The sequence below is a fragment of the Plecotus auritus genome, assembly GCF_963455305.1.
Source record: "Plecotus auritus genome assembly, chromosome: 3".
Classification (NCBI taxonomy): Eukaryota; Metazoa; Chordata; class Mammalia; order Chiroptera; family Vespertilionidae; genus Plecotus; species Plecotus auritus.
In genome coordinates this window covers 131,236,243-131,467,203 of record NC_137772.1, presented here as the reverse complement: position 1 = coordinate 131,467,203, position 230,961 = coordinate 131,236,243, and the positions used below count along the sequence as shown (strand labels likewise).

General features: G+C 41.4%; 2 protein-coding genes and 2 pseudogenes across 5 annotated transcripts; 2 read left to right on the top strand and 2 right to left on the bottom strand.

Annotated features, from left to right (window-relative positions):
• Window positions 1–34,021: 34,021 nt before the first annotated feature.
• LOC308245124 (small ribosomal subunit protein eS26-like) lies at window positions 34,022–34,369 on the bottom strand (annotated as a pseudogene). The gene has a single exon. The product of its transcript is annotated as a small ribosomal subunit protein eS26-like (transcript).
• Window positions 34,370–42,530: 8,161 nt separating this feature from the next.
• LOC308245115 (large ribosomal subunit protein eL42-like) lies at window positions 42,531–42,847 on the top strand (annotated as a pseudogene). Its single transcript has one exon. The product of its transcript is annotated as a large ribosomal subunit protein eL42-like (transcript).
• An 8,235-nt stretch (window positions 42,848–51,082) lies between these two features.
• Window positions 51,083–160,321, bottom strand: KDM5A (lysine demethylase 5A). 2 transcript variants are annotated; one of them, XM_080661401.1, is made up of 28 exons: window positions 159,704–160,321; window positions 157,024–157,101; window positions 155,794–155,916; window positions 135,419–135,589; window positions 132,870–133,004; window positions 123,528–123,633; window positions 122,308–122,399; window positions 121,553–121,711; window positions 119,303–119,422; window positions 118,232–118,390; window positions 112,632–112,813; window positions 110,148–110,310; window positions 108,944–109,063; window positions 107,245–107,439; window positions 99,359–99,540; window positions 98,878–99,002; window positions 98,278–98,428; window positions 96,840–96,954; window positions 93,593–93,948; window positions 89,464–89,602; window positions 86,377–86,556; window positions 79,057–79,224; window positions 75,557–76,108; window positions 75,041–75,184; window positions 69,670–69,829; window positions 67,854–68,074; window positions 61,941–62,351; window positions 51,083–52,373 (listed from the first exon to the last, which is right to left on the bottom strand). In XM_080661401.1, exons 1-28 carry the CDS (start codon window positions 159,866–159,868, stop codon window positions 52,167–52,169), a joined length of 5,079 nt encoding a protein of 1,692 aa, XP_080517527.1. In that variant the 5' UTR covers window positions 159,869–160,321; the 3' UTR covers window positions 51,083–52,166. The 2 variants fall into 2 exon arrangements, with proteins under 2 accessions (XP_080517527.1, XP_080517528.1); XM_080661402.1 differs by lacking the exon at window positions 51,083–52,373 and adding an exon at window positions 59,220–59,353.
• Window positions 160,322–178,781: 18,460 nt separating this feature from the next.
• CCDC77 (coiled-coil domain containing 77) lies at window positions 178,782–230,153 on the top strand. The gene is made up of 13 exons (XM_080661400.1): window positions 178,782–178,875; window positions 181,938–181,989; window positions 186,934–186,987; window positions 188,971–189,214; window positions 194,732–194,874; window positions 207,037–207,133; window positions 208,452–208,524; window positions 212,988–213,079; window positions 214,569–214,717; window positions 221,696–221,915; window positions 227,538–227,663; window positions 227,762–227,914; window positions 229,053–230,153. Exons 3-13 carry the CDS (start codon window positions 186,950–186,952, stop codon window positions 229,197–229,199), a joined length of 1,482 nt encoding a protein of 493 aa, XP_080517526.1. The 5' UTR covers window positions 178,782–178,875; window positions 181,938–181,989; window positions 186,934–186,949; the 3' UTR covers window positions 229,200–230,153.
• Window positions 230,154–230,961: the final 808 nt, after the last annotated feature.

The window sequence follows — 230,961 nt, the reverse complement described above, 5'->3', positions numbered from 1 at the left end:
GAGGCCGGGCGGGGGGAGGGGCTGCGGGTGGTTGGCAGGCCAGCCCCACCCTCAATCAGAGTGGGGGGGCCGATCTGCTGGGGGGACTGGCCAGTCGAATTCCCGGTTGAACTCCCAGTTGAACTCCTGGTCAAGGGGACAATTTGCATATTAGCCTTTTATTATATACTAGAGGCCTGGTGCATGAATTCATGCATGGGTGAGGTCCCTTGGCCTGGCCTGCAGGGCCAATTGGGGCCGTCTTGCCCAGTCCCTATCAGGGCCCATCAGGGCCGGCCAGCCAGGGGAAGGGACCGCAGGAGGTTGGCTGGCCACCGGAGGTTGGCTGTGGAAGCACACTGACCACCTGGCCAGCTGCAGGGGAGGGACCATGGAAGGTTGGCTGTGGGAGCACACTGCCCACCAGAGGGCAGCTCCTGCATTGAGTGTCTGCCCTGGTGGTCAGTAAACATCATAGCAACCGGTCGTTCAGCCAACTGGTCATAACGGTCACTTAGGCTTTTATATATAGAGAGGATATACACATAGAAAAGTCTGAAAAAATATTGATCAAATGGCTCATAGTAGCTACATTTGTAGAATAGAACTGGAGCCAGGAGATGATGTAAAGTGATATTTTCACTTCTGCTTTTTGAACTTCAGTATTGTTTGAATTTTTAAATAATGTGGTAGAATTGATTTTTAAATAATTTTAAACCAATCAAGAAAAGAAAGTGTTAATGTTTAAAATAAAGCAAAGCCTTAAACCCATCATAAGTAAGGAGTTGGCTGTGAAGAGGAGGTGGAGGCAGTGAGGGGAGCCCTGCTTTGAGGCAGGCGCAGCCAGGAGGCATCTGTGCTGAGTAGAGGACCATTCCTTTCAGGTGGAGGGAAGAGGCCCCGCTCACCACCGGCCAAAGCGCAGTGCAGTGGAAAGCTGCTTAGGCTTTGGAGCCAGATGGTCCAGGCAGGAGCTGCTGAGTCCTGCTTCTGTCACCTTCCAGTTTTTTGAGCAAAGTGTTCAACTTCTGCAAGTCTTGTAGTCTCATCCACGGAAAGGATAGAATATTCCTTACCTTGCAAGGCTGTGTGAGGTTTCAGGAGATAATGTGTCCTGTATATAAAGGACCATGCATAGCAAGCCCTCAAAAGGTAGCTACATTTTATCCTTAAGAAACTATTCACAATGAGCAGGGAAGTTTTCTTGAAGGGGATGGGAGACCCCAGAGCAAAAATAGAAGGAATGAGTCTTGGGTGGGAGTTAAGGGTGCGGGTGGGGTGGAGGACTAAATGGGATAGTAACAATGTGCCTGAAAGGATCCCAAAGTGTGGAAAGGAAGGTAAAGCAGAGAATCTAAGGGAGTTTCTGTCTTTCTCACCCCTCATCTATCTTTAGCGCATGGAAGCAGGGACAGGGAAGCACATCATAATCCCTAGGGAGCCTGATGGAGATTATTTTTTTAAATAAATCTTTATTGTTCAGATTATTACAGATGTTCCTTCCCCCCCCCCCATAGCTCCCCTCCACCCAATTCCCCCTCTCCCCCGTCCCATGCCCTTACCCCCCGCCACTGTCCTCATCCCTAGGTGTAAGATTTTTATCCAATCTCCTCCCGCACCCCTCACACTCCCTTCCCCCCGAGAATTGTCAGTCCACTCCCTTTCTATGCCCCTGATTCTATTATATTCACCAGTTTATTCTGTTCATCAGATTTTTTATTCACTTGATTTTTAGATTCACTTCTTGATAGATATGTATTTGTTGTAACCAATCTGGGACCCCTCAAGGGATGTCCGACTGCCCGTTTAGGCCTGATCCAGGTAGGATTGGGCCTAAACGGGCAGTCTAATATCCCTCTCATAATCCAGGACTGCTGGATCCCAACTGCTCACCTGCCTGCCTTCCTGATTGCCCCTAACCGCTTCTGCCTGCCAGCCTGATCACCCCCTAACCACTTCCCTGCCAGCCTGATTGATGCCTAACTGCTCCCCTGCCAGCCTGATTGCCCTTAACTGCCTTCCCCTGCAGGCCTGGTCACCCCCAACTGCCCTCCCCTGCAGGCCTGGTCACCCCTAACTGCCCTCCCCTGAAGGCCTGGTCCCCCCAACTGCTCTCCCCTGCAGGCCTGGGTCCCCCCCAACTGCCCTTCCCTGCAGGCCCGGTCACCCCCAACTGCCCTACCTTGCAGGCCTGGTCCCTCCTAACTGCCCTGCCCTGCTAGCCTGATCACCCACAACTGCCCTCCCTTGCAGACCTGGTCCCTCCCAACTTGTGTGTTGGAGTGACGGTCCATCTTTTGGTGGCCACCTTGTGTCTACATGGGGGCAGTCATCTTTGACCACATGGGGGCAGCCATCTTGTGTGTTGGAGGTTGGAGTGACGGTCAATTTACATATTATTCTTTTATTAGATAGGATAGAGGCCTGGTGCATGGGTGGGGGCCGGCTGGTTTGCTCTGAAGGGTGTCCTGGATCAGGGTGGGGGTTCCTATGGAGCGTGGGGTGGCCTGGGCGAAGGGCTTGTGGTGGTTTGCAGGCCGGCCACGCCCCCCGGCGACCCAAGCGGATGCTCTAGTGTCTGGGATTTATTTATCTTCTATAATTGAAACTTTGTAGCTTTGAGCAGAGCCAAGCCTCCTGCTCACTTCATGGCCGCAGCCATTTTTGTTGGGATTTATTTATCTTCTATAATTAAAACTTTGTAGCCTTGAGCAAAGGCCAGGGCTGCAGGAGCTTGGCTTCCTCCATCGCCGGGGGCAACTCAAGCCTTCTGCTCTCTCCAGCTCCATGGCTGCCGCCATTTTTGTTGGGATTTATTTATCTTCTATAATTGAAACTTTGTAGACTTGAGTGGAGGCCTGGGCCGGCCAGGGTGTGCAGGAAGCTTGGCTTCCTCCATTGCCGGGGAAACCCAAGCCTCCTGCTTGCTCCATGGCCGCAGCCTTCTTGGTTGGGTTAATTTGCATACTTGCTCCTGATTGGCTGTTGGGTGTGGCTTGTGGGTGTAGTGGATGTATGGTCAATTTGCATATTACTCTTTTATTAGATAGGATGCTTCAGCTGCCCCTTTTACTTTCTTATAACCATCCATCCATCTGATTTAACTGTGTAAAATAAAGTAATAGACCAAAAGGTCCTCCGAGAGAGGCTGCAAATTCATTCAAAAAGAGTTCATCTTCAAAGGCAATGTTATTAAGCTCCCATTTTTACTTTTCAGTGAGTTGTACTTACTAATGACCTATTCTTTTTCAATTAAATTATTATTGTTGAAAGACTAATGACCTATTAATTGAGCTACTAAGCACTGGAAATTCTGGCACTTATAATCTAAAATTACGAGATAACTGGAGTTTACTGAGGACTCAGATTCGTTCTCTAAGAAGCTGGGACATCATACACCTTTGGCAATGGCATACAGCCCTCCTATGTCATTATACATGTGAACACTTGGAATCTCCAGTTTCCAGGAAAGACACGGGGATCATCAGGCACCATCAGGATCAGCCCGAGTTGGTTTTGAGTGGCTGCTCTTATATTTCGAAGTGTTTGGTTTTACTTGTTGATCTTGTTTTTTATATAACTGCTGCCAAATTGCCATTTTGATTGTTGCTTTATTTCTCTCCAAATCCTTGTTATCCCTAAATTCTTCTTCTCTGTAACATAGGATGTGATGGGTCTTTTGCCCTGCCTAGATTGACTGTAGTTTTTAAAAGTTTGAGAACTATTGGAAGATGAGTATTAGTTCATCACAATTCCCTGTTGGAGGTTTAGCACAATCAGGCATGATTAGCCTTCTGTCTACTTCATGCCACCATCATCCTTCGGTCTCCTGGATGCAGGGTCAGGAAACCTGGAAACAGGTCACAGTAGAGTCAATATTCAAGAGTTCTTATTCAAGAGACTGCATAAGTTTTAAGACTCACTGGAGATTGTTAGCAAGGATAACTGAAGGCTGTGCCCCCCAGCAGCTGTGTGAAACAACGTGAACCATTCAAAGGGCAGGCTATGAAGTCTGGTTCCTATCAAATTAACCCTGAGCATATTTCAGTGATCATATGCCATGATATACTCTCCCAGCAAGTTTTTGTCTCTACTGGGAGTGGAACAAGAGCGAATAAATTGAAGAAAGAGCATGGTTCATTTCAAAAAGAATATTTCTGAGCAACATTATTTTCAGCATTGGAAGGGGTTGGTGTAGGAAGTGGTGGGCTCCTCTCCCCTGAAGACCTTTACATTAAAGGCATAGTTCTGTTTAATCACAGAGGTGAGAGCCCTGTTGACCTTCCTTATCTCTTTTCAAATATCACACTAACAGGAAAGACAGGAGCAAGTGGAATAATAACTAAACAACAAATTATGATTTTCTAAATCTGGAACAATTTCAGCAACAAAATGAATAATGATAGTACTGGATTATAACCCAAAGAATGGAATACACTCATGAGTTTATACTGAAATAAATAAATAAACAAACAAACAAGAAAACTAGAGTTCTGAAAACTAGGATTCAATTAAAAACATATAAGGAAAGAGAAAAATAGAAAATAATCATTAATCAAATACCACTGTAATAATTGTTAAAAACAAGATTCACCAATGAATACTAAAATTAATGGGTGCCTGGCCAGCGTGGCTCAGTAGTTTAGCCAGGAGGTCACAACTTGATTCCCAGTTGTGGGCTTAATCCCCTGTGTGGGGCATGTGGGAGGCAGCCAATCAATGATTCTCTCTCATCATTGATAGTTCTATATTTCTCTCTCTCTTCCTTCCTCTGTGAAATCAACAAAAATATATTTTAAAATAAAAATAAATAAGATTAATAGGTGAAAGTTTGAGGAAGAACAGAGTTCACATAGTCTCAAAGTATTTCTCCCAAAATACTTATTAACTACAGACATGTAGTAACTTCACAGTAGAGAAATTAGGTAAAATCCACCTTAACCAAGTGACCAAAGTCAACATCATCAATATAATAAAAGCCTAAACAACCGTTACGGCGGAACAACCAGAATGACCAGTTGCTATGATGTTCACTGACCACCAGGGGGCAGACACTCAACGCAGGAGCTTCCCCCTGGTGATCAGCACCCCCCAGCCAGAAGCCAGGCTCACGGCTGGCGAGTGCAGCTGCCATGGCAGGAGCCTCTCCCGACTCTGTGGCAGCACTACCAAGTGGTGGCAGCAGGCACAGCGGGCTGGGGTGAGCGCAAGCAGCATGGTGCCCGGCCCCAATTCAGGCTCCTCCCTGGCCGCCTGACACTTGGCACACTGCTACATCCCCTGAGGGGTCCCAGACTGTGAAAGGGATGTCTGATTGCCGGCTTAGGCCTGATCCTGCGGTGATTGGGACTAAGCAGGCAGTCAGACATCCCCTGAGGGGTCCTGGACTGCAAGAGGGATGTCCGACTGCCAGCTTAGGCCTGATCCTGGTGCCATTTCTGTAGAAGGCAGTCAGTCTGAACAATTCAGTGACTCAGGGAAGCACAGGGAACTCGGGGTGAGCCTGCCTCCACGCTTGACTCACCCACTCAATAGTGTTCACAGGACAGACTGTGGTTGCTCAGTCCATGCACATGCAGCAGCTGCTGAAGCTCAAGCAGCAGGCCATGCAGCAGCAGAAGGCCATCCAGCCACAAGCCAGCAGTCAGACATCCCCTAAGGGGTCCCAGAATGTAAGAGGGCACAGGCCAGACTGAGGGACCTCCCCGCAATGAACAAATTCCATGCACTGGGCCTCTAGTCAGTAATAAAATATCAATATCTGTATCACAAACCTCATGAGACAATGTACTAAGGAGGACACAATAAAATGTCTGTGGTGTTCTTGCAAAAAAAATTTTTTTTCAGCACAGTCATGAGAAAACAGGCAAACCCTGAGTGAGGGACATTACACAGAATAACTGATCATACTCTTCAAAATCATCAAAGTCATGAGAGACGAGGAAACTGGGAAACACCTTCAGGCTACAGGGGACTAAGGGAAAATAAAAACTAAATGAACTAATTGGGATTCTGGATAGGATCCTAGATAGGATGCTAGAACAAAAAAGGGACATTAGTGAAAACTAGTAAAATTTGAATAAAGTTTTTAGATTAATAGTACTCAGCCCATGTTAATTTCCTAGTTCTGACAATTGCACTGTGGTTATGTAAGATATTAACATTAGGGGAGCTGAGTGAAGGATATATAGAAGCTCTCTGTATTATTTTTGCAATGTTTCTGTAAGTCTACAATTAATCTATATATATAAAAAGCCAGCATCCATCACGACCAGACGACCAATGACCGGTCGCTATGATGCCCACTGTGGCCAGTGAACTGGCCTGATCAGGGGGTGGAGCCAGCTGGCCAACCTCCTGCGGCCCATCCCCCTGGCACCTGATCGGCCCGCCCCACCACGATAAGACTGCAGCCCCTCCCCCTGGTCGGCCCTGCCCCTGATCTCCCTCCCCACTCAATAGGGGGTGGGGCCAGCCAGCCAACCTCCTGAAGCCCCTCCTCCCGGCTTTCCCCACCCCCAATGGGCTCCCACCACCTGGCCCTACCCCAGATCGGCTCCCTCACCCTGATCAGGGGAAAGACTAGCTGGCCAAACACCCATGGCCCCTCCCCCAGGCTGCTGGCCCCCAGTCAGCACCCTCCACCCCATTCGGGGGCAGGGCCACTGGCCTACTGACCACAGCCCCTCCCCATGACCATCCCCACCTCCAATCAGCCCCCCAACCCCAATCAGGGGCAGGGCCCACCAGCCAATCACCTGCAGTCCCTCCCCGCAGCTGGCCCGGCCCTGATCTGCCCTGATTGGGGCCAGGCTGGCCGGACCCAACCCATGCACAAATTCACGCACTGGGCCTCTAGTTTAAAATAAAAATCTGTTTTTTTAAGAAAAAAAAAAGATATGGTTTGCTCCCTGACTATTGCAGGCCAAGAATTTGACCTTGCTGTGAAAAGTGCAGGATATTACACTCAGGAACCATTGGTGTTACTGAATATTTTGGTAACTTCTCTTGTGCTGTGTTTAATTTCATATAGGATAATTAGCCTAAATTCTATAAGCAAAAGTCTTAAAGAAATAAAACTTACAACAAAGAATATTAATACCATTGTTCATCACCATTACTAATGATTATTAAGCACTTCAACATGCTAGGCACTGTGCCAACTGCTACACATGCACCGTCTTATTGTACCCCCAGAACAAGCCTACGAAGCAGAGGTGGTTATTATGACCTTTTAAAAATGAGAAAACACAGGCTGAGAGAGAATTAAATCACTTGCTTAAGGTCACAAACTAGAAAATGGGAGAGCCAGAACTTGAACTTAGGCATGTAGGATTCTAAAGTCCATTATTTATAATTTCATGCTACACTTTAACTTGGGGGTAAAAAGGGGCGGGGAGACGCTAACAAGCCCAGCTCTAGCACTGTGTTTATTTGGGCTATCACTGGCCCATGAAATTAAATATAACCTTCTTAGACAAGAGGTGAGTAATGAAATGACAAGAAAAATATTACTTTCACTGAAAATTTCATCAGACCTGAAGAATATTTTTTCAAAATCTAATGAGAAGACTCTCTTTCCTATCAGCATGTGTTCTACAGTCCTACCTCATTACTCTGTCCTCCCTGTCAAGGGAGGAAAATTATCTTTTCTCTTTAACTCCAGAAAGTTAATTGTCACTCTTTTCCAGTTGTATCGTTTCCTCTGATCCCTGTTTCCCTGATTTCTTGTCGGATTCCCAGAGTACAGAGAGGAAAGCTTGCAGCATTTATGTAACTTGTCTCAGCAGGAGGGCTTGGCTGATTAACAGTGATCAGGGGCTCTGAGTGAATGGAGAAATTCTCCACAGGGCTCCTACAGCCCGACACTGTAGCCCAGAGCTATTGTGAGGGATTAGAGCAGGGAGACAATATCTAAAAAGAGCAATTTCAATCTTCGAAGAAAAAAAAAAAAAAAGCTCCCTGGGTGACTCTAACGAGCAGCTAAAGTTAAAAGCTCTGAAGCCTAACTGCCCTTGCTGCTGCTCTTATTTTCCATGCCATCCTCAGGGAAGATGTACTGCACTGATCTTGTATTTGACACTCTTTTATTTTTTTTAAAGGATTTTTTAAAGTAATTTTTACAGAGAGGAAGGGAGAGGGAGAGAGAGAGAAGTATCAATGTGACAGCAAAACATCAATGGACTCCTACTGGGGATGGAGCCCACAACCCAGGCATGTGCCCTGTCTGGGAATCGAACCAGCACCCTTCCAGTGCACAGGACAATGCCCAACCAGCCGAGCCACACCAGCCAGACACTCTTTTATTTTTTTTAATATATTTTTATTGATTTGAGAGGGAGAGAGAGGTAGAAACATCAATGATGAGAGAGAATCGTTGATTGGCAGCCTCCTGCACGCCACCTACTGGGGATCGAGCCGGCAACCCAAGCATGTGCCTTGACCAGAATCGACCCTGGGACTCTTCAGTCTGCGCCCATGCTCTATCCACTGAGCCAAATCAGCTAGGGCAGGTTTGACACTCTTTTAAAAGCCACCCTCGGCCTTTCTTCTCCAAGATAAATAATCACAAATCCTTTCATCTTCCTTAAACATTCTTATTTATTACCCCACCCACTGTGTCACTGCTCTGCCTTGGATGCTCTCCAAGTTCTTAACATCCCATCAAGCTGGAGTGTCCAGAACTTCACGGCTCGTCCTTTGATTGGCTAGTCTAGTGTTTGTGTCAACAATAGCTCTGCATTACTGACCGAATTCTTGGTTTCCACCAATCAAGAAATTCAGCAATTGAGGAATTCTACATACTCACTAGCCAACTAAGAAACAAAAGCCTAACGAAGCAACTATTGTAGACATAGAAGCATCGAACAGACCGGCCAACCTGGGGCGGAGGGGTGGTAAGAGATCAACCAAAGGACTTGTATGCGTGCATATAAGCATAGCCCATGGACACAGACAATAGGGGGGTGAGGGCATGTGCTGGGGGGTGGGAACAGCCTGGGAGAGGTCAATGGGAGAAAAAGGAGACATATGTAATTCTTTAAACAATAAAGAATTTAAATTTTAAAAAAAGAAGAAGAAGAAGCAATTATTGTAATAGGATGGTCTGCTAGGTGACCATTGCAGGGGGGAGGGAGGCAAAAAGAGAGGGCATAAAGGGAGAATGAGGCTAGTGCCAAGTTCAATGTGATGGGGAGGAAAATGGATAGCTGGGGAGGGGGAACTCCATAATTCTAGTCCTGGATAGGATCCTAATCAGTACACAGTTCACCTCTCTAGTCCTCAGTGTTTCATATGTAAAATAAGAGGGTAAGACTGGATATCTCTAGGTTTCACTTCAGCTCTGAATCTCCCACAGCTGTTTTCAGGCTCTAATAGCGAAAAACAGTCGGTCTGATCATTCCCCTTCCACTTGATCTGCCCATGATTCTTTCTCCCAGCAGCTGTAGTCATTCCAAGAATTACTATTTCCCAATTTGGATGGTGATTACAGTCCAGACCTAGCCCCACTGGTGTGGACGCTTCTTTAAGACAGTACAGTGTCCTCTCCTGAATAGAGGGAAAAGCCTGGAGAGCTCAGTCCACTCAGCGGATACCTGAAACATTAAAAGGAGTGACAGATATTTTCCTCAGTCTCCAAACACTAGAGCTTGTCAAAAAACAAAATTCAACTGAGTACATTTCAAGATCTAATTGGCTTTATTCAAAAATCCATGAACGAGGCAGCATCTCATCTAGCAAGTAGAAAGGAGCTCCCAGGAGCTATACAAAATGAAAGTTTGTCCCCCTCCCCTCCCTTTCCCTTCCCTTCCCTTCCCTTCCCTTCCCTTCCCTTCCCTTCCCTCCCCTCCCCTCCCCTCCCCTCCCCTCCCCTCCCCTCCCCTCCCCTCCCCTCCGCTCCCCTCCCCTCCCCTCCCCTTCTCTTCCCTCCTTTCTCAGGGGAATGTACCTCGTTCTGCGGAGGGAGCTACCTTCACCCTCCCCAACTGGAGGAAGAACCCTAAGTCCCTGAGAGGGTCCGCCCCCCTGCGTGCAGGGGAGGGTGCGCCCCACGCCACTCTGGAACCCCGGGCCCCGCAGAGGCGTCCTAAAACCCCCGCAGTGGGAACCCAGGGCTACTTTGAATACCCGCGACCCCGGAAGCGGGGCATAAGCCCCCGCGCTTGGGAGAGAAACCACCTCGCTAAGGCTAAGAAGGAAACCCGGAACTCCCAAACGCCGGAGCCCACGCCCGCCTGCCCCCTGGGGGGAGAGCCCGGTGCGCTCTTGGGAGGGTGCTCTGGGAGCTGGCTCTGTCCTGTCCATTTGGTGAGGGGCCTCCCCTTCCGCGCTAAGGAGGCAATCCCAGGCCCCTTAGGAGGTGCCCTTTTCCCTCCCTTCAAACCTGAGGACGTGGGAAGGGGCAGGTGGAAGGCTCAGCCCAGGGGAATAGGCCTGAGAGCTGGGGCAGCAGCTTTTGGGGCACCGGGAGGCCTCCGCCAGCATTTGCCCCCATCCCAGCCTGAACACCACCATCGCCACCCCCATCTCATTGCGGAAGCTAAGCAGGGTAGGGCCCGCTGGGAACTGGCTGGGAGACCGCCTGGGAACACCGTGCTGCAGGCTTTGCCTCCCTCTCTTTTGGTCCAAACACATACAGAAGCACACCCCACAGAACAAGGGTGCCCTGTGTCTTTCTTTCCTTCTGCAGGATTCCTCATGCCCCTCGGGAGTGGTCCCGACTCCCACGCAAAAATAAAGATCCCCTTGCACTTTGGACAATCCAGTTACCACAGGGGGAGCCTTTTCTCCCCAGCGCCAGGGCGAGAGACTCCGGTGCTAAAACTTGGGTTCCCTATGCTGCCGTGGAACCCCCTACCCCAAAAGTAAAGCTCTGCTCCTGCACTGGAGAGGGGGTCATCCGGCTGTGGAGAGAACACCCAGATCCGGAAGAGCTTCTGACTCCAGAAATAGGGGAGGATCCCCCATTTACCCCACTGAAATGGAAATCACAGGCCAGGCATGTACCCTACTCCAGCCTTATTGAAACAAAGGAGTTAGGGTCAAGTGGAAGGCACAGGGTGGTTAGGTTTGATAGAGCAATTGAATCGATATCCCTCCCCCCGGGGAAATGACTTTTCAGGCCATTTCACTATGGACATTCCCTTTTGCTGAGACCACACTTTACTTGCTGAGACCACATTCCATTATCTCTCTCCTCCGGACCTGCACAGAGAATTCTCCGCCCAGAAGAAGCCCGCCTAGAGTCCTTTAAAAACCTCTGGCTCCCGTCTTTGGGAGCTGGCATCATTTGGGGGCTCAGCCCATCTGGTACCCAGATGACCTAATAAGTTCATAATTCTTCACCCCTTTTGGCCTCGTGCATTCCTCCTTCGGCGACCCTAACAGTGGTCCTAGGAAGCCAGAGGGGAGTGCAAAAAGAAAACAGCAAGCCACTCCGTGTTGCTGAGCCTGGGGGCCAGGTGTGGGTTCTTTGGGTACACAAACTGCTGAAAAATGCTAATTATGTTTGGACCTGGCTAGTACTTGGAGGGGAATTTTTTGAGAATACCAGGCACTGAAAGTTTCCTCTCCCTCTCTATTTCCCTAAGTTGCAAAGAGCCTAAATGAAAGGGTTTTCCAGGCAGAAAGGGGTAGAGGAAAAAGGAAGTCTCCAACTAAGAATGGATTATTTCAGGCAAGGTCATCTTTCTGTTTAAGGAATGGGAGGGCTCTGCAGATTACCTGACTAGAGTCGGAAATGGGCTGCTGTGATCCACCTCCAGCATGGTCGGCTTTTGATGGAAACGGTTGCTGAATTTCCCCCGGACAAACAGAATGTAGGGAGGACGGAGGAGGGTGTAAGAGCAAGGAACTGTGGACGTGGGCCAGCATCATGGTGGAAACCCTCAGGCGCATGCCTCAGCTAGACAGAGGGGGGTGCAGGCAACTAAAAAGGGCCTCAGCCCAATTTTTCTGAATGGCCCAATGGGAGACAGCAAGATCTAGGTGACCTATGAGGAAACAGGTGACCATAGTACTCAGCCAATGAGGAACCAGAGGAGGGGCTGAATAAATGGGTTGTGTTCCCTGCTCCAGGTGTGTCTGTACACCCCCTCTGGAGAACGTATTATAAGTCTCATTTTTGCCATATTTCTGTCTCCCAGTCTGTTATTGAGTTCGGACAGGTGAGCATTTCTCACACTAGCACCGTTAATAGGTAGCTAGATATTAATAAAGGAAGGGAGCAAAGGAAATTGGACATTATTAAGCCTAATAAACTGAGAAGCTGAATCCAATATTGGGCCTGCTTCACTAGGAAACTATAGCTTCACACGTGCCCCAGGGAACCACCTGTGCATTCCAGCAGATGACTGCAGGGAGGGACAGAACAATAAAGGGGAAGTTCTGCTCGAAGCATGCCCAGTAGAAGCCAAGATGTTGGTGATAGAGGACTGTCTGTCTAGCCTGGGAAAAGGATGTAGTTGGGTAAGGGACATGGAACACCGGCCCCCGACCCCCATGCCCAGATATAGGAAATAGATTGGTTAGGGGGTGGACCCATCAGAAGTCTGGGAAAGACTGGAAAATCGATTGGTTAGTTTGAAAGGGTGCCTGGTCCTTCCCAAGCCCGAGGTAATATAACTCAAGCTTACCAAAGTGCTTCGGTTCCTGTGTTTTCTCTCCATAGCAACCATGCGGTTCCAGCAGAGGTAGGGACTCCAAGTGCAACTCCAGCACTGGCCGGAGCACAGCTGGGAACAGCGACTATGCTAGCCAGATGGGGACAGACGTGAACTAAGCTTCGACATGGCACAGAACTTTTGGATACTGGCCTTTGTACTGGGCCTGATGAAGACAAGGCTGAGCTTCTTTCACACAAGACAGAGCTAAGACACCAGAGCTGAATTCGGGACAGTCCTTTGTGTTTGCTCCGGCTTCTTTAATAAATCTTACAACTGCAGCACAACTTCCCATTCATGGGACCCTGGAATGCTTTCCTTGCGACTGCCTGAAAGGACACCATTCCCCCGGGATTTGGGGACTGGAACATGCTGTGTTCCCCTGGGCAGGATGGCTTCCCCGGATTCTTTGTTCGTTGGAGTCGAAGAATAAAACCACAGACGGAAGATGGTATAGCAAAGGTGGAAATTTATTGAAGAACAAGCACAGACTCCCACATGGGGAAGGGGAAAGAATCTCACAACACAGACTCCCACGTGGGGAGGGGGAAAGAGTCCCACCGAGTTCTTTTTCCCCCTGTTTATAAAGGCTGCAGTTTTTGTGCCTCAATATCCCCTCTGATTGTCCACTATTCCCCTTTGATTTGGTCACTATAGCAACTCCTGAGCTCAAAGGTCAAACCTCACATGGGACATGTGAGGCCCTCCTTCTTTATTTTGTAAATATAGACCTTTGGTTACTCCCAGTTCCCTTGTCTTATGGAAATGTGACTGCTGCCTCTCCCTTGTCTTATGGAAATGTAGCTTCTGCCTCCCCCAATTCCCTTGTCTTATGGAAATGTAACTTTTTGCAGCTTGGCAACCTGTGCTTTTTTCCATGGACCCCCTTAATTTAAAAAATTCCCTAAACTTGCCTATTTCACCCCTAAAAATTCCTATTTCAACCGACAACAGTGCTGATGCGGTAATTCCAGGTTGACTGCTTAAAGGTCACATTCCTGAAAGAGTCTGAAACTGCAGTTAGGTTAGTTAGTAGGTCTTGGTTTACTGACATGGAGCTTAGCACAAGTGACTCCATTTTAGGTCTGTTGTTTCTTTTTTAATAAGCTCTAAATAATAATGAACAGAATTATTTAATGCTCATCTCTTCATCAACAACCATACCTACCAAAAGTTAGCACAATGTAAAGTCATCAATATTAGCAGGTATGGCATAAGCTAGACACTTTAACATACATTCTCTTATTTAGTCTTCATTGACAAACCAAGAAGATTAACATTATCCCTATTTTACAGGTAAGAAACTAAGCTTCAAAGGGAAGTAAATTGCCCAAGATTCCAAAGCTACTAAGTAACAAACTAGGATTTGAATTTGGGTCTGTAACAGATCCTTCTGCTTCACCCAGCAGAGGTAGGTATGTCATGAAGTTAATAAAGGTTGAGTGTCAGGGCCTGCCAGGGTGATATCCAGCATCTAGAAGGGTTCAGGAATCTGGAGAAGGCGCTGCGGCGTAAATTAATAAAGAGACTAGAAATATAATATAAATTTGTAATCCATGGGGGAGCCAGAGGAGGGCTTAGCTTCAGTAACCAAGTTCCCTGAATCTCTGGACCCCTTGCTCTTTATTAACACAAATTGCCCTAAAGCAAAGCAGGTATACATATCAAAGGTTAAGGTTTAGTATACAGTAGGCATTGTTAGATTGGGGGAACTGCCTTCAGCTGTTCAGATGTTTGGCCAGCAGGAGGCAATAACATGTAGATTAAAATGCCCTCAGCTGTCTGGTAGCAGGTAATAATATATGCAAATCTTTAGGTTTGGGGAAATGCCTTCGGCCATTCCAGTAGGCAATAATATGTATCTTCCGCCCTGCTGAAGCCTCAAGGTTCCATCACCCTTTTGATGAAACTTCCTGCATTTATGACATGCTGGAATTAGCCTCCAGCAAGAGCCCCTCACTTGCATGGGTGCCTTCCAATCCCCTGTGCCTAAGTTTTTCAATACTTATTTTTGCACTATTTTTCATAAAGAAGTCCCCCACTACTGTCTAAACTTCAGGTCCTACAAAACCTAGATCCACCCACTCCTGAACACAACTTCCAAAGTTAACATAAACACTGTCTTGTTTCGTAATTTCAGTCTGCGGACATTTTTAAAACATGAATGCAAAAGGAATCCTTGCTAGCTTTCTGCCCTGGGAACCTCTGCTGCTACTTTCAAGCTATAATGGAGTATGGTTTCACCTTGTCCATGTGAACATGGGTAGCCCACTATTCACTCTTTTCCCACATTTGCTTTGTACCCACCATAACTTCTCCCATGACCCACTGTGGATTTCCTCTCTCCCAGTAGCATGCTGCTCCATTCTGGTTTTCATAGATCTCTATTCTGCACCTAATCTTTGTGGTGAAGTCTGTCCTGTCCCTCCTGCTGCCTCTTGCATGGTCTACTCTTTGGACCAGAACCTGCAGCACTTTGGTAGTGAACTCAGCTGCTTTTTGTGTTACTTTTAGATTACTTTGAGCTAAAGGCAATGTTTGCTTCAGGCTTCAGAGAAACGTCTGTCCCACCCCTCCACCTCCTTAGCTACCTGGAAGAATTTGAATGAAAGGCCTTGCACATAACAAATTATCAGAGGTAACTTCTTTTGACCTATCTATAGAGCAGGGAAAACTTATATTTACTAAAATATCTACTCTTCTTATTATCCTGCAATAACCTTTTGAAGCCCCCATGGCACCTTCCCTTATCCATAGCTCAGGATGTCATATACCTCAATCCCTCTTTCTATCTCTGAATCTCTCATGTATGTGGAGTCTCTGATTCTTTCATGTATGTGTGTTCCCATGTGCATGCTATTAAATTTTATTTCCTCTGGTCAATCTGCCTCCTGTTCATTTGATTATCTAGCCATCTAATAAGAACCAGAGAAGGAAAAGGGGAATTTTCTTCCTTCCCCATAGTAGCCATAAAAGCAATGTTTATTCATTCTTTTATGGAAAAGAATTACTTGAAAAGGGTAGAGGAAGAGAGGGAGCATTATATACCTCAATTTCTGATAGATAGGCCCTAATACCAGAGTTTTTCACATTTCATTCCAGCTTCATCTATAACCCCATCAAAATATTTTAGCACTATCTTTAACCTATTGTTTCTTTTCTTCATCTTCACCTTAGTTTTCAAATTCCTGTTTAAATTCCTGATTAAAATAAATTTCCCTCTTTCTTCTGCTCTCTGCCAATGAGAGAGAGTGCAGGGAAAAAAAATTTTGGAAAAACACAGTTTAGCAGAGAAATACCTTGGAAATGGAAATTTCATGTGACCGCCCTCTGCCTGTCCACTCATCTCCCATAGTCTCAGTACCTCCCACACAATTGCAGCCATCTCACAGATAGAAAAGTCTCTGCTTGGTAAACAAATATGTATTGTACAATGGCAGCTGAATTAGTAATATTAGGAAAAAAACAAGGTAGAACTAGGCTATTTCTATAATATTTCCCATACACATTTTTTTTATGCAAGCATTAGCTGAAACATGGAAAAGATGACATTAGGATGCCTGGAAATCTTAGGGCTATGTAATTCAAAGATATGATTTAGGATATGTCTCTCTCTATATAAACGCCTAAGCGACCAGCTGACTGATCGACCAGCCAACCACTAGCTATGATGTGCACTGACCACCAGGGGGCAGACACTCAACGCAGGAGCTGCCAAGCTGTGGTGACTTGGCAGCTGCGGTTCTCGGGTGATGCACCCAGAACCAGAGAGGAGGGAACTTGATTCCAGGGTGCGTCACCCGAGAACCACCCTCTCGCAATCCAGGACCCCTCAGGGAATGTCAGAGAGCCGGTTTTGGCCCGATCCTGCAGGCCAGGCTGAGGGACCCCACTGGTACACAAATCCATTCACTGGGCCTCTAATATATATATATATATATATATATATATATATATATATATATATATATATGTATATATATATATATATATATATACATATATATATATATATATATATACATATATATATATATATATATATATATATATACACACACACACACACACACACACACACACACACACACACATATATATATGTTATTAAAAGCCTAGGTGGTGCCCTAACCAGTTTGGCTCAGTGGATAGAGCATCGGCCTGCAGACTCAAGGGTCCCAGGTTTGATTCTGGTCAAGGGCATGTACCTTGGTTACAGGCACATCCCCCGTAGGGGGTGTGCAGGAGGCAGCTGATTGATGTTTCTCTCTCATCAATGTTTCTGACTCTCCCTCCCTCTCCCTTCCTCTCTGTAAAAAATCAATAAAAATATATATATTTTTTAAAAAAGCCTAGGTGGTTCTCGCACCCTTGCACGTGATGTCAACACAAGATGGCCTCCACAAGATGGCTGTCACTAGATGGCCACCACAAGATGGCCGTGCGCACAGCGGAGGCAGGGCCCAGCAGCTGCTCCACACAGTGAGGCCTGGGGGTCCTGCAGCTCCGGAGGAGGCGGGTCCCAGCAGAGGAGGTGGGTCGCAGCAGGGGAGGGCAGTTGTGGGCAACCAGGCCGGCAGGGGAGGGCAGTTGGGGGCCATCGGGCTGGCAAGGGAGGGTAGTTGGGGGTGATCAGGCTGGCAGGGGAGCAGTTAGGGGGTGATCAGGCTGGCAGGCAGAAGCGGTTAGGGGCAATCAGGCAGGCAGGCAGGCGAGCAGTTAAGAACCAGTAGTCCCAGATTGTGAGAGGGATGTTCGACTAAACCGGCAGTCGGACACCCCCCTAGGGTTCCCAGATTGGAGAGGGTGCAGCCCAGGCTGAGGGACACTCCCCTCCCCATGCACGAATTTCGTGCACCAGGCCTCTAGTAGATAGATAGATAGATAGATAGATAGATAGATAGATAGATAGAGATATAGATATAGATATGTAAAATCTTCATAGAACCTAAAGCTATAGAATATTAAATATATCTCATAAAAGAACTATAAAACCAACACACAAAGCCACCACTGACTCATGCTCTTGCTGAGGTATGAACAAATCTATAGGCAGTGGATATATAGGAATTGGCTATCAGTAAGAGAGATGGCAGTCTTATTACCTTCGAAAAGAATTATTTGTTTACAAACTTAAGATGAGATACTTTTAAACTCTGAATTCTAGCCCAGCCATACTTCAGGGGCTGAGTATTAACCTATGAACCAGAAGGTCATGGTTTGATTCCTGGTCAGGGCACATGCCCAGGTTGCTGGCTCGATCACCTTGCATGCCAGAGGCAGCCAATCAATTATTCTCTCTCATCATTGATATGTCTATCACTCTCTCCCTCTCCCTTTCTCTCTGAAATATATATATATATATATATATATATATATATATATATATATATATATATATTTTAAACTCTGAATTCTGCTTCCAGTTTTTTCTTTTGTCTTCTATCCTTTTGTATCACATATAAAGAAATCAATTCACTGAACTCCCAATTTAAATTCCTAGGAATAAAATAGAGATTCTCAAGATATTTGGGAAAGATAATTTCAAGGATGAGGAAATCCTCACATTCCATATCTGTGAATGAAAATTGAGACCAGGAAATGTAGCAATTTTGCTGACAGCCCCCAAAAGCATGAGGCTTCAGAGAAAAAAATGTACAGAGAGAAAACAAATTTGCAAAGACTCTTAACTATGTATATTGAAAATCTTATGAATTGAAAAATTCAAGATCTGATCCCTTCATCCAGATTGTAGTTTAAAGATTAAAAAGAATGCTTTGCATAGACATTAAAAAATGTGAACAGGCTTCCAGTCAAAAGAGTGGCATAGGTAAATGCAGTACTCACCTCCTTCCACAACCACATCAAAATTACAACTAAACTACAGAACAGTCGTCATTCAGAACCACCTGAAATCTAACTGAAATGAAGTCCTACCATCCTATATAATTAAAGCCTAATATGCAAATTGTTCCCTTGACCAGGAGTTTGACCGGGAGTTTGACCAGGGAGCAGGGCCGGCCAGCCAACCATGGGAAGAAAGGCCCCAGCTGGCAGCAGGCAGCTTCTGGGAGAAGGGAGGCCCTGGCCAGCAGCCGGCAGCCACTAGGGACCCTACCCATGCATGAATTTCGTGCACTGGGCCTCTAGTTAAATATATAAAGAAGCCACATAGAGACTTGTAGGAGGGGCAGAGATGTGAAACAGGTTAGTCCCAAACCCATGTATGGCTCATAAAAATTGGGATAGATATCTCAACTGCAGAGGTTCCCCCTTAGGAGAGAGGGTTTCCCAACACAGGGTTCCAATGCCAGGAAGAGAAGTCTCCATAACTTATGCCTGTGAAAACCAGTGGGGATTGTGGCTGAGTAAGACTAAAGGCTGCTACAGTCCTAGGCGTTCTTCTTACAGGGCCCATGCATGAATTCACTCCCTCTGAGTTTCTGAGCTGGAACAGTAGCTCAGAAGGCACAAGGGATTTATGGGGAGTATCTGGCATCAGCGTGAGAGTTGGAGGGGCAACTTTCTCCCAGGCTGAAGTGCTGGCAGAAGCCATTGTTCCTTTACTGAGACGCCCAGTCCCCTCACAGAGTCGGCAGGTGGGTGCCATTATCTGAGTCTCCATCAAGCTAACTTACACTGTTCATCTTGCCCTGGTGCCTGAGACCCCCCACCCCACCCAGCTTGTGGGCCCACCCAAGTTGTTTCCAGAGGCTTTTCCAACAAATGCCATCTTGCCTCATGCTTCAGACTTTCCTAAAATCTCTCAAACAAGCAGCATCTGGCCTCTGCATGCCCCTTACCTCTCACTAAGTGGCCTTGTAACTGCGCAGAAACTTTATTTTCTTTAATTTGATTTTTTATTTACTTACTTACTTATTTTTTTTCCTTTGTCTCAAACTGGCCTCACCCAGCATTCTGACTCACCCACCTCTCTCCCCTTGCTTAATCATTAAGCCCTCAGGACAATGAGATTCTGGTCAGCATCCAGTTGTCTTAGAAACAAGATCCTGGGTCTATTGACTATTGAGAAAGAGTTTTCAATCAAACTAAACATAATATCTTGGCCTCACTTGTATTTTAGTTCTGGACCCAGGCAAGTGGAATGATCCCACAGAACAAATCCTTGAGAAATTGGACAAAATAACTTGATGGTTGAATCGGGACCAAATGCCAAGATCAATTACCCTGTATCCTAGCACCAACAAATCAGTGGAGATCATGACCCTAATTCTATCATGACCCTAGATCAGCCGTGGGCAAACTATGGCCCGAGGGCCGGATCTGGCCTGTTCGGCTGTTCTATCCGGCCCGTGGAGCCGAAAAAGCGGAGGGTTCTCTTGCTCTCCCCTCCGCTCCTTTACTTTGAATTTATATTAGTTCACACAAACACTCCATCCATGCTTTTGTTCCGCCCCTCCGGTCCAGTTTAAGAACCCATTGTGGCCCTCGAGTCAAAAAGTTTGCCCACCCCTGCCCTAGATCATGACCGTGATTAATGAATTTTTTTCCCTATATAATCCATCCCCTGGAAGCCATTGGGGAGCCAGGTTTTTAAGCATCAGCTACCTGTGGCTCTGGGTATGGCATCATCTCCTTAACAAATCCTTACTTCCTGGGCTTCAAACACCTATTCGTGTCTTACTGGGCTATTTTTTAAAATAATTCTTTATTGATGAAAGTATTACATATGTCCCTCTTTTTCGCCCCTGCTCCCAGCCCCAGGCCTTCAGCATCATATTGTCTGTGTCCATGGGTTATGCATATATGTATACAAGGTCTTTAATTGATTACCTCCCCCCTTCCCACCGCCTTCCCTCTGAGATTCCACACTCTATTCCATGCTTCCATGTCTCTAGGTCCACTTTGTTTATCAGTTTATTTTGTTACTTACATTCCACATATGAGTGCGATCATGTGATACTTGTCTTTCTCTGACTGACTTATTGCACTTAGCATGATATTCTTCCGGTCCCTCCATGTTGTCTCAAAGGGTAAGAGATTCTTCTTTTTTACTGCTGCATAGTATTCCATGGTATAAATCTGTGGTTGGCAAACTGCGGCTCGCGAGCCACATGCAGCTCTTTGGCCCCTTGAGTGTGGCTCTTCCACAAAATACCACGGCCTGAGCAAGTCTATTTTGAAGAAGTGGCATTAGAAGAAGTTTAAGTTTTAAAAATTTGGCTCTCAAAAGAAATTTCAATCATTGTACTGTTGATATTTGGCTCTGTTGACTAATGAGTTTGCCGACCACTGGTATAAATGTACCATAGCTTTTTTTCCACTCATCTACTGATGGGCACTTGGGCTATTTCCAGATCTTAACTATTGTAAATTGTGCTGCTATGAACATAGGGGTGCATACATTCTTTCTGATTGGTGCTTCAGGTTTCTTAGGATATATTCCTAGAAGTGGGATCACTGGGTCAAATGGCAAGTCCATATTTAATTTTCTGAGGAAATGCCATACTGTTTTCCATAATGGTTGCACCAATCTGCATTCCCACCACCAGTGTACTAGGCTTCCCTTCTTTCCACATCCTCACCAGCACTTGTCATTTGTTGAATTGTTGATGATGGCTATTCTGACAGGTGTGAGGTGATACCTCATTGTCGTTTTAAGTTATGTCTCTATGATGATCAGTGACTGTGAGCATTTTTTTTTAATGTATTTTACATTTTTTCATATGTCTCTTGGCCTTCTGTATGTCCTCTTTGGAGAAGTGCCTATTTAGGTCCTTTGCCCATTTTTAATCGGATTGTTTGTCTTCCTTTTGTTAAGTTATATGAGTTCGTTATATATTTTGGATATCAACCCTTTATCAGATGTATCATTGCCAAATATGTTCTCCCATACAGTGGGTTCTCTTTTCATTTTGTTCATGGTTTCTTTTGCTGTGCAGAAGATTTTTATTTTGATGTAGTCCCATTTGTTTATTTTCTCCTTAGTTTCCTTTGCCTTAGGAGATGTATCTGTAAACATATTGCTACAAGAGATGTCTGAGATTTTGCTGCCTATGGTTTCTTCTAGGATTTTTATGGTTTCACCACTTACATTTTGAGTTTATTCTTGTGTATGGTGTAGGTTGGTGGTCTAGTTTCATTTTTTTGCATGTATCTGTCCAATTTTCCCAACACCATTTATTGAAGAGACTCTCTTGCCTCCTTTGTCAAATATTAATTGAGTGTAATGGCTTGGGTCAATTTCTGGGTTCTCTGTTCTGTTCCATTGATCTATATGCCTGTTCTTGTGCCAGTATCAGGCTGTTTTGGTTAAGGTGGCTTTGTAGTATAATTTGAAATCTATTGTGATTCCTCCAACTTTGTTTTCCTTTCTCAATATTCCTGCAGCTATTCGGGGTCTTCTTTATTATTTATTTGTTTGTTTGTTTATTTATTTATTTATTGTTTAAAGTATTACACATCTCCTTTTTTCCCCAATTAACACCCCCCCGGCCACTCCCACCCCCAAGGGCAAGCCCCCACCATTCCAGTGTCTGTGTCCATTGTTCATGCTAATATGTATGCACAGGGTCTTTTTTGATTCCATATAAATTTTTGGAGTATTTGTTCTAGCTCTGTGAAATATGCCGTTGGTATTTTAATGGGGATTGCATTGAATCTGTAGATTGCCTTTGGTAGTATGGACATTTTAATGATGTTGATTCTACCATTCCATGAATACAGTAAATTCTTCCACTTGTTTATATCTTCTTTTATCTCTTTTTTCAACATCCTGTAGTTTTCTGAGTACAGGTCTTTTGCCGCCTTGGTTAGGTTTATTCCTAAGTATCTTAATTTTTTTGTTGCAATGGTAAATGGGATTGTTTGTTTAGTTTCTCTTTCTGAGAATTCATTATTGGTGTATAAAAAGGCCACCAATTTTTGGGTGTCGATTTTGTAGCCTGCTACATTGCCAATTTTATTTATTAAATCTAGTAGTTTTTTGCTGGAGTCTTTGGGGTTTTCTATGCACAATGTCATGTCATCTGCAAATAATGAGAATTTTGCTTCCTCCTTTCCAATTTGGATGCCTTTTATTTCTTCTTCTTGTCTGATCACTGTGGCTAGGACTTCCAGTACTCTGTTGAATAAGAGTAGTGAAAGCAGACATTCCTGTCTTGTTCCTGTTTAAGGGGAAATGGTTTTAGTTTTTGCCCATTGAGTATGATGTTGGCTGTGGGTTTGTCATATATGGCCTTTATCATGTTGAGATATGCTCCCTCTATTCCCACTTTGCTGAGAGTTTTATCAAAAATGGGTGTTGGGTTTTGTTGAATGCTTTTTTTGCATCTATTGATATAAGCATTGATTTTTGTCTTTCAATTTGTTTATGTGATGTATCACGTTTATTGATTTGAAAATATTGTACCAGCCTTGGATTTTCTGAAATAGTTTGAATAAATCCCATTGGGTCACAGTGTATGATCTTTTTTGATATATTGCCGCTTCTGATTTGCTCATATTTTGTTGAGGATTTTAGCATCTATTTTCATCAGGGATATTGGCCTGTAATTCTCTTTCTTTGTAGTGTCTTTATCTGGTTTTGGAATTAGGATAATGCTGGCCTCATAAAAAGAGTTTGGAAGTGTTCCTTCCTCTTGGATTTTCTGAAATAGTTTGAGGAGCATAGGTATTAGTTCTTTGAATGTTTGGTAAGACTCCCCCATGAAGCCCTCCAGACCAGGGCTTTTGTTTGCTGTGAGTTTGTGTTTTTTTTTTATTACTGCTTCTATTTCATCAGTTGTTATTGGCCTATTTAGGTTTTCTGATTCCTCCTGATTCAGTTTTGGAAGATTGTATTTTTCTAGGAATTTGTCCATTTCATCCACATTGTCCAGCTTGTTTGCATATTGTTGTTCATAGCATTTTCTTACAATCTTTGTATTTCTGTGGTGTCAGTGGTTACTTTTCCACTTTCATTTCTGATTTTATTTATTTGGGTCCTCTCTCTTTGTTGCTTGATGAGTCTGGCTAATGGTTCATCAATTTTATTTAGCCTCTCAAAGAACCACCTCTTGATTTCATTGATTTTTTTGTTTTTTTGTGTGTTTGTTTTTTTTAGTCTCTATGTTATTTATTTCTGCTCTAATCTTTATTATTCCTTCCTTCTACTTACTCTGGGCTTTTCTTGTGTTCTCTTTCTAGTTCTTTATGTTGTAGGGTTACATAGTTTATAATTGATTTTGTTGGTTTGTTTGTTTTTGTTTTTTTGAGGTATGCCTGTAGTGCTATGAACTTTCCTCTCAGGACTGCTTTTGCTACATCCCAGAGATTTTGGGTTGTTGTGTGTTCATTTTCATTTGTTTCCAGGAAGATTTTGATTTCTTTCTTGATCTCTTTGGTAACCCATTCATTTTTTAATAAGATGCTATTTTATCTCCATGTGTTTGAATGTTTGGGGGTGTTTTTACTGTAGTTGACTTCTTATATCATTCCACTGTAGTCTGAGAAGATACTTGATATGATTTCAGTCTTCTTGAAGTTGTAGAGACTTGTTTTGTGTCCTAACATGTGGTCTGTCTTTGTGAATGATCCATGTGCACTTGAGAAGACTGTACCATATTTTTCCATGTATAAGATGCTATTTTCTTCTAAAATTGTTAGACTGAAAATTGAGGGGAGTTTTATACACAGAAGTTAGCGAAGGAGGGAGCTGCACGGGTGCGAAGCTGCCCACACCTTTTCAAAGAGGCTTCCTCCAATCACGAGCCTTATTGTTACTGATGTCAGCTGATGCCATAATTGGAGGTGGATGTGGAGAGTGTGCAGATGCAACAGGGACCTGAGTGTTCTGAGCCCATAAAGATGTCAAAAAATAAAAATAAAAATACCTGTAAGCAATTGTCTTACTTTGCAAAATTCAAACTGAATATAACCAGCTATGCAAAAGAACATTGAAATAGAGCTCCAGAGAGGTAATTTGGACCTCCTCCCACTGAGTATATGATCAGACAGTGGAGAAAACAGGAAGGACAACTCCTTAAGATGCCAAAAAAGCAGGCCCTTAAAAGGTAAACCAGCAAAATGGGCAAAGTTGGAGCAGAGGCTTAAGACTTGGATTATGGAGCAGCACCAGAGTGGCCTATGTGTGTCAACCAAGCTTATTCAATGTCAGGCAAGAATGCTTGCAAGCGAAATGAACATTGTTGATTTTACAGGAAAAGCAAATGGTGCTTCAATTTCATGAGGAGAGAAGGGTTGGCCATGAGAACACGAACAAAGTTAGCTCAGAAAATGCCACCAGTTTATGAGGATGATCTCACATATATAGACAGTGACCCAGAAGACAGCAGTGATACAAGAGAAGTTGAAGAAAATGATATGTCTAGAACTAATAGTGATGAAGAAGAGAGCAGTGATGCAACAGAGGCTGAATAAAGTGATATGCTGCATATTATCATAGTACTGGTATGTAAACATTACCCGTGGTAATTATGAAATAAAAATGTGTTCTGTTTTATGTTTAAAATATTGATTTCTTAATTTGGGGCTGGAAAAGTGGGGGGCGTCTTACACATGGGGGTGTCTTATACATGGAAAAATATGTGTATATTCTGCTGCATTGGGGTGAAATGTTCTAGAAATGTCAATTAAATCCATCTGATTCAGTGTGTCCATTAGAGTCACTGTTTCCTTGTTATGTTTTTGTCTGAAAGATTTATCCAGTAAAGTCAGCGGGGTGTTAAAGTCTCCTACTATGGCTGTATTGTTGTCAATCTCTCCCTTAAAGTCCTCTAGAAGTTTTTAAAATATAGTGAGGTGCTCTTATATTGGGTGCATATATGTTTACCAGGGTTATATCCTCTTGTTGAATAGATCCCTTTAGTATTATGTAGTGACCTTTGTTGTCTCTTGTGATGGCCATCATTTTGAAGTCTATTTTGTCAGATATGAGTATTGCTACTCATTCTTTCATTTGCATGGAAAATTTTTTTTCCATCCCTTCCTCTCATCCTGTGTCTTTTGTTCTGAGGTGTGTTTCTTGTAGACAGCATATAGTTGGGTCACGTTTTTGTATCCATTCAGCTACCCATGCCTTTTAACTGGAGCATTTAACCAGTTAACTGCCACATGTCCAAAATGGAAACCATCCCCACATGCCACGATATTTTGAATTTAATTTAAAAAATCATCTGACTCTGGAGTTGAATAAAGGATGTCATCTTCTTCTTCTTGCGAGGTGCTTGGCTCAATTATTTCTTCATCTGATGGCATTTATGGGGATCTAATTTTATTTGCGCAATATAATATACTAGAGGCCCAGTGCACAAAATTTGTGCACAGGGGTGTATATCCCTCAGCCCAACCTGAACCCTCTCCAATCTGGGACCCCTCAAGGGATGTCTGACTGCCCGTTTAGGCCCGATCCTACCGGTAGGATCTGGCCTAAATGGCCAGTCAGACATCCCTCTCACAATCCAGGACTGCTGGCTCCCAACTGCTCGCCTGCCTGCCTTCCTGATTGCCCCTAACCACTTCTGCCTGCCAGCCTGATCACCCCCTAACCACTCCCCTGCCAGCCTGATTGATGCCTAACTGCTCCCCTACCAGCCTGATTGCCTCTAACTGCCCTCCCTTGCAGGCCTGGTCACCCCTAACTGCCCTCCCCTGCAGGCTTGATCACTCCTAGCTGTCCTCCCCTGCATGCCTGGTCCCTCCCAACTGCCCTCCCCTGCTGGCCATCTTGTGGCAGCCATCTTGTGTCCACATGGGGGCAGCGATCTTTGACCACATGGGGGCAGCCATCTTGTGTGTTGGAGCGATGGTCAATTTGCATATTACTCTTTTATTAGATAGAATAGAGGCCTAGTGCATGGGAGGGGGCCAGCTGGTTTGCCCTGAAGGGTGCCCTGGATCAGTGTGGGGGTTCCCTTGGGGCATGGGGTGGCCTGGGCGAGGGGCCTGTGGTGGTTTGCAGGCTGGCCACGCCCCCCGGCGACCCAAGTGGAGGCCCTGGTATCTGGGATTTATTTATCTTCTATAATTGAAACTTTGTAGCCTTGAGCAGAGGCCAGGACTGACCAGGGCAGGTGGGAAGCTTGGCTTCCTCCATCGCTGGGCGCAACCCAAGCCTCCTGCTCTCTCCAACTCCGTGGCTGCTACTATTTTTGTTGGGATTTATTTATCTTCTATAATTGAAACTTTGTAGCCTTGAGCGGAGGCCAGGGCCAGCCAGGGCGGGTGGGAAGCTTGGCTTCCTCCATCGCTGGAGGCAACCCAAGCCTCCTGCTTGCTCCAGCTCCATGGCCATCGCCATATTTGTTGGGTTAATTTGCATACTCGCTCCTGATTGGCTGGTGGGCATGACTTGTGGGCGTAGCGGAGGTGCAGTCAATTTGCATGTTTCTCTTTTATTAGATAGAATTACAATGATAAATTCAATAATAAAATAATGATAATTTTCAATTCCATGGCAATATCAACAAAAGCGAGCACAAAATAAAAATAAACCATCCACACGAAAAGCCTCAAAAACACTAAATTTTGTTGATGCTCCAAAGACGAAATCTGTAAAAAAATAATGAAGAATGCACACCATGTTTACCATTTTAGGCATGAAATTCATGATAACACAAATAAATTTCAAGTGTCACAGTGTTTATCTCTCACACGTCTGAGTGGCATCCCTATATATCAGTATTGGAATTTCTTCCATATGCACTGGAATATTTACGAATTTAAGTTACCATAATTTTCTTTACAAACCCAGAGATGTCACTAACAAGTCTGATTTTAAAATTAGGTGACCAGAGTTGATATGCGAGGTTTGCGGATAAGACATGCGTGGTGTGTGGGGAAGGTCTGCCACTTGCGTCTATAGATGTTTATGGTGTACAAAGGGTTAATTCATTTACTTTTAGGGTTATTAATAGGTACTGTACTTAATTATTGCAATTTTAATTCTGTATGCCTAGTTTTTTTTCTCTGTTTTTTCTTCTCATTACAACATTCCCTTTAGCATTTCCTGTAATGCCGTCTTGGTGGTGATGTATTCCTTTAGCCTTTTTTGTCTGGGAAGCTCTTTATTTCACTGTCTATTTTGAATGATAGCCTTGCTGGATATAGTAATCTTGGCTTCAGATCATTGCTTTTCATTACCTTGAGTACTTTATGCCATTCCCTTCTGGCCTGTAGAGTTTCTGATGAGAAATCAGGTGTCAGCCTTATGAGAGCTCCTTTGTAGGTAACAGTTTGCTTTTCTCTTGCTGCCTTTAAGATTCTCTCTTTGTCTTTAATTTTTGGCATTTTGATTATGATGTGTCTGGGCATGGGCCTGTTTAAATCCTTCTTGCTTGGGGTTCTCTGTGCCTCCTGAACTTGTGTGACTTTTTCCTTTACCAGGTTAGGGAAGCTTTCTTTCTTTTACTTAAATTCTTCATTGTTTAAAGTATTACATAAGTCTCCTTTTTTCCTCATTGACCTCTCCCTGGCTGCTCCCCACCACCACCCTCTCAGCACATACCCTCACCCCCCTACTGTCTGATTATTTCTTCAAATATGTTTTCTATCCCTTTCTCCTTTCTGCCTCTTCTGGCATACCTGCTATTCTGATATTGTTGAGTTTCATATCGTCCCACAGCTCCCTTAAGCTGTCCTCCTGTTTTTTAATTGTTTTTTTCTTCTTGGTTCTCTGATTGATTTTTTCAACCCTGGCTTCTAATTCGATCCTCAGCTTCCCCTAATCTGCTGTGTATTCCTTCCAATATGTTATATATTTGTGCTATGTCATTCTTTATTTCTGTTTTCATAGTTAACTATATCTTTTATCATACTGTTGAGCATCTTTACCATCATTACTCTGAACTCTGTTTCAGATAAATTTCTTATCTCTGCTTCATTTATCTCTTCTTCTGGTGAATTTTCTTGTTCTTTCATTTGTGGGTTGTTTCTTTGTCTCATTTTGGCTGCCTATTTGGATTTGTGACTATGTATTAGGTAAATCCTCTATGCCTCTCAATCTCTAGTGCAAGACAATGTCAAACGCTGTTTCTGATTAATTAGATTGGGCAAAGACTCAAAGTCTCCAGAGACCACCTCTGCCTACAGAATGATAGGATTCTGACTTGAATTGCCCCCAGGCAATCATCCTCAGATGTGATGGGAGTTTTTTTCAACAGGGTGGGACAATTGCTTCTGCCTGCAGGCTAATTGTTACTTTTAGTCTCTTAAGTGGCCTCAGGGCAAGGTATTTTCTAATAGGGGAGTCAACTGTCTTCTCCCCAGGCAAGGCAAATGTCTGTGTGGGAAAGATGTCCTCCCCTGTGAGAAAGAATAACTCAGCCCAGGAAACTTGGGGCGTGTGCCTTCTGAGTTTTATCCCCCGAGTCCCCAGTCCTGGGTTCTGCTCACGCAGCTCCAGTCCACTCTTCCCTCCCTCTGCTGGAGCATAGGTGAATAGCTCCACAGGGAATTTTGTGCATTGGCCCTTTAAGAGGGTGTCCAAATTTTCAGCTGTTACTCCCAGGCAGACAGCAACCCCGCTGCTTTTCATAGCCAGATGTTTTGTGGGTACCCTTCTCAGTTCTGGTGCTCTCTACTGGGGGGGCGGGAAGCTTGAGGATTAGATCCCAGAGTTCTCAATGGCATCCCCCGACAACTGAGATATCTCTCTGGAACTTTAGTTGCTGTCTGTGGGCACCCGGCCAGCCCTTTCACACCTCTACCCCTCCTACCAGTCTCTATGCAGTCTCCACTTTCCATCCTAGGGTATCAGGGTTCTCTCTAGCGAGTCTCTCTTATTGAGCTTTGATGCACACAGGCAAATAGACCCCTTCAGTCCAGTAACAGACCCTGGCCTGGGACTAGCAACATCAACCTTGGTTCACAGGTGGGCCTTTCTTGGGCAACTCCAAGCCCAGCACAAGTAGCAGCCATCTGCATATCACTTTGTAGCTCATGCTAGGTGGCTCTGGGCAGAACACGGGTTGTGAATAACCTTGGCCTGTACCTTCTGGGAGGCCCCAGAGCCAGTGCACCTGGTGGGCAGTTTCAGACTGTGTGAAAGTACCAAAAAACACCTCCACAAGTGACACACTCAAGGGTTGGATTCAATGAGCACCAGAGCCCTGCTGAAGTAAGTGCTGCTCTGTGGGGTGGGCCCCTGTGCAGTTGATCCTCCATGGTGGTCACAGCCAGTCCTTGCTGCCAATCAGCCTGGGGAGTAAATACATCTTGTGGATGTGCCAACAGCAATCAAGGCTCAATTATTACAGGAGGGTGTACACAGCCCACATAGGTGGTGGGGATGCACCTGGAGTGCCCAGCTCAGGTGAATGGGTAGCTGTGCCACTGGAACCTACAAAACACCTACTACATTAGGCCACTCTACCACGCCCAGGACACACAGCAGCTCCACCTAGTTCATAGAAACATAGAAACATAGGGAGGCTGCCAAAATAAGGAGACAAAGAAACATGTCCCAAATGAAAGAACAGAACAAAACTATATGTAAAAGAACTAAACCAAATGGAGAATCGCAATTTACTAGATGCAGAGTTCAAACACTAGTTATAAGGAAGCTCAATGAACTCAGGAGTAGAGTAGATGAACTTAGTGAGAACTTTAACAGCATAAAAAGGGACATGAAAATCATAAAAAAGAACCAGTCAGAAATGAAGGATACACTAACTGAAATGAAGAATAATTTATAGGGAATTAACAGTAGAGTAGATGAAGCTGAGAATAAAATCAGTGATTCTGATTATAAGGAGGAAAAAACACCCAATCAGAACAGAAAAAGAAAAAAGAATCCCAAAAAAGTGAGGACAGTACAAGAAGTCTCTGGGAAACTTCAAGCATATCAACATTCACATCATGGGGATGATGGAAGAAGAGAGAGAGCAAGAAATTGAAAACCTATTTGAAAAAAATAATGACAGTAAAGTTTCCTAACCTGGTGAAGAAAATAGACATACTAGTCCTGTTACAGAAAACCGAAGAAGAACAAAGCAATACTTAGAGAGATGGAGTTACATTTATTACGCGCGGGTCCAGAGGAGAATGTCTCTCAAATTCTGGGCCCCAACATGCAGGAATTTTCCCTATTTATATGTTTTTACCTTCTTTGTCTCCCAAATATGGGGTGTTTCCGGCCCCTTTTGCAAGTTCTTAAAGAGCCTGTATGTGCTGGGGCCTCGAGACCTCAACCAGAGGCCTGGCCTGGCACCAGCACTGATAACCTTGTCTGGGGAAGGTTTAATGGCCTTTCTGAAGTGGGAGTAGTCTTAGCAAGCAAGAATTTACAGACGTCAAATAGCAGGGCTAAAATTTCAAACAGCAGTATTTATATAAGATGGATGCTTCAGTCCAAGAAGTACAGAGAGTCCCAAACAAGATGCCCCAAAGAGGCTCACACCAAAACACATCACAATTTGCCAAAACCGGTTTGGCTCAGTGGATAGAGCGTCGGCCTGCGGACTGAAGGGTCCCGGGTTCGATTCCGGTCAAGGGCATGTACCTTGGTTGGGGGCAGGAGGCAGCTGATCCGTGTTTCTCTCTCATTGATGTTTCTAACTCTCTATTCCTCTCCCTTCCTCTCTGTAAAAAATCAATAAAATATATATATAAAAAACAACAACAACAACAAAAAAAAACACATCACAATTAAAACGCAGAAGATTAAAGACAAGGAAAACCTTAAAAGCAGCAAGAGAAAAGCAGTTAGTTACCTATAAGGGAGCTCCCCTAACACTTGAGAGTTTCTCAGACAAGAAAAAACTACAGGAGTTTATCACCACCAAATTAATATTATAGGAATTGTTAAAGGGTCTTCTTTAAAAAAAAAGGGGGGGGGGAGACTTAAAATATGAAAAAATGGCAATAAATACATATTTATCAACCATTGAACCTAAAAAACAAAACAAGCAAACCAGCAGAACAGAAACAGACTCAAAAATACAGAGAACATTTTGACAGTTGCCAGGAGGGAGGAAGGTTAGATCTTTATAATAATCGTTTTCATTGTGTTAGATCCTGAAAATATAAAGGCAATGATTATAATACAGTCTAGTGGTTCTCACTCTTTAGTATGCATCCCAATTGCCTAGAGGGCTTGTTAAAATACAGGTTGTTGGCTCTGTCCCAAAGATTCTGATTCAGGATGTCTGGGGTAGGGCACAAGAATTTGCATTTCTAACAAATCCTAGATACTACTGATGCTGCTAATCCAGAGACCATGCTTTAAGAACCATTGTACAATCTAACCGATATCAGAGCTCCATGAAAGAGCATCTAAATAAGATTAGGCATAATCTGAATGTTTTGGGGAAGAGCTTTGGGGATCAGCTGACTTGTGAAGAATGAAGAGATAGTGAGGAAAAAGTAGGTGATGACATGACAATCCAAACAGAGAATAATAAATTGAGAGAGACAACAATGTATAGATGATGTATTATAGAGTTGTATATCTGAAACCTATGTAATTTTATTAACCAGGCCTGCAGACCTGGAAAGGAATAAATCCAAAAATCAGATATGTTCAGGTGAACAAATTTTATTTTTTCTGTTTCAAACCCATGCTTCATAGACCCAGAGCACCCTGTTCTCAGCATCCTGGGTGTGGAGACTCTCTGGACATTCAAAACACCGTTCCCATCTCCCTGTACACGGATGGAGTTATCTAGACTGATTTTACCCGAAAAAGGATCCTAGGGGAAGAGGAAAGAAAGAGGAGCTAGAAATAACCCTTTCCCAGATGCTGTTGACCTGAGGGGATGCAGAAGTTGAATTATCTCAGGAGTGGGAATGCCTACCGGCCATGGGCAAACTACGGCCCACGGGCCGGATCCGGCCCGTTCGGCTGTTCTATTCGGCCCACGGAGCCGAAAGAGCAGAGGGTTCTCTTGCTCTCCCCTCCGCTCCTTTACTTTGAATTTATTAGTTCACACAAACACTCCATCCATGCTTTTGTTCCGGCCCTCCGGTCCAGTTTAAGAACCCATTGTGGCCCTCGAGTCAAAAAGTTTGCCCACCCCTGGCCTAGACCCTGCTCAGAGGGGCTTGGCCAGGGACATGATGTTGCAGAACTACAGGAACCTGCTCCCTCCGGGTGAGGGTAATGTCTTTCCAGAAATCGACATCTCTATTAAATGTATGACCAAGGAATTATCATAAACGGAATATTAACAAAGGAGAAATAGTCCAAACATTGATAATGGAAAGACACAAAATTATGACATCAAGGATTTTTATTTCAGGAAAGTCCAGTAAAATACTCATGAGTTTGAGTCAGTGTGGATATGATGAAACAAGTTACAAAGGTGTGAGTACATTCCATAAGAAAAATCATAATAGAAAAAAGAAAAATCATAATGGAAAAAATAAAAATCATAATGAAAAAAAAAAAAAGAAAAATCATAATGGAAGAAGAGAGCAATAGTGTAACAAATCCTGGAATAATTTTCCTCTAAATTAGAGTGCTTCATTAAGGAAAAATAATTACCAACATTACAAATATAAGTCACATAAAAAGGATTTGTTAAAGCTAAAGAATAATCAATGCAGGAAACAAGTATATAAAATGTTCTGAAAATGGGGCTTGGTTGCTCAGTGGTTAAAGCGTCAACCCATACCCCTTGAAGGGTCACGAGTTTGATTCCCAGCCAAGGGTACATACCTGAGTTACAGGTTCGATCCCCAGCACCAGTTGGGGCATGTGTGGGAGGCAACCAATCGATGTTTCTCTCTCTTCAAACTGAAGAGAAAATTTATGAAAGTAATCAAGTTGAGAAGTTTATTAACAATATTTGTTCTGCTTCACCACTTCAAAAAATTCCTCCTAGTGTCAACATCAACGTTTGTAATAAATCTGGGGAAATTTTTGTGCCGTGCCAGCACAGCCAAGGGTTTGGTGAGCCTGAGGGAGGGCCGGTGAAGGATGAAGAAAAGACAGACAAAGAGAATAAGCTGGGTCTAGGTGGATCTTCTGTGCATGACTGAGACCACAGAACAGATCCAGACTGCAAGCTGATGCTTTATTTTATAGTCAGAGGTAAACAAGGTAATTTACAATGTTCTTGTAAGTTTCACTTGTTTTGGCAGCACTTGCTGCACCTCCCACAGCCCATTAGCTACCCAGGAAAGATCTAGGAAGCAGTCACAAAATCAAGCTTAATTATGTTAAGAGGGCTGTGCCCTCTAAGCTGGGACTTGTTTGTGGCTTTGCCAGCAGGTCAGTCCCAGGCTTAACCCTATAACCACTCCCTACAAATTTTTATACATCCTTATTACTTAGCATCAGAAAATGCATATTAGTGAAAAACCTTACAAATGTAATGTTTATAGGAAGGCTATTTTTTAAAAGTACAATTTCCATTTATTCCTCTCCCCCCCCCCCCCCCCCCACAGAACTTTTCTTCAGTCCCTAAGGACTTAGCTCCTTACACGGGCTTTGGCAGAGGTTGTGGGGCAGCACCCACCAGTCTAAATTGGGGTGGGGGTGTTGGGTCCTTCCAGGCTTCATGAGAATGATTCCTGACTACCTTACTGTGAATGGCACAGCTCACACAGTAACATAGTTCCACATACAGCTTGGGAAGCACATAGGTGTCAAAGACACTGGCTTCAGAAATGTCCCTAAGGGCTGCAGTCTCTACTGTGTTTCAAATGACAAACTTCTTAGTGGCCTTGTCTTTGGGCATGCATTGGGCGCAGTTGGTGCAACAAATAGGCTGCACATGGCCTCAGCCTTTTTTGGCATGACTGTTATTCCTTCTTTTCTTGGTCATCTTGGAAACAAGGACCCACAAGCTATGGGAAAGTTTTTAGAGAAAGCTCAAACCTGATTAGTCATCAGAGAATTTATCCCTGGCAGATATCTTATAAATATAATGAGTGTAGAAAATTTTTCACCCAATTTGCAAACCTAACTAGATATCAGAGCATCCATACCAGAGAGAAACCATATAAATGTAATATATATGGCAAGGGCTGTAGTAAAAATTCAAATATGACAAGTCATCAGAAATTCATATTTACAAGTGTAATGAGTGGACAAAGCCTTTTCTGAGCATTCAGGCCTTGTGGAACATAAGAGAATCCATAGTGAAAAGAAACCTAATAAATGTAATGAGTGTGGGAACATTTTTAGAGGAAGCTGAAATCTCACTAATCATCATAAAATTCATTCTGTGCAGGGACTTTATATATTAACTAGAAGCCTAGTGCACAAAATTTGTGCACTGCAGGGGGGGGGGGTTGTCCCTCAGCCCAGCCTGCACTCTCTCCAATCTGGGACCCCTTGAGGGATGTCTGACTGCCGGTTTAGGCCCGATCCCTGTGGGATCGGGCCTAAACCGGCAGTCAGACATCCCCCTCACAATCTGGGACTGCTGGCTCCTAAGCACTCACCTGCCTGCCTGCCTGCCTGATTGCCCCTAACCACTTCTGCCTGCCAGCCTGATCACCCCTTAACCACTCCCCTGCTGGCCTGATTAACACCTAACTGCCCTCCCCTGCCGGCCTGATCTCACCCTCAATTCCCCACCCCTGCTGGACTGATCTCACCCCCAATTGCTCTCCCCTGCTGGCCTGATGTCCCCCAATTGCCCTCCCTGCCAGCCTGGTCACCCCCAACTGTCCTCCTCTGCCGACCTGGTCACTCCCAACTGCCCTCCCCTGCAGGCCTAGTCCCCACCAACTGCCCTCCCCTGCCAGCCTGAAGGCCCCCAACTGCCCTCCCCTGCAGGTCTGGTCACCCCCAACTGCACTCCCCTGCCAGCCTGATCTCTCCCCCAACTGCCCTTCCCTGCCAGCCTGATCACCCCTAACTGCCCTCCCCTGCCGGCCTGATCTCGCCCCCAGCTGCCCTCCCCTGCAGGCCTGATCTCGTCTCCAAATGCCCTCCTCTGCCAGCCAATTTGGTTCTGATTGGTCGGTTTCTATGCCAGTCAGCGTCAAAAGCTCCGCCTCCTAGGCAGCCATTGGTTCCTCACAGTTCACCCAGATTTGGTTCTGATTGGTAGGTTTCTATGCCAGTCAGCGTCTCTGGGCCTATCAATGAGGCCTGATCAGAAAGACGAGGCTGATCAGCAGCCCCAGTGGAGGCCTGGAGAGAAATGGAGGCACAGCTGCTGGCCAAGCCTGGAAAGAAAGAGGCAAGTGCTGCTCAATAGCTGCCACAGAGGCTACGGATCAGACCCTGCTTCTCTCTTCAGGTCTCTCTCCGGGCCTGATTCGCAGCCCCCTCAGCAGTTAGTGCTGGGTCACTGCGCCTGCTGCCATAGCAGTCATGGCAACCCAGTACTGACTGCAGGACTGACTTCCAGTTGGTTGAGCTTCCGGTCATTGTGGATGTGATGGACCCAGGGTTTTTATATATTAGGATGAGTGTGACAAATCTTCTAACTGCAACTCACACCACACTAGACACTAGAGAATTCATACCAGAGAGAACCCATATAAGTGTAATGTATGTAGCAAGTGGATGGTAGTGGAGAGAAATCTCACAAATGTAATGTGTATGGCAAAGCCTTTCAAGTGTGTTCAATGCTTAGTTGACAACAAATAATCAATACTGAACAGAAACTGTGTAAAATTCCTGTATTTGTCAAAGCCTCTAACCAGGCCCACACTTAACTTGATATCAGAATATACATCTTAGAAAGAAAATACAAACATATAATGGGTACCGCAAGCTTTTGTCCAAAACCGTGCCTAATGTAATGTTAAAATCCCTACTGGAGAGAAAACTTATTAATGTAAGGAATATGTTAAGCTTTTATCAAATGTTGATACCTTTGGGGTCATGAGAGATTTCATATTGGGGAGAAAACATACTAATGTATCAAATGCGGCAAGACCAAGTGATAAATTGTTTCTCACAACCCTTCAAATAATTAGCACTAGAGAAAAATCTAATGCTCTCAGTTCTAAAAGACTATTCAAATTCTGCATTGTCATTAAAATAGAAATCATGAAACATATAATGGCTGTCAGAGTTGCAAGGATACTGTGGAAAGGTCCCATTCCTTTTGTTTTATTAAATTTTCATTTAATAGTTTAAGGTTTCTTTAAATAGCTACATTGCTATTTGATAATTTTCAAATTGAGGTTTTATGACTTTATTAGAATTCTTTCATGTCACCATAAAGACATTTGGGGAGGGTTTACTAAGATGAAAGGACATACTTTATCAGGTGAGGTTCATTGATGCCCCAAATTTTCTGGAAGAATCAAAACACTAAATTTGTGCCCTAGCTAGCTTGGCTCAGTGAATGCAGGGGTGGGCAAACTTTTTGACTCGAGGGCCACAATGGGTTCTTAAACTGGACCGGAGGGCCAGAACAAAAGCATGGATGGAGTGTTTGTGTGAACTAATATAAATTCAAAGTAAAGGAGCGGAGGGGAGAGTAAGAGAACCCTCCGCTCTTTCGGCTCCGCGGGCTGGATAGAACAGCCGAACAGGCCGGATCCGGCCCGCGGGCCGTAGTTTGCCCACGGCTGGAATAGAGCATCGGCCTATGGACTCAAGGACCCTGGGTTCGATTCTGGTTAAGGGCATATGCCTGGGTTGCGGGCTCGATCCCCAGTAGGGAGCGTGCAAGAGGCAGCCAATCAATGATTCACTCTCATCATCGATGTTTCTACCTCGCTCTCCCTCTCCTTTCCTGTCTGAAATCAATATAAAATAAAAAAACCTGAATTTGTGATAGGATACAATATAAATTTGAATGAGAACCTGATAGGAGACTGTTAGTACTCAAATAATAAAAAATTAAGTTCAAATTTTTAATTAAAAATTTTTTATTGATTTCAGAGTGAAGAAGGTACAGGGAGAGAGGAATAGAAACATCAATGATGAGAACCATTGATCAGCTGCCTCCTGCATGCCCTCTACTGTGGTTCAGCCCCACAATCCAGGGATGTGCCCTGACCAGGAATAAAACCACAACCTCCTGGTCTATGGGTTAACATTCAACCACTGAGCCATACCAATCGGGCTAAGTCAGACTTAAAAAAAAAATTTATTAACCAATGTTACCCCAATAAATTCAATGAAAAAATAAAATAAAAAATAAGAAAAAACAATACCAAGGGAGGAACAAAGGAATGAAACATCATTCAAGTTATTTATTGAACGTTTACTATATGCAGGGTATTGTTTTAGTTGCTGGGTATAGAGGGCATCCAAAGAGGGTATATAGAAAAGGGTCTCTGATGACACCATTTTAAAAAGGTAAACAGAAAAGAAGACTGATTAAAGAGCAGTAAAAGGGAAGAAAAATTAGGAATAAGTAGTGGCCAAGAAGCCAATGGAGTTTTTAAAAGGGAGAGAACAATAGTGTCAAATGCTGAAAAGAACTGAATTATCCATTGGATTTAGCAATATGTAGTTAGCTGATGACTTTAGTAAGTAATTTCAATGGAATGTTGAGAGCAGAATCAAGATTACAATGACTAAGGAGTGATTTGAAAGCAGAGAAAACAAATGGGGCTTGACTACCAAGGGAATTAGAAAGAGAGAAGACAGATTCAAGGGAGAATATTAATATAGGAGACTCTAGCATAATTATATGCTAAATGACTTAGAGATGAGACACTGAAGATAAAGAAGAGAGGGATCAGATGATGGAAGAGGTCTCTAAGGAGTTAAGATGGACAAGACTCACTGACTTGCTCATTCATCTACACATTCATAGTGTTGGCCAGAAAACAGATACTTGAGACAGTTGAGGATGCTGATGGTAGAGGTGACTAAGGAAGCTTAGAGCTCTCCTGTAAGCTTCAATTTCTCCAGTGTTAAAAGGCGAGGCATCTGCTGAGGGAAAAGAGGTAGTAGCATAGGGGTTTGACAACAGATGAGTCTTAAATAGCCTTTAAGAATGGAAGAGGTTGTTGGAGCATTAGGGCTGCTAAACTGTTTCTCCAAGTCAATTTGTGGTGCTACCAATCAATGGTGTGAACTCAGTAGATTCAGCAGCCCATGAGAGCAAAGAAAGAAGATGGCTAAAATGATCTAGGGACAAGGTTCTGCAGGGTAGGAAAACAACAGACCATGAGTGAGTCTATGCTAAATGGAGAAGGGGTAAAGCCAGAGTGAACTGACAGATTGGGAGAAAAAAGCAATTAAGTGGAGGTTCCTTGAGGTCAGAGTAAATATACTGAGAAGAAGAGCTCAAAGGACATTAAAAAACCATAGTAGTATGAATGGGATCTTAAAATTTAACATTTCAAAAATAAGGTTTTTTAAAAAATATATTTTATTGATTTTCACAGAGAGGAAGGGAGAGGGATAGAGAGTTAGAAACATCGATGAGAGAGAAACATCGATCAGCTGCCTCCTGCACACCCCCCAATGGGGATATGCCCGCAACCAAGATACATGCCCTTGACCAGAATCGAACCTGGAACCCTTGAGTCCACAGGCCGATGCTCTATCCACTGAGCCAAACTAGTTAGGGCAAAAAAAAAAAAGTTTTTGAGAGTCAATGATATGTCCTTGAAAGTGGTTGGCTAACTGGTCTGAAAATGATTATTGAAAGTGGAGGTCCAGAAACTGTAAGGTCATTCATGACCAATAATATGACCCAGAATGATGGAAGGCCTAGGGGTAGATAGGCCATGAACCATCAAAGTCCTCAGTGAATGCCATGAGATGGCAGTGATGAGGATACATGGTACAGCTGAATAGCAGAGTCCTCAAAGTGTGGCCATGAAAATCAGGAATATAGGGGCAACAGATTCTATAATCCACCTACTCACACCTTGTAGTAGTGAAGTGAGAAAACAAGCACCCTAGACTTGAAAAAATCCTAAGAGAAGTGTGGCTTAGAGCCAGAGATTACAGTTAATGAAAAAAGTAGAAAAGTTTATTTATAGAAGAATAGGGAAGTGAGGTCTTCATAATGCAAAGAATTGGGCGGGGGGAAGGGGCAGCAATGAGAAAATAAAGTGAAGATAGCAGGTTACGACATTAGAATATGAGGGGAGGGCTGGTCAGTAGACAGATTTCTACTTTAGATGGTAGCAATGAATTACAGGGATGAGAAGCAAAGTGAATTAAATCATCCTCATTGCTCCAATTGAAACTCTGGAGTGAATTTCTATTACAAAACATACAGAAGCACTGAGCATTGACCAAGGCTATGGCTTGAATTGTTATTCCAGATTCCAAATAGAACACTAGTGTTAATCTGTTTGTGGGTCTCAACAAACCTTAGCCCCAAGTAGATAGGATGGTACGGTTAGGCCAGGAAGACTAAAGTTGCCCAGGTACAGATGGCCTACCTGTTTCAGTAGGGTGCATCCTAGTATGGAGAGGAAATGGGCCTATGCTTTAAGTAGGGAAAAGGTTACAAAGGTCAGGTCAATTCAGGAGGAAGTGTCTGAAAATGTGTCTGATACCCTCACCTAACCTTCAGAGTTCAGCACAGAATAGAATGACAAGATGCGGGTTCGGGGGCACACACGAAACTGCTTCATGAACTGCACAATTCAGACCCAAGTGAAAGTAAAACTATGGGTAATCTATAATATGAATTTGTTAATCACCAAAACTTAAAATTTTTTCTAAAAAGAGACTAGATGTTCAATTATAGGATGTATGTTCCCTCCTCAGAAGTTCTGAATAGATTTTTCTATCATTAAATGGGAACTTGACTACATGTCTAAAATCCACCTATATATTTTTTTCATTTAATAAATCTTTATTGTTCAGATTACAATTGTTTCTCCTTTTCCCCCCATAGCTCCCCTCCACCCAGTTCCCACCGAACCCTCTGCCCTTACTCCCCCTCAACTGTCCTCATCCATAGGTGTATGATTTTTGTCCACTCTCTTCCTACACCCCCCAAACCTTTTCCCCCTGAGAATTATCAGTCCACTCCCTTTCTATGTCCCTGATCCTATTATATTAACCAGTTTATTTTGTTCCGCAGATTTTTAATTCACTTGATTTTTAGGTTCACTTGTTGATAGATATGTATTTGTTGTTCATAATTTTTATCTTTATTTTCTTCTTCTTCCTCTTCTTAAAGAATACCTTTCAGCATCATATAATACTGGTTTGGTGGTAATTAACTCCTTTAGCTTTTTGTTATCTGTGAAGCTCTTTATCTGACCTTCCATTCTGAATGATAACTTTGCTGGGTAGAGTAATCTTGGTTGTAGGTTCTTGCTTTTCATCACTTTGAATATTTCTTGCCACTCCCGTCTGGCCTGCATAGTTTCTGTTGAGAAATCAGCTGACATCGTATGGGTGCTCCCTTGAAGGTAACTGTTTTTCTCTTGCTGCTTTTAAGATTCTCTCTTTGTCTTTTGCTCTTGGCATTTTAATTATGATGTGTCTTGGTGTGGTCCTCTTTGGATTCCTCTTGTTTGGGGTTCTGTGCGCTTCCTGGACTTGTAAGTCTATTTCTTTCACCAGGTAGGGGAAGTTTTCAGTCATTATTTCTTCAAATAGGTTTTCAGTATCTTGCTCTCTGTCTTCTTCTGGCACCCCTATAATTCTGATGTTGGTACGCTTGAAGTTGTCCCAGAAGGCTCCTTACACTGTCTTCATATTTTTGGATTCTTTTTTCTTTTTGCTTTTCTGGTTGAGTGTTTTTTGCTTCTTTGTATTTCAAATCTTTGACTTCATTCTTGCGTTCCTCTAGTCTGCTGTTGGGTCTCTGTATAATATTTTTTATTTCAGTCAGTGTATGTTTAATTTCTAGTTGGTCCTTTTTCATATCCTTGAGGGTCTCGCTAAATTTATCGGCCTTTTCTAGGATATTCTTGAAAAGCCTTATAACCATGGTTTTGAATTCTATATCCAGTAATTTGTTTTCCTCCATTTCTTTCGTTTGTGGTCTGTTTCTTTGCCTCCGCATTTTCGCTGCTTCCGAGTTGGTAGGGTAGCTTTGTGTGCTAGGTTTCCTATATGGCCCAGTGGGTCGGCCTCCCCAGTTAACCTGAGGTGGACACTCTTGGTGCACCCTTTTGTGGACTGTGTGTACAGCCTTGTTGTAGTTAAGTCTTGATTGTTGTTGGTATCACTGGGATGAACAGACCTCCAGGCCAGTTGGCTATAAGGATCAGCTGTGTCTACGCTGGGAGAAGTTCGGTGCTGGAGATAGCCTTATAGGATTAGACTTGCAAAATTGCAAAAACCTCTGTGCTCAGCTTGGATGGGGCGGAGTCTCAGGGTGGAGCAGACAGTCTTGGCTTCCTGTCAGCCCTGCCCTTGCGCGCGCCTCCAGACCTCTGTCTTCCACGACTCCCCTGAGTTTCCGCCTGACAGTCCAGATTCCCCCTGTAAGAGCGTGGGTTCCCAGGGGCTTGCCCGGAACTGGGGTTCAGTGCAGTCGGAACTAGGGTTCAGTGCAGTCAGGAGCTTCCAACTCCCTTCCGCTAGGGAATGCCTGCGGCAACCTCCGCATTCGGCTTTCTCTGCGAGCACTCGCGTGCGCGCCTCCAGACCCGCCGCGGCTCCCCCGGGTCTCCGAGTCTCCGTGTGCCTTTCTCTCTACCTGACAGACCAGACTCCCCCTGTATGAGCCTGGGTCCACGGGGTTTCGCCCGGAACTGGGTTTCAGTGCAGTCGGAACTGGGGTTCAGTGCAGTTGGGGGCTTCCTTCCCCCTCCCGCCACAGAAAGTCAGCCAGGCATTCAGTCACTCTTCCTCTCTGCGCGCGTCTGTGTACCTCAGCCCTTTGCCACTCCTCTGATTCTCCGTGAGCTTTCCTCTTTCCTTCTAGTTGTAGAATTTCCACTCAGCCAGCCTTCCTGTGGTTCTGAATGATGTCCGTTCTGTCTTTTAGTTGTAGTTTTGAAATTGTGCGAGGCAGCAGTTTAGGTGCTTACCTATGCCGCCATCTTGGTTTCTCCTTCACCTATATCTTACTCTTTAAATTCTACAAAGTTTTATGTAAGAATATCCTTCTTTTCCTGCCAATAGCACTCACAAACATGGTGAACGTTCCTAAAACCCACCGAACTTTCTGTAAGTAGTATGTCAAGCATCAACCCCACGAAGTAACACCATACAAGAAGGGCAGGGATTCTCTGTTGCGCAGGGAAAGTAGCATTATGACAGGAAGCAGAGTGGCTATGGTGGGCAGACTGAGCAGGTTTTCCGAAAAAAGGCTAAAACTACAAAGAAGATTGTGCTGAGGCTTTAATGCATTGAGCCCAACTGCAGATCTAAGAGAATACTGGCTATTAAGAGATGCAAGCATTTTGAACTGGGAGGAGATAAGAGAAAGGGTCAAGTGATCCAGTTCTAAGCTTCCTATTTTTTGTATGACAATAGAATCTTGGTATGTTCACTTCAAATAAAATCCTTAAAATTCATCTATATTTTACCCTCTTTTAAGGAGAGGGGCGGTAATTTAAATGTCTTTGTATCCATGTATAACCCCCAGATGGTAAAAAACAACTCAAAAAAGCTAAGTAATTAATGTAAAGTCAAAGAATTATAAAAACCAGATTACTTGATTCCTAAATCTAGTGTTCTTTACCTGAAGTCCTCATCTGGGCTTCTGAAGTAAGTTTGTTGTTTTATTTTTTTAAATAAATCTTTACTGTTCAGATTATTACAGTTGTTCCTTTTTCCCCCCATAGCTTCCCTCCACCCGGTTCCCACCCCTGTCCACATCCATAGGTGTACGATTTTTATAGTCTCTTCACGCACCCCCACACCCCCTCCCCACTAAGAATTGTCAGTTCACTCCCTTTCTATGCCCTTGATTCTATTATATTCATCAGTTTATTCTGTTCATCAGTTTTAGTAACTTGATTTTTAGATTCACTTGATAGATATGTATTTGTTGTCACTTTGTTGTTCATAATTTTTATCTTTACCTTTTTCTTCTTCCTCTTCTTAAAGAATACCCTTCAGATTATTTGGCTCCAGGGCCCCGCACCACCGCCATTACAATCCCACAGCGTCCGAGGTCGTCCCCCCCTCTTCTCGCCCCCGCCCCACAGCGCCCCGCCGCCTGCTCTGCGCCTGTGTCCCCGCCTCCAGCGGAGACCACGTCCTGACTGAGGGTCACGGAGGCGGTGCGGAGGGAGGCGGAGAGGGGCTGGGCTCGGCTCATCACCGAGGGTTCGGACAGAGAGGAGGAGATGGAGCTGGAGGAGGAGCCGGAGCTGGAGGAGGAGCCGCCACCACCCGCCAGAATGGCTGTGGGGGCCCGGGGACCAGGGAGGTGTTACTTCCTGACCTGGAAATACATGCCTGCTCAACCTGCAAAGCTGGGCTCACTCTGACCTGTGCCCCCACTAAATGCTCTGCATAAAGTCTCCTGCACAACATGAAGGCCTGGAAGACAGTTAAGAGAGAAAGCATTGGGACTTGAAGGAGAGGCTGAGGTACTCCTGGGAGAAACACTGGACTCTGCCAGCTGCCCCGGAGCCCACAGGCCGGGTCCATGGCTGGCACCCAAACCCACCCAGAGGCTGTCGCTGCGAATGTCTGCGAGGACTTGGGAGGCTGCCAGGGCGTCAGGATTTGTGTGACAGACGTGCTTCAGCAAAATCGGAACTCACCTCAGAACACACAGCAGCCTCGCGGCTGCATCACAGACATTTCGCTTCTATTTCCTGGGTCACAAACTTGCTCAGCCACCAAGAGGTCCTATTGGAAACCGGGAGCGATCGCCAACACAGACCACAGCCAACCAAACAGGCAGCCAGCCAGCAAGTTTGGAGAAAAATGGATTAAAAAGTGGTTTCAGCCCCACCGGCGTGCCTCAGTGGCTGAGCGTTGACCTACGAACCAAGAGATCATGGTTCGATTCCCAGTCAGGGCACATGCCCGGGTTGTGGGCTCCATCCCCAGTGGGGGCTGTGCAGGAGGCAGCTGATCCATGATTCTCTCTAATCATCGATGTTTCGAACTCTCTACCCCTCTCCCTTCCTCTCTGTAAAAAATCAATAAAACATACTGTTAAAAAAAAAAATACCCTTCAGCATTTCATAGAGTACTGGTTTGGTGGTGATGAACTCCTTTAGCTTTTTCTTATCTGTGAAGCTCTTCAATTCTAAAGGATAGCTTTGCTGGGTAATCTTAGTTGTAGGTTCTTGCTATTCATCACTTTGAATATTTTTGCCACTCCCGTCTGGCCTGCATAGTTTCTGTTGAGAAATCAGCTGACAGTCATATGGGGGCTCCCTTGAAGGTAACTAACTGTTTTTCTCTTGCTGCTTTTAATATTCTGTCTTTTGCCCTTGGCATTTTAATTATGATGTGTCTTGGTGTGGTCCTCTTTGGATTCCTCATTTGGGGTTCTGTGCGCTTCCTGGACTTGTAAGTCTATTTCTTTCACCAGGTGGGGGATGTTTTCTGTCATTATTTCTTCAAATAGGTTTTCAGTATCTTGCTCGCTCTCTTCTTCTGGCACCCCCATAATTCGGTTGTTGGTATGCTTGTCCCAGAGGCTCCTTACACTATCTTCATATTTTTGGATTTTTTTTTTTTTTTTTTGCTTTTCCAGTTGGGTGTTTTTTGCTTCTTCGTATTTCAAATCTCTGACTTGATTCTTGGTATCCTCTAGTCTGCTGTTGGATCTCTGTATATTATTCTTTATTTCAGTCAGTGTATGCTTAATTTCTAGTTGGTTCTTTTTCATATCCTCCAGGGTCTCACTAAATTTCTCAAAGGTTTCTAGAAGATTCTTGAGTAACCTTACAACCATGGGTTTGAACTCTATATCCAGTAGTTTTCACAATCTTGTTGTAGTTAAGTCTTGACTGCTGTTGGTATCACTGGGAGGAATTGACCTCCAGGCTAATTGGCTGTGAAGATCAGTTGTGTCTACAATGGGAGAACTTCTGTGCTAGAGACACCCTTATGGGGCAAGACTTGCTTCAGTGGGCTTTGGCGCTCACCGAGTCTGCCCCCGAGTGTATCTCTTATGGATGTGAAGAGTCGTAATCTGGATGGTCTCACTCTTACCACTGGGTACACTGGCTCTTGGATCTCCAAGGAGGTGCAAAGTCAGCCACTGCCTGAGGCCACCCAGCAGGAGCTACAGAGAGATCTGCAGATTCCTCCTCTTTGGGGTTTGGAGGTGCCCAGATGAGGCCCAGCTATGAAGCAATGCAAGCTGCTGTCCAGCCTTGGGCCTTCTTTTGGAGGCTCTGGGGCTCTCTGACCCAGCTGCAGTTTGTTATCACAAGAGCGGAGCAAAGAGCAATGGCTGACTGTTAGCCCTGCCCTGAAGAGGTCCCCGGGTCTGTGTCCCACGGCTCCGTGCAGGAACAATGATCGCTCCAAGCACCTCTGAGAGAAAGCCGCCTTCATGTTCCAGCATAATGCCAGATAGTCCAGTTTCTCCCCGTATGAGTCTGGGTCCCCAGAGTCTCGCCTGGGACTGGAGTTCAGAGCAGTCGGGAGCTTGTATCTCCCTCCCGACTGAAAAAGACAACGTACTCAGTTGCCAGCCCTTTTCCGCGCATGCCTCCGTACCTCCGCACCTCCTCCCAGTCTCAGTGTGCTTTTCTCTTTCCTTTTAGTTGTATATATTCCACTCAGCCAGCCTTCCCGTGGTTCTGGATGATATCCGTTTTGTCTTTTAGTTGTTTTGATGTGGTTGTGCGAGGCAGCAAGTTCAGGTGTTTACCTATGCCGCCATCTTGGTTCCTCTCCTGTTGTTTTATTTTTTACTACAGAAAATTCTGACTTCTTTCCTGTGTCCCTTACAACTAACTCATCAGGGTTCCTTAATACAAGCTTTCAGCCAGCATCACAAGCCATCCTTAAAAGCTTCTTGTGGTGGTGCCTTTCTTTCCCATTAACAAGATATACATACTACCTAGCTCCAAAGACAAGGTTAGAGAAAAATCCTTGCCTAGTAATTTCATGGAATTACTATATGGAAATATTAAGCTTTAAAAATCACTCTTAAGTTTATTCACAATATAGTATCTGGCTGTATTCTTTATATTGTTCTCAGTGGTTGAGAGTCGACCCATGAACCAGGAGGTCACTATTTGATTCTCTCAGTCAGGGTACATGCCCAGGGTGCAGGCTTGCTCCTCAGTAGATGTGCAGGAGGCAGCTGATCAGTTTCTCTCTCTCCATCTCCCTCCCTCTCTCTGAAATCAATTAAAAAAGAGTATTAAAAATACAAATCACTTCTCAAACAGTCTTCTGGAACAAATTAAGTTTGAGAACTGAGGTTCCACTTGTACTCTGTGTGATATACAGCATATACTATATTCTTACAATAAAGCAAGCTAGAGGAAAGAAATGATTAAGAAAATGTAAGGAAAATACATGTATAATATGTCTTGAAAAAAATCTGTGTATAAGTGAACCTGTACAGTTCAAACCCATGTTGTTCAGTGGTCAACTGTATTTTATTTTCCAAATTACTGGTTTGTTGCAAATGAATAAACTGCTCAAGAATCAAAGGTAGGGAAATATCTGTTGGACATCACTAGATTCTTGCTGAAAATAGGTGAAATCTTCAGGAATCACTTTTCCAATTTCATACTTTTTGAGAACACTATTCTCAGCAATGCAGTAGGTTAAACACACTACTGATCAAATTATTTTGAGGCCAGTTCTTTATTTTATAGAGAGTAAATACAATATTAGAAACTGCTTTGGCACAGGTTGCTAGTATTCCCCAGGATCACTAATAACTCACTGCCAAAATTTACCTTTACTCAGTTATCAGAGTTGCCACCAATGTAAATGACGAAGTAGGGGGGAACCTGAGCACACATAAAAATGTTCTTTATTTTTTGGATGTAATGCAAATAACCATTATCTAATATTCTTTCAGAAAACAAAAAAATGCAAAACATGCTCAAAAAACAAGAAATCAGGTTATACTTTTCATAAGGCACCACCAAAACCCCTGGCAAATTAGAATCCATATTATATTTAAGTGTCTCACTAGCAAATAAATAAATATGTAAGGGAATAATCAACAGAGGGGTCTTGAGGTTTACAAAACACATTCCTGTTTAGACATCTTTGAGTGCTGCAAAGGTAATAATAAGTAGGATACATCTTTAAAAATCCATCCTAACCTTTCCTAGTGCACATCATTCATTGCATAGTGGTGACTGGATATGATCCAAGCCAAGAGAAGACTGCAATTCCAAAATAGATTAACATTCATCCTTTCCTTCTCATGCTATAAATACCAGTTGGCACATCCATATCAAAAAAGTAAATACTTTAATTAAAAAACATGGAGGGCAGCAAATCATTTACCTACTTTTTAAAATCTATATTTAAGGACTTACTGCAAAAGCAACTTACTACACACCTAAACCCTTTATTGAACCTGTATATACGTGGGACTTTAACAGCTTACTTTTTCCACAATTTACAAATCCCACTCCAAAACTGTCACTTTCTCCTTTAAAAAGTAGATAATCTCACCCTTTAAAATGGAAGGGCTTTCTGAACTTTTCCTTCCATCCTCCTATTTTAAGTACTTACTAATGTCCACACAAATGATTATAGAATCAAAATATTGACAAGCAGGAAGTTTCTTTTATGTGCACTGAATTGTACTCAAACTAAAAAAATAAAAAAATAAAAAACAAATAATTTCTTAGATACTTGCTAAAGACGAAAGCAAAGAACAGAAGTGAAGTACAGGAAAATTTGTTCTAATATTACAAGTCTGTTAGCCTTTGCTAGAGTTTTGATTAAAGTATATTATGGTGAATCAGATTTAATGTTTGTTGCCTTTTCAATTATTCAAAGTATGATATACAGTAATTTGTAATTTTATTGAGGCACAAATTTGACTCATGCAGTGCAAAAGCTGGTTTGCAGCAATTTAGGGAGCCTAGCATCTACAGCTCAACATGGCTTTGTTGCAGTAAGTATCAGTAAAATACACATTTGTGACAGCAAAATGCCCCTTGTTCCCCCAAGAAAGCTACTACCGATTTATTAGTTGTACTTGTAAACTTAGCAGTTTGCATAGTTCTAATTACCCACCCTTTGAGACTGATAGGACCTAGTGCCGGAAGCTAATTCCAGCATGTCATAAATGCAATAAGTATCATCAAAAGGTTGATGGAACCTTGAGACTTCTATATTCAGCAGGGCTGAATACATGTTATTACCTACTGGAATGGCTGAAGAGCATTTCCCCACACCTAAAGATTTGCATATATTATTGCCTGTTACCAGACAGCTGAGAGCATTTTAATCAATGTTATTGCCTCCTGCTGGCCAAACACCTGAACAGCCAAAGGCAGTTCCCCCCAAACTGACAATGCCTCTGTATACTAAACCTTAACCTTTGATATGTATATCTACCTTGCCTTAGGACAATTTGTGTTAATAAAGAGCAAGGGGTACTGAGACAGACAGAACTTGGTTCCTACAGCTAAGCTCCTCTGACTCCCCCATGGATTAAAAATTTATATTATATTTCTAGTCTCTTTATTAATTTACAGCAAACTAGGTTTCTTCATTTTTCGTTCTATAACCTTTCCTAAAATAGTTTATAATGAAGGTAGTAGGAAATATCTTTGAAAGGATTAACATATAAGTTAAAATACCTATGGATGAGGAATTACAATTTTGAGGAGACAGAAGGGGAAACATTTTAAGTTTTAAAATAAAAATGTTTCAATACCACAGAATGGGATAAGTTGTAAGTAGTAATTTCTTCTAACTGAAAACAATGTCTTGTGTTAGAGCAGTGGTCGGCAAACTCATTAGTCAACAGAGCCAAATATCAACAGTACAACGACTGAAATTTCTTTTGAGAGCCAAATTTTTTAAACTTAAACTTCTTCTAACGCCACTTCTTCAAAATAGACTTGCCCAGGCCGTGGTATTTTGTGGAAGAGCCACACTCAAGAGGCCAAAGAGCCGCATGTGGCTCACGAGCCGCGGTTTGCCGACCACTTGTGTTAGAGCATCAGCATTTCTTTAAGTAGATGAATATTAGTCCATTAATTCCGAATTGATTTGTATATGTTCATATCTCCCTCTCTCTCTCAAAAACTAATTTCATCTGTTCTTCTCAGCCTTGGTCTAAATCTATGGTCAAGAGTCAGACCAAATCCTCTGTGATTTTCAAATATAGAAAATCCTACAGAATAGATTAATTGATATATCTAAGTTTCAAAATGTCAGAAGAAAAAGAGGAAGCTATTTATTCATGGTTGGAGACTGCCCTGCATTTTTTCCCCAGGTTTCTAGCAGGCAAATGCCATATTCAGAAAATAAAGCATTCCTTAAACAGCCACCTATATCCATTTATCATACTCCAAGAAGCAAAGCACCTTAGCTATCTTTCTTAGCATCTTCATGCCCCTCCACTGGGCTGAGTAGTTAATGGGTGACTAGGAAGGAGAAAATAAGAGTATTTTAAAATGTGTTCCAAGACCGCCATCATGTAAAATTGCATTCAATTTTTAACCCTCGAGTATCTGATTACTTTTACAAAGACCAAAAAGCAAAAAATACTGTGCTTTCTTCTGTAACATTGACCAAATAAAAAAATTCTTAATATCTTTATATAGTTTGGCAAAATGAAATTGGTTAGTTATCTTGCCATATCTACTGAAATCTTAAATCATTCACACACCTGAGATGAGATTCTCAAGACACATGCACAGCAACACTTATGAACCTCTCAACAGGTCAAAACACTCAACATGTGACTCAAAAATAGGTAGCCTCAAACAGAGAACACATTTATAAAAACTGGATTTTATAGAAAAGCTTTTTGTGTTTCTTTTGTGTGTGTGTTTTAAATAAGATGGCTTTTGAGTTAAATCTCATACCCACTTAAACTGTAACTGGACAGTACATTTTACTTCTAGTTACTAGAAGACATTTCTTTCAAACAAATTGGGGTAAAATGGAAAGGAGACTAGAGCTATTCTTTAGGTCCACCCTGCTCCTGCCCTCTTTAAAAGTAAAACTGATTAAGTCAAACAAGATTTTTAAACCAAATTAAAGGGACACAGGACAGTAAAGACAAAACACTATTTTTAGTTTGCTTGTTTTTTCTTTAAAAAAAAAATTAGTCCCCTTCTAATAAGAGTTTCCATACAGCTTACCTAACACCTTAACAAGAAAAGAGAACACAACAGGAAGGAAGAGGACACAGCACCATAGTTTCAAACATTCACATACAAAAACAAAACAGCCATCACAGATACAGTAAGACCAAGTTTCCCAAAAGACAGGGACAAGTCCCAGTGCACAAAGGAAATATAATTATTTATTTGAACAAAAACAAGATGGAAGATCTGGTTAGGCTAGGATGGACAAGGAAGTGCTAACTCCTCGTACTACAAGGAGGAATGGGACTTCTTTATGAAAAAGCAAAAAAGAGTAAGCAAGCCCCCAAAAGGATTTTTGACACAGGAACTCTGTCATATGCTGCTGGTAACAGTAAATATATATATATTTATATATTCATATATGTATATTAAAAAAGGAAAAATAATCTATTTTTAGAACAGTCAGTAGTCAGAGACATTTAGAAAAAAGTAAAAACAAGTCCTTTTTTCTTTTTAAAAAAATGGATTTACTAAAACAACTTCATCACCCAGAGGTCCTACAATCCCACATCCTCTGATGAAGCCATGGTGTTATTCAACAGCATCTGGTGTGGACCACAATCAGAACTGTCAGTATTGGAAACAGCAGACACTGGCATCGGGGCTGCAAGGCAAAATGTTATTTGCTGGTCTTGTTCATGGCCATGCCTGAAGCCTGGTGGTATCTAGTATACTTGTGAATGAAGGTTTCCCCCAAAAGCATGCATCTCTGTGGCTCAGTAAAACATTAGCTTGTCTTCTTTTCTTTTGCAGAAGCCTGGATCCATGGATCTGCTCTGCTCTAAAATATAGATCCAAGACAGCAAGACTTCTCTAAGGAAAAAAAGGTTCCTTGCCTTGAAATAAGAAAAGCTCTTCTTCCCGGAATACAATCTAGTCAGATTTCTTAACTACAAGACATCCTCCTTGGGAAGATAAGGTGATCTGCCTCTCATTTGGGGTTTTCTTCTTGGTACAAACAAGCACAAGTAGCTGAGGTCTAGACTGTGCTACTATCCCATGACTTCTAACAGGAGTTAACTCTGGCCCTGTTCCTCTCCTAGTTGTATTTGTAGGGCACTAAATGCCAAGTAATAGTGGAGAAAGTGGTACTCTGACTCCTTCGTAACTATCCTAACAAAGGAGAGCCACATAATCAGCACCTCAGATGGTGCTGCCTCTAGGTGATAAACCTCTAACTAATACCAACTGGCCATTAAGACACATCTTGCATTCCCTGATGGCACACCAATGTATTAAACCCAACCAACCACCCAAGAGGTCAATCAAATGTCTGGCCTTAATGTAACAAACCATACTCAACAGACATGAACTGAAACACTGGCTGCTGTACCAAAGAAGACACCCTCTGCACAGACGTGTTGATAGAGAATGTAGATCACACAGTCCATGCAAAGAGGAAGTCAGCTACAAGGACTTTCTCTGAAGGCCATTCGTCTTTGGAAGCAACACTGTGAGTGGATCTAAACCACTCAATTTTATGACTGAGATCTTAAATGTGGTCCATTTTCCCCATGTCCCAAACTAACTTAGTATATGCTAACTGGTCTCCTTAAGATCCTCCATCGGTAGTTTGTAGCTCATTATGAAGGAAGGAGCTGGTGCTTGACCTGGGCTATCTGGCCCCTGCTTCTTTGCACAGTTTATACAGATGTAATCTTCATTTTCAGCCATTTCTGGAGATACTCCCACACAAACTTGATGAAACCACTCATCACAGCCACCATCACATTGTACCCAGTCTACCTGTAGGAGACAAGATTGAGAAATGTTTAGGTTATATAATCATTAAGCCTAAAATAAAAGCAAACCAAAGAGCTTTCTTGTTTAAATGACAGCAACAATTGGGATGTCCAGAGACAGACAATGACTTCTTATGGGGTTCTTTTTTAAAGAAAGGAGGTGGGAAGCTAATACCTCAAAAAGTATATTTTACCATAGTATGTCCACAAAATTAGGCCTGTTAGGTACTCCATTACCTCATAAATACCTGAGACTCCGTGGAAGGCAGAAACATGAGAAAAACTTGACAAAAAAGGAACTAATAGAGCAGCCAAGTAGTTTTAGCTGGTATTAACAATTTCTAGGCAATGCAATTATCAATCAAGAAAGGAAGAGTACAATGTGAAGGCAATCCTGTGTATTAGTTTTATTTCAAAGAGATAAGCCAAAGTACTAAGAGCATTAAATACCTTTTTAGAAAAGCAGTCACATAGGCCACTTTTAAAACTAGTATTTTTTATTCTTCTCTTCTTCTGTTATAAATACAACTCCCTATAAAAAGTTAGCAAATATCAGATAAATACAAATTAACCAATTAAAAAGGTCAAAGACACAGGTCAATAGATCACTCTGGGGTTAAAATTAAAGTCTGGATAACTGTTAGGTCATTGGCAAATGCCAGGCAAACTTTGACCATTCAGAGAATCTATGTATCTATATATATAAAAGGCTAATATGCAAAGGGTCCCCTCAGGAGTTCAACTGGGAGACCAGGAATTCAATTGCTTGCTATGATGTGCGCTGACCACCAGGGCACGGTGTGAAACGAAGCAAGGCCCCAGCAGCTGGCAGCTGGGGAAAGGAGGCCCCAGCCGGAAGGCCCCAATCAGCCCTGATCATTGGCCAGGCCTAGGGACCCCTACCCGTGCACAAATTTCATGCACCGGGCCTCTAGTATTGTGATAATAGTAGGAGGTTAGAAAGGCACTATCATTTGGTGACTTTAATTAAGCCTTGGACCTAGAATTAAAAATAAGGTGATTTTGGCTTTTTATATTTGGAGGGTGATTGTGGTAGTTTTTAAAGCTGATTCCATGGCAGATATAGTACACACTACAAAAGTTGATCATTTCACTTGGCAACATAGGAAGCCACTTAAAACAATGAGCTTTGGCCCTAGCTGGTTTGGCACAGTGGATAGAGCATTGGCCTGGGGACTGAAGGGTCCCGGGTTCGATTCCGGTCAAGGGCACATGCCTGGATTGTGGGCTCGACCCCCAGTAGGGGGTGTGCAGGAGGCAGCCCATCAATGATTCCCTCATCATTTATGTTTCTATCTCTCTCTCCCTCTCCCTTCCTCTCTGAAATCAATAAAGATATATATATATTTTTTAAAATGGGCTTTGCCTGATATCAGAGCAAAGTAAGGCATATGAAGAGATTAAATAAGTACCTCAATACAGCTTATGAAAAAGAACAGAGGAAGGTTTTGGCTAGGTAAAGGAGTTTCAAGTAAAGTGAGCAGTTTTCAAAATTAGTTTCCATGTACTATAAAAAAAATTATCAAAACTATGATAGTCATGTTAGTAGTTTCAGGGTTATAATAAAGGGTGGGAGAAATTATTTGTTAAAATATTTTTTTTTTAGAGAGTGGAGGGAGGGAGTAAGGGGAGAGAGAGAAACATCCATGTGAGAGAGACCCATCGATTGGTTGCCTCCCACATGTGCTCTGACCAGGGCTGGGGATCAAGCCTGCAAACGAGGTATGTGCCCTTGACCAGGAATCGAATTCAAGACCTTTGGTCCACGAGCTGACACTCTAACACTGAGCAAAACCAGCCAGGGCTCAAAATAATCTTTCTGCTTTCATTGTTCCTATTTTAGAGTTTTAGAGCTTAGTAAACTACGCTGTGTAGTGTAAAGATTACTGAATTCAGTCAGAAGTTCTGAGGTGCATAATTTGAGGCAAGTCATTTAATCTCATTAAGGCTCAATTTCCTCATCAGCAAAAATGGAGATTACATCTTTATAGGATATTTTCAAGATCAAATGAAATAACGTATAGCAAAACACCTAGTTACTGCCTGGGATCCTGGAGGCACTTTTTAATATCAGTTTCATGGCTCTACTCATTATATCCTAACTTTCACAAAACTACTGCATCTTGAAATAACTGCCTGCAGCAGCACACCTTAAAATGTGTAGACCACTTGCATCAGAATCACCTGTTGTGTTTTGTTAAAAGTGTAACTGAAACCCATCCCAAACCCAAAAACTCAGAATATCTTGGGGATACAAACCAGAAGACAACATTTTCAATCAGCCCCAAGGGAATTCTTACATAGTCTAAATTTGATGATCACCGGTACTTTGTGACACTGCTTTCTGTAAATTAGAGCAACTTAACAATTTCTTCCTAAAATAAATTCTGGGTTTTTTTCTGTGATTGTTTGTATAATATTAGCTTCAGAAGCTGGAAATAAAGAAAATAATTGATCAAAATGTTCCTATTGTGGCAAAATATATCAGAGATAGAAAAGGGAGATGATGACTTCTGTGCAACAAAATAGAAATAAAGGTCCTGCAAGCAAGTGAAGGTTTATAAAGTGCTAATTTAGTAGTAGGTGAACTTGGGATAAGTGTTTTGGCTATTTGGAGCTGGTATAGGTAATTGGGAAGATAAATTGTGTTTCTTTGGGCTGCCCAGATTTGAGAGATTATGCCACCCTGAGCAAATAGATAACTCTTACTTCTATCTCCAAACCTCTTAATCCAGTCTAGTCCCATTCATGATAATCCATAGGATAAGAAGTTGCCAATTTATCCATATTTTCTAAGAAAAGTGGTCTCATGTCTTTTAAAACCTAGTTCTACACTACACTCACTGGCTTCCAGTTTCCCAAAATTAAATCTATCATCTCTCCCAAATAAGGAAGACAACATTTTCCCTTTGTAATTTTGGCTGGAGGTCCATTCCTAGGCCTACCTCTCGCGCCGAATTCCAAGAGCATATAAGTTTTCTTAAGATATTCATTGGTACACAGATGCTCTCCCAGGCTACACGTTATATTAGCAATTTACCCTGGTAATCTAGCAGGGAAAAAAACAGTCCTTTTTTCACTAATATCTTTTTATCACATTCATCTACTAACAATCAAATTCAATTTGTATGAAAAGGCCCACAGGATCATAAAGCAAACTCAAGTTTGGAATGTCAACAGAATCTACAAATGATTTTGACACATGAGGGATAGACTATGTAGTAGTCTGAAAACTCAAGAACACAAAATTTGGCTAACTATATATTAAGTTCTCATAGTCATTTCCCCTTTCATTATTTCTGGAGAATGCATTTATCAAATTATAAAAATAATTACTTAAAAACTTCATAGCTATAAGCTGTTTAAGTATTAATAGGAGATTTAACATTACAGAACAAATAGGTTATTAGATTTGGATTTTTGAAACTGTGTTTAAAAGAGAAATATATTAAATTGACAAAATAATGTAAGTTTGACACTTCATGTTTTGCTATATGGATACATATTTATACTTATGAAAAAATATTTGGCATATTATATTTTGTTCATTTTTTAGAGCATATTACTCCAATGAGAAAGGGGGGGGGGGGGGCGGTGTGCCTAGTGATTTAGTGATATTCTTAGCTCAGTTACCCAACTGAGCTTTTGCCATTTTGGCATTCAATCTGTTTTGTACCAAAGTTCCTTGCAAAAATCAGATTTGAAAAATTTTTAAATCCTCTTAATTAAGTACAACATAACATATCTTCATCACACTTGTATATGATTTTTTGGTGCTCTGAGCATTAAATGAATGGATTCTCTCAGTCTGCCAAAGATTGATGAGTTTCCCAAGACATAATTTCAGTGCTAAGCTAGGAAAGTTGCAAGTTAAGTTAGAACATGATGGGACAAAGGTTTTTAAATAAATAAACTATTCTGATATTTCCCCTTTCTCTTTCTAAAACATCTTAAAATTGAGGCTAGGTAACCTTTCAGTGTTTCCTCAATCTGCACATTTGGGGGAAAAAGTAATAATTATTGGTTAGAGAAATTGTAAATAGAGAAACCAAGATGGCGGCATCGGTAAACACCTAAACTGCTGCCTCGCACATCAATTTCAAAACTACAACTAAAAGACAAAACCGACATCATCCAGAACCACAGGAAGGCTGGCTGAGTGGAAAATCTACAACTAGGAGGAAAGAGAAAAGCACACTGAGACTCAGAGGAGCTGCAGCAGGCAGAGGTACCGAGGCGCACGCGCGGAGAGGGCTGGCAACTGAGTGCGCGGCTGGCTTTCTCAAGCGGGAGGGAGACAAAAAGCTCCTGACTGCACTGAACTCCAGTTCCGGACGAGACTCTGGGGACCCAGACTCATTCCGGGAGAAACTGGACTGTCTGGCAGTGGGTGGAACTCGAGGGCGGCTTTCTCTCAGAGGTGCTTGCAGCGATTACCACGGGACACTGAGACACAGGGGCCTATTAGGGCAGGGCTGACGGGAAACCAATGCTGTCTGCTCTGCTCTGAGACTCCGCCCAATCCAAGCTGAGCACAGAGGCTTTTGCAAGTCTTGTCTCATAAGGGTGTCTACAGCACATAAATTCTCCCAGCGTAGACACAGCTGATCCTCACAGCCAATTGGCCTGGAGGTCAATTCCTCCCAGTGATACCAACAACAATCAAGGCTTAACTACAACAAGACTGTGTACACAGCCCACAAAGGGGTGCACCAAGAGTGTCCACCTCAGGTAACTGGGGAGGCTGAGCCACTGGGACCTATAGGACACCTAGCAAATAAAGCCACTCTATCAACTCAGGGAAGCAGCCAAAATGAGGAGACAAAGATACAGATCACAAATGAAAGAAATAGAGGAAAGCAAACAACTGGATATAGAGTTCAAAACTACGGTTATAAGGTTTTTCAAGAATTTTCTAGAAGAGGCCGATAAGTTTAGTGAGACCCTCGAGGATATGAAAAAGGACCAACTAGAAATTAAGCATACACTGACTGAAATAAAAAATATTATACAGAGATCTAACAGCAGACTAGAGGATCACAAGAATCAAGTCAAAGATTTGAAATACAAAGAAGCAAAAAACACTCAACCGGAAAAGCAAAAAGAAAAAAGAATCCAAAAATATGAAGACAGTGTAAGGAGCCTCTGGGACAACTTTAATCATACCAACATCAGAATTATGGGGGTGCCAGAAGAAGACAGAGAGCAAGATACTGAAAACCTATTTGAAGAAATAATGACAGAAAACTTCCCCCACCTGGTGAAAGAAATAGACTTACAAGTCCAGGAAGCGCACAGAACCCCAAACAAGAGGAATCCAAAGAGGACCACACCAAGACACATCATAATTAAAATGCCAAGAGCAAAAGACAAAGAGAGAATATTAAAAGCAGAAAAGAATATTAAAAGCAAAGAGAAAAACAGTTAGTTACCTTCAAGGGAGCACCCATACGATGTCAGCTGATTTCTCAACAGAAACTATGCAGGCCAGACGGGAGTGGCAAGAAATATTCAAAGTGATGAACAGCAAGAACCTACAACCAAGATTACTCTACCCAGCAAAGCTATCATTCAGAATTGAAGGTCAGGTAAAGAGCTTCACAGACAAGAAAAAGCTAAAGGAGTTCATCACCACCAAACCAGTATTATATGAAATGCTAAAAGGTATTCTTTAAGAAGAGGAAGAAGAAGAAAAAGGTAAAGATAAAAATTATGAACAACAAAGTGACAACAAATACATATTTATCAACAAGTGAATCTAAAAATCAAGTGAATAAAAAATCTGATGAACAGAATAAACTGATGAATATAATAGAATCGGGCATAGAAAGGGAGCGGACTGACAATTCTCGGGGGGAGAGGGGTGTGGGGGGTGCTGGAAGAGACTGGACAAAAATCGAACACCTATGGATGAGGACAGTGGGGTGGGGGTAAGGTCAGAGGGTGGGGTGGGAACCGGGTGGAGGAGAGCTATGGGGGAAAAAAGAGGAAGAATTGTAATAATCTGAATAAAGATTAAATAATTTTTAAAAATGAGAAAAAAGTAAAAAATAAAATTGTTTTAGCAAAAGAAAAAGAAAAATTATAAATATACACTTACCTAAATATAAACAAACCCTGTTATTTTTTTACTGCATGATATTTTAAAGAAGACAGACTTCCCTAAAAATCGTTCTTTTCTTGTTATCCTTTTGTTCTGAAGATGTGTGCCATACATTAATTTGGTCTTAGAGAAACACTATACTTCAAATTGAGAAAGTTGTAAAATTCTTTTCACAGCTTGTAAAGAAATATAACTTTTATGTATTAAAACAGGTATTAAGCCCTGGTCAGTTTTGCCCAGTTCTTAGATCATTGGCCCACAGACCAAAGGGTTCCGAGTTCGATTCCTCAGCAAGGACATGTACCTTGGTTGCAGGTTTGATCCCTGCTCCGGTCAGGGTGCATGCGGGAGGCCACCAGTCGATGTCTCTCTCACATCATCTATTGTTTTTTCTCTTTCTCTCTCCCACTCCTCCCTCCCTTCCAATCTCTCAAGATCAATGGAAAAAATATCCAAGGGTGAGGATTAATTAAAAAAGACAAAACTGGTATCAGGAACAAACTTGAAGAATCACAAAAATTGCACAACAGCAAGGATAGGCAAAATGTTTAAAATCTGAAATAATGTTTAAAATTAAACACATTACAGAAATACAATATTTACTGTTTCTTTTATGTAAGGCACACACTGCTCACCTTTGTATATGCTTTAACAGTTTAAAATAGATATTTTCATTCAGCGGCGTGGCTCAGTGGTTGAGCGTCGACCTATGGACCAGGAGGTCACGGTTCGATTCCCGGTCAGGGCATACGCTCGGGTTGTGGGCTCGATCCCCAGGGTGGGGCATTCAGGAGGCAGCCGATCAATGATTCTCTCTCATTATTGATGCTTCTATCACTCCTTTCCCTCTCCCTTCCTCTCTGAAATCAATAAAAAATAAAATAAAATAGACATTTTCTCTGAATATTAAATCTCCTTTTACTCCATCATAATGTACGTAACTTTCTTATAATGTTAGGAGCAAATCTTAGGGCTCATTTAATAATAATGATCACATCTTTTTTACTTTTTTAAATCTAAACCCGAGGATATGTTTGTGTGTGTGTGTGTGTGTGTGTGTGTGTGTTTAATTGATTTTAGAGAGAGAGGAAAGGGGAGAGAGAGAAACATCAATGTGAGAAACATTGATTGGCTGCCTCCCGCATGTACCCTGACTGGGGATTGAACCCTGCAACCTGAGTATGTGCCCTGAGTTGGTGTACAGGATGTTGTTCCAACCAACTAAATCAACCAGCCAGGGCAATAATGATCACATCTTAACATTTACATTGCATTTTTGGTTAACAAGTACTTTCATAGGGATTACCTCACCTATTCTCTTATAACCCTGAGAATAAGCAAGTTAATTAAAAAATTTTATGCTCTAGCTGGTGTGGCTCAGTTGGTTGGGCGTCTTGCTGTGCACCAAAAGGTTACCAGTTCAATTCCTGGTCAGGGCACATACCCAGGTTGCGGGCTAGATCCCCGGAAACCGATGGATGTTTCTCTCTCTCCCTCTCCTTTCCTCTCTCCCTCAAAACCTATTTTTAAAAAGGTATTAAAAATTTTTTATAACAGATGCAAAAAAACCCACAAAACACCTGTGTGCAGTGTTTATATGCTACAGGAAGATAACAGGGATAACAATAGATGAACTAAGCCATATTTAAAATGCTGAGCAGAGCCCTGATCGGTTTGGCTCAGTGGATAGAGCGTCCGCCTGCAGACTCAAGGGTCCCAGGTTCGATTCCGGCCAAGGGCATGTACCTTGGTTGCGGGCACAACCCCAGTGGGAGGTGTGCAGGAGGCAGCTGATCAATGTTTCTAACTCTCTATCCCTCTCCCTTCCTCTCTGTAAAAACATCATTAAAATATATTTAAAAATAAAATAAAATAAATAAAATGCTGAGCAGAGAGGAAAGAGATTATTAAATGAAAAGGAGGGGGAAAAAAAGAGAGGGTAAAAAAGATTCATGGTAGATTTAAACACTGTAAGGATAAAAGGAAAGCTTGAAAAAGAAATACCATATTTTGGTGACTGCCATACAATTAAAGAGAAAGAAAAAAAAGTTTTTGCCAACACTGAGCTGCTAATACCCAAAGAGAAACAGCCTTTCAGCAGCCTCTTTAATAAACAAATTCAGATGAGAATAAGTTCAAAATAAAAGACAAAAACAATGCACACATATATAATGTACCTATTAAAATGTTTATAGTATATAAAAATGCTTATGAAATTAATAAAGATATAAAAGTTAATACAGTATGACATGCTATAAAACAAACTATATAAAAAGGATTAGAAGGAAACACAAAAATTTTTATAGTTACTATCTTTGGAAAGTCAGACTATGGGCTATGTTTTACTATATAAAACTTTAATAAGTATAATTTAAATATAAATGTTATTGAGTTTTGAAATGTGTTTTTGTATTTACATCTCAATTAATGGTGGGGTAAGGATTTTACTAGTACAATAGCTCTGAGGGGGCAGGTAACCAAGGTTCTACTTTTAATTTTGCCACTAATTAGCTCTGTGACATTGGTCAACATCATTTATCTTCACTGAGTTCTGGTTTCATTGTTTATAAAATAAAGAATCCTGGGTACAGTGACCTCTTCAAGCTCTAACACTGATGCAGTTGTATTTACTCTGTTCATATATTCAAATTGAAGAGCTATTAAATCTCTAAATACCAAGTGATGTAATGAACATAAAATTAGAACTATGAATTTACTAATTATCTTGATGTGAACCATACAGATGCCTCTAGTCATTTTATGAACTGAGATTTTTCATAAAGTCCATTTATGTTTCTCAGAACATCAATATTACTTAAAGAATGGCCAATACACATAATTATTATACTTAAAACTTAGGACTAAAATTTTTAAAACATTATCTTTAAAGGTCTTAATTATTTTTTTACAAGGGACTTCAAAAAATAATATTCCACTGAGGAGAGTACAATAGGCCTGAGTGTAGATAAGACACGGGCCAAAAAGGGAAGACTTAACCCCTAAGCTTTATGTCGTTAGAACAAATCCTAATGCAATTTGCTAGAACTCTTAGAATACTGGCCCAGGATTTTCTCAGGCCACTGTGGCTAACAAACAAGATATTTAGTTCTCCAAGTCACCCTATAGGGAAGGCATAAGACACTTTTGAACTTTTTATGCCAATTGCATATGAAATGTATTGCTGTTCCGGGTAATCACATAGCTCCCCTCTGCTCTTCTCATTATGTTCACTAAATATATGATTTTTAAAACACAACATTTCTTCTACTAATCACATTGATCTAAGAGCCTCATATTTTAAAACACTTTACAGAAACTATAGAAAACATTTTGTTGGAAGCCCAAACCCTGGGATCAAAAACAGACTCTCATTATATCAAACATTTCTTCACGCCTGTTGCTCTTTTTTGTCCCCTCTCACACTTAACTACACCCCATTGAACTCACCTTATCCTTGCAAGGCCTTTGACAGTTTTGTGCTGCACACACGGCATTCTCATCATCAGATTCCTCTGCTCCTGACCAGTCATACTTTGAGGGGATGTCCAGCACTTTTCTTTCTCTCTTCTTCTCAGTATTCTCTTTCACAAGTTCAACTTTGGCTGCAGCAGCCTTCTCCTTCTTTTTCTTTCTCTCTTCTTCTTTTGCTAGTTTCTTGGCCAGTTTGTTCAGCTCCTTCGCTTTTTCTGCACTTAATTTTAATTTCTTCTTTTTAGGTTTATCCATTTTCTTTAACTCTTTGGACTTCTGTTTTCCTTCTCCAAAAAGTTGTTCTACCTTTTCTAGCTTCCGTTTCCTTTTCTTCTCTGAAGAGTCCTTTCCTTTTATTTTTAATGGTTTCTCCTCTATGCTGTCATCCTTCAAAAATATAAAATTAGAAACAATTTTTAAGCAAGACATTTAAAAACAGTTTTGTTCTCTTATGTGAGGTATCTTGATGTGTCAAATACATAGACAAATGTATAGTAGAGGTTACTGGGGGAGAAAGAAATGGGATTTATTGTTTAATGGGTCCAGTTTCTGTTTGGGCTATTTAAAAAAGTTCTGGAAATGGTGGTGATCACTGCACAACATTGTGAAGCAATCGCCCCGCAGATCAACTCTGATCACCGGCCAGGTCTAGAGACCCCACCCGTGCACAAATTTCATGCACTAGGCCTCTAGTATATTAATATAACCTGTAGCATCCATTTGAGATGAAATCATACACAGAAAGCTAAATGTACTAAATGTACATTAAATTATGTAATAACGTTTTTGGTTTTCATTTACTAGTACAATAGTTCTTCATTAATTCAATAAATTCTAGGTGGTTAAGAAGTTCTTAGAAATGTTATCAAAACATACAAAATTGTATCATGATCTCAATACAAAAGGTATGTAGTGACTTTAGCAAGAGCTAGAAAATAGTTGATATGACAAAGCAAAAAATATATTTTTCTTTTCAACTTGCAAATATTGTTGCTCTTATGTGCCAATGCAATAAATGTTAAAATTTTAATAGTAAAGGTCAAGGAGGCTGAAAAATAATTGAAAATATTGATCATTACCTAGGAAATAACACCTGAGCTAAGAAGCATATGATTTCTTTTATATGTGGTATATAAACTGAAACTCACAGACACAGACAGACAACAGCATGGTGGTTACCAAAGGGAAGGCTTGGGTGATAGGGTAGTAGTAAAGGATACAGGATAGAGAATTTTTCCACAAATTCAAGACTGGAAAATCTTTGATAAGAACCTAAAAATCTTCAGAATCCAAAAAACAACAACAACCCTCTGTATTATAAATGTCTAAGTCTATCACATTTTGACAAAATTTTTAACCTCTGAATACTTTATATTTCCTTACATGTAAAATAAAAGGATCAGATGAGATAATGAGTGTGAAGAAAGTGTTCTATAGACTGGAAAACATTATATTAGGCTACACCTGGGATCTGACTTCCAAACCAAAATCAAACTAAACTATAATGATTAGCAAATTATAATATGCTAAGTGAATCTTATGAACTATTGGTGACACTGCACCATTCCATTACATGGAAACAAATAATGAAAACAATATTAGAAATCAAATGCCAGAGTTAGAAATCAGGTCCCTCTGTTTTTACTACATGTGTGACCTTAGGCAAGTTTCCACCTCTAGGATCCCAAATTTCTTCACATGTAGAAGGGCTAAATACTTGCTCTCTATCCTTTTCACTCTCCCTTTCAGGATTATGGTGAGGATCGAATGAGATCATGGATATACAAACACTGTATATATTATAAATTGTTATGCAAGTATAATAGATGAATGTGGACTCTCCCTCTCTACTTCTATATAACCATTTCATTAGGAACCTTCATTTAAAAAAATAATTTTTTAATTCGTAACTAATTTTTATGTTTCAATTACAGTTAATGTACAATATTAGTTTTAGGTGTAAAACCCAGCAATTAGACATTTATATAACTTAGGAAGTGATCACTCTGAAGTGATCATCTGACACCATACATAGTAATTATATTTTTTACTTTATACTCTATGCCAGGGGTGGGCAAACTTTTTGACTCGAGGGCCACAATGGGTTCTTAAACTGGACTGGAGGGCCGGAACAAAAGCATGGATGGAGTGTTTGTGTGAACTAATATAAATTCAAAGTAAAGGAGCGGAGGGGAGAGCAAGAGAACCCTTCGCTCTTTCAGCTCTGTGGGCCGGATAGAATAGCCGAACGGGCCGGATCCGGCCCACAGGCCGTAGTTTGCCCACGGCTGCTCTATGCTGTACTTTATATCCCATGGACTTTCTGTAACTACCAATTCATACTTCTTAATCACTTTACCCCTTTCACCCCCAAACCCTTCTCATCTAGCAACCATCAAAACGTTCTCTGTATCTATGGGTCTATTTCTGTTCTGCACATTCATTTATTTTGTTTTTTAGATTCCACATATAAGTGAAATCATATGGCATTTGTCTTTCTCTGTCTGATTATTTCACACAGCACAGCACCATCCATGTTGTTGCAGATGTCAAGATTTCATTTTTTCTTTTTTTATGGCTGAGTCATTTCCCACTGTATATATGCACCACATTGTTATTCATTCTTCTGTTGATGGACACTTAGGTTGCTTCTATTACCTTGGCTACTGATAATGCTGCAATTAACATACAAATGCATGTCTTTTCAATTTAGTGTTTTGAGTTTCTTCAGATAAATACCCAGAAGTGAAACAGCTGGGTCCTACTTTGTCTCTATATAGTCTTTGCTTTGGTCTATTTTGTCTAGTAAAAGTATTAATACATCAGTTTTTATTTTCCTTTTCATTTCCATTGTCATGAAATATCCTTTTCCATCCCTTTTCTTTCAGTCTGTGTGTGTGTGTGTCTTTTGATTTGAAGTGAGTCTCTTATAGACAGCATATGTAAGGGTTTTCTTTTGTGATCCATTCAGCCACCATTTATTTTTTGGAGCATTTAACCCATTTCCATTTAAACTAATGGTTGATAGATGGTTGTTGTTTTTTTAATATATTTTTATTGATTTCAGAGAGGAAGGGAAAGGGAGGGAGAGATAGAAACATCAATGATGAAAGGGAACCATTGACTGGCTGCCTGCTCTACGGCCCCTACTGGGGATCGAGCCCGCAACCTGAGCATGTGCCCCTGACTGGAATGGATCCCTGGACCCTTCAGTCCCCAGGCCAATGCTCTATCCACTGAGCCAAACCAGCTAGTGTGACAGATGTATTTATTGCCATTTTATTGCTCATATTTTTGACCCTCCTCTTCCTTCTCCTTTAAGAAGATCCTTTAACATTGCTTGTAATATTGATTTGGTGGTGATAAATTCCATTAGCTTTTTTTTGTCTGAGAATCTCTTTATATGTCTTTCAATTCTAAATGATAGCCTTGTTGAATAATCTTGGTTGCAGATCCTTGTTTTCCATCACTTGGGATATTTCTTGCCAATCCCTTCTGGCCTGCAACGTTTCTTTTTTTTTTTTTTTTTTAATGAATCTTTATTTTTCAGATTATTACAATTGTTCCTCTTTTTTTCCCCCCTTAGCTCCCCTCCACCCAGTTCCCACCTCACCCTCTGCCCTTACCCCCCCCCCACTGTCCTCTTCCATAGGTGTACGATTTTTGTCCAGTCTCTTCCCGCACCCCCCACACCCTTTTCCTCCAGAGAATTTTCAGTCCACTCCCTTTCTATGTTCCTGATTCTATTATATTCACCAGTTTATTCTGTTCATCAGATTTTTTATTCACTTGGTTTTTAGATTCACTTGTTGATAGATATGTATTTGTTGCTCATAATTTTTATCTTTATCTTTTTCTTCTTCTTCTTAAAGAATACCTTTCAGCATTTCATATAATACTGGTTTGGTGGTGATGAACTCCTTTAGCTTTTTCTTGTCTGTGAAGCTCTTTACCTGACCTTCAATTCTGAATGATAGCTTTGCTGGGTAGAGTAATCTTGGTTGTAGGTTCTTGCTGTTCATCACTTTGAATATTTCTTTCCATTCCCTTCTGGCCTGCATAGTTTCTGTTGAGAAATCAGCTGACAGTCGTATGGGTACTCCCTTGTAGGTAACTAACTGTTTTTCTCTTTGCTTTTAATATTCTTTTCTGCTTTTAATATTCTCTGTCTTTTGCTCTTGGCATTTTAATTATGATGTGTCTTGGTGTGGTCCTCTCTGGATTCCTTTTGTTCGGGGTTCTCTGTGCTTCCTGGATTTGTATGTCTATTTCATTCACCAAGTTAAAGTTTTCCATCATCACTTGAAGTTGTCCCAGAAGCTTCTTAACCTATTATTTTTTTTTTCTTTTTGCTGTTCTGATTGGGTAATTTTCTGCTTCCTTATCTTCCAAATCACTGATTGGATCCTATGCTTCATCTACTCTACTGCTGATTTCTTGTAATGTATTCTTAATTTGTTATTGTAGTCTTCATTTCTAACTGGTTCTATTTTATGTTTCCTATCTTTGTTGAAGTTCTCACCAAGATCCTTGAGTATCCTTATAACCAGTGTTTTGAACTGGTAGATTGCTTATCTCATTTTGTTTAGTTCTTTTTCTGGAGTTTTGTTCTGTTATTTTATATGAGACATGTTTTTCTCCTCATTTTGGCAGCCTCCCCATGTTTGTTTTTATGTTTTAAGCAGAGCTTCTACGTCTCCAGGTCTTGGTAGAGTGGCCTTACATAGTAGGTGTCCTGTAGGACCCCCAGTGGCACAGACTTCACGGTCACCTAAACCAGTGGTTGGCAAACTCATTAGTCAACAGAGCCAAATATCAACAGTACGAATGAAATTTCTGTTGAGGGCCAATTTTTTTAAACTTAAACTTCTTCTAACGCCACTTCTTCAAAATAGACTCACCCAGGCCATGTTATTTTGTGGAAGAGCCACACTCAAGGGGCCAAAGAGCCGCATGTGGCTCGCAAGCTGCAGTTTGCCAACCACTGACCTAAACTATGCACTCCCGATGTGCTCCCCATATGGATTGTGTGCACCCTTCTGTTGTAGCTGAGTCCTAATTGCTGTTGGCATGTCAATGGGAGGGATTTTTCCCCCAGGCCAATTGGCTGCAAGGACTTTCCACAGCCACCATGGAGGACATGCTGTGCAGTGGCTGACCCCATGGAGTTGGACTCACTTAAGGAGAGCTCTAATGCCTGCTGAGTCCACCCCTTGGGTGTGCTGCTCATGGAGGTGGATGGTACTTCAGCATGATCTGAAGCAGTCCACTAGGTGCACTGGCTTTGGGGCCTACCAGGAGGTGCAAGCCAAGGTCAGCTGCCATCTGTGTCCTGCCAAGGATGACCTACAAAGCAATCTGCAAATGGCTGCTACATGTGCTGGGCTTGGGATGCCTAGAGCAGGCCAAGCTAAGGCTGGCTGCTTTAAACTAAGGCTGGCTGCCACTAGTGTCAAGCCTGGGGGCCACTTACCAAGAAGTATGAGGCATGCCAAGGTCAGAAGCTCCGTGAGAGATTTTACGAAAGTTGGTAGCATGAGCCAAGACTTGGTATGTTTCTTTTTTTAACAACAATATTTCCCCCTGCCTAACTTTTGGACCTTTGATTAACAGGAGTCTGGTCTAAGAAAACTGTTCTAAATTGATGATTTTCAGTAACCCCCTTTCTTTTTAGCAGAAATGGTCTATTTTCCCCAAAATTACATATCACATAAATTCTCAATAATGAAAACCAGAAAACAGAACTACTTTGGTTTCATTAGAAAGTAGGACAGCCAGAATACTACTCACTCAGCCATCTCGCCTTGCCAGCATTTATGGTTCTCCCAAGGAACTTGGGCATTCTAAATAGTTTTACAATCACTGTTTTAGTAGGCTTTAAATCCATACCTCCATGATATGCAGGAATCTGTCTTCAGAAGGTGGGTGTGTGGCCTGCAAAATCCGCCATATGTGTTGCGTTTCATCTAGAGATACTTCCAGGAGATCTCCAATCATCATAAGTTCTTCCAGCTGGGCTTTAGCTCCAGGTGACAACTCCAACACTGGAGGTTCTAAACTTCGGGGTACCAAAGGGCTCTTCCGTGGCTGCTTCCTTGGGGTGCTAGAACCTTTCCAAAAATTTATAAGACAAACTAAAAATGAAAACTATGAAAAATATGTAATGTTTCTAAAGTAAATAATTAGGGGAATGGTTCTTTCACTCCCAATAACTTAGACATTCTGATTGATTGCATCAGTATTAAAAGTGAAAATGAAATCTAAAACAAATACAGAACAAAAAGATCTAGAATTATAATACGCACTCTAAAATACTGGTTTAGAGTACAAAACTGGCTCCTTATTGTTTATCCTGTGACTGAAGGAAAAGGGGAATCTATAATAATAAAAGCATAATATACTAATTAGACCGGACGGCCGAATGACCTTCCAGGCGACATTCCAGACGACCTTCTGGACGAAGCTGGGGCTGCGAGGGCCGAGGCAAGGCAGGGCTGCAAGGGCCAAGCCCCTTGCACGAATTTTGTGCATCAGCCCTCTATTAGAAAAGAATCTCTTAACCCATGCTCTCTCTCCCTTTTAGAGGATACCAATAGATTAAGCATATACCTGCCCTACATCAGTGATTATTTTTCTAATGAACAGACAACAAACACAGCTGACCCTTGGACAGGCAAGTTTGAACTACACAGATCATGGCCCACTTATATATGGATAACTATGTCCACTTTAAAGCAGATTTTAAAAATTGGTGTATAAGTAGACCTGTGCAGTTCAAATTCAAGGGTCAACTGTTTTGTTTGTTTTTGTTAATCCTCAGCCAAGGATATTTTATTATTGATTTTTAGAGAGAATGGAAGGGAGGGAAGAAGGGAGGCAAAAAGGAGAGGGAGGGAGGGAATGGGAGACAGGGAGGGAGAAACATCGATGTGAGAGAGACACATCAATTGGTTGCCTCCCACGTGTGCGCTGTCCAGGGCCAGGGATCGAACCTGCAACCTAGGCATGTGCCCTTGACTGGGAATTAAACCCATGATCCTTAGGTGCACGGGCCAAGGCTCTACCACTGAGATACCCCAACCAGAGCAGGTCAACTCTATTTTTTATCTGAGACTGGGAATCTGCACAGGCTGGCTTAAGTTACATGCTAATTTTTGACTGCATGGTGAGTCAGTGCCCCTAACCCCTGCACTGTTCAAAGGTCAATTGTAATATGCTGTCCCATAAAATTCTAAATTTTACTATGAAGAGATGAACACCCTCCATTTTCCAGAGGTGTAACCTAAAGCAATGTGACTTACTTTCACTGGGAAAAAATGAACATAACAGAGAAGTTATATACAAAGAAAAGGAAAAACTTTCTAACAATTAAAGCTTTCCGAAACTGGAATGAATATTCTTTAAAAGCAGCAAGTTCCTTAAGAACTGGTAATTAACAAAAACAAACACAGGATAAATGATTCCTTATCAGAGATTTTGTAAAAATGAGAGATGGGACTAGATGACCTCTAAAGTTCTTCTAATTAGAATTCAATAATTCTATGTAAGTTTTCAGATTATCACCTAATGATAGAAAATGCAAATAGGGACATTTTCAGGTTCTAATAAAATTTTATGACAAAGGGGGATTCATAGTCTTAATACAATGGTTTTTTTCTCACTGGTTTCAGGCTAATCTTCTCCACACTGTTTTAAAGGGTAATACCTTGAGAACAGCTCTTAGAAGCAGAAGAATAAGCATGTTCTGCGCAGAATGAAGGAGCTGTCCACATGTGAGTGACCACCTCCTCAGACTTGATGGGAATCTCTTCATCACAAAAAAGATTGGGTTCCAGACTACTGGAGGACTTCACACTGGCTGTGTCCTGAAGAAGAAACAAAGAGGAGTATTATAAATTAGAACCACTTGTGGCTCTCAAAGTCTAAAATAATTAATATACATAATAATATTATGTATTAATAAACATTAATATATTAATATATTTATTACTTCAAAGAAAAAGTTTACAAACACCTGGTGTAGAGTCCTATCCCCAGCAACATAAAAATTATAAAAGAGTGAGACAGGAGAAAGACAAAAGCTTAATGACTAATATAACACCTGATTCTCCTTGTAGGGTACATGAGATTATCCTTAATTAAGCAGGATACTTAAAAGGTTTTATAACAGGATTCTGGAAGACAATGCCACTCACTGAAAATTTAAGGATAGCAGTTCATTATCTTCTTCCCTATTCAAACAAATTCTAAAAAGCAACAGACAGTACTCTAATTCCAGATGCTGCCTCTCCCTGACTAGAATTGGAATTGTCTTTTCTGACCTTGATTCTACTCATTTCATTGTAACTCAAGCAGGAAACTTTGTTAGGCTTTCAAAGTGGAAAGGATGGTGAACAGGAGATAATGAAGAAAAATAATAAGTAAAAAGAAAAAATTTAAAAAATTACTTCCCCAAGTGAAGTATGAAATGTGAAGAGGTACAATATTGACTTTGATAAGTTAAATTGTTAGCCCTAGAGGAAACACTGAAAAAATAAATAAAAGATATAAGAAACCAATAAAAAATAAAAGCGCAATAGAGGAACAAAAAAAAAAAGGGCTTAATAAAAAATAAATAGCAAGAGCCCAGCCGGCATGGCTCAGTGGTTGACAATAGACCTATGAACCAGGAGGTCACGGTTCAATTCCCAGTCAGGACACATGCCCAGGTTGCAGGCTCGATCCCCAGTGTGGGGCATGCATGAGGCAGTCGATCAATGATTCTCTCTCATCATTGATGTTTTTTCTCTCCCACTTCCTTCCTCTCTGAAATCAATAAAAATATATTAAATAAAAATAAATAGCAAGATGGCCAACTTAAACCTAACCATGTCAACAATTATATTAAATGTAAATAGACTAAACACCCCCAATGAGAAGACAGATGATGTTACTTAAAACACACACACAAAAAACAAGACTCAACCATATATTTTACAATTGCATATATATGCAGAATACAAACAAGAAAGGACCCTATTACATGCTATCTCAAGAGACACATTTTAAATATGAAGACACAGATAGAAGGAACCAAGATGGCGGCATAGGTAAATGCCGGTACTCACAGCATCCCACAACTATGTCAAAATTACAACTAACATACAGAACAACCATCATTCAGAACCACCTGAAAGCTAGCTGAATGGAAGTCCTACAACTAGAGAAGTAAAGAAGAAAGCACGTTGAAACTGGTAAGAGTGGTGAGGGCATGGATCGGGCTGGTCCAGCACCTACGTAGCTATTTTTATAATCCAGAGGGAGATCGTCCCTGCAGAGGCCACCGTGAGGAGCAAAGGGTCCCAGCCCCACACAAAACCCTCCCCACCCCCCAACCCAGGTTCCAGAGCTGGGAAGAAAAGTCCCCATAAATTCAGACTGTAAAAACTAGCAGGGATTGTGGCTGAGGGACACAGAGACTCAGGTGTTCCTCTTAAAGGGCCAGGCACAAACTTACTCGGACTCGATTCCTCTGAGCTCCAGCGCCAGGAGAAGTTAGGGGACCCAGACACATAAGAGGAAGAACTGGATTATCTGGCATCAGGGCAGGAACTTGGGAGCAGCTTGCTACCAGACAGAGGTGCTCACAGGGGTCATTGTTCCTAGGCCAAGAACTCCCCTGTCCTACGGCTGACTGGCAACCATATCTGGGTCCCCATCAACCTGGAATACAGTTTGCTCTGCTCTAGTGATTCTGAGACCCTGCCCAATCCCATTTGCAGCCCCACCCATGCTGTTTGCAGCAGCTTTTTGATAGGAATGGCTTGTCCTAGCTCAGGCTTCAGACTTTGCTAAATCTCTCAAAAAAGCTGCAGCTGGTGTCAGCATGCCCTAAATTTATCAATAAAAGGCCTAAGATCCAGCACCACCACCAGCCTGCCTTACTTCACAGCTGGGTCTCACCTGGGTATTTCCATACCCAATACAAATAGGAAGAATCTGCAGATCTCTCTGTAGCTCCTGCCAGGTGGCCCCAGGCAGTGGCTGATTCTGCACCTCCCTGGAGACCTTAGAGCCAGTGCACCTGATGGACAGCTTCAGACCATACCAGATTACAACTCCACACATCCACAAATGACACACCTAAGGGGCAGACTCAGTGAGCACCAAAGCCCCACTGAAACAAGTCCTGCTCCAAAGGGGTGTTTCCTGCACAGCAGCTCTCCCACTGTAGTCACAGCTGGTCCTCACAGCTAATTGGCCTGGAGGTCAATTCCTCCCAGTAACACCAACAGCAATCAAGTCTCAACTATAAGACTGCACTCAGCCCACAAAGGGCCGCACCTAGAGTGCCCAGCTCAAGTGACTGGGGAGGCTGAACAATTGGGCCCCTATAAGATACCTACTACACAAGGCCACTTTACCAATTCCAGGAGACACAGCAGCTCTATCCAATACATAGAAACAAACAGTGAAGCAGCCAAAATGCAGAGACAAAGCAACATGTCACAAATAAAACAAATGAAAGCTGGGCTCTTGCTATTTTTTTTTTTTTTGATAGAAAAATTTTATTTTATTTTTTTTATTTTTATTTTTTTTCAAATTTTTATTAAGGTATTATATGTGTACATATCTTACCATTACTTGCTATTTATTTTTTATTAAGCCCTTTTTTTTTGTTCCTCTATTGCGCTTTTATTTTTTATTGGTTTCTTATATCTTTCATTTATTTGTTTTTTCAGTGTTTCCTCTAGGGCTAACAATTTAACTTATCAAAGTCAATATTGTACCTCTTCACATTTCATACTTTTCCATATATTTTATTGATTTTTTTTTTTTTACAGAGAGAAAGGGAGAGGGAGAGAGAGTTAGAAACATCGATCAGCTGCCTCCTGCACACCCCCTACTGGGGATGTGCCTGAAACCAAGGTACATGCCCTTGACCAGAATCGAACCCGGGACCCTTCAGTCTGCAGGCTGATGCTCTATCCACTGACCCACACCGGCCAGGGCAACTCAGAGTGTTTTAGTTGTGATAACAGAATGACATACAAAATGAAGTAAACAATGCAAAGCATAAATCATCTGTTTTAAACATTTAAATACTACAATAAGATCAAATGACTGATTTGATTTTTCTACAAAATTATGTACTCTCCTTCCTAAACCAGTATGGGACTCTTCCTTAAGTCAAGACATTAAATTCAACCTATTTCAAGGATGAATTCATGGAGACATAACCAGGGGACATCAAAGGGAAAAATCACCAAGCCAAATGCAAATAAATTGGCAAATATAATTTTCATTACACTGTTCTATGGCAAAATACTCAAGAATATATAGTTTTTTTAATGCAAAAATATCTATATCCAGGTAACTTTTACTTTGAATTGCCATTAAGTCTTGCCACCATTCTTCCAGTTTTCAAACACATTGCTAACACTGTAAAATCCATAATGTCATTTTTCACGTTGTCAATACCCCTGGATCAAAAAAGAAACTAAGCTGAGACTCACATATAAATTTTACAGAAAAGGACTACTACTGCTTACACCCATATCAAACCATAGTTTTGATCCCTAGCCCTGAAGTCATGTAATACTTGTGATGTTTTGTATTTATAGGTTACCAATCTGCTTCCAAGCAAAGCCCATCCTATTTAGCAATTCTATAGTAGTGGTTGATTATTAATGTGCTAGAAAAATAATCCAAGTATTGGAGTCCTCTAAGTTATGGCAAACAGGCAATTCTAGTATTAAGTAACTAACTTATATGTGGCTTGGGCTGCATTTCCTTATAGCTGCTCCTGGTCATTCTATACAAACAAAGATGGTCATTAACTTCAGGGTAACTTCAAGGTACTCAGACCTTATTTTAACAGGGTAATTCAAGTTTCAACTTTTCTCAAGTCTTTATTTCATATAACTATAAATTTCCTCATTAAAACATCCCCTGAATCCATTTCTTTTTAAATCCTCATCTGAGGATATATTTATTGACTTGAGAGGAAAAAAGAAGGAGAGGGAAAGGCAGAGGGAGAGAACATTGATGTGGGAGAGAGAAACATCGATCGGTTGTCTCCCATACTTGCCCAAATGGATATTGAACCCGCAACTTAGGTATGGGCCCTGACCAGGAATCAAACCCACAACCTTTTTGGTGTACAGAATAATGCTCCAAGTAACCAAGCGACCATGATGGGGCCCCCGGATCCATTTTTATCCTGACAAAATATTTCCAGCAAATAATTTACAAGTATCTATGATGGATGGTTTTAATTTTATATTCTGGGAATTCAATGCTGATGATATTCATTGCTCTAAGAATGAGCTTACCTACCTGATTTGCATGCTGCAAAGACCACAAAAAGATAGTTAAAGGGTAAGGAAAAGATTGCACCCTAGGTTTTCATACAAAAGAGCACAAACTCCCTGGTTATAGGCACAGACTGTAAATAGAACAACAAATAATATTACTAGGTAAATGACAAGGATTTGGGCCTGACACGAAATAACAATAAAAGGCCAATAAAATCCAACACAAAACAAACTTGCCAAAACTTTCTCTTCACCACCAGTGTGGTATCATTATCAAAATAATCATATTAAGGGCAAATAATATATTCTAAGTGCAACTGTAACTGCAAATTCAAACCGTAAGGCCAAGTGTAACCCATCTCTGACTATGATATTCAATCTAGCACCATCCAGATGAGAGACTAAAACAAAGTACTCAAAGCAAGATACAATGGAATTTTAAAAAAATAACTAGATAGATGTTAACAATCAAAGAAAAAATACTAAATCAGCCATGAAAGCTTTCAGTAACTAAATGAATCATTTTGCTAGCCCCTCTAAGCCCTATGGAGATACAAGGTGAAAAAAATAAAGTTTAAAATTCCACTCTTAAAAAAAAAAAACAAACCTGTTATTTCATCATCAATCTATATGTTTTGGAGCTTTGGGAAAAAAAAAATGCTATCACCATAAACTTAAGATAAATAGATTACTAGCTTTCTCTTGTACTCTTAAGCCTCAAACATCTTTTAAACAACCCAGTGATCAGATATAAACCCACACACCTGGCCATGTAATTACCTTCATGTCATAGCCATATGTCTCCCGAATGTCTTCATCAGAATCTGTTTCTTCATCGTCATAATCCATTGTTTGTCGAGGGGAAGAAGATACGCTGCTCACCACCCGGTTAAAAGCAGACTGCTGGAAACTAGGTAAGTGTCCCTAAACAACAAACAATTTCAGGATGAACAGAGAGACACACTGAATAAACATGGGTAATATGTGATTATGACTACCAAAATGTAATGAACTTGCAAAGTGGCTAACAGAGTTCACCAGTTAGTACAGAACAAATTATTTGCCCATGATACCAAGGTCCAACTGAATAATATTTCCAAATAATTTTTCACTAAAATGACTTAGGTATATATTCAAAATCCTGTGTGTGTATATAGAAAGAAGACATTATGGATAATCTAACTGCTGGCAACTTACTGTTGTCTTCCTAATCAACTGGTAAGATAGATTTGATTTACTACTTACACACTGACAAACATTATCTCATGAAATAAAAAAAGAAAATCCTAAACTTGCCTGTAAGTCTGGATTGGCAGCTGCTTTTTGGAGTTCTGCACTGATGATCTTTTCAGTTTTTTCTCGAGCTGCCTGCTCCACCATACGCTGGCTCAACACAGACAGTTTGGCCAGGGCAGAAGACAGTTCATCGGTGGCTAGAGCCTGCCGGGCTCTATCCTGCCAACTCATAGCACGTTCTGTCAAACACTGTAGGGCTTCTCCTTCAGGCAACCGTACAGGCAACTTCTGAAGGGATACTAGGAGTGACAGAATAGTCTCTAGCCTTGGCCTTCGAGACCGCATACAAAGAGGGCAAAGGAATTTTACTTCCTTAGCCTGCCAACTAGATCCTTTTTTCTGGGAACTTGACTTAGGCAGGGGAACACAGCTATTATGGAACCAGTCTTTGCAGAGCTCACACTGCAGCATAAATCCACTGGCTGTCTTGCGGCAAATGCAAAATTTTACTTCTTCTATGCGGTCCACCATTGTCATCTTGGCTAGATTGGCTGCTCTGAGGGAATGCATGGCTTCAATCTCCTTTTGCTCGCGTTCTTTGAAAACTGCCACCTGTACACAAAGAACATTTAAAAGAAAGGAGTCACTGCAAAATACTCCAAAAATACCAAATCCTTAAGGCTGAGGGATCATCTCCAAGTTGTGGCCTTATAATAACAAAGCATTGTCCTTAAAAAAAAAAAAAAAATCAGTTGTCAATCATTTCCTAAAATGTGGGGCAGAGTGACAGTTTCCATGTAAACTTTCCTGTGTGAAATGGGCAAAATGCTACCATATTTAACAATTTCATCAGTAGAGTACTTTGAATTCTTTGTAGGGTGCAGTAGACAATATGCCTTGAAGTCAAGCAACCTAAGTATGAAGCTTGACTCTTGTACTTATATATTGTTGATCTGAGGCGCAAGTTTTCTGAATCTCAATTTTCTGAAAAATGAGGATACCACCAAACCCATTTTGTTGTTTTAAGGATTAAATAAGATAACACATCAAAATGCTTAACTTGATGCCTGGCACAAGGTAAACAATAAATACTAGCTTCTCATCCACTGGCAATTCATTCCCTGGGAGGAAGTTCTATACAAATCAATTCTTCTTTCTAGAAGGCATCTATGTAATAGTAGAATGACACAGCCTGATGACCAATTATAACAAGATTTTATGTAGCTCATTTCAAAAAAGTAAATGAAAGCAAGTAATATTTAGTTATCATGAATACTGTCAGTAGACTTTCTTTTTAAACTTTTATAGTTTTAAAATAATTTCCTATTCTATTTGCCTGGTAAGATAACCTGTTAGGCAGGCTCCCTAATGAGAAATCATTTCTGCTGGCCTCAAAATAGGATCATTTGGCAACAGTATTGTAATAACTATTTATGGTACCAGATGGTACCTGGACTATTGGGGGAACACTTTGTAAAGTATATGATCACCACTATGCTGTACACCTGAAACTAGTCCTATATAATAAAACCCTAATATGCAAATCGACCGAACGGCTTAACGACTAGTCACTATGACGTTCCCACAGGGGGTGTGCCACTCAACCAGAAGCCGGGCTCACGGCTGGCGAGTGCAGCAGTGGTGGCGGGAGCCTCTCCCACCCCTGCTGCAGGCGAGCGGGTAAGGAGTGAGGGGTCCCAGACTACGAGAGGGTGCAGGCCGGGCTGGGAGACCCCTCCCCCCAGTGCACAAATGTCGTGCACCAGGCCTCTAGTATAAAATAATGTTGAATGCAAACTATAATTGAAAACTAAAATTGGGAAGGGAAGAAAAAACACAGGGTCATTTGTAGGCAGAAATACCATATGCATCTCCTTACTACATATTGACCAAATTCATTTTTATTTTTCTCTTTCATCAGGCTCCTAGTAATCTTAACACACATTCTTCCTACTCTCAAACAAAAACCAAAAACAAACAGAACAAAAGAAAAAACACCACCATACTGTACATTACATCCCCATGACTATTCTGTAATAACCAATTTATACTTCTTAATGCCTTCACCTAATGACCTACAAATATTTTATTGAGCACTCACTATACTGTTGAATGCTACTAAGAAAAGGAAGATATTTTAAATAGCAGCGGATATCAGTAAGCTGATACAATTCCTTTGAAAAGCACAATAGTATTAAGCCATTAAATTCTAACCCAGTAATCCAATTCCTAAGAGTCAAGTGTAAGAAAATAACTTGAAAAAAGAAAAAGCGCCCTAGCCAGTTTGGCTCAGTGGGTAGAGTGTCTGCCTGGGGATTGAAGGGTCCCAGGTTCAGTTCCGGTCAGAGGCACATGCCCAGGCTGCAGGCTTGATCCCCAGTAGGGGGCATGCAGGAGGCAGCCAATCAATAATTCTCTCTCATCATTGATGTTTCTATCTTTCTCTCCCCCTCCCTTTCCCTCTGAAATCAATAAAAATATATTTTTTAAAAAAGGAAAAAGCTATATACAAAGAAATTCACTTTATTAGTATCCATAATAGTGAACACTTAGTAACAACCAAATGTTCAATATCAGATAAAAGTTCAACAAATTATAGAAAATTTGATAAAACATTAAACTATTAAGACAACAATAAAGAACGATATAGAAAATTTCAGGGAGAGAAGAGAATAGTAAACTTTTTATATACTTTGATTATAAATATTAAAAAAACATCTGAAATATATATAAACATAAAGCCAGAAAAAGTATCTATACTAATAAAAGGGTAATATGCAAATTGGTCACGACATCTTCACAGTAACAAATGAACAGCAGGCTGCATGGGACGACCAGGCCGGCAGGGGGGTTAGCGAGGGATGACCAAACGACTGAACAAGCAGGCTGCGTGGGACGACCAGGCCGGCAGGGCGGTTAGCAAGGGACAACCAAACAACTGAACAGCAGGCTGTGTGGGGTGAACGGGCCGGCAGGGGGGTAGTGAGGGGCGACCAGGCTGGCGGGGGGGGGGGGGCAGTGAGGGGCAACCAGGCTAGCGAGGGGGGGCAATTGGGGGCGACCAGGCTGGCGGGGGGGGGGGGGCAGTTGGGGACAAGCATGATGGCAGGGGAGGCAGCGAGGGGTGACCAGGCTGGCAGAGGGGCAGTGAGGGACAACCAGGCCAGCAGGGGGGCGGAGTTGGGGGTGACCAAGGCCAGCGGCGGGGGGGGGGAGGGAGGGGGGCAGTTAGGTGCGATCAGGCTGGCAGGCAGAGACGGTTAGGGGTGATCAGGCAGGCAGGTGAGCAGTTAGGAGCCAGCAGTCCCGGATTGTGAAAGGAATGTCCAACTGCCGGTTCGGGCCAAAACCGGCAGTCGGACATCCCCCAAGGGGTCCCTGATTACAGAAGGTGCAGGCTGGGCTGAGGGGACCCTCTCCCCCGTGCACAAATTTCGTGCACCGGGCCTCTAGTATAAAAATAAAAACAGTTAAAAACATAAAAACAGTGAATTTGCTAGTATCTTCACAGAATTTTGTATTCACCATACAAAGTTAAAATGCATATCATAATTTCTTACCACCATGGCTGTATCTCTGGTTTCCTCCAATCCTTCCTCCAGATCACTCAGAGGCTCGTGGTCCAGATCCTTTTCTTTCTCTTTTTCTTTTTCTATTAGTTCTTTTACTTTTTTCCTTCTGTTTTTACCACTCCCATATATACCAATGTCAGTTCGGGGACTTAGCACCTACAAAAATAAAACCAAATACTGAGCTCTGGTTTTAAAAAAAAAAAAAATTCTTAAAACTGAAAATAATAAAAGGAACCATGTATTGACTACTCACCAAGTCCTGGGCACTTTCTTAAGAGGTTAACACACATTACCTAATTCAATTCTCATAACAGCCCTCTGAAGTAAGTATTTTCTATATTTTACAAATGGGAAACTGAGGTTCAGAAAGGAAACAACTTGCCCAAGGCCACAGGGTTAGTAATTAGGGAGCCAGTCCTCAAACATGAAACTATCGTATTTCAAAGTCTATGCCCTTAACAACTATTTATTTATTTTTTTATTTTCAATTATAGTTGACATACATTACTATATTAATTTCAGTTATACACCTCAGTAATTAGACATTATACAACTTACTAAGTGACCATCCTGATAAACCTTGAACCCATCTGACACGATACAGAGCTATTAGGATATTATTGACTACTAGTAGCCCTGCAAATGAATCTGTGCGCCAGTAGGTCACTGTTGCCCTCCTATAGCTCTCCGCTACTGCCCCGCCTTCCTGTAGCTCCCTGCCCCCTCCTGTAGATCTCTGCCACCCACTTGTAGTTCGCTGCCCCACCCTCCTGCAGATCCGTGATCTGGTCATTAGACAGTCAGCCGTTACACCTCACAGCGTAATGGATAATTAGCATATTCCTCTCTTATTATATAGGATATTCCCTATACTATACATTACATCCCCATGAACATTCTGAAATAATTAGTTTGTACTTTTTTTTAATTTAAATTCTTTATTGTTTAAAGTATTACATGAGTCTCCTTTTTCCCCCATTGACCTTTCCCCGGCCACTTCCACCCTCCAGCACATGCCCTCACCCCCCTACCGTCTATGTCCATTGGTTATGCATGCATACAAGTACTTTGGTTGGTCTCTTTCCTCCTCAACCCCTGCCTTCCATCATAGGTTGGACAGTCTATTCGATGCTTCTATGTCTCTGGTTCTATTTTTGTGCATCAGTTTATGTTCATTATATTCCACAAATGAGTGACATCATATGATATTTATCTTTCTCTGGCTTATTTCGCTTAGCATAATGCACTCCAGTTCCATCCATGCTGTTGCAAATGGTAAGAATTCCTTCTTTTTTATAGCAGCATAGTATTCCACTGCGTAGATATACCACCACAGTTTTTTATTTATTTTTTATTTTTTAAAAATATATTTTATTGATTTCTTACGGAGAGGAAAGGGAGAGAATAGTTAGAAACATCGATGAGAGAGAAACATCGATCAGCTGCCTCCTGCACTGGGGATGTGCCTGCAACCCAGGTACATGCCCTTGACCGGAATCGAACCCAGGACCCTTCAGTCCGCAGGCCGACACTCTATCCACTGAGCCAAACCGGTCAGGGCCACAGTTTTTTAATCCACTCATCTGCTAATAGGCACTTAGGCTGTTTCCAAATCTTAACTATTGTAAATAGTGCTGCTATGAACATAGAGGTGCATATATCCTTTCTGATTGGTGTTTCTGTTTTCTTGGGATATAGTCCTAGAAGTGGGATTACTGGGTCAAATGGAAGTTCCATTTTTAACTTTTTGAGGAAACTCCATACTGTTTTCCACAGTGGAGGTACCAGTCTGCATTCTCACCAGCAGTGCACAGGGGTTTTCTCTCCACATCCTCACCAGCATTTGTTGATTTGTTGATAGCCATTCTGACAGGTGTGAGATGGTATCTCGTTGTTGTTTTGATTTGCATCTCTCGGATGATTAGTGACTTTGAGCATGTTTTCATGTCTCTTGGCCTTCTGTATGTCCTCTTTTGAAAAATATCTATTTAGGTCCTTTGCCCATTTTTTTTATTGGATTTACTAGTATCTTCCTTTTGTTAAGCTGTATGAGTTCGCTATAAATTTTAGAGATTAAACCCTTATATGTTCTCCCATGCAGTGGGCTTTCTTGCTGTTTTGTTGAGTTTCTTTTGCTTTGCAGAAGCTTTTTCTTTTGATGTAGTCCATTTGTTTATTTTCTCCTTAGTTTTCATTGTCCTAGGAGCTGTATTGGTAAAGATACTGCTACGACATATTCTGGTATTTTGCTATCTATGGATTCTTCTAAGATTTTTATGATTTCCAGTTTTACGTTTAAGTCCTTTATCCATTTGCAGTTTATTTTTGTGTATGGTGTAAGTTGGTGGTTTAGTTTTATTTTTTTGCGTATCTGCTCAATTTTCCCAACACTATTTATTGAAGAGACTGTCTTGACTCCATTGTATGCTCTTGCCTCTTTTGTCAAATATTACTTGAGCATAATGGTTTGGGTAGGTTTCTGGGTTCTCTGTTATGTTCCACTGGTCTATATGTCCACTTGTAGTTCTTAATGCCTTCACCTTTGTAACCCATTCTTCCAATCCCCTTCCCAGCTGGGAATTGTCAAAACATTCTCTGTATCTCTATGAGTCGATTTGTATTCTACTTATTCACTTATTTTGTTTTGTTATATTCTAATGTTTATAGAAATGTATTTATTGCCATTTTATTTTTTTCCTCCTCCTCCTCCTCCTCCTCCTCCTCCTTCTTTTTCTTCTTCTTCAAGACCCTTTAACATTTCATATAAAACTGGTTTGGTGGTGATGAGCTTTCTCTTGTCTGAAAAGTTCTTTACCTGTCCTTTGACTAGCTTTGTTAGTAGGTACAGTAATCTTGGTTGTAGGTCCTTGCTTTTCATCACTTTACTTCCTGCCAATCCCTTCTGGGCTGCAAAGTTTCTGTTGAGAAATTAGCTCCGTTGTAGGTAACTAACTACTTTTCTCTTGCTGCTTTTAAGAGTCTCTCTGTCTTTAAGCTTTTGCGTTTTAATTATGATGTATCTTAGTGTGGGCGATGTATCTTAGTGTGGGCCTCTTTGGGTTCATCTTATTTGGGACTCTACACTTCCTGGACTTATATCTATTTCCTTCACCGAAGTTAGGCAAGCTTTATGTCATTATCTTTTAAAATAGGTTTCAATTTCTTGCTCTCTCTCTTCTCATTTCCCATGGATATGCTGCTACACTTGAAGTTGCTACACTTGAAGTTGTCCCAGAGGCTCCTTACACTATCCTCATTCTTTGTACTTTTTCTTTTTGCTATTCTGATTGGGTCTCTTTGGCTTTCTTATATTCTAATTTGATTCTCAGCTACATCTACTCTACAGTTGATTGCTTGTAAATTATTCTTCATTTCAGTTAGTGTATCCTTCATTTCTGACTGGTCCTTTTTTATGCTGTTGAAGTTCTCACTAAATTCATTGAGCATCCTTATAACGAAATTCGTCCCTCAGCCCAGCCTGCACCCTCTCCAATCTGGGACGCCTCAAGGGATGTCCGACTGCCCGTTTAGGCCCAGTCAGACACCCTTCTCACAATCCAGGACTGCTGGCTCTCAACTGCTCACCTGCCTGCCTGCCTGCCTGCCTGATTGCCCCTAACTGCTTCTGCCTGCCAGCCTGATCACCCCCTAACCACTCCCCTGCCAGCCTGATTGACACCTAACTGCTCCCCTGCTGGCGCGATTGCCCCTAACTGCCCTCCCCTGCCGGCCTGGTCACCCCTAACTGCCCTCCCTTGCCAGCCTGGTCGCCCCCAACAGCCTTCTCCTGCAGGCCTGGTCGCCCCCAACTGTCCTCCCCTGCAGGCCTGGTCACCCCCAACTGCCCTCCCCTGCAGTCCTGGTCGCCCCTATCTGCCCTCCCCTACAGGCCTGGTTCCCCCTAACTGCCCTCCCTACAGGCCTGGTCCCCCCCAACTGCCCTCCCCTACAGGCCTGGTCCCCCCGCCCCCAAATGCCCTCTCCTGCTGGCCTGGTTGCCCCAACTGCCCTCCACTGCAGGCCTGGTTCCCCCAACTGCCCTCCCCTGAAGGCCTGGTCCCCCCGCCCCCAACTGCCCTCCCCTGCTGGCCTGGTTCCCCCCAACTGCTCTCCCCTGCAGGCCTGGTCCCCCCCAACTGCCCTCCCCTGCAGGCTTGGTCGCTCCAAACTGCCCTCCCCTGCAGGCCTGTTTGCCCCTAACTCCCTCCCCTGCCAGCCTGGTCGTCCCTAACTGCCCTCCCCTGTCAGCCTGGTCAATCTCAACTGCCCTTCCCTGCAAGCCTGGTCACTCCCAACTGCCCTCCCCTGCAGGCCTGGTTGCCCCTAACTGCCCTCCTCTGCCGGCCTGATCCCCCCCAACTGCCCTCCCCTACAGGCCTGGTCCCCCACAACTGCCCTCCCCTACAGGCCTGGTCCCCCCAACTTCCCTCCCCTGCAGGCCTGGTTCCCCAAACTGCCCTCCCCTGCAGGCCTGGGTTTCCCCCAAGAGCCCCCCTGTCGACCTGATTGCCCTCACTGCCCCCCCCTGCTGGCCTGCTCGCCCCCAAATGCCCTCCACTGCCAACCTGATCACCTCCATCTGTCCTCCCCTGCCGGCCTGATCACCCCTAACCGCCTCTGCCTCGGCCCCGCCACCATGGCTTTGTCCAGGACATCCTGAAGCTCTCCCAGTCTAATTAGCATATTACCCTTTTATTAGTATAGATATTTTGAACTCTGAATCTAGTAGATTGCTTATCTTCATTTCGTTTAGTTCTTTTTCTGGTGTTTTGTTCTGTTCTTTCATTTGAGACATGTTTCTTTGTCTCATTTTGACAGCCTCCAAAATTAGACCAACTTTCTCTGAACTCTAGCATGGGCAGCCTTTAGTACTTGTGTGGAGGAGCGGGGGGTTAAGTTGGCCTTTGTTTCTAATGTATTAGCTAGAGCTGCTACATTTCCCAAGCTTAGTAAAATAGCCTAATGTAGCAGGTCTCCTCTAGAGCAGTGGTCACCAACCTTTCAGACCTCACAGACCACCAGTGGTCCGAGGACCACCGGTTGGCGACTGCTGCTCTAGAGTACAGTGGCACAGCCACCCCGAACACCCAAGCTAGGCATTTGAGGTGCATTCCCCATGTAGGCTGTGTAAACCTCCTGTAGTAGCTGAGTCTTGATTGCTGTTGGCACATCAATGGGAGGGATGGATCCACCAGGTGGATCAGTTGAAAGGAGTGGCTATAACTAACCTCCAACCACCATGGAGGATCAGCTATACAGAGGCCAACTACACAGAGGAGGACTTACTTCAGCAGGGCTCTGGTGCCTGCTGAATCCACCCCGTGAGTTTATTGCTCATTGAGGTGGCTGGATGGTGGTGCTTCAATGTGTTCTAAAGCTGCCCACTGGGTGTACTGGCTCTGGGACCTTCAGGGAGGTGCAAGCCAAGATCAGCTGCTGCTTGTGCTCTGCCTGGGACATGAGCTACAAAGGCCACCAGGTATGAGCTACAAAGCAATCTGCAGATGGTTGCTACTTGTGCTGAGTTTGTAAGTGTCCTGGTGAGGCCAAGCTGTGACCCAAGGTCACTAGGTCTGGAGTCAACCTAGTGAGAGATACACAGCTTACTGAGGACAGATGCTGCTTGTTTTGGAAAATTCTGAAGCATGAAAATCTGAAGCATGAGCTAAGATGGCCATTCATATGGAAAACAACTGGAAACAGCTTAGGCTCAGGCTCTAGCCAGGTAGCTCAGTTAGTTACAGCGTCATCCCAATATGCCAAGGTTTTGGGTTAGTTTCCTAGTCAGGGCACATATAAGAATCAACCAATGAATGCATAAATAAGTAGAACAACAAATTAATGTCTCTCTCTCTCTCTAAATCAATCCATCAATAAACTTTTTTTTAAAAAAAAGAAACAGCTTGGGTGTGCCCAAAAGATGGGTGGGTGAGGCCTCAGGGAATCACCAGGGTGGGGCAAACTGTGAGCCAGGCTGATGGAGTCTCAGATATGATGCTGACCTGCCAGATCTCTGGGAGTGGGGGGCTAATGAAAGGAACAGTGGCCTCTGCCAGCACTTCTGCCTGGGAGAAAGCTCCCGCCCCTTAGCTCTCATCCTGATGCTGAACAATTCAATTTCTCCCTGTTCCAACCTGTGAGCTGCTGCCCCATGCTGGAGAGCAGAGAAAGTGAGTCTGAGTTAGTCCTTGTGCAGGGCCCTTTAATAGGAACTGCCTGCGACTCCAGCAGTCTCCCTCAGCCTCAATCCCTGCTGGTTTTCTATGGCCAGAAGTTATGGCGACTTCTCTTCCAGCATTGGAATTTGGGCTGGGGGACCTGGTGTGGGGATGGAACCTTGTAGGAAGCAGCTATAGGGTTAAGCCTTGGACTGACCTGTTGGCAAAGCCACAAACAAGTCCCAGCTTAGAGAGCACAGCCCTCTAAGCATAATTAAGCCTGACTTTATGATGCTCCCTAGATCTTATCTGGGTAGCTAATGGGCTGTGGGAGATGCAGCAAGTGCTGCCAAAACAAGTGAAACTCACAAGAACATTGTAACTATGGTGACCACTACCTTGTTTACCACTAGCTATAAAATAAAGGCTTAGCTTGCTGTCTGGATCTTTCTCTGTGGCCTTAGCCAGGCACAGGAGATCCACCTAGACCCAGCTTATTCTCTTTGTCTTTTCTTCAATCCTTCGCCACCCTCCCTCAGGCTCACCAAACCATTGGCTGTGCTGGCACAGCACAGGACCTCTTGTTCCTCAGTGGGGACCTCTGCAGCTAAGATATCCCTCCTGATTTTTATCTGACACATATGGGTGTGGGACCAGCCCGTTCTGTGTCTCTGCCCCACCAACAGTTTCAATGGGGCTTCTTCTTTAATTCCCCAGTTGTAGGACTTGCACTAAACTGAATTTCAGATGGTTCTGAATGATGGTTGTTCTATAGTTTAGTTGTGATTTAATGTGGTTGTGGGAGGAAGCAAGTACCATGTTTACCTGCGCTGCCTGCCATAATGACCAACTAGTATGTTTAAATGCTCAAGATGAAAAGGGTAATGAGTATTTAAATTTGTGCTTCTGAGAAAGATCTTTCAGGGACAGAGTCCATTAACAAAAGAGATAAGATCCAGGCTAATTGACACAGCACAAGAGGAACCAGAAATAAGTTTGCCATAGGCTCCAAATGTCTAGTCAACATTTAATAATACCTAATAGGAATCACTTGTATAATCATGGCCAGATAAAATGAAAACAATAATACTACTCCCTACTTCTGATGAGGAGATTGAAGTATGTATCCATAAATTAAACTACTCTTTACCTGTAACAATGTATGGCTAGAATTCTTCTTAAGAAAGGTCCGCCCAGTCCGTTCTCTCCATGCCCGAGCTGCTGCTACTTGTGATTCTACCTGGGGCAATGCATCAAGACGCACAGGGATAGGACGCCCTTTAGCAGATAAGCTCTCCAGCTGCTCCAAGTAAGCATAGTTGCTGCCACTCTGAAAAACAAAAGTACATCCTCTCACAATTTGCATTCACTTATGGAATTTAGAGTGAATTTTTAAATTAAATATTATTCTTTAAACCTTTTTGTATCTCTTGAATTAATAGATACTAATGTTTTTAAAAAGTTTGTGCAAATACAATATGCAGATGATGTATAGAATTGTACACTTGAAAATGATATATTAACTAATATAACCTCAATAAATTTAAAGTAAATTCAAGTTGTCAAAGATTTTAATTTTATTAATTAATGAGGGGACCAGTAAGATATAAAAACCAGTTCAAAGGACAATTTAAGAACAGATATATATGTGCAATTAGAAATGAGAAAAGGAATTTGCTAATGGATGGAAACAAGATGTTTATCATATAGCAGCAGTCGCCAACCTTTCAGACCTCGTGGACCACCAGTTGGCAACCACTGCTCCAAAGGTTCCCTTAAACCAGCGGTCACCAACCTTTTGGACCTCGTGGACCACGGGTTGGCAACCGCTGTCATACAGGACAATGGAATTACCTTTTCTACAGTGTGGAAATCAATTGTTTCAAATACAAGGACAAATGTAATTGCTTCTCTATGAACATAATTCATTTGTATCACTATCATTTTAAAATAACTGAAGAGTTGTTAAATAGCTTCGTCAAAGATAATTTAAGGTATACAGTCCTAAAATTAGATAATTGTGGAGGGTCCACTAGACAACATCCAATATTCCATTGAAAAGACAACCATTAGTAATCTCTTTCACCTGTTTCAAAGTCTTTCACAATTTTTCCAACAACTACAAAATGTTGCTTTAGTTCTGATAACCACCTCTATTTTATGTTATACAAACACATATAAGAATGGATATTTTCCTTCTAAGCCACAATGTTTCAACATTTCCATGTAATGAAGTCATTGTTTTTAAAACTCATACAACTTTAAATTCACTAACTAATTAAATCATTACAACATATGAGTTAACAAGTAATCCATTCTAGGGTCTTAGTAAGAACACCTGAAGTGGGTTGGCAGCTTGTAGACATTAATTGAGTGATATCTTAGACTGGATGAATCTGCTAGCAGATAAACATGTTAGCATTCCGATAAGAAACTGTATATATCCCATAACATTCATTGCTCTTCAGAGGCTATGAAGGAAAGACATAGTATTATGTGCTAAATACTGATATTTCCATTAAAAGGTTATTTCCCACCCTAGCTGGTTTGGCTCAGTGGATAGAGCATCAGCCTGCAGACTGAAGAGTCCTGGGATAGATTCTGGTCAAGGGCATATGCCCAGGTTGCGGCTCAATCCTCAGTGGAGGGGGAGGCGGCGAGCGGAAGGCAGCTGATCAATGATTCTCTCTCACTGAAGTTTCTCTCTCTCTCTCTCTCCCTTCCTCTCTAAAATCAATTATATATATATATATATATATATATATATATATATATATATATTTTTTTTTTTTTAAAGGTTATTTCCCATATATTAACTGACTCATCTGCCTACAAATTCATTTTGAAAGTTATACTGAAACATGGAGCAAGAAACTTCGGAAAAAAGTAATAAGGTTCTCGTCCTGAGGTATTAAAATGGTATAATTAAATTGGAATGGTGTTAGAATAAGAACAGACAGCTAATTGAAAATTAAAACCTAGATACAGATAAGGTCAAGAAATACCTTAATTACTGCTAATCTCTCTGTAGCTAACTATAGCCATTTGACTACAGAATACCTTCTGGCTAAGCCTAGATAGAGCCTGCTCCCAAGCTAGGTATCCTAAAGAAGAGTTTGCCTGTGAACAGAGCTGTCCACTTATTTAGAGTCTACAAGTCAGTCCTCCCACTGAAGGAAAGGGATTGGTGGAGGAAAAGTCCTTTAAAATTAGAGGGAATCCAAGACAGCTACCTGTACTTCCTGTCTAAGTCCTTCATCCTATCTAATAAAGAGGGAATATGCTAATTGACAATCTCGCCCTCACAAAGATGGCAGCACCCACAGCCAATAAGGAGGGAATATGCTGACTGCCACACCCTCAAAGATGGCAGAGCCCACAGCCACAAGATGGCGGTGCCCAGTCCCCTCAGCCCCCCAGCCGCCCAGGGCTGGCCCGAGGTGCAGGCAAGCCTCGGATGGCAGCTGCCCAGCTACTCAGGGCCAGCCCGAGGCACAGGTAACCAGGGCCAGCCAAGGCTTGTGCTGCCGGCGTGGCAGCAGCAGAGGTGTGATGGGGGCATCGCCTTCCCCTGATCGCTGGGTCACCTCCCGCCCGAGGGCTCCTGAGGGGGCAGGCCGGGCTGAAGGACCTCCCCTCCAGTTCATAAATAAACAGCCATGTAAGGATTATTGGACAGTCAATTGCCTGAAATAGGTCAAAGGTGAAATGGAGGAGCTTTCCTGATGAAGTAAGAGATAATTTTAAAAACAGCATAGAAAGAAAGACAGCTAAGCAGATCCCAGAAAAAAAGTCAACTGAAAAAAAAGTAAAAAAGAAGTCATTAGAACTTGACAACTAGAATATGTTCTTTCTTGGTGCAGCAGTTCAGTAGAAGAGAGTTGGTTTCCTTTTTCTTTGAGTGTAGCTCTATAATAAAGAGCACTTATATCCTGAGTACTGTGCATGCCCCAATGGTTTGTATAATTCAGAAGAAATATTATGTATTCAAGCAAATTTTTATCTCTAGCACTTACTTCATTCTGTCATCTTTTATAGCAGGGAGTCAATACAGATAAATAATGTTTAAACAGGTAATAGTTATTTAGAATTATAAAATCAGATGCAAAAACAAGTGAGTTTTAAGTACTGTAAATATTATTTTATGATTTTTCTATTCTAAAAAATTAAAGCCTTTAAGGATTCACTTGTGAAAGAGCATTATCTGAATGGCAGGAGAATTCAAAAAGCTCCTTACCTGAATAGCTTCCACTTTAGTTGTCCATTCTCGAGCCTTCTGTAAGGCTTCTTTCAGGGACAGCACATTGGGTAGAAAGGCTGGAATGTTCTTAGCTTCGTTCACAATGCTTTCTAAACTTGCCACGCTGTGCCGTGGTCTAAGAAAACATAAAAATTAGGGCAGATGCATGAGAAATCAAACAGCTATCAACATTTACATAACATTTTAGAATGTATAGAGAATTTTCATATACATGATTTCATTTAATTCTTATCACAATCCGATAAGGGAGGCAAAATAGCTATTATCTTTATTTCCATTTTTACAGATAACTTTAACTTAAAGATCATTTTATTTTCCCCAAAGTCAAGTAGTAAATGGTACACCTGAAATACTGATGTCTCAAATCCCATGCTCTTGTCTACACTAAATTGCCTCTACTTGAGTTCTCCACAATATCTGAAATTGTCAGAGATGCATATTAAATAGCAATGTGGAAACAATAGTCTAGAACTCCATTAATGTTGACCATGTACATTAAATTCAACTACATTCATAATACCTAGTTACACAAAGATGAACAAAACAAACCTTTATCCTCAACTAATCGGAATATAAGATAAGCATGTATTGGGAACTAAAAACAAATTACTATAGGGGAGGGAGTGATTAATTCTGCCTACGGGAGTTGAGAAGGGCTTTGAGTTAAGCCTTAAAGAATTGTGACATTGTCAAAGTAAAAGGTTAAAGGGGGAAAAAAAACACAGAAATATAATGAACAAAAACAAAGAGAAACGTTTAAAAAATGAGTTGGTAGTTTAGTTTAAGATCAGAGATGGTGTGAAGACTGGGGGAGGGAGCAAGAGTAAAACCAAGGGATTTGGCAGGAAAGAAAGATGTAAACAGATTAAGAGTCTTAAGAGCCATGAATTTCACTAGGCACTGTGCTAGGTCCAGGAAATTATTAATGCACAAGGGTGACAGCGTCTTGCCTTATGAAAATTTTTAATCTTGTGGAGGAGGGGATTATTAATGAGTTAGATGCACTATAAGTGCAATGATAGAGGAAAATAAAGATGCTATCAGGATATATAGGAGGGCCTAATTGACTTGGTAGGTAAAGGAAGGATTCCCAGAAGTGGCCTTTAAGTTTTTTTATCCTTTTTGAATAGGAGTTAGTCAGAAAAGCGGGGGCCAGAGGGAGGGTGGGGAAGGTGAAGGTACACCACAGGGGATGAGCAGAGGGGAAGGCCGTTCCACAGGAGAATAAAAGGTGCAAAGGTCCAGAGATGAGAAAGAACATGGCATGTTTGAGGAAGCAATGGTGGGAGGCAGGGGCAATCACTATGTTAGAATACAAGTGGAAGAATGGCAAGGTATGAGGCAAGATATTAAAGCAAGGGGCTAGATTATAGCTGGCCTTATAAATCAGGTTAAGGAATCTGAACTTCATCCCAAGGGGAATGGGAAACAAGGCTTTAATAAAGCAAGGGAGTCAAATAGTCATCTGTATTTTAGGAAAATACTAGTTGCAGTGTAGAGAATGGATTAGAGAGGGGTGAGCTCATAGACAGGACCTGTAGCTACAATCCAGATCAGCTATAATAGCCCAATGAAAAAGAATGAAAGTGAGAAACTGAGGAATTAGAATCAGCATGACTTGGTAGTTAACTGAGTTTGATAAGAAAATAGAACGCAGGGATCAAACTTAATTTCCAAAGTACTGACTTGTTCAAATGAGTGAAAGATGGCATAATTCAGAGAACAAAGGAAGAACTTATGGGAAGGAATTATTTTTGGATATGGGAATTTGAGGAACATCCAATGGAATTATAGACAAATGGTATCTATGAAAAAAATCTATAGATAAGAATTTGGAATTAATCAGTATAAAGATGGTAAATGGAACCAAGAAGTTAGCAGAAATTTCCAGAGAGGTGTACAAAGTGAGAAAAGAAGCAGTCTAGGCCAGAATATTGAAGCAAGTCATTATTTAAGAGGCAGAGAGAGAAGAATGATATTAAAAAAATGGCCGAAACCGGTTTGGCTCAGTGGATAGAGCGTCGGCCTGCGGACTGAAGGGTCCCGGGTTCGATTCCGGTCAAGGGCATGTACCTTGGTTGCGGGCACATCCCCAGTGGGAGGTGTGCAGGAGGCAGCTGATGGATGTTTCTCTCTCATCAATGTTCTAGCTCTCTATCCCTCTCCCTTCCTCTCTGTAAAAAAAAATCAATAAAAAAAAATATAGCCGAAACCGGTTTGGCTCAATGGATAGAGCGTCGGCCTGCGGACTGAAAGGTCCCGGGTTCGATTCCGGTCAAGGGCATGTACCTTGGCTGCGGGCACATCCTCAGTGGGAGGTGTGCAGGAGGCAGCTGATCGATGTTTCTCTCTCATCGATGTTTCTAGCTTTCTATCCCTCTCCCTTCCTTTCTGTGAAATATCAATAAAATATATTTAAAAAATATATATATATATATATATATATATAAAAAAAATGATCAGGCCCTGGCTGGATAGCTCAGTTGATTAGAGCATCATCCCAATATGCCAAGGTTAGGAGTTCAATCCTTAATCAGGGCACATACAAAAATCAATTAATGAATGCATAAATAAGTGGAACAACAAATAGATGTTTCTCTCTCCTTTCCCCTCTCTAAAAATCAATAAATTAAAAAAGAAAAAAATGGTCAGTAGTTAACCAGTACTAAGAAAGGAAGAATAGTAAGAATGTGTTTCAGAAAGGTAACTTTGACAGGAGTTTAAAAAGGGAAGTTCTAGTTCCCACCATTCCCCCATCCCCATCACCCCCTACTTCTTTACCAATTTTATTTTCTTTGTGACACTATATATCTGAAATTCATTCATTCCTTCACTATTCAACTGTCTCTCCCCACTAGAATGGTGGTTCTGTTTAGAGCAGGGACCTTAAATAGAAAGATATAAAAGACATTTTAGAGGCAAATATCACCAAAACTTGGTGACTAATTAAATGTAGAAAAATGAGAAAAAATAAAGTTTTTAAAGATTACTATAAACAAATTTCATTCACTTGACTATGATCAATTGCATCAGATATATCAAATTCTAATTTTGCATTCCAAAGTCATTTAGCTTTTTCCATTTAATATGCTTTCACTTCCTAAAGTGTCATGAATCTGAAGACACAGGAATATTTTAGATAGGAAAAGCTATAAATAAATATAGTTTATATTTTCCATAGCATCTGGAGAGCAAAATATCCAGTACATATGAAGCCTTTTTTGGCAGAGCAGAACTATGTTAATTAAATCAAAGGCTTTCCTAACAAATCCATTCAAAATAAGTGGCAGGCATAGCAGTAAGTACATGGAGACTTCAGAATGAAGTGGAAAAGGCTTTAAATTTGAGCTGTGTTATTTAATAACTATGTGATCTCTCATTTAAGCATCCCAGTTTTCTCATATTCACAGTAGAAATTATATAAATATAAATCTTAGCTGCTGAAAAAATACTTTCACAAAGAACATTACAGTCAAATTAGTTGATATATAGTCAAATATGCTTTACTTAAATCTCACAAATCCAATGGGGTGCCAACACTAATGCAACTGCTTAACGTTCTTATGTCTGATTCTTATCTCCCACTACTTTCCTACAAAAATCCTCCACTCCAAAAAAGCCCATTTAACGTTTGTCTCATACCTTAAACTTAGCTTATGACATTTCTCTTGCCTTCTCTTCCACTTAAATCCTACTCATTTTTCAAGCCTCTAAATTCTTACATTTCTCTCAAAATGCTCTTTTGACCATCCAAGCTAACAATGATCTCTCCTCTTTTGAATTCCTATAGCACTTTTCTGTACCCCTCATTTAATAACATACTACAATGAGCTTTATAGTTCTTAGCTCCTAACTATAAAATCAGTAATGAAAGGCTCTAAACAAAATACTAGTTTGTATCACTTAAAGTACCTAACAAAGTACTCTGCATATAGTATGCACACAATATTACAAACTGTCTATATGTAGACTCATTTGATAACTTAGTGATTGGTCAGGGAAGACACAAAATATTTATTGAAATAAATAGACTCTTATGCTTCTCCTTCCATTCTACTATCTGGCTTAGTTATTATAAAGGCAACAGTCACCAATATGTGTTCACCTTGCCTGTAGGCAGACCTTAGCCTTTTCTTCCCATCGCTCAGAGACTGTAAGGAGCTCCTGTAGTTCAGCCATTGCTTTCTCCACAGCATGGTGGGGAGCCAACCCCACCCCAGAGTCTATCAATTTCTTCATGACATCCAAAGTGACTTGTTGTGGATCTGATAGAGTCAGTCTTACTTCATCCAACCATCGAGCCTGCTGTAGCTCTTGCTTTAGTCGGGCTAATTCAGGTAGCTCCACATAGAGACCAGAGCCCATGTCTATCAACATCTGGAGTTTAGAAGAATCTGGGGTTTCATCCATCATGGCCTCTTGAGCACGTTCATGAAACTCTTCCACATCATCCAGCAGATTCTAAAAAGGCCAAAATAATAAAAATTAAAAATAATTTTAAAAGATAAAAAATCTGTATGTAATAAACATATCTGATAGGCAATAAAATACATAGTTTTGATAGGCAAAATTATCAATTCTAGACCATCTAATAATCTCACCATGATAGTACCAAATAGATATGATAGTTAAGGGCATAAATATGCTTCTCTATAATTACTTACATAGTCCTACTTTTAACATATGATTAATTAAAACATATGTAATGATTTCTGACTTAAATGCAGGCACTAAACAAATACAGCATTAAACAAAACATAAAAAGTCCTTGTCTTCCAAAAACATACATTTCAATGTAAGTGACCAGTCACTGAATACATAAATAAAATGTCGAGTTTTTTAAAATGCTATAAAAATAAAATAGGGCAACACAATAGAGAATGAACAGAAGGGCAGCATATTACTTTGCAATGGACTTCTGAAAGACAGATGAACCAAAACAAAAATGAAAAAGTAGATATGGGAACCTTATGAAGAGCTGGGAAAGAGTAGATCAGGCAGGGCAAATAATAATTGCAATAGCTTTTAAACTATGGGCCTGGTGCTCAAAAGTGGATCATAGGGAACAAAGTAGTGAAGAATAAATATAGTTGAATAAGAAGAGGTCAGATTACATAGTGCCTTGTAGATTATGAGTTTGGATTTCAATGACTTTGGAGAATCACTAGAGGATTTTAACCATGGGGAAGTGATATGATTTGATTTTTTAATATAATTTTTAATATATTTTTATTGATTTCAGAGAGAAAGGGAGAGGGGGAGAGAGATAGAAACATCAATGATGAGAATCACTGATCGGCTGTCTCCTGCACAACTCCTACTGGGAATCGAGCCCGCAACCCAAGCATGTGCCCTTGACCAGAATCAAACCTGGGACCCTTCAGTCTGCAGACAGACACTCTATCCACTGAGCCAAACCATCTAGGGCTGATATGATTTGATTTTATCTTACATGGTCACTCTGGCTCCAAATGAAAAATAAACTGTCAGGACAAGAACAGAAAGGAGATCAGGTAAAAGGCTGTTGTCATAATTTAATGGACAGATTCTAGTGGTTTAGAGCAGTTTAAGCAATGGAATTGATGACAAATGGTTTACTTTGGGATTCATTTTGGAGATAGTAGTAGCACTTGTTTAGAGATTGGCTGAGGGGTAGGAGGGAAATAAAGGAATCAAAAATTTTGATTCATTAAAACACTTTTAGATGCCTTTTAGTCTTCCAAAGGGAAGCAGAGAATATGCAACTGGATAGTCAAGTCTGTGGAAAAGAAGAATGGCAGAGATGGATATTTGGAACTCAACTGAGTATAGGTGATATTTAATGTCAATGTGACTGGACAAATAAGAAGAGATCAAGACCAAGAATAAAAGAAGGGCTGAGCTGCCCAGCTGGTATGACTCAGTGGTTGAGTGTCAACCCATGAACCAGAAGGTCAGAGTTCGATTCCCAGTCGAGGCACATGTCTGGGTTGCTGGTTTGATCCCTGGCCCCTGTCAGGGCACATGCAGGAGGCAACAAAGTGATGTGTTTCTAATATGAGACACATCAGCTCCACTCCCTCCTTCCCTTCTCTCTAAATAGCAATGGAAAAAATAACTTCAGGTGAAGATTTAAAAAAGAACTGAGACTCCTTATATACTCCACAACCAGAAATCAAACCAAGGAGAAGACAATCAGCAAAGAAAACTAAAGAAAAGGAATTCTGAATGAGCTAAGAAAACCAAAGAATACAGTGTCACAGATGTTTAAAGAAGAAAATCTCTCAGGGCCCACCCAGTATAACTCAGTGGATGAGCTTTAGGCCAAGCATCAAAAGGTCACCAGTTCGATTCCTGGTCAGGGCACATGCGCAGGTTGCAGGCTTGATCCCCAGCAGGGGGATGTGCAGGAAGCAGCCAATCAAAGTGATTTTTCTCTCTCATTGATGTTTCTCTCTCTCTCTCCCTCCCCCTTCCTCTCTCTAAAAAAATCAATAGAAACATTTTGTTTTAAATCAAAAGAAAAAAGAAAATCTCTCAGGAAGGAAAGCATGTTTAATTATCAAAATGCTTGTACAAACTGGAGTAAGACAAAAACACTATTGATATGTGATGTCACAATGTTGTTAACCTTGATAAAAAAAAAATGTTTCAGCTATCCTACCCACAGCCAAATCACAAAAAAACACCACAAACTATCAAAAGATTACTAACTGCCCTGACCGGTTTGGCTCAGTGGATAGAGCATTGGCCTGCGGACTGAAGGGTCCCAGGTTCGATTTCGGTCAAGGGCATGTACCTTGGTTGTGGGCATATCCCCAGGACAGGGTGTGCAGGAGGCAGCTGATCGATGTTTCTCTCTCATGGATGTTTCTAACTCTCTATCTCTCTCCCTTCCTCTCTGTAAAAAATCAATAAAATATATTTTTTTAAAAAAAGATTACTAACTGTGCAGAGCGATATATTTGAAATATACTACTTAATATATTTGACTTCATATTATCATTAAACCATCAGAGCCCTGATAATGTCAGAGCTCTGCAATTTTTAAAACTCATGAACTGATATATTCAGGTTATTTTAACTAATTTCTTGCATTTCAATTACATCTAAATTAAATGGGGTTTCTGACCTAAATTTAATACAGAAATAAAATTCTAAACTAGCGTTAATTCCAGAATTTAAAAGTGGGAATTACAGGCTAAGAATGAAACCAAGAGATCCTTACTACCCACTAAAAAAACTTAAATAGCAGCACTTATGTAAGAAAAGAAAGAGAACAAAAAACTAGTCTAGACATACTATTCTGTTTACCCAAAATTGTAGCCCATACTACAAAGGATATTACCCAATTAAAGAATGTAATACTTCACCTTTACTTGTCGAGCTTGGCTGATGACACATGGAAGGCTAAAAAGTTGTTGGACAAAGGCCTTCAATTCTTCCACTGTCAGTTTGGTCCGAGTCCTCCCACAATCAGGGCTCTGCCTGATGTAAAATAATATAGACATAAGTAAGAAAAATTCAGTTATTCTGATATCAAAAGGGCCTCTAATCACTTTATAATTCTCACCAAGCAATCCCAAAATACTATGTTTGACGATTCCACTTGCAATGGTGATGATCACTTCCAAATTAGGTTTTTTAGCTCTATAGTTAATGGCTCAAAGATTCAACTCTCCAAGTTCTAGTTCCTCCAATCTTACAACTACTAAATATTTTAAACAGTCAATAAATTCTTCACAGTAAAATATTAAGTTCACTGATAAAACCGAATGCTCTATCTCAAGAAGCTTAAGATGAGGAACAAGGGCAATTTACCTGGCTTAGGAAACAATAAACCCTCTGAAGCTCATTCACAATTTTGTGTGTATATTTTTCTTTAAAAAGGGGGGTGGGGGGGAGGCTTCTAAGCTTTCACCAGATTCTAAGGGGGTCAGTGACCCAATGACAGGTGAAGATTTGCTGATCAATGTCTCTAAGAAAGGTTTTCTGACAAAATAGTAGATAAAAGGTGCACAATAATTTAAAACCCAACGTAAATTGCTATAGAGAAAGCCATTCAGACACAAGGAATGTGTTAGAATGAATATGAAACACTACAGAAAATGTAACACATATGAATTACATTAAATCAAGGGCAAATTCTTTTGTGATCCTTAATAACAAGCTTTCACTGAATCCCACAAGGTTACCCTTTGCTGCCATCTGCCTTCAGCCTATTGTATTATATATTTATACAAATATTTATTGCACAGCTACTATATGTCAGGCATTGTTCTAAGCACAAGAAGTATAGCAATAAAAAAATATAGCAATGAAAAAACATACATTCTAGTGGATTGGGAAAGAAAGGTGATAGACAATAAATAAAATAAGGAAATTAGTATATCAGGAGGTGACAGGGCTAGGAGAAAAATAAAGCAGAAGGCTGCAATTTTATAAAGGGCTGTCAGAGAAGGCCTCTACAAGAATGTGACATCTGAAAAAGACTTGAAAGAAGTATGGAGACCAGACATCTGGATATCAGGGGAAGAGAACTCAAAGCAGAGTGAAGAGAGGTGTGAAGGCACTAAGCAGGAACACTTCTGGTGTGTATGAACAGTAAATAGAGGAGGGTTGCAAAATGAAGTAAGCAAGAAAGGAAGTAGTAGGAGATAAGATTAGCACATTACTGCAGGAGAGAGGGACATGGACAGAAGAGATTAAAGCTGATGAAGGACCTCAAAAGCAAGTTGAAATTTTGGCTTTTACTCTGAAAAAACAAAACAAAAGGAAACCATTAAAGAATTCAACTCTTCTTAGTCTTACCTGTGTTTCTGTTTTTTGCTCAGAAGCAGTTGAGCCACAGAAGCACAGGTCTCAGCCTCTTTTACAGCATCCTTGAGTTTTCTAAAGAGATCATTCTCTGGGTATTTCCTATCCTCAGCATCTTCCAGCATTACTCGTAATTCAATCAAATCTGTGAAAATAAATAAAAAAGCCATATATTATGACCATGTAGACATAAAAAGTCATTTATAAATCTTAAGTAATCTCTCTTAAGTGAATCATCAACCTATTAGCAAAAACCTACTGCAGCTGTGAGAAAACCTCACTAATGCAATAAAAGCATATTCCTAATTCTTACGATGTCTCTCAGGTAAGGCAATTTTTCTTTCTCAATAAGCCTTTAATGTTAGCCTACTGGTAACAATGGCTCCTCAAAACATACTTAGTATATCTACTGCAAGTTAGTTATCAATCCCATTTTACATCAACTTTTTCACTTAAAGATTCTCAAGTAGAAAATTAAGACTATAATCAACCAACCCGTTAGTCTCAAATATCATACAAAGCCTAAGATTTTTGCTTAATAGAGGAAAAAGACATTTAAAAAGGCCTCTTTCAAAATGACAATTTCAGTGTAACCTTTCTTGTGGTTGAAGTTGGCAGATAATGCTTCAGTAACTCGACTGACCCAAGTGTCATAGGACTGTGCCCTGACTTTCACACCATATAGCAGAGAAGGGAGGTCCTCTAATGGGTAGCGATATCTAAAAACAAAACAAAACAACATGGAAATAAAAACTTCAAAAACCAACAACTTGAAACTAAATTCAATTTTAAGTACAATCAGCTTAAGTAAAGTACAATGGCCAGAGGAATGGGGTCTTGGTACACATAAATAGAAAATCAAAGAAACCACAGATAAAAAACATGTGAAATCAACTGATAAACTAATTTTAGTTGCCCAAGTTTAGGGCCAACTTTAAAGAACTGTTCTCAAAGCAGGAAGGTAGATAGATAAGAAATTACCAGCCCAGACACAGGGGAAGGAATTACAAAGAGCAACATTAATCCTTGGTTTTAAAAGAGGGTAATGGAAGTTTAACAAGAAACTTCTAGATACCTAAGACATTTCTTCTGCATGGGGCAGGGGCACAGATCAGTTGGATGGTACAGACACACAAGCCGCTCAGGATTACAGGAGCACGTGAGAGCAGAGAGAAAACATGTGGTTCTGCATGCTGAACACTGTCGCTCATCATCAGGAACAAGCTCAAACACTTCTTCTTCTGACATCAGGACACCCTGAAATATAATTAATGTCATTAGATCAAGTCTTTCTAGTCTTTCAAGCATCAAAGAACTTACCTTTTAATTTTTTAATTTAATTTTTATCTTTTGATTTGAGAGAGGGGGGAAAGGAAAGCGAGGTGGTGAGAGGGAGAGAAACAACAATTTGTTGTTACACATTTTTATGCATTTATTCAATGGTTGATTCTCATGTGCCCTGACCGGGGATCGAACCCATAACCTTGGTATATTCTTGGGACAACGCTCTAACCAACTGAGCCAACCAGCCAGTGCCTAAATTTTTTCTATGGGTAAATCTCTGACTTAAGATATAAATGTGGGAGGTACAATGGCACTTCATCAAAATACTTTCTAAAAATAATCATTAGTAATTTTTTTAAAGTGAGCAAGACTTAATCTTGGTATTTAAGAATGCACATTTGACTGATACAACTATTTTTAAAAAGCAAGGAAGTTATTACTACAAATGTCAAAACAGTCAGGGAAGTTGTAATTGGGAGACGCTTTTGAGTGGCTGACAAAGTTCTATTTCTTGACCAGAATTGTGATAACAACAAAGTTTACCGTGTAACAACTCATAAAGCCGTATGTTTATGTTCTCTTTAAAATAAGAAAAAAAATTACTGTCCCCATGGACAACACACCTTTGAACCAGATATATTAATCATCTACAATCTGAAAATAATGCTGACATGTACAAACATATGCAAGGATAAAGAAGTATAAAATTACTTAAACTATGCAAATCAAAATATAATCTACTTCAGAAAAGTAGCAAAAAGAAAGTTAACTGCCCTGGCCAGTGTGACTCAGTTGGCTACAGTGTGTCCCATGCACCAGAAGATTGTGGGTTCGATTCCCAGTCGAGTAGTGTACAGGAGGCAACCAATCAATTGGAGATGTTTCTCTCTTTCTCTCTCTCCTTCTCTAATATAAATAGCAATAATAATAATAAAGTTAGCCGAAACCGGTTTGACTCAGTGGATAGAGCGTCAGCCTGCAGACTGAAAGGTCCCGGGTTTGATTCCGGTCAAGGACATGTACCTTGGTTGCGGGCACATCCCCAGTGGGAGGTGTGCAGGAGGCAGCTGATCGATGTTTCTCTCTCATCGATGTTTCTAGCTCTCTATCCCTCTCCCTTCCTCTCTGTGAAATATCAATAAAATATATTTAAAAAAAATAAATAATAAAGTTAATCAGTATGCAGTTTAAGAAAATAAAAACACTTGAAGTGGCATTTTACAAAGACTTCCATTTAATATTTGTAACGGCTCCCTTTATGGCAGGGATGAAGAACCTATTTTCTGTGAAGGGCCATTTGGATATTTTTAACTCCATTCGAGGGCAATGCAAAATTATCAACTTAAAAATCAGCCTGCTATATTTGGTCAAACATTTAATTAACTCACCCCTGAAGCATTGGCAGGGCCAGACCAAATGATTTCTCGGGCCTTACATGGTCCGTGGGTTGGAAGTCCCCACTCCTGCTTTACAATTTCTACTTACTTGTGCAAGGCACTTATAAAACTAACTAGAGGCCCAATGCACAAAATTTTTGCAAGAGTAGGCCTTCGCAGCCCTGGCTGCCTCGGCCACCCTCGCAGCCCCAGCTAAGCCCCAGCTTCATCCAGAAGGTCGTCCAGAAGGTCATCCGGACTGTCATTCCGCTGTTTGACCATTCGGTCGATTTGCATATTACACTTTTATTATAGACTAGAGGCCCGGTGCATGAATTCATGCACAGGTGGGGTCCCTCTGGGTGGCTTGCAGTTGGGCTGAAACCCGCAGTCCAACGCCGCCTGCAGCTCCTACCTGCTGCTCCCGCTCATCCCAGCCCCACTGTACCTGCTACAGGCTCACGCCCAATCAGTCCTGATTGGGAGAAGCTTGCACTGCTGCAGCAGCGCTCACCAGCCATAAGCCCTGGGTCTGGGCTACGGGATCCATCTGAAACCAGCTGACATCCCCCAAGGGGTCCCAGATTGCAAGAGGACACAGGAAAGACTGAGGGACCCCACTGGTGCACGATCGGGCTGGGATGGAACCCCGGGAGGGCTCCAGGGTGTGTCCGGCCTATCTCGCTCAGTCCCAATCGGCCAGACGCCAGCAGCAAGCTAACCTACTGGTTGGAGCATCTACCCCCTGGTGGTCAGTGCACATCATAGCAAGCGGTTGAACAGCCTTAGCATATCATTAGCATATTACGCTTTGTTGGTTGTTCGGTTGTTCTGCCGTTCTATTTGTATATTCCACTGATCATTTATTCACTGGCAAGCACAATCCAGGTCTTTATATATATAAAACAATAGTACACTAAAAAAATAGGTTGATTGCTTAAGAGAGAGGAAGGGGGATACAGAAATGTCAATTTATTGTTCCATTTTTTATGCATTCAATGAGACTAAAAGCTGGTTCTCTAAAAAATTCAATAAAATTGATAAGCTTCTAGCCAGGCCAACTAAGAAAAAAAGAGAACACAAATTACTAAGAACAAAAATGAAAAAGAAGACATCACTACAGATCATGGACAAAAGGATAATAGAGGAATATTATAAACCCTATGCCTATAAATTTTATAACCTAGATGAAGGAGACCAATTCCTTAAAAGACATAAGCTGTCAAAACTCATACAAGAGGAAACAGAAAGATCCAAGATGACAGTGGGTAGGTGGAAACTCACCCCCTCCCAGGACCAAATTGGAATTACAACTAACTTATAGAATAATCAACCTGAATACCCAACTGAACAATAGATGGACAGAAATCTTATAACAAAGGACTTACCAAAGAAGCCATATTGAGACTGGTAGGAAGGGCAGAGACATGAAAAGGGCTGGCCAAGCTCTTAAAACTGGCAGTGGAGACTCCAGAGGGATATCTCGGTTACAAAAGTGTCCCACTGAGAAGCATGGGTCTCAATCCCGTGCTGGGCTCCCCAGCCCAGAGCACCAGAGCTGGGAGGAAGCCCACACATAACATTTGGCTGTGAAAATTGTCAGGCACTCTATCTACCAGTGAGATAAAGGAGTCAGCTAGAGATATAGGCACCCACTTAAAGGGCCAACACACAAAATTTCTATCGCAGCCACTCACCCTGGGCTAAGGCAGAGGGAGGGTGGTGGGTGCAACTCAGACTAGAGTCCTGTGAGGAGAAATTGAGGTTTGTGGATCTTGGGAGAGAGCTGAGGGGACAACCATCATGATCCCTGTACTGAGTCACTCCTTCACATCTCAGACACCATCTTTCTTGACTCCCCTCTTTACAGCATCAACCTGATGGAAAGAAATAGCCCCACCCTCTAGACTCCCTCTTGCCCCACCTGGTGGTGCTCACGCCCTGCTGAGGAATCAGCTGCATGGGCTGGGGTATAGAGGTTTGGCAAACTCAGGGTACCAGTGACTGAGTGGTGAGGTTTTGGGGTCAGGGCCATTTCCCCCCACTTTCCCGTGAACCTGACTGGCGCCTCCCCCTCATGAAAGATCTTCTAGCCCCACCTTCCAGGCTTCAAGTAACCCTACACTATCAACTTCTGGTGGTCCCACCCTGCCAAAGTCTGGGCAGAATCCAGGACAGACTGAGTGGTGTGGCTCTGAGGCATGGGCCATGCCTCCACCTTCTCCCAAGCCCAACCTGTGCTCTCCCTCATGGAAGATGCTCTAACCTCACATTCGAGACTCTTGCTGGCCACACCCTGCTCAGCTCAGGCTCCTAGCTAGGGCCGTATTTCCCTCATCTCTGACTGACCAGTAGAGTCCTCCCTTCACACGGCCAAATCATGGTTTGTTGAGCCTGATAAACTCTGCAGGCCTCACCTTAACAATTTCCTGAGACTCCACCCCACCACAAACTTCTGCGGGCACCCCATGAGTGGCAGCTAGACTTGGTATACCCTGGGACTTTTGCCAAGTGGCTTCAGATACATCACTGAAACCGAATTTGAACCTGAATCAATCTGGTGAACACCACTAGCCCGTACCTGGTGACTCACTGAGAAACTTCCTAATGAAACTCAAGTACCACCAGAGGCTCTTTCAGTGACTGAGCCTAACAGGTAACTGGCAGGTGGAGGCAGGCAGAGGCGAATCTCAGGATGCCCTGAGTGTTTTTGCAGACCTGCCCCAGATGCAGTGCCGGTGGAAACCAGCCTTGGAATGCAGCCTGGTCTTTCCCACACACACACCCAGGCTCAGCTGAGGTAGTCACAAACTGTGGATCACTTTGTAACTCCAAACAGGTTGCCCAGGGCCAGGTTGCACAGGCAGCATCTGACACTGACCTGCACCAGAGACACTCCCAAGAGGTCCCAGAACCAACACACCTAGTGGACAGCTTCAGACACCATCAGAGCAGGATCCAATTAGGTTTCACAAGCTGCAAAGGTAGATCTTGGCAGGCACCACACCCTACTGAGGTGAATTCCACTTAGTGTGGTCAGCACATACACAGCAGCTCGTACACTGTGCTTAAGGTCGATCCTCACACTTGGCCAGCCTAAGGGTCAAACCCACACCAATAGCAACCAAGACTCAATTACAACAGGAGGGTTCACAAAACCACACTATGGACATTTTTGGAGCACCCAACTCACCTGATCAAGGAGACTGTGCCACAGGATCCCACAAGAGACCTACTACAAAAGGTTACCCTACCAAAACTAGGATTACTATGGCCTTGTAGTATAGTTTGATATCAGGTAGCATGATTCTTCCAACTTTGTTCTTTTTCAAGATTACTGTCGCTATTCGGGCTTTTTGTTTTACATACAGTTTTTAAATATTTATTCTAGTTCTGTGAAAAACACCACTGGTATCTTCATAGGAATTGCGTTGAATCCATAAATTGCTTCAGGTAGTATGGACATTTTTATGATCTTCCCTCAAAGATACACAGTCAACTAATAAGCAAACTAGAATAAAGTTAAAAAGACTAACCATACCAAGCATTAGTGAGAATGTAGCATAAGTAGAAATCTCATACACTGCTGGTGGAAATGTAAAGTGAAACAACCACTTTGGAATACAGTTTGGCAGTTTTTACAAAAAAATTAAACACAGCCCAGCTGGTGTGGCTCAGTGGTTGAACATCGACCTATGAACCAGGAGATCACAGTTCAATCCCCAGTCAGGGCATATGCCTGACTGGGTTGCAGGCTTGATCCCCAGTGTGGGGTAGGCAGGAGGCAGCCAATCAAAGATTCTCTCTCATCATTGATGTTTCTAACTCCCTCTCCCTTCCTCTCTGAAATATATAAAAATATATGTGTTTTTTAATTAAACATACACATACCATATGACCCAGCCCTTCCACCACTAGTATTTACCCAAAGAAATGAAAGCATGTCAATATAAAAACCTGTACAGAAATATTCAAAGTTGTGTAATTCATACAGGCAAAAACTGGAAACAAATTGTGGTCCATTCAATGTAATACCCTTGGCAATAAAAAGGTATGCACTACAATGGGGGAAAAAGGGGGACATAAATAACACTTTCAACAATAAAGAATTATTTTTTAAAAAAAGAAAAAAAAATTTTTTTAAGGTATAAACTAGTAATACATGTAACAGCATGGCAAATCTCAAAGTAATTATGCTAAGTGAAAGAAAAGTATAAATTACATAATTCAACTTAGATAAAATGCTTTCAAAAAAGGCAAACTAGCCCTAACTGGTTTGGCTCAGTGGATAGAATGTCGGCCTGCGGACTGAAGGGTCCCAGGTTCGATTCTGGTCAAGGGCATGTACCTTGGTTGCAGGCACAATCCCAGTAGGGAGTGTGCAGGAGGCAGCTGAATCGATGTTTCTCTCTCATCCATGTTTCTAACTCTCTATTCCTCTCCCTTCCTCTCTGTAAAAAAAATCAATAAAATATATATATTTTTTTTAAAAAAAGGCAAACTAAAGAAAGATTACTATTTTCCTAGAAGGGGTGTGAGATGGGACAAAAGGGAAGGATCACAAGGACATAAGGACACTTCTGAAGGTGATATGTTCATTATATTGACTGTGAAAAGGTTTCATTGGTGTGTGTGTGTGTGTGTGTGTATATATATAGTGAGAATGTTGTGTGTGTGTGTGTGTGTGTGTATCTACACTAATAAAAGAGTAAGATGCAAATTGACCGTAACTTTGCGACATCCACCAGCCAATCAGGTGTGAGTATGCAAATTAACCTAGCAAAGATGGTGGGTTAATTTGCATACGCAGGCGCTGAGCGGCCAGGGGCGGGGCGAAACACTTGCGTCATCACCAAGGCGATGACACAGGCATTCCGCACCATCCCAGCCGTTCCGGGCCTCTGGGCAGTATGGGAAGGCGGAAAGGCGGCTCCAGGCTGGAGCAAAGGTGGTGCCAGCAGCCAGGAGAAGGAAGGCCCATTCTTGCACAAATCTTCGTGCATCGGGCCTGCAGTATATATATGGTCAAACTTCAAATTATACACTATAAACAGGTGTTTTTTGCATATCAATTATACCTCAACCAAACTATTTAAAAAATGGAAACATGCCCTGGCCTGTGTGGCTCAATGGACTGTGCACCAAAAGGCTGCCAGTTCGATTCCTGGCAAGGCACATGCCCAGTTTGAGGGCTTGATCCCCAGTGGGGGGTGTGCAGCAGGCAGCCGATCGATATTTCACTCTCACATCAATGTTTCTCTCTCTCTCTTTCCCTTCCTCTTTCTCTTAAAAAAAAAAAAAATTTATATATATATATATATATATATATATATATATATATACACACACACACATATATATATACACACACACACACACACACATATATATATATTTTAATATGGAAACAGAATCAGTAGAGAAAGTTGGCTGTGCAGGAGCAGAAGGAAGCATGTCATAAATCCAATAAGACTAGCTATGAAGGGAGTTTTTAGAATGGGTCAAGATGATGCTGAAGACAGATATTTTCCCATATATTTACCATTTCAATGTGATAAATGTTTAGTTTATTCTAAGCATTCAAAATCCAACTCTTGGTTACTCATTAAATTACTTGGAGCGGTGGGGGGGGGGGGAGGGAGTGGAGGGGAGGAGGGGTGACAGATTAATTTACAAATTCTATTTCTGGTGCTTGACAGTCTGAAATCACATAAATATAACTTTCATTCAATTACAAAGCTCAGAGACAAAAGAATGATTTGAACTTTCTTGTTTAAAGAAATAATACTATATGTAGGAGATTTTTTTCATGTAGATTTTAAATTTTTCATTTTTAATCCTCACCCAAGAATGTGCTTATTGATTTTAGGTGGGGGGGGGGGTGAGAGAGAAAGAAACATCAACATGACAGAGAAACATCCGCTGGCTGCCTACCTAGGTATGTGCTCTGATTGGAAATCAAACCTGCAACCTTTTGGTATATGGGACAACATTCCAACCAACTGAGCCACAATGGCCATGGCTATGTAGGATATATATACATATATATATATATATATATATATATATATATATATATATATACACACACACACACACACACACAGATGAGGACATAAAGATTCTTAAACTTTATCAACTTGAAGAAACCAAAATGGCAAGTATAAAAAGATGAAACATTTCCCAAACTAGTGATTTTTGTGCTCAACTTCTAAAGAGATCAAAGATAAAATGAACTTTTTTTATGGGTTCAATTTTTTTCTATTTCATAAACAATATCAAGTACAGGATATGTGCTCACCATTTGTACAACAGACTCCCTTAATCGTGTCTCTTCTTCAGTCATCAGAGTCAATTCTTTGCACACCATTGCAGCCAACCCCACATCTAAGCATTCTGGATCTGCTGCCATTTTGAAAATGAGTTCCTCATGTGAAAAAACACAATGGCGCCTTAGCCGTCGGTAATGATTGACACACTGACGCCCAATGGGTAACTGAAAACAAGACAAGATTCTCAAATTAAATTACTTGCTTATAGCATATTCCAGAATAGAACCATTATTTACCCTCCAGATCCTCTTTTTTATTATAAAGACAACAGAATAACAAACTCCATTTGAACATTTATATCACAGCCTTCTTCTAAAGAGTAACAAGAGCTTTCACGTATATAATTTCACATGTGTGGTTTTATTAAGTAAATCTTAGCATCTTTACATACATTGGTCCAGTGAAATTTAAAAAGCTGCCCAAGGTCAAATAACAATAAAAGTAAGCAAATTAGCCAAGCCGGTGTGGCTCAGTGGTTGAGCATCAACACATGAACCAGGAGGTCACGGTTCGATCCCTAGTAGGGGGCTTACACGAGGCAGCCAATCAATGATATTTCTCTCTCCTCATGTTTCTATCTCTTCCTTCCTCTCTCTCCCTAAAATCAATAGAAACATTTTTTTAAAGCAAATTAAAGGCAGAAACCATCTCTAATCTCTGAATCATCTCCATTGCTCACCCTATACCTAACCAAGGAGCAAGTAAATCATAAACAGTCAGTTAAGTGTTAGCTGAATTTTTTAAATAGAGCTCAAACCCAAGACAAAGTCCTCAATTTGGTCTTGCTCTTGCTGCTTCCTAAGTCTAATAAGAAAGAAGTTTAAAATACTAGATCAAATAAGATTATTCATTATATCATTTCATTCACTAGTCAAGGAAACAAAAATGATTAATCATGAAATTTAGTAAATTAAGGTATCCACAGAAAGTATAAGATCCAATATTACTAAAGAATATCCTCCAAAATGTTGAGAGGTGATAGAAAATTAACATCACTAAGAAAATCAAAGTCAAAAAGACTGTATTATAAATTTCCAGTCTTTCCCCAACCAACATGACATAACTATAACTGAATATTTTTTATAATTCCTTGTACAAAAACAAAATAGCAATTACTGGCATTATCATTTACAAAGAAGTTCAGGCCATAGAGCTCTCAACATTACAGTTACTCTTTAAAGTAATTTTTTTTAAAAGGGAATAAAGAAACATTAAATGGCAGGGAGAATAAAAACACCAAATTGTCCACCAGAAGAAAATAATAAAGGAATATTTAAAAATAAAAGCATAGAACTAGATATTTGAAAATATAGTAGAATTCTTAAGAAGATCTGGTCATCTTTATAAAATCCCAAAGTGCTCAGAGAAAGCAAAGACTTAAGGAACCATATTCTCTCAGAAAAGAGAAATTCAGAAAATATAAACTGACAATTTAAAATTAAAACAGAATGGGGAAAATAATGAATAAATAAGAACTATGAAATCTTCCAAATAAAAACCATAATGGAAACTCTAACTGAACTTTTTAAATTAGCACAGCCACTCCAGACTCTACTGAAATATTCATGAACCCTCCCCCGCCCCCCGCCACCTAAGGAAATATGGCAACCAGATGCATTTTCCAGGGATGTTAGTAGACGTACAACAGCTACTTGCTATAGAACAGACCCAGTCAGCAGTACAGAAGTTCACAGCTTCAGCAAAGTTGTATCCCTGATTAAATCCAGAATGATAGGCACGAGGAAAAGTCACAACAAACTCTCCAGCACACTGATTGGTCCTGTACACCTAAATGCAAATTCAAAACAGTGGTACAAAACAAAATAAAAACAACAAAAAAGGGAGACAGATTTGATCAGTCAGTTTCAGAAACATTTTCTAAAATTGAAAATAATAAACAATTAACCTACACACACTAGAAAAAAATACCAGGTTTAAGAAGCAGCCAGAATTTCACCTTCTTAAAGTAATCACTGATAACAAAATTATAATAATTCATGACAAAAATTAGCAGCCAAAAGAAATTCTCAAAGAGAAAATGTTACTCTCACTAAGCTACTATTTTCCAGTAACTTGATAAAATTTTACATTTAAGAGGATTAATTGCTTTTATTCTTATGTTGTAAATAGAGGTAAAGCATAGAACTTCCTCCTACTCTTGGATAATTTTTTGGAACTGGACTAATTGATTAGGTCATATTAATATGGAGATATCCCCAAAATCAGTTTTTCTAAATCTCACTTCGTTTTATAATACTATGTTATCTTTTTAAAAGTCCCTGATTCTAATATAAATTCACTCATAAGGACAAAGTAACACTCCCACTAATCTAGTCTCATTAAGGTCTGATGAATATTTGACTGTATGTAACAAATTTATCAAATTTATACTTTATCAGGTGCTAGTAGCTTAAATTTAATAATTTTCAAAACTAAGTTGAAAAGTAGAAAAGATATTATGTGTTTACTTTATCATATCATGTAGAAAACAAAGCTGTGAAATCTTTATATGAAATACCATATCCAAAAAAATAAGCATTCGTTACTAGAACTACCACTTAAAATATTTAAACTTTGGTTAAATATAGATAATAAAGAATATAAGATTTTTGCTAAAACCAGGATACAATTGTTTACTGAGAACAGAAAACTATTTTAATAGATAGCTATACATAAAGCATAATTAATACTTTAAAATACCCTTTTCTCAATCCAATAGATGTTGTTCCCTTCAGAGTACAAATTCTAATTTAGCCAGAGGATGACATGATCTTTTACTTCCAGTTATAAAACAAAGCACTGCAACTCTACTAATCAAAAGCTAAAATAACTTTAAATTTAAAATACTAAAGGGAGACACAAAAAGACTCACAGGCACACCATGCTCCATTAATACATTGGGGTTCATGATGGTGACTAACTGATGTAGAAGATCAGGCTGAGATTCAAATAACTCAGGAGCCAGCTCCCTCATCACCTCCTCCAGTTGTTCTGCAGCATGAGATGGCACACCATACCATGTCTTTGGCTCCCCCCTAGCAAGAGAAATTAACTGTTTAGCCAGGTAGAGCATAGTGCCAATAAGGCCAGGGTCTCTGATTCAAATCCACTAAATTATAATTAACTGTCTTAGTTTATGGCCACAGACTATAAGCCATGAATCCTGGCAACCATCTCATAAACCTGTGCTATTTTTCATAATAGATACACACTTAACACTGTTAAAAAAGTGATTCCAAAACATATGAACTCTTTTTTTTTAAATATATTTTATTGATTTTTTTATAGAGAGGAAGGGAGAGGGATAGAGAGTTAGAAACATAGATGACAGAGAAACATCCATCAGCTGCCTCCTGCACACCTCCTATTGGGGATATGCCGGCAACCAAGGTACATGCCCTTGACCGGAATCGAACCTGGGACCTCTCAGTCCACAGGCCAACCCTCTATCCACTGAGCCAAATGGGTTAGGGCACATATGAACTCTTTAAGGTGCATCAGTAAATAGTGTCTTCAAACAGGAAAGATGCTACATGAAAAGTACACACTGTTCCAAAGGATACTGACATACCTCAATTCACAGATCCACTGAACATTCTAATTATTCCCATAATGATGAAAGTAAAAGTCAATGCTTTCTAGAATACCTTTACATAACTTCATTCAGTTTAATTTTACTATCCAAGGAAATAAGACAAGGCTAGAAATTGTTGAAACCTTCTATCTATAAATATTAAGGACCAAAAACTTGCCATCATTAATGTACTGTGCACTAGAGTTGTGGGCTTGATTTACAATACCAAGTTGTACTCTTAGGAAATGGATTTAATTTCCTAAGAGCACTCATGCTATTTATAGAATAGTTCAATTTCTTAATCCCATTACAATTCATAGTGCCATCGCTAATAGAACTTACTATAACAATGAAAACGTTCTATATCTGTACTGGCCAATACAGGGGCTTCTAGTCACATGTGACTATATAAAGCACCTGAAATGTAGTTAGTGCAATTAAGGAAGTAAATTTTTTATTTTACTTTTTTTTTATTATTTAAAGTATTACAAATAGTAGTACATATGTCTCTTTTTTTTTCCCAATTGACCTTCCCCCAGCCTCCCCTATCCCCTGGCACATGCCCTCACTCCCCTCCCAGTGTCTTGCGTCCACTGGTTATGCTTACATACATGCATACAAGTCCTTCAGTTGATCTCTTACCTCCCCCCGCCCTCCAACCCTCCCCAGCCTTCCCACTGAAATTTTTTATTTTACTTAATCTTTTTGTTTGTTTGTTTTTGTTAATTCTCACCAAAAGATATTTTTTCCATTGCTTTTTTAAAGGGAGTGAAAGAGGAGGAAGAAGGAGAGAGAGAAACATCAATGTGGGAGACACATCAACCAGTTGCCTCCCACATGCACCCCAGCCCACCCCAATCGGGGAGCAGGGAGGGAACCCAAAACCCAAGTGCCCTTGACCAATGGTGCGTAGGCCAATGCTCTAACCCCTTAGCAACAACAGCCATGGCTATTTTGCTTAATCTTAATTAATTTAAACAGCCACATGTGGCTAGCAGCTATCACATTACACAGAATAGTGATAAAGTAGAGCATGAGAACAACTAGAGTTTTCCATTGCAAATGTGATCTAAGTAGTAGTTCAGAAATGAAGAGAAAAGTATCATTTAGTTAAGCTAATACTGGACGAGGATCTAAATAAGCTGTTGGTAAGATACTAAAAAATTCAACAAAATAATTTAATGAATATATACGTAACTTGGGCAATTCTAGGGAAAATGTCATATAAAAAGAAAAAAAACACTTAAAATTTTCAAATACTTCGGAAGGTTTAATCAGATCTTAAGTATATAAACTTTGACCATTCTGCCTTGCATATCAACAGATATGCCAAAGTAATTTTCATATGTACCAAACAAGTATCATTTGGTCTAAAACTCTAAGCTCCTGGGCATGCACATACTTTAAAAGGGAAGATGTCTAAGATGCTGTATCCTTAGACCACTATATTTCTCTAATATATTATCCTACTTTAAAAAAAATATATTTTTATTGATTTTTCTTTTAGAAAGAGAGGGACAGAGAGAGACACATCGATTGGATGCTTCCTGCAATCCCCTACCAGGGATCAAGCCCACAACCCAGGCATGTGCCCTGACCAGATATCAAACTGGCAACCTTTAACGCATAGGACGAATGCCCAACAAATCGAGCCACAGGGCTGTGATGCTACTTTTTGATAAAAAATACTTTAAATTCAGCTCTCCACAATAATATAATCTAAGATTAGTAAACTTCAAAAGGTTACTAAGTATGAATGCTGTTAACAAAGATTATACATACCAGTGCAAGTAATTGATGGAATAACTCCAGTGATCTTCAATGTGCCAGCAAAAAGAAGAGAAACACATTCCCACATAGAGCCATGGTACTTTCATACCTGAGATGTCTACATTAATATGTGCAAGAACAGACTGCTCAAGGACAGGCATGTTATTCAAGTTCCAACCAGAAAGTGCATATTCCTATAAAGAAAAAAATGTAAATGAGAGATCAGAGATGGCCAGTGGCCAACAGAAATCTCAAATCAAAAAAAATAAATAAACCTTTTATATTTACAGTAAGCTACTCCACAGAATCTGTTCTCTTTGCTCTCACAAAGATATACCTAAATATTTACCTAAATATACCTAAATATTTAATCCTATCTCCTCTTTAGGTGGTATTTAGATTTCCTTTTAATTATTTCAGATAACTCTGGTTCATTCTGAAGAAAATAAACAAGGCTTTTTATTACTCCCTCCAGCTCACCAGTAAAATAGTGTGAGACTAATTTTCATAGGTCACTATTTTTTCCCCAAAATAGCATAACATCCCAAAATGTCTACCACTACATTTTTAGAATGGTACCAGATATTGAGGACATAATCAGATACATAATCCTGAATTTGATAAATCCTGATTATTAGGTAAATTATAATAACAAAACATTTGTTTCATAGATGAATTCAATAGAAAAAAGAATTTCCAGTTTCCAGAAATAACAAAAGGAAGCAGAGCCAGAATGAAAAAAGAAAGCAGTTGTCTGACTTTTCATAGAAGTTTCTAACTGAATATAAGCACTAGGCTTATATTCAAACACCCACCCTAAAGCCATATGAGGTAAAGACTTAAAAGTTCTTATGCTAGTGAAGAGTAGTTCTCAAAGCTGCGTCTAGGGAGCCCAAAACTATTTCAGGGGATCCACAGATTCAAATTATTTTCATAATAATTCTAAGACATTATTTGCCTTTTTCACTATCATTCTTGCAGGGATGCAGTGTGAATTTTCCAGAGGAAATATGTGATATCGCAATAATTGAATATAGAAACAGAAAACAGAATCCAATTGCCTTCCACTGGAAGGTTGATAACTGTTGAACATAGATGGAAGGAAGGAATTACATTATTACGTTTATTTTTATACATCTGAGACTTTCCATAATACAGGGTTTAAAAATAAAACCCTCAATGTAAGAGGTTAAACAGCCAATGACAAAACTGAAGAGAAAATCTGTAAACTAGATAGATTTGAGGATTTCATCCATAATGCACCACATAGAAATGAAAACTATAAAAGTGTAAGTAAGAGTCAGAGAAGCCCTGGTCAGTGTGGCTCAGTTGGTTGAGCATTGTCTCATGCACCAAAACGTCACCATTTGATAGCCAGTCAGGGCACATGGGGGGCAAGGGGGCTCAAGCCCCAGTAAGGGAGCATTGCAGGAGGCAGCAAACAGATGTTTCTCTAAATGTCTCTCATTCTCTCTTCCTCTCTCTAAAATCAATAAAAACTTATTTTTTTAAAAAAGAATCACAGAGGATAAAATAAGGAAGTTCAACATAGGTTTAACTAGAATTCCAATAAAAAAATAATAAAGAGATATGATTCTTACCCTCAAAATGCTTCGAGAGAGAGAGAGAGAGAGAGAGAGAGAGAGAGAGAGAGAGAGAGAGAGAGAAAGGCTTTCCAAAATACTATTCAATATGTTTTTAGTTGGTTGATTAGCTGGTTGGCTGAAAAAATAATGAATCTAGTTGAAGAGACAAGGCCTACATACAGAAGTTCCAAGACAAGACAAGGCAATATATATTAAACTCCAAATACAGACAAAAGAATAAATTCTATAGTTCTTCAGAGGACACCAAAATACTATCATCATGGGTTTGGATTGTTAAGAAAAATTCATGGAAAATGAAGAACCTGAATAGAACTTGAAAGGATAGATCAGATTTGAAGGTAGATAGACAAAATATACTGGTCTGGCTAATGAAGGGGCAGTAGAATATTCATACTCAGTAATACAGGAAATAAGACTAGAAAAAAGATTGGATCTTTAGTCTTAAGTTTCAAACTAAGAACCCTGAATTTAATCTTACATTCAAAAGGGGGAACAATGCATCTTAAACATTTTTAAACTTTTGATTATAGAAAATCCCATCTAATAAAGAGGGAATATGCTAATTGACCCTCACGCTGTAGCAAAGATGGCAGCACCCACAGCCAGTAAGTAGGGAATATGCTAATTTACTGTCCCGCCCTCAAAGATGGCGGCGCCCACAGCCACAAGATGGCAGTGCCCAGTCCCCTCAGCCCTGCCAGGATGGCAGCCGCGCACCTGCTCCTGGAGTCCCCCAGTCCCCTCAGCCCCACAGCTACCCAGGGCCAGCCCGAGGTGCAGGCAAGCCTCGGATGGTGGCTGCCCAGCCGCCCAGGGCCTGCCCAAGGTGCAGGCAAGCTTTGGATGGCAGCTGCCCAGCCGCCCAGGGCTGGCCCAAGGCACAGGCAAGCCTTGGGTGGCGACTGCCCAGCCGCCCAGGGCCGCCCGAGGCTCAGGATACCAGTGCCTGCCAACTAAAAAAGGCTGTTTAAAGCAATAATTATATTGCTGTGTTGTGTTTATATACTATGTACATACAATGTACAACACACACAAGAGAGTAGGAAATAAAGAGACACTGTTTCAAAGTTGCTATATTTATCAGAATTAGATCAATATAAACATAAAGTAGGTTGTGATAAGTTAAAGATGTCAAATAAAGTTTAAAAAGAAAAAAAAGCTACATATTATAATCCTTAGAATCACTAATTAACTCAAAATATATAGCCAAAAAACCCCAAAGGAATTAAAATGGTATTATGAAAAATATCTGCTCAACACTGAAAAAAACTCATAAAGGAGAAACAAGAACAAAAAGACAGCAGACATAGAAAGTAGCAAAATGGCAGACCATAAATGAACCATGTCCAAAACAACAAGAAAGCCCACTACATGGAAGAACATATTTGCCAATGTTATCTCTGAAAAGGGTTTAATCTCATACAACTTAACAAAAGGAAAATAAACAATCCAATCAAAACATGGGCAAAGGACCTAAATAGACATTTTTCGAAAGAGGATATACAGAATGCCAAGAGACATATGAAAACATGCTCTAAGTCACTAATCATCCAAGAGATGCAAATCAAAACGACAATGAGGTACCATCTCACACCTGTCAGAATGGCTATCATCAACAAATCAACAAATGACAAGTGCTGGCGAGGATGTGGAGAAAAAGGAACCCTCACGCACTGCTGGTGGGAATGCAGACTGGTGCAGCCACTGTGGAGAACAGTATGGAGTTTCCTCAAAAAACTAAAAATGGAACTCCCATTTGACCCAGTAATCCCACTTCTAGGACTATATCCCAAGAAATCAGAAACACCAATCAGAAAGGATATATTGCACCTCTATGTTCATAGCAGCGCAATTTACAATAGCTAAGATTTGGAAACAGCCTAAGTGTCCATCAGCAGATGAGTGGATTAAAAAACTGTGGCACATCTACACAATGGAATACTACGCTGCTGTAAAAAGGAACTCCTATCATTTGCAAAAGCATGGATGGACCTGGAGAGCATTATGCTAAGCAAAATAAGCCAGTCAGAGAAAGATAAATATCACATGATCTCACTCATTTGTGGAATATAATGAACAACATAAACTGATGCACAAAAATAGATCCAGAATCAGAGAAGCATCTATCAGACCATCAAACCTCAGAGGGAAGGCGGGGGGGGGGGGGGGGGGGGGCGGGCAGAGGAAGAGATCAACCAAAGGACTTGTATTCACGTATATAAGCGTAACCACTGGACACAGACACTAGGGGGGTGAGAGCACGAGCGAGGGGGGTTGGGGGGCAATGAAGGGATAAGAAGACATATGTAATACCTTAATCAATAAAGAAAAAAATATATATTAAAAAAAGTGAATAAAATAAATAAAAAAATAAACCATATCAATAATAACATTAAATTTAAAATGGACTAAACACTCCACAACAAAAGACGACATCAGACTAGATTTCAAGACCCAATCACATGCTGGCTATAAGAAAGATGGCTCAAAGTAAAAGAAATAAAAGATATACCATGTAAATAGTATTAAGAGAGCTGAAGTGGCCTGACTGGCATGGCTCAGTGGTTGAGCTTCATCCTATGAACCAGGAGGTCACGGTTCTATTCCCAGTCAGGGCACATGCCCGGGTTGTGGGGTCGATCCTGTGGGAGGTGGGGGGGGGGGGGGGGCATGCAGGAGGCAGCTGATCAATGATTATCTTTCATCAATGACATTTCTATCGCTTTCTCCCTCTCCCTTCCTCTATGAAATCAATAAAAATATATTTTAAAAAAAAGAGAGAGAGCTGAAGTAGCTATACTTTTCATTGTAAATCCTTCTGCACAATATACTTTTAAAAATAACAACAACAACAAACTCTGTATAACTCTTTTAATAGGAGATAAAACTTCTACCCTAAACGGTTTGGCTCAGTGGATAGAGCGTCAGCCTGCAGACTGAAAGGTCCCAGGTTCGATTCCAGTCAAGGGCGTGTACCTTGGTTGCAGGCACATCCCCAGTAGGAAGTGTGCAGGAGGCAGCTGATCGATGTTTCTCTCTCATCGATGTTTCTAACTCTCTATCCCTCTCCTTTCCTCTCTGTAAAAAATCAATAAAACATATTTTAAAAAAAACTTCTACTCACTGCCAATTATAGAGGGAAAGTGACAAGGATAAAAGTAAAGAGAAAAAGAAATAAATGATCATCTTAATTTAGCTTTATACATAGAGGTCATCTTCTATATGATGGGACTTTATTATGTGTTATAATTTAAATGCCTATTTGAAATCCTATCTCCTCAGGTATTGAAGGAAACTAAATTGCAGACCTATCTATGAAATATAATTTTTTAAAAATCTTAAATCAGCCAAAACCGGTTTGGCTCAGTGGATAGAGTGTCAGCCTGCGGACTGAAAGGTCCCAGGTTCGATTCCGGTCAAGGGCATGTAACTTGGTTGTGGGCACATCCCCAGTAGGAGGTGTGCAAGAGGCAGCTGATCGATGTTTCTCTCTCATCGATGTTTCTGACTATCTATCCCTCTTCCTTCCTCTCTGTAAAAAATCAATAAAATATATTAAAAAAAAAAATCTTAAATCACCATCTAGATTTTCAAACAGAAAGAGCTAGGTAAAATTATTTAAATGGGGTTGAAGTTTTAAACTAGTTAAATTGGTTTTTATTTATTTTATTTCTTCTACTATGTAGAAGCAGCCTACAGACAAAGGTCAGGTAATGGTTGAAGGCCACAGATTTGCTCTGGCATGAGCACTATGAGACCCAGGGGACAGGCCGGTCATAAATCCAAACCCACCCATTTAAAATTGGTTTTGAAATGCAAAGTTAAATAATATTTAAAGGTACTTTGAATTTTTTTTAACTGAAAAGTATATTGTCCAAATCTTTCATATTTAATACTTTAAAAAAACATGGTCCCTTATGATTAATGATAAGCGTAGTTTTCTACTATGCAAAGACTAAATCAGCTAGGGGTGAGGAGAAATTTAGACTACTATCTGCTATGCACCTCTTCTTCTGGCAGCATCTTTCTCCGACCATCCTTTACAGGAAATCCACTTCCAAAGTCTTTTGAGGAAATATCAGCTCCATACTCTACAATAACATCTTCTTCAATGCTGCTCACCAGCCGCCAAAATTCCTTTTCTACTAGTTCTGTGGGAACCATCTACACAAAGAAAACAAAGATTAGATATTACTAACTCACTATAACCAGAATCCACTATAACATTAATAAACAGATCAAGTTTAACACAAACCCATGATAAAAAAAACAAAAAACCTTATTCTGTCCCAGAGCTGAAAACACTGGGTCCTAGCCTTTTCCACTGAGGATAGGGAAAAACAAAAGACGACGTAAATGTCCAGAAAAACATAGTGAACTTGAACTGCCTTCTTTTGCAAGATGCTTCCTAATTAGGAAGACTAAAGATGACCTAAGACATCTAAGAGGAAAAAAAAAAAACACAAAAATCAAGGCTTAATTTTAAGAGCTTTGGCAATTTTTTTATAGGGATTTTTAAAAGCCCAAGATCCCACCTGGCCAATGTGGCTCATTGGTTGAGCGTCAACTCAGGAACCAAGAGGTCACGGTTCGATTCCCAGTCAGGGTACAGACCTAGGTTGCAGCCTCAATCCCCGGGGGCAGGGGGGCCTCATGCAAGGAGGCAGCATTGATGTTTCTATCTCTCTATCCCTCTTCCTTCCTCTCTCTCTAAAAATCAATAACAACATTTTTTAAAAAGCCCAAGATTCCCTAGGAAAAGAAGCAAACCTTACATTACAAATAACTAAACAAAAGCAGCAACTACCACAAACTTCATGCTTTTCTATAAAAGATTACTCACAGAAGGCTAGTAAACAATTTTATGATCAAGTATTTTTCTTCACAGGTGAGTGCACACTGCCACATTAGTGAGTGAAAGAAACTGAAACAGATGCTAGGCCCCTAGTCTTTAGATGTGGTGGTCTATCATCTTTTGCATGCTGTCCCTGTTTTCTACAAAATAACATAAATGGAAAGCAAACCAAAAGCTGAGGACTTTATACCTTCCCAAACTGACTACATATAGATACTCACATGGACTGGCATATTGAAATAGTCAGACTTAAAATTATCTGCCATCTCTCCAAAGCTCTGAAGTGTATACTCTCTTACAGCCTGTTCAAATCCAAAGGCTTCTCGAGGTTTATTACACTCCTGGGAAGAAAAAATATCTCAGATTAACTCACTGAAACAGAACTGAACAAAGTATTATGGTTCTCTGATACTACCTTCTTTGATCATTTCCCTAGGTAAAGCTAATCCAATCAACCAAAACAAAACAAGTGTTAATTACTTTCGATATGGAATTAGGAGACAATGTTCTAGAACCTCTCCTGCATTTTTCGCAGTTCTTCCAGTAGGAAAGTGGTAATAAGACACATTTAAACTTTGGAGTCTGGCACTATGACAAACACCAATAGGACTACTCATTTGCATCAAGCCTAGGGATGCCTATCATTCTCAGTATATTAGTGCATCTAGCTGTAGAGAATACAAATGTTCATGGAGGAAGGAGAGATGACGGATAAAGGTGTATCCACTGGATTGCTAGAATATCTAGCTAGAAGAATGTTTTTTTCACACTATCAATCATCATTACAAATATCTTCACACAAATACTCAGTGTAGAACTGCTTCTGAATCATCTAACCTATTTGAGATGAATAAGTAATTCAAGGTCATAAAAGACCTCTGAATCTATCTATATACATCCAGCCAACTCCTTTCCTTCAATATCCTATCACAGTGGTCGGCAAACTGCAGCTCTCGAGCCACATGCAGCTCTTTGGCCCCTTGAGTGTGGCTCTTCCACAAAATACCACGGCCTGGGCAAGTCTATTTTGAAGAAGTGGCGTTAGAAGAAGTTTAAGTTTAAAAAATTTGGCTCTCAAAATAAATTTCAATCGTAGTACTGTTGATATTTGGCTCTGTTGACGAATGAGTTTGCCGACCACTGTCCTATCATATTTTGTTAAAATAAGTAAACAGACTAAGCATTTCATGACAATGACATCATTATAATCTTTCAATAAGAAAATTTATATGATCAAATCAAAATTTGAACAAGCTAACAGTTTATTTGGTAGTATGAAAACTGAATGCATAATACCCAAGTTTTAGAGTTTCATGTCTGATGGGATTTTTTTGTTGTTGTTTTTTAATTTAAAAAAGAAAAATATCCCTAGCTGGTTTGGCTCACTGGACAGAGCATCTGCCTGTGGACTGAAGAGTCCTAGGTTTGATTCCAGTCAAGGGCACATGCCCCGGTTGTGGGCTCGATCCCTAGTAAGGGGGGGCATGCAAGAGGCAGCCGATCAATGATTCTGTCTCATCAGTGATGTTTCTATCTCTCTCTCCCTCTCCCTGCCTCTCTGAAATCAATGAAAAAATATAAATTTTAAAAAAGAAAAAGAAAAATAGAGTATCATACTAAGCGAAATAAGCCAGTCAGAGAAAGACAAGTATCACATAATCTCACTCATATGTGGAATCTAATGAACAAAGTAAACTGAACAAAATAGATTCAGATACACAGAAGCATGGAATAGACTGTGGAATCTCAGAGTGGGTGGGTGAGTGGGAAAGAGATCAAACAAAGAACTTGTATGCATATATGTATAACCTATGGACACAGATAATAGGGTGGTGAAAGCCTTGGGCGAGGGACAGGAGCGAGCTAGAAGGGGTCAATGGGGGGAAAGGAGGAACCTATGTAATACTTTCAACAATAAAGATATAAAATAAAATAAAATAAAATAACGAAATAACCTACAGCCTTTATTTTTATTGTTTTCCAAGAATATGAAAATTCTGAGCAAAAGTCTCATTCATGTGCAGCAATAAACAGTACTGTTAAACCATAGTCAGAAAAAAACTTTGAAAAGCAAGCTGTCACAATACAATTTTTACAGTTCCATTCAATATCTCTCTTTAAAAATTCTGGAGATTTTAAACAGTAAAGAACAAAAACAGAGTGGAAGAAGCTTTTGGGAATGTGTTTACTATATGTGTGTATGCATGTGTTATTGTTCTTAGTTTTAAAAGAATCCTTAGTCCTAACTGGTTTGGCTCAGTGGATGGATTGTCGACCTGCGGACTCAAGGGTCCCAGGTTTGATTCTGGTCAAGGGCATGTACCTTGGTTGCAGGCACATCCCCAGTAGGGGGTGTGCAGGAGGCAGTTGATTGATGTTTCTCTCTCATCGATGTTTCTAACTCTCCCTCTCCCTTCCTCTCTGTAAAAAATCAATAAAATATATATATTTTTAAAATCTCTAAATTGTACCTCAGCAACGCATTTAGGACACCTCCAATCTCCTTTGGGCACATCAGGTAGTGGGGGGATTAAACAAAATGTATGATAGCTGTCATCACATCCATCACACAAAAGCAATTTATCTTCATTATTTCCTCGACCACAAAACATACAAACATAGAGATCAACCTGTTAAAAAACGAAGTAAAATAAAAGTCTATTTTCTATAATAAGTAATATTAAATTACCAGGAACTCCTTAACTGAAACAAAATAATGCTTAATAAAATGTAAATACAACTTATATCCTGAATTTTTAAATAATTGTTCTTAAATAGCTTTTCATAAAACGTCCTAAACTTCCTGAGCTTCTATAGGAAAGTTAATAAGAGTATATTAAGTTATTAGAATAAAGAAAGACTACAAATCTAGGGTACATGAAAGTCAACTTATAGAAATAAAATATACCATGTCATCCTTCCTATAAACAAATACTGTTAGAGAATGAATACTAAGCACTGTCTATAATACAGCTCAAGGATTTACAGATTTATATTTATTCTCTTACTTACTCACAAGTCTACGAGTTAGGGGAACAGTCTATGTATATGGAACAAAGTTAAGATTAGCATTACATAACCAAAGCTGCCAACTTCAGGTTCACCATTAACTCTTCTAACCAAATTAATTAACTAAATGGCATGCTAAGATACTAGAGCAAGGTAAAAAGTACAAAACTAAATAAAAGTAAATCCTTTCCCTCCTGACACATCTCAGAACACTTACAAAGTTAACAGAGAGAGTTCCTTTCCGTTGTCTCATTTGCATGTTAAATGCGTCTGACCTGTTGGTAACTTTTCGTCTTCGGGAGACCTCATCTTAAAATAAAAATAGTTATATAATAATAGCAAAAACTAATGTTGAGAGCTTACTCTGGACCAGACACTATTTAAAATTATTTAAATTAGTTAAAATCTCACAACACTATGAGGTAAAAAACTATTATTCCCCATTGAAGATAAAGAATCTGAAGTACAAAGAAGTTACATAACTTGCCCAAAATCACACAGCCAGTCAATGGCAGATTGGGATTCCAATCCAGGCAATCAAACTCCAGAGATCTTAACTACTAATTCTATACTGACTATATGAAGTACTTATCAGGGACTAATTTAAGACTAGTTTTATGATCACTGCCAGGTAATACAATAATTAAAAGAATGGAAACGATAATCAAAATGCTTAATTCTTAAAACATTATACTGTATTAAGTCCTATCACACTGAACTTTTTGAGAGTGATCCTCCAGAGTTCAGTCCACAATCTGAATTATGAGTTAATTAATAATATCATAAAATGCATAGTTAATATGATTTGTGATTATAGTATTTCATTAAATTCTTACACATTAAAAATAGATCCAATGCAATCTTTGTTAAATTGAGTTTTAAAACTGACATGTACCTACAGGTAAAGATGGAACTTGATCTTTGCATTAGTAATTTTACTAATTAAAACTTTCCAACATGTTAACATGAGATTAACAGGTTTTCCTCAAATGGAGAAGTGTAAAATATATCATGACTTACAGAAAAATATCAAAATTATAGTTAAAATATAAGTCATAAGTTCTCCCCACTATATTTTGATACTAGAGGCCAGAGAATCCTCTATTTCTCCTTGAATTTAAAAATTACAAGACTTAGATCACCAGGTGAAAACCATTAATTTCACCATTCTCTCATAAACTAGCCTTTAGAAACTACAATAAATCTCTGTGCCACATATTAAAACATAGAGGAGGAAAATTTCTCTCCCAAAGTATTATAAAAATTCAACCTAATATGGCTCCTCACACCTTAAATGACTTCTCTAGGAACCAAGTTGCAAGTTTACAAGTCTTAGGAAAATCGCAAGGCAGACTGCAATTCAAATATCATTTGAATCTTGCTATAACCACACTGTTATACCTTATTTCTTTTCATGACCAAACAACAGATTTTTACCTTCTTTATCTTTTGCTCCCATTGCCAGGCCCACGACCTTAGGCCCAGCCCCAAAAATTCGAAGTTTCTTCAGTTCTGTATTTCTATTCATGTCTCCAGATTCTGACTAAAAATAAAAAATAAGACATGTCAGTCTAGTTATTCTGTCTATTCTGATTCATTATTTCTTTGATAAGAAATAATGTTTCAAGGTCCTCTTCAAAAATGAAGAAAAAAAATTATTTAATTTCTTCTCTAAATCCAATCACTGCCTCATTACAACAGTTAAGCACTCGTCATCAAAACACTGTTCAAGCCCTAAATGGTTTGGCTCAGTGGATAGAGTGCCGGCCTGTGGACTCAAGGGTCCCAGGTTTGATTCCGGTCAAGGGCATGTACCTTGGTTGCAGGCACATCCTCAGTGGGGGGTGTGCAGGAGGCAGCTGATTGATGTTTCTCTCTCATCAATGTTTCTAACTCTCTCTCCCTCTCCTTTCCTCTCTGTAAAAATTCAATAAAATATATTTTTAAAATAACACTATGCAACACCCAGATTCCTTTCTACAAAAGAAAATCTTTCATAAAAGCACAGTTGTCAATTAGGTTCTGTCCAGAGACAGACAGTAGTGGTAATAACTGGTTATAATATAGATAATAACTCCATAGTAAGCCTCACTTCTAACTTGCTAATGAACACCAACTTTGATTAGGAAGCAAAACGCCCATCCCACCAGATGAAGATAATTGTTGTAAGCCAATTATGTCAATGCCATTTCTCTTTGCTGGTGATGACCTAGCTAGGGATGGGAATGTTATCTTGGTTTAGCCAACAAAACATAAGGAAAATCTACTGGAAGCCTCTGGGAAAGATTTTCATCCTATATAATAAAAGCCTAATATGCAAATTGTCCCCTCAGGCAGTCGTTCGGCAAGGAGACCAGGAGTTCAACTGCTCACTATGACATGCGCTGACCACCAGGGGGCAGTGCGGAACATGGCGGGGGTTGGCCACACAGTGCTGGCAGCGGGTGACAGTGGAGGCGCTGCCAGCCCCGATGAGCCCCGAGGAGAGCGGACTGTGGCGGGATGGTGAAGCAGGTTAGCAGGCGGCACGCCAGGCCAAGGTGAGTGCGAGAAGGGGCTAAATAACCCTGCCAATCGCTCACAGATGGTGACCAGAGGTGGCGGCAGTGGGGGGCAGGACCACCAACTGGCTCCCAGGCACTGAGGGAGCCGAGCGAGAGTGGCCCAGCCCCGGGCCCCTACCAACCATCCCACAGGCAGGATGGTGGAGCAAATGAGGGGGCGGCACCAGGCCAAGGAAGGGTGCCAGGTGGGGTTGCAGGGCTGCGAGGCTGGGGTTGCAAGCTGGGTTTACAAGGCTGGGGGTGCAGGCTGGGGCCGGATCTCCACAGGCCACCCCCAAGGGACCCCACCGTGCACGATTTCATGCACCGAGCCTCTAGTCTTCTAATAAAAGAGAAAGCTTCTCAAAGAGTAAGCCTTTTTGCCCCAACTTCCTTTCCTACTGCTAGGAGACTCAGGCTGGTGAAAGCATGGTGCTGGACTATACAGCAGCCACACTACAATCAGGAGATATATCATCCATACACTGAAGAAAGCAAAGCAGAAAGATGGAAAGAGGCTGGGCCCTTGAAGATAATGGACAGGTGCTGTTATCAATCCTAGAACTACCTATATCTCTGAAAATTTTATATGCAACATATGTCCTTATGTGAAAACTGTGTTTTTAAAGTTTAAGCTACTATTGTTTGGTATTCTAGTACTTGAAGGAGAGCATCCTGGCGACACTGCCGTTACACCTTGAATTTTGATGAGCCATAATCTCTGAATGGACACTAAGTAAATAATCAAAATTAATTTAAAATATACTTAGTCAAGGTCACCCGGCATGGTTCAATAGTTGAGCATTGACCTATGAACCAGGAGGTCACGGTTCAATTCCTGCTCAGGACACATGCCCAGGTTGGGTGCTCAATCCCCAGTGGGGAGTGTACAGGAGAGCCAATCAATGATTCTCTATCATCGTTGATGTTTCTCTCTCTCTCTCCCTCTCCCTTCCTCTGTGAAATCAATAAAAAATAAATATTTAAATATCACATGATCTCACTCATTTGTGGAATATAATGAACAACATAAACTGATGAACTAAAACAGATCCAGAGACATAGAAGCATCGAACAGACCATCCACCCTCAGAGGGAAGGCATGGGGGGGATCAACCAAAGGACTTGTATGCATGCATATAAGCAGAACCCATGGACACAGACAGTAGTGACGGCATGTGCTGGGGGGAGAGGGGGGGGAAACGACCAGGGAGAGGCCAATGGGGGAAAAAGGAGACATACATAATACTTTAAACAAATAATTTTTTTTAAAAAAAAAAGGTAATCTCACTCTTAGAAAAACTTTTCCTGTAAAATAAACTGCAGGTATTAGGTAATTAATTAATTAAAATATACTTAGCTAATAAAAAATAAACCAGGATATACTACAGACTCCTTTATAAATCTATGGCTACACAACAGCTGACATATGCAAATCAGACTAATAAAGGATGATATAAGAATCAAACCAAACAAATGGCATTTCCAAAATTTATCTTTTAACTAAACTGATTTGGCTATACTTACCAACTTATACAGTTAATCCAATGTTAAATACAACTCTACACATCCTTTACCCCTACTAAAGCAAAGTATACATAATAATAAAAACTAGCAGTATGTGCCATATCAAAATATTTTACTCAGTTAATCCTAACAACAATCTTTATAGATAGGCAATACAGTTCCAAAAAGCAGAAATAAAATTAAAAAAAAAAACATTACCTGATCTTCTTGGAATAAAACAATTGAAATAACAAAATTAAAATCGAAAGGCCCTTTCACCTGGAATTTAACTTTCTATGAAAAAATGATAATTTTTTTAAATGATAATGAAAAGGCTATATATCAGAATCTCTGGAACAAATTAAAGCAGTGATCACAGGGAACTTTATAGTCTTAAACATACCAATCAAAACAAAAGAATAAAAATAAAGAATTAAATTACCAATGGAAAATGATAGGTAAAGAACTACAACAAAAACCAAAAGAACTTTGTGATATTGGATTAGAAGTGGAATTATCAGTATGAACTCAAAATATAAATTCACAATGTCTTTAAAATTTACTTCCCAGCCCTGACCACTAAAAGAGCCTATACATAATGTATCTGAGTAGGAACAAACACACTTTGTGCTCAGATTTTGGTTTCTAAATACCATTTCCCAATAAAACTACACAGGATTCTTTGGATAAATGGCTGATTCCAGGTCTAAAGCTGGCAAGAACACCAGCCTTTTCTGTGCTTAAATAAGTGCTCAAAATCAGATGGAAACATGGTCAAAAGGACATCATGAATCAGCTTAAAGATGCTCCCATTAGCCAAATTTGAAACAAGAAACAAAAGGGCCCAACCAGTGTGGCTCAGTGATTGAGCATCAACCTGTGAATTAGGAGATCACGGTTCCATTCCCAGTCAGGGCACATGCCTGGGTTTTGGGCTCAATCCCCAGTGGGGGGTTGGGAGGAAGGAGGTATGCAAGAGGTGGAAAATCAATAATTCTCTTTCATCACTAATGTTTTTATCTCTCTCTTCCACTCTCCCTTCTTCTCTAAAATCAAGAAAAATATTTTTTAAATATATTTTATTGATTTTTTACAGAGAGGAAGGGAGAGGAAGAGGGAGTCAGAAACATCGATGAGAGAGAAACATCCATTAGCTGCCTCCTGCACATCCCCAGTCCCGCAACCAAGGTACATGCCCTTGACCAGAATTGAACCTGGTACCCTTCAGTCCGCAGGCCGACGCTCTATCCACTAAGCCAAAATGGTCAGGGAGAGAAACATTTATTTTTAAAAAAACAAATAAAAGGTTATAATATAAGACATGTATCAAAAAAATCATGACCTACAGTGATATAAGAGAGAGACAGTCATGGTTCCAAAGGTATAAAAATTCATCAAAATGTAGATTTAATATATACATTTTACTCTATGAAAAAGATAGCTCAAGAAAAAGTATGGGTTGTTCTTTAAAGAAAAAGGATAACTAATAAATATACAAAGAATGACAGAACTAGAAAACCATCCATTTTGCAACTACCAATACAGTAACTAATTCAAGAAAAGATTATTAATGAATGTTAAGATTATTGGATATATCATAACTGGAAAAGAAGTAATTCAGAGGAGAAACCAAGATGGTGGCATAGGTAAACACCTAAACTGCTGCCTCACACAACAATTTCAAAACTACAGCTAAAAGACAAAACAGACATCATCCAGAACCACAGGAAGGCTGGCTGAGTGAAAATTCTGCAACTAGAAGGAAAGAGAAAAGCACACTGAGACTCAGAGGAGCTGTAGGAGGTTGAGATACTGAGACGCGCACACGGAGAGGACTGGCAACTGAGTGCACGGCTGGCTTTCTCAAGCCGGAAGGAGACAAAAGCTCCCGACTGCACTGAACTCCAGTTCCGGGCGAGACTCTGGGGACCCAGACTCATACAGGGTGAAACTGGACTGTCAGAAAAGAGAAAAGCACACTGAGACTCAGAGGAACTGCAGAAGACAGAAGTACCGAGGCGCACGTGCGCAGGGAGGGCGGGCAACTGAGTATACGATTGGCTTTCTCAAGTGGGAGGGAGACAAAAGCTCCCTACTGCGCTGAACTCCAGTTCCGGACGAGACTATGGGGACCCAGACTCATTCGGGAGAAAGTGGACTGTCTGGCTGTGGAAGGAACTCGAGGGCAGCTTTCTCTCAGAGGTGCTTGCAGCGATTACCACAGGACACTGAGACACAGGGGCCTATTAGGGCAGGACTGACGGAAAACCAATGCTGTCTGCTCTGCCCTGAGACTCCACCCCATCCAAGCTGAGCACAGAGGCTTTTGCAAGTCTTGTCTCATAAGGGTGTCTTCAGCACAGAAGTTCTCTCAGCATAGACACAGCTGATTCTCACAGCAAATTGACCTGGAGGTCAATTCCTCACAGTGATACCAACAACAATCAAGGCTTAACTACAAGACTATGCACACAGCCCACAAAGGGGTGCACCAAGAGTGTCCACCTCAGGTAACAGGGGAGGCTAAGCCACTGGGCCCTAGAGGACACCTAGCACAAAAAGAAACTCTATCAACTCAGGGAAGCAGCCAAAATGCAGAAACAAAGAAACAGATCACAAATGAAAGAAATGGAGGAAAGCAAACAACTGGATATAGAGTTCAAAACCACGGTTATAAGGTTTTTCAAGAATTTCCTAGAAAAGGCCAATAAATTTAGCGAGACCCTCGAGGTATGAAAAAGGACCAACTAGAAATTAAACATACACTGACTGAAATAAAAAATATTATACAGAGATCCAACAGCAGACTAGAGGATCCCAAGAATCAAATCAAAGATTTGAAATACAAAGAAGCAAAAAACACTCAGCTGGAAAAGCAAAAAGAAAAAAGAATCCAAAAATATGAAGATAGTGTAAGGAGCCTCTGGGACAACTACAAGCGTACCAACATCAGAATTATGAGGGTGCCAGAAGAAGAGAGAGAGCAAGATACTGAAAACCACCGAAACCGGTTTGGCTCAGTGGATAGAGCATCGGCCTGTGGACTGAAGGGTCCCGGGTTCTATTCCGGTCAAAGGCATGTACCTTGGTTGCGGGCACATCCCCAGTGGGAGGTGTGCAGGAGGCAGCTGATGGATGTTTCTCTCTCATCGATGTTTCTAGCTCTCTATCCCTCTCCCTTCCTCTCTGTAAAATATCAATAAAATATATTTAAAAAAAAAAAAAAGATACTGAAAACCTATTTGAAGAAATAATGTCCGAAAACTTCCCCAACCTGGTGAAAGAAATAGACTTACAAGTCCAGGAAGCTCAGAGAACCCCAAACAAAAGGAATCCAAAGAGGACCACACCAACACACATCATAATTAAAATGCCAAGAGCAAAAGACCAAGAGAGAATATTAAAAGCAGAAGAGAAAAACAGTTAGTTACCTTCAAGGGAGCACCCATACAACTGTCAGCTGATTTCTCAACAGAAACTATGCAGGCCAGAAGGGAGTGGCAAGAAATATTCAAAGTATGAATAGCAAGAACCTACAACCAAGATTACTCTACCCAGCAAAGCTGTCATTCAGAATTGAAGGTCAGATAAAGAGCTTCACAGATAAGAAAAAGCTAAAGGAGTTCATCACCGCCAAACCAGTATTATATGAAATGCTAAAAGGTATTCTTTAAGAAGAGGAAGAAGAAGAAAAAGGTAAAGATAAAAATTATGAACAACAAATACATATCAATCAACAAGTGAACCTAAAAATCAAGTGAATAAAAAAATCTTATGAACAGAATAAACTGGTGAATATAATAGAATCAGGAGGATAGAAAGGGAGTGGACTGATAATTCTCAGGGGGAAAAGGGGTGTGGGGGTGCGGGAAGAGACTGGACAAAAATCATACACCTATGGATGAGGACAGTGGGGGTGGGGGTAAGGGCAGAGGGTGGGGTGGGAACCGGATGGAGGGGAGCTATCGGGGGGAAAAAGGAGAAACAATTGTAATAATCTGAACAATAAAGATTTATTAAATTTAAATAAATAGATAGATAGATAAATAAATAAATAAATAAATACCAACAGTTTTGTGCATGGGGCAAGGAGTTAAAAGAGTTCTACCAGAAATGCTTTTTCTTTCTTACTGAGAAAGAAAACTAGATATGAGGCAGACTGACAATATCCTCTATACCTGTGGTCGGCAAACTGCAGCTCACGAGCCACATGTGGCTCTTTGGCCCCTCGAGTGTGGCTCTTTCACAAAATACCACAGCCTGGGCGAGTCTATTTTGAAGAAGTGGCATTAGAAGAAGTTTAAGTTTAAAAAAATTTTGCTCTCAAAAGAAATTTCAATCGTTGTACTGTTGATATTTGGCCCTGTTCTAATGAGTTTGCCGACCACTGCTCTATACTAATAAAAGGGTAGTATGCTAATTAGACCAGACATCTTCCAGAAGTCCTTCCTGACAAAGCCAGGCTGGGCAAAGCCGCCCGCCCTCCTGCCCACGGTCCTGGGTGCCAGCGCCAGCAGCCCAGGAGACGGAGAAAAGCTGCCCGCCCTGCGGTCCCAGGCGCCTGCAGCTGGCCTGGGCGAAGCCGCCCACCCACGGTCCCCTGTGGCTGCGGACTGCCCGGGCAAAGCCGGCCCAGGTCCTGGGTGCCTGTGGCCAGCCAGAGGTAGGTAAGCCTGGGTGCCAGGTGCCTGCAGCCGGCCAGAAGAGGGAATCCTGGATCCCGGGTGCGGGGCCGAGGCAGAGGCAGTTAGGGGCGATCAGGCAAGCAGAGGTGGTTTGGGATGATCAGGCAGGTGAGCAGTTAGGACAGCAGTCCCAGATTGCTAGAGGCATGTGAGACTGCCAGTTTAGGCCCAATCCCTGTGGACCTCCCTCGAGGGGTACCGGACTGGAGGGTGCAGGCCAGGCTGAAGGACTCCCCTGCCACCATGCAAGAATTTTGTGCACCAGGCCTCCGGTATAACAAAAGGCTAATATGCAAATTGTCCCCTCAACTGGGAGTTTGACAGGTAGTTCGACCAGGGGGTGGGGCCAGCCCACCAACCGCCTGCGGCCCCTCCCCCAAGCCGGCCCCGCCCCATGCCAATCGGGGCAGACCAGCTGGACCCCACCGTGCACAAATTCATGCACCGGGCCTCTAGTAGTAATAATAAATGAGTTTAAGAAATTCTTAATTGCAAACCCTGAACTGCTTCTAGTTTCCACCTGATATCAACCAATGTGACTCTAATGACTATTATTACAATGGGTAAAAGCATTCTATGTAGTCCCTATTCTTATATCAAGAAAGGCATTTTAAAAGTAAGCAGAACTTTTTCATGGTTTTGGAAGAAATATCAAAAGGGATTTCATCACAAGCTGGCAATTGATTAGATGGGCAGAGCCACCGGGAACAACTCTTCAAAGTTGAGTCATCATGTCAACAAGACTACTTTTCAAGTGTTTTAGATCTTAAAATAAATCATGACCCCAAACTGATCAGAACTTCTGATATCAATCATAGCAATAAAAATCACTTAATTACTAAACCAGAGTTTACTAATCTATAATGGGGCTATCACCTTCCAACAAATTTCCAATTAATTCATATTCCCATCCAAGACACCTATCTTTCTACTATCAAAATACCCAAGACGCTTAATTGATTACATCAGGAGGTTATTTAATAAGCATAAACTCAGAACAATGGAAGGAGACATGATATGAAAGAGAGATGTCCCCTGAGCTCTAAAAGTGCAGGATGAAGTATCACTAGCCTGCCTCTACATTGACAAGACTCCTTACCACCTAGATAGTGTCTCTTGATACAGTGTCTCTTGTCGTGACCTATCTTCCTTCTCTGATTCCCACTTTCAGTGTAAACCATTCCTATCCTTTCAACACATTACTTTTTAGATATGTTCAAGTCAATGATTAGGTCCAGTTAAATTGTATTTTGATCTTCTTTTTATGTTTAATTTAAATGGACCACATCTCAGAGTTCTAGGGGCACCTCACTGTCCCAGCTTACTGACTTGTCTTTAACAAAAACCTTAAAAAAGACAACTCTGGGGCTCTGGCCAGTTGGCTTGGATTCCCAGTTGGGGCACATACCTACATTGTGCATTTGATCCCCTGGTTGGAGCGCATACATGAGGCAACCAATCAATGTTTCTCTCACATCAATGTTTCTCCCTTGCTCTCTCTAAAAATCAATAAAAACATATCCTCAGGTGAGAATTCTAAAAAAAATATACAACTTTTGGGACCACAGAGAAATAAGAATAGTAAGGAAGAGTAGACCAAAAGAAATTAGGTCACTTCTCTGATGCATCCATTAGGCTTTGAAATTATTTTAGGTTACTAGAACAGTATAGAAGTTACAATGGAATGATCAAGACACTAAGAAACTTATATTCTGGTTCTTAAAGGAATGACAAGTGAAATACAAGACCACTCTTTCCTAGTCCTCTCATTTCTGCTAACCATTTCATCAGCATGTCTGGAAAATTGACCCTACAATATCCAGAGTCACCCTCTGATTTGCCATTCCTGTCCAAAACTATTCAAAAATTACCAAAAATCAAATCAGACTGAATTTTATAATTTCTTCCCCATTCATCTCAAAAGTAATTTAAAGATAGGTCTATTTAAATTTTAATGAATAACAATATTTGAATGACCTCCCATAAGCAGATGCACCGTTATGCATTTAAAATTCCTCTTAAAAATGGCCGATGGAAATGGATACCTGAGACTTGACACGTCTTGTTCTCTTTGGCAGAATATTCATTCTTGTGCCCGGCTCTGGGGAAGTTTGGACTTCAGTGCCAAGAACCTCAGGCTCCACTTTTTCCTTAAGATCTAAATTAGGCATTGGTACACCCTAAAGAATCAGAGCACAGAAAGAGAGCAGATTCACTGATAAGAGATCCGATCTGAGACTCAAGAAAAATAGTAAATTTCCAATAAATCCTAATACTACATAAAACCAGTTGACAATTCTCCCACCAAATTGAGCTATAGATTTAAGATAATCCCTATTAAAATTCTAGCAGGCTTTTGTAGAAATTTGAGAAGCTGATCCTAAAATTTATCTGGAAATGCAAATGTTTAGAAATCATGGAAAAAAAGAACCAAGTTTGAGGACTTACACTACTAGGTATCAAAATTTACCATAAATTTTAATAACCAATGTCATCCAATAAATTCAATAAAAAAGAAAAGAAAATGTAAAAAGAATGTACTAAAAAGCTTTAGTACTCAAGACAACATAGTATTGGTATTAGGGTAAACAAATAGATCAAAGAACAAAACAGAGACCAGAAATAAACCCACATATTTAAAGTCAATTGATTTTCAACAAAGGTGCCAAAGGAAATCAATGGGTAAAGGGTAGTCTTTTAAACAAACGGTGCTAGTACAACTCGATATTCATACACCCAGTGCCAATCAAAAAAAGTATATGCCTTTACCTTATACTGTATACAAAAAGAATTCAAAATGGATCAAAGACCTCAACAAAAGGCTAAAACTAAAAAGTTTAGATGAAAATAAAGAAGAAAATCTTTGTGGTCTTGGGTCAAGAAAAGATTTCTTAGTTATAACAGAAATACCATCCACAAACAGGGAGAGAAAAAAGTTGACAAATTACTCTTCAAATAGACACCATTATAAAATGAAAAGATAAACTACAGACGACAAGAAAATATTTTTAAAATCATTTTCTGATAAAGAACTTGTATCTAGAACTCAGAACAAGTATAAGATGAAAAACAACCCAATAAAAAATATCTCAACAGACACTTCATAAAGGAAAATATATAGATGCAGAACACCATTGGTCATTAGAGAAATGAAAATGAAAATCACAATGAGATACCACTACACACCTACTAAAATGGCTATAAGCAAAAAAACTGACAATACCAACTGCTGGCAAAGACATGGAGAAAGTGGAAGCCTCTACATTACTGGTGCAAATGTAAAATGGTTCAGCCACTTTGGAAAACTGTTTGGCGGTTTCTTAAAAAGTTAGACATAAACTTACCATATAACCCAGCAATTCCATTCCTAGATATCCACCCAAGAGAAATGAAAACATATGTCCACACAAAGACTTGTACTTGATTTCACAGCATTATTCATAATAACCATAAACTGGAAAGAACCCAACTTTCCATCAACTAGTACATGGATAAACAAATGTGGTATAACCATATATCATTCAACCATAAAAAGAAATGAAGTACTAATACATGCTAAAGCATGGATGAACCTTAAAAACATTACTCTAAGTCCGTGGCTGGCAAACTGCGGCTCGCGAGCCACATGCGGCTCTTTGGCCCCTTGAGTGTGGCTCTTCCACAAAATACCACGGCCTGGGGGAGTCTATTTTGAAGAAGTGGCGTTAGAAGAAGTTTAAGTTTAAAAAATTTGGCTCTCAAAAGAAATTTCAATTGTTGTACTGTTGATATTTGGCTCTGCTGACTAATGAGTTTGCCGACCACTGGTCTAAGTGAAAGAAGCCAAACACAAAATCATATTGTATGATGCCATCTATGTGCAATTTCTACAAAAGGCAAAACTATAGAGTCAAAAAATAGGTCAGGAATTGTCTAGGTTTGGAGGTAGAAGCAGGAACCAAGTACAAAGAAACTTTTTGGGCTGATGGAAGTGTTCTAAAACTAGATTGTGCTGTATAATTCATTAAAGCTTACTGACTACCTACAATGAGTGAATTCTATGATATGTAAATTACACCTCAATAAAGCTGTTAAAAAATACACAAAACAAAGAGGAGGAATTTGTCCTAGCCGGTTTGGCTCAGTGGATAGAGCATCGGCCTGAGGACTGAAGGGTCCCATGTTTGATTCCTGGTCAGGGCACATGCCCGGGTTGCGGGCTCCATTGCCAGTAAGGGGCCTGCAGGAGGTAGCCATGAGTCTCTCTCATCACTGATATTTCAATCCCTTTCTCTCCCTCTCCCTTGCTCTCTGAAATCAATAAAAAATATTTTTTTTTAAAAAAAGGAGAAATTTTTCAAAAAGTGTAAAGGACTTTATTTTAAATAAATAAGAAAAACAGCCTTCATTCCCATCAGCTTTTATTTTGTAACCCACCAAAAATAGCTGATTTTTAAACTACACCTTGCTCCCCAAAATCCTGGTACATGGAGAAATCTTTTTCAACTTTCTATGCACAGTCAAATGCTAACTTATAGTGAACACAGTCTAAAGTTTGTACATAGCAGACTGGCTTTATCTACTAAAAAAAAAAAAATAAAGTGATGCATCTCACCATAAGGCTGACACCAGACTGGAAAAGCTCATATGGGTACAGAATTCTTTCATAGTGTGACTTCAAAAGAGACCCAGTTCCTTTTCCTGGGAGATATCCCAAGCGGCTACCCACTTTAGACCATTTCTTTTCTTTTGTGACCATTTCAAAACCTCCTTTGCTGGCAACAATCTGAAAAGAAAGTAAAAATTATTTAGGGAAAGAAAGTAGATTCGTGTACTCTGACTCTACATCATACTTGCTAAATACAAAAATTATTCTGAGCCTAGAGTTCAAATTCCCTTTCGATAAATATCTGGCAAAACTAAAACTTGTCAACATTTAAAGTATGGAATGAGACGATTATTTTTGGAAGTTTTAAACTTTATTATTTAATTAATGTTATTGTACCTACCTTAAATGAACCAGGCATTCAAAAACATTTAATGAATTTACACTTTGTACACTATATACCTTGAGAAAACTAAGCACATATATGTACTCCTTATCCTCAAGGAACTCAAAATGTAAGAGTTAAAAACAGACCAAAAATAGACATGAGAATAAATATTATATATAGTACAAAAGAAACATAATCCCTGAAATTAGAAAATGTACCAAATAAATTTTAAATTTTAATAAAAAAGTCAAGCAAACAATGGATTCAGAGGATATTTTGAAGAAGAGAGTATGATTTTTCAAAAGGAGAAAAGTTTTACATGGAAGATTATAAAGGAATAACATGGAAAGATCGGATTATAATATTAGATTTACTGAAATGTAGCATAGAATGTATTCATGTAGGAAGTAATGAGATAAACTGGCCAATTTAGCTGATGCTCACATCAAACCTGGCATTGTACATAATATACATATATCAAAGCCCCCTATTTCCAGAAGCTGATACTGTACATCTTTCACAATCTATAAAACAGGGGTGGGGAATGTCCGGCCACCAGGCCATACAAGGTCCGAGAAATCATTTGATCTGGCCCTGCCAAGCCATTAGGGGTGAGTTAACTAAATGTTTGACCAAATACAGCAGGCTAATTTTTAAGTTGATAATTTTGTATGGTCTGCGAATGATGTTATAAATATCCAAATGGCCCTTGGCAGAAAAAAGGTTTCCCACTCCTGCATATAGGCAGTTTCCAGTTTCACTGACAATATAATAAAAAGGACTGTGACATAGTTATTTGAACTCCAAGTAATTTTTCTTTTTGAATATACATTACTATATTTTACTATATCAAAAGACTTAGGAGAAAAATTAAACAAAGAATTACTACATGATCCAGCAATTCCATCTCTAGGTATATACCCGAAAGAACTGAAAGCTAGGATTCAGACAGATACTTGCATACGAATAGTCACAGCAGCATTATTCACAATAGCCAAAAGGTGGAAACAACCCTAATGTCCATCAAAAGATTAATGGATTAAAAAATGTGATATACACATACAATGAAATATTATTCAGCCCTTAAAAGGAATAAAATTCTGATACAACATGGATGAACCTTGAAAACACTGTAAGTGAAATAAACACAAAAAGATGAATATTGTATGATTCCACTTACATGACATACCTAGAGTAAATAAATTCATAGAGAAAGAAAGTAGAATAGAGGTTTTTCCAGAGGATACAGGGAGGGTGAAGTTCTGAAAATGCACAGTAATGATAAACAGTATCATAAATGGATAGATAGTATCATACCCTTCAGTTTCTCTTAACAGGTTGTACAACATTCTGAATGTATTTAATGCCATTAAATTATTTACTTAAAAATGGTGAGTTTTATGTTATGTATATTTTACCACAATTTTTTAAAGGCTAAGAGCATGTACTCTGGAGCCAGACTGACAGAGTTCAAATCCCAGCTCTGCTACTTAGTTGTATGACCTTGAGTAAGTTACATAATTTGCATTTCAGATTCCTCACTATTACTTAAAAAGTTCTAATAATAGTACCTACACCTCATTATGAAGCTATTGTGAAGACAAATGAAATAAATAAAACATGAAAAGCATCAGGACATAGCAGTGCTATATCAAAGTTAGCTGTATTATAAATGTCTTTGTGTGGGGTCAATTGGGGAGGGTGCATATGGTAAGTACTATATCAATGTTAGCTGTATTATAAATGTTCTGTGGCCCTGGCCAGGTGACTCAGTTGGTTGGAGCATCGTCCCAATGTACCAGGGTTGTGGGCTTGATCCCAGGTCGGGACACATAAAGGAATTTACTAATGGGTACATGAATGGGTGGAACATCAGATCGATGTTTCTCCCCCACCTGTCTCTAAAATCAATTTAAAGGTGCTTAAAAAATGGAGGGGGGGTGCATATGTTATAAATAAGTGAAGAAAATGTTTTCAACTCTTGTGATCTAGAATACTATTGTAGACAAAGATAAACCTATAGCCAAAGCAAAATTTCCCACCAGTGAAATATCTGAAAGCTTGGTAGAAACACACATCTACCTAAAAGAGTAACATGCTAATTGACCATACCTTCACATCGACCACCAGCCAATCAGGAGTATGCAAATTAGCCCAACAAAGATGGTGGGTTAATTTACATAGGCGGGCACCAAGCGGCCGTGGCTGGGACGGGACACTTGCATCATCGCCATGGTGATGACGCAGGCGTACAGCACCACCCCAGCTGCTCCAGGCCTCTGGACAGCGTGGGAAGGCGAAAAGGTGGCTCCAGGCCGGAGCAGAAAGGTGGCTCCGGGCTGGAGGGGAAAGACAGCTCCGGGCCGGAGCAGAAAGGCGGCTCCGGGCTGGAGGGGAAAGACAGGTCCGGGCCGGAGCGAAAGTGGTGCCAGCACCCAGGGGAAGGAAGGCCCATTCTTGCATGAATCTTCATGCATCAGGCCTCTAGTAAGTTCATATGCAGAGTTGAACACATTTCTAATTCTTCAGCATCTTTTATCATACCCTCAAAGAAGCTCTTCTTTTAAGAGCTAACCAGAAAAATTATAGAGAAAAAATTTATTTTCAAATTTTATAGTGTAAAAGACAATGAGGGTGCTTTAGATAGAGGGTTATCTGGAAGCAAATGAATAAAATGCCTTTCTTTCTTGTCTTTACAGTGCTTCTATACTGTCACAGCTATTATTCTAGGTGCTTGAGATATGTTTATGAGTAAAACAAAAATTTTGCCTTTATGGAACTTATATTCTAGTGGATGAAGACACACAATAAATGTGTAAATTTTGAAGTGATACATCCTGTAGAAGAAATTTTAAAAAGCATTTAAAAGGCCTCGCAAGGAGCAGAATGAGGGTAAATTGAAGTATTAATTAGTCACAAAAAGCCTCATGGCAAAGTTGAAACCTGAGCAAAGATGTGAAGGAAATAAAGCAGTTACCCTAGCCATACACAAAGGGAGTAGCCAGAGCAAGGGCCCTAAGTTAAGAAGCATGCCAAGTGTTTGAGGAACAATAAGGCAGTCAATTTGGCTGAAGCAAGGGGAGAGGACTAGTAAAGGAAGTGGGAGAAGAAATAGAAGCCCTCTCAATAATCTTTACTATCCAATACAATGATCACCATTGCATAATAATCTGCTTTGCATTCAAAGCACTTTAACCTAAATTTCCCTTAGTAAGGATGCACAGATCCAGTCATGCTTTCCCAACCAGTTCTGATTACTGGAACATAGCTAGCTGTGAAAACGACAGCCAACAGAATCAGGGTATGGCCAAGGAATAAGACAAAGCTATCACATGGAAATAAAAGCCATGAGTTTGGCTTCCTGCATATAATACTCTAACAATATAACCAACCCTAATACTATAAAAACACAAAACCTTACATTTCTTTTTATTCAGCTGACAGATTCAAGGATTACCATGAGTAACTTCAAAATATAAACCATTTATTTCAAGCATTTGCAATGCTATATATCAGTGGTCAGCAAACTGTGGCTCACGAGCCACGTGGGGCTCTTTGGCCCCTTGAGTGTGGCTCTTCCACAAAATACCACTGCCTGGGTGAGTCTATTTTGAAGAAGTGGCGTCAGAAGAAGTTTAAGTTTAAAAAATTTGGCTCTCAAAAGAAATTTCAATCGTTGTACTGTTGATATTTGGCTCTGTTGACTAATGAGTTTGCCAACCACTGCTATACATCACAATGGTCACCAGAAAAATATCACTTAGAAACCATGCCCTATAAAAACATACATGGCATATACTTAAATTAAACACGACAAAGAGAAGACTTTAATCAAAACTTGACTAAAGAGTAATGTCAATCAAAGCCAAAACGTCAGTCCAATGACAAACTAAGTCTGGCTAGCAAGAGACAATTATAGAGAAACCAAGATGGTGGCATAGGTAAACACCTAAACTGCTGGCTCACACAACAATATCAAAACTACAACTAAAAGACAAAACGGACACCATCCAGAACCACAGGAAAGCTGGCTGAGTGGAAATTCTACAACTAGAAGAAAACAGGAAAGCACATTGAGACTCAGAGGAGCTGCAAAAGGCTGAGGTACAGAGACTCGCACGGGAAGAGGACGGGCGGCTATGTGCACAAGGCGGCTGAGTGCACGCCTGGCTTTCTAAAGCAGGAGGGAGAAGGAAGCTCCCGACTGCACTGAACTCCAGTCCCGGGCGAGACGCTGGGAAACCAGACTCATTCAGGAGGAATCTGTACTGTCAGGAAAAGGGAAAGCACACTGAGACTCAGGAGCTGCAGAAGGCAGAGGTCTGGAGGCGCGCACACGCACAGAGAGGACTGACTGCTGAATGCCGACTAATACACCTGCAAGTTCATGTCTAATAAAGTCTTTAAAAGGGAAATAAAAAAATAAACAATTGTTATAATCTGAGTGCGCGCTGGCTTTCTAAAGCGGGAGGGAGACAGAAGCTCCCAACTGCGCTGAACTCCAATTCCGGGCAAGTTTCTGGGAACCCCAACTCATTCGAAGAGAAACTGGACTGTCTGGCAGTGGGTGAAACTCAAGGGCGGCTTTTTCTCAGAGGTGCTTGCGGCAATTACCGAGGGACACTGAGACCCAGGGGCCTCATAGGATAGGGCTGACGGGAAACCAAGGCTGTCTGCTCTGCCCTGAAACTCCGCCACATCCAAGCTGAGCACAGAGGCTTTTGTAATTTTGCAAGTCTTGTCTCATAAGAGTGTCTCCAGCACAGAAGTGTTCCCAGCGTAGACACAGCTGATCCTCACAGCCAACTGACCTGAAGGTCAATTCCTCCCAGTGATACCAACAATAATCAAGACTTAACTACAACAAGGCTGAGCACACATTCCACAAAGGAGTGCACCAAGAGTGTCCAAGTCAGGTATCTGGGGAGGCTGAGCCACTGTGCCCTAGAGTACAGCTACCACACAAAGCTACTCTACCAACTCAGGGAAGGAGCGAAAATGCAGAGACAAAGAAAAAGATCACAAATGAAAGAAATGGAGGAAAACAAACGACTAGATATAGAGTTCAAAACCACGGTTATAAGATTTTTCAAGAATTTCCTAGAAAAGGCCAATAACTTTAGCGAGACCCTCGAGGATATGAAAAAGGACCAACTAGAAATTAAACATACACTGACTGAAATAAAAAATATTATACAGAGACCTAACAGCAGACTAGAGGACCGTAAGAATCAAGTCAAAGAGTTGAAATACAAAGAAGCAAAAAACACTCAGCTGGAAAAGCAAAAAGTAAAAAGAATCCAAAACTTTGAAGATAGTGTAGGGAGCCTCTGGGACAACCTCAAGCATACCAACATCCAAATTATGGGGGTGCCAGAAGAAGAGGAAGAGCAAGATACTGAAAACCTATTGGAAGAAATAATGACTGAAAACTTCCCCCACCTGGTGAAAGAAATAGACTTACAAGTCCAGGAAGCTCAGAGAACCCCAAACAAAAGGAATCCAAAGAGGACCACACCAAGACACATCATAATTAAAATGCCAAGGGCAAAAGTCAAAGAGAGAATATTAAAAGCAGCAAGAGAAAAAGTTAATTACCTACAAGGGAGCACCCATACGATTGTCAGCTGATTTCTCAACAGAAACTATGCAGGCCAGAAAGGAGAGGCAAGAAATATTCAAAGTGATGAATAGCAAGAACCTACAACCAAGATTACTCTACCCAGCAAAGCTATCATTCAGAATTGAAGGTCAGATAAAGAGCTTCACAGATAAAAAAAAAAAGCTAAAGGAGTTCATCACCACCAAACAAGTATTATATGAAATGCTGAAAGGTATTCTTTAAGAAGAGGAAGAAGAAAAAGGTAAAGGAGAAACCAAGATGGCGGCATAGGTAAGCACCTAAACTGCTGCCTCGCATAACAATTTCAAAACTACAACTAAAAGACAGAACGGACACCATCCAGAACCACAGGAAAGCTGGCTGAGTGAAAATTCTACAACTAGAAGGAAAGAGTAAAGCTCACAGAGAATTGGAGGTACGGCAAAGGGTCTTTGTGCACGCAGAGAGGAAGGGCGGCTGAGAGCCTGGCAGACTTTCTCTGGCGGAAGGGGGAAGGAAGCCCCCGACAGCACTGAACCCCAGTTCTGACTGCACTGAACCCCAGTTCCAGGCGAGCCCCTGGGGACCCACGCCCTTACGGGGGGAATCTGGACTCTTGGGCGGAGACTCGGGAGCCGGGGAAGGCAGAGGTCTGAAGGCGCACACGAGCGCACAAGGGCAAGGCTGATGGGAAGCCAAGACTGTCTGCTCTGCCCTGAGAATCCACCCCATCCAAGCTGAGCACAGAGGCTATTGCAATTTGGCAAGTCTAATCCTATAAGGCTATCTCCAGCACCCAACTTCTCCCAGCGTAGACACAGCTGATCCTTACAGCCAACTGGCCTGGAGGTCAATTCCTCCCAGTGATACCAACAACAATCAAGACTTAATTACAACAAGGCTGTACACACAGTCCACAAAGGGGTGCACCAAGAGTGTCCAAGTCAGATAACTGGGGAGGCCGACCCACTGGGCCATATAGGAAACCTAGCACACAAATTTACCCTACCAACTCAGGGAAGCAGTGAAAATGCGGCGTCAAAGAAACAGATCACAAACGAAAGAAATGGAGGAAAACAAACGACTGGATATAGAATTCAAAACCACGGTTATAAGGCTTTTCAAGAATATCCTAGAAAAGGCCGATAAATATAACGAGACCCTCAAAGATATGAAAAAGGACCAACTAAAAATTAAACATACACTGACTGAAATAAAAAATATTATACAGAGACCCAAAAAAAGACTAGAGGAACACAAGAATCAAGTCAGAGAATTGAAATACAAAGAAGCAAAAAACACTCAACCGAAAAAGCAAAAAGAAAAAAAAATCCAAAAAGTTGAAGATAGTGTAAGAAGACTCTGGGACAACTTCAAGCGTACCAACATCAGAATTATGGGGGTGCCAGAAGAAGAGAGAGAGCAAGATACTGAAAACCTATTGGAAGAAATAATGTCCGAAAACTTCCCCCACCTGGTTAAAGAAATAGACTTACAAGTCCAGGAAGCGCACAGAACCCCAAACAAAAGGAATCCAAAGAGGACCACACCAAGACACATCATAATTAAAATGCCAAGAGCAAAAGACAAAGAGAGAATATTAAAAGCAGCAAGAGAAAAACAGTTAATTACCTACAAGGGAGCATCCATACAACTGTCACCTGATTTCTCAACAGAAACTATGCAGGCCAGACGGGAGTGGCAAGAAATTTTCAATGTGATGAATAGCAAGAACCTACAACCAAGATTACTCTACCCAGCAAAGCTATCATTCAGAATTGAAGGGCAGATAAAGAGCTTCACAGATAAGAAAAAGCTAAAGGAGTTCATCACCACCAAACCAGTATTATATGAAATGCTGAAAGGTATTCTTTAAGAAGAGGAAGAAAAAAGTAAAGATAAAAATTATGAACAACAAATACCTATCTATCAACAAGTGAACCTAAAAATCAAGTGAATTAAAAACCTGAGGAACAGAATAAACTGGTGAATATAATAGAATCAGGGGCATAGAAAGGGAGTGGACTGATAATTCTCAGGGGGAAAGGGGTATGGGGGGTTCAGGAAGAGACTGGACAAAAATCATACACCTATGGATGAGGACAGTGGGGTGGGGGTAAGGGCAGAAGGTGGGGTGGGAACCGGGTGGAGGGGAGCTATGGGGGGAAAAAGGAGAAATAATTGTAATAATCTGAATAAAGATTTTTAAAAAAAAAAGGTAAAGATAAAAATTATGAACAACAAATACATATCTATCAACAAGTGAACCTAAAAATCAAGTGAATTAAAAATCTTATGAACAGAATAAACTGGTGAATATAATTGAATCAGGGGCATAGAAAGGGAGTGGACTGACAATTCTTGGGGGGGAAAGGGTGTGGGAGGTGTGGGAAGAGACTGGACAAAAAGTGTACACCTATGGATGAAGACAGTTGGGGGGAGGTAAGGGCATAGGGTAGGGTGGGAACCACGTGGAGGGGAGCTATAGGGGGGAAAAAAGAGGAACAATTGTAATAATCTGAACGATAAAGTTTTATTAAATTAAAAGTAAGAAAAATAGAGGTAATTAAGGTTAAACAAGGTCATAAGGGTGTGTCCTGCTCGCCCCCACCCTCTCCCCACACCTCACTCCCACCCCGTGTCACAGAGGAAGGCCCGGTGAGGACAGGCCTCTCACCAGAAACTGCCTGCGCCGACGCCCTGATCTCGGACTTCCAGCCTCCAGAACGGGAGAAATAAATGTCTGCTGCCTAGGCTGCCTTGTCATGGCTATTATGTTTTTGGGACTCAAGCTGACTAATACACCTGCCAATTCATGTCTAATAAAGTCTTTAAAAGGGAAGAAAAAAAAAAAAGAGAGAGAGAGACAATTATAACAGAAATTAGAGGCCCGGTGCATGAAATTCATGCACGGGGGAAGGGGGTCCCTCGGCCCAGCCTGCATCCTCTCCAATCTGGGACCCTTTGGGGGATGTCCGACTGCCTCTCACGATCAGAGACCACTGGCCCCTAACCACTCGCCTGCCTGATCGCCCCTAACCACCTGTTACCTGCCTGATCGGCCCGAACTGCTCCCCTACCGGCCTGATCACCCCTAACCGCCTCTGCCTCGCCCCGCACCTGGGACCCAGGATTCCCTCCTCCGCCCAGTCAAAGGCACCTGGGACCCGGGCTTCCCTCCCTTTGTCCGGCCGCAGGCACCCAGGAGCCGGGTCGGTTTTGCCTGGGCCGGCCGCAACCGCAGGGACCGTGGGCGGGCAGCTTCGCCAAGGCTGAAGCCGCAGGCGCCCCATTCCTCTCTCGCGAGCTCATTTGTGCCTGGCTGGTCCCCATTCCTCTCTCCCCAGTGTTGAGTGTCTGAGCCATTGCAGTGTAACAGCATGATGACCATTTGCATATTAGCTCCTTTTTATATAAGAGGATAAGGTAATAGTAGTATTACACTTAAAAGCTCCCTATCAAAACTCCACTAAAAAGACAGCAAAGGAACACAAAGGCATAACTCTAAGAGGACAGACAGGCCAAGAGAAAGCAGGTTGTACATGTTATAACCCAGCAAGCAAAAAACAAAAAAACAAGCAAGCATCTGAAATAGGAGAAGCTTTTGCAACATAGAACTTGAAAAGGCTTATGAAATGGGAGCATCAGTACCTGTAAAATTAGGGATGGCAATGAACAAAGAACAAGATTGGCTGAAAACCTGTATAAAAAAAGCACTTAGACCACCATCACTAAGCACAGCCAGGCAACTATCCCTCTCCAACAAGCAGAAGATTAGAGATTTACTCTCAGAAGAGTTCAAAAATAAAGGGCTCTACCCTAAGAAAGAAATAAGTAAATTATAGGATCAATCTAACAGTCTAATATTTTTACATCAAGCTATTAGCCCAAAATCCAACTAATAAAAGAGTTCAAATGGAAGAAATTGTCCAAGCCCAGCCAGTGTGGTTCAATGGTTGAGCATTGACCTTTGAAGCAGGAGGTCATGATTTGATTCCCAGTCAGGACACATGCAGGAGGCAATTGGTCAATGATTCATGTTTGAATCATCTCTCTCTCTCTTTCTCTCTTCCTTCCTCTCTGAAATCAATAAAAATATATATTTTTTAAAACTAATACTAGAGAAGTAATAAGAAATCAAAGACTTGAGTTCAGATTAGTGTTTTCAAGTGCAATAAAAATACTGAATAAAAATAAACACATAGCTATGAATATCACTGTGAAATCTCAAACCACCGGAATAAAAATTAGGTCCTCATGTCTTCAAGAAAAAGAATATCATATAGAACAGAACAGGAATTAACATAGCACCTTTCCAACAGTAACAGTAGAAGCCAGAGAAGACTATGGAGTAACTAGAAGCCCGATGCACGAAGATTCATGCTAGAATGGGCTTTCCTTTCCCTGGCTGCGAGCACCGCCTTTCCACTCCAGCCCAGCCCCTTTCTGCTCAGGCCCTGGAGCTGCCTCTTTCCGCTCCAGCCCCTCCTTCCCATGCTGCCAGAGGCCCTGAGAGACCAAGGGTGGGGCAGAACACCTGCATCCCGCCCCCATCACTCTTGGTGGCTGAGTATGCAAATTAACCGCCATCCTTGTTGGGTTAATTTGCATATCACTCCTGATTGGCTGGTGGCGTAGCGGAGGTACGGTCAATTTACATGTTTGTCTATTATTAGGTAAGATGTTTTCAAAATACTGAAGTAAAATGATTAACAATTTAGATTTCTAAACCCCACCAAACCACCAATAAAGTTTTAGAACATTTTTAGACAAGCCAAAAATTTACATGCCATTTTACCTTCTTGCTCACTAAACTAGAAAAGAAATGTTTCACCAAAATAGGAGTAAACCAAGTAAAACAGACTTGAAACATGGAAAGGCAAAGGGAATCTCCAGAATAATAGTGAAATGAAGTTCCAGGCTGACAGCTGACCTTAAGAAACAACCAGTCTGCACTGGAGCAGGAAAGAAAACTCCAGAGAAATGGCTCCGAGAAAATGAAACTGACAGATTATCTGATGGGTAAAAGCATCCTGAGAGATTTACACCTCTGCTGTATAATCTGAAAATAAATTTTTGATAGTTATAAATAAAATGTACACAATGGAGAGATTATTAACTCCAAAGAAAATAAAAATTGGTATAAAGAAACAATCATAACACGCCATAAGGCTGGAATACAAATAATATCTGTATTTATAGTCACAGTAATAATTTTTGATTAATAAAAAATTGATCTAACTACACTATAAGGAAACAGGGGACCTGGAATTTGTGAGGATTTAGATTTCTTACACCCATTCCCCACTTCCAATAGTAGGAAATCAGTATATAATATTTAAAACTAAAAAATGAAGAAGTAGCAAAATGAACATTTTATTTTGAAATATAAATATTAAAATAGGAAACACTAAAAGAATTGAAAGTGATTAGCTCTGAGGAATGGGAATGGGAATGAAAATGGAGAAGGGAGAATGCTGATTTGCAAAATAAAAAAAAAATCAACTTTTAAGGGCTAGAATAAATGTTCCTTGATGCATTGAATATAAACAGAAGTTGTTAATGTAAAAACTCCAATAAAATAGACATTCCAAATAACACTTTTTGTTATCTATATATATATATATATATATATATATATATATATATATATATATATAAAAACAGGTAATATGCAAATTAGCTGGGCGTCACGACCAGAGGCTGCATTACGACCCCTCAGGAGGAGCTGCGCGTGCAGATGGGCGGGAGGGGACTGCGTGCCACCCCCCAGCCCCAACAGACACACACACACCAGGGGTGGGGGCATGTTCCGAGCGGCCACACGGCACGGCTAAGAGCACACCCCCACCCCAGCGGACAAACACACACCAGGAATGAGGGCCTGCTCCGAGCGGCTACACAGCGCAGAGCACACCCCCACCCCAGCGGACAAACACACACCAGGGGTGGGGGCATGTTCCAAGCGGCCACGCGGTGCTGCTCGGAGCACGGCCCCAATGGGTGGCGGCAGTGGCCGGAGCAAAGCAGCCCTGGTCCCAGATGCCTGGCGGCAGCTGGAGCAAAACTGCCCAGGTCCTGGGTGCCTGGCAGCAGCCGGAGCGAAGCAGCCCAGGTTCTGGGTGCCAGAGGGAAACCAGTGCCGGCAGCCAGGGGAAGGAAGGCCTATTCTTGCACGAATCTTCATGCATCAGGCCTCTAGTAAAAAATAAGGGAGAGACCTGACCGGTTTGGCTCAGTGGATTGAGCGTCAGTCTGCGGACTGAAGGGTCCCAGGTTCGATTCCGGTCAAGGGCATGTACCTTGGTTGCGGGCACATCCCCAGTCAGGGGTGTGCAGGAGGCAGCTGATTGATGTTTCTAACTCTCTATCCCTCTCCCTTCCTCTCTGTAAAAAAGTCAATAAAATATATTTTTTAAAAAAATAAGGGAGAAAGACAAAGTGATTTAACCAAAACAGGGAACATCACACTACAATTTATGATTCAGAAGACTGAAAATTTGCTTCCCATTAAAAAGTTGTCAAAATCAAAGTGTTTCAAAATCATGTGTACAACACAAGCTCAAAAGGTGTTCATCAACTGTCAGCCAAAAAATGAATTTTTTTTTAAAGGGCATACCTAACAACCTAACAATATCAGAACTCCAGGCCTAGCCAGTGTGGCTCAGTTGATTGGAGCATAGTGCTGTACATGGAAAGGTTGTGGGTTCAATTCCCAGTCAGAGCATATAAGTAGGATGCAGGTTCAATCCCCCCAGTTGGGGTACATACGGGAAGGGAATAGATCAATGTTTCTCCTCCTCTCTCTTTCCCTCCAACCCTCTTTCTAAAATCAGTAAGCAAGTCCTCGGATGAGGATTAAAAAAAGGAAAATATATATATATATCAGAACTCTCAATGTTTTTTGTAGTTTTCAGCCTGAGCCTCTTGTTACAAAAATGTCATGCTAATGAAATAATCACCCAATGATAGAGATCAGAATAGTGGTAACTTTGGGGGAGAGTTCTGACAGAAGGATATAAAGGAGCTGACTAGAATGCTGTAAATATTCTATATCTTGATGTGCGTGGCGGTTCCATGAGTGTAAAGATTGAACCCACTGACATTTAAGATTTGTGCATTGTGCTCCAAGTTACACCTCAATGTAAAGAAAAAATATAAATTCATGTGAGAGGCAGCAATCTCACTATGACATTTATAAAAAATATAAATTCATGTGAGAGGCAGCAATCTCACTATGACATTTAAGGAAAAAAAGTATTATAAACAAAACTAGTGGCCTGGTGAACAAAATTCGTGCACATTAAGAGGGAATTAGAGGAGGGAGCATTATCTCAACTCGTTGAGGTTTTGCTTCCCGGCATATGTCGACAGTTTGGCTCAAATAAACTCACAAAAATTCCCCCTAACCAGTTTGGTTCAGTGGATAGAGCATCAGCTGTGGACTGAAAAGTCCCAGGTTCGATTCCGGTCAAGTGTATGTACCTTGGTTGCGGGCACATCCCCAGTCAGGGGTGTGCAGGAGGCAGCTGATCGATGTTTCTCTCTCATCGATGTTTCTAATTCTCTATCCCTCTCCCTTCCTCTCTGTAAAAAATCAATAAAAAAATATATTAAAAAAAAGAGGGAATTAGAGGAAATATTTTAATATTGCTATTTGTCCTTTCTCTATAATAGAAGTGTCAGAGATGAAAAAAAATTATCATGTCCCCCGTCAAGCCATGCCAGGTGGGGGACGCTGCCTCATGTCCCCTCACCTCGCAGAGCATGCAGCCCCGCCCACCCGCACCTACTGCACATGCAGCCTCCTGTTGATGGGTCGTTACAGTGTGAGGGCATCACAACTATTTGCATATTAGCCTTTTATTATTATAGATATCTATAAATCAAAACCTGTCTGCTTTTATCTTTAAGTCAGTTTTATAAGCATTCTCAAACGTTAGGGGAAAGAGATGTCCATGGGGACGTAAAGACAAGACTCCAGTAAACCCTAGGACAGTGGTCGGCAAACCGCGGCTCGCGAGCCACATGCGGCTCTTTGGCCCCTTGAGTGTGGCTCTTCCACAAAATACCACGGCCTGGGCGAGTTTATTTTGAAGAAGTGGCATTAGAAGAAGTTTAAGTTTAAAAAATTTGGCTCTCAAAAGAAATTTCAATCGTTGTACTGTTGATATTTGGCTCTGTTGACTAATGAGTTTGCCGACCACTGCCCTAGGACAATCAAACTTAACCTTTAATCAACATATTTTCAATACATTCTGTAAGTACTTAAACAAGATATACTTTATTAGATATATTCTCCCTTTGAACAAAAAGGAATTGGATATTTTCAGAACAGTTAAACAATCCAGATGATAAATGTTACATAGAATTGTGAACAACTAGGTATTCAGATTAGTTTAGCTCCAAAGCCCCCTTCCTAATTTTGAAATCCTATAACTTTATAAAACCAAGAATGCAACCTAATTTACCATCTAATTTAAACCTAATATTTACCTTTTAATTGTTAAAAAAGAAAATTCTTAAAACAAATTATTTTTACCCAAATGGTTCCCTACAAGATACAAACCCATCCCTCAAATTCACTATATTTACCCTCTGGTATCATAGGTTTTCATACACCTGCACTAGATAATTCTCAGCACAGTGCTTAATTATTGACATCATTACATGACTGATAAAACATACACAGAACTACATTTTAGCGTAAGATTATACTTCCTAGAATTTTTGGCATAAAACAAAATTTTTAGAGAATTTTGACCTGATATTAATTCTCAAATGTATGGTAAAAAAATAAGTTAGCCCTAGCAGGTTTGGCTCAGTGGATAGAGCATTGGCCTGAGGACTGAAGGATCCTGGGTTCAATTCCAGTCCAGGGCACATGCTCGGGTTACAGGCTCAATGTCCAGTAGGGGGCATGAAGGAGGCAGCTGAAAATAATAATAGTAATTTAAATATCATTATTTTCACTTTTTTCCTTGAAAGTGAAATCTTATAAAATTAGCTCTGTAATTTAAATGTGAAAAAAAAATTTTATTTCAAGACTAGTGGCTTGGTGCATGAAATTCGTGCAGGGGGGTGGGTTCCTCAGCCTGGCCTGCACCCTCTTCGATCTGGGACCCCTTGAAGGATGTCCTACTGCCAGTTTACAGGGAACGGGCCTAAACTGGCAGTCGGACATCCCTCGCAATCCAGGACTGCTGGCTCCTAACCGCTCACCTGCATGCCTTCCTGCCTGATTACCCCTACCCAATCTGCCTGCCGGCCTGCTTGCCCCCAACTGCCCCCGCCACCGGCCTGCTCGTCCCCAAATGTCCCCCCCCCCGCCAGCCTGATCACCCCCAACTGCCCCCCATGCCAGTATGCTCACCCTCAACTGCCCCCCCCACTGGCCTGCTCGCTCCCACCTTCCCTCCCCACTGGACTGCTCACCCCCAACTGCCCCACTGCTGGCCTGCTCACTCCAAACTGCCCCCCCCCTGCTGTCCTGATCACCCCCAACTGCCCGCCCCCGCCAGCCTTATCACCCCCAACGCCCCCCCCCACCAGCCTGATCACCCACAACTGCCCTCCCCCTTGGCCTCTAACCACCTCTACCTCAGCGCCCCCACCATGGCTTTGTCCAGATGAACGTCCACAGGTCTCCTGGAAGGTCTCCCAGCCTAATTAGCATATTACCCTTTTATTAGTATAGATAGTACATCAATCATCTATATATATAAAAGGGTAAGCAACCATCCAACTGGTAGTTATGATGCGCACTGACCACCAGGGGGCAGACACTCAACACAGGAGCTGCCAAGCTGCGGTGACCTGGCAGCAGTGGTTCTTGGGTGATGCACCCCGGAACCAGAGAGGAAGGAGCCCTCGGGGGATGTTGGAGAGCCAGTTTCGGCCCAATCCCCGCAGGCCAGGCCAAGAGACCCCACCTGCCTGAGGGACCCTGCTCACTCCGCGGATGCCCTTCAAGTGCAGCCGGCAGGGGAGGGACCACGGGAGGTTGGCTCCAGGGCATGTCCAACCCGTCTCGCCTAGTCCCAGCCCACCAGCCACCTTCTAATTAATTTTCTTCAATGTGCACAAATCTGTGCACCAGGGCACTAGTAGGATATAAAAGGCCACAGAAATAAGTTGAGCCCTAGTCAGTGTGGCTCAGTTGGCTGGAGCATTGTCCTGTACACCAAAAGACTGAGGGCACAATTCCCTGGTAAGAGCAAATACCTATGTGGTGGGTTTGATCTGGGCGTGCACAGGAAAGCAACCGATCAATCAGTTTCTCTCTCACATGAATATCAGTATCTCTGTCTCTCTCTCCCCCTTTCCCTCTCTCTAAAATCAATAAGCATATCCTCAGGTAAAGATTTTTAAAAATTGTTTTAAAAATAAGTTGATTTGCAATTCCTCAGATAATCAAGCTGTCGTCACTCACAAATTAGAGCAATCATAAATTTTTATTATTGTGTTAACAAAATATGTCTTCAAGATAATTACTATAAACCCTGTTGCAGGTCAGTTAGTTTTCTTCACATTAGAGAATGTGAAGTTAATCTAAGTTTACCAGGTTAAACAAAGTTAACCTAAGTTTAAGCAAAAATTAGTCTAAACACTTTTTTTTTTCTGTTTAGCCATTTCATACAGAAGGAGGACATGAACAAATCCTCCTCCTTCAGATCATAGCATGTTAATCTATTCTATAAGCAAGTCTAAAAACTTTAACCTTACGTTTGTGAGCTATTATTCATTCCACTGGATAATGCTGACCTCAGTTAACTATTATCACTACTTAGAGGTATTAATACAAGTGATATGCACCATACATAATAATGTTGAATAACATCAACCTCTTTAATATACCAAATTTACATTAACAAGTAGAAAAAAGGACAAGCTCGACACAGTACATTATACACTCAACACAAGATAATATTAGTAGGTTGGTGTCATTTCTTTTCCATTATTGTGTACAAAAGAGCCTACTAATCTGAGTGTCATTAAATACGAATCTCACAAGAAACTATAAAATAGAGTTTAAAGATAACTTTGAGATCTCTCATTTCTATTCATGTTTGCAGTTCACTGTTAAACAAATCCTACATAGACAGTGATGATTCCTTTTCTACCTAACATCAACCTCTTTAATATACCAAATTTACATTAAGAAGTAGACAAAAGGACAAGCTCAACACAGTACATTATACACTCAACACAAGATAATATTAGTAGAGGAGGATCCAAGATGGCGGCGTAGGTAAATACCTAAACTGCTACCTCGCACAACAATTTCAAAACTACAACTGAAAGACAGAACGTCTATCACCCAGAACCACGGGAAAGCTGGCTGAGTGGAAGTTCTACAACTAGAAGGAAAGAGAAAAGAGCACTGAGATGTGCACAAGCGCTGAAAAGCTGAGGTACTGAGGCACACGAATCGGGCTGGCAGTGGGCAACTGGGAGCACTGCTTTTTTCAACCCAAAGGGAGACAAGCTCCCAATTACTCTGAACTCCAGTTTCTGGGGAGACGCGGGGGACCCAAACTCCTACGGGGAGAAGCTGGACTGTCTGCCATCGGGTCAGAAAGTGAGGGTGGCTTGCTTGCAGGGCTGAGCGCAGGAATAATTGTTTACTGCGCTGGGGCGCAGGACGCGGGGACACGGTCTGAGATGCAGAGCCGGCTTACTGGCAGCCATCGCTGTTTGCCACACCCTAGCCTAGTCACGCCCTGAGACCCCACCCCGCACAACCTACAAACCCACCCAAGCTCCAAGCAGCGGCTTTACCATATGAATGGCCTGCCCTATCGCAGCTTAACATAGCAAACTTGCAGCCCAGGTCAGACAGCTCCAAAACCTCCAAATCCCAAGCAAAGAGGAGAAAACTGTAGTTCTCGCTGTAGCGCCTGCTGGGTGGCCTCAGACAGTAGCTGACCTGCACCCCACTGGAGATCCAGAAGCCAGTGTACCTAGTGGTCAGTGTGAGACACCAGATATCAACTCTTCACATCCATAAGTGACACATTCAAGAGGCAGACTCAGTGAGCACCAAAGCCCCACTGAAACAAGTCCTGCACCATAAGCGTGTCTCCAGCACAGCAGTTCTTCCTTTATAGACACAGTGGGTCCTCATAGCCAACTGGCCTGGAGGTCAATTCCTCCCAGTGTACCAACAGCAATCAAGGCTTAACTACACCAAGACTTTGCACTCAGCCCACAAAGGGGTGCACCAAGAGTGTCCACCTCAGGTGATTGGGGAGGCTGAGCTACTGGCCCCTATAGGTCACCTACCACACAAAGCCACTCCATCAACACAGGGAAGCAACAAAATGCGGAGACAAAGAAACATGTCACGAATGAAAGAAATGGAGGAAAGCAAACTACTGGACGACATAGAGTTCAGAACCACATTTATAAGGTTACTCAAGAATCTTCCAAAAACCTCCGAGAGCCCTGACTGGTTTGGCTCAGTGGATAGAGCGTCGGCCTGCAGAGTGAAGGGTCCCAGGTTCGATTTTGGTCAAGGGCATGTACCTTGGCTGCGGGCACATCCCCAGTAGGGGGTGTGCAGAAGGCAGCTGATTGATGTTCCTCTCTCATCGATGTTTCTAACTCTCTATCCCTCTCCCTTCCTCTCTGTAAAAAAATCAATAAAATATATTTTAAAAAATAAATAAATGAATGAATGAATAAATAAATAAATAAATAAAAACCGCCGAGAAACTTGATGAGACCTCTGAGGAGCTTAGTGAGACCTTCAAGGACCTTAATGAGAATGCCAAAAAAATGGAAAAGGACCAGTAAGAAATTAATCATACACTGTCTGAAATAAAGAATGTACAGAAATTCAACTGTAGATCAAAGGACCCCAAGAATCAAACCAAAGATCTGAAATATGAGGAAACAAAAAACACCCAACCAGAAAAACAAAAAGAAAAAAGAATCCAAAAATATGAAGATAGTGTAAAAAGCCTCTGGGACAACTTTAAGCGTACCAACATCCAAATTTTTGGGGTGCCAGAAGAAGAGAGAGAGAAAATATTGAAAACCTATTAGAAGAAATAATGACAGAAAACTTTCCCTACCTGGTGAAAGAAATAGACTTACAAGTCCAGGAAGCACACAGAACCCCATACAAGAGGAATCCAAAGAGGACCACACCAAGACACATCATAATTAAAATGCCAAGAGCAAAAGTCAAAGAGAGAATCTTGAAAGCAGCAAGAGAAAAAACGGTTAGTTACCTACAAGGGAGTACCCATACGACTGTCAGCCGATTTCTCGGCAGAAACTATGCAGGCCAGAAGGGAATGGCAAGAAATATTCAAAGTGATGAACAGCAAGAACCTACAACCAAGATTACTCTACCCAGCAAAGCTATCATTCAGAATTGAAGGTCAGATAAAGAGCTTCACAGACAAGAAAAAGCTAAAGGAGTTCATCACCACCAAACCAGGATTACATGAAATGCTGAAGGGTGTTCTTTAAGAAGAGGAAGAAGAAAAAGGTAAAGATAAAAATTATGAACAACAAAATGACATCAAATACATACCTACCAACAAGTGAATCTAAAAATCAAGTGAATAAAAAATCTGAAGAACAGAATGGACTGGTGAATATAATAGAATCAGGGACATAGAAAGGGAGTGGACTGACAATTCTCAGGGGGAAGGGGGTGTGAGGGGTGCCGGAAGAGATTGGACAAAAATCTTATACCTGCCCTGACCGGTTTGGCTCAGTGGATAGAGCGTCGGCCTGCGGACTGAAGGGTCCTGGGTTCGATTCCGGCCAAGGGCATGTACCTGGGTTGCAGGCACATCCCCAGTGGGAGGTGTGCAGGAGGCAGCCGATGTTTCTCTCTTGTCAATGTTTCTAACTATCTATCCTCTCCCTTTCCTCTCTGTAAGAAACCAATAAAATATATATTAAAAAAAAAAAAAAATCTTATACCTATGGATGAAGACAGTGGCGGGGGGTAAGGGCATGGGGTGGGGTGGTGAATCAGGTGGAGGGGAGCTATGGGGGGAAAAAAAGAGGAACACCTGTAATAATCTGAACAATAAAGATTTATTAAAAAATAAAAAAATTAAAAATTAAAATAAGATAATATTAGTAGGTTGGTGTAATTTCTTTTCCATTATTGTGTACAAAAGAGCCTACTAATCTGAGCGTCATTAAATACGAATCTAATAAGAAACTATAAAATAGATTTTAAAGATGACTTTGAGATCTCTCATTTCTATTCATGTTTGCAGTTCACTGTTAAACAAATCCTACATAGCATAGTGATGATTCCTTTTCCATCACGTGTGTTTGAAATTCCTAATAAATTCAGGAATTTAATAAATAATTTAATAAATTTAGAAATTTCCCAATTTCTAAACCCAGTAAAAGCCTCACCTTGCTCAAAGCATACAGATCCAGGATTTTTCTCTCTACCACAGGGATCTTCAAAGTAGATCCTTGAAGTTCCCAAAATTTTGCTAGTTGATCCAAGAAGTCCAGTCTCACTCTTGTCATTGCCTAAGATTATTAAAATACAGAAATCAGAAATAAAAACCACATTATGGTTGAAAATAAATGTATTTCACTTAACAAAGGTATTCATTTCTCTAAAGAAATTCAGATTTTTCATTATTGCTTAGTCCAACCTTGTAAGCTAATAATAAAGAAGCAAAATATTTCTAATAAACTTTATTCACTAAAGCAAAAAAGTTACTCTAATATATGTGAACGGGTCTCATATTATCACCCAAAGCAATTTTCTGGATGAAGATGGCTTAAATTTAAGCTAACCAGAAAATTTAGATCAAATTATTCTGTTTCTAAGCATTCTGCCATTTCATCTGTAGATAACATGCTTAAGGAACACCAATTCTCTACCTCACTGATATTAAAAATCCTTCATCAAGTATCTAATTACAAGAGACTACAGGAAAAAGATATATTAAAATCTCAAAAAATGTTTTAGGAGCATCAAGGGGAAAAAAGCCTCACATGACATAGTAAGCCTTAGCTAAGATTTCTCTTTTGTACACTGAAACAGTTTTCTATCACACTAAAAAATCTCCTAAAAATCTGGCAGACAAGAACAACAATATCTAAATAGAGATTAGTAATATTTAAAGGGAGATCTTAACAAATCAAATTGATTTTAATTAAAGATTTTAATTTAAAAAATTAAAAATTAATTAAAACTTTATTCCCCTGGAAAAGTACTATTAGCCAAAGGAGGGGGGTGGGACTTCTGAAAACTAGGTTTTTTGATAGAATTTATAAAACTATTTTCCAAAGATCACAGAAGGCAATCTTCCAACAGTAAAAAAAACTTTTAGTAAAACAAGCGCTGAAGAAAGTACAACTTAAGAATTCCAGGTTTCTGAAATTAACTAAGCTGGATATTTCAACTACAAAAAATATGGCTAGAGATAATTTCCCATAATCCCTGTTAAGTGAAAAAACAGTATTAACAACCTGAAACTTTTTTTTTTTAAATCAGAAACATCCTTCCATTCAATCCCAATTAACATTAATTCTGAGCACTGGTACATGAACTTCTCAAAGTGCTCTACCAAGAGCCCTAACATAAAAAAATGAATCAGGAGGCAGCAATGGCTATATAATACTCACTTCAAGTTCATTCAGGCGCTGGACTCTGGGTGTGAAACGAAAGCTTTTTACTTCACATGCAAATGGAGGTTGCCAATCCTAAATAGAAAGATTTTTATTTTAAAGTATATTGGCATATAAGCAAGGAATGCATTCTTCCTTATCACAAATCATGATAAGAGAAATAATAAGTCTTCTTTATTATACAACAGAAAGAGTAATATTTTTAAATATATTTTTATTGATTTCAGAGAGGAAGGGAGAGGAAGAGATAAAAACATCAATGATGAGAATCATTGATCAGCTGCCTCCTCCATGCCCCACACTGGGGATTGAGCCTGCAACCTAAGCAGGTGCCCAGACCAGGAATGGACCCATGACTTCCTGGTTCATAGGTCAATGCTCAACCATTGAGCCACAACAGTCAGGCGAAAGAGTAATATTTTTAGATGAAATTACTTATCTCTAATATTCTTAGTATTAAAGTTTTTATCTATAAATCCTCAAATCTCACAAGTACCACTGTTTACATCCCACAATTATGCTTTCCCCAATAAGTCAAGTACAATGCAGTGAGCTCATGTATCTCAATACAATGTCTAATAAACATTCAAGTTTACAAATAAAAAGCAGAATTTGAAAGAAACAAAAAGCATACAATTAAAGATTTAAAAATAATTTTAAGTACTTATATTATTGGATATGTTTTTCATTCATGTATAATGTGACACAGCACTTTACAGTCTATGTTATATAAATGGGCATCCAAATAATTTTTTTAAAAGTAAGCAAACCCATAGAACAAGGACAGTTTCCAGATTGGAGATGCAGTATAACTAAATGAGATAGCACAATGCAAGTAGGGTTCTAGAGAACATACTTTGATTTGGCCTAAATATTAGTAAATCTATTTGAAAACCTGAGTAATCAAAAACATTTATCTTACCTTGGAAACTAAAGAAATCCACCAATATTGAAATTAAGTTAATTGAAATTAAATTTTCATTAAGGTGACATACAAAGAGAAGGTATATTATTTCAACCTTTTTTTTAAGTAATAAAAAAAAACTTGTGTTTTGTCTTGTTTTACCAAAAGGGACCTTGAACAGAATTTCTAATTCATGAAGGCAACAGTAAAAAATATGATTCAGGAAAAACTGCAGTGCTTAAGGCTTTGTCAATATTAGGTAATTTTGATAGAAAAATGTTAAATGAAGCTTTTGGAGGATGGCAATGCCTATATAATCGCTCACCATAGCAACTATCTGTTAATGCTTTACTTGCAATTGATAGTCTATAATCTTAAATTCATTTAGCACAATGGGAGTAGCATGTCTGGATATTAGAAGCAAACAGATGGATCTATGTTCAAAATCTACTTTGCTACTTGCCCAAAATCATACATTTGATAAGTTGTTTAACTTACCCAGACCTGCCTCATCTGTAAAATGGACTTTAGTTACCTCCTAGAGCTTCAAAGAATATTAAATGAAATAGTTTGTAGGTGCTATATTAGCTCCTCTCTCCTCCCTCCCATCTTCTCTTTTTATTCACTGTGGTGCACATCATCATGGTAGTCTGTAGTGAGAGTAGATGCTTTTTAAAATGCAACACGGGTAAGAGTACTTAACATTTTAGTTGTATTATTAGTAGACAAAACATAAAGCAATGTGTTCCTTTAAGAAGCACTAAGGCAATGGTTCCCAAACTTTAATGTGCATTAAGAATCACTTGCAAGTACTTGCTAGAAAAGCATATTCTAGGACCTAGAATCTAGGTCTTCCACATACAGACACTGATCCTGGCCCGGGAATGAGGCCGAGGAACCTACATTTTAACACGCATCAGGCTGACCTTGGTGCAGGTGCGCCAGGAACATCATTTGAAAAGCACTGGTCTAATGGGTAAAGACTCTTTTGACCTTGAACAAATCACTCAGCTTCTCGGTGCATTAACTGCCTCAAACAAGTAGGAGTAATTGCTTTCCCTACCTTGAAGACTGATGTAATTAATCTGTAAGCAAAGCCGGTTATTTGCAGTAATTGCGATTCGAAAATCTTTAATCCACCGTTCCTAACATCAAAATATTTCGTTTTCTTTCACGTCTATCACTGACAACTCTTCCTAAACCTCTACATTTTAAACATAAATGCTGCTCCTTATCTTCCCCAGGGAAGACTTTTTCATTGCAGCAGTAATTAGTCTGGGGTTCTTGTTTGGTGATACCAGGGGGACAACTAGAGCTCAGATTACTGTTTAAGAAACCTTAGCCGTGAGATAAGGCCTGCATATATTTAACAAATTAAGCATTAATAAGGCTTGGATAAAGAAACAGACGACAGAGGAGTTTTTACTCTCGTACTGTAATGACTGTAGGACACATCATGCCATAATACCTCAAACATCTCACCGGCCAACGAAAAACCTAAAGCCTTTTGTTACCCTTCCCCACAATCCAGGAAGAAAAGTATCAGTTCCCAAGTTCGAAGCGGAAAGGCCTCAGGGACACCATTCCCGTGTTCAGACAAGCGTACATAAGACCGCAAAAGAAACCAAGGCAAAAACATCCAGAAACTTAGCTTCTAGTTGTTGAGAAATAAAGGAGGGCGAATATGAAAAGACAGAAGGGCCAGAAGAGTAAAACTAAACTAAATGCATCGACTCCCCCACTCTCTTCTCCCCTCTCCTCAGACGCAGGTACCTTGGGCGGTCGAATTTTGCAGATGCCGGTTTTCTCCGCCAGAGGCCGGATGCGGCCGATAAAGCTGAGCGGGTCTGTGAACTCTTCCCAGCTCGGCTCAAAGACCGGGCACTCCGGCGGTGGCACGAACTCCGCCGCGTAGCCCCCCGGCCCCGCGCCCGCCATGGCCAAGCCCAGGGGGCCCCGCGGGGAAGCAGGTGGGCAAAGGCTGGCTGAAGCCCACCGAACTCTTTCACGTCCCCTAACGGGGTCCGAAGCTCATCTTCTGGGACAAAAACTGCTCAACACAGGAACCGCAGAATCGCTTCCTCCTTCGTTTGTTATTGTTTCCTTCGGGGCTTCTCTTCACAGAGCTGGGACTTTTCCGGAAGTGAACGTGCTGTCAAATCCCTCCGCCACCCCAGGAACAGAATCCCTCCGCAGCAGCACGACTCCTCGTCCTACAATCTTCCTTCTTCCTCCCTTTCCCGGCAATTCAGAGTTATTCCTGGTCTCCTTGTCCGTGAAAGTTCCGCGCTGTCCTACGACTTCAACCGGCACACCTGGGAAGTTCCATGATCTCTCCTGGAGGGTTGAGGGAAGCACACGGAAATGAGGTGAGACGCGCTTTTCCGGCGCGGAGGAATGTGTAATGCGCCAGGGTGCAAAGGTTCTGCTTCCGGTGTGTGGGAGGGGGCGGTAAGCCAATTTCCCTTTGTGTATAAATGGACGGAAAAACAAGCCCGACCTAACCTCAGCCACCCTACCTTGCTGCTGGTTCACTTGTATTTTCCCAAGTAACTAATCTTTTCAGATTCTCTTGTTTTTAGTCCTTTGACTCTTAGTGTCTCTTATAATAATCTCGGCCACTTTATATTGCCCCATCTCCATGGCAAGTTTGGGTGGAACCCCTGCCCCAAATCCTAAGGGCTGGCAGATTGCTTTTTGTCCACATAGAAGCAACGGCTTAACCTTGCTTTTCCAACTGTTGCCAATCCCCAAGTCATCTTATCTCAAGAGCACACTTTCCACAGTGGTTCTCAACCTTTCTAATGCCGAGACCCTTTAATACAGTTCCTCATGTTGTGGTGACCCCCAACCATAAAATTATTTTCGTTGCTACTTCATAACTGTAATTTTGCTACTGTTATGAATCGTAATGTAAATATCTGTTTTCCGATGGTCTTAGGTGACCCTGCTCGGTTAACACCACATACTCTGTAATCCTTTCTCAGTTTGCTGTAAAAGCTATGACAACTGTTCTGACTCTGCTTGTCAAAAATCTCTATGCCTGTATCCATCTCCACTTGCTCCAAATTGTGGAGAATAATGCAGAAATGTCTAAAGAAACCATAAGAGTGTATTTCTTAGAATCAAATATTTGTGGAAGGAAGACGTAGCTTCCCAGGGCTGTTCTCCTCCCTGTTCGCTCTGAGCTTCCCCCCCCCCCCAACCCCCCACCCCACCCCCGGACCAAAATTGCCAACTATGGCTGATGACTCTGAAATCTGTATTTCCAGCCTGGGCTTCTCTCCCAAGTTGTATCTAGCTACTTACTGGACAACTCCACTTGGTAAACTTAAAGTACCTTAAACTCATAGTTCTCCAATGTTTTTTTCAGTGTTTCCAGTTTCCATGAATGACTTCAACCATTTACTCAGTTGCCTGCGCCAGAAATATAAAAATAATCCTTAACTCCTGCTTCTTTTTAAAATCAAAGAGGAAGGATTACTACCATTTGTAGGCACTTGGATGGAATTAGAGAACATTATGCTAAGTGAAATAAGCCAGTCAATGAAAGAAAAATACCACATGATCCCACTCATTTGGGGATAATGAAAAACATTATAAACTGATGAACAAAAAGATAGTTACAGAGGCAGTAAAGCATCAAACAGACTGTCAAATTACAGTGGTAAGGTTAGGGAGAGGTGGGGGAAATAAGAGATCAACTGAAGGACTTATATGCATGTATATAAGAGTAACCAACGGATGCAAAACATTGGGGGGTGAGGGCATGTATGGGAGTGGGGTGGGGGTGGGGGGCAATGGTAAGATATGTACACATATAATACCTTAATAAAAATTTGAAAAAAAAAAATAAATAAAGAGAACTCAGCTCGGAAAAAAAAAAATAAAATAAAATAAAATCAAAGAGGAAGGGAGAGGAGGGAGTGATAGAAACATCAATGATGAGAGAGAATTAATGGGTTGCCTCCTGCACGCTCCCTACTGGGGGTGGAGCCCACAGTCAGCATGTTCCCTGACTGGGAATCCAACGGTGACTGGCAACCACTGAGCCACACCTGCCAGGCACTCCTGCTTCTTTACTATCCATATATAATTACTAGAGGCCCATGCACGGAATTCTTGCAAGGGACTCAGCCCTCACGGCCCGGCTTCATCTGGAAGGTTGTCCGGAAGGACGTCCAGAAGGTCCTTTGGCTGTCCAGTCTAATTATTATTATAGATGTATCAAGTCTGGAGATTTTATCGCCTAAAAATCTTAAATCCATTCATGTCTCTCCATCCCTTTTATCAGTTTCCTAATTAAAATTTTTTCTCACCTGAACTATTGATAACAGCTCAGTTTTTGCACCTGTCAAATCCCTCTCTACTCAGTTGTCATATTGCTTTGTCTAAACGCAGTCATGTCATTTTTCATCTCCAAATTCAACAGTTCCAAACTTTTTTACTAGTTGCTGCCCTACTCCCAAGCTTCATCTCTTGTGCTTTTCCATATACATACTACACAGAAATTATTGTGGTGGTTTGAATGCACCATGCTTTTTCTCACCTATGAGCCTTCATAGGTAATGTTTCCTTCGTTGGAGCTCTTCTGAGCCCAGTTTCCTATACCCCTTTCTGGCTAAATTTCTACTCATCCTTCACCTATCAGCTTAAAGATCACTTCCTCTGGAAGCCTTCCCTAATGCTCTACGTTTGTTTAGTGAGCAGCAACCTGTGCTTTCTAATCAAACTTTTTGAAATTACTTTCTTCCTCAGACTATAAACTATACGAAGGCAGGGGCAATGTCTGTTCCATCTCCTAGAATAGTGCCTGGTGTTTAGAATGTGTGCAATAAATATTTGTTGAATTAATGAATTAATAGATTCACCCAATAAATTGCTTTGTGTTTGATTGCCTCTTCTTATGTTTACATTTAATAAATTGTATTTGAGACTCTACTAGGATGTGATATATCCCTCCACTTGATTATAGCATCCAAGAGTTGATGCCCAGAGTCTTATACCCACCAGTATAATTTTCATACACAAACACTTTGAGCGGATATTTCTGCTTCAGTTAGCCTTTGTTGGGTAACAAACTAGCTCAAAGCTTTGTGGCTAAAAATGATAATTTTATTATTACTATTCTGTGAGTTGGCAATCTGTTCTCATGGCTTGACCTGTGATCACTCATGCAGCTATCGTCATCTAACAGCTTGCCTGGAGTTGGAGGATGCATGATGATCTCACTCTCATGGCTGGCAGTTGGTGCTGGCTGTTATCTGGGAGGTCTCAATTCACATGACTTCTCATTCTTGGTAGAGTTATAGGGCTTTTTTATGGCATGGTGGTCTTCGTGTTCCTAGGGTATGAGAGTGGAATCCTAGATCTAAAGTCTAGCCTCCAAAATGTACAAAATCACTTCTATGACATTCTATTAGTGAAGCAAGAGGGTGGTAAAATAAACTCCATTTCTTGACAGGAAGAGCAACAATACTACATTGCAAAGAGATACAGAGAAAGAAGATGTGATTTATTGCATACAACTATGATTTACAACAAAATTTTAGATTTTTTACTACTTAAACTTGGACAACCATGTTATTCACACAAAAAGGAAAAATAATGAAATTCTAAGTAAAACAAGTAACAACGAAATAATTCATTTCATTAAACATAGAATTAAAATATAATGGTTTTGCTTTAACATTATTAGAGCAGCAAGGCCTTGATAGACCCTCAGTACAAACAAACTCCCAAAAGTTTGTATTCCTGTTCCTGTTTATTTCCTATTATTCCTTCAAGTTATACTTATTATCTAAACTCTTCCTAGTAGAATATAAAATTATAAAGTAATGATTCTCAGTCTTTTTTTGATTTTCACATGAGGATATTTTTTCCATTGCTTTTCAGAGAGAGTGGAGTGTGGGGCAGGGAGAGAAACACATGGATCAGAGCACGAACCCACAATCCAGGTGTGTGCCCTTGATCGGGAATTGAACCCGAGACCCTTCAGTGCCCGGGTCAATGCTGTAACCACTGATCCACGCTGGCCAGGGCAATTCTCATTCTTTTTTTTTTTTTTTTTTTTTTTTTGCCTTATACTCCTGAGAAATCTGTAGCAGTCACACTAGCAGTGAGTCTGTAAGAGAAGGGCAGTAAATATCTCTGCTGGGAATGGAAAAACCTTCTCCAGTTGCTCCCACCTCAGATTCAGATGCTACCCTCACCCTCATACCCACCCCTTTGAGAACCACTATTGCAAAGATCCAAAACTTGTGTTTTATCAGCCCTTATGAGGGCATTCTTTACACATGATGTTAAATTAACTGTCAAGTATTTGGGTTTGGGGCAGAATAGTTGAGTATAGCTGTAGTCTAAAGGTGTTTTCATTATTTAAATAGTTCTTGAAATTAACCTTTCAGAGAAAATAAATAATATTAGAGTATTATGTATTTATCTTAGTGCTAGAATAGAATAAAATGAATACTTAACTGTGGTCATCATTGGCTAGGCTGTGGTCTCTGGATTTTTTTTAAATGCAATAAAACTTCTTAAATTTAGATTCATTAAGGGAGAGCTAGTTTTAAAGAGCAAAATATCAAAATTACTTTTTAAAGAAAGGCCATTGTATTTTAAACATAATTTACCAGTGGTTCTTAAACTTCTTGGTTTCAGGATCCCTTTATACTTTTAAAAATTATTGAGAACACTAATAATACCTTGTTTATATGGATTATAAAGTATAGATTTTTACTATGTTAGACATTAAAACTAAGTGTTTAAAATATTCATTTAAAAATAATAAACCCATTACATGTTGGGTTAGTCAGCATTCTCCAGAAAAACAAGACCAATAGGATGTGTATATAGATGGAAAGAAATTTATCATGAGCAATTGGTTCACATACTTAGGAAGGATGGCAAGTCCCAAATCTGCAGTGTTGGCTGGCAGGTTTGAGGCCCAGAAGAGCTGACAGTACAGATAAAATCTGAAGGCAGTCTGCGGCAGATCTCCATCTTGTTTGGGGGAGGCTGGCTTTTTTTCTATTTAAGCCTTCAACTGATTGAATGAGGTCCTCCACATTATGGAGGGCAGTCTGCTTTACTAAAAAATTCATTAATTAAATGTTAACCTCATCCAAAAACTCCCCAAGGTGACACATAAAATTAGCCATCATGCATGTGGTTCTTTTTATTGTTGTTATTGTTGTTGTTGTTTTTAATCCTCACCAGAGAGAGAGCAAGGGGGAGCGAGAGAGAAACATTGACTTTAGAGAGAAACATTGATATGTTGACTGGGAATCAAACCTGAAGCCTGGGTATGTGCCCTGACCAGGAATCAAACCGGCAATCTTTCAGTGCACAGGACAATGCTCAACCAACTGAGCCACTCTGGCCAAGCAGCCATCATACATGTTAATACAAATATATTTTATTAATAATATTTTCAAACAATCCAATCAAAAAATGGGCAAATGACCTAAATAGACACTTTTCGAAAGAGGACATACAGAAGGCCAAGAGACGTATGAAAACATGCTCAAAGTCACTAATCATCCAAGAGATGCAAATCAAAACAACAATGAGATACCATCTCACACCTGTCAGAGTGGCTATCATCAACAAATCAACAAACAAGTGCTGGCGAGGATGTGGAGAAAAAGGAACCCTCATGCACTGCTGGTGGGAATGCACACTGTGGAAGACAGTATGGAGTTTCCTCAAAAAGTTAAAAATGGAACTCCCATTTGACCCAGTGATCCCACTTCTAGGTCTATATCCCAAGAAAACAGAAACACCGATCAGAAAGGATATATGCACCCCTATGTTCATAGCAGCACAATTTACCATAGCTAAGATTTGGAAACAACCTAAGTGCCCATCAGCAGATGAGTGGATTAAAAAGCTGTGGTACATCTACTCAATGGAATACTACACTGCTATAAAAAAGAAGGAACTTTTACCATTTGCAACAGCATGGATGGAACTGGAGAGCATTATGCTAAGCGAAATAAGCCAGTCAGAGAAAGATAAATATCACATGATCACACTCATATATGGGATATAATGATCAACATAATTTTATGAACAAGAATAGATCCAGAGACAAATGGCTGGGGAGAGGGGCGGTTAGAGAGCAACCAAAGGACTTGTATGCATGCATATTAGCATAACCAATGGGGCGGTTGGGGCTTTTCCAGGGTGGGAATGGCTGGGGGGGGGGGGGGGCGGGATCAAGTGGGGAAAAAGGAGACATATGTAAAACTTTAGGCAATAAAAAATAAGATAAAATAATAGTATTTTCAAATAAATGTAATGAGAAGTGTGGCATTTATTTACATTTGTGAAAAAATTTTAAATGTTCAACTTAGTGAGATCGAGCTGGATTCTCATATCTGATTCTGCTTTCAATCTGTTATGGTATGTTTTGGTTGAAATATATGAAGAAAATCCAGAATCACACAAATATGTAGTTGAAAAAGGGGGAAATATATTTTAAATATTTAGCCTTTTCACTAATATTTTACTTTATACAGTGTTTTCTATATATTGGCCCACAGTTTGGAAGTCAGAGCATAGAAAAGAACAAGGAAGTTATTGGCCAGCTTCCACATCATCCCACAAAGCATGGAAAAAAAGGGAATCAATGTCAATGTTGGAGAATTGTACAATGTGTATTGAAAAATTTAAAGTGAAGGATGTTTTCAGAATTTGCCATGCAAGCATATTTTTCATAGAATTTGCGTTGACCCATGGCTTTTGGATCATCACACATGTCCAATGTGTAAACTTGATGTCATCAGAGTCCTGGTGTGTTGGGGAGAGCTTGAGGATGTGCAGGAGATGCCCGCTCCAGAATCAGGCCCTGGAAGTGTTTTGGCTGCAGTCTGAGTATTACTGTACAAGGCTAAGACAGAATTTGGGAGCAATTCACCATTGTCCTCCACTAATCTGTGCCGCAGTGTGATGCCAGTTGTAAAGAAAATGCAGGTAAAAACTAACAGCCTACTAGAAACAGGCAGAAGAACCTTCAGAAAATCAGTCTCTAGCACACTTCCCACTGACAGCAGCACCAACAGAGCTTTGAATTAAAAGAAATTTTATATTTATTACTTTAGTACATAGTTTGTGTATTTGAAAATATGTACATTCTTGACCTTTCAGGTTCTAATTTGATGTACAAAAGGCTAGATATTTTATTTTTAAAGAGGATTTTTTATTAGTCTTCATATAGTATTTATCTACTAAAATATATTGTTTATGATTAATAGGTTATTTCAGACTATTCAGAGATTATTAGGGAAGGCACTCTAATATAAAGGACGGTGATGTTTCTAAAATACTAGACTAGCTCCTACCGTACTATATAAACAAGAGCAATTCTGTCTCTCAAGGATGAATTTAAGACTAGGTAAAGTGGAATTGTGTTATTAAATTCTGTAATTGATCAGTTCAGTTTTCCCTGGAGGAAATACTTTTTAGAATATTAAACTTAAAAATGAGATGAGAGAAATCTATAGCTTTCTTGCACCTGGGTATTATTTAGAGAGATTTAAAAATCTGAGAACATTTTTTTCATTGTTGTTTTCTATTTGGAATTAGAAGAAAAGTACTAGATAACTTTAGAATTTACATTTTTGCTTTTATTACCTAATTTCTTGTGACACCTTGATGGAGACAGAAATTTGTTTATTTTTTCTACAAATAAAAATGCTAATATTCTGTAAAAATATAAGATAAATAAATATTTTGCCTTGTCAGATAATTATAATTTCTTAAAGGTTGGCAATGTGGAATCTAAAGCTTTAAAAATAAACTTTTTTTACTCTGTTACATTAAAATGATAATCAACATTGTCCTTGAGTGGATTTTGTTTACTCAGTTATGATTTTGTAACATTATAATAAATATAATAATTTTACACTGTATAGTTACTAGATTCTTCTATAATACAATAAAATAAGTTCTCGTACATTCTTTAACCAACTTTTAAATTCATTTAAGCCAAAGTAATGAGTTTATTTTGCATTTGATGATCTGTGATTGAATTCAATTGAGTTCAACAATTAATTCAGTAAACATTTCTATTTAGTTCTCACCCAGTGCTATGTTTGAACATCACTTTAAATCAGTGCTTCTTAATGTGTGTCAGAATGAGGTTTGGGAAAGGCCTTATTGCTAGATTTAGCATTTAGAAAACAGAAAAAAATGGTTATTAGTACTACAAACTACAGAAAGTAAAAATCAAGAAATTCAATATGAATACACATATGATATATTTAAGACTCATTTTTTAAAAATATATTTTACTGATTTTTTACAGAGAGGAAGGGAGAGGGATAGAGAGCTAGAAACATTGATGAGAGAGAAACATCGATCAGCTGCCTCCTGCACACCCCCCACTGGGGATGCGCCCGCAACCAAGGCACATGCCCCTGACCGGAATCAGACCCGGGACCCCTCAGTCCACAGGCCTACGCTCTATCCACTGAGCCAAACCGGTCAGGGCTTTAGACTCATTTTTAAGTGGGGTTTGGAAAAACAGACTTTATCTACTTTATAGGAGACAAATCAGAATAGGAGAGAGAGATTCAATTTTTTTTTTAAAATATATTTTATTGATATTTCACAGAGAGGAAGGGAGAGGGATAGAGAGCTAGAAACATCGACGAGAGAGAAACATCGATCAGCTGCCCCCTGCACACCCCCCACTGGGGATGTGCCCGCAACCAAGGTACATGCCCTTGACCGGAATCGAACCTAGGACCCTTGAGTCCCCAGGCCGACGCTCCATCCACGGAGCCAAACCGGTTTCGGCGAGATTCAATTTTTATAAACTACTAGTGGCCCTGTGCACGGATTCATGCACATTGAAAAGAAATTAATTAGAAGAAAGATTCATGAGGTAATTACATTACTGCAAAAAATTACATGTCAAAATAGTATATATAGTACAATATTATAAAATTAAAACACGCATGCGATTGGTGCCAGTGAGAGCTTTATATGTATCGCGCATGTGTGAGTCAACATTTATTTTCAAATTACCAGTGTGTGTCATATGTACTGGCCGGTCGGTCGGTCAGACAGTCAGATAGATGTATGGTCAGTCACTTAGCCTTTTACAATACTATAGATAAAGTTGGAAAGCTATGATTTAAAATATTCCTTCTTCCTTTATCATGACATTAATAAACAATCATCATTTGAAATATGGCATTAAAATTTTTTAGATCATTTTATTTACCAGAGTCATTGAATGTAATGTAGGCCTGAGATTTGTTATCTCCAAATTCTTATGAATTGCCACCATGGATTATTGAACTAATCCCTTCCTTTATAACTTTCTTTTTATATCTTAATGTTTAAATGAAAGATTTGTTAGTCACTATGTTCAAAATTTTCGTATAAATGTACTCTCTCTTTTTCTTATTTTTAATTTTTTTTTCAATTACAATTTACATTTAATATTATTCTATATTAGTTTCAGATGTACAAAATGTAGTTAGAAAATTATATTCTTTACAGAGTGGTTCCCCTGCTGCTTCAAGTTCCCAACTGGCCCCATACGTATTTATCATGATACTAGAGGCCCAGGACACAAAATTTGTGCACTAGGGGAGGATGTCCCTCTGCCCTCTGCCTAGCCTGTGCCCTCTTGCAATCCAGGACCCCTTGCTCCTACCACTCAGCTCACTGCTCCTTAACGCTTCCGCGGAGGTGGGAGAGGCTCCCGCCACCACCACTGCGCTCACCAGCCGTGAGCCGGCTTCTGGCTGAGCAGCACTCCTCCTGTGGGAGCGCATTGACCACCAGGGGGCAGCTCCTGCATTGAGCGTCTGCCCCCTGGTGGTCAGTGCACATCATAGTGACTGGTTGTTCTGCCAGTTGTTCTGTCCATTTGGCCGATTTGCATATTAGGGTTTTATTATATAGGACTAGTGACCCGGTGCACGAAATTTGTGCACATTAAAAGGGGATTAATTAGAGGAAATAATTTAATATTTCTATTTGCCCTTTTTCTATAATAGAAGTGTCAGAGATGAAAGAAAATTAGTAAAATGTATATGAAAACCTTCCTCCTGTCAGAGTCTGGGGCTCACCACGGGACCCAGAGTCAAGTTCCCGCCTACCCACATGCACCTCAAAATCGCGTGAGACCCAGATCCGGCCAGTCCCACCCTTGTCAAGCCCTGCCGGGCAGGGGGCATAGCCTCAGGTCCCCTGGCCCAGTGCCAGGATGGGAGGGAGTGGCCTGAGGTCCCCCAGCCCAGACCGGGGTGGGGGCCGTGCCTTGAGGTCCTCTGTCAAGCCCCGCCAGGTGGGGGACATGGCCTGAGATCCCCCATCAAGACCTGCCAGGCGGGGGGCACAGCCTCAGGTCCCCCGTCAAGCCCCACCGCAGGGGGGCGCAGCCTCAGGTTTACTACCTTCAACTTTTTCATCCAGCCCCTCTAAATGTAGTCTCTTAACCAAAATTTTTCTGTATATGCATTCTTTCTCTTCTTCTGGAATACTATCTCATATTAATTAGACTAATTAGACTATTAGACTGATCCTATAGTTTGATTACCTATTTCTTTCATAGGGTATAATCCCTTCTTATCATTGACTTCACCATTGCCTTAAAGTTCCACAATTCTTGAAAACACCTTAAACCTTTGTATATTCCTCATATGTAATAGATAGTGTTATTTTATCTTTTCTTCAACATAATGAGTAAATATATTTGTACCTAAAATTAAGGTCTACAGAAACTATTGTGAATTATCACTGCCTGTTGTCCTCCCTTAATTAAAGTAACAACTACTTTCCAATCAGATTATTTGAACATTCATATTTAGTCTATGTCTACCTTCCCTCAAAGTGCCCACAGCTTATGTCTGCCCAACATATTAATATTATTTACTTGAATTTTATTTACATTTATAGTTTAATGTATTCCTTATCAACTATTCTTTTATACTGAGAAGATAAAGGGCTGTTGGAAGGCAAGACACAAGATTACTAATGAATTTAAGTTCATGATGAATTGTTTCAGCAGTAAGACCATGGATATGTATCAAAGAACATCTTACTACTGCTTCAGGAAAATAATCTGTATTTTTCAGTTTATAAGGTCCTTTGCTATTTTTCTGGATTATGGTTCAATTTTGGAGTTTAATTTTATATCCCCTATTGCAAGTGGGGGTAAATGACAATTTGAATTTATTCCATATGAGTAACTAGTGGGACTTCAAAATGTACTGTAAAAAAAATAATTTAGCTAAGTAAAACATGTCATTTGAATTTCTAAGTCTATATTTACAAAAATATTTGTGTAGTTTGTAAAGTAATGTACCAAGAGCTTCTAAATTTAAAAAAATGGGTGAAGTATTCTCTCATAATTGATTTATATTAGCCCAAATTTATTTCAAAGATGTTATCAATAATTTCTATACCACATATGACTTTATAGAGGACAGACAACATAGACCTTTCTCTCTACTATGTACCAACCTAGATATGAGAGTCAAAATAAAAATAATAATTATGGGGAGGAGATGGTAAATAGCATTCTTCTACTTTCTCTCTGCCCTGTGGTTTTCAATATTAAAAGAATGGTTACTAATTAGTTCTTTGTTTTCTTGGTGTAGATTCCCTGGACAGGCATGTACTTTTTGTATACTCATATTTCCTTTAATGTATTTGTATGTGATTTGTCTGTTTTTCTGTGTGCTCTCAGAGGAGAAGAGTTATTACTTCTTAAATATAGTATTAAGCAAAGATAGAAGCATACTAAATACGTGCTACTTCAATTTTATCATTTCTTACTCTGAGATATATTATTGCTGTGAAGCCTATGATTTCTACTGACAAATAAGAGAAGCCAGAAATTTATTCTTTAGTTATTTGTATTGAACTAATTAAAAGTTAATTTTTTTTCCAGAAAGGTAATGTTTCTTTCACTAGAAAAAGAAAACCTAGTACATGATTCTAAGAATGAATGAAGGGAGAGATTTGCAGTATTTTCATAGTCATCAAGTGAATAAAGCTTGGAGAAAGGTGAAAATTGGCAACAGTGTAAAATGCCAGAAAGAGATCATGTGAAATAAGATAGATGATAAGTGATCTTCAAATTGAGCAATTAGTAGGTCATAGAGCAATTTAAATAAATTTACGGAGTCCAAATGCAGTTCCTAGTGAATTGGGGAGTGAATGGGAGGTGAAGAAAAGGAGTCAAGCACACACTGAAGATTCTTTGGCTGTAGAGGAAAAGGTGGGGTATGAAAATTATAAAGGAGAATAAAAGAAAGTTTTTACAAGCTAGGAGAAATTAGTATATCTAAGTGCTGTGGAGGAAGAACTAATGGAGAAATGGAGGTTGAGTATATAAGAGAAAAATCAAAGTCTCTGAAGAGATAAAAGAAAGAGCATGATGAGAGGAGTAACACATCTGTCTGCAAAGCAGGGGGAAAAGGAAGGAAATACAAGTACAGAGATGGTAAGTAAGTGGGTAAGAAGACAAGCAGTTGAGGCAGGTGGTGCCTTTGAGAAACAAAGAGGGAGGTACTGGAAGGGCTGCATTAGGGGCTTGAAGTCAATGGTGAGTGTCCAAAATGATGATTGTGGAAATTAGGAGAAGGAACAAACATATCATAGGAAGTGTTGTTCTTTACTTCTGAGGGTTTCACTAAAGTTAGGGAACATAAATGTATAGTGATATTATAACTGAACAAAAAAACAGAGGTTCAGCTGCCTGCCATCAAAGCCAAATGCTGAGGCAGGTGCTGGTGCGAAAGGAAAGAGGTTTTATTCAGGTGCCATGACCTAGGATAGTGGTCTGCAAACTCATTAGTCAACAGAGCCAAATATCAACAGTACAACAATTGAAATTTCTTTGAGAGCCAAATTTTTTAAACTTAAACTTCTTCTAATGCCACTTCTTCAAAATAGACTCGCCCAGGCTGTGGTATTTTGTGGAAGAGCCACACTCAAGGGGCCAAAGAGCTGCATGTGGCTCCCGAGCCGTGGTTTGCCGACCACTGACCTAGGAGAATAGTGGACTCCTGACTCAAGCCCACCATTCTTATAGGGATAGGCAGGGGAGAGCTTTCTTCTATCCAATTATCTTGCTAGCTTTTGGCACACATGGGGCTCCTGTCCATTCATATTTCTAGCTTTTGGTGCTCAGGGTAAAAATCTCCCTCTGTCACCATCTTGGCCAATGGGGGAGGAGGCTCCCCCACACTTTGACTGACTGTCTACAGCAGCTGTGGGCAAACTACGGCCCATTCAGCTGTTCTATCCGGCCCGCAGAGCCGAAAGACCGGAGGGTTCTCTTGCTCTCCCCTCTACTCCTTTACTTTGAATTTATATTAGTTCACACAAACACTCCATCCATGCTTTTGTTCCGGCCCTCCGGTCCAGTTTAAGAACCCATTGTGGCCCTCCAGTCAAAAAGTTTGCCCACCCCTGGTCTACAGTAACAGTATAATCTATATTATAAAGAGGTAATATGCAAATTAGGCCTGGACTCCGTAGCGGGTCACGACCAGACAGGAGGAGGTTGCGCGTGCAGGTGAGGCCCAGATCGGAGATGGAAACAGAGTCAGGGGGGCCTGCCAGAGCCGGTGCAGTGGCTTAGGCTGCCCCTGAGTGGACACAGGCAGGAGGGCCAGGGAACGCTGCGAGTCAGGCATGGGTCCCGGCCCCCTGAGGCGTGCCTCCTCGTGCAATTTCAATCGTGCACTGGGCCTCTAGTTTTCCATAAATGTGAGCCATTCTCCAGCAGCACACATAGAAGGCAGATGGTAAGAATAATCTCAAGTGATGGGATTATCAGCAGAATTACAACAGGAAGACAAAGAGAAAGAGGTGAGATGATTGGGAAGAACAGTCAATGTTATGCACCCCAGAACTAAGCTGAGTGGGAAAGTAAAGCCCTGAGGCCAGAGAATATATCAAGCTGGTATTCCCCAAGCAGCTCTTCTCACAGCTTCCAAATATATTCTTCCTCTTGTATTTTTCATTCTGATTAATGTCAGCTACTCCAGCTAGCTTCCCTGTCCTGGATCCAGTCAGTTGGAACTTTAGAATATTTCCCATTTCCTTCATCATATTCCCATCATTGACACTCTTGTTTAGACCTTTAACTTCATATAAATTATCACTGTAACCTCCCAAATCTTCCAGCATTGTTCTTTTAAAAAAATTATTTTAGAGAGAGAGAAGAAGGAGAAGAGAAGGGGGAAGAGGAGGAAGGGGAGGAAGGGAGAAACATTGACTTGTTGTTCCATTTATTTATGCATTCATTGGTTGATTCTTGTATGTGCCCTGACTGAGGGGCAGGAGAGCGGGGGGTCGAATCTGCAACCGTGACGTATCAGGATGACACTCTAAACAGCTGAGCTACTGGACCAGGGCCAGCATTGTTCTTAATTCATCCTCTGCCACTGGAATGATTTTTTAAAAATTATCGTGCTTGCTTTGGCAGCACATTTACTAAAAAAAATTGGAATGATACAGAGAAGATTAGCATGGCCCCTGCGCAAGGATGATATGCAAATTCGTGAAGTGTTCCATATTTTAAAAATAAATTACCAGGAGAGAAACCAAGATGGCGGCATAGGTAAGCACCTAAACTGCTGCCTCGCACAACAATTTCAAAACCACAACTAAAAGACAGAACGGACACCATCCAGAACCACAGGAAAGCTGGCTGAGTGAAAATTCTACAACTAGAAGGAAAGAGAAAATCTCACAGAGAATTGGAGGTACGGCAAAGGGTCTTTGTGCATGCAGAGAGGAAGGGTGGCTGAGAGCCTGGCTGACTTTCTCTGGCGGAAGGGGGAAGGAAGCCCCCGACCGCACTGAACCCCGGTTTGACTGCACTGAACCCCAGTCCCGGGCGAAACCCCGTGGACCCAGGCTCATACAGGGGGAGTCTGGTCTGTCAGGTAGAGAGAAAGGCACCCGGAGACTCAGAGACCGGGGGAGACCCGGGGAAGCCCCGGCAGGCAGGGTTCTGGAGGCGCACGCGCCAGTGTGCACAAAGGCTGTGGAGGTTGCCACAGGCTTTCCCTAGCAGAAGGGAGTCAGAAGCTCCTGACTGCACTGAACCCCAGTTCTGACTACAGTGAACCTCAGTTCCAGGTGAGCCCCTGGGGACCCACGCTTTTACTGGGGGAATCTGGACTCTCGGGCGGAGACTTGGGAGCCGGGGAAGGCAGAGGATAGGAGGTGCGCGCGTGCCAGTGCGCACAAAGGCTGTAGAGGTTGCCACAGGCTTTCCCTAGTGGAAGGGAATCAGAAGCTCCTGACTGCACTGAGCCCCAGTTCTGACTGCACTGAACCCCAGTTCCAGGGGAGCCCCTGGGGACCCACGATCTTGTGGGGGGAATCTGGACTCTTGGGCGGAGACTCGGGAGCCGGGGAAGGCAGAGGTCTGAAGGTGCGCACGAGCGCACAAGGGCAAGGCTGACAGGAAGCCAAGACTGTCTGCTCCGCCCTGAGAATCCACCCCATCCAAGCTGAGCACAGAGGCTATTGCAATTTGGCAAGTCTAATCCTATAAGGCTGTCTCCAGCACCGAACTTCTCCCAGCATAGACACAGCTGATCCTTACAGCCAACTGGCCTGGAGGTCAATTCCTCCCAGTGATACCAACAACAATCAAGACTTAATTACAACAAGGCTGTACACACAGTCCACAAAGGGGTGCACCAAGAGTGTCCACCTCAGGTTAACTGGGGAGGCCGACCCACTGGGCCATATAGGAAACCTAGCACACAAATCTACCCTACCAACTCAGGGAAGCAGTGAAAATGCGGTGTCAAAGAAACAGATTACAAACGAAAGAAATGGAGGAAAACAAACAACTGGATATAGAATTCAAAACCACGGTTATAAGGCTTTTCAAGAATATCCTAGTAAAGGCCGATAAATATAACGAGACCCTCGAAGATATGAAAAAGGACCAACTAGAAATTAAACATACACTGACTGATATAAAAAATATTATACAGAGACCCAACAACAGACTAGAGGAACACAAGAATCAAGTCAACCAATTGAAATACAAAGAAGCAGAAAACACTCAACCGGAAAAGCAAAAAGAAAAAAGAAATAAAAAAGTTGAAGATAGTGTAAGAAGACTCTGGGACAACTTCAAGCGTACCAACATCAGAATTATGGGGGTGCCAGAAGAAGAGAGAGAGCAAGATACTGAAAACCTATTGGAAGAAATAATGACCGAAAACTTCCCCCACCTGGTGAAAGAAATAGACTTACAAGTCCAGGAAGCGCACAGAACCCCAAACAAAAGGAATCCAAAGAGGACCACACCAAGACACATCATAATTAAAATGCCAAGAGCAAAAGACAAAGAGAGAACCTTAAAAGCAGCAAGAGAAAAACAGTTAATTACCTACAAGGGAGCACCCATATGATTGTCAGCTGATTTCTCAACAGAAACTATGCAGGCCAGATGGGAGTGGCAAGAAATTTTCAAAGTGACTACAACCAAGATTACTCTACCCAGCAAAACTATCATTCGGAATTGAAGGGCAGATAAAGAGCTTCACAGATAAGAAAAAGCTAAAGGAGTTCATCACCACCAAACCAGGATTACATGAAATGCTGAAGGGTATTCTTTAAGAAGAGGAGGAAGAAGAAAAAAGTAAAGATAAAAATTATGAACAACAAATACATATCTATCAACAAGTGAACCTAAAAATCAAGTGAATTAAAAACCTGAGGAACAGAATAATCTGGTGAATATAATAGAATCAGGGGCATAGAAAGGGAGTGGACTGATAATTCTCAGGGGGAAAGGGGAATGGGGGCGTTCAGGAAGAGACTGAACAAAAATCATACACCTATGGATGAGGACAGTGGGGGGGAGGTAAGGGCAGAAGATGGAGTGGGAACCGGGTGGAGGGGAGCTATGGGGGGAAAAAGGAGAAACAATTGTAATAATCTGAATAAAGATTTATTTAAAAAAATAAAGTATTTATCTTTATAAAAAATAAATAAATAAATAAATAAATTACCAATCTGTTATTAGGTGGTTGTAAGAGACAGATGGTTGAGAATTAACTTTTGGCATTTGAGTGAATGATGACACATTACCTAGATATAGAATGAAAGGAGAGCAGTCTAATAGGAGAGGCAATACACATGTAGAGAGAAATGTTATGCATGCATCCCAAAACAATTAGGTACCTGCTATGTGTCAGGCACTCTTCTAAATGCTGGATATATGACAAAAAGACAAATTATCTCCACTCATGGAGCTTACATTCTAGTGGTGATGGGAGATAATATAATAAACATAAGCAAATAAAAATTTACTATTTTAGGTGCTGTAGAAAAGGGAGGGAGTGGAGAGAGTGGAGGGTGGTAAGGGAGGATAGAGTAGTCAGAGAAGGACTCAAGATTGATGACATTTGCCTCAGCCTGGTAGCTCAGTTGGTTAGAGCATCATCCTGATACACCAAGGTTGTGGTTTTGTTCCCTGGTCAGGGCACATACAGGAAACAACCAATTAAAGCATAAATAAGTGGAACAACAAATTCATGTTTTCTCTCCCTCTCTCTCGCTCTCTAAAATTAATAAATAAAAATTAAAAAGAAATATTGATGACATTTGGATATAAGCTATGCTATAATAATACAATGACAATTTGCTACATAAATATCAAAGCAGAAGGGGTTACTTTCAATCAAGGAGACAGTATTTGCTTTGGCTTTGGTTGGAATTTTCTGGGTGTAAATTAATAGAAATTAATGGTATTCCCTCACGCCAAACTAGTCAAATTAAGCTTCAATCTCATTTGTTAAATTAAAGCAGATAAAAGGAAGAGTATGAGACAAAGCTGAAAAATGCCATGTTACATTCATAAAATAACCAGTTATCTATAATCTATAATAATAAAGGCATAATATGCTAATTAGACAGACAGCTGAACAACCTTCCGGATGTCCTTCCGGACGAACTTCCAGATGAAGCTGGGCTGTGAGGGCCAAGGCAAGCTGCCAAGGCTGCCAGGGCCAAGCCCCTTGCACGAATTTCGTGTATCTGGCCTCTAGAAATAGAAATAATGAGGTCTGGCTGTAGCAGTTTTGGATGCCATATTACTCTCTGGACTTCATCCTCTAGCATTGTCCTGATACACCAAGGTTGTGGCTCTATCCCTGGTCAGGGCACATACAAGAATCAAACAATGAATGCATAAATAAGTGGAACAACAAATTGATGTTTATCTCTCTCTCAAATCATTTTTTTTTTTTAAAATAGAAAGATTAAGTTCCTTTTCCTCTCCTCCTGGGACACCTTGCTTTTATGGAAAGATGAGACCACAATTGGGTTTTTAACTAGCTTATATTATTAAAGCCAAGTTTTCACGTCTCAGGAATACAGAATCTGCTATCTAACAAAAATAACAGCATTTATATATATAATCCCCTGACTGTACAAATTGAGCCACAGGCGCTAACTTGGCTCAGGACACCAAGGCATGGAAGGAGAAACTATCTTCTTATCTTCACCTTCCTGTAGGTTACAACACATAATAATCCTGTGATCCTTTCCATGACTATGCATCGCGTTTCTGCATCATTTTTTCGTGAAAACAACATAGTTGAGCAAAAATAATCTTGGAGTGCCCAGAACTAGTTCGTTCTGACCTCAAACATCACACTGGGAGAGCTGAGTTGTAGGCTCCTTACATCCTCCGCCCAGAGAGCAGTGTGCAGAAATAAACTACATTTCCCAGCATCTCTGCGCGGTAAGAGGTGGGCAAGGGTGGAGTGGGGCGTGCCTCTATGTGAATAGCCTTCCTATTGGTGCGCACACCTATTGGTGTGTAAAGTTGTGGGCGATTGGACGAATTCGTGCACGTTCGGTGGCGCCGCGACGCTCCCTGATTTGACTTTTGTTTTTCCGTTGGGTTCTGTGACCCGGTGGCTTAGCGTGGCGTGAGTACAGTTTCGGGTTTCGGGGAGGGGGCTAGGCTAGGGGCCTTGGGAAGGAAAGCCCAGGTGAGGCAGAAGTAACTGCGGAAGCAGTGCGGAAGAGAGGGATGTGAGCCTGTAATATGGGGGGCAGGGGGGTCGTCAGGAGGGCTGGGACCGGAAGGGGAAAGTTACAAGATGCAAAGATTTCGAGGTGCTAGAGCACTGAGGAGCTATAGCGACGAGGGAGTTGAAAACGGGGTGGAATTGAAAACAGAGTACAGAATTAGGACGTCCTGGACTTGGGTTCCGGTATTTCCTCACGCCAAACTAGTCAAATTAAGCTTCAATCTCATTTGTTAAAGGATAATAAAAAAATACTTCACAGAGTTGTTGTGGGCTTAGATAAAAATAAATGCCAAAGTGCTAAACAAATGTTAATTGTAAGTAGATAGGCTATAAAAATATACCTAAACAAGGATGTCACAGAGGAGTAGGAATACAAGCTAGCTGAAACCCATTAAGCAAGGGCAAGGGCATTCGTTTTTGGAGGGAGGGGGTACAATGAATAGCGAGGCACAGTTTCTACCTGCAAGGAACGTGCACTGTCATGGAAGAAATGATAGCAGCAAGGAACTCTAATATGTTATAATATGTTAACTTTTAGAGAATTACAACTGCAGTTCTTTTGCAGTTTGATAATTTTGATCATTTTGGATGGAGAGACTCAGGAAAGAGATGAAGGAGGTAATATTTGAGTTTTTTTTTTTTATTGATATTTTACAGAGAGGAAGGGAGAGGGATAGAGAGCTAGAAACATCGATGAGAGAGAAACATCGATCAGCTGCCTCCTGCACACCTCCCGCTGGGGATGTGCCCGCAACCAATGTACGTGCCCTTGACCGGAATCGAACCCGGGACCCTTCAGTCTGCAGGCCGACGCTCTATCCACTGAGCCAAACCGGTTTCGGCAATATTTGAGTTTTTATGTACAGACTGTATTTCATTAAGTGAAATTATGAAAGTTTAGGCAGCTGTGTTCCAGTTGGAGGAACTGGAGGTGAGGAGTCGAGAAAGTTATCTGGAAACCAAGGATATGCTTAGGGGAGTAGAGGGAAATAAGGCAGGAGAGATAGGTTTGGTCCTTAGAAAGAAAGCAGTGACCTCTAGGCTGAGTTTGATTTAATGCATTTGGCTATGAGAAGCTATTGATGACTTTCATGATGTTTAAGAAGATGGTCCAGGGAGACCAGGTGTGTGTAGAACAGTGAAGCCATTATAGTAGAATGGATAAGAGGATAGGGAGATCCTGAATTGGCATGGTTATTGTCGAGATAGAATATAGATGATTTTTATATGGTTGGATGAGAGGGTCAAGAGAAGTAGTAATAAAATAAGGAATTAAAATTTTCAAGTTCAGGTTGCTTGGAAGTTGCTGAATTGGTACCTAAAATAGGAAAGTCGGAAGGAACATGTTTGGATGAAAAAGATGATGTTTTAGGTTTAGGAAGTGTTCATTTTGAGGTGCTAAAAAATATATGATTTGAGTGAATTTTTTTTCTCTTTTTGTTAAACATTTCAAGCTCCAATGGGACATAAACATGAAAATGTCCATTACATAGTCGGAAATTCAAATCAGGAGATTGAAAGAGATGTATTTGTTCATTTAACAAGTAGTTGTTATTCTATGCCAGGTAGTATTTTAATGATAGAGGTAATCACAAAAGCAGTGAAAATAATGATGTTTCCAAAGAAATGGATAGAAGAAGTAGTAAAAAGAAAGTTGAGGACAGAACCTTTTGAACCAAGGGAGGAACATTTTCAGTAAAAATAATCTGCAGTGACTGAGTGCCTATTGTGCACCAGACACTGTGCTCAGTCAGCCCTTTTATTCATTAGTTCATTTAATCTTTACACTGACCTATAACAAATATGTTGTTCTCCCTATTTTCTAAGAAGTAACTGAAGTTTAGAAAGATTAAATAACTTGCCTGAAGTCACACAGCTAAAAAGGGACAGACCTTTGATTCAAACTCAAGTCTGTTTGATTTCAGAGTCCACGTTCTCAACTACAAAGCAGTATTTTTTTAAAAGGGTGATCAACACTGACAAATTAAGCATACAAATCAAGAAGTGACTTATTGGATAATAGATAGGAACCCAAAAGAGCAACGGAATTTACTAATTTGTATGTCTGCTGACCAAGAACAGATGTAGTAGAAGTCAGATTGTTAGCGATTATAACAAAATAAATGTGAGTATAAACAACTTTTTGTAGATGTGAAATATTCCAGAAGGAGGAGTGAGACTGTCTATGAGGGAGAAGAGATTGCAGGTTTTTGGAAGGCTGTTTTTTGTTTTTTTAATATATTTTATTGATATTTTACAGAGAGGAAGGGAGAGGGATAGAGAGTTAGAAACATCGATGAGAGAGAAACATCGATCAGCTGCCTCCTGCACGCCCCCCACTGGGGATGTGCCCGCAACCAAGGTACATGCCCTTGACCGGAATCGAACCCAGGACCCCTCAGTCCGCAGGCCGACGCTCTATCCACTGAGCCAAACCAGTTTCGGCTGGAAGGCTGTTTTAAAGTTTCAAGTTACTCAAGTAGTTTTAGAACAGTGATATTTATCTTTAAAATGTCACCCATATTCATAAAATGTAATGTTATTTGGACATAAAAAGGAATGAAGTACTGACACATATACCACAGCAAGTACTGGAAACGTTATACTGAGTGCAAGAAGCCAGTCACAAAAGACCACATACTGTATGACTGCATTCATATGAATGTCCATAATAGGAAGGTCTATAGAAACAGAAAGTAGGGTAGTGGTTGCTTCGGGGAGGACTGGGGTGGAGTACAGGGATGATAGCTAAAGGATACAGGGTTCCTTCTTAAGTGATAAAAATGTTGTCCAATTGACTGGTGATGGTTGGGCCTATCTGTGAATATACTAATCATTGAATGATACATTTTAAATGACTCTATTGTATGGAATGTGAATTATATCTCAATAAAACTATATTTTAAAATGTCACCTGTGTCTATCATACCAACCCTATTACCATTTTTATTTTCTAGGTTATTTTCTACTAGAGTCAAATTGGCCCAATTTGGAGTTTTGTAAAAGAACGTAAGTTTGAAGAAGGAAAGTAATCTTTTAAACAAGAGAATAAGAAGGGAAATGATGCCCTAGCTGGTTTGGCTCAGTGGATAAAGTGTTGGGACTGAAGGGTCCCGGGTTTGATTCCAGGTCAGGTCACGTACCTGGGTTGCAGGCTCAGTCTCCAGTAGGGGGCCTGCAGGAGGCAGCCGATCAATGATTCTCTTTCATCATTGATGTTTCTATCTCTCTCTCTCCCTCTCCCTTCTTCTCTGAAATCAATAAAAATATATTTTAAGAAAGGGGGGAGGGGGCTGCTGGCTGGTTTGGCTTAGTGGATGGAGCATTGGCCTGCAGACTGAAAGGTCCCAGGTTCAATTCTGATCAAGGGCACATGCCTGAGTTGTGGGCTCGGTCACCAGTGTGGGGCATGCAGGAGGCAGCCCATCAATGGTTCTCTCTCATCATTGATGTTTCTGTCTCTCTTTCTCTCTGAAATCAATAAAAAAATATTTTTTTTAAAAAAAGGAAGATGGCATATTTGGAGGGTTGGCTGGTAGAAGAAAGCAGATGGAATGACAAAAGCAGATAGACATTTTCTAGCTAGATTGGATAGTAGAAAAAAATATTTTGAATAGTCAAATTCATATTGAGGATTAAAATTATTTATTTTTAAAAATGTGTTGAGCCCTGGCCAGGTGGCTCAGCTGATTGGAGCATTGTCCCATATATCAAAAGTTTGTGGGTTTGATTCCCAGCCAGAGCACATACCTAGGTTGCAGGTTTGATCCCCAGTTAGTGTGTGTATGGAAGGCAAACGATTGATGTTTCTCTCACATCAGTGTTTCTCTCTTTCTCTGCCTTCCTTCCTCTCTCTTCCTCTCTAAGAAGCAATAAAAACATATCCTCAGGTAAGGATAAAAAAAATGTATTGAGCATTTACTATGAACTAGGCACTATAGTATAGTATTTTAGTTAGTGGGGGTGCAGCAGTGAACACAGTAGAAAAAAAAAAAATGCCTGCATGCTCTGGCCAGTTTGACTCATGGTTAGTGTGCTTGCCCATGACTAAAGGAAGGGTCGATGGTTCAGTTCCCGGTCAAGGGCCTGTACTTCGGTTGCAGATTTGATCCCAGCCTAGGTTGGGGCTCTTGACGGAGGCAACCCATTGATGTGTCTATCTCACATCGATGTTTCTCCTTCCTCCTGCCCCTTCTACTCTCTCTAAAAGTCAGTGGAAAAAATATCCTCAGGTGAAGATTTTTTTAAATGCCTACTCTTAGTGAGTTTCCACATTCCAGTGTGGGGAGTCAATAAATAAAATATGTCAGATGGTGATAAGTGTTGTGGAGAAATGAAAATAGAGAAGGTGAGTGAGGGAATGCGAGAGTGTCAGGGAGGAGTTCACCAAGAAGGTGACATTCAAGCCCTGAAGGAGAGGGACGGAGCCATGTAGATAAATGGGGAAAGCGTATCATAGAGAACTGCAAGTGCAGGAGTTCTGAAGTAGTTCACCTGTATGTTTCAAGAACAGCAAAGAGGCCAGTGTTGTTGGAGCTGTGAGCAAGGGGGAGAATAGTAGAGAGGTCACAGAAGTAATGAGATAGCTGGACCCATGGAGGACCTTATAGGCCATCTTAAAGAACTTGGCTCTCAGAGTAAAATGAAAAGTTATTGGAGGCTTTTGAGCCAAGGAGGTTTGTGTTTTGACATATTTTAAGTACTCACTTTGCTGTGTTGAGAAGATACTGCAGGGGATGGAATTGAAAGTGGAAGCACACAGGCAAGAGATTATAGTAGGTTGGACTAGCTCAGTGGTCGGCAAACTCATTAGTCAACAGCCAAATATCAACAGTACAACGATTGAAATTTCTTATGAGAGCCAAATTTTTTAAACTTAAACTTCTTCTAACGCCACTTCTTCAAAATAGACTTGCCCAGGCTGTAGTATTTTGTGGAAGAGCCACACTCAAGGGGCCAAAGAGCCGCATGTGGCTCGCGAGCCGAGGTTTGCTGACCACTGGACTAGGGCATGATTAAAATCTGAGTGGTTGGCCCAACTGGCATGGCTCAGTGATTGAGCATCGACCTATGAACCAGGAGGTCACGGTTCAATTCCCAGTCAGGGCACATGCCCGGGTTGCAGGCTCGATCCCCAGTATGGGGCATGCAGGAGGCAGCTGATCAATGATTATCTCATCATTGGTGTTTCTATCTCTCCCTCTTTCTTCCTCTCTGAAATCAATTAAAAAATATTTAAAAATAAATAAATAAAATCTGAGTGGTTGTCAGATTTTAGATATGGTGGTGATAGTCATTAGGATTTGCTAACAGGTTGAGTATCCTACATAATAAAAGGCTAATAGGCAGATTGTCCCCTCAACTGGGAATTCAACTGTGAGTTCAACTAGGGGGTGGAGCCGGCCGGCCCTACCTCCAGTCGGCCCCCCAACCCTGATCGGGAGTGGGGCCAGCCCACCAACCACCCACGGCCCCTTCCCCTAGCCACCAGAAGCCCCTCCCCCTGGCTGGCCTGGCCCAGTTGGCCCCGATTGGGGGCAGGCCAGCCGGACCCTACCCATGCACGAATTCGTGCACTGGGCCTCTAGTAACATATAAGACAAAGAGAGGAGTAAAATTTCTCTAAGTTTGTTATCCTAAACAACTGATGGAATAGTATTAATCATTACTGGGATGTAGAAGTCTGAGAAAAGGTCAGGTTTGGTGGTAGGAGGTATATATCAGGAGCTCAGTTTTGGACTTAAGCTTGTGAGACCTGTTAGACATCCAAATGGAGATATGAACTGGGTGGTCAGATATGTGTGAATTGAGTGGAAGGCAGAGGAAGGACTGGAGGTGTACACTTGAAAACCATGAGATTTCATGAGGTCACCAAGGCAATCCTATATAATAAAAGCCTAATATGCCCAAGTGTCCAACCGTTTGTCTGTGCGATTAGTTGCTATGATGTGCACTGACCACCAGGGGGCAGACGCTCCGACTGGTAGGTTAGCTTGCTGCTGGGGTCTGCCCAATCAGGACTGGGCGAGCCAGGTGGGACACGCCCTGGAGTCCTCCCGCGGTCCCTCCCCAGCCCTGATTGTGCACCCATGGGGTCCCTTGGCCTGGCCTGTGTCCTCTCGCAATCTGGGACCCCTTGGGGGATGTCAGAAAGCCGGTTTCGGCCCGATCCCCACAGGCCAGCCCGAGGGACCCCACTGGTGCACGGGTAAGTATAGATAAAGACAAGGAAGAATTATCAGTGACTGAAAATTAATGTCCTGTGAGGAAGGTGGAGAATCAGGAACATGTGGTGTCCTGGAAACCAATGAAAAAATGGTTTCAATGACTATGGGGAAGCACTCGAGTTCGTAGCAGGAAAACAGTTACAGAATTAACAATAGTGATTATCTCTTCACTCTTTTTCACAAAAATCTTCACCAAAGGACTGAAGATTGTAAGCAGATACATATTAGGTAGAACGTAAGAACAGGACATTACATCATCTCTTTTTTTTTCTTTAATATATTTTCATTGATTTTTAGAGAAAGAGGAAGGGAAAGGGAGAGAGAGAAACATCAATGAGACAGAGAAGCATCAATCAATTGCCTTCTGCACCCTGACTGGGAATCAAACCTGCAACCTGGGTATGTGCCCTGACTGGGAATCAAAACAGCAACCTCTTGGTGCATGGGTCAGTGCTTAACCATTGAGCGACACTGGCCAGGGATACATCATCTATTGACTGGCTCAAAATCATAATGGATTGATAAAGCATGCTTGATAAGAAAGCTTTCCCCAAAGTTAATTTTTTTAAAAAAACTCTCCCTCTCCCCTTTGCTCCCCTAGTCTCTCTCTTCCCCGTGTCTCCTCCCCCTCTTTTCCTTCTCCCTCCCTCACCTTGGTATTCCTTCCCTGAGGTTTTTCTTCCTGCAAATCTCTGTGATAAGATTGTTCAAAGTAGAGGAATTTAGGCTCTGTCTTCACAGCAGCTCTCCATCTCAGTAGCACTCAGTGCCTTTCCCTTCCCCCTCTTCTTCCAAGGGCTCTTTTTTGCTTCTATAACTTGTTTTCTGAGCCTACACAGCCTAACTGGCTCACTTCTGCTACCTCTGTAACTTTCTAAATAAACTTTCTCTAAGGAAAAAAAAAGATATATCATCAATCGGAATGGGGATCGTGAATGAACCTTTTAAAGCTTATAAGTAATATATTTTCTTTCTCTAAGGTAAAGCAGTAGCTACAGCACACACTTAATAAAGATAATATCAATAGCCCGGCTGGCATGGCTCAGTGGTTGAGCATCGACCTATGAACCAGGAGGTCAGGGTTCGATTCCCAGTCAGGGCACATGCCTGGGTTGCGGGCTCGATCCTCAGTGTGGGACGTGCAGGAAGCAGCCAATCCATGATTCTCTCTCATCATGGATGTTTCTCTCTCTCTCTCTCTCTCTCTCTCCCTCCCTCCCTCCCTCCCTCCCTCCCTCCCTCTTCCTTCCTCTCTAAAATCAATTAAAATAACTTTTAAAAAAAGATAATATCAATAGCTTTGTGTTTATCTTAAATTTAGCATAATGGGTCCTCTACCTTAATTTCCACTTACTATCTCTTGCTTATTATAAACTTTTTGCATCTCCCTCTCCTATAATTTCAGCAGAAGGATTGTAAGTTTGTTTTGCATTGTTGCAGATAACCTTCATACTCAGGAGGGTTTTCTTTTTGTGCTTATCCATTTAAAATATTAAATGCCATTCTGATTTTATTTGAAAATAATAATAACAAAGAATACCTTATGAAAATTCAAGAGTCATAGAACTTCAGGATTCAGAACTACTTTAAAGAATAGTACTACATTTTAAAACATCACATTCTACCAGCAGGCATGTGTAATGTTGGAGAGGGAACCATTCTGTGTGTTCTATACTGTTTTGTTCTGTTCCTGCCCTCTCATTCTGAATTTTTATGTATTTGACAGGTGTGAAAAGGACAGCATGAACTTTACCCCCACATGTACCCCTGTCTGCAGAAAGTAAGACATTTGCTTATTTTTTGAGTTGTTAAAGAATCAAGACTGTCCCGACATTGTGGCTCAGTGGTTGAGCGTCAACATAGGAACCAGGAGATCATGGCCCAGTTCCCGATCAGGGCAAATTCCTGGGTTGTGGGTTTGATCCCCAGTGTGGGGCGTGCAAGAGGCAGCCAATCAGTGATTCTCTCTCATCATTCTATCTCTCTCTCCCTCTGTTTCTCTTTGAAATCAGTAACGATATATTTTTTAAAAAGAATCAAGCCCTGGCCAGTTATGCTCAATGGATAGAGCATCGGCCTGTGGACTGAAGGGTCCCGGGTTCGATTCTGGTCAAGGGCACATACCTGGGATTTCAGGCTCCTCAGCCCTGGTCAGGGCTTGTGCAGGAAGCAGCCAATTGATGTGTTTCTCTCACATCGATGTTTCTCTCTCTTCCCCTCTCTCTTCCACTATCTCTAAAAAAGAAAAATCAATGGAAAAATATCCTCCAGTGAGGATTAACAAAAATAAAAATAATTTTTTAAAAAAGAATCAAGGCTTCTAACCAGTGCCACCCCAATAAATTTAATTTTAAAAAATTCAAAATTTCTGTAGCCTTAGTGCAAGTTAGTTTAGGAACTAGAAGAGTTTTGGCAACATACTTTCAAACTCTGGATTTGAACTATATTAGACTCATTTCTCTATTCTTCTTATGTGGAATTTAGATTAAAAAGTAGTACATTTATTTTTTAAAAAAAGTAGTGCATATAAAATGATAATACCAGAATCCAGACAGTTTGAGTGGGCCTAGTAGGTGCCAGTGCCTCCTGGATTACAGAAGAAACAGCCAGCATATACAGGGGACTTGGAATTCTGGTTCTGCCGTCACCTTGCTGCATGACACATTTCCTCATCCTCACTGCCACAGTCTCATCTGCAAAATCTCAGAAACGCCTTAGTTCATCTATTAACCTGTTCCCCAGAGTAGTTATTAGATAGCTGCCTTGGAAACATGAAACATCAAGTAAAAGACTATTTCTGTCACTAGCTTTTTTTTCTTTTTTTTTTAAGATTTTTAAAATTGATTTTGAGAGGGGTTGGGGGGAGGCGAGAGATAAAAACATCAATCAACTGCCTCCTGCACACCCCTACTGGGGATGGAACCAAACCGGCAACCTTTCTAAACACGGGACAATACCCAACCAACAGAGCCACACTGGCCAGTGCTCTCACGAGCTTTTAATGATTGAGATACAGTATTAGATTATTTTATTCTTATTAGTTGAAAGTACATTTTAATATCTCTTCTATACATGCTCACTTATTAAAAGTGCTGACCATGATCATTAACTACAACTCTGGACTTCTGGTATCAAGTTTCTTCGCTCTGCTGTCTTTTTTCTTATCTTATAAATTGTAGTCAGCCAAAATGGAATAATATTCACATGAGGGTTTATTTACTTCTGCATCATTTATTTTCTAACTTTCATTGTTTTAGCTTAAAAATGCTTCTTGTTCAACCCTTGGTTACCCTTAGAACTTGAATAGTCTTGGTCTGTGTCATTCATATGTCTCCAGTGGTGGAGATTAGAATCTGATGTGGTTGTATGGTTAGTAACTTGGCTGTAGTTCCTAATGCTGACTCTTACATAATGTTACTATGAACATTTTCTTATGTGTCACCTTGTGCATATGTGCATGAGTTTCTTTAGAACAAGAAGAATTGCAATTTTACTAGATTTCGCCAATTCATTTATCTGTAGTTTCACCAAATTGCACTTCACCAGTAGTATATAATTATTCCTGTTAGTGTATATCTTATAGTATTAAATTTTCTAACTGTTACTATCTGGTCTTACTTTATATTCCATTTTTTAAAAATGAATTTTAAAAATTCATTAATTATACACACTTTAAGAATACAAACCTGTTTTTTTTATTTAAGAAATTGTTTTATATATGTTTAAACAGTTTCATGAATATGTCCTTTCTAATTTCACATAGGCCGAGAACTCTTCCCAAGCATGGTGCTGCCTGTGGCTTCAGTGGTTCTACCAGGTGGAAGGGAGTGTCTTTTTCAGATTCAGTGGAGTCAACTCCTTTGCCTTCCATCGAAGATCGTCTGGCTGTTCTCTGCCCTTCTCAGGAGCTTCTGGAATATTATAAAAAAAAGATGGCTGAGTGTGAGGCAGAAAATGAGGACCTGCTGAAGAAACTGGAGCTGTACAAAGAAGCTTGTGAGGGACAGGTAAAAAAGAGATGAGCCCTAACTAGTTTGGCTCAGTGGATAGAATGTCGGCCTGCGGACTGAAGGGTCCCAGGTTTGATTCCAGTCAAGGGCACCTTGGTTGCAGGCACATCCCCAATAGGGGGTGTGCAGGAGGCAGCTGATTGATGTTTCTGTCTCATTGATGTTTCTAACCCTCTATCCCTCTCCCTTACTCTCTGTAAAAAAACAGTAAAATATATTTTTTAAAAAAAAGAGATGAGGAGAAACCAAGATGGTGGCATAGGTAAGCACCTAAACTGCTGCCTCGCACAACAATTTCAAAACTACAACTAAAAGACAGAACGGACACCATCCAGAACCACAGGAAAGCTGGCTGAGTGAAAATTCTACAACTAGAAGGAAAGAGAAAAGCCCACAGAGAATTAGAGGTACGGCAAAGGGTCTTTGTGCGCGCAGAGAGGAAGGGCGGCTGAGAGCCTGGCTGACTTTCTCTGGCGGAAGGGGGAAGGAAGCCCCCGACCGCACTGAACCCCAGTTCTGACTGCACTGAACCCCAGTTCCGGGCGAGCCCTTGGGGACCCACACTCTTACGGGGGGAGTCTGGACTCTCGGGCTGAGACTTGGGAGCTGGGGAAGGCAGAAGTCTGAAGGCGCGCGCGTGCCAGTGCGCACAAAGGCTGCGGAGGTTGCCACAGGCTTTCCCTAGTGGAAGGGAGTCGGAGGCTCCTGACTGCACTGAGCCCCAGTTCTGACTGCACTGGACCCCAGTTCCAGGCCAGCCCCTGGGGACCCACGCTCTTGTGGGGGGAATCTGGACCCTCGGGCGGAGACTCGGGAGCCGGGGAAGGCGGAGGACTGAAGGCGCGTGCGTGCCAGTGCGCACAAAGGCTGCAGAAGTTGCCACAGGCTTTCCCTAGTGGAAGGGAGTTGGAGGCTCCTGACTGCACTGGGCCCCAGTTCTGACTGCACTGAACCCCGGTTCCAGGCGAGCCCCTGGGGACCCACGCTCTTGTGGGGGGAGTCTGGACTCTCGGGCGGAGACTCGGGAGCCGGGGAAGGCAGAGGTCTGAAGGTGCGCACGTGCGCGCACGGGAAGCCAAGACTGAGACTCCACCCCATCCAAGCTGAGCACAGAGGCTATTGCAATTTGGCAAGTCTAATCCTATAAGGCTGTCTCCAGCACCGAACTTCTCCCAGCATAGACACAGCTGATCCTTACAGCCAACTGGCCTGGAGGTCAATTCCTCCCAGTGATACCAACAACAATCAAGACTTAACTACAACAAGGCTGTACACACAGTCCACAAAGGGGTGCACCAAGAGTGTCCACCTCAGGTTAACTGGGGAGGCCGACCCACTGGGCCATATAGGAAACCTAGCACACAAATCTACCCTACCAACTTAGGGAAGCAGTGAAAATGCGGTGTCAAAGAAACAGATTACAAACGAAAGAAATGGAGGAAAACAAACAACTGGATATAGAATTCAAAACCATGGTTATAAGGCTTTTCAAGAATATCCTAGTAAAGGCCGATAAATATAACGAGACCCTCAAAGATATGAAAAAGGACCACCTAGAAATTAAACATACACTGACTGAAATAAAAAATATTATACAGAGACCCAAAAACAGACTAGAGGAACACAAAAATCAAGTCAAAGAATTGAAATACAAAAGCAAAAAACACTCAACCGAAAAAGCAAAAAGAAAAAAAAAAATCCAAAAAGTTGAAGATAGTGTAAGAAGACTCTGGGACAACTTCAAGCGTACCAACATCAGAATTATGGGGGTGCCAGAAGAAGAGAGAGAGCAAGATACTGAAAACCTATTGGAAGAAATAATGACCGAAAACTTCCCCCACCTGGTGAAAGAAATAGACTTACAAGTCCAGGAAGCGCACAGAACCCCAAACAAAAGGAATCCAAAGAGGACCACACCAAGACACATCATAATTAAAATGCCAAGAGCAAAAGACAAAGAGAGAATATTAAAAGCAGCAAGAGAAAAACAGTTAGTTACCTACAAGGGAGCACCCATACGACTGTCAGCTGATTTCTCAACAGAAACTATGCAGGCCAGATGGGAGTGGCAAGAAATTTTCAATGTGATGAATAGCAAGAACCTACAACCAAGATTACTCTACCCAGCAAAGCTATCATTCAGAATTGAAGGGCAGATAAAGAGCTTCACAGATAAGAAAAAGCTAAAGGAGTTCATCACCACCAAACCAGTATTATATGAAATGCTGAAAGGTATTCTTAAAGAAGAGGAAGAAGAAAAAAGTAAAGATAAAAATTATGAACAACAAATACATATCTATCAACAAGTGAACCTAAAAATCAAGTGAATTAAAAACCTGAGGAACAGAATAATCTGGTGAATATAATAGAATCAGGGGCATAGAAAGGGAGTGGACTGATAATTCTCAGGGGGAAAGGGGTATGGGGGGTTCATGAAGAGACTGGACAAAAATCATACACCTATGGATGAGGACAGTGGGGGGGAGGTAAGGGCAGAAGGTGGGGTGGGAACTGGGTGGAGGGGAGCTATGGGGGGAAAAAGGAGAAACAATTGTAATAATCTGAATAAAGATTTATTAAAATAATAAAAAAAATGATACATTTCCTTTTAGGACTCTGATGAAGTGTAGTTATGACTGAGAGAAGATCTAGAAGTGACAGCTTGTATCACAAACATATATTTTTCAAATCCCCTCTACCCCAGCCTTGCAACCTACCCTTTTGGTCCCTCCTTAGGCCATAATCCCCCAAAACTGCTCCACCTCTAAAATCTTAAACTTTTATGTCTCGGTCTCTCTTATATTTCTAGTTCTTTCAGCCCTGTACACCTGACTTTATTATTATCTCCATGGCTTCTTGACTTTTCAGTTTTCCAAGTGTTGCATGTCAGTTTTTAACATCATGTCCTTCCCTTCTAACCTGAACCCCGTCACACTTCACTTTGGTAATAACTGTACTGCCTACACAGGACCCCTTGCTTATTCTTTTGCTCCATGTGCATAACTAAAACTCTAGCTATAATTGAATCCTAGTCTCCTGGAGCAGGGTTTGTCAACCTTGGCACTATTAACATTTTGGCATTGGAAATTCTTTACTGTGGGACTATCCTATGAATTGTAGGATGTTTAGTAGCATCCTTGGCCTCTACTTACTAGATACCAGTAGCACACATACGCACGCACACACCCCCAGTTGTGACCATCAAAAGTGCCTGCAGACATTGCCAAATTTCTCCAGGGGCACAGGAAAAATCGCCTCTAGTTAAGAATCAGTCTTAGAAAAGGTCACAAATTGTTACAAAATAAACTCATGGTAAACAAATTCATTTGTATTCTCAGTTACTATACAGCAATTTCCTTACTATCCCTAGTCAGTTCCTTCTCCCTCCCCACCTGTGCTGTTGTAACTTCTCTACTCTCTTCCAGCCTGCAACCCCACCTTAGCTGTCTCTTCTCAGGCAATCTTGCTTCCTGGTTCACAGAGGAAAAACCAGCTGTCAAGAGTGACTCCTTCCCACCTATCCACAATGTTTTCTACCTGTGTCCATCTCTCTTCTTTATTATTACTTCAGGGACAAAATATCTCTGCCTCTTTGAGCTGAATTGATTCAACACTCTCCCTGGCCCACATCTCTTTTTCTTCCAAATAAACCCTTCTTCATCATCTCTCTTCTCTTTGTGTTTTATTTTTAACCTTTTGCTTAACATGGGCTTTTTCTCCCCAGTACTGTATATAAACATACGTCTTTCCCAACTTAAAAACAAAACAAACAAAAAACCACAAAGCCACACCATTCTTTTTTTTCTAGAAGGCTTGGCTTTTGAGCTGGGCCATAATGTGGAGGTCTAGAATTTATAGGATAAACACCATTCTTGAGCTGTGCTTACCCCTCTAACTATTCTCTTGTGTAGATAGCTCTTTCTTTTCTTAGCCCCACTACTTCTGGAATAGTTTGACTTTATCCCCTACTCATGACTCTGTGCTGCAGTTTTGTCTCTCTCCTTACTGTTCCACTAAAACTATTCTTGTGGTCTCTAATACCCATTTGCCAAAATGATCTCTTCTCTTTGTGACCTCTGTAGTATCTGTCACTACTGACCTCTGCTTTCTGAAAACTCTCTTCCTTTTGATTTCCAGTTTTTATCTCAGCTCTCAGTCGCCATTAATGGTTCCCCTTCCTTAATCTTAAATGTCAATGTTTTTGCACATTCCACCATAAATGGTCTTATTTTTATCCATACCACCTCATATGGAATGATAACATCCAAATAGCTAGTGTTGAGTCTTTTCTCCTGAACTCCGTGTCAATATGTTTATATCTGAACTAATCTCGCTTTTCAACTCTATCCACACATCCACATATACCCCTACTATTTTCTTTCCCTCCATTTCTTATCTCTTAACTTTTTTCTTTATTCTGTGTCTTACTCAGTGGTATGACTGCCTGTAATTATGCCCAGCCCCCATATTCAATTATTAGTAAGTTCTATTGATTCTGCTTCCTAAATTCCCCTTAATCAATTACATCTTCATCATATTGCCTCAACCCTAGTTAAAACTCTCATTATAACTCACCTGCATTATTGCAATATCCTCTTTAACCAGTATCCCAGCTTCCAGTCTCATACCTCTTCAGTTTGCCTCTCACTTTTCACTTCAGTATCATTGAAATACTTGTAGTTGTCCAAACATTTAAGACTTTTTGATGGTTCGGTATTTACTGTTCTCTTTCCTGAGAGTACCCATCCTCATCTTGTCTCTAGCAGTCTTCATCTTGCAAGTTTCAACTTTTTTTAAAATCCTCATCCAAGGATATGTTTTTTATTGATTTTAATCAGAGAGAGAAAGAAAGAAAGACCCATGAGAAACATTGATTTGTTGCATCCCATACGTGCTCTGACTGGGAATTGAACCTGCAACCTAGGTATGTGCCCTGACCGGGAATCAAATCTGCAACCTTTTGGTGTATGGAATGATGCCCCAACCAACTGAGCCATTCAGCCAGGGCCAAGTTTCAACTTTTTGATGGTGGTCTCTGACTTTCCAAAAAGGCTTCAGAGATTTTACTCCTGCTGTACTTTCCCCCTCTATCATTTTACCAGGCATATTCCTCCATTAAATAATTATTTTGGTTGCATGTCTGTCTCTCCACAAAATTCCTCAGCTCTAGGTAGGAAGCATACCGTTTCATCTTTGTGTTCCATAATTTCATAATGCTTATTGAATAGAAAGCATTTTTTTAAAAATTGTGAATAGAACAGGTGAGTCATCTGGCATTCTGGATTTTAGAGTCTGTAAAAGGAAGATATGAGCGCTTTGACATTATATGCAAACATCATACTTAACCTGTAGCTTTTAAACTCAAGTCAATATACAACTTATTATTGCTGTCATTGGACGTCTATATTGGTGAAAACATTTACATTGTAATATTTCTACAAAAACTCACTTTTCCATATCTAATAAGAGATACTCCTGTGAGGCTCAATCTTTTCAACTACTTTTTTTTCCCAGCACAAAGTAGAATGGGATTTGCAGCAGAGGGAAGAAGAGATTGCTGAATTGCAGAAAGCTCTGAGTGATATGCAAGTCTGCCTCTTCCAGGAACGGGAACATGTCTTGCGCCTCTACTCAGAAAATGATCGACTGAGAATCAGGTACCAAGTAGGAGAAGGGAAATGTGGGAGTTACATTTCTTTTTCTTTTTTTTTTTTTTTAAATATATTTTATTGACATTTTACAGAGAGGAAGGGAGAGGGATAGAGAGCTAGAAACATCGATAAGAGAGAAACATCAATCAGCTGCCTCCTGCACACCCCCCACTGGGGATGTGCCCGCAACCAAGGTAACATGCCCTTGACCGGAATCGAACCCGGGACCCTTCAGTCCGTAGGCCGACGCTCTATCCACTGAGCCAAACCGGTTTCGGCGGGAGTTACATTTCTAAATTAAGATAAGTTTCTCTGTGGTAATCCTGTTAGGTTGTATTTCCCAGGAAAAAGGCTCTGAGATGGAGATTTGCCTACAGGTTAGTAGGAAGGCTCTCAAGAATGACATCTGTGAGAAGACTTGAGCAGGGGAAGAATTTGAACTGTGTTTGATACAGTGGTAACAGAGGCTTTAGCCAGCCCTATAGGGAGCTCTGAGGCTGGGACAGTTTTTCAGAGACAAAGGAGTCAGACTTTTGTACCTTCACAGCAATCAGTCATTTGATGTAGCCTGCCACCAGGGAGGGGTATAAACTTGAGAGAGGCAGCCCCCTTCAGGCAAAGGCAATTCCTGGAGAAGGACTCAACAACTGAGAGATAGGGGTCTTGGTCCTGAAGGTGGTATCTGAGCAGTGTCCACAGCATCCACTATAGTACACTTTTAAAATAAAGTAATTTTGTACTTTTCAGTTACAGTTGATGTACAGTATCATTAGTTTCATGTGTACAACCCAATGATTAAACATTTATATAACTTACAAAGTGATCACCCCAATAAAACTAGTACCCACCTGGCACCATATGCAGTTATAACAATATTATTGACTATAATCCCTATACTGTACATTATATCCCATAACTGTTCTGTAACTACCAATTTGTACTTCTTAATCCCTTTGTTTTTCACCCATTCCCCAAACTCCCTCCCATCTGGCAACCATCAAAATATTTTCTTATCTATGAGTCTGTTCCTGTTCTGCTTGTTTGTTTATTCTTTTTATTCCACATATAAGTGAAATCATATGGCATTTTTCTTTCTTTGTATGATTTATTTCGCTAAGTACAGTACCCTGTAGGTCCATCCATGTTGTTGCAGATGGCAAAGTTTCATTACTTTTATATGGCTGAATTATATTCCATTGTATATTGCAACATTTCTTTATCCATTCATCTATTGATGGACACTTAGGTTGCTCCCGTATCTTGGCTATCGTAAATATGCCGCAATGGAACATATGGATGCATATGTCTTTGCTTTTTTTTTTTTTTTTAATCTTTATTGTTGAGAGTATTATAGGTGTCTTCCTTTCCTTCCCTACCTCCAGTGCCTGCCACCTGTCTGCCCCACCCCAGGTCTTCATCACCCTATTGTCTGTGTCCATAGGTAATGCATATATGCATATAAGTTCTTTGGTTAATCTCTTCCTGCCTCCTCCTCCCTTCCCTCTGAGATTTATCAGTCTTTTCTATGTTTTCATGCCTCTGGTTATATTTTATTCATCAGTTTGTTTTGTTCATTAGATTCCTTGTTTGTTTTGATTTTTAGATTCAATTTCTTTTTAAATACATTTTTATTTATTTCAGAAAGGAAGGGAGAGGGAGAGAGAGATAGTAACATCAATGATGAGAGAGAATCATTGATTGGCTGCCTCCCGCACGCCCCCCACTGGAAATCGAGCCTGCAACCCAGGCATGTGCCCTTGACCAGAATTGAACCTGGGACCCTTCAGTCCGCAGGCCGACGCTCTAACCACTGAGCCAAACCAACTAGGGCTAAATTCAATTTTTTAAAATATATTTTATTGATTTTTTACAGAGAGGAAGGGAGAGGGAGAGAGAGTTAGAAACATCCATGAGAGAGAAACATCAATTAGCTGCCTCCTGCACACCCCCTACTGGGGATGTGCCCGCAACCAAGGTACATGCCCTTGACTGGAATAGAACTTGGGACCTTTCAGTCCGCAGGCCAATGCTCTATCCACTGAGCCAAACTGGTTAGGGCTAAATTCAATTTTTTAAAAAAATCTGACAGTTTTATTAATTTATTTAAAAAATTTTATTTAGTCCCAGCTACTTGAAGCCACCTTGCTTTCTTTTTTTTTTTTTTTAATATATTTTTATTGATTTCAGAGAGGAAGGGAGAGGGAAAGAGAGATAGAAACATTAATGATGAGAGAGAGAATCATTGATTGGTTGCCTCCCGAATGCCCCCCCACTGGGGATCGAGCCCACAACCCAAGCATGTGCCATTGACTGGAATCAAACCAGGGCTCTTTAGTCTGCAGGCCAATGCTCTATCCACTGATCCAAACCAGCCAGGGCTAGATTCAATTTTTGATTCAATAAATACATATTGCCATGTTATTGTTCTATTTTTTATCTCCTCCTCTTCCCCTTCTTCGTCCTCCTCCTCCTCCTCCTCCTCCTCCTCCTCCTCTTCCTCCTCCTCTTTTTTCTTCTCTTCCTTCTTGTCCTCCTCCTGTTTTTTTCTCCTCTTTCCACCTGCTCCTTCTCCTTCCTCCTCCTTCTCTTCCTCCTCCATTTTTCAAAATTTCATGTAATCCTGGTTTGGTGGTGATGAACTTCTTCAGCTTTTTCTTGTCTGTGAAGCCCTTTATCTGACCTTTAATTCTAAATTATAGCTTTGCTGAGTAGAGTAATCTTGGTTGTAGGTCCTTGCTATTCTTCACTTTGAATAGTGTCCTTTGGCCTGCAAAGTTTCTTTTTTTTTATTATTATTATTTTTTTTTCATATACCCTTTACTTTGGTTATATTTATTTTGCCTTAACAACTTTGAGATTTTTTTTTTAAATATATTTTATTGATTCTTTACAGAGAGGAAGGGAGAGGGATAGAGAGTTAGAAACATTGATGAGAGAGAAACATCGATCAGCTGCCTCTTGCACACCCCCTACTGGGGATGTTCCCGCAACCAAGGTACATGCCCTTGACCGGAATCGAACCCGGGACCCTTCAGTCCGCAGGCCGACGCTCTATCCACTGAGCCAAACCGGTTTCGGCTGGCCTGCAAAGTTTCTGTTGAGAAATCAGCTGATGGTAATATGGGTGCTCCCTTGTAGATAACTAACTGCTTTTCTCTTGCTGCTTTTAAGATTCTCTCTTTGTTTTTAACCTTTGTCATTTAAATTATAATGTGTCTTGGTGTGGGCCTCTTTGGGTTCATCTTGTTTGGGACTCTCTGAGCTTCCTGGACTTGTATGTCTATTTCTTTCACCAGGTAAGGGAATTTTTCCATCATTATTTCTTCAAATAGGTTTTCAACTTCTTGCTCCCTCTCTTCTCTTTCTGGCAGCCCTATGATGTGAATAGTTTGCTTGAAGTTATCCCAGAGGCTCCTTAGTCTTCATATTTTTGGATTGTTTTTTCTTTTTGCTGTTCTGATTGGGTTTTTTTACTTCCTTATATTCCAAATCGCTGATTTGATTCTCGGTATCCTGTACTCTACTGTTGATTCCTTCTAAGTTATTCTTAATTTCAGTTAGTGTATCCTTCATTTCTAACTGATCCTTTTTTTATATTGTTGATGTTCTCACTAAGTTCCTTGAAGTTCTCATTAAGTTCCTTGAGCATCCTTATAACCATTGTTTTGAACTCTGTATGTGGTAGTTTTTTTGCTTCCATTTCTTATACTTCTTTTTCTGGAGATTTCTCCTGTTTTTTCATTTGTGACATGTTTTTTTGTCCCCACATTTTGGCTGCTTCCCTGTGTTTGTTTCTATGTATTAGGTGGAGCTGCTGTGTCTTCTGAAATTGGTAGAGTGGCCTTGTGTAGTAGGTGTCCTATAGGGCCCAGTGGGCTTAGCCTCCCCACCTGAGCTGGACACTCTAGGTTAGCCCCTGTGTGGGCTGTGTGCACAGTCTTGTTGTAGTTGAGCCTTGATTGGTATTGGCATCACTGGGAGGAATTGACCCCCAGGGGTCAATTGGCTTTGAGGACCAGCTGTGACTACAGAGGAAGAGCTGTGTGGGAGACACCCCTATGGAGCAGGACTTGCTTCAGTGGGGCTTTGATGTTCACTGAGTCTGTCCCTTGAGTGTGTTGCTCGCAAATATGTAGAATTGTAATCTGGCATGGTCTGAAGCTGTCCACTGGGTGCACTGGCTTTGGGGCCCTGCTGGAGGTGCAAAGTCAGTCACTGCCTGGGGCTACCCATGAGGAGCTACAGAGCGATCTGCACATGGCTGCAACTTGCATTGGGCTTGGAAGTGCCTAGGAGAGAACAAGCTGTAAAGCAAGGCAGGCTGTTGCTAGTGCTGGCCTGGGGCCTCTTATTGAGTGGTATGGGACATACTGACACTAGCTGTTGCTTGTCTGAGAGTTTTTAGGAAAGTCTGAAGCTTGAGCCAGGACAGGCCATTCATATGGAAAAGCCACTGCAAACAGCTTGGGTGGGGCTGCAAATTGGGTGAGTCAGGCTCTCAGTGAATCACCAGGGCAGAGCTAACAGTATGAGCCAGGTTGATAGAGACTCAGATATGACCCCTGCTAGTCAGCTCTGGCATGGGGGGAGGTCTCAGCATAGGAACAATGACTACTATGAGCACCCCTGTCTGGAACAAAGCCACCCTCAAGTTCTTGCTCCAATGCCAGACAATCCACTTCTTCCATAGCCACTGCCCTGGCACTGAAGCTCAGAGGGAGTGAATCCAAGTAAGTCCATGCATGGGTCCTTTAAGAGGAATTGTCTGGGTCTCCATTAGCCACCTTGTCACTCAGCCACAATCTCTGCTGGTTTTTATAGCCTGAAGTTATGGGGGCTTCTCTTCACAGTACTAGAATCCTAGGCTGAGGAGTCTGGTGTGGGGCTAGGATCCCTTGCTCCTCAGGGGAGGTCTCCGCAACCTAGATATCCCTTCCAATTAAAGAAACACATCTGGCTGGCGTGGCCCAGTGGTTGAGAACTGACCTATGAACCAGGAGGTCATGGTTCAATTCCCAGTTAGGGCACATGCCTGGGTTGTAGGCTCGATCCCCAGTATGGGGCATGTAGGAGGTAGCCGATCAATGATTCTCATCACTGATGTTTTTATCTCTCTCTCCCTCTCACTTCCTCTCTGAAATTAATAAAAAAAATATATATATATATATATATATTTTTTAAATATATTTTATTGATTTTTTACAGAACGGAAGGGAGAGGAGGGATAGAGTTAGAAACATTGATGAGAGAGAAACATCGATCAGCTGCCTCTTGCATGCCCCCTACTGGGGATGTGCCCGCAACCAAGGTACATGCCCTTAACCGGAATCGAACCTGGGACCCTTGACTCCGCAGGCCGACGCTCTATCCACTGAGCCAAACCGGTTTCGGCAAAAATATATATTTTTTAAAAAGATATGATTTTAAAAAAAAAGAAACACCACACATAGGTGTTGGACTAGCCTGATACATGCCTCTACCCCTCCTGCCAGTCTCAATGTGGCTTCTTCAATTCCTTAGTTGTAGGGCTTCCATTCAGCCAGATTTCAGGTGGTTCTGAATGATAGTTCTGTATTTCAGTTGTAATTTTGATGTAGTTGTGAGATGTGGTGAGTACCGAGTTTACCTATGCTGCCATCTTGGTTCTTTCTTTGTCTTTTCAATTTAGTGTTTTGGATTTCATCAGATAAATACCCAAAGAATGGAATTGCTGGATCAAATGCTGTTTCTATGTTTAATTTTTTTGAGGCACCATGATACTATTTTTCATACTGGCTGTACATTGTACATTCCCGTCAGCAATGCACAAGGGTTTCACTTCCTTCATATGCACACCAACATTGGTTTTCTATTTTTTAAAATAATAGCCATTACAATGGGTGTGAAGTAGTACTCAAGTGGTACTCAAGTGGTTTTGATTTGCATTGCCCTAATTAGTGATATTGAGCATTTTTCACATGCTTATTCATATATCTTCTTTAGAGAAATGTTTATTCAAGACATTTGACCATTTTTAATTGGATTGTTCGTTTTATTGTTGAGTTTTAAGAATTTTAAGATATATTTTGGATATTAACCCCCTATCAGATGAGTGATTTGCTGACGTTTTCTCCCATTCTGAGGGCTGTCATTTTACTCTGTTGATACTGTTCTTTGATGCACAAATTTTAATTTCCATATGGTCCAGTTCGTATATTTTTCCTTTTGTTGCTTCTGCCTTTGGTGTCATATTCAAGAAATCATTGTCTCCAATGTCACTATTTTTTCTTCTAAGAGTTTTATGGTTTTTGCTCTTACATTTAAGTCTGTGGTCAATTTTGAATTATTTTGTGAATGTGTTGTTAGGTAATTGTGCAATTTCATTGTTTTGCATATGGATATCCAGTTTTCCCGGCACCATTTGTTGAAAAGACTATCTTTTCCCCCATCTAAGTTGAAAATAATGTAACCTTATATGTGGGACTTATTTCTGAGCTCTCTATTTTATTAGTCTACCTATATGTCTGTCATTATGCCAGTACCACACTGTTTTGATTATTGTAGCTTTATAATAAGTCTTGAAATTGGGAAGTGTGAGTTTTCCAGCTTTGTTCTTTTCTCAAGATTGTTTTGACTATTTTGTCTCCTGAGATTTAATATGAAATTTAGGATGGATTTTTTTATTTTTGCAAAAAATGTCATTGGGATTTTGATAGGAAATGCACTGAATCTGTAGATTGCTTTGTGTAATATTGACCTTAATATTAAATCTTCCTCCCATGGACATGGGATGTCTTTCTATTTATTTATTTGTTCTTTAATTCCTTTCAGCAGTGTTTTCAGTGTAGAAGCCTTTCACTTAATTCCTGTGTATTATTTTGATGCTATTGTAAGTTTAATCCTTTTTTTAAAAAATCTTTATTGTTGAAAGTATTACATATGTCCCTTTTTTTTTTTCACCCATTGCCCTCTCCTACCCCTCCCCACCAAGCCTTCACCACCCCCTGTCTGTGTCTTTGGGTAAGTTTAATTCTTAATTGTTCATTGTTAGTGTATAGAAATGCAGTTGATTTCTGCATGTTGAATTTTATTTTCCTACTTTACTGAATTCAATGATCAGTTCTAAGAGTTGTGTTTTGGATTTTGTTTTGTTTGATATTTTTGGTGGAACCCTTATGGTTTTCTACATTTTTATCATGTCATCCATGAACAAAGATGATCGTATCTCTCCTCTTCCAGTTTGCATATCTTTTCTTTTTTTGCTTACTTGCTCTGGGTAGGACTTCCAATACTATCCTGTTTAATAAAAGGCTAATATGCAAATCGACTGAACGGCGGAATGACCAGTCACTATGATGCCCACTGACCACCAGGGAGCAGACAATCAACGCAGAGCTGCCCCCTGGTGGTCAGTGCATTCCCACAGGGGGAGCGCCGCTTAGCCAGAAGCCAGGCTCATGGTTGGCAAGCCCAATGGCAGTGACAGGAGCCTCTCCTGCCTCCACTGTAGGCGGGTGGTAAGGAGTGAGAAGTCCTGGACTGCGAGAGCCCCTGACTGCGAGAGGGATGTCCGCCTGCTGGCGTAGGCCCTATCCCTACAGTGATTGGGCCTAAGCCGGCAGGCGGACATCCCCGAGGAGTCCCAGACTGAGAAAGGGCGCAGGCCAGGCTGAGGGACCCCCTCCCCCAGTTCACGAATGTCATGCACTGGGCCTCTAGTTTTAAATAAAAGTTGCAAATGTGGGCGCCCTTGTCTTGTTCTTGATTTTAAAGGAAAACTTTCAGTCTTTAACCATTGAATATGATGCTCGCTTGGGTTTTTCATACAGGGCTTTTGTTTTATAGAGGTTATTTTCTTCTATTCCTGGTTTGTTGAGTGTTTATATCATATAAGGGTGTTGAATGTTGTCAAATGCATTTTTTTAATCAATTGATGATTTTATGATTTTCCCCCTTCATTCTGTTAATGTGGTATATTACATTGATTGATTTTTATGTTGAACTATACTTGTATTCCAGGAATAAACTGCACTTAATTGTGGTATATAGCCTTTTAGTATGCTGCTGAATTTGGTTTGCTAGTATTTTGTTGAGAATTTTTGCATCAGTGTTCATAACAGATATTTGTCAGTAGTAGTTATCTTTGTTTGGCTTTGGTATCGGGGCAATGCTGGATTCATAGAATGAGTTAGCAAGTGTTGCCTCTTTTTCAGTTTTTGCAAAAGTTTGGGAATGATTGGTGTAGACCTTTAAATGTTTGGTGTAATTCACCAATGAAGCTATGAGGACTAGGGTTTCTGTTTGTCAGGTTTTTTATTACTCATTCAATCTCCTTAATAGTTCTAGCTTTGACCTAATGCAGAACTTCTTTTCAACTGAAAGCTCACCTTCCATGTCACTTAATATATGGGTCAGAGCATTATTCAAAAGTATGGAACATGTTTTCTCCAGAACCTAAAGAGTCCTTCTCTGCATTATGCTTCCTTCTTGGTGATGGTAGGTGTGAGATGCAGTAATTTATTCTTTACTTTGAAGGGAATGTTCTGGCATGCCTAGAGTGGACCCCTAAAACTTCACTGATGTGCTTTGTAAGATTTGCGTCAAACCTTCTGGAGCACGTGTATCTTACCAAGGGTTCTAATGCATTTGCCATTTCTTTTATTTATTTTTTTAGTGATTTCAGAGAGGAAGGGAGGGAGAGATAGAAACATCAGTGGTAAGAGAGAATCATTGCTTGGCTGGCTGCCTCCTTCAGGCCCCCTACTGGGGATTGAGTCCACAACCCAGGCATGTACCCAGACCAGGAATTGAACCCTGACCTCCTGGTTCATAGGTCAATGCTCAACTACTGAACCACACCAGCTGGGCACCATTTTTTGTCTATCCAGTCTGATTTAATATATCACCAATAGTGAACTAATGTAATCTATAGCAGTGTTCACCAACTGGTGGTCCGTGAGGTCCAAAAGGTTGGCAACCACTGATCTATAGGATTGCCAGATCCTGGTCCCTTTGTGTAAATATTTCTCTTTTCTGCGTCCAGTGCGGCTAGAGAGCGGTCCAGTTCCTGAGTAGGGGTGGCTGGGGGTTGAGAAAAATGAAAGAAAAAGACAGACACAGAGATAGAAATAAAAAGCTGGGGCTGGGTGGGACCGCTGCCCTCTTCTGAGAGACAGTGACCCAGAGCTGATGCAGCGTGTTTTATTTTATACCCCCAAATACCAAGAAGTTTTACTAAAAGTCAAGACAAAGGAGATTATTTGCATTCTAGAGTGGGCCCGGGTCGTATTCATTCCTGGTGCTTGGCTGGATTTACACAATAGAACCCACTCCCCGGCACCTGGGCAGAAATGAAGGTCAAGCTGACAACACTTCTGCCTTTTGGCAGAATGTGTTTCCAGGGTGTGGCTTTGCTGACGCCACTGGATTCAGCTGACAATTTAAAGAAATGCCCATGTGCCTTCCCAGGCACTCTTTACACCTTTGGACTGATTTTATAGAGCAGAAAAGACTTAGTCCTAGAGAAAGACTACAAAGGTATACTGTTGTTCACCACACATGGATGAGAACTGCTTATGGTCCTGTTAGGAATGGGTAGGCACACATGAGCTTAATCAGTAGCCACATACCATATACCTAAAACCAAGGTAATCTGCTATAGCAAAAATAATACATTGAGCATAGTTACTGAATTGGGACCTACTAGTACTTCATAGTTGTCTACTATTATCAATCTGGTTTTGCATAGGTTATACTTGTGAATGAAATGAGGGTTTGATGGAGGCCTTCACCTGTACATTCTTTGGGTCTTTATTTACCAAGTAGGGGTGAGGAGGGGCAGTTACAGAGGCTTCCAACTTAGCATAACCCAGAAGCCAAAAAACCAATTTGGAGGTTTTGCCAACTACCAAATATGTACATTCCAATTACTCATTTGGAGATGGGGGAAATGGTCACTGATTGAGCCTGGATCCAGTGAACCTATTGTGAGCTGGACCTGAACTAAAATTCCATTTATTACCTGGTTCCCATATGCCCTCCTGCCATGATAATGCTTCAAGTCACCAGGTATCAATGTCAACTCAGTCCATATATCTAGCAGTCTGTGGGAACCCCTTTCACGTCCCACGTGGTTCAGGGTTCCTGTTCAGGGTTCGGGTTCTGGAGAAGGCCGCACACAAATGAAAAGAGACTTGGAAAAGTATTAATTTGGAAATATTGGGGGCCAGGCGGGAGCCCAACTCTAGTGGAAGGGCTACCCTTTGCTCTGGCCTTTCAATCCCTTTTATTGAGACTATGGGATACGCCCATAACCTTTAGGCAGGAAATTCCAATAACAGAAATTTACATAGGAGAAACAGAGGTGGAGGCTGCTTCAGCTAACAATGTTTCAACTAAACAGTGAGTGATCAAAACAATTAAGGTTGTTGACCAGCCTTCCCAGTTTCCTGTCCACATCCTTCCATTAGTGGTAGAATGATTGGTTTCCGGCAGCAGTCTTTGAAATGCCTGCGTATTTCTTTTTCCCCATTGTACAATTACTTGAATAAATGGCCTTAAGCCCTTTGGGGAAGGACCGGGGAAATCATTATCATGTACACTTGATTTGGTGTCACTGGGTGACCCAGTTCATCCTTCAGGTCATAGTCTCTGGGTCTTAAAACTGTCTGAGGTGTGGAAAACGGGGATTGTGATTTTACACAGGGCACCATGATCAGCCTCCCTCCCTCTTTGATTTATTTCAGTTGTTTAAGTTATACCCTGTTTACCTGTTGAGCCTTCCCATCTGTCTTGCTGCTAAAAATTTTATGTTCCATAAATCATCTCCATATAACTGGCTCTGAAATCTCAGTTTAGAGTTTATTTCCTTGGTCCATATCTATATGTATAAAAGCCTAAGTGACCGTTTGACTGTTCGACTGTTCGACCAGTAACTATGATGTTCTCTGACCACCAGGGGGCAGATGCTCAACGCACAGGCATGGAAAATGGAACAGACTGATGAATCTCAGAAGGAAGAGGGGAGGAGAGAGAGTGGAAAGAGATTAACCAAATATCTTATATGCATACTAGAGGCCCAGTGCACCGATTCGTGCACTGGTGGAGTCCCTCATCCTGGCTTGCGGGGAGCGGGCCGAAACCAGCCTGGTGCATGGATTCGTGCACCAGTGGGGTCCGTCAGCCTGGCCTGTGGGGATCAGGCCAAAACTGGCAGTCTGACATCCCCCGAGGGGTCCCAGATTGCAAGAGGGCACAGGCCAGGCTGAGGGACCCCACCAGTGCACAAATCCATGCATTAAGCCTCTAGTCTGATATAAACTGTCTTAGGTTGGGTTCCCTGGAAAACATACTCTCAATGGAAATTTACTTGCAGGAGGTTTATTGGGGAGGGTTTTCAGGAATAACTACTTATGAGGGAATAAGGAAAGTTTGATTGGGCAGAAGTTTAACTGTGATTCAATTATAGCTGAACTCAGCCAATACCACAGGGTGTCTTAATATCCTGAATTGAGACAAGGGGATTGGGCTTTTGTACCCCTCCTTAGCCAGGCACTGGGTGCAGATTGTTCTTTGGCTAAAGCAGTCCCCCTTAACTGATGTCAGTTCTGGAGAGAGATTCAGCTGTGAGCAACAGCCTGCAGTGCTGCTGGTAGTTGGAAGAATCCTATATACCAGCTAATATGCAAATTGTCCTCTCAACCGGGAGTTCAGCCAGGGGGCAGGGCTGGCCAACTTCCCACGGCCCCTGCCCCCTGCTGGCCCCGCCCCCAACCACCACCACCCCCATCGGGGGCAGGCTGGCCGGCCAACCTCCCGCATCCCCTCCTCTGGGCCAGCCGGTCCTGATTGGCCCCGATCAGGGCTGGCCGGCCGGACCCTACCCGTGCATGAATTCGTGCACCGGGCCTCTAGTGAACTTATATCAGTCCTGAAGAGGAGCAGTGTGCCTACCACCCACAATAATGCTTTTCTAGAACCAACTAAGAAATTAGTTTCTGGCCCCTTCTCTCTGAATTCCTAAGTATAAGTACCTGATGTTTTCAAAGTTAGTGCTGAGGTATAAATAAATCCTATTTAATTTTAGTTTGAGGTTACCATTATTTAAACAAGTAAGTCAGAAGGGAGATCCTTTAAAAAAATTTACTTACTCTGGACGTAATGTGTGCTTATTCTTTATGAGAATTACAGGGAGCTAGAAGACAAGAAAAAGATCCAGAATCTCTTGGCTCTTGTGGGAACAGACACTGGAGAAGTGACCTATTTTTATAAGGAGCCTCCTAACAAAGTAAGTAATCTTTGGTATAGACAGCATGGTAAACATGGCTTTAACAAAATACGGTCTTGGATCCATAATCAGAGATATTTTGGTGCTTGCTAAAGAAGTTAGAAGGAGAATTAGTTATACTCCCATGTCTACATAAGTTCTCAAAGCATTTTCTATAGTTACAAAATGCTTTCTGATTTTATTCTTTTTCTTCAATTTTTTTAGAAAGTAGCATTATTTACCCATTTCACTACTTGGAAATCTAAAGCACAGAGGAGTAGATGTTTTGGATGAGATTATAAAGGAAAATTGGTTGTTTGTGGTGGTTGTTTTTTAATCCTCACTGAGGATATTTTTTCATTGATTTTTAGAGAGAGTGGAAGGGAGGGGAAGAGACAGAGAGAGAAACATCGATGTGAGAAAGACACATCGATTGGTTGCCTCCCGCATGCACCACTACCAGAGTCAGGGATCGAGCCTGCAACTGAGGTATGTGTCCTTGACTGGAATTGAACCTGGGACCCTTTTGTCCATAGGCTGACACTCTATCCACTGAGCCAAACTGGCTAGGGCCAGACTTAAATTTTAATACTCAAGTTTCTTTATTAATCTTTGTTTATGCTGACTACAAAAATAATGCATGGTCTTTACTAAAAATAAACACAGAAATCTAACATATAAAAATGGCAGTCTCCCATAATGTAAACCCTAGACATAAAGCTGTTTTTCCATTCATATAGGAATATATGTGTATATACTATTTACATTTTTTTACTTCTCTAAACAGTGCCCCAGTGAGCATCTTTATCCATATCTACATATGTATACTTCTCTGTTTCCATTACTTTCCTAAAGGCCCTTGTTAAAGACTACTTTTTAAAATATATATATTTTTATTGATTTCAGAGAGGAAGGGAGAGGGAGAGATAGGAACATCAGTGATGAGAGAGAATCATTGATCAGCTGCCTCTTGCACAGCCCCCACCCCGGGACATGTGCCCTGACCGGGAATCAAACCGTGACCTCCTGGTTCCTAGGTTGATGCTCAACTACTGAGCCACACTGGCCAGGCAAAGACCACTTTTTTAAAAAGCAGATATTACTAAATTACCCTGAAGGTTTTCTTTGTTTGTTTTTAGTTTATATCACCAACACTGGGTTTTATCTAGTTTGTTACTTTGTCCACTTTGATCTCATATTTGTGACATTCCCATATGAGTATATCAATTTTAACCAATTTAATTTATGAATAGTGTTGATCTGTGGCACTAAAGCTCAAAAATGAAACATCATATATATAGGAAGGCTATTTCTATACTTTTTTTCTTTTCTTTTTCAGGTCAGCATTCTCCAAAAGACTACCCAGACTGTAGATATTTGTGAACAGAATGAATCGTCAGCTTTCAAAGCAGGTACCAACCATATTATAAATTCTCACTGGTGCAGAATTCAGAAACAGTGCAAATAATTAGGATTTTTTTCTTACTATACAGTGATAATGAATGTTTATAATGATGCCTCTTGGTAAGCTTGAGGTTGTTTTTTTTACCTTTCCATGATGTTTTTGTTTGTTTATTTAATTAGTTTTATTTATTCATTTTAGAGAGAGGGGGGAAGGGAGAGAAAGAGAAAAACATCGACCTGTTGTTCCACTTATTTATGCATTCATTGATTGCTTCTTGTATGTGCCCAACTGGGGATTGAACCCACAACCTTGGCATACTGGGCCAACGCTCTAGCTGGTTTGGTTCAGTGGATAGAGTGTCGGCCTGCTGACTGAAGGGTCCCAGGTTCAATTCTGGCCAAGGGCACATGCCCAGGTTTCGGGCTTGGTCCCCAGTATGGGGCCTGCAGGAGGCAGCTGATCAATGATTCTCTCTCATCATTAATGTTTCTGTCTCTCTATCCCTGTCCCTTCCTCTTTGAAATCAATAAAGATATTTGAATATATACACACACACACACACACACACACACACACACACACACACACACACACACACATACTAGAGGCCCAGTGCACGAAATTAGTGCACGGGGGTGTGTGTCCCTCAGCCCATCCTGCACCCTCTCCAATCTGGGACCCCTCGAGGGATGTCCGACTCCCCGTTTAGGCCCGATCCTGGTAGACATCTCTCTCACAATCCAGGACTGCTGGCTCCCAACTGCTGGCCTGCCTGCCTTCCTGATTGCCCCTAACTGCTTCTGCCTGCCAGCCTGTTTACCCCCTAACCACTCCGCTGCCAGCCTGATTGATGACTGACTGCTCCCCTGCCAGACTGTTTGCCCCTAACTGCCCTCCCCTACAGGCCTGGTCACCCCTAACTGCCCTCCCCTGCAAGCTTGATTGCCCCAAACTGCCCTCCCTTGCAGGCCTGGTCCCTCCTAACTGCCCTCCCCTGCTGGCCTGATTGCCCACAACTGCCCTCCCTTGCAAACCTGGTCCCTCCCAACTCCCCTCCCCTGCTGCCCATCTTGTGGCGGCCATCTTGTGTCCACATGGGGTCAGTCATCTTGACCACATGGGGGCAGCCATCTTGTGTGTTGGAGTGATGGTCAATTTGCCTATTATTCTTTAATTAGATAGGAGGATTAGATAGGAGAGGCCTGGTGCACAGGTGGGGGCCGGCTGGTTTGCCCTGAAGGGTGTCCCGGATCAGGGTGGGGGTTCCCTTGGGGTGTGGGGCGGCCTGGGCGAGGGGCCTGTGGTTGTTTGCTGGCCGGCCGTGCCCCCCGAGACCCAAGCAGAGGCCCTGGTATCTGAGATTTATTTATCTTCTATAATTGAAACTTTGTAGCCTTGAGCGGAGCCAAGCCTCCTGCTTGCTTCGTGGCCATAGCCATTTTTGTTGGGATTTATTTATCTTCTATAATTGAAACTTTGTAGAGGCCAAGGCAGGCTAGGGCAGGCGGAAGGCTTGGCTTCCTCCATTGCCAGGGAAACCCAAGCCTCCTGCTCTCTCCATGGCCGTAGCCATCTTGGTTGGGTTAATTTGCATACTCGCTCCTGATTGGCTGGTGGGCATGGCTTGTGGCTGTAGCAGAGGTACAGTCAATTTGCATATTACTATTTTATTAGATAGGATATATATGTATATATATATATATATATATATATATACACACACACACACACACACACACACACACATATGTATATAAAATTAACATGCTTATGGTGTCAAGTTGTGAAACAGACTTAGAAAACTTCTGGAAGCACAGAGTATTACTTAGCCACTCTAAGCCTCAGTCATCTTATCTCTCTCTTTTAATGGAAATCTTAATTTTCTTTTTTTCTATATACTAGAAGCCCAGTGCACGAATTCATGCACGGGTGGGGTCTGGCCGACCCGCCCCAAGCAGGGCCAATTGGGCCTGGCCGGGCCAGCCAGGGGGAGGGGCCGTGGGTGATTGGCCGGCCTGCCCTGGCCCCGATCAGGATGGGGGTGCTTATCAGGGGTGGGGTCATCCGTGGGGAGGGGCCGCAGGCAGTTGGCTGGCAAGCCCCACCCTCTGGTCAAACACCCAGTCAAAGGGACAATTTACATATTAGCCATTTATTATATAGGACTAGAGGCCCGGTGCACGAAATTCATGCACGGGGGGGTGGAGTCCCTCAGCCTGGCCTGCACCCTCTCCAATCTGGGACCACTGGCTCCTAACCACTTGCCTGCCTGCCTGCCTGATCGCCCCTAACCACCTCTGCCTGCCTGATTGCCACCTAACTGCTTCCCTGCCAGCCTGATGGTCCCCAACTGCCCTACCCTGCCAGCCTGATGGCCCCCAACTGCCCTGCCCTGTGATGCCGGCCTGATGGCCCTCAACTGCCCTGCCCTGTGCTGCCAGCCTGATGGCCCCCAACTGCCCTGCCCTGCCCTGCTGGCATGATGGCCCCCTACTGCCCTGCTGTGCTGGCCTGATGGCCCCCATCTGCCCTCCCTTGCCAGCCTGAAGGCCCCCAACTGCCCTCCCCTGCTGGCCTGATCGCCCATAACCACCTCTGCCTCAGCCCCCACCACCGTGGCTTTGTCCGGAAGGAAGTCGGACGTCCGGAAGATGGCCGGTCACTCGGTCTAATTAGAATATTACCCTTTTATTAGTATAGATAATTGAAAATATAACATTATATTAGTTTCAAGTGTACAGCATAATGGTTTGAAATTTCTATATATTACAAGATGATTACAACAGTTAGTCTAGTTGACATCCATTATCACACATAGTTACACATTTTTTTTCTTATGGTGTACCTTTAAGATTTATTCTCTTAGCGTGAGCTTCTTGAATTATCCAAGGAATTAAATTTTGTTCTGTACAATTTTAGTGTTGCTTTTTAAAATACCCTATACTAGAGGCCTGGTGCATGAATTTGTGCATGGGTGGGGTCCAGCCGGCCCACCCCAATGGGGGCCTGTCGGGCGCAGCCAGCAGGGGGGAGGGGCCATGGGTGGTTGGCCGGCTGGCCCCGCCCCCAATCGGGGTGTTGGGGGCCAATCGGGGGCTGGGGGGGGGCCTGATCAGGACCTGGAGCAGGCCAGTTGGCTGCCGCAGTGCATGTTATAGCCACCAGTCATTCCGGTCATTCTGGTCGTTCCGCCATTCCAGTCGCTGGGCTTTATATATATAGAGAGAGAGATAATGAAACCCTAATATGCAAATTGACCAAATGGCGGAATGAACGGTGGAACAGCCAGTCACTATGATGCGCACTGACCACCAGGGGCAAACGGTCAACACAGGAGCTGCCCCCTGGTGGTCACTGTGCTCCCACAGCTGGAGCACTGCTCAGCCAGAAGCCAGGCTCACGGCTGGCAAGCGCAGCAGTGGTGGTGGGAGCTTCTCCCGCCTCCGCGGCAGCGCTAAGGAACGGCGAGCCAGGTAGTAAGGAGCAAGCAGGTGGGCAGTTAGGAGTGAGGGATCCCAGATTGCAGTCGGACATTCCCTGAGAGGTTCCAGATTATGGGAGTGCGCAAGCCGGGCTGAGGGTCCTCCCTCCCCTTGCACGAATTTTGTGCATTGGGCCTCTAGAATCTATAATAATAAAAGCATAGTATGCTAATTAGACCGGACAGCCAAACAACCTTCCAGACGTCCTTCCCAATGAAGCCACAGCAGCGGAAGCTGAGGCAGAGGTGGTTAGGGGCGATCAGGCAGGCAGGTGAACAGTTAGGGGCGATCAAGCAGGCAGGCAGAGTGGTTAGGGGTGATCAGGCAAGCAGACGAGCAGTTAGGGGCGATCAGGCAGGCAGGCAGGTGAGCGGTTAGGATCCAGCGGTCCGGGCCTCTCTCTCTCTCTCTCTCTATATATATATATATATATTCTTATTGATTTCAGAGAGGAAGGGAGAGGGAGAGAGAGATAGAAACATCAATGATGAGAGAGAATCATTGATTGGCTGCCTCCTGCACACCCCCTATTGAGGATCAAGCTCAGAACCCAGGCATGTGCCCTGACTGGGAATCAAACCGTGACCTCCTGGTTCATAGGTCATTGCTCAACCACTGAGCTACACCAGCTATGCAGTGTTGCTTATTTTAACAATACATCATAACCAAAATGTTTAGATTTTTTTTTTATTCCTTGCCCTTTCTGATTAAGATTTTGCAAAAATAGACACAGCTTCAAAGGAAAATTTAGTAGTTTGTTTTTCAGAAAGATGGGTATTATTATCCAGGTGACATCCAAGCAAAGTTCCCTTATAGAGACGCCTTTTTGAAAAATTAAGCATTAAAGTTATTATATGTTTTCCTTTTTCTACCTTTCCTTCTCTTTTAGGTAAAGGAAACCAATCTCCTTTGCAAAAATAATGCTGAACTCGAAGAGCAAAAAGAAAAGCTAAATAAAGGTCTTTATTATTTTTGTTTTCTATTTTAGATTCTAAAGTAAGCAAAAGAAAACCAGCAATGAGAGAGAAGGAAGAAAGTTCTGAGCAGTACCAAAGAGACATACAAACACTCATCCTACAGGTAAAGAATTTATTTTGACAGAACAGTTTCTACCCATGAGCTTATTAGCTTTGCGTACCATGCCTTCACTGCCATGTAAGTATCTCCTTGCACACATGTTATATCAAGGCATCATGTGATTAAGCAAATTGAGGTTATTCCTACTTTACAGAAAATAATTATTCTGTATTAACCATTCTAGAGATGTTACTCTGAATCTTCATTTCACTCAGCTTGTATGCTAGGCCCTACGGAACAAAACCATCATACAGTAAGAATTCCCTTTATGGTTGCCTGAGGGATACACAGAGTAGTTGCAGTTGTCTGTGCTGATAGATCAGCTTTTGAGAGGTATATAAATTTATTTAGTGTTTGTGTTTTAAGTCTGGGAAAGTAATGAATCTTCCTCTTACTACCTGGTAATACTCTCATTTGAAACCATGATTTTTTTCATCTACTCACGCTCAAGTTCCTGTCCTTATTCGGGGGGGCAGGGGATTATTGATTTAAATGATAGTTCCTGTCTTTGGCCAGTACTGTATCTCCATTTGTTGTCAGACAGCCAGACTCAGAGAAGGAAGGAAATTACATTATACTCGTTTTGGTCCACTTTTTAGATGAAAAAAACAAAAGAATCATTCTGTTTCTGTGCAACTAGGGAGTATTTAAAAGGAAACAGTGCTAAAAGTTAAAAGGTGAGGAGGTGAGAATCTTAGGGTACGGGAAACTGGGCTTTCATGCTTTCTCTGTGTGATGCAGATGCTTTGCTCTGTGTGAACAGTCTGCTCTTGCGTAGCCTAACCACATTTAGAAGTCACTAAATAAAGAGGAGCGCCTGTTGAGGTTTTTCTTCTATTTGTTTTGCTGCTCTGCTTTTGTTTTTTTTATTTGTGCGTTGTTTTTTTGTGTGTGAATCCTCACTAGAGGATATTTTTTCCATTGATTTTTTTAGAGAGTGGAGGGAGTGAGGGAGGGGAAGAGAGAGAAAAACATCAATGTGAGAGAGACACATCTATTGGTTACCTCCTGCACACACCCTGACCAGGCCAGAGATGGAACCTGCAACCCAGGTATGTGCCCTTGACCAGGAATCGAACTTGAGACCCTTCAGTGTATGGGTGGACACTCTAACCACTGAGCAGCACCTGTGAGGGTTGTTTGGGGAGGCGGGGTTGTTAGTTTTTTAAATTTTTCTGGAGAAAGGCTCACTTTTAGAGATAAGGACCAAGAGGAGGCAGGGAAGAGTGGATACCTTGCCCTAGCTGTTTTGGCTTAATGGATAGAGCATCGACCTGCAGACTGAGGGGTCCCAGTTCGATTCTGGCCAAGGGCACATGCCTGGGTTGTGGACTCGATCCCCAGTAGGGGGCATGCAGGAGGCAGCCAGTCAATGATTCTCTCTCATCATTGATGTTTCTATCTCTCTTTCCTTCTCTCTTCCTCTCTAAAAGCAATAAAATATATTTTAAAAAAAAAAGAGTGGATACCTCACCCTTTCTGGCCTGTCTAGGTGGAAGCCCTGCAGGCTCAGCTGGAAGAACAGACCAAGCTTTCTAGAGAGCAAGTTGAAGGGCTCATGGAGGATAGACGGATCCGCATTGAGGAAATACAAGTTCATCACCAAAGAAATCAGGACAGAATCAAAGAGCTTACCAAAAAGTGAGTGTTCAAGAAAGCTGTACCCAACAGCTTTTTAAATTTTTCTGAGTGGCTTAAAAGTTAACAGTCTTATACTTTTAGCAGCATAGTGTCATAGAACTGACAGGGACCTTGAAAAAATTGTCTTTATCAGACATCCCTGCGCCTAGGTAGGTAGGGATCCAGGCTTTTCTAGAAATCCTATTCATTCTTCTCTTGAAGAGCTGTTGGGTATTTCACATGCTTAATTTAACCCATTTTAGTACTTCAGCTTGATCTTAGTGATTAAGAACTGTACGTTATCCATTGATATGTTATCTGACAGTATAGTAGAGCCCTTTTCTTTTATTTGGCCCTTCATGAATTGGGGAAGATGTGACTTTACATTGTCTCTGTATTCACTGCTTTTGTTTCTTACCTGCCTGCCTTTCCTCACCTTTCTGCAGTGTGATTTCATCCCATCCTTTTCTAAGCATACCCTTTCTAGGGTCATCACTGACTTCTTAATTTCTCTGACCAGTTCTCTTTTTTCTTAAATAATTTTATTTTTTAAATATTTTTATTGCTTTCAGAGAGGAAGGGAGAGGGAGAGAGATAGAAACATCAATGATGAGATCGTTGATTGGCTGCCTCCTGCATGCCTCCTGCTGGGGATTGAGCCTGCAACCCGAGCATGTGCCATTGACCAGAATTGAACCTGTATCCTTCAGTCGACAGGCTGTCTATCCACTTAGCCAAACCAGCTAGGGCTGACCAGTTATCTCTTTACAGTCCTCATTGTAATTAGTATCTTTTTGCATATTTGGCACCTTGGATAACTCTGTCTTTGAAGTTAATCTCTTTTGATATCAGTAACATCTGTCTTTTTTGGTTCTTCTAACCCAGTGGTCGGCAAACTCATTAGTCAACAGAGCCAAATATCAATAGTACAACGATCGAAATTTCTTTTGAGAGCCAAATTTTTTAAACTTAAACTTCTAATGCCACTTCTTCAAAATAGACTCGCCCAGGCTGTGGTATTTTGTGGAAGAGCCATACTCAAGGGGCCAAAGAGCCACATGTGGCTCGCGAGCCGCAGTTTGCCGACCACTGTTCTAACCTATCTAATCCTCCTCAGCATTTTTTTGTCTGATTCCAGTGGCCTGACCTGTGCTCTAAAGACATCTTCAGTTGAATATGTTTGAACACCTCAAATTGACCATGAAACCAATCTGTGTTTTTTTTCCCAACAAGCACCCCTTCCCCCATCTGAAACCTCCCACTTCATTCTCTTTCCCATTTAGTTTAATGACATCATATCCAGTTTCCCAGGCTTGAAACTTCAGGGCTATCTTCAACTCCCTACTCTTAGTCCCTAATTCTAGGCCCTATTGAGTATAAGTCTAAGAAGCCTCTCAAATCATTCTCTGCCTTTTCATTCTTACCATATTGGTTCAAGTTATATTCTTGTTTATATTGTTGAAATAATCTAAGTGTTCTTCCTAGCATTGGTCCTTTTGTCTCCTTCACATTCCCATAATGATTAGCATGCCTCTGCGAGGACACTTATCATCACCTATTGTAATTACTAGAGGCCCGGTGGTCCCTCAGTCCAACTGTGCCCTCTCACAGTCTGGGACCCCTTGGGGGATGTCCCACAGGGGGAGCGAGCCTAAGCCAGCAGTTGGACATCCCCCGGGGTTCTTAGTGCTGCCACGGAGGCAGGAGAGGCTCCTGTCACTGCCGCTGCGCTCGCCTGCCGTGAGCCCGGCTTCTGCACTCCCCCTGTGGGAGCGCACTGACCAACATGGGGCAGCTCCTGCGTTGAGTGTCTGCCTCCTGGTGGTCAGTGCGCGTCATGGTGACTAGTCATTCCACCGTTTGGTCGATTTGCATATTAGGGTTTTATTATATAGGATGCCTTTGTTCCTGCAGGGTCTTGCCCTGTGTGTATAAGAGGCACACAATAAACATCTGTTTAATACTTGGTGATGCTTATCAAGTTGCATCTTGCCACCTATTTTCTATGTTAAACATTCCTACATTTTAAAATACTTATTCATGTTATAGTCTTTATCTCTTCATTGTTTTTTTATTGTCTTCTCAAACTTTCCTAGTGCCTCTTCCTTCATTTTAAAATGTTCGTGATTAAAGTTGCATATTCAAATTAAGATATTCAAATTAAGATTTATGACCAATGCAAGCTAGAAAATTTTCTATTTTAGGTGTTTTGTACTTATGCATAATAGCATTTTTACTTTTCACTGGATTGTAATTGTTTTTAAAGGAACAGTATTTTTTTAGCTCTTTATTGTTGAGTATTACAGATGTTCCCCCACAATTTTTCCCCCAATTGTCCCCCTCCACTGGATCCTGCCCCACCCCAGGCATTCACCACCCTATTTATTGTCTGTGTCCATGGGTAATGCATGTATGTATGTAAGTTCTTTGGTTAATCTCTTCCTGCCCCTCCTCCTCCATTCCCCCTGAGATTCGTCAATCTGTTTCATGTTTTCATGCCTCTGGTTCTATTTTATTCATCAGTTAATTTTGTTCATTAGATTTCTTGTTCATTTATTTTGGTTATTAGAATCAGTTATTGATAGCTATGTATTTATTGCCATTTTATTGTTTATACTAGAGGCCCGGTGCACAAAATTCATGCACGGGGGTGGAGGTGTCCCTCAACCCAGCCTGCACCCTCTCCAATCTGGGACCCCTCCGGGGATGTCCAACTGCCGGTTTAGGCCCGATCCCGGTAGCCAGACATCCCTCTCACAATCGGTACTGCTGGCTCCTAACCACTCGCCTGCCTGAATGCCCCTAACCGTTTCTGCCTGCCAGCCTGATCACCCCCTAACTGCTCCCCTGCCGGCTTGATTGACATCTAACTGCTCCCCTGCTGGCCTGATCACCCCCAACTGCCCTCCCCTGCCGGCCTGATCACCTCTAACTGCCCTCCCCTGCCAGCCTGATTGTCCCCAACTGCCCTCCCCTGCCTCGACCCGCCTCCTTCACTGGGACCCGCCTCCTCCACGTGAGGCGGCAGAGACGCCGGGACCTGCCTCCTTCATGCCGCGCAGAGCCACAGGACCCCCAGACCTCACTGCACGGAGCGGCCACCAGGCCCCGCCTCCACTGTGTGTGCGGCCATCTTGTGGAGCCATCTTGTGAGGACTTCACTCAAGGGTGTCGCACGAGGGTGTGACGCCACCTAGGCTTTTATTATATAGGATTGTGATTTTTTTCTCCTCCTTCTACTCCTCCTCTTTCCTGCTTCCTCATCCCTCCTCCTTACTTTCCTTTAAGAAGACTCTTTAACATTTCATGTAATACTGGTTTGTTGATGATGAACTCCTTTAGCTTTTTCTTGTCTGTGAAGCTCTTTATCTGACCTTTAATTCTAAATTATAGCTTTGCTGAGTAGAGTAATCTTGGTTGTAGGTCCTTGCTATTCTTCACTTTGAATAGTGTCCTTTGGCCTGCAAAGTTTCTGTTGAGAAATCAGCTGACGGTAATATGGGTGCTCCCTTGTAGGTAACTAACTGCTTTTCTCTTGCTGCTTTTAAGATTCTCTCTTTGTCTTTAACCTTTGTCATTTAAATTATAATGTGTCTTGGTGTGGGCCTCTTTGGGTTCATCTTGTTTGGGACTCTCTGAGCTTCCTGGACTTGTATGTCTATTTCTTTCACCAGGTAAGGGAATTTTTCCATCATTATTTCTTCAAATAGGTTTTTAACTTCTTGCTCCCTCTCTTCTCTTTCTGGCAGCCCTATGATGTGAATAGTTTGCTTGAAGTTATCCCAGAGGCTCCTTAGTCTTCATATTTTTTGGATTGTTTTTTCTTTTTGCTGTTCTGATTGGGTTTTTTTACTTCCTTATATTCCAAATCGCTGATTTGATTCTCGGTATCCTGTACTCTACTGTTGATTCCTTCTAAGTTATTCTTAATTTCAGTTAGTGTATCCTTCATTTCTAACTGGTCGTTTTTTATGTTGTTGATGTTCTCACTAAGTTCCCTGAAATTCTCAAGTTCCTTGAGCATCCTTATAACCATTGTTTTGAACTCTGTATGTGGTAGTTTTCTTGCTTCCATTTCTTTTACTTCTTTTTCTGGAGATTTCTCCTGTTCTTTCATTTGTGACATGTTTCTTTGTCTCTGCATATTGGCTGCTTTGCTGTATTTGGTTCTATATTAGGTAAAGCTGCTATGTCTCCTGGAATTGGTAGAGTGGTCTTGTATGGTAGGTGTCCTGTAGGGCCCAGTGGCTCAGCCTCCCCAGTCATCTGAGTTGGGGAGTGCCCCAGTGTGCCCTTGTTTGGGCTGTATGCACTGTCCTGTTGTAGTTGAGCCTTGATGGCATCACTAGGAGGAATTGACTTCCAGGCCAATTGGCTGTGTGAACTGGCTGCAACTGCAGCGGAAGAGCTGCTGTGCAGGAGATGCCTCTATGGAGCAGGACTTTCTTCAGTGGAGCTTTGTGCTCATTAAGTCTGCCCCTTGAATATGTTACTGGTTGATGTGGTAGGGTTGTAATCTGTTGTGGTCTGAAGCTGACCACCAGGTGCTCTGGCTGTGGGTTCTCCAACCTGTGTCCTGCCTGGGGCCACCTGGCACAAGCTACAGGGTGATCTTCACATGGCTGCTACTTGCATTGAGTTTGGAGGGGCCCAGGAGCGGCAAAGCTGTGAAGCAAGGCAGGCTACTGCTAGTGCTGGGCCTGGGGCCTCTTATTGAGTGATATTGGACATGCTGATGCCAGCTGTTGCTTGTTTGAGAGATTTAGGAAAGTCTGAAGCCTGAGTAGGACAGACCATTCATATGGAAAAGCCACTGCAAACAGCTTGGGTGGGGCTGCAAATTGAGTGGGGTGGGGTCTCAGTGAATCCAACCAGGGCACAGCTAACAGTGTGAACCAGATTGAGGGAAACTCAGATATAGCAACTTGCTATCGGCACTGTGGTGGGGAAGTCTCAGCAAAAGGACAATGACCTCTGTCAGCACTTTTGTCTGAGAGAAAGCTGCCCCCCAGTTCTTGCCCTGATGCCAGACAATTTAGTTCCTCCCCCAATGTCCCTAGATCCTTTTAAGCTGCTGCCCCAGCGTTGGAGCTCAAAGGGAGTGAGTCGGAGTAAGTCTGTGTATTAGACCTTTAAGAGGTACTGCTTGGGACTCCAGCAGCCCCCATGTCACTCATGGTTGTTACAGCCTGGAGTTATGGGGACTTCTCTTTCCAGCATTGGAACCCTGGGCTGAGGAGTCTGGTGTGGGGTTGGGACCCCTTGTTCCTTACAGTGGAGCAGGGGGTGGGTGGTGGGGGACTCTGTGGCTAAGATATCCCTCTGGATTAAAAAAACTCCACATGTGGCTGTGGGACCAACCCATTCCACACCTCCACCCTTTCTACCAGTCTCAATGTGGCTTCTGCTTTAATTCTGCAGTTTTGGGCCTTCCATTCAGCCAGATTTCAGATGGTTCTGAATGATGGTTGTTCTGTGGTTTAGTTGTAATTTTGATGTGGTTGTGGGAGGATGCAAGAGTCGTTTTTACCTATGCTGCCATCTTGGCTCCTCCTCCTGGGAACAGTATTTTTTAATTATCATAGTAATTTGTAATTTTATATTTGTTTTCCAGAATATTAATAACCATCCAGAATATTAATAACCAGAATATTAATATTAGCATCATCTGCATGTCTGGCCACATGATCAGTTCCTTCCATTATGTCATCCTAAGGATATTAAATGGCATGAAATCCAAGTGCCCTTTTGGTATCACTTTCAAACCATTGGTACATTAACAAGACCATACTTTCCCAGTCTGTAATTGAGAACATAATGTCAGATAGAATAAAATAACTCATTGAAAGGAAGAGATAACCTTGTGGTAACTGAATCAGTCTCTCCCTCTTAATACACACATACATATATCTAAATATATATATATTTTAACTTGCTGACAGTTATTCTACTTGGTGCCTGGCATTAGGCTATCATTTTTCTCTTATCTTTTACTCATGAAAAGAACTAAATGGATCTGACATTATTTGTTCAGTGGAAAATTATAGTGATTGTCTCACAGTATTTAATACTCTTTGCAAACAGCTAAATTATTTGAATCAGTATTTTTCTAGGTGTTGCTATTATATCAATGGGTTGCTTACTTCTAGGGATATTCTTTGTTGTAGAGAGAAACATCATTTTTCTATTTCTATATCTCAATAGTCAGCAGGAATCTGTTTAGTACCTTGTGTATGTCTATTAGTTGTTACTGTCCTGAAACATCATTTTTCTATTTCTATATCAGCAGTCAGCAGGAATCTGTTTAGTACCTTGTGTATGTCTATTAGTTGCTACTGTCCTAGAGAGTTTGGTGATAGCAAGACAAAGATATATGATAAGTAAGTATATGCTTTCACTCAGGTTGGAAAACATGCATGTTGACAGTTAGAACATGACAGTTTATAAGCAATTATAACACACACAGGAGACTAGATTTAAACTGATAAGGAATTTCAGACAATGGAGAAATTAAATGGCCTGAAGTTGTCGAGATGACTACATAGAGGAAGTTGATCTTGAAAACAAAACATGTGGAGCACAGCATAAACAAACAAAGCTGTTTTTGATATTTTAGAATTTGTGTTAACCCTCAGTCAGAACACTATGAGTTACTTCTTTATCGTAAAGTCTAGTGTCTTGGGATAGTCCATACTTATGCAGGCTATGTGTAAATATTTCTGTAGTCCTAATAATTATATAACCTGCAATTAGCACTTGGAAAAATATATGTAAAGACCATTTGTGAAACAGTGAGCATGGGTAGATACATTACACTTTGTTCAGTAAAACATCTGTGGTTGTCAGTAATCAGATTATACTTTTAAAAACTGCTAATAATATTTTACATAATTTATTGTACAATTTTTAAAGAACCTGTATCTTTTCTTTGTTTGGAATAACTGTGTCTTATGTGCCATGTAAGCATCTTTATGTCCACTTTTGTGCTTTCTTTCATAGTCTCCATCACACCCAAGAGCTGCTCTATGAGAGCACCAAAGACTTTTTGCAACTCAGATTTGAAAACCAAAATAAGGAGAAGTCGTGGATGCTTGAAAAGGATCAGTTGATGTCAAAGATTAAGCAATACAGGGCACAGTGTAAGAAGAAAGAAGATAAAATTGGAAAAGGTTGGCCAGTTGTTCATGAGAGTCATCGCAAGCAACGTGAATATATTAAGGTAGTTTCTATGTATTTACTGCAAGAATCTGAAAGAACTCAGAGAATTCCAAAAAACCCCAGAATTATCATACAAGATCCATTCAGTCCAGGAGCCGATATAGCAACAACCTCAAGAAACAGGTTTCAAAGAATAGCTCATCATTACAGTGTTTAGAGATTTAGAAAATGAAATGATTGATTGATCAATCAATCAGTTGATTCGTTCATTCATTTCATTCAACAAATATTTTTTTTGTAATTCTCACCGGAGGATACCTTTCCATTGACTTTTGAGAGGGTAGAAGAGAGGAAGGGAAGGAAGGAGAGAGAGAAAGAGAGAGAGAAAAAAAAACTTAGATGTGAGACACACATTAATTGGTTGCCTCCCACATGTATCCTGACTGGGGCAAAGATTGAACCTATAACCCAGGTACGTGCCCTTGACTGGGAATAAAACCCACAACCCTTCAGTCCTTGAACCAATGCTCTCCCACTGAGCCACACCAGCCAGGGTTCATTCAACAAATATTTAATGCACTCCTATTATGGGCTAGGCTCTGGGTCTATAGCAGTAAATAAGCTTGACCAGGTCTGCTATCATGGCATTTACATTTTTTTAAAAAAAAATAGGTTTTTATTGATTTCAGAGAGGAAGGGAGAGAGAGAGGGAGATAGATACATCAATGATGAGAGAGAATCATCTATTGGATGCCTCCTGCATCCCCCCTACCTGGGATGGAGCCTGCAATGTGGGCATGTGCCCAGATAGGGAATTGAAGTGTGACTTCCTGGTCCACGGGTCCAGGCTCAGCCACTGAGCCACACCAGCTATGCATGGCATTTACATCTTAATGGGTGAGAAAACAGAAACATTAACAATCAAAAAAAGGATAGCTCGGCCCTAGCTGATTTAGCTCAGTGGATAGAGCATCGGCCTACAGACTGAAGGGTCCTGGGTTCGATTCCAGTCAGGGGCACATCCCCAGGTTGCAGGCTAAATCTCCAGTGGGGGGCATGCAGGAGGCAGCCGGTCGATGATTCTCTCTCATCGTTGATGTTTCTATCATTCTCTCCCTCTTCCTTCCTCTCTGAAATCAATAAAAAATATATTTAAAAAGAAAAAAGAAAAGAAAAAGGATAGCCCAGTTGGCATGCCTCAGTGACCTATGAACCAGGAGGTCACGGTTTGATTCCCAGTCAGGGCACATGCACAGGTTGCAGGCTCAATCCCCAATGTGGGGCAGGCTGGAGGCAGCCAATCAGTGATTCTCTCTCATCATTGATGTTTCTATCTCTCTCTCTCCCTCTTCCTTCCTCTCTGAAATCAATAAAAATATATTTTTTAAAAAAGGATAGATTTTGAGCCCGGGCCAGGTAGTTAGAGCATTGTCCTGATATACCAAGGTTGTGGGTTTGATCCTTTGTCAGGGCACATACAAGAATCAACAAATGAATGCATAAATAAGTGGAACAACAAGTAGATGTTTCTCTCTCTCTCTCTCTCTCTTTTTCTCTTTCTCTTTCTCTCTCTAAAATCCTATCTAATAAAAGAGTAAGATGCAAATTAACCATCACTCCGCTACACCCACAAGCCATGCCCACCAGCCAATCTGGAGCAAATATGCAAATAAGCCCAACCAAGATGGCTACGGCCACAGAGAGCAGGAGTGAGGCTTGGGTTTCCCCGGCAATGGAGGAAGCCAAGCTTTCAGCCTGCCGTTGCCGGCCTAGGCCTCCACTCAAGGCTACAAAGTTTCAATGATAGAAGATACATAAACCCAAACAGAAGTGGCGGCAGCCACGGAGCTGGAAAGAGCAGGAGGCTAGGGTTGCCTGCGGCGATGGAGGAAGCCAAGCTTTCTGCACACACTGGCCAGCCCAGGCCTCACTTAAGGCTACAAAGTTTCAATTATAGAAGATACATGAATCCCAACAGAAATGGCTGCTGCCACGGAGCAAGCAGAAGGCTTGGCTTGGCTCCGCTCCAGGCTACAAAGTTTCAATTGTAGAAGATAAATAAACCCCAGATACCAGGGCCTCCGCTTGGGTCACTGGGGGGCGTGGCCAGCCTGCAAACCACCACAGGCCCCTCGCCCAGGCCGCCCTGATCCCCCACCCTGATCCAGGACACCCTTCAGGGCAAACCAGCTGGCCTCCACCCATGCACCAGGCCTCTATCCTATCTAATGAAAGAGTAATATGCAGATTGACCATCACTCCAACACACAAGATGGCTGCCCCCATGTGGTCAAAGATCCTGCCCCCATGTGGACACAAGATGGCCACCACAAGATGGCCAGCAGGGGAGGACAGTTAGGGGTGACCAGGCCTGGAGGGGAGGGCAGTTAGGGGCAAACAGGCTGGCAGGGGAGCAGTTAGGCATCAATCAGGCTGGCAGGGGAGTGGTTAGGGGGTGAGCAGGCTGGCAGGCAGAAGCGGTTAGGGGCAATCAGGAAGGCAGGCAGGCGAGCAGTTGGGAGACATCAGTCCTGGATTGTGAGAGGGATGATCCTACCTGGATCGGGCCTAAATGGGCAGTCAGACATCCCTCGAGGGGTCCCAGATTGGAGAGGGTGTAGGCTGGGCTGAGGGACACACACCCCCGTGCATGAATTTCATGCACCAGGCCTCTAGTCAATAAATAAAAATGAAATATTTAAAAGAGAAAATTATTATGATAAATTGGTATTAAGGAAGTAAAAGGATTATATGAAAACTAGAGGCCCGGTGCATGACATTCGTGCATGAGGGCAGGGGTCCTCTCAACCCAGCCTGCACCTTCTCCAATCCGGGAACCCTCGGGGGACGTCCGATTGCTGGTTTAGGCCCGATCCTAGGGAGCGGACCTAAACCAGTAGTTGAACATCCCTCTCACAATCCGGGACCACTGGCTCCTAACTGCTCACCTGCCTGCCTGCCTGATCGCCCCTAACTGTGTACCCTGCTGGCCTGATTACCCCCAACTGCCCACCCCTCTGCTGGCCTAGTCTCTCCTTACTGCCCCCCCCACCCCACACCGGCCTGGTCATCCCTAACTGCCCTCCTGCTGGCCTGGTCGCCCCTTACTGTCCCCCCCCCCCCCGCCAGCCTGGTTTCCCCCAACAGCCCCCCCTGCGGGCCTGGTTGCCCCACACAGCCTGTTGTTCGGTTGTTTGGTTGCCCTCACTAACCCCCCTGGCAGCCTGGTCGCCCCACACAGCCTGCTGCTCAGTTGTTTGGTCGCCCCTCACTCACCCCTCTGCCGGCCTAGTCGCCACACACAGCCTGTTCGGTTGTCTGTTTGGTTGCAATGGTTGCTTAGGCTTTTATATATATAGATTATATGTAGTTGCTGGAAGTCTAGTTTTATGGAAAAGCATAGGGACACTCTCTTAAGCCTGGTGTTTTTACTGAGACCTGAAAAATGGAATTTAGCTTGCCATTAGATCTAGGGGGGAGCATTCCAGGGAGAGGGAAGAGCAAGTTTAAAGGCCCTGGAGTATGTATGTTTAAAAAGGAAGTGGTATACAAGGAGGTTGGAAGGGTGGCCCTCCATGACTGGCTGCTACACACACCCTCAATCTCCTTGTGTACCACTTCCTCCTTCCTTATTTCTCTTTAATCTCGATATTCTTCCTTTTCCTTGACCATACTCCAGGACCTTTAAACTTATTCTTTTCTCTGCCTGGAATGCTCTTTCCCCAGGTCTGTATTTAAGGAAGTAACATGATCTTATTTAGCTTTTTTAAAGATCATTCTGACTTCTCAGTGGGACATCTTATATAATAAAGAGGTAATATGCAAATTGACCCTCACGCCTTTGCACAAGATGGCCGCCCCCATGTGGTCAAAGATGGCCGCCACATAATGGCCGGCAGGGGAGGGTAGTTGTGGGCGACCGGGCCGGCAGGGGCAGGCAGTTGGGGGCAACCGGGCCTGCAGGGGAGGGCAGTTGGGGGTGACTGGGCCGGCAGGGGAGGGCAGTTGGGGGCAACCAGGTCGGCAGGGGCGTGCAGTTGGGGGCAATCGGGCCAGCAAGGCAGCAGTTAGGCATCGATCAGGCTGGCAGTGGAGAGGTTAGGGGGTGATCAGGCTGGGAGGTGGAAGTGGTTAGGGGCAATCAGGCAGGCAGGCAGGTGAGCGGTTGGGAGCCAGCAGTCCCGGATTATGAGAGGGATGTCCCAGATTGTAGAGGGAGCAGGCTGGGCTGAGGGACAACCCCCCCTCAGTGCACGAATTTCATGCACCGGGCTTCTAGTGTATAATAAGTATTGTTGATGTTTCTTTCTTTTTAAAGAACTTTCGAAATGTGCCCCAACATGTACAGTAGTCCCTTGGTATCTGCAGGGAATTGGTTCCAGACACCAAAATCCATGGTTGCTCAAGTTCCATATATAAAATGGCATAGTATTGGTATTAATCTATACACATCCTCCCATATACTTTAAATTATCATTGTAGTACCTAATACAATGTAAATGCTATGTAGCCCGGCCGGTGTGGCTCAGTGATTGAGCATCGATCTATGAACCAGGAGGTCATGGTTCAATTCCCAGTTAGGGCACATGCCCGAGTTGTGGGCTCCATCCCCAGTTGGGTATGTAGGAGGCAGCCAATCAATGATTCTCATTGATGTTTCTTTCTCTTCCTCTCTGAAATCAATGAAAAAAAAATTTTTTAAAGAAACAACAATGTAAATGCTATGTAAATGGTTGTTACACTGTATCATGTAGGGCAGTGATTATCAACCGGTGTGCTGCAAGAATTTTTAAAACATTCAATACCATACTATTTGATCAGGGCACTGACCTCTTTTCCTTTAGATTGTCAAATTAAAAAATGACCATAGCCACCCTAGATGGTTTGGCTCAGTGGATAGAATGTTGGCCTGTGGACTAAAGGGTCCCAGGTTTGATTCCGGTCAAGGGCACATGCCCGGGTTGTGGGCTCGATTCCCAATAGGGGGTGTGCAGGAGGCAGCCGATCAGTGATTCTCTCTCATCATTGATGTTTCTATCTCACTCTCACTCCCCCTTCCTCTCTGAAATAAATAAAAAAATATTTTTTAAAAAATGACAACAGCCAACACGACAATTGCCATCTGATGTGAATGAACCAAAATTATACCTATTTTTTTTCTCAAATCGGCAAAAAATATATTTTTGGTGTGAGGCAGAATTTTAGTCATTAGTTTATGTGTGCTATGAGATGAAAGAGGTTGAAAATCATTGGTTTAGGGAATAATGACGTGGGCGGGGGAATCTGTACATGTTAAGTAGGCCTAACTACATAGTATGTGTCAGCAACAGTGTACCTTTTTGTTTATTTGTTTGTTCCCTGTTTGGTTGAATCCATGGATGTGGAACCTGCAAATAGGAGGGTCGACTATATTATTATGCCTTACTTGGGACAGTTCTGAACTTCATTATCTGTTCTTCAAAGAGCCAAAAATAATTGTTTTATTTTAAAGGATTTCTACTGTGTGTACTTTAGAAAAAGGCTAAGAGAATCATCTTTCAAATGTTCTCCAAAGTTCCTTGCTGTCTTGTTACTTAACTCATTTGTACTGGAAATCTTTTCATTCCTTTTTTTCTTTACCTAAATGCTATTTGAATTATCTGAATTATAGAACTGAGTGTTGTTTTTCACTTTTGACCTGCAGTCCCTAAAGGATAAGTTAATACAAGAGAAAAAGCTGTCCAACATGTACCAAGAGCAGTGCATTTCCCTAGAAGAAGAACTTGCCCGAATTCGTGAGGAAGAGGGAATGAGGAGAGAGATCTTCAAGGTACAATATTCTCTGCCACTTATGATGGTGTGTGAAGTCTGATGGCTCAGGGAATGCTCCCCTCATCTTCATATGCCTTCCCATTTCCCTATATTTAGGATCGCTCTAACAAGATGGGGAAGCGTTTACAAGTAATGACAAAACGCTATGAGGCCTTGGAGAATCGGCGAATCTTGGAAGTAGAAGGCTTTAAGACAGATATTAAGGTTCTCAGGCAGAAACTGAAAGATTTGGAACAAATGCTCTATAAGGTAATTCCTGATCCTGAATTACTAAAAGAGATAAAAGAGGTACAAGTGAGAAAACATGGTCAACAGGGCTCCTCAGAAGAAAGATGTGCTGTTCCCCTAATAGTAGGTGCTGATGGATCAGCATCCTTTCAGTCTCACTAAAATTAGTTTAACAAGTACATACTAGCCTGGCTGGCATGGCTCTGTGGTTGAGCGTTCACCTATGAACCAGGAGGTCATGGTTTGATTCCCATCAGGGCACAGGCCTGGGTTGCAGGCTCGATCCCTAGTGTGGGACGTGCAGGAGGCAGCTTACCGATGATTCTCTCTCATCATTGATGTTTCTATCTATCCTTTCCCCTTCCTCTCTGGGATCAATAAAAATATATTTTTAAAACAAGTACACACTAAAGAGAAGACAAAAATAATTGAATGACTGCATCATTATACTTTTATCTAAGCTAAAATTAACAGAAATTTTCATCCCTCCCAATTCAAGAAGTAGGTTAAAAGAACTATGGTTTTTTGGGTGTTTTTGGGTTTTTTTTACAAGTAGGGAAAGTGAGTAATTGAGTAATAAAGTAATTTTTCCCTACCAGACACAGCTTTATTTAGAAACAAAGTTTCAAGAACCTTTTTACAGAGACTTAACCAGTTGCCCACCTATCATCACTATGCTCCAAAGTTGATTGTAAAAAAGAAGAGGTACTGCCCTAACTGGTTTGGCTCAGTGGATAAAGCATCGGCCTGCGGACTGAAAGGTCCCAGGTTCGATTCCGGTCAAGGGCATGTACCTTGGTTGCAGGCACATCCCCAGTAGGGGGTGTGCAAGAGGCAGCTGATTGATGTTTCTCTCCCATCAATGTTTCTAACTCTCTATCCCTCTCTCTTCCTCTCTGTAAAAAATCAATAAAATATATTTAAAAAAAAAAAAGAAGAAGAGGTACTTTTTTTGACAAATTTACCAGTGATGTTTATATTGGTCTCTTTTACTCTACATTACTACCTTTTTGTTAGTCACTAAAACTAAGAATTGGATTTACCTTGTATACCAAATGTCTCATAAAAAAGAGCCATCATAGTTTGGTCTTTATGACTGATTTCTCTCCACTGGCATATGCTGTAATCATTTCTTCTTCTCCTTTTTTTAAATCTCTAGGCAACAGTTAATGCCCGGGCAAACCAGGATCTTGCCATTCTGTGTGAGGTTCGTGACAGCAATAAACGAGCACATAAGATACAAGGAGAACTGAAGAACCTAAAGTCCAAAGTATTTGGTCTGGAGAATGAACTTAGACTCTGTTGATATTTTCTTTTAGAAATGGCCCTGGTCTTTGAGTCTTTTTCATGAAATTTGAAAAAAATGTCATCTTCTCTCAGAAACTGTGGGCAGAGTTGACTAGAATGGTGGTACCCATTATTATAAAGACAGGGTGAAGAATCAGGGACCACTAAAAAAGCCGTTCTTGCGTACTAAACTTTATAATTTTTGCTGTCCTATTCACCGTTTTTGCTTTTTTGTATGTGTGTTTTGTGTGGGGTTTTTTTTGGTCTGGATTATAACCTAAATTACTTAGAGACCACATATTTTTCCCATTTATAATGAGAGGTTTTTATTTTTTAAGAAGACAGTGACCGTGAAAACTTAGAAAGGAAGGATGTTTGCTATGAGCGTGGCTGAGTGTCATTAGGAGGAACACTTTCCTTGAGGAGACAAAGGTATCCACCCAGGTGGCCTTCTCCTAGGCCAGTGGTCAGCAGACTCATTAGTCAACAGAGCCAAATATCAACAGTACAACGATTGAAATTTCTTTTGAGAGCCAAATTTTTTAAACTTAAACTTCTAACACCACTTCTTCAAAATAGACTCGCCCAGGCCGTGGTATTTTGTGGAAGAGCCACACTCAAGGGGCCAAAGAGCCACATGTGGCTCGCGAGCCGCAGTTTGCCGACCACTGTACCTAGGCCGAGGGACAACCGTGGAGTGTGAATAGGCAGTAATTCTGCTATGTAATTGTCTTCAGTTGAGAGTTGGGAGGCCAATTACTTTTATGGACACCCAATCTCAAAGTTTCACCAGAGGGCGATAGAGACCCTGCTCTTAAGCAAAATATATCTAGGGAAAATAAAGTTGCCACTTTGGTTAAGAGGGAGTAAAACTTAAAAAATCCTTGTATGAAAAGTTCAGTATTGTACCAATAACATTTTTAAGTAATTTGAATATTTTAAATTAACTATTTTTCAATAAAATATGTAATTGAAAATATTCTCTTTGAGTTTTCTATAATTTCATGTTAAAAGCACATTTATACTTTGTTAGTGACTTGGTTTACTTACTTGTTGCATGGTCTCTACAGTCCTGTACAAATATTAAAGTTTTCCTAAATGTGTCCCTTGAAGTCGTCTGGTATTGGAGGTAGCAAAGATAGTACTAAAGGTGATGACACTAATACTTTTCCATTTTTCCATCTATATCCTCTTTTAGGCAAATTGCTATACATTTGAGACAAAGTAATTGTGTGTGTACCTGGACAGCCTCTGGGAAATTAGTTGGTCTTAGCTTAGTATGGCATCTTATGATTTACCCAGGACAAACCAATAGAAAGAACTCGGGTTTTCATATTTGTGTTAAGGAAAGGGGTAATTAAATGATCGGTAGGAGATGCTACCTTAAAAAAAAAAGAGCTGATGATAGCAGATCAGGTTTTTTTCACTAATAAATTGGGACAGAAATTCCCAGAGGGACCAGTCCTAAGCTTTAGCAGGCGTCCTCAAACTACGGCCCGCGGGCCACATGCGGCCCGCCGAGGACATTTATCTGGCCTGCCGGGTGCCGCTGCCTGTCCTGCTTAGCAGCCAACTCGTCCCGGGCCCGCAGTGCGCATAGGAATTTGTTCATAGTTGTTTTTTTTTAAACTATAGTCCGGCCCTCCAACGGTCTGAGGGACAGTGAACTGGCCCCCTGTTTAAAAAGTTTGAGGACCCCTGCTTTAGAGGGATGTGCATAGTGGATGGTTCTTCCTTTTGTCCTAATACTTTAGGAATTGGCTTTTCATTACTTACTGTTT

Bases quoted from the DNA above. Each gene is read 5' to 3' on its own strand.
- KDM5A (XM_080661401.1), bottom strand. From the start codon at position 159,868: ATGGCGGGCGCGGGGCCGGGGGGCTACGCGGCGGAGTTCGTGCCACCG. The intron at 123,634-132,869 runs GTATCCATTTCC...TTTTATTTTTAG, and splicing joins CAAGACGTGTCAAGTCTCAG to TCAGAATCTGGAGACATGAA. The intron at 118,391-119,302 runs GTGAGTATCTAT...TTCTTTGTGTAG, and splicing joins ATTTCAATATGCCAGTCCAT to ATGGTTCCCACAGAACTAGT.
- CCDC77 (XM_080661400.1), top strand. From the start codon at position 186,950: ATGAACTTTACCCCCACATGTACCCCTGTCTGCAGAAA. The intron at 207,134-208,451 runs GTAAGTAATCTT...TTTCTTTTTCAG, and splicing joins ATAAGGAGCCTCCTAACAAA to GTCAGCATTCTCCAAAAGAC. The intron at 221,916-227,537 runs GTAGTTTCTATG...TTTGACCTGCAG, and splicing joins AGCAACGTGAATATATTAAG to TCCCTAAAGGATAAGTTAAT.